Raw genomic sequence first — 279,420 nt, forward strand, 5'->3', positions numbered from 1 at the left:
TTGTAAAAGTGAAGCAATATTGTCCCTCCTTAGATTGAGACTCAATTTAATCTTTGTATACAACTTATGATGATATTCTTAATAAAATTGACATTTTTATTAAATATTTATAAAAATATTTTTAAATAATTTTTTTTAGTTTTATTATTAAACAAAGTTAAATCCCAAACTTAATTTCAAAAATTAACAATTTTGTCATCATATATAAAGGCATCAAGTGTATCATATTATACAAACTTGGTAAAGATTAAAAATCAAAATTTGTAAGAATATCACCATAAAATTTATAAAAAAGTAAATTTAGTGTCAATTCGAGGAAGGACAATATTGCTTCACTTTTACAAAATTTGGGACTAAATTGAAACTAAAAACAAATATAGGGACCAAATTGAGTCACTTTGACGTGTGGCAAAACTGTGAAGTGACACGTGTCAAAAATTTAAAAAATTCAAAAAAACCAGAAATTGACACGTGGCGTTGATTTTAACACCGTCTGGTCAAAGTTAACGGTGAGGACCAAATTGAGTCATTTTTAAGAAAATGAGAACCAAATTGAGACAACGAAAAACGTGAGGACCAAAATGAAATTTCATGACAAATAGAGGGACCAAAAGGGTAATTAAACCTATTTACTATCTATCACCTATCAATAAGTATGTAAATTACAAATAAATGAAATTTGAAAAAACAGGTGTCAAAAAGCAAACCTTACTCCTATTTAGGAATATACCTTCAAAATAAAAGATTGTACGGCATGCGTTAGAATCGATATAAGATTTTATCTTTGTGTTTAATTTTTAAAATATAATTTTATCATTTAAAATATAATTATTTACTAAATTTTTGAAAATTTATCACTATTTTTATAAGTTATTATAAAACTATTTATTTTTATTTATTTTTTATTTATCTTCTCATTATTTTTAATATATTTTACTTTACTTTTAATAAATATAATTTTATTTTATATATTAATTTAATAATATTATAATATCATCGATATAATATTACGCATTAAAAAATGCGTAGTTAGTAAATATAATATAATTTGCGTTAGAATTTGTGTTGCAAAAGAAGTATTCCACTAATGTTGTGAACAGTCAAATAAAATTGTCTGAAAATGTGAAACCATGTTTTGCATGGGCTATGACTGGAGATTGGGTCCAATATAACCAACCCACTAAAAAAGCGCTTTTATACACTTTTTTTGAATCCTCAAACCTTTTATTTTTGTTTTCTTTCTTTTGGGAGAAAAGTAAGTAGCATGTCGTAAATCGATATTTTATACACTCACTACTCATAGTTCAATTAAATAAAATGCATTTTTAACGCGTTATCTTTTACTAACTAATTAAGAAAACATTATTTAATTTCAATAATAATAATAAATAATTGACATTAATTAAAGATATATCATAGTATTTGTTAAAAACCATTTAAAATTCTTACATATCTTAAATATGAAACCAATAAAATAGAATATAACTTATTACATTTAAATCTAACATCAAAGAGTAAAAAAATTTAAATTTGATTCAATGAGAAAAAAAAAAGATTTATGAAACATATATGGTTCATGAACTTGTACATATAATGTTTATTCTCTCTAGCATTTGTCGTGATAAAAATATATTATTTTAGAAGTAAATTTTTATATAACATTACATTCCAAAGTTTTTTTATTTAAAAATTAATATATTAAATAATATATGTGGTATATTTCCCGTGTCAACTTAGTGAAGTAAGTGCTGTTTGAATAGATTTTTTTTATTGAGTATTCAAAGAAGACAAGTAGAATAATCTAGTTTCCTATTAAAATAAGTTTGTACACATGTTAACAATATTCAATTTAACTCATAATAAAATTTAATTTAATTTATAAAGAAAAAAACTAAATAATATTTTCTTTATCGTTTATTTCTTTGTAAGGAATTTTGTTGACAGTTCTTTCTGCACCACCATAAACTTTGAAATATTTTGGGTAGTAGAATTTATAAATTTTTTTTTTCTTTCTCAAATAAGAAACTTTAAATTATGTAATTTCAAAATTGAATGACTACTGAATTATATAATTTGAAAACTATTTTTTCTTATTATCTTTTACTTATAGATTATATAATTTGAAATTTATTTTTCTCTTCGATTATATAGTCTAACTTTTTTTTAAGAAAAATATGACTTTTAGAATATACAATTCAAAAGTCAAATTATATCCAAAAGTTATTTTTTACTTTTAAATTATACAATTTAAACTTTGATTTTTTTTAAACTGTTTATTTGATTTAGTAGTGCAGCTGACCTCACGGAAGAAAAAATTTTTGTTGGGTCTTGGCCCAAGTTTTGGATGAGGTTTGCTTGAATTTGAGAAAAAACAAATCAAGCTATTTTTTCCAGCACCTCCATAATTTCTTTCTTATCCTCATAGTTCAAATGAAATGACCAACATACCATTTAAGTTAAAAATTATTAAAAAAAAAAGTAAATATGAGAGAAACTTTTTTTCTCTCATTTTAACCTAGTCGCCACACACCTCATACACCTCCATAGCTTCTGCATTTCCATTTTCGAAGACGAGTTGCATCTACTCCATGGCAACATTGTCCATCTACATGATGCAGGTGTGGCTAGCTTAAAATGAGTGAAGAAAAGTAACTATCATATTTACTTTTTTTATTTTGGATTAAATATGTTTTCTATCCTTTCAATTTTTAATGAAAATTGAAATAAGTTCTTCTTAAAAATATTAAACCAATTTAATCCCTCAATTTTATAAATGTATGAATTTAGTTATTTTAATTAAATTTTATTAAATTTATTTGACATTTCAAACACATCTCAGTGTAATATTTTAACTTGTTTACACAGTTTTGATATATGTTCAGTTCAATATTAATTGAGAAACACGTTTGAAAGGTCAACTTAAAAAAATTTGGTTTAAAGGTCTAAATCCATGCATTTATAAAAATAAGAGACTAAATTGATTCAAGATTTTCAAAGGGACTAATTCCAATATTTACTATAAGATGAATACTAAAAAAATATTTAACCATTTTATTTTTAATAATTTTATAACTTAAAAGAGTATTTTGGTCTTCATTTGAATTATGGGGTGCAGGAAGAAATTATGGAGGTGCAGGAAGAAATAGTCCAGAAATCATTGTAATGAATAGAATTGATTTAATTTGAATGTAAGCTCTAAGAAAATTAAATCAATTTTGAGGTTAGATTGATGATAAGAAAAAATATCATTGAAATTAAACATAAATTAGAGAATAGATTTGATTTAATTTGAACGTAAACTCTAATTCAAACTAAATCTATTTTGAGTTAGTTGGGCTCAGTTTAACGGGTTTTTTTTTTTGTTTTTTTAAATTTATTAGCACAAAAATATAGTGCTGAAGTTACATACTTATTATGCTATATTGTTTGCTTTCTTATCGGGTTACCCTTTCGATTAAAGTGCCCAAGTCCACTATCTTTAAGTCCCAAAATGCATTTCAAAGCTTTGAAGAATTAAAATCTTAAAGTTTTAGTATTTATATTTGTAGAAACGATATTCTATATTTTATTTTAAATTGTTCTAAAAGTCTTATCTCATAATCATAAATCTTATGATGAAGGGCTGTAAAGTGAAATAATTATAAGTTATAAGTTAATTACATATTACATATTTTTGAATAATATTTTCTAGAGGGAAATGCGTAATCCAGAAAATTTAATACAACCCAGATAATATTTTTCAGAGAGGGTTATATCTTCTTTTTATATACTCTTTTATTCGTTTGTAACAAGGAGATGTGCATGTAGCAATTATGAAGGCGCAAATAGTAATTTTCAAAATTCTGTTTTATTTTTGGCCCTCATGACATGAAAGCAAAAAAGGAGATATAGGATAAGCCTTGATAACTTATCGAGGGCCATTTATTCAGGCCTTTTACAAAACGAATTTAAAAATACATAAAATATAATTGTTTTATTTATTTTTTACTTTTTTAGGTTACAATTATAAAAAAAACATTTAATATTAGACTCTATAAATAATTGTTGAAAATTAAAATATAAATTTACATAATTATTAAACATTCTAATAGTCAACAAAATTAAAATATCAACCAACACAATTAAAAGTAATAAATAATTATAATAAACAAAATTAATAAAAGATTATTGACGGTAGTTTCCGGTTAACCCACCTTTAACATGTTTAATTCATGAATAAGTGAATTGAATTTAGTTTAACCCATTTTGACATTGGATACATATACATTGCTTAAAATAATCTATAAATTAGAAATATGTTTTTCTTTTTCTTTCAAATTTATAAATCGAAACTAAAAAGCTGTAAACTCAGTACTACGTTTATTTTTTTCTTGGTTTATTAAGTTTTTTTTTTCTTTTTAAAGTAGTCTTGGGTTTAAATGCATTATCCCTCGAACAAAAAACAAAACTTGTTTGTGCTATGAAGTTGCAAGATTTAATTTCTCAACAGATACAAAACCAAAAGTACAATTCCCTTTTTAATACTTCAAATATTGACATGAATAACAAAAGTACAATCTATTTTAATATTTCAAACATCTAACGGTATAACTTAAAAAAAAAACATTTAACTATTTATATAAGATTTCGAAATTTTAAGATTGTTTACAAAATTCTGCAGACAACGTTTAATGCAAGTTCTTAGAAAGTTCTTTGAAACGACAAAAGATGATGCTGTGTAACCGTTGATACTAAATAGGTAGTTGTAATTGTAACCAAATAGGAACATGAATTGTCAAAGTTTGAAGCACAGTTGTCCATTACTTTGTCTTCTACTGGACTTGGGTGTTCTTGGCAGAAAGAGTGGTGGAACACAACACTCAACGGTCACCATCTTAAACTAATTAATAACACATAAATTATATTTCTTAGGAATATTGTGTGATATAAAAAAGAGAATTATTAAATTTAATAAAGTGGAAGTGTTATCATATGTCTTTTCTAAAAAAAAGAAAAGAAAATAGTTTTGATTAAAAGTATACAGAATTTTTGATTGATTAAAGTAAAACATTTAATGTGAAAGAAGATATGAACACATGTGTTTGAAGTGATAATAATTATGACAGCATGCGTGGGGTGAGTGCAAAGTGCAACGTCCAGCGTGTCAAACATTGGTACACACACGCCATTGTCTGCCTTGCACGTTTTTGTTACTCTCCTTCTGAAGTAACCACCACGCACACATGCATGCCAACACTCATGCTTCAATATTTTCTGCTAAAAACTACGAAAAACAACTAATTGTTTTCTATATTGAGTTTAGAGTTTTACTAACAATTGCTTTTAATGAGGCAATATAATATTAATTTAATTAAGAAACTAGGCTATTTTATGTTTTTATTATGCTTGAAAGTATGAGTTCTTTTATGAAATAAAAGTAAAATAAAAAAAATAATCTTTTATAAACTAAAATTAAGTTATGAATAAATTTAAAAAAGTTATATAGAATGACTTTTAAGAATCAATTCAGTGGACTTTGTTTCATTAAATGGGTAGGTAGCTCATTTTGACAAACCAATACTGTCGTTGACAGCACAGTAGATTACAAAATTGAATCATATATAATGGTTAATAACACTTTAGCTTTAATATTTATAATAATTATTTAATGTGATTTTTTTTTCTCAATGTATTTTTCATATGATATGTCATTTTTCTACATTTGTCTAGGTTTATTACCTTTTTCTCCTTTTTTTTCTCTATTTTTTCCTCTTCTCTTCCATTGTTAAAATTTTGACACCCACTGCCGAAATGTAATTACCCATAGCAGAAATTTTGTTTCCAGATTTTATAAACATAAACAAACCCTATTTGCTTAAATCTCACAGTTTTTTTTTTTTTTTTCCACTACTGTAAAAATTTTGCTTCCCACAGGAATTTTGTCTTAAAAAAAATTCACTTCAAAATTTCGCAACCATTTAATCAACAATAAACTCTATTAACATTCCACCCATCACAGAAATATTACTTCCATCTCTCTCAAGTATTTAATTAACAAACCCTACTTAATCATATAATTACGAAGCCACACTGATATTGGAAAGTGAGTAAAAAAAGCAGTTAACTCCACAAACCGAAATTAGAAATCTACAAAATGCAATTGCAATTATCAACCACCACTACAAAAATTTAGTCTTCAAATCTCTCTTATATTCCATCTTAAATCAATTTACAAAAAAAAAAAACTATTTTACTATTATTTTTAATTTTCATAAAATAGGATATTTTTACCCCAATAATTGAATACACAACCCACACGATATCCATCTAGATGAAAAGTGTCAAATACGAGATCGAGGAACTACATTAGATAATTAGTATAAAATTGAAACCACGTGTGTTATTAACTCTTTTGTTTTTTTGTTTAATAGAATTTGATGAAATTGGAAGATAATTTGTATTCAAATTATTGTTGGGTATTCTCACTAAATAAAAAGAATCCAAAATATACGGAGGTGTTCTAAGAAACTAATTATTTCGATGGGATTGAGTTATAGTTACACGTGGTTGATTAACATTTATTTGAATATATTTAAAACCAAGGTAATTAATTATATATATTTTTCTTCAATTGGAGTGTTACAAAATAACTCTGTCCAATATTTATTTTGAAGAAAAAAAAAAGAAAATGTGTAAATTTGTCTTTTAGCCTTGTTCTTGGGTAGGAAGAGGTGTTGAAAAGTAGAAATTGCGAGAAGGAAAGTGAATAGAAGTGTGAGTGGGCAATGCATTGGCACGTGTAGCGAGTGCGACACGGTGGAGTGTGACGGTGTCCACAAGAAGAAGGAAGAGCGAAAGGTGTAGAAGATTCATTATTCAATTCAACTCACCTTGAGCCAATGCAGTGAGTGCCAATAGCCGTCACTTGAGACCACGTGTCCACTCAACCCAATCTATCATCAATTTCCACTTTTGCCCCTCTCTCTTTTCATTCTCTATTATTAATTCAAATTTAAAACCATTCTACATTCCCACTTTTAATATAACCAAAATAAATAAATAAAAATGGAAAACTCGTGAAACCACTGTGTCAACGTTTTCAACTTCTCCACAAACCCTCCCTCTTGTTTCTATTATCCGTTTTTCTAAAGCCTATTCTACAAGTAAACTCATGCGTCGGTGCTCAATTACACGTATATCAATTTTTAATCCAATATTTTCAGAAAATTAAAATCACACTTTTATTCTCTTCGTTACGTGTAACCTTTTTCCAGACTACAGATTTTTTATTTTTCACCCTAATTACATTCTTTTTACATTTTTTAGTATATTTCACTTCTTAAAAACGTGGTGTTTGGTATGTTGTATAAAAATAAAAATAAAAACTAAAAGGAATTAATCTTATTTGGTTTTTTATTTGGTTTTTGGTACACAAGAGATCAAAAAATATACTCTATGGGTTACGTATTTTATATTTTTTGTAAGGTTTAATTAGTTAGATAATATCTATTTTCTTTTGGATATGTAAGTTTGTTATTCGTTTTTAAATATGAGTCAATTTAATTCAAATTTTTTAAAAATATATCTTAGTCAGAGGTTCATTTCAAATAAAAATTATTAAAATTATTAACTTAATATAAATATAAATACATAATTTTATAAATAATTTTAAATATAAATATTATTAACTGTGTTAATTATTTTTGTTAAAAAAATAATTAAAGTATATTTTTAAAAGTTAGTTGAAATTTAATTAACACATTTTTAAAAATAGATATCAAACTAAGACATTTAATTAAATTGGTACTAATTAAATTTTTTTAAAAAGATTTGCAAGATATATTAGAAAGAGTATTGATACTTTTCATGTTGAGAAAATCATGTCGGATTGCCATGTATGTAGGAAACAATCATTATGCAGGGAATAATACATCATAGATTTTTGGTAAAAAATATTAAAGAAGGAATAAAAGAATGTTTTCAATACAATATTTTATAAGCGTGTATATATTAAATAGAAAAAATGTAATTTAGTAATTTAATTGTTGAAAAATTTACTGTATACAAAGTGTTATTTGTTTTTCATTTTTAAAAATAATAGTTGTAATCATCACATGTAAAGAAGGAAGACAAAACTCAAACATAATCTTATCATATAAAATTAAAACGAGACAAAATCTATTTCACTAGTTACTTGTCTGAGTGTGGAAGTTTAATTATGATGTCTGCAACATGTGTGAAATTAAGATGCACATATCTAGTTGAAAAGATACCAAATGCACATTATGTGTGGAATAGATATATTTTCTAAGTGTCACCCAAAAAGTTTTATGGATAAGCTATGATTATAGTGCATGTAGATGCTTAAATTAAAACTGCCATTTAATTTTTTTTTTCCAACAATCATTCAAATCTAACGGTCGTGTACAATTTTTGCATTTTTTTTTATAATAAATATATTAAAATTAAAGCAATTTATGCATTCTGATAGATTAATAAATGCTACTAGAATTTATTTCTGCCTCTGAATCATGATCAGGTGTTGACGGATTCAGAAGCTCCAGAAGTCAATACTTGGAGATACAATTATGGGGTTTTAAATACAAATAATGATTGAACAGTAAAATAATATGTAACTAAGTTAAAAATAATGTTAATTAAAGGTTTATAGAGGATAAGCACGAAAATATAATAATGTTAAATGAAGAACTTGGGTGGTAGAAGATAAGAAAGTGGGAAGTGATTGGATATACGTCTCAATTGCGTAATGCATTGTATTGACTCAAAATTGTCCCCACTTGCCCCTCGACATTGATGAGACTACCAACCTTCTTCAGATTTTTCTATTCCAATAACATTTTCTTCTTCACTGTTCTAAATGATTCATCACAATCACACCCATTATTTAATCTCAGATATGAAACCACTTTATTTAATTCACTTCGGTTTAAAGTTGTTTCACGGGTATATCTGCAGTTTGATTCTAGGAAACACTTAATCATATATACATCTTAATATGATTATTGATTTAAATAAGTATTATTGCATAATTGTGATGATAGATTAGTGTTAAACATGATCATGATTGATCTTGTTTTTAAGTAATTTTGATTCATCTAACTATGATTAGCAAAGTGGTTATATAGTAGTATATTAATACAACAAGTTCAAGGAAATCGCATTCTATATTATATTCTCTATGTCTATGCAAATAACACTTTAAATGGTAAACAATTGAAATAAGTTATTTCATTCTTATTTCTTATAATAAATGCAAATGATCACAATGATATAAGAAACCGAAGTTGGTCTTTAAGAGATATTTCTGATGAATTAAATGCTACTTATTTAAGACAAATTTTTTCAAAGAGTATTGAATATAATTAATCATTATTGCATCTTAATTAAAAGTACATTCAACAATATCACTTTTATTTAGTTTTTTTTTTAACTAATGTATATGTGTTTTGTAATCATTGATACTTAAATAAATAAATACGTATATATATTTCAACATAAAAAATATTTCAAAATAAATTTTACAATAATAAATTAATAGTATAAAAATTATTTTACACATTAAAAGCGAGTCAATAATTTGATATGCGAACAAGTATAACACCCCTTACAAACATTCATAAAAAAAAAATACTAGAATGATTAAAGTAAAATGACAATGTTTTGAACATAAATTTGAACAATGTTTTTTAACTAAATTTGAACACAGTATTTTAGTTACAAATTTTGAACATAATTCTATGCAAACCAATAACGTGACGGTAGCTATGCAGCCATTTTAATATACGTTGGAAAATTTTGAAATAGAATTGAAAACAAACTTTTAAACTAGTAAATCGTAATATCATTTTTAAATTTTAGTACAATATTAATTATCAATTTATCGTTATGAAATATATAATAATAAGTTATAAAGAGTCTTTGATATATTTTTTACTTCTCTATGATTCACATTATCTGCAAACTGTAACCTCAGATGCTATACAAAATAAATAATAAAAAATACCTTTTATTTTAAATTAGACAATAGTATATTAAAAAAATAATAATTTTATGTATTTTTTTCTTATAATTTATTAACTCGTGTTCTTGGTTAATATTTTCCAAATAAAAATAGTAAAGTACTTAGAATAGAAAAATGTTTGATGCCTAACAAAACAACACTAAAAAGTCAATCAAATACACATTTTAGCTTGTTTAGGAAATTTGACGGTGAGAGAAGGATTTTATAATAAACATTTCAAAAATAAAACAATAAATGCAAAAACACATTTTATGATTAAATACTTTAGAAATTAATGTACACCATAAATAGTGTGTATTAATGATCACGTTAATTAACTAATAATCTCTGAATTCCAATGTAGCAGAGACATAATTGATTTTTTTTTTTTGAATTATGTCCTACTAGATTGACGCAAAACTGAAAATAATTGTCTAGGAAAAAAGAGAAGTGTGAGAGAAATAAAAGAAAATAAAAAAAAAGTTGAGATTTTATTGTGATAAATATAGAGTTGTGTTGTGACGGTATTTATGGCGTAGATTTCTCTGAACACAATAGCCGTCTAGATTCAATGGGGGCCGCATCAAGCCAAATTGGGCATAACAAAAATAAATATCTTCTTTTGCAACAATCTCTCTCTGTTTTACGTTAAATCAATCTCTCACTACATTAAAAAACACAAATTTATCTCAAACACACCTTGCCATTCCCATAATCTTCTGAGGACACAACCGTCATTTTACCTTTCTCTTTCCTAGCTTCTCAGCCATTCCCCTCACATAAACAAACTCAGAGGGCAGATTCTGAGAAAATCTTCTTGCAAGAACAACATCTCTCTTTATCTCTCTGTCTCTCTCCTGCTTCCATTTCCAAACGTATTTGACTCTCTCACCTTCAATCCCAGGGTTATCTCTTGTAAATTCTTATCTGTTTAGGGTTCTTTTCTCCACCCTTCCGTAGAAAAGTTCTGTATATAAGCAACACCCATCCCAATACAAAGAAAAAGTTTTTAAATTCCTGAATTCTTCAATCGAGCAATTTCTATTTCCAATTCTTTTTATTTTCCCTCTCTGTACAGATATAGGGAAAGCTATTCCTCTGTATGAGTGCTTGGGTTCTCTCTTTTTCTGAAATTGAAATCCCCAGAAAATTCTAATTATCCTCATATTCTTTTCTTCTTAGATTTCCCAAAGGGTACTTAAAAAATTGTGACTTTACCATTTGTTTCGGTGCTTGGGATTGGATTTCTGAAAACCCTAATTGTGATTTCTTAACTTCTTTCTCATGGCGGTTTCTACTATAGCCTTGTACGCGAGTCCGCCGAGCAGCGTGTGTTCCACGCCGCACCCTTGCCAGATCAACGCTCACGCTTCCTACGACTTCGAATTGGGGTCGCGATCTTCGTCGCCGGCGGCTTCGACGGCTCCTCCGTCGACGTCGCAGAGGCCTGTCATGGGCGGACTTTCGTGCCTGTTCTCGTCTCCGGCGGCGGCCGTGAAACACGCGGCGTTGTCGTCGAACTTTACCGGTGAGGAGGACGATTTGAAGGAGTTGGGCAGTTCCTTCTCGTATTCTCCGAGCAAGTTTGGTGGGTCTTCGTGGAAGAGGGATCAGAGTCCCGTGTCTGTTTTTCATGGCCCTGTTTCGTGTAGTGGTAGCAGCAGAGGTTCCATTAGTTCTACCTCTGTGAGAAGTATCAGGGGTGGGACTAGTGGGTTGTTTCATGGGTTTGTGAGAAATGCGTTGGGGTCTTGTTTGGATTATGACTTAGATGCGGGTGATTCATCTGCCGCGCTTGCGGATGAGTTGACCTTCAATTTAGAGGATAATTGCGTGGAGGGTGGGTTTCATTTTGAGCCCTATGCTAAAAAGTTGCTGCTGGGGGCGCAGTTGAGACACAAGATCTTCTGCGAGGAGTTTGTCATCAAGGCCTTTTGTGAAGCTGAGAAGGCACACAGAGGGCAGGTACACGGAATCATAGAATGAAACTTAATTTCTTGTGTTTTGGAGTTGGAGGGTGTGCTACGTGGTTTTGGACTTTTGGTGAATTGATTTTTTGTTTGTGTTTTTTTTTAGATGCGGGCTAGTGGGGATCCTTACTTGCAGCATTGTTTGGAGACTGCTGTGTTGCTGGCTTTGATTGGTGCCAATTCTACAGTTGTGGCTGCGGGGCTCTTGCATGACACGCTGGATGACGCTTATCTGACATACGATTATATATTTGGAACGTTTGGCGCTGGAGTTGCTGATTTAGTTGAAGGGGTGAGGAACTAGTCTCTTGTTGATTGATGAATGCATGTGCTTTAGGATTTTAGGAATTTGTGCATGTGATCTGCAAGATCATTTTAGTCAACACGTAATATTGAAGATATTAATAAACTTTGCACTTCAGATCTAGTGTTAGATTCAATGGCCTAGTGTATGGTAGGACTTTTTCACAGTTTAATGAACGTTGATCTTGTAGCAAAATATAGTTGTGTTTAGTATACAGATCGTTCTCTAGGTTGGTGTTTTGTAAGTGGCAGTATGATAACTCAATAGCAGTCATTGCTGTGTTTTTGTTGCTAAAATTTTATTTTCAACTTTGTAGGAATGTATTGCTATATTACCCATTTGATGCCCTGGTTTCGTATGATATATATAGACATATCTGTTTTTTTTTTTTTTTTTAATGGTTTTGTCTTCAAGATTCTAACTAATTGTTATGGCATTTTAGGTATCTAAACTGAGCCACTTAAGCAAACTGGCTCGAGAAAACAATACAGCTTGCAAGTCGGTTGAAGCGGACCGCTTGCATACTATGTTCCTTGCCATGGCAGATGCAAGAGCTGTCCTCATTAAACTGGCAGATCGGTTGCATAATATGATGACACTAGATGCATTGCCAGTGACCAAGCGGCAGAGGTTTGCAAAGGAGACTTTGGAGATTTTTGCACCATTGGCCAATCGCTTAGGAATCTCTAGCTGGAAAGAACAACTAGAAAATCTGTGTTTTAAGCATCTCAACCCAAGCCAGCACGAGGAGCTTTCATCAAAGCTTGTGGAGTCGTACGATGATGCAATGATTACCTGTGCAATAGAGAGATTAGAGCAAGCCCTTAAAGATGAAGGCATATCTTATAATGTCATTTCTGGACGGCACAAGAGCTTGTATAGCGTTTACTGCAAAATGTTGAAGTATGGTTTACCTTCCCTTACTTTTTATACAGTTTCTGAATTTCTTTTAACTTCTGATGTTGCTATTTTTATGTTGATATTGCTGTGAAACTACTGATGAAGCATCATTGTTTAAAACTACTAAGACACAGTGTATTGCATTAGTTTTACCCGACATGGATTGTACTGTTTGTACTCTTCAATTTCTCACAATTCCTTCTTTGTCTGTGTAGGAAGAAACTTACAATTGATGATATCCATGACATTTATGGACTGCGCTTGATTGTTGACAAAGAAGAAGACTGTTATAAAGCCTTAACAACTGTTCATCGGTTATGGTCTGAGGTGCCTGGAAAGCTGAAAGATTACATACATTGCCCCAAGTTCAATGGGTATGTTGTGGCTCTGTCTGTAGTTGGGATGCATTTTTCAGTTTGCCATCTCTTATAGTCTGATTTTGGTTTTACAATTCACAGATACCAATCTCTGCATACTGTGGTGATGGGTGAAGGCAACATTCCCCTGGAAGTGCAAATTCGAACCAAAGACATGCACTTGCAAGCAGAATTTGGTTTTGCAGCTCACTGGAGATACAAGGAAGATGATTGCCAGCATTCTTCATTTGTGCTTCAGATGGTGGAGTGGGCTCGGTGGGTTGTTACGTGGCAGTGCGAAGCAATGAGTGTAGATTGTTCATCTGTTAGATATGCTGATTCAGTGAAGCCTCCATGCAAGTTCCCTTCCCATGCTGCTGATTGCCCATATTCCTATAGGCCTGATTGTGGCCAGAACGGGCCCGTGTTCGTCATCATGATCGAGAATGACAAGGTTTGTTTGTGGTCGTAATTTATGTAATATTCAATTTTGCACAATCTAAGTTGAATAAGTGCAGAAACATGAACACATATATTAACTTTTTCTGTGTGTGTGTGTGTGTGTGTGTGCAGATGTCTGTCCAAGAATTCAGTGCAAACTCAACGATATTGGATTTGTTGGAGAGAGCTGGGCGTGCAAGCTCCAGGTTGACAACATACAGGTTCCCATTGAAGGAAGAGTTGAGGCCAAGGCTGAATCACAAGCCTGTGAGTGATCCCAATAGCAAGTTGAAGATGGGAGATGTTATTGAACTTACACCAGCCATACCTGACAAGTATCTTACAGAATACAGGGAAGAAATCCAGCGTATGTATGATCGAGGGCTAACCGTATCAACCATGGGAACTTCTTCTTCAATGGTTGGCTCAAGAAGTTGATCCCACCATGGCATTACAAAAATTTAGTGACAGCTATGTATATATACAAATATTTGTACAGAACAACTGTGTCACTACTATGAACTTGCTAACTCGATTCAATTATGTGCTCAAATGATTTATTCTATGTAGTTTCTCCTCCTGCATTTGTTACATTCCTCCTATTTCGATTATTGAGTTCTGGTTTTATCGAGCCATGAACTCTACAATCCCAGATGGACCCATTATATACAACGTTAGGCGTTTCTTCTATGGAACTTGTTTGCAAGAGCCAAATAAATTCTTCCAGATTTTTCAGACGATTGTGTTGAACTCCGAAATTGGAAGTGTAGTGTGAAAATTGTTAATTGAAAGGTTTACTTTGCCGGTAACTCACTCTGAAAATTTTACCATATAACCGAAAAAAAAAATGAAAAATTGGGATGAAGAGTAATTCTTATATATTATTTTGTGTTTGCTAACCAGGACACCGAATAAATTAATTTTCTTTCAACTTTTACTTTCATTACTATTTATTATAAGAATATAATGATGCATTGTTTATATATTTTTTTCTTGTCCTTTATTATTGGATTTCCCTTTGTCTTTGATGATGAACAAGTCAACTAGAAAAGAAAACACGTTGTAATAGCGTACTGAGAGCGGCATGTACAGTAATAGATGATTTTGAGCGTGTATAAATGTCGTATTCAATTTAAATTCCACTGTACATTTCACAATTTAATTTTTGTTGAATCTTCTAAGTTATGTTGTTGAAATTGAACTATTTTTGTGAGATTTCATTTTGGTGGTCACATTTCAAAAGGGAAAGAGATGACAAAAACACGTCATGAACCAACCAGCATAAACAAATTTATATTTCTTTTCACTTGGATTAACAATAATGCAAAGTTTATTGATTAGGGATTAAGTAAATTGGGACCTTTAAAATATGATTTTTTTTACGATTTTAATACTTTATTTCGTAAACCTGTGCCGAATCAAGTGTGCCAAACTCTACATTATAAGGACAAAACTTTAACAGAAGAACAACACTTTAATATATGCAACTAAATATCTAAGTCTTATCATAACATTAATCTTTTTGGCATTAAATTAATAGTACTAGGTACAGCTAATGTTTCGGACAATGGTAGGTCTGTGCACGCTTTAATTTTATTTGGTAAATCAAACCAAAACGTTATAATGTTATATTAAAGTATAATAAAAACAAAATCAGGTAAAAATATTTATTTTTCAAATTTGTGTTGTTTTTATAATATTTTTAGAAGTGTTATGCATTAACAGATAGTGCTATTTTCTCTTTCAGTGAAACATAAACAATATAGAGAGCATCCGTTCCATTTTTTTTTATTTCCATAATGTTTTATGCGTTAAAAGAATTAAATATATTTTTCATATCTGACAACATGCCAATTTAAGAATTGTTTTGTCCTCAATTTCTTATTATTTTTTACAACTAGGACATATAAAACTAGTGGCTTGGCTTTTACTCACCGGTGATGAGGAATTAAAAACTCGTTATTTTAGGTCAAATGTAAAAAATAAAATTAAACCAAGCCATGAAAACTAAAGACTTACATAAACTATAAAACAAATACAAGATCAGTGTTTTATGTTCAACCATAACATAAAAATATCAAAAGAAAAGTCATGATAAAACATAAAACAAAGAATGGTACTAATTAATTTTTGATGACCAAAAATACATGCAATTTGAGAACATTCTGAAAGAAAATTGAAGATTTAAGGAGAACATTATTATTAATAAATGATTGTGAATATTTTTGGCAGAGGAATGACGTAAAGATTCCAAAACCCTAAAAACTGAAGAATAATCTAAACCTAACTCCACCTTCTTATTCTTCTTCCACGCTTTCACTTTCAAGAGTGACATCAAAATCTTTTGGTCCTTGGAATTGGGATATTCTTTGCTTCCACACCACATCTTCTACACTCACTTTCATCCTAATGAATTCAGTTTTCCTTCACTAATTCGGTTTCATTCCAAATAACTTTATAGTAGTTAAAAAGTTGTGACTTCTTTTCATCTATTCTTCTCATCTGGTTTTCTTGTGTACACTTGAGAAACATGAAATTTTGTATTTAATATAAAATAATATTACGATTAATATATTATAAGAAATGTCTTTTGTTGTTTATATTTAAATTCTCACAGTCTTTAACATCTGCAAACATGAAAATAAGACAACAAGACAAAATAATAGTCATATTATTCAATTAATAAAAAAGATAATATTAAAAATCAATTACGTGAGACTTAAAATTTAATTAAATCTAAATAAATTTAGCAAGTGAAGTTTTCTTTTATGATTAGTCAAACTCCAGTTTTTAACTAGATATTTTTTGAACGATTGGGCTTGATGGGGTAAATCATGATTAAATTGTAGAAATCCACTTCATGGACCCAACAATAAATATTTTTTCAGTCATCTCCTTTCGGGCTGCTGCTGCTTCTTGCACCCTCTAAATTTTCTTCTATATCCTTTTGTATGAAACTACCATTTTGTCCTTTATTATTTTATAATAACATCAATCTTTGATTTTTTTTTTTAAATTGGACATCAATGCAATTAAATTTTAAGATATTCCTTTACACTCAAAACCTTACCATAATATGTTTTCAATTTTTTTATATATTATTAATTCTGTTATTTCTACTTAAATTCGCATTTAAAATATTAAAAAAAGTTATTTCTTTTCACATATTTATATATTTTAATATCTTATATATTTATCTTTTTAGTTTAATAACATTCACGTAATAAGAATGAAAGTAATACATTCAGCTTTTAAGATATCAAAATACGAAATCAAAAGCTATTACCACCATGCATAATTAACTCTCAGTAGTTTCTGATATTCATACGTTAAAAATCTAACACATATACATAAAATGCAACACTCAGAAACAAAAAAAACGAGAGATTATAACGATTTCATGCTTCTATCTCCATAAGAATTCTTGAACTGAGGCTTGCCAGTGAAGAACAAGCATGAGCATAACCAAAATCATCCCCAAACCCCAGGAAGAGCTTCCAACTCTGAATACCCATGAAGGCTCAGGAGAGGGTAGAAACGAAGCTCTCGGTGTTGATGATGATGAAGACACAGAAGAAGAGGTTGTTCTGATGGCAATTATGAGACCAGCAAGAAACATAGGCAGAACAAAACCACCAGAGCTCCATTTTGATTCATAGTACCTTCTGTCACTTCTTGAATTCCCATACAACGGAGACAACACCACTGCAGAGACAAAAGCCAACACCATGGCCAATGATCTCTGTGATGATGATGAAGAAGAAGAAGCATAGGTAGTGGTGATGGCCATAACTTGAAGCTGAATTTGTTTTGTGTATGATGAAAATCTGAGGTTATGAAGAAAGAATATATAGTGGGAGGAAAAGGTGATTAGGCTAAGGAATTATAATAATGTATGTTGAATGATGCAGAAACAACCGGCCAAAAAGTGAAGAGGATTAAAGAATGGACAGAAAAGATAAAAGAGAATATAAAGGTGAAAAGGATGGTGGAAAAAGGAGATTCAGGGTATGGAAGTAAGGTATTTTTCTTAGCTTTTTGTTTGTGTTCACATTGTTATGTGTTGTTGATGAAGAAGCTATAGCTGTAAGCCATGTTTTATAGATTGGAGATGAGAGTAGCTGTAATCAAAGTGACAAGCACTGCATCATTAGCAACAACAATTTGGATTACTTTTTGACAGTGTTGTCAGAAAGAGAAACTTGGGTTTTGTGTTTTTCATTTGATCAATGAGGTTTTTCAAACCAAAACTAAAGCCTTTAATAAGAAAGAAAGAAAGGAATGCAGAAAGTATGGTAGTCAGGCCTCCAAAAATTCCAAAAAGCAAACATTTATATAATCAATTACCAAACTTTACCTGTTTATTTTACAGGTCTGAATTCGGTTTGGAAACGAACTTTCAAGGTGTTTTTTTTTTTTTTTGTTTTTCTATTGTATTTTACAAATTTCAAAAAAATAAACATGAAGCTTTATTTATGGATATTATGAGATATATATATATATATATAAATATGTTATGTATATATAAATAGATTATATTTATAAATAACATACTAAAAAATAGTTAGTTTATCAAGTAAAATAAATTAATAAATATTTTTTCAAAAATAAACAATTTAATTTAATGTATATTTATCATTATTTAAAAAGAAATAATTTATACTTTAAAAATATATATAATTATATTTCATAAGTAAATCAGTAAATTTAATACAACAAAAATGAATGTACAATTTAATATAATTATAAATATAAAATAAATCCCACATATCTAATATATTTTTCTTTGTAATCAAGTCAAAACTAAAATTAAGTGAATACTAAACTTTTTAGTTGTATTTTATTCTATGTAAATAACTATTTTGTGTGAAAAAATTTATCTTCAATTTCATTTCATAATCTTGTTTGATAAGAAAAAAATCTTGTTGTCTAAGTAAAAAGTAAAATACAATTTATTAAATTAATCACCAAAATAGTTCGGTTCTTATTATGTGTGATAATAAAATACTATTTTCAGGGTGGTTCCTTAACGGTGGATGTTGTAGAAGTTGAAGGACGACGTGGATTTAGTGATATTGCAGAAAACGCAGAGCGTGTGTTGGTGTGAGGAATGAATGATCAATGTCCCATCAGGAGCAAGCCTTAGTGTCCCTTCTCTCCCAACTCGCCCTTTCCTTCGACGGCGCCGTTTTGGGCTTCGCCTTGGCCTACGCCGCCATCCGCACCCTCTTCAAATTCTCCGCCACTTCTGCCGCCCTCCGCAAGCTCCGCCGCGCACCTTACCTCTCTGTTTCCGACCTCCGATCACTCCTCGCCGATACTCCCTCTGACGCCGACTCTACCTCTGACGGTGGTACAATCGTAATTGTTCGCGGCACCGTTGATGCCAAGTCTGCCGTCGATGGCTCCTGGAAAACCCTCAGACCGGGCGTCTTGGTCTCTCGAGAGTCCGGTGATAAAGGCGTCATCCTTCAAAGAACCCAAACGGTAATCTCCTTATTTCTTTCTCGAGTTTATTGAGATTAATGTGCGATTTAGCAGAGGGATTTGCATGTTTGTTGAAAATTCGCTGTCGTAGAGAGTTTTATTCGAAATTTTGGGGTGTATGTTAAGTGGCTATTAGTGGTTTTAGAACAGTGGTCGACCTGTAATTTCGTATGCTTTAATTTAGGAAGTGAAAAGTTGAAATCCTGGAGTACCGTCAGCTCACACTTGATTCAGAACAAAAATTCGTGAAGGTGGAAAGTAAAACGGAACTTAGTTTGTTTGTACCTTCAATGTTGGTTGGTTGGTTGAATGTCAATCCGACATTTTCTTTCTTCAACTATCAGTTGCACACTATTAGAGCATGTGTTGTTAAAGAACCAGAATGAACCAAATTGGTAACAATTGAATTGAACTGTAAAATGGACCATGCAACTAAATTGAACTGACTTTGCTTCACTCTGACTGCTTTGAAACGAACAGTCTTGGACTACAATAAACTGATTTTGAAAAAGGAAGTTTAAAGATAGATAACAATGCATATAAGTTTTTTTAATATTAGTTATTTCACAATAATCAGGCAAAATGCCCTATACATATATAGTGGTTATTAATATTAAACTGTCCATTGTAGAAGTGTTTATTCGTTATGTCTGCAGAAATGACTAGATAATTGGGAGTTTAAAACATCCTATATTAGTTAGTAGAGTTTTCCATCTCCAATAATATGAAATGATGAGACAAGAAGAAAAACTTTTCCTAAAAGTATTCAACTTCCATATTCCAGAATTACTAGTTAATCAGTAACCAAAAAAAGCTATTGAATCAAATGGTTTGTAGTTTAAAACAAAAAATAAGTACAACGGTATTGCATATATCCACATAAAAATAGATTTAATAGAAACACGGCAAGTAAGTGGGAGAACCAAATAAAAAGTGGTTAATTCATTTGAGCATATTTGTTTATTTTTCTTTACTTGAAATTACACATCATAAGTTGGACACCAGGTCATGAACGAGGGTGCTTTACAAAAATCAGTGGAAATTCTTTGAAACCAACAAGATAAACTACTTGCTTCTAGCTCTGAACTTTTTCTATAACAGTTCACTTCAGTATTAAAACTGATTTTGAAAGAGTTTAGATTCAATTTATTTTAAAACAGTTTAGTTATTTTGAAGTTAATTTAGTTCGGTTATTAAAGTTAGTTTTAGATTAGTTACTTTTGGACAATCTTACATTTTGGATTGGCATTCGGCACAGTGAAAGGGTTTATCAAGCACATCATCAATTGTGTCCTACTTTTCAGAAACGTGAGTCCATCTCTCATAGTTTGTTGGTGTTTAGCGTGGCTCAATGACTTTTCGAACACACGATTACTTCCACCACCTTAACCCAAGCCCTCAGTATGTGTATGTATGTATAACTGCACGTCAAACACACTATATGCGTATCCTAAACTACAAAGTTGTTATAATCTAATTGTTATAATTATCTATTATATCAATAATTGCACTTCGTCTTCTAAAGTATGACTTCAGATTGTTACCTAAGAGTTCCCTGTTCAATTTATGGATAGTGTACTTTTTGATGTTTTGGCCATAAGATGTTCTTTGATATTAAGTATTGACATGCCTCCTATTGTTCTTGATTTATTTATATGAACAACTTTTATGTCTTAAAGGAATAATATCTTTTTCGTTGTTGTAGAAAATATAAATTTAGTTTCAGCTTTAATGTCTTGCAATTTAGTAAGTTATTTGTGAATTAGAGGTCTAATTTATTTATTTGTTTTGTGTTGATTATAATGAAGTGTATATACAATGAATGGAAAGGATTATTTGGATGGACTTCTGATCTTCGGGCCATATTTGCAAGATCTTGGAGACAGCAAGAGTCTACATCTTTAAGGAAGGTAATGGGTGCATAACTTTGTTACATATATTGAGGTTCATAATGTATAGAGAGAATTCTGGTATGATATGTTCAATTGATTTGTATTTCATGAGGTCAAATCTGATACCAGTTGGTATATATAATTGAGTGGGGTTGACAACAACTCTCTATCCTAGTAGATTATTTTATATCCATAATCAATTAGTGGTTTTATTTTATTTTTTTAATTATATATAATATATAGTACTATCTGTTGCTGCAAAAGATTGTGCACCATGGAGATGCTTCAGCTGATCTTGGCCTGGGTTAGTAAAAGCAGCTCAGCATTTCAAACAGGATGCACTTTCAGTTGCAATGTCTGGAACACGAGCTAATGAATAGTAATAAAGGAATTTGATCATAGTTAAATTACTGCAGTTAACAAGTACCAAGTTACTCCACTCCTGTTTTTCAAGCTGCAATGTGAGAGGTTGGAGAGGTAGAGATACAGCTATATCAATTTCCTGCCAGTATGCTCCTATCCCCTGCCCCATAAAAAAAGGATATGAATGCTTTTTAGTTTGCATTTATTTTGTGTTTTGAAACTGATTTTAATGTGAAAAGTCTGTATGTGGATTTTATTAGATGATAGAAAAAAGATAGAAAGTTACCAAAGGAATAAAAAAGAGAATAAAAACAGATGGATAGTTGAACTAGAACATAGTAACAAGAAAAAGTAAACGAAAGAAAAGAAGATAGATTCACAGAAAGAAAGTTATAGCACAGAGGAAGCTGCAAAGAAGCAAGCTTGGCCTGTGGGCTACTAGGATTTGACTGGAAACTGGATGGGCTGAGGTTTGGAAAAAGATTAGCCTCCACTTGATGGTATAATAGTAGGGCATTGATCTGCAATTCTGCTCATATTCAGCCGTGATTTTGGTCAGTATGCATTTGACACGGAGACACAGTGCTGTGAGTTTCTTGTTGTGGCTAGGGGCCAGGACTCTGTGACAACATCTCTTTGACACACTGTTGTTGAGCCTTTCAAGGGAGATTCAACACTAATAAACCATGAGACAACCATATAAGAAACTACCACACAATCTTCTATCTAATACTTTAAAGACAACGCGTTTGTGGGTCTTTTATGTCGTTCAACTTTTTTATTTCTACTCAACGCAAGAATCATAGTTACACTTAAATTCTTAATAGATGTTATTCTTAATAGATGTTGCCGTTGGATACTCTGTATGGATTGATTATGATGTGTCTTTTGGTTTATCTTTTCTTTGTTCCACCTTTGATCTTAATTTGCTTTAATAGCTTGCACATATAATGGGTGAGTTTGTTTGTGCTTATTTTTTGAAATGAGAGTATTTTGAATAAAATAAGTATATTTCTGCTTTCTTTATGTGTTTGTCTAATCTGCTTAGTTAAAAAATAAGCAGCTTTCTATCTGATTCTCAAATAAGTGATTATTAAGAAACGGCTTATTTAAAAAACACTTACTTTAAGTGTAAACAAACCGGCCCATTATATATTCAAATTACAATGCATTGGAGGAAAAAAGAGTTCAAGCTCAAAATTAAAAAAAAATTGAATATTAATTTACTTTATGTATTGTAATGGTGCTTTACAAAATAAAAAGCATTAAGTTTTGTTTACACTGATACTAGACTCATAATGTTACCAAAATAAGGAGCAAATCATGAAATATATGTATTGAAATATGAAAATCATTCTTTAAGGATCATATAACAATAAAAATAACAACTAAAGTCCTGCCCCACTAAGAAAGAATCATGTAAGATATTGTAAATAGTTTTAGATACAATAGTATGAAATGTATTATAGATATTCTGACTATCTTTGTTGTAGGTGCCTTTTGTTCTAATTGATGTTGGACGGCGACCATCTACTCTTGAGTATGTTGTTGTCAACATGGATGGCTCAAGGCATCCATTGCCTCTGACAACGGTTTATCATAAATTGCAACCAATAAATGCTTCTCCTTATACTTTCTTGCAAGCACTTTTTGGGCATGAATATCCGGTGAGTTGATATTCTCATTACTTATTTGCCGTGGATAGTATAATCATGAGTAATTTTAAAGCTCAATACTTGTACTATTCACTTCAATCAAGTGGTGTTTCACATCTTTGACTATCTCTTTTGAAATTGTTGATTTTTGGTGTATCACATTTGCTGAAATGTTATCATATGTTTCTTTTCTGCAGGTTGGACTGCTAGATGAAGAGAAAATACTTCCATTGGGGAAGGATATCACTGCTGTTGGCCTTGGCAGTTTAAATAATGGAGTTGTTGAAATAAAGTCATGCAAAGATCTACCATATTTTTTGTAAGGCCTAAGATTTTGTTTTGGTGGCGCATTAATATGAGTGATACTGAATTTCGTAGTTTTCCGCTAAAGTTCATTATCTGAGTGCATATATCTCGGTAAATATTCATAAGTGAATTCAGCCTGTGGACGTTCTGCTTATGGTTTTGTTCTCTTTTGTAGATCTGACTTGAGCAAAGATCAGATGATAGTGGATCTTTCCATCAAAACGAAAATTCTGTTTTGGGGTGGTGTTGCTCTCGGTTCAATGTCAGTTGGGATCCTTGGCTATGCAGTTGTGCGGTATGTTGGTTTGACTTATCTGTCCATTTATTATGTTACTTCTGTGAACTGCATTTTGTTAATTATGGTTGACTTTAGAATATTTTGAAACAAATGGATTTTCCTGGTTTGATAATCTGCCTTCATGCGGAAATGATTTGAAATAATACTATTAGTAATTTTGGGTGATTAAAGACATAGTTGTATTGGGGGCAATTACACACTGCTGATTTTCAGGAACTGGAATAAGTGGAAACAGTGGAAGCTACAGAGGCAGCTCCAGCAACAAAGGCAAGCAGTGAGTGATGTTGAACCTCAGGTGGATGATGAGATTGAAGATGTTCCAGATGGACAATTATGTGTTATATGTCTGATGAGGAGAAGGCGTTCTGTCTTCATCCCCTGTGGGCATCTTGTGTGTTGCCAAGGGTGTGCCATATCAGTTGAACGTGAAGTGGCACCTAAATGCCCTGTTTGTCGTCAGGAGATTCGAAATTCAGTGCGGATTTTTGAATCATGATCAGACACCAGCGGAATGTTCTGTTCACTCCTGCGGCAGGAAACTTTAACACCTGCTAATGAGAAGAATGTGCTTTTTGTTTTGATAAGATATGGAATATGGAATTTTTGGGAAAACTTGTCTTGCTCTTGTTTCCTGTGAACTTATGACTTTATCTGGGGTAGATAATTGGACATGGCTTAAATTGGTTGGTCGAGGTTAATTCGTAGCTTCCTCACTTTCTCACTCTGCCAGGTCTTTTTGGGAAACCTTGCAAGATTTTCCAACTAATCCAGTTGCAGTGTACATAAATACTTAATTTTGCCTTACACCTATAGAGTGAACTCTGATATGCTCTTGTTCATTTCATGCTGCTTTCTAGTTAAAGGTAATCTCACGAGTAAACCTGTAAATCCTACATTAAAAAGTAAAAACTGATGCTGGTATTCAGTCAATTCAGCCTCTTGTTTGTTTGCTGAGCCTCATGCTCTTTTTTTGCATTGACAAATAGGGTTTATTGATTTCAGAAGATGAATTTGTTCTAGTTTTTAAATTTTAAATGTCAGTATAGAAAATAGTAAATTTAAATATTTTAATGAAAATAATTTCTCACATGTTTTTGAAACTTAAAAAGAAAAAGAAAAACGAGATAATATTTTAGTGATTAAAAGTAAAATAAAAATGAAATAAAATGTTTTTCTATTTAAAGCAGGCCCAGAAATAGCAATTGACTTGTATAATCCAGGGGGATTAACAAAGTGTGATTATTATACACAGAGGAACTAATTGTCTATTAGTATCAATTTTTTATTTCAATAGAATTGACTACGAAACTTATTAATCTTTTCATAGCTAATTACAGAAGTAGCTTCATTAAAAATAAACTACTGAGAACTAAAGAAAATTAAAATAAATTTTATTGAAATAAACTACCAAGCCCAAATTTACTATGTAGTTTTTCGTATATCCCATGTGCAATGTTTTTTGGCTTATGATCTAGATCTAACTTCAGATTTATAACTGAAGAACAAACAACAGATGGGAAACTCTGAAACAGCACTATCTTCTTGACAGTTACCAGTCATTGAAAAGCACTGACAAAATAATTTGCATCCTTCTTTGTGTTACAAAAGTTATACAATCAAGAATTTTACATGGTGGAGAAAATTAGCAGTGGAAAATCTTTTCCTCTCTAGAACCTGTTTGATACAAACTTGTATTGAATTCTAAGTCATGAATCATCATGACGTGAATGTTGAGCTCTGATCATTCCCATCCAGCTTCCACAAGGAGCAGAAAGAAACAGGTTGCCCCTTCCACCATAGTCCTACACTTCTATTATCATCTTCAACTTTCATCTCCCAATTACTATCATATTTTCTCAGCAAAGCTCTACCTCCATCTATTGCATCCTCACCAAGCACTTCCCCCACAAACCCGGCCTCTTTCATTCTCTCACACCATTTTTCCTTCCCTTCATTCATCTCTCGCTGGTTTGTCAATGCCTTTGCCGCCTCACCTTCCATCACTCTCCTTTCATCACTGTCACGACCCTTAAACGCTGAGCTTGTTGAGTCCAAAAACCTCCACAAGTACTCCACCCTTCGAGAGAACCCGGTAGCAAAATCCCCACAACAATTGCAGCAACATTCCATGTTGTTATCACTCAGTATCACCCCTTTGGGCTCCATGTTCCTCAGCACTTTCAAAAACTCACTCTTTTCACTCTTTTCATCAGTGCTATTGTGACTTAACTGATGCAACCTAAACTGTGCACAAACAACAAAGATTTCATCTGGGGAGGTGTCAACACTTTGAGCAGTCAGTGTATGCAACGGACAATTATCTAGCCTTTTAATCTGCAAATTCACGTTCATTAACTGAGCAAAACCAAGGAGTCTAGATGAGAAGTTGTCACCGGGAGGACCAATAGAAAATGGGGTGTCAATTTCACTGGAAGAAGCAGTGACAACAGTGAGGCGAACCAGTGGAGGAGGTCCACCAGGTCTGCGACTCAAGGCCTCTAGAAACGTTGGCCATTGCATGCCATGAGAGGCTCCAATGTCAAGGATGTGAAGGGTGCGTGAATTGTCATTGTCTTCCCCAAGAACTTGAAGGATGGAAGCATTTGCTATGTTGTTTGGAAAAGAAAACCAAGGACTAACCTCATAGAACTTGAGTAGTGTCTTCTGCAAGAACCGTGGCTCAGTAGATGCAAAAGTCATGGACCCTGAAGAGGTAGATGCTAGAGAAGACGATAAGTGGAGTGTGAGTGCTTTAAGACCATGTGCTGCAAGCCTGTGGTTAGCATCACCCGTAGGTGATGCTAACTCATGGAGAACATACAAGAGGTGTTGCACGCGGCTCAGATTTCCACCAGTTATGGCTGCAGCACAAGGATTGAGCAACTGTTCAGCCCACCTTCCTTCCTTGTTGTTGCAGTTATTTGCCACACCCTTAGCAGTACCTCTCTTGTTCCCACCAGGTTTTCTAACTGTGGTTGTCCCTTCTGCGTCTCCACTATCTGCTTCACTATTCATTGTTTTGCTCTTGATTTTCTTGTACTTGTGGTGGTTCTGTGGTGGTCGGAGACTTGAATCATCAGTAGTGGCACTTCTTTTCTTGGGCAAATCAGAGAGTGGAAGGTTGTTAGAAGCACAAGGCTCAGGGGGTGTTGTGCTAGTTGCAATGTTGGTGGCATTAGGGGAACTGGTATTAGCATCAGTTTGATACTGGCTGCTTATGTCTTGTTCCCACAGTTGGATGTCAGAAGAGTTATATGGTTCGTCCAAGAATGGTGGAAGTGGAAAGAAAGAAACAGAAGCTTCAAACCAGTCTAGACTATGATCTGATGTTGGATTTGGTTCCATGATCATTGTGATGGAAGTGGGTGTTGTGAGATATTGAGCAAAGATTGAAAAGGGTTTTGAAAGCTTAGTAGTGTTGGATGATTGACTAAAGGGATGAGGAGAGGGTATAGGACATATGAACCATAAAGTTTCATTAGTTTTTGGTAAAGAATTTTAAAATAAAGCATGGTGCAGTGATGCTTCGTAGTGGTGACAAATGAGGGAATTTTCTAATTGTTTGTGTGCTGTTCGTTTGGAAGATGTGATGTTTTATTGAGGTTTAATATTGGTTGCATAGGCAACTAGGAGACGATAATGTCTCTTCTTTATGTTGGGTGGTTAACTTGTTCCTTTGTATTATATGGCGTTTGAAATCTGCTTACTGTTTAAGATTTAATAAAGGAATTTCAATGAGTTTGTGGATTGTGATAGGATCATCCAAAACTTTGGCCGGCACATACTGTTTGACTAATTGAAATTTGGTGAAAAGTTTGTATCTGGCAAGGCCTTAGCAACTTTTTGTGCTGTATTTTGTTCTTATTTGTTTTCCCTTTTCAATCATCTTCTGCAATAGTACTTGCTCTTTGTTGCAGATCCTGTTTATAACATGGAAAGGAAAATGTGTAGTTAAGACTTTGCATCAGAATTTAAGAATTTAAGTTAAGTAAAATTGAGAAAGTTAAGATTCATATATTCACTGTTTTAAAGTTTATAAATTAGAGTTGGTATCAATATCTTGTATATCATGCACGGTTAAAATTTAGGATTAAATATGTTTTGATACTTTAACTTTGAGTAAAAATTGAAATTAGTTCTTTTTCAAAATTTGATCAAATTTAGTACATCAACTTTAAAAATATGTGAATTTAGTTATTTTAATCCAATTTTGTTAAGTTTATTTGACATTTTAAACGCGTTTCATGCTAGCATTTGAATTATTTAAACCATTTAATATAATTCCACCTCAACATTAATTGAATGTTAGCTAAGAAATACATTTAAAATGTCAAACAAACTTAACAAAATTTGGTTAAAAAGACTAAATTTACACATTTTTAGAATTAGAGGATTGAATTAGGTCCAAATTTCAAAAATAGACTAATTATATTTTTCAGAGAAAAAAACATATTTAACTCTAAGATTTATTATATCTTATTATATCATATGTATTACCAGAAATAAAATAAAAATTCATCTTACATGTAGCAGCAGTACATCTGTGAATGTAGTTTGGTAGCTAAAAGGTATCAGATATGAACATAAAAAATATTAATTATTCCCTACAACGACGATTTGGCGTAAATAACAATAACCTGATGCCGTGTTAAAAGTAACATCCTAAATAAAAATAAAGTGTGCATTTAAAATACTACAATGAGACAAATCCTTTTCACTAATGCGATTAAGGAAGCAAAATAATACTTACATGGAAAGTTAATAGTTATTTAAATATTCACATAGACAATAGTAGATTAAGGACCTCGAATCAAATTTGGACAATTTAATGAATACATTAAAATCTGTAAGAACTATTATTATCATAGGATAAGTGTACAAACAGGTATTAGAATCCTATGAAATTTAAATTTCTAAGATTAAATAAAGGGTTAAATATGTTTTTGTTCCTCAAGTTTCAGTGAAATTTAGAATTAGTCTATTATTTAGAAATGTGTAGATTTAGTCTTTTTAATCAAGTTTTGTTAAGTTTATTTGAAATTTCAAACGCTTTTTATGATAATATTTAAATTGTTTATATCATTTGATCCATTTTCGTTTAAATATTAACTCAAATACTATCATAAAATGCGCTTGAAACTTAGATAAATTTAACAAAATTTGGTTAAAATGACTAAATCCATACATTATTAAAGATGAATGACTAAATTGATCAAAAATTTTGAAAAAAAATTAATATCAAGTTTTACTGAAACTTGAGAGACTAAAAACATATTTAACCCTTAAATAAATTACGCATCTTACAAATCTTCTATTGGAAATGGATTCATTAAATAATGTTTTGCTTTGAACTTATTTATGAATTGAAATTTTTTTATTACAAACGTGTATCACGCGTTTCCTAGAAGCACTTTTTATAGGTTTCTCTAAATTTTACCCTGCTCCCCGTTGCTTTACCTACATTCCACAATTTAATATTTTACTGGGTTAATCATATATTATGTTGATATATGATATTAAAATATATTATAACATAATCAAATTAATGAGATTTAGTCATATATTTTATTAATACATGATAATTATACCAACAAATATATTTTAAAATACTATTTAAGCACTTTTAGTTTAATAATACTGAATTACTGAATGAACTCCTGTTGGATCATGCTATATTTATTGGGTGAGGTATGTCCTATTTTTATTTCTTAAGTTCTTTATGTGATTTTTATGATTTTGCTCTCTCATGAACTAAAGATAAACTATTTATAGTTAGATGTTAATTTTTAAAATGTTAATATTATATGAAAAATAATTTTTTGATTATTAAATTTTGACTATTTTTTTTTACGATTTTTGATATTTTTTGAATAATTTTTTAACTTTTTATTTCTAATATTTTAAAATTATTTAAAAAATAACTCATCATATTATAAAATAAAATTGTTAAAATTTAATAGCGAAAATATTGCGGTGATTATTATACTGGTGCAGTGTCATAGAAGAACTAAAAGTAATTACTAAGGGTCATAATTACGTTTATACAGATGCAATCTCAGAATTTCACTTTCCGTGAAGACAGGAGATACCAATTCAGAATTTGCTTCAGAGTTTGAATTTTTAACGCACCAGAAAACCAGAAGTTCAGAATTGGGGACTCAGAAATCAGGATTCACAATGGGTCAAATTGAAAGCGCAGAAGCTGCGGCGGAGACTCAAACCACCATCACCACCAGGGACACCTCCAAACCCACTTCCCTGGAATCGGCACTCGCAGGTTGTTTTTCCGTGTTTCATTCCTCACGTACTTCAATTGTTTGTCTAAATATGCGGCTGAAACGAAATCTCAGTTTGTGTCGTGTTTTTCTTTTATCATTGCAGAAGCTGCGGAATATGGAAGTCAACATACTGAGGTTTGCACCAACTTGCTTCAGTCTTTTGCTTTCAACTGGGAAATTGAGTGAATGAGTGAAAACATTTGAAAAACTCTGGAATTTTCAGTCTGTTGAGGCAATGGCTCAGAAAGCTCTCGAATGCCCCTGCATTTCTGATTTGCGAACTGGTTCCTGTGGCTCTCAGTTCTCGGAGGCATTTCTATGTTTCCTCAAGAGTACCTCTGAAGAAAAGGTATATCTCACTTCATAATTCACTTTCATTACTGTTAGTGATTACATAGTGTAGCTTCTGAAGCAAGCTGTAGCTACAATTACAAGTGTGATTGAGCTGGTTTAGCCGTTTGTAGATCACAACTTCAGCTATGTCTACCTTGATCAGACTTTTTAGCGTAACCTGTTCGATATTACATTAGTGAACTGCAACGTGTGTTCTTCTTTCAACTATTTGTAGTTTTTGGAGATTTCTTATTAACTTGAGTGAAAGATAAAGCTAGCTCTATAAAGAGAGGTTTGAATAGAGCTTTAACAATGATTCAGAAAACTTTTTGCAGAACAGTCCATTAGACATTGTAAGGGGGTCATCTGATTTTGTATAAAATGCATTCAAAATGTTTTCATTACCTTACTGTCAAGAGCAAGTCCTGACGTTTAATAGATAGCAGCATGAATGCATAAATTTTATACTAGTTCATTTCAAACTTGAGCTATGTCTAATTATCCTTTGCAAATTGCAATGTGTTCCACTCATCAATAAATATTGCAAGTATTTTTATTACTACTTCTGCCTTACAACAAATACATAAAGTCATTATTGACGAAACACTTTCCCGGTTAATATACACAAAGCTCTTCAGGCTATATGCAAATCTTTCCCTGCGATTAAGCCCGAGACACAAAGCCTTTCCAGGTTAAGTATACAAAATCTCTCCAAGCTATACAATATAAGTTATTTGATACAAGGTTCACACCCAAAAGAGTGGATATCAAATAAAAGTTTTTTGTTCTAGCGATATAATTAGTGAAGGATATTCAAAGAATATTCACTCTCTAAGTTATTTAGAAGATGAACTATATCTAAACACTCAGAAGCATTTCTAATTTTGTCACAAGCACGTAAAAATCACTTGTATTTTGGATACTTCACCTTTATTGCATGGGAAAGCTTCCTTTTTATAACGTCTAGAAATGAGCATTGCAGGTCGCATGTTTTTGAGGATCTTCTATTAAAGCTTTATCAAAAGGTCATGACTTTATGCTAACATCTTTTACTATTGTAGTACAAAGAGATGTGTAAGACACATTCTTTATCTATGTAAGGTTTCAGTTTTTGCTGACAATGCCATGTTAAGCATGTGCACATTAATGAATCTTATTTGAAAGACATTCTTGGTCAAATTTGTAGTCATGTACTACAATGTCTAATTCTTCTTGACTTTCGTCTTGAACACTTCTTCATCTAGTGTTTGTTTGTCGTCTTAGGCTTTCTTAAGAATCTTCTAGACTTGTACACTTTGTCTTGCTGAACTTGTGTTTGGTGCTTCTACAAGTCTTTATTTGGTCTTGTGTACATGCATTATCAATACTTGCATTTTGCACTATGCCAGTTACGTCTTATCTTCATAGGACTTGCATCTAGAGCTTTAAGCTCGTCTGTGTCTTATCAACATATTGACATTTTGATCATACTTTAAGATACATCCTTTTAGCATATTGCATGTCGTCTAATACCTTTTTCACAGCAAATACATTAGATGTACGGATTAATTCAATTGTTATGATTAAAACATGAGTGTCTTAGACATAACTTTAAGATTAAGGCCTACGTCTTACGTAACTAAATTTGTCTATGCCATAATATAGAGATATGACTAATATAATATATAAGTGAATATAAACTTATTTTATAAATTAGTTATATGAAGTTGAATAAGAATGTACCCACTTTCTAAGTTGTTGTGAGAGTCTATCCCAGATCCATTAAAAATGGCCAGTCATCAAGTTATGTATATACCAAACACAACAGTACTAGGCGTGAGGTATGTTCCAATCTAACGTCAATTAGAAATATGACTGCATTATATAGTATATAAATAAGTATAAATCTCATTTTACAAATTGGTTTTATGGGATTGAGTTAATCTTAAATTTAGTCTCTTACATCCTTAAAACCTATCTATGAAGATTATACGTGCTCTTTCAACTGAATGTTTTTGTGATTAAGAATTCAGAGTAACGTGCAAGTCTGTATTACTGAAAGGTCTCATATACTCTGTAATAGTAATCAACAATTACTATGGGCACATATAAAGTATTATATTTTGAATCTTGATTTCTGTATTATTGTATGGGTTGCTATGTGAAATTTGCTCCATATATGTAGGGCTCGGACTGTGTACATCCGTTTATTGCTCTGCAGAGCTGCATCAAGGCTAATCCAGATGCCTTCTCTAAGGACATTTTAGGCGAAGAAGAAAGCAATGAGTTGGGGCCAGTCGTAAAATATGAAATACTTCCTCCCAGATGGGCTAAGGAATCTGGAAGACCAAAGTCCAATCTTTAAGGGAAAAGTTGGACTCGCGTTGGGCAACTACTTGGAGAAGGTTGTGTTAAAATTGAATTCGTATTAGTGTTGCCTGCTTAGAAAAGTGACATGATGTATCTCTTTCTCAAAATGCTTCATCTCGTGCAATGACTTTTATACCACAAAAATACTATTTATTTTCTACATAGTTTTGGAAATACTCTCAAATGCATGCATCTTTCTTTCTGTCAACTAGAAAAACCTTTAAAAGAGAGCCCCTTTCTGTTTCTAGAAAATACATCTGTATGCATACTACCAAATTTTAAACTAATCCCTCCGTTTGTTCTGTTTAAACTTTAAAATAAGAGGAACTTAAGTTATTTTTGTCTTTTACTTTCTAGTTTTAAGGGAGAAGAACCAAACTACTTAAGAGTCGATGTCTCAGCTTCACTCGTCAGAATCTTTCCTAGGTTACTTTTTAAGACGTGATCAACTAATTTGGATAGAAGATCTACTAAAAGTGAGATTGCCCTTAATCTGAGAAATAATTGAGAGAAAAGGTGTGCTAATTGTCCTTAATGTTGTGAGGAAGTAAGAGTATTTGTATTATCTATGTTTGAATTTTAATAGAGTAGATGATTACGACTCCGAATGAGGAGCGGATACATCTTTACTTGTTGCATAAAAACAATAGTTCATCTTTTGTATTACGATTTGTTTTCGTTAAGGTAGTAATCGTGTATATCAACACTTCAAAAGTAACAATGCAATTATTCCGTAATGCACAGAAATTGGTCCATGAATTGTTTATAATGCATTGGCCATGTGAATTAACGTTGTTCCAAAATAACAATGCAATTTTTTGAGAATACAGAAATCTAAGTGTTCTAGTTTGGGAAGAGCATGGACATCCTTCATAATGTCGCAAATAAAAAGCCTGACCTTATTCTGAAACTTCAAAAGTTTGGAATGCTTGGGAAAGGCATCAAGCAACAAGATAACTAATTAATTTACCAATACCATCAGCATTTTTCATCTGCTTTGTTATGATGCACAGAGCAAAAATGTCTGCAATAATGAATTTTTATTTGTTTTCAATTCTTGTAGAAAAAGCGATATAAATAAATTAAATGCTACTAGTGGGGTCTTTATTACGTAGTTAATTAAGTTTGAATTTTGGTTAATATCCACTTGATCACAATATTACCTTATAAAAAGGAAATTTTATGTGTCAAAGAAATTAAATGCCTCCTACTAATTTCATGTGAATCCAATAATTAAAGACAATGAAAAATAACTTTCTAAACTTTTTATAATTAGATATAATAAATTTGAAAAAAATATAACCAATATATATATATATATATATATATATATATATATATATATAATCTTATATTTCAGTATTATAATCCTTCTCTTTCTTTCTTTATTTTCGTTACATACATTTTCATGTCTTTTCTAATTGTTCAGTTTGTTATATATCCATATAATTCACTCACATATTAATGGTAAATTTTCTGTTATCATAATCTTCTATCGTTACGATCAAAATAATGTATTATTAATTATAATTATTCAAATAGTTTTTCTCTTATCATAACCAATTTTGTTTGATTGACGTGTGAAAACTTAATAAATGTTTTGGTTTTCAGAAAATTTAAAATTTAATACTTTAATTTAAAATATATACATTTATAATTTATTTCTAAATATTTTATATAAAATATTTGGTAATATTAATTTATTTTTGCTGTGAATTTTTTCATAAAAAATAATTAATTAATTGATATGTAAATAACAAAAACATATTTACGGACATCATTAGTAGATACATGTATCCACTATACTCTAATTTAAATTAAAAATATATACAAAAAGATGATTAAAATATTAACATGTTTATTTTGAATGAGTTATTTTTTATCAATTAATTTAAAAAAAAAATTGTTTTTTGTAAACTGTCATCCAACACTATTTAAATGGGTTATTTGGACTTTGTTTGAGATTTATGAATGTTATGTATTGTATTTTATTTGAATTTATGATTAAAATATGTTGTTAAATATTTATTTTTATTATTTTGTAAATACCCGCAGGTACCCGTGAATATTTACAAATTATGCGGGTATCTGCATAACAGATACCCGACAAATATGGAAACGGGTACATGGCGAATATTTATCTAGCGGGTAGGGTACGGAGGAGCTACTACCCGAACTCTACCCGCCCCGTTGACATCCCTAATTATGGGTCATATAATTACAATATCAAGTATTATGAGTGACGAAAATTTGTAGGAATTGTGAAAATATGATAGATATGTTACTGTGCAACTTGTTATTTTATGTTAGGAGGAACTTGTTATTCTATGTTATTCATATGAGTGAGTTGAAAGATTCTCTTTATTTATTATCAGATCAGTTTCGTCTTATCTTACACAATAGTCAATCGACAACCACACACGTGAACGAATTGAAAATAAAGTCATTCGAAAATTTTACCTTTTCAACAATTACATACATTACTATTTTATTTATTCATGAATATAATATTATATATCGTTAAAAGGCAAAATAATAGTTTGATATGGTTTATATATATTTGACATTTATTTAAATTTTTGTAATAATAAAAAACAGCGTGAAAAGAGTGTAAATTTAAGATGGACATAATAAAAGACGAAGAGTAGTGAAAGACAGAAAGAAGTTTATTGAAATGGTGACAGGAAGGAAAAGACGAAGAAGAGTGAAAGATGTTTATTGCAGAAGAGGATTCATTGTCACTAATACGTTGGCAGCAATCGCAATCCTAGCCGGTGCCGTTGAAACGAGCCTTGTTCCTCCTGATTTGGTCTACATCAAGGAAGGTAACTCGGGAAAGGGTGGGGCTTGGGACGTTGTTGGCATACATTTCAAGATGTTGAAAACGGAAACGAGGGTTTGCGCTACTAAAAGCGGCAAAAGCAACGGCTTCCCCTCTACCAACATTCTCAAGATAATGCAGCAGGCATTTTGGAATAATCAAAAAATCTCCGACTTTGAGGTAATTCACATAAGCTCTCCGAGTTGCCAAGATTGTAACATTCATTTCACCTTGTGTCACATACAGTACTTCACTCGCACCATGACTGTGCACCGGAAGAGATCCACCTCGCCGGAGCAATACACGTCCTGCAGAAATCCCACGACCATTGAACATAGGAGCCTCCATAACAGATGCAGGGAATAGTACAGCGTTGTTTAGGACTTCAATGCCTGGTTTTCCATTAAAACTGTACTTAAAGTCTTCATCTGTTACTGTTTCAGCGGGCACGCAGTGATACCCAGCAGGGCCGTCTGGTCCCTTCAGGTCTGCCTTACAGAAGTTTTGCAGACTATCACCATGGCAACTCCATGCAACAACACCACACACTAACACCATCATCACAATCTTCTTCATCTTCTTTTTCTTTTTCTCTTTCTCTTTCTCTTTCTCTTTCTCTTCTGATACCACAATGGAGGGACTAATATACTTACCTCTATTTATAACCAACCAAACCTACACCTTTTGCACAAAAGAAAATGAGGTTTTGACAAAATTTTATTTTCAAGTTGACAAACTTTTTATAAAAAAAGTAATTTTTTACTTTATTTAATAGTTTGCCAATTTTTATATAAAAAAACATTGTTAATCGATCATTTTCCTTGCACAAACTCTCTATTCAATACATGCTTTCACGTGTCCATTTAAAATGATTATGTCCAAACTAACTTTATTTTCATTTTTTAATCAAATATTAATTATTTTTTTACTTTTTCTTACAAATAAATTATAGGCTTTAGTCCTCATTTTCGTAGTATTCGTTGCGGATGATCCTCATTTTGGCAGAATGTTTAAAATGATCATCATTTATACTGAATGTTTAAAATGGTCCTCATTTTCGCAATTCTTATTTTATTTGGTCATTTTTTGTAACGTTGTTTAAATCATTAACGGAACATTGTAGAGGTAGCACATTTTGTATTAGGGTATGTTACTTGCCACCTCTACAATGCTCCATTAATGATTTAAACAAAGTCACAGAAAATGACAAAATAAAACAAGAATTGCGAAAATGAGGACCATTTTAAACATTCAGTACAAATGAGGATCATTTTAAACATTCTGTCAAATTGAGGACCATCTGCAACAAACACTACGAAAATGAGGACCAAAAAGGTATTTAAGCCTAAATTATATTGATATATTTGTATTTTTGTTCTATAAAAATAACATATTTATTCAGATAGCAAAATGATTGTTGTTTATATTTTTGTGTACGAAAGCAATAGATATTGTTGATGGGGAGAGAATTATTCTTCAGCTACACACTCTCCAAATTTTTTGATGTTTTTATTAGGATGAATAATAGAATCTTTCCTATGAATATTCTGTAAATTTGCTTATGTTTTGAAGGAGAAATTTTTGCTAAAACTCGTAGTTTATTAGATAATTAAAAAACAAGATGTTAACAAACAAACTATATATATATATATATATATATATATATATATATATATATATATATATATATATATATATATATAATTCTTTTATTTTTATAATTTTATAATTTTTTTTGGTTATACACTTTCATCCTCTTTTCTAATTGTTTTTACATGTTCTATATCTATAAAATTCAGTCTTTATATGAAATGTTATTTATGTATAATTACATATTATTTTATATAATTATTTCACTTTTTATTTAATTTTTATTTAATACTAATTTAAAATTTTAGGAATTTTTTTTAAATATTTGACATTAAATATATTCTTTTCATGTGGAAAATTTGAAAATATCATATTTTTTTGTTATTTTTTATAATAATTTATTGATATTCAAATTGTAAAAAAAAAAATATGAATTGGATACATGTATATCTGTAGTCCGGTAAAAATAAGAATGAAAAAAAATTTATTCCAGCTAAGTATAAAGATAAGATGAGTATGATTTTTTTTTTTAAAAGACAAGAATAAAAATAATAACATTTTTTCGTAACTCTTCTCGTCCCCGATTCGTTAATTTTATTTGTATTGAGTTCTTGTAGAAAAAAAAAGTACTAATTAAATTAAATGCTACTAGTTAAGGGGCTTTTATTTCGTGGCTAATTAAGTTTGAAATTTTGTTAATATTCACATGATCACATGTAACACTTGATGATGTCTTAAAAACAGATTAACTTATGAAAAGGAAATTGTAATTAAATGCCGCCAACTACTTACCAGATTTTTTTTTTCACAATTTTAATATAAATAAATATATTACAATATATTAATAACACCGACTATTTATAGAACAAAGGATATTCTATTTTATCTTACATTGATCTGCATTTAGTTATATAATAAGGGATTATTATCATTTTTTTTTCTATAGTACAATTTTTATAATTGTAATATTCTCTATCCTATTTATTAATAAATATTTATTTATGAAAATAATGTTATAAAATATTTCATAAGAAAAAAAATTACACTTGAAACAAAAAATTATTTTTAAAAGATCTTATACTATGTTATAAAATGCATACATTTTAATTAAATATAATTATTTTAAAATTTAATTGTGATTCTTTTAACAGCTCAAAATTAATGATAATAATATTATAATTAAATAATGTTATTTGCCATAACCAAATATAAAAATTTAATATAATGATATCAGTCTATTGAAATTATTAACATTTGTAATATTTATCTATACTTTAATTTTTTTTTAATAATATAAAGTTTAATACTTTAAAAATAAATTACTTTTTGTATACATGATTATGCATTAAATAATAAAACATATATTTATATAATTATTTGACAACTATAATAATATTTTACAAAAAAGTATTAACACAAATATTATATTTGTTAATTATTAAAATCATAATAAAAATAATACCACCCTAGATTTTCAATTAAAATAAATAAAAATTATTAAATGTGCTTCTATTGTAAGTGAGGAAAATTTTCATAATATTATTATTTTTATGTGAAAACAATTATTAAATATGAAGATGACAAAGAAAATATAACTATTAAATATAAAGATAAAAAAGAAAAGTCGTAAATAAATATTAACGATTTTTTGTAAAAGAAAATTAATTATATAAACAACTCTAACATTTGTCTATAGAAAATATTGATATATAAATATTTGGAACAAAATTTAAATAATTTTCAATATAAAATATAAATTTAAATAAACTTAAATCTTGTTAAATTTGGTTTTAATTTGACTTAGCATGAAATTGCTTCATTTTTAGAAAAATTGATACTAAATCGAGACAAAATAACAAATACAGATATATTACTGTCAGGTAACACTCCCTCTACTACGTGACAAAATCCTAATTTGACACATGACATTTTTTTAATTTAAAAAAAATCACCAACTAACACATGATATATCAATTATCGTCGCTCGTATTGTACTAACAAAAATGATCAAATCATACCACGTTTTAAAAATAAGACTCAATTAACACCTCTGAAAATTTTAACTTTAAATTAAATGATACTAGTTAATGGGTTTTTGTTTCGTAGCTAATTAAGTTTGAATTTTGGTTAATATTCACATGATCACATGTAACACTTAATGATATCTTGAAAACAATATTACCTTACAAAAAAGGAAATTTTATCTCCCAAAGTAATTAATGCCGCCAACTACTTAGCTGATTTCTTTTTCACAATTTTATTATAAATGGATATATTATAATATATTAATAACATGCAACTATTCATAGAACAAGGATTATTCAATTTCACTACTAAAAAAATTCATATTTTTTATTAATTTTGTTTTGAAAATCTTTTTCGTAGAAAATATTAACGAATTTTGTTGTGAAATTTTTTTTCAAGAAATTGCTACCAATTTTTTTGTACAATATTTTGTATAAAACACTTTTTGCAACAAATTTTGTAGGAAATACTTACAAATTTTATAATTTTGTAGAAAATGATTACCCACAAAAAAATTACCTACCAATTAAAATTCTTAGAAAAAATTGTAGGAAAAATTATTTTCTTAGAATTTTTTTTAACAAATTTGCAAAAAAATTCTCAAGTAATATGAGAATTTCTAGTAGTGTTTATCTCATATTGATCTGCATTTAGTTATATAATGAGGGATTAATATCATTTTTTCTATAATACATTTTTTGTAATTGTAATATTCTCTATCCTATTTATTAATACATATTTATTTATGAAAATAATATTATAAAAAATTTCATAAGAATTTTTTTTAACTAGAAACAAAAAATTATTTTTTAAGGATCTTACTTTATTTTATAAAATGCAAATATTTTAATTAAATATAATTATTTAAAAATTTAATTGTGATTCTTTTAGCGGCTAAAAATTAATGATAATAATATTATAATTAAATAATATTATTTACCAAAACCAAATATAAAAAAATAATATGATGATATTAGTCTATTGAAATTATTAACATTTGTAATATTTATCTATTTTAATAATTTTTTAATAATCTAAAGTTTAATACTTTAAAATATTAATTAATTTTTGTATATATGGTTATGAAATAAATAATAAATAAATAATAAAACATATATTTATATAATTTTTCTGTAATTACTTTTTAAGTATTATATTATTTTACAAAAAAAGTATTAATACAAATATTATATTTTTTTATTATTAAATTAATAAAAATAATAACACCGTAGATTTCCAATTAAAATAAATAAAAAATATTAAATGTACTTCTATTTTTTTTTTATATTATAGAAAATACTAAACAAATCTATGTTTTGATTCAAATTACATTTGAAATAAATGTTTAAATATAGTTTTTGTGAAGATTATTCAACCTGATAATGGTATAAAATTCTCTATGGATAATTTTTCTCCTCAAAAGGTATTATTCATCAAACAACAATATACAAACGTCCGAACAAAATGATTGATCGATGGAGGGAAAATTTGGATCTACAAAAATGACCGTAAAGAAATTGATATACCTTGTACCGCAACACATGATATGATTGTAATCGTAGAGACAATCAACATATTAAATATTCCTAGAATGTTGTGTGAGAGAGATAGCTATAATTTTTTTTCGTTTAATATAAACAAAGTCATTCAGACAGATAAATGATTAAGAATCCGATTCGTGATTTTGCATACTTGCAATTGTTTAATGATGGAGAATAGAAAACAAAAACAATGAAGGATTAGATAAAAAAAGAAAAATAATTTTTTGACTACTAAATTTTGACAACTTTTTCTTACAATTTTAGGTGTCATTTTCTAATTAATTTTCTATTTTTTTCATTTTCTCATTCTTAATATTCTAAAACCACTTAAAAAATAACACTTTTTGTCAAAATTTAGTAATCAAAATATTATTATCTAAAAAAAAAATGTATTATGGAAGAATGTACCCCGTTGAATAAAATTGAAAATGTAGAATGTTTTAATTTGCAATTATAATTTCTTTCATATTTCTAATAATAATAATATTTCACTTTTCTTATTATACCTCTAAACTATTCATATGTTCGTCTCGGAATTTTTTTTTTTAAATTGAACTGCAGCGAGCATTTATGTTGACATGCAAAAGTTGGTAAAATTGTAAGGAGTTAGGAATTGAAATAAAATATACGTAATTTTACGACCCTCTGCAATGATTATACACGATTAAAAGTCAAGCCCTAAAATCATAAAGTTTTGGATCCAATATAAATATAAAAACAAAACACTCATACAGACAAATTTATTGTACTTGAACGATTAATCGGTAACAAACACCAGAGGTGAGTTGATTCATAAGTATTGCTAGCCTCTGCCACCAAAACGTCCCTTAACCTTCTTCACTTGGGCAACGTCGAGGAAGGTAGTTTCTGCAATCAACTCAGAAGGTAAACTGTTACCAAACAACAAGAGATCAAGAAGTTGTGCTCCAGGGTTTGCGCTACTGAAAGCCAAAAACGCAGTGGCTTTTCCGTTTCCAGAATTCACTTGAAAATGAAGTTGTCCTTGTGGGAAAACCATAACATCTCCTGCTTTCAGAGTCTTCGAATAAACTGCAGATGGTGTCATAAAACCAGCGGTGATTTGACCTTCCACCACTATCAAAAGTTCAGTGGCAGCAGGGTGTGTGTGCATTGGGATTGATCCACCTTTCGCTATGTCTAACCGTGCTGCGGAAACACCAAGACCATTGAGACCTGGAAAATCAGTGACGAATGCAGAGGTTAATGCAGCATTGAAGGTGTTTGTGGTATTTCCCGCTACCAAGCCAGAGAACACAAAGTCATCCACCGTCACTGTGTTAGGTGGCTTGCACTGATATCCTGAAGGGCTATCAGGTCCCTTTAGGTCTGCTACACAGAAATCATTGACAGCAGCATAGGAAGTGCATGAGAGAATAGTGAAGAGGAATACAATCTCAGTTATCTTCTTCATCTTTCAACTTTCATCAATGAATTGGTGTGAAGGTGGGAAAAGTTTGCTATATTTATAGCCCTTTTCGTATAATGGACGACCAAACTTTACATGCAGTAACCAAGAACGAGTTCAATTTTATAATAATATATATATATATATATATATTCCCAACATAGTAAATATATATATATATATATGTTTCTGTCGAGATATGTGATTAGCACGTGGAACATCGACGTGGTGTACGACATGCAAATTATTTAGGTGATAATGTAATATAACAGACATATCAGAGGATCAGTATAATGGAGAATATGAATTTAAGGATAAGAAATATTAGTGGTTTCATTTCATCCACCACTATGCGACGCTGCTACCACATCACTCTTCTCATTATTGCACCTTCATGATCACACACACAACCTGGCTCTGCATCTCATTACTCTGAACTTATTTTCTGTTTCTTTGGATTTTTGTTAAAAAAGAAATAAACTTAGACGTGATGATTTCCATAGTTTTGGCTTAAAATAATAGTGTAGATGTTTCCTATGGAAATCCAAAATACGATGCTTATTATCTTCCTCTTTCAACTGTTGTAGATGTATGCAGAAGAAGATTGAGATCACTTTCTGAAGCAAATGATTGAGATTTTCCCTCGATCATACCGTGCTTCACGTGTTCTGCTTCCATTCTCGTTGCAGTGGCCCATCACATGGTTTTTATTTCTCTTTGCCTTATTTTTGGTAAGTCTACCTAAGTTATGATTCAATATAAATAATAAATAATGGAGAATGATGCATGCACGCACTATTGTATACTAGTTGTTGGCACCTGCTGATGAAAAAAGAAAACAAATTTATTGACACAAAAAAAAGTAACGTTTAAGTACTTAATATATACTTAGTATTTAGTATATTGATTTGATTTTTTAATTTAAAATTATAATATATATTATTATGTTATTAAAGATTGTCCGGTGAATGCATTTAAAATACAACGATATTAAAGAAATATCGCTACAAAAAAATCGTTTTAAGTAACAATACAAAATTGTGAGTTAAACCATAAAAATCATAGAATAAAGTTTAGATAACAATTTTTTAAGTGTAGTTTAGGTAAGTATAGCTGTAGGTAATACGATACGATGTTCAGTATGACAATAATTTTAAATTTGTTGTTTAAAATCTTTATAAAAGGCAACGATTCTAATGTTTTCCAAAACTTCACACTTTAAACTGTGAGCTCTTGACGTTTTCAGTCTAAAATCAAAGGGAGAGAACAAATTCAAATTTTTACGTTTTTGGAACTAAATTTTTCATTTTTAGTCAAAAAAAAAGAGAGGAGAAAATAGTTCTAATCTAAAAGCTTTAATTTTTAATATATTTTAGACCATATTTTTTTATTAGCCTACACTTTTTACAAGTAGCATTTATATAAATGTTGTTTAAGATAATTTTTAAGCTATATCTAAATAAATGTGACATTTACTATGTTTAGATCACACTTTTATACCAGTAATCTTATTTAACGTCGTATAAAAATTGATTTTTATTAAGTGATAATTACATACTTATTTTTTGGACCCAGACAAATTCATATAAGCCCATAACTGTCAATATTTTGGGCTGCATATAATAGATAGGGGTGTGCTTCTTCCTGCATCCCATTTTTTTTTCTGCACCTCCAAATTTTTCATTTTGCCCCTATAATTATCTTTCATATTTTTAATAATAATAATAATAATATATTTAAATAGATCTATTTGAGAAAATTAATAACAAGTTTTATCCAATACTTGAACAGTATTTATTATTTAAGTCAAATTTTTACAGATTCTCAACATAAAACTTCATAATAATCCTTTAATCACTAAATATGTATGAACATATTCCATTCTTCATATTATACATCCAACGTATTCATATAGGTTAAAACATATTGGAAGAGTTGATAAAATTTGACGACTAAAAGTCAAACCCTCAACTCATAAAGTTTGGGATCAAACATAAATATAAAACAAAACACTCGTACGCACAAATTTATAGTACTTTTAATTGATAGAACAAACACCAACAGTGATGTCATTCATAAGCATTCCTAGCCTCTGCCACTGAAACGTGCCTTAAGCTTCTTCACTTGGGCAACGTCAAGGAAGGTAGTTTGTGCAATCAATTCAGAAGATAAGCTGTTACCAAACAATACAAGGTCAAGTAACTGTACTCCAGGGTTTGCGCTACTGAAAGCCAGAAAAGCAATGGCTTTTCCTTTTCCAGAATTCACCTGAAAATGCAGTAGTCCTTGTGGGAAAACCATAACATCTCCTGGTTTCAGAGTCTTGTTATAAACTTCAAATGGTGTCACAAAACCAGCAGTGATTTGACCTTCCACCATTATCAAAAGTTCAGTGGCAGCAGGGTGTGTGTGCATTGGGACTGCTCCACCTTTCGCTATGTCTAACCGTGCTGCGGAAACACCAAGACCATTCAAACCTGGAAAATCAGTGACAACTGTAGAGGTTAATTCAGCATGGAAAATGTTTGTGGTGTTTCCAGCTACAAAGCCAGAAAACACAAAGTCATCCACTGTCACTGATTTCGGTGGCTTGCACTGATAGCCTGAAGGGCTATCTGGGCCCTTTAACTCTGCTACACAGAAATCATTGACAGCCGCATCGGAAGTGAATGATAGAAGAGCCAAGAGGAGAAAAATGTTCATCATCTTTATCTTGAAACTTCGATAACAGGATTTGGTGCGAAGGTGATGTGGGAAGAGCTACATATTTATAAGCCCTGTTGACATATTGGACGACCACCTTGTTAGGTTTATGTTAGATTTACAGAGGGGGTTAACTGGAAAGAACAAACACTAATCAGATTTAAGTCCAATCACATAAAATGTTGACACCACTCTCAACCAAAAAATTAAGACAATAAATTTATGTGTCTTTATTTTCGTATAATACTATACTCTTTCATTTCTAATTAATGTAGGACTTAAACTCGTACTTAGATTTATAAGAATAACCAAGTTCGAGTTTAATATATATAAAATTTTAACAAAAACTTAATCAAAGATATTTAAATTTACCGTTAACTTAAAATTTAATTAAGCATATATATATATATATATATATATATATATATATATATATATATTGGAGAAAGAAAAGATGATATTAATTGTGTGTTGTCTTTTTTCTATGAAATACATACCATCATTTCAATTTTCCTTTAGTTGTAGGTAGCACGCTTAAAGCAAGTTTTTAATTTTAATTACGTTGTTTATGTTTTTATATTTGTATGTAACAAAACAAGTTTTTGTTCATACTAAACAATAATCTTGACCAAAGAATACTTTATCTTCGTTCACCACTATCCCACGCTATTCACCTCTGCCATTATTGCACCTTCATCATCACACGTCTCATTGCTCTCAACTTAATTCATGTTTCTTTGGATTTTTGTTAGAAAGGAAATAAACATAGACGTGATTATTTTGGTAAAAGTTTGTCGTCCATAGTTTTAGCTTAAAATATGATAGTTTAGATGTTTCCGATGTGAATTCAAACTAAGCTGTTTATTTTACTCTTTCCACGGTTGTAGATATATATATGCAGAAGAGTGAGATAACTTTTCTCAATCAATGATGATATTTTCCCTCCATCGTACCGTGCTTCACCTCTTCTGCCGCCATTCTCATTTTCACAGCATTTTTAATATGGACAATGATATTTTGACTACTAAATTTTAATAATTTTTTTTTACAACATAATGTCATGGTTTGGAAATATTGAGAATGAGAAAATGAAAAAAATGAAAAACCATTTAAAAAATGTCACCTAAGATTGTAAGAAAGTTGTTAAAATTTAATAGTCAAAAAATTATTTTCATTTTATTATTCTCTTTTCCTTGTGTTGGTAAGTCTACCAAAGTTATGATTCAAATAAATAATGCAATGATGCATGCACACACTATTATACTGGTTGGTACATACTGATGAAAAAAAAATACTAGCGGAGACCAACCAACGAAGTATTATAAAGATGAAAAACCTAGGATTAAAGGTAAAATCCATTTTAAATCACAATTATGACCTTCTTGGTGAATCATAATCATCATCATATATTAGAGTGACTCATATGTGAGAAGTTTTTACTTCAAGTAGCTTCTCTTTTGGAATGTTTGTACATATTATTATAAGAATTAACATGTGTTTTTTTTAAAGTATATATATATATATATATATATATATATATATATATATAATAAAAATAAAATCACAACTGGTCTCACCTAATTACATAAACCGTATCAAATCCAACTAGGTTCAATATAAATAGGTCAGCAGAATAAAAGGTTTAGCTTTTGAATACTCAATAATACCATATTGAAAATGAACTTAATTAAACACTCACTTGAATGTTAAAGTGTTTTTGCAGGTCTACCTTGCTAGATTTTGACAACTTAAGGTCAACTAAGAAGACTAATTTTACATGATGATTGATAAGTGTACAAAATCATATGAATAATAAAGTTGAAAGTTCAAGTATTGTTTTTTAAGATATTTGTGTAATATTAGAATTCTTGTACTTGAGTAATCAACTTTATAAATATTTCTTCCTACTAATAACTTTGATAATCAAATTTTGTTAATATTTTTCTTAATTTTTCTAATATTTTAACTTATCTGTAAAATATGTAAACCAAATACTTATTTTTTTAATTTTATTAAATAAAACCTAAAATAACTAGAAAGATAGTAATAAAATAACAATAAAAAAATAAAATATGATAATATTTTTTCTTTTTATCCATGACACAAGTGTTTTATTTGTCAATTATGATATCTCTGATAGGCTTATATTTTTTTTTAAAGTAATGAATTCATAATTATTTTTTTTATTTTGTATATTGTTTAATTTTGTTTATTATATTCCATACAAAATTTTGACTCATAGATTATTCTCAAGAGTAGTTTTATTCTGGAACCGCACGCATAGGCAAAGGCAAATATATTTGTAATATAAGGCTCTCTGTTTTGTTTCAGGAGTTACTCTTCCTCTTACCGTCAAATTATCAGCCTTTTCAGATTATGTGTTTTGACGCATGATTTCTTCATTATGCGAACACACTGTTCTTGAGCGGGTCAACGTAAACATAAATTAAATAAAGGATGTTTGTTGGCTTACGTGAAAGGAAACAAGTCGTGCTTCGATTCTATATTAATAGTATGAAAAAATAAGATTGATTTAATTGGCTTAAGAGGAAGAATGAGAGATTATCACCGACAAAAACTATCAATTTGAAAAAATAAAATTGATTTTGTCGTAAATCCACCAATTTTTTTGTAAAAAACTATTACATATAAAAAAAAATACAAAATCAATATGAAGATAAATTAGGAAAATTACGGTTTTATTTTTTTTATTTTTTACTTTTATCCTTTATTTTTTAATATGATTTAGTATAGAATATTGATTCTTTCAAAAAAATAATTATATATTAATTAATGACACATAATAGATGACGTTAGAAAATAAAAAATGATAATAAAAAAATAGGAGGCCTAATATTATTGTCCAATAAATAGATTAAAGTAGATGCTAGTTTCTTTGTTGTTTTTATTTTTAAAATATGAACATGTTTTTTCAAAAGACATTGAAGTCAAGTGTATGTTTGGATTATCATTTCAACATTCAAAAATCAGTTGAAGAATATAGAAAATCAGACCACTTATTTGATGTTATTGGATTCAAAGTCAACCTTTTCAACTGTAACTCAAACAAACCCTAAGATGATAGAAGTGGAAAGATTAAGAGCGGACATAAAAGACGAAAAGTGAAACACAGTGTAATGCTGACAGTGATTATTGGAACGAAAAAGCACGATAACACAGAAACAAGTTTATTGCAGAAGCCGATTCATCGTCAGAAAACTGTATTAATACGTTGGCATTAATCCTAGCCGGTGCCATTGAAAAAAGCCTTGAGCTTTCTGACTTGGGGTTCATCAAGGAAGGTGGTTCGGGCAATGATGGCGCTAGGGACGTCGTTGGCAGAGAGTTCTATTGGAAGAAAACGTAAACGAGGGTTAGCGCTACTAAAAGCGGCGAAAGCAGTGGCTTTCCCGGTACCGGAATTGATAAGATAATGCCGCAGTCCTTCCGGAAAAACCACAAGATCTCCCTGTCGGAGTGTATTTTGATAAGCTTTCCGAGGTGTAAAGAGTCCAACGGTGATTTCACCTTGTTGCACTAACATTATTTCAGTGGCAGCATGATCGTGCACCGGAACAATTCCACCTTCCTCGATCTCTACACATCCTCCAGAAATGCCAAGACCGTTGAGAATAGGAACCTCATTAACAGATGCAGGGAATAGTACAGTGTTGGATGGGACTGCAATGCTTGGTGCTCCATTAAAACTGTACTTAAAGTCTGCAGCTGTTACTGCATCATAAGGGAGGCAGTTATAGCCAGCAGGGCTTTTTGGACCGTTGAGGTCTGCCTTGCAGAAATTTTGCAGAGGGAAAGCATGGGAAGTGGATGAAACAAGACAACAAAGTATGAGCATCAGAATCATCTCTTCTGATGAATTCATGATACTACAACAAAACAGGGAATGAAGGTGAGAATGGATTGGCTAGCTAATTACCTATATTTATAACCAACCAAAAATAAAGGTTTTGCACAAACTCTCAACACTCTCAACTGTAGGTCGTTTATATGATGTATCACAGAAGAAGGAAGAATTAATGTTTTCTTCGTGCTCGCTAACAATATATAAATTATTTTCAAGAAACTATACATATATTTTCAACCCACTTTTATAAAAACTGAATTTTTCTCAACTCAAGTTGAATCTGTGATGAGTTGAGTTGATTCATGGATTGAAATCCATTTTAATACCTTTAATAAATTGGTTATTACAGTGATTAATTATTTTTTATCACTAAAATTTGTCCCTAATAAAATATTTTCTTATTATATATTACATAATTGATAAAATTAAGTAAGATGAATTGTAGTTTCTATTTGAGTTTCTAAAAATCTGGATATTTTTATAATTCAATTCTTATTAAATTTTTATCGTACATCAAGTGTTAGAATAATTATATTTTTCAATTCAAATTCTGATATTTAATTTTTCTCTTGGTCGACTACCTAAAGAATTTGTGACTGAAAAGTCATGAATAATGAAGAAAATAATCATTTCACTATATATATTAAAAGAAAAAATAAATAACAAGAATTAGATTAAAACTTATAAAAAAAATTTAATACCCAATATACATAAAATTTTCACAAAAACTTAATGAGAGATATTTAAAATCATTAACTTAAAATTTAATTAAGCCTAAAATATATATTGGAGAAAGAAAAAAGGATATTAATTGTGTATTGTCTTTTTTTAAGAAAAACACATCATTTCAATTTTCCTTTAGTTGTAGGTTGCACGCTTACAGCGAGTTTTTAATTTTAGTTACGTTGTTTATGTTTTTATATTTGCATGTAACAGAAACAAGTTTTTGTTCATACTACACAATAATCTTGACTGAAGAATAATACTTTTATCTGTTAGGTCTTGAACAACAGAAATATTAGTCCTTTCGTTCACCACTATCCCACGGTATCACCTCTGCCATTATTGCACCTTCATCATCACACGTCTCATTGCTCTCAACTTAATTCATGTTTCTTTGGTTTTTTGTTAAAAAGGAAATAAACATAGACGTGATCATTTTGGTAAAAGTTTGTCGTTCATAGTTTTGGCTTAAAATGTATTAGTTTACATGTTTCCGATGTGAATAAAAAATAAGTTGTTTACCTTATTGCTTACCTTATTAATTATATATAATTTGTAGGGTTATAATGGGTATCAAAGTAAAATTGGGTATGCATAGAAAAAACGTGGGGGTGTAATAACGAACCCCTCACTTAATTACACTGCTAAAAGAAAAGGCATGCATTTCCTTATCCATAATTTACACGAAAAGCTTTTGTACCTTAACAATATTAATTATGTTAACATGTTAGTATTTTAATTACTATTAAATTAAATTATTAATACATTATATTGTTAAAATAAATTTGTAAATATTTATTTGATAGAAGGGTTTAAAATCATAAGTCTTCTGACTTCAGTGTCTTCTCATCATAGTTGGTGGTGTCGTACTTTGACCTCATTTCTTGTTGTATTTATAAGAGTAATTTGGTTGAAAATTGTAATTAGTTCCTTAATTTTGCAAGTGTTTGATAAATCAAGAAATACAATAATTTTTTTAACTCTAAAAAATTTATTTATTAAAAATAATATATACGCACTAAAGATTAGATAAAGGATACTGATATAACTAATAAAATCATTATTATTTTCTTAAATTTTAAAAGTTACAGTTAAATAAAAACAACTTTATACAATATCATTATTAGAAAACTACAGGTATATAACACCAATTAACGTTGACATAACATAAATAAGTAACTTGATCAAGTTTAAGAACATGATCCAAACCTAAATGGAAAAGACAAGGACATAGCCAACATCACCATGGACAATGATTAGCGACAAACATCAGGAATAATCAATTCCTCTGCCACCAAAACGCGCCTTAAGCTTCTTCACTTGTTCTACATCAAGGAAGGTAGTTTGTGCAATCAATTCAGAAGGTAAACTGTTACCAAACAACAAAAGGTCAAGAAGTTGTGCTCCAGGGTTTGCGCTACTGAAAGCAAGAAAAGCAGTGGCTTTTCCGTTTCCAGAATTCACTTGAAAATGAAGTTGTCCTTGTGGGAAAACCATAACATCTCCTGCTTTCAGAGTCTTCGAATAAACTGCAGATGGTGTCATAAAACCAGCGGTGATTTGACCTTCCACCACTATCAAAAGTTCAGTGGCAGCAGGGTGTGTGTGCATTGGGATTGATCCACCTTTCGCTATGTCTAACCGTGCTGCGGAAACACCAAGACCATTGAGACCTGGAAAATCAGTGACGAATGCAGAGGTTAATGCAGCATTGAAGGTGTTTGTGGTATTTCCCGCTACCAAGCCAGAGAACACAAAGTCATCCACCGTCACTGTGTTAGGTGGCTTGCACTGATATCCTGAAGGGCTATCAGGTCCCTTTAGGTCTGCTACACAGAAATCATTGACAGCAGCATTGGAAGTGCATGAGAGAATAGTGAAGAGGAATAGACTCTGAGTTATCTTCTTCATCTTTCAACTTTCATCAATGAATTTGGTGTGAAGGTAATGTGAAGTTGACGAGCTATTTATAGAGCTACTCTTACACGTTGAAGGTACGTGGCTCTTAAATCCTGCAGAAAAGTTATATTTTCTGATTAATTCAGTTTAAATAAGATGCATGTGTATCATTACTCAATCCTTTAATCAAACTTGAGCATGAAGTTATGAGCTGCATAATTACATTTTATATATGAGAGAATGACGTGAAACATGAACAGCCACAAGCAAAGTAAGTAGTTGTCGTATTAAAATTAGTGACATTAGAATGAAACAGCAGATAGAAACTTTTGTTAACTTTTTATGAATTTAATAAAAATATATAAAGTGTACACTGCACATTTTGTTCACTATTCTCTGGAAGAACTTTTTTAAATTATTTTTTATTTTTTTGGTTTATGTAATAAATTATATTAAGTACTGTAGTATTGAAAGAGGATGGTTTTTATTATTAGTTAATGCAAACTTCATAAGTACCCGTATTTTATCTTTTGAATGATAATAAATTTTAGTATTTACTTTACACCGCAAGAAATTCGTTAATTAGTGATGATATATTAGGGACAATAATAAATTCATTCATAAATTCAAATTTATTAACAGATTTTGCACCAATTAAAATTTGTACATGTATAAAACCTATAAGAAAAATTTATTAGTAAATTACAATCATTGTTACGACAAATGTTAAGATCGGCAACTTTTTCATCACATTACAAATGGCAAAAACCGTTAAAATTGTTTGTCGATAGATTACAATTCATGGTAGTCAAGGATATTTTTATCGCTATCTTATTATCACAATTATCAACGGTCTCATTTCGTCGATAAATGTATTAGTATTTTAGATGATAAAATTTCCTACCCAATCTAAGGAGGAGGTGACGCATAGGCTTGCTAGTAACAGAGTGGTGGATGAAGAAAAAAATAAAGGATGAAGACAAGTAAGACGATGAGATCATCTCAAAAGATAAAAATGACCCGGAGGTGATGGTGGCATTACAATCCGACAACAATTAGGAAGAAAATGATAAGGAAAAAAAAGAAGAGAAGAAGGAAGACCAAAACTCAACCATGTAATTTTCTGACAAGGATACTTATAAATATTTATTAACGAATATTCATAGACAAATTTGTAGTTGTCCGTTATTACTGACAAATTTTCATATCCCTCAATAAAGTTTACCACAACATACAGATTGAAGAATTGTGTTTATGATATTCTTATAACATTAGTAATTAAATAAAATTAATTATTTCTATTTAATCTTTAAATATCATAATAAATATAATTTATTAATATTAGATTTTCTGAAATATTTATTGTCAATTTATCGTGTGTTGTTAGTGTAAAAAGATTACTTTATCAATTAATTAAAAAGTAATTTTAAGTAAATACGAAAATAACTTTACTTAACAGTTGGAATTAAATAATAACAAATACATTTCAATTATTTTTTTTTCATAATTCTTTGTACCAAAAATATTTTTTTAAACTACCTATTTACTCTTTTTTAATTGCGTTTACCACCATCCTATTATCATTCCATGTAATGCATAGAGTAGGGTAGGTGGATTGATATCAGGTTCAGGTCCATGAATGAGAAAAAAAAAAGTCAACTTCGATAGTTTAAAAAACTTACAATTTTTAAAATTGTATTTTATTTTGTTAAAACTAAAATTTATATGAAAATAATCCTTATATATTATTTAAAAAAATAGTTTAATATTTTAAAAATTTATGTATTTAAAATTTTCAAATCCTTATTTATTATTTTGTCATCAACAATAAAAAGGGACGAGCTTCTTAATTAGTTAATAATATAAAAAGTTTTAAACTATTAATGCAATTGTGTATATTAAACTCTTGTTTTATGCTAAATGATAACTCCTATCTTAAGACAACCTGATACAAAATGCAAAAGAATAACGAATATACTCCTTAAAACAAGGTTACTTATTTAAACCAATTTATTATCCTGTAATCGTTTTTTCTTGGTGGTCAACATTTAATTTACTTGGTTGTATTGATGTATATATTTGTACGTGAGAGTTCCTTACACGCCAATGATCACTTCCGCCAAATATTTTCTTTTAGAAAAATAATCAATTAAAAATTAGTTTAGACAGTGATCAAATCTATACTATGCATTTGTTTCGTGTATTCCAATGCCAAACTTTCTCACCACACAAGGACGAATGAAATCTTAAATTAGTTTTTACATTAAAACTACATGTCACTATAATTTAAAATTTCCATGGGAATTTGTTCTAAAAAAATAAAATTAGATAATTCGATAGTCGCTTTTATGAAAAGTAAAGAGTGGTGATACTTTGACACTACAAAAAGAATAAAACATACTCATTTGACATTCTAAAATTAAAATATTTTAATTATATTTATTTTATTTTTAAATTTAATTTTTATAATATATATTATTATATTATTAAACAGAGTATCAAATGGGTGTATTTTTAACATAGTAGTTTTGTTTTTCAAAAGTAAAATAGCCATTTAGAAAATTGAGGAGGTGCACGAAGAAATTGTGAGGCTTCAAGAAGCAAAAGTTCTCTTTCAGTTAGTTCTGGTTGACCCAATGGATTATCATGTGGCTACCAAAATTTTGATCAATATCCATCTTCCCGAAAAAAGCACGGTTTATAAGATAAGATCTTGGTGTACGCAAAAAAAAAAAAAAAAAAAAAAAAATAGTAAAAGAGTGTTTTAGGCAGATTCTTTATTCGGAAATTAATCATCAACAATATATATAGTAAAAAAAATCTTAGGGATCAAGAAACCATTTTTAAAAGACTGATTTTAAAAACCAAATTTAGAATTGCTTTGAGATACTGATTTTTTTTTCTCTCATTTGGTGCTTAATAGTTGCAATCACTAAATCAGACAAAGTATAATTTGCATATATTTTAAAGAGCATATTTTAGCATTGATAAAAAGGATGCATAGTACATTAAAGTTAAACCACAACATTTGATAGTGGTTAATACATATGAAAAAAAAAATTATATCTAAATTAGGGAATATTTTATATATGGGATATACTAAATTAAAGAAACGGGTAATTACACGATTTAGTAATATTTAAGGTTGAGGTATTATGTGTGCTAGATCCGAAGTCCCAATAACGTGGGTTACGTGGCTTAAAAACAACGTAAGGAACAGTATTATTATAAAAAATAGCAGGAAAAAATTGACTAAATCTATCAGGATCTGAATCACATTTGATTTCAACAATAATTATCAATATCAATTAAAATAGAGTTAAGACTATTTATACCGATGTAATAACTTAAATCTCACTCTTTATTGATGAAACAATTAAATGTTTCTTATTCTTTAATGATAAGACATAGACCATCATTGTTAAAAATCTCTTCATTTTTGTTTATTTGCATTATCTTTAATATTTAATATATCTTCAAATTGCTAACTATTTTTCTTATCAAATAAAAGTTGACCATTCTTAGAAAATTAAAAAGAAAAATTCGTATTTATTTTCTTCATTAAATATCAAAATATTTATAGATAATATAATACATAAATTGATTATATCGTGCAATATTGATGTTCTTAAAAAATATATAGGTTTATTTTAACCTTACAGTTTATCAAAAAATATATCGTTGCACATTTCTTCAATTTTCTCTTTTAAATTTGACACCATGTTTTCAATCAAGTATGCATATTTAAAACATATTTTTAAATATTTAAAGTTTTCGGAAATTGATTACACATATTTACGTATGATTTCTAAATTTTAAAATATTTAAAATATATTTATGCGAGTCTTAATTTAAATTTAAAAATATATGTAATAATACGTTTAGATATACGTACCACTCTTATTTAATTTGTAATATACTACATAATATTCATTTTTTCACCTCCTTAATTTTTAGAATTTTTTTAGAGTGTATTGATATGCAAATGCTCTATTGTTTAAATTATGAATTGTCATTTTCTCATGTACAAAAAGATTGATAAACTCTATAGTTTACCTATCTTAAAAAGGGTTAAATATGTTTTTTGTCCCTTAACTTTCAGTAAATTTTAGAATTAGTTTATTTCAAAATTTTGGACCAATTTAGTCTTTCATCTTTCGAAAACGTAAATTTAGTCATTTTAATCAAATTTTGTTAAGTTTATTTAACATTTCAAACACGTTTCATAATAATATTTGATTTAACATTAAAGTAAAAATGTGTCAAACAGTATAAATAACTCAAATACAATCCTAAAATGCGTACGAAACATTAAATGAACCTAACAAAATTTGATTAAAAGTACTAAATCGACCTATTTCGAGAGATAAAAGACTAAATTGATCCAAAATTTCGAAATAGACTAATTCCAAAATTTACTGAAAGTTAAGACACCATATACATATTTAATTTTTTAAAGATAATACATTCAATATTGGATTAGTTGATCATTCAAAATTATTGACATGGGTGTGTATTAAAACTAAATTCTTAATTCTTTCTTTGGTACAACCAAAAAAACAAAAAATCTTTATTGACATGATGGACAAGTAAAGTAAAATTACTTAGTTTTTAAAACAAAAAGATGTGCAAGCCCTTAAATTTAGACTTCTTCCTTTTATTTGGCTTAGTTGCAAATCACCTACCACAAGTGATACTACGACATCATTCTTGAATAACACAGGTAAAACAGTATCAAATGAAAGATATAATAATTAAGTAAACTAATCAAGTTTAAGCATATCTTAACCCACTACTCTTCTTAATTACTCCACTTTCCAACGTGCTTATGAAATCTTCAACTTCAAAATGGAAAATACATGCACAACATTATTATCAGAAACAAACAAACATAGGAACGATGAACTCATGAGCAATGTTTCTATCCTCTGCCACCAAAACGAGGCTTAAGCTTCTTCACTTGTGCATAATCAAGCAGAGTAATTTGTGAAATGAACTCCGAAGGCAAGTTGTTGCCGAACAGAAGAAGATCAAGTAGTTGTGCTCCTGGGCTTGGATTACTGAAAGCAAGAAAAGCAGTGGCTTTTCCCTTACCAGAATTTACTTGGAAATGCAAGAGTCCTTGTGGGAAAACCATAACATCTCCTGGTTTCAGTGTCTTCTGATAAACTGCACCAGGTGTTATGAACCCAGCAGTGATTTCACCCTTCACCATTATCAGAATTTCACTTGAAGCAGTGTGTGAGTGCGCCGGAACCAATCCACCCTTGGCTAGGTCTAACCGTGCTGCAGATAAACCAAGACCGTTCACACCGGGGAGTTCAGTCACAAATGCAGGGGTTACTGCAGCATTGAAAATTCCTGAGGTGTTTCCTGCAACTAAACCAGAGAACACAAAATCATCCACTGTCACTGTGTTCGGTGGCTTGCACTCATAGCCTGAAGGGCCATCGGGACCCTTTAGGTTTGCTACGCAGAAATCGTTCACGAAAGCATGGGAAGTTGATGAGAGAAGAGCGAAAAGAAAAAGAGTGTGAATCATCTTTAGGATTTCGATGAATGAAAATGGAGTTGGTGTGAAGGTGGTGTGGGATTCGGAAGCCATTTATAGGGCAAGTTTTACAAGTTGGAGACTAAACTAAGAGATGACCATGCAGTAACGTAGAATTTACTTCCACATGGCAATAACTCTCAAGTCAAATTCATTATATGAAAAATGTTGAACACTGAGAGAATATAAAAAATATCATTAGGAATTGTAAATCTTGATCAAAAAACACGATAGAAGTATAAGGAATGTAAAATACATTGCTGCGATCCGAGTGCTTAATCTTGGAAGTCTTATTTAGCAGGCCGATTTTGTATGTTTGAGGTAGATTTTATGAATAAATTAAAAATAATTCTTTTTCGTATGATTTTTTATAAAATTTATTACGAAAAATATTTTATATAAAATATTTTGAAAAAAATTAGGAACAATTTTTTGCAAATTTTTTTTATAATAAAATTTGTAAATATTTTTTTAACTATAGTTGTGATTTTCTTTTTCTTTTTTTCAGCGAGACTGTTTATATTATTATGTATAAACAGGAATAAAAAATGTTGTAGTATTCTAATAATTTCAAATATGAATTTTCCGTTAACTTTGACATATAGAAAAATTACGTTATTTTCATTTGAAGTATTATATGTGCTAGATCCAAAGCCCCTCAAAAAGTGGCTTAAAGAAGGAGGAAGGGTTGACATTAGGGTCGTGAATTTATCATTATAAAAAAATTGAAATTTTGATTCATGCATGATCATTATTATACAATAACATGAACTGTTGTTATCATAGAAAAAAGTATACTGACTCATGCAATTGTATAAATTATTCGTTCTTTTTTATTATTTTGAATGTCACTTTTAATTTTTGTATACTATTTTCCACCTTATAAAGTAAGGAAAACGGTTTGTTTATTTTGGTGAAGAAATGAAAAAAATAGAGTGCATCTTTCACTTTTTTTTAATGAATTGCACTATGTGAAAATTAGTGTTTAATTAGAAAGAATATTTGGAAATAAAAGTATGGGCGGAAAAGTGGTATGGGCCCACGGTGAGTCTCTTAAAACGGAGTGTACCGAGTTGAAATTCTCAATTTTTTTGTCTGTCTTGTCCAATCCGCAAAATTAGCATACTAAAAATGAGTCACTCACTCGCGAGTTTGTTTTTATATTTTTATATTTATTATTATTTTTTAAATTAAAAATAATTAAATAGATTAAATTTTTTATTTTAAATTTTTATAAAAATTTAAATATACAATATTATTATAATTTAAATCATTAATACTTACAAATTAAATTTTAATTATTAGTTATCAATGAGTAATTTATAGTAATTATTTAAATTTATTTAATTAAAAATATTAATTTATCAATTAAAAACTTATAAAATATTTATATAATTAAATATAATTTAAATATTCATAAGTATATATAAAAAAAAAAAAAAATTGGTGGCCAACCCATCCTTTACGGGACAGCTTGCAATTCCTGGGTGCAGGAAGAAAGGTATGGGTGTAGGAAGCAACGCCAAACATCAAACCCATTAAGACCCATTCAAAATCAACCTCAACCGAGGCCCTTATTTTTCTGTACCTCAAAGCATATATAATATTGTAACCAAAAAAAATTATTTACTTAAAATACTTAATGAAAATTCAATGCACTAATTATGAACTTTTGATGTTTGTAACTTAGATGTTTTATGAAATCTTTAATTTTACCATATTCGTATAAATTGTTTTTATATTATCACTTAATAATAAAATTATAGAATTTATTAATGTAAATTACTTTTTTATCATTTTATTTTTATTTTTATCATAGCATCTGTTTTATCATATTTATCCGTCTTTTCTTCGTATCTATTTTACAATTGTATTATTTTATTGCACAAAGAACCGCTTGCGGAGGTAGTGTAGTCTATCCTTGTAAAATAAAACAAAGTTTGAACATGTGACAAGAGAAATATAAAAAGATAAACAAATTTTTGGGTTTGATTTCTATTTTGATCTGGAATCATTTTTTTTCTAGTGTGTAGTCTGGCTTTTTATAGAAATCCAATTTCCCATGTGATACCTTTATCTTCAGTCGCATTCCGAGCTACAAATGGTCCATAACCATTATCACTTCTAAAAGGAGATAAACATTGGCATCAATAAAATTTGAAAAAAATAAGAAAGAAAGAGTTTATGTTAAAATTTAAACATTTTACATTCCACCTGGTAATGCTAAGATACATCGGTAAATGCTAATCCTGTTTAGGTTGTTTTCCAGTTCCCTATATTTTTAAGTTTAATTTCTTTAAATAATTTTGATATCAGCAAATACTTGTTTGTTGATATATGTTATTTTTTGTTGTTGACAGATATTAATTCAAGTTTATAACATATCTGTTTCTTTCTTACCTTTACCACCAAACCAATTTATACCTTCCCTTAGAATATTTGACATTAGTTCTGTTACATAGTTTCATCATAATCCTTAAACTTTAGAAAACAACTCCGATTTTTGTGCATATAAAGAGGTAATAGTAAAGGACAAGAAGAATCTTTCTTGAAAAAGAAAAGCACGACATTTATCCACCAGGGAACATTGGATAAGGTTGTTCAGCATTTAACAGTGGCAAACCCTTCTAAACATGGTCATGCTGAAGTCTCAACACATTAAGCTTTGGAACAGAAATGGAAAACAAAAAGTCAAGCACTCCGCATGACACACGAGCAATAATCAATGACCAGAGGGCCTGGACAAGTCTAAGGAATTGAAACAACACAAGGTAATTAATAATGCAGTAAGCAAGATAATGAACAATTCATAAATCATAACCATGAGACTGTGTGATCAGCCCTAGCTTAATCAGCCACTGCCTCCAAGAACACCCTTAAGCTTCTTGACTAGATCAGGGTCAAGGAAAGTGGTCTGTGTGATCAAAGGCGTAGAGAAGTTGCTGGCAAAGAGTGCAAAGTCAAGGATTTGGAGGCCAGGGTTTGCACTGCTGAAGATAGCAAAAGCTGTGGCCTTTCTCTTATGAGCTGCAATTTGAAAGTGCAACAAGCCTTGTGGGAAGAGCATAAGCTCTCCCCTTTTGAGTACCTTCTCATAAACAACGTTACTTGATGAGACAAATCCTGCAAGGATGTGACCCTGAGTCACTAGTAGAAGTTCATTGGCACCAGGATGAGTGTGTAGTGGGATAACTCCAGCAGGACCAAGGTCTAACCTTGCTGCTGATAGTCCAAGACCATTGACACCTGGGAATTGACCAACAAATGCTGGGGACACAGCAGCATTGATGATGTTTGTGACATTTGCAGCTTCAGATAAGCCAGCAAACACAAAATCATCTGAAGTAACTTTTGCAGGTGGCTTGCAGGGAAAACCTGCAGGGCCATCTGCACTTGTTAGGTCTGCCACACAGAAATCTTGGACAGTAGCATGGGAAGTGGATAAGAGAAAGGAAAGGAGGAACACAGTGTGGAGAAACATCTTGGCTTGGTAGTGTGAAAGTGTGGATGGGGATGTGAGAATTGTAGGCTACATGATGGTGCTATATATATATAAAGTTTGCTGCAAGTTGGAGCTGAACATAATATACCATGCAGCTAATAATGACAAATGCAAAATTAGAGCCAGAGTAACACTTTTTGGATTCTGTAGAACATTCCAGCTGAAGAGGTCCCCTCTTGTGGCACCAGACACAGAAAATGAAACGTTGTTTTCATAATAATTAAACCTTTTTGGTGAGTAAAGATTGCCCTAATTAATAAATGGCCTTTTTTATCTAATGTTGTAAGGCTCATCAGATAGGAAACAGTAAATACTTCTCTGACAAAATAAATTGTTATATTTATTTTCATTTGCTTCTCCAAAGTTTTATTTATATGTTGCATATTGCTAACTAACGAACTTACTGCTATACTGAAAAGTAAAGCTACAATGGCTACTTTGCAAGTCTTTGCTAGTAATTAATTATCAGAAACAATCAATCAACATCATGTGGAAATTACTCTCACGAATATGTCATGTCAAGCAGCTAATTATCTTATTTTTCCCAATTTTGGAGAATCAAAAGATATTTTGAGCGTGTAAATGCAAAATACTGCATCAGATGGAGAAAGAAACTACATAGGAATGTGGTCCAAAGTCATGTGGGAAGGATAAGAAAGCCATGAATACAGACATTTGACAGCTAAAAGCTTTGCTGTTCTTTCAATAGGAACCAAGTGAATGTGTGGAAAAGAGAAAGCCCCTAATTCCTGCTAAGATTTCTTATCAGTATCATTTGGCTGATATACAAGACTTTTATGGAGTAACTAAAGGGCACAAAGAAAGTTTACATTACCAGTTTGTCCTTTTGATATTAGCTTTTGGCATTCAGGATAAGCTTCTATATTCTGAAATAATATCTATTTTGTTTACTTTTACATAAATATCTTTAAGAAGCTCAAAGTCGAAAGTAAATAATATAAAGAATTTCTTTACAATAATTTCCTTGAAAACTTATTTATAATTTCCTTAAGTTCATTTCTTTTAATTCCAGAAATTTAGCTAAAAGTAAGAATGAAGAATATTGGAATAACAGTAAGAGAGTGAAATATTAATATATTTCTGAGATTTCATGTGCAGGGTTTCTTGAAGACAAGGTAGAAGTGAACAAATCACTACTGCAAGATTAAGATCTTGTTTCTGATACATGAAAAGCAGAATCTGATGAAGTTTCCTTTTCACTATTCACTTCAACCTGCCACTGTGAACGAGATTTTCTTCCCTTTGGACTTTTATTGGACAACGACTTGGCCAGAAATCTAACCATGCAAAGTGAATGATGGATGATGATGCATCACACTGAAGAGTATAGTATCTGTCTTCCAGTAGATTCCGCGGTTACACTATTTCTAACAGTTTCTTTGCTGCCCCTCAAATTCTTTTCAAGAGGAAAACCAAAGAGGAAAGAATAGTGAGGTATTTCACTGGAACCCATATATAAAAGTACAAAACCTCTGGTGAAAATTGGAAGACAGTGAAACCACAAACAAGTTACTCTGATATAATGTTTCTTGCTGCTTAAAAAAATATGGACAAAAAGTTAACTTCCTAGGTAAACCAAAACTACATGGACAGAAAAAGAAGAAGAAGAAAGCTCTACTACATGACTATCGAATGATTAGTCCTTTTTGTCGGTTTTGGCTTAATAGATGCATGGAAGGACCATAATGTTTGTGGAAACAATTCCTAGCATCAAGGTTTTAAATTTTGCAATTTTGTCGAGCTTTATGATATATGTTGTAAGAAAATTTGAACAATTACAGTTGATGTTTAAAATTATGGTCTCAATCATGGAGGGAGTATTCTTACATCACTTTGCAAAAAGAGATTGCATGAAATTTATAATATAGAAAGTTGTGTGAATATACTTTAGAGAAAAAAGGAAAGTTGAATAGGAAAAAAAAAAAAAGAAGGTTATCCAAGTTTGCAAGATTCAGAATTTGAGGAACAAAAAAAGTAGAACTCATTAACAATATTAATCAGATACTACTTTAAAAACTAATAAGTAAAAATCTTACTAATTAATGTACAGTTTCAGTTTCATTTGATAATTAAAACTTTTGTAGCTAAATTTTAAAATTCAATATAAAAGTCAATTATAATTTTTTTTTATAGTAGTAACTATTTTAATAATTAATAATTCTTTATTTTATAAATTGGTTGGTTATTACAATAATTAACAACTTTTTGTCACTAAAATTGTTGATTAATGAGATATTTTATTGTAATGAATTAGAATTCAATATTCAAAGAAAAAAAATAGAAAATAAAAGGAAAAGTCGTCAATTATAAAAACTTTAAAATAAGTTTTGATAATCATCATTTGATTCAGTTATTCAAGATAAAACACAATCAAGAAGATTATTTTTTTTCAAAGTATTATACAAATGCTTTAAAAAATAGTTTCTCATTCAATTAATCAAAAGTTCTTTTATAAAGAGTCACGTATATCCACTTGAAATCAAAAAAATTTAAATACTAATTATACCTACTGGTTCAATGGTCTAATAGATGATGCTAAGTAATGCGGTCCAATAAAGTCCAATTAATTTCATCACTAAAAAAACTACAAAATATTATAAGACACATCTATTGAGACAAATATTCATATATTAACATTAATTATGAAAAATATCAGTTTATACTCTAATATTCTTTGATGACAAAGATTTATGAAATATTTATTATATAGATTAAGATATCATATTAATATTAATATTAATATTAATATTATTATTATTATTAGTATTTAAGTAAGGTAAGTTATTATTTTATTAATATTAGTTAATATTACGTTACTAATTTATTTCCATGAGTCAACGACCCAAAAGACCCTATAAATATCAAGAAATACATGTTCTCATATACTCATATTTAGTTTTATTAAAGATCCGAATTTTCTTAATGGATCTTTCTTATGTTCAAGTCCTTAAGAACATACCATAGAATTTTTTTTTTTGTTTCATAATTTTCTGAACTTAGATTCTCTATTTTGAACTTTGTATTGTTTCTGTATTATATATTTAAAATATACTCATCGATAATAACAATGATTTTAATGTTTCATAATATATCAAGAAAAATTATAATATATCAACGTTAGTATATTTTTTAATATTTAGTAGAATATAAAAATAAAATATCAAGTATAAAACATTTTTTATTATCTTTTGTGCTTTTCATTATTTTTTGTGCTCGCAATATTTTATAATAGTTAATATCTTATTCATTAGAGTTTAATATACTGAATCTTATATTTTTCAAATTTTTCGTTTGTAATTTTTTCGATCATTACAATATATTTCATGTGCATGATATGATATATAAAGTAATGATTGTATAAACAAACAATATATTAAAAAATATATACACCAAGATTTATATATATATATATATATATATACTTTGTTCCCATAATATATATTTTTATTTAATATTTATATAATTATAATATTTTTTTCTCTAAAATATGTATTTTCTTAATGTGATATTTTATAATAAAATTATTTAATTGATATTTAAAATAAAAAATTACTGATACAAATGTGAATACAAATATATATGTTATTTATAAGAACATATATAAAATAAAAATTTTAGACCTATTTAATAGAAAGTAAAAATATTTTGAAATGACAATAAAATAATTAAATCATTACCCATGTAACATCCCAATTTCAGCAGCTTAAAACTAATAAGAAGGGAGTTTCATCATAGTTCCAAAACAAATAATCCAGTGTACACAATATATTAATACGGTCTTACAAAATGTATGACTATAAAAATATATCACTTATACACTTGAACTAAACTAATAAACTTTGTACTACTGACCAAGCTAAAGCTCCCACTATGGAAACCTCCTCTTCAACACTAACACGATGACTCTTCATCCTTCAGAAGTGCCTTTGACATTGCAACCACATCTACTCCCACCGAATAGGTGATCATCGCAAAAGGAAACATACAACACAAGACAGGAACACAAAAAGCAAGGGTAAGCTAATCTGATTAAGGAATCATGCAATTCAATTATAAACAGAAACCATGCAATCTTTCTCATTATCACCAGAATCATATACATGACTTTAGACTCAATATCCGGATTATGTAAGCGACATCGGATCTCTTGGTGGCTTGCACCTGTGACGGTTCCCAAACTCTGCAGAGTTTGGACACAGGGGGTTATCACCCAACCACTCCCAAGGTAAGTCCCATCACCTCTATGACGGATCAGGTTCATAGACCAGGACCTCCTGCTACTCCCCCCGACGTAATCCATCATACTCTACATGAGTCTTAATGGTTACTAGGAGCGTCAGGATACCAACCAAAACTGAGTCCTTATGTCCTTACATACACTAAAACATTCCTCTTAGAATTTCCCTTGAAATCCTAGTTCAACCACTTCTTCTCATATTCCAACTTCATGCAATTTCACCACACATATTACCAGTCATAACAATTCATGCATATCATAACTAAGTTCATATTTTAACATTCAAACATAGTTTCATCCATTAGAAACAAAGAAATAACACTCAACTGCAGGGGTTCTCGCCCAAGCTAGAAGGTCTCGCCTATGCAAAAAGGCTCTCTCGCTTAGGCGAGTCATTCTTGCCTGAGCGAGGCTCAAAACAGAGAACAACCCAAACTTTGGGCGAATTCTCGCTCGGGCTAAGCTGTCTCGCTTAGACGAGAGTGACTCTCGCTCAAGCGAGACTGGCTCGCCTAGGCGAGATCTCGCGCAGAAACAGGGGATGAGTTTCTGGTGTTTTCGCTCAGGCGAGAGCTGCTCACTTAGGCAAAAATACCAGATTCCCAATCTGTTCTCACATGCATCAGTAAAGAAATCTAGCACAATCCAAGCATACACTCAATTACACAATTCAAGCACTCATACAACAATCAATCATGCAATTCAAAGTCATCAGAATGATTTATAGATGAAATTCAAGTAAAACAGTTAGCTTCCCTTACCTGTTATCCTGTTTAGACAACTTTATAAATGTCAACGCCTTAAAAACGTCAACACCTCTAACTCCACAGGATGCTCTATCTATACATAGAAACATCACAACAACGATCAAGACATACTGTTATGATGATCAGCAGAGACTCATACTGATGATTAAAACGTTGCATGCAACAGAAAACAGAAAAAGACTAAAGCTTACGCGAACGGAGAAACTGATCAGTCCAATTTGAAGAGCTCGCCGAGAGGATCAATCCTACGATCTCGATTCTTCAATCAGACGACCAAAGAGACAGAACCTCTAGAGAGAAGTCAGAGAACTCTAGAAAAGTGATTTCTAGAGAGATGATGTGTTTTAAAATAATAAAACTCGTTTATAACAATTCTATTTATACTAAAACATTTTAATATTAAAATAATCGAGTCTCACTATTTTTAAATCACTACCACTTTTAAAACGTCATTTTCTAATGTCTTACCATTCAGACCATCCTTCCCCGTATATGTTAACAAGTATGATATTGAAATCACAATTTCAATAAAAATATTGAAATCACAATTTCAATAAAAATATTCAAGTCACTTATAGAAAAGCAAATATGCACATTTATTTGATCATTGGGTTTAATTGAATTAATGTGATTGAGGAAACCAATAGATAAACTAGGTTAACAAATTATTAATATTTTATTGGTTAAAATTTGGTTCTATAATTTTATAATAAATTTAATTAAATCTCTGATTTTTATTTAGTTGAATTGAATCTTTTAATTTTTAAAACTGATTTAATCAGTTCTTTTGATTATATTGAAGCTAAATTTTTCTTAAAATTTATACATCAAATAACTATGTAAATTAATTTTTTTTAATTGAATGATTTAATGTATAAATTATAATGGAAATTTAATTTTAATATAATAAAAAATTTAATTGAATTATTTTAAAAATTAAATTCAACGAAATAAAATTAAAAAATCTAATTAAATTTTTTATAAGAATTATATTATCTCACAAATAGATTGTGAGCATTTGTATACAATATTATTTGTTAGGAAATACAATGAGATTATTATGGTTATTCAAGGAATTATATTCCAACATGTTTTTTTACCAGAAATCATTCAAACAGACAAACAAATAAATCAAAGTGGACTCCGGATAAAGAAAATAAAATAAATATTACTAACAATAAATAAATAGTACTAACAATCTTGTGCTAAAATCAACTTCTGCCATGTATCTATACAAGATATCATTACTGTTTTCTGGACTCTGTTCTGCAATGTCAGTGTGAGTAATTATAAACATAATTTTTTCTTTACTTTAACTTAATTGTTTTATATTTTTGTCCAACTTTACTTCAACCTTATGTCTCATCATGAAATATGGCCATATTGTTGTGAATTATAATTTATAATTTATAATTTACAATTTACCTGTATTCCACTGACTCAGTTTAGGGGAAATTCAGAATTGAATGAGGTGGAGTTTATTACCACTGTCCTCCTAATTTATAATTTTGAAAAAAATGAAAATGAAAAAGAAAAAAAAATATGTTCATATTAAGAAAAAAATAAAAAAAATGAAAAGAAAGTTTAAAAATTAAATTAAAAATAAAATATTTTAAGTACCAAAAGAAAGTAAATTTGACTTTTAAAAAATAATTTTTATTTTCATCTGTATACCTTTAACAACAACAAAAATTATATTCCATTAGTATCAAATTTCTCTTTTGCATCTTTTTTTTGATAGAGAAGGGAGGGTGGATTTGTTGAAAATTTAAAGTGTTCATTTGGTTTGGTCCAGGAAAAGTAATATAAAGCAAATATTTAGGGCCTTCTCCCTGCACCCCAATCTTTCTCTTCTATCCTCAATAATTACGTTTTTCTCGCTCATAAATTTACCTGTTGTTGATGGTTTCATCAAAATTTATTGCGCTACCAGTAACTTTCTTTTTATCTGTGCTTCAGGCTGCACCCCTAACATTTTGCTCCCACGTTCTGTTTTTTTCATTCACTCTCTTCAGACAAAGTTCCCCCGAATCTGCCAGAACCTCCGTAACAACCTCCAGCACCCTAACGAGTACATATGCGGCGTCACCCTCTGTTTCCTCTACCGCCTCAATGAGTCTTAGATCATCAAGCCTCTCATCCCGTCCATCCTATCCAACCTCAAGCATCGCCACCCCGTTGTTCGCTGCAACGCCGTTGCTGTCATGTCCGTCTACAAGCTTCCTCAGGGAGAGTAGCTGCTCGACAGTGCACCGGAGATCGTCGACAAATTCCTCTCCTCCGAACAGGATCCTTCTAGTAAGCGAAACGCGTTTGCGTTTGCGTATCTTATTGTCCAGTAATTCTCTCCCTTTCTGGTAGAGTTGTTGGTGTGGGTGTGGGTGCGGGTGTAGGTGTTGCAGCAGATGGTGGTGGAGTTGTTGGTGTGGTGCGTGTAGGAACTGGTGTTGATGCGTGTGGTGGTGGTGGGGTGGTTGTGGGAGGTTGTGTAGTACGTGGTAATTTGTAACAAGAAAGTAGTACGTAGCTGAATCCAACCACCATCAGTTCGCACCTGTTCATCTACACCGCAGCCACGCCGGAAAGGAGACCGCCCCACCACCGTCAGTTCGCACACCTGCAACGAAACCTTCAGCACGCCTTCATCAAGCCACCATGAACGAACCATTGATGAAGCTGAAGAGCCATGGAAGAGCACCGAGAAAACACTAATCAAACTTAAAAGAAAAAGAAATGGTGTATGAAACAAAATTCGTGATCCGTTTCAGAAAAGTATGAAACGGATCCCGAAATCCGTTTCATAAAAAAACATGAAAATTTATGAAACGGATTTTGGATTCCGTTTCATACTTTTCTGAAACGGATCACAAATTCCGTTTCTGGAAAAAAAATTTAAAATTTGTGAAACAAAATTCGTGATCCGTTTCAGAAAAGTATGAAACGGATCCCGAAATCCGTTTCATAAAAAAACATGAAAATTTATGAAACGGATTTTGGAATCCGTTTCATACTTTTCTGAAACGGATCACGAATTCCGTTTCTAGAAAAAAAAATTTAAAATTTGTGAAACGAAATTCGTGATCCGTTTCAGAAAAGTAAGAAACGGATTCCAAAAGCCGTTTCATACAAAAAAAACGTTAAAAGGATTTCGTTTTTGTTTTTTATCTAATTTAAAGTTTAATTAACATTTAGTTTTATTTATTTTTATAGTTACATTTATTTTTCAAAGAGTTATTTACAAATTAAATTATATATATATATATATATATATATATATATATATATATATATATATTACTTTATTTTTAGATATATATTAAAGTATATGAAAACATAATAAATAAACAAAGCAAAAATTAAAAAATAATAAAAAATACATTTAAAATTTAAAAAACATATACTTTAAATAAATTAGAAAAAGTTATAATACACTGAATACTTTTTTAATTTAAAGTTTAAGTATTTTTTTTAATTTAATTTATATAAAACGGATTGTGAAATTCGTTTCTTACAAAACGGAAAAAAACGAAACGAATTGTGAAATTCGTTTCTTAAAATCTTGAAACGGTTTTTGTCATCCGTTTCTTAGAATCCTATAATGGATTTTGTCATTCGTTTCATGAAAAATATAAAATAAATGAGACGGATCTCGCAATCTGCTGTACTCTTCTCTGAAGCGAATCTGAAAAACCGTTTTGGCACACATGGAATTGATATTCTTTGGGGTGCAAAGGCCTGCAGCAAAAGCAGATTCATTGGCCGAGTGCAGGGGTACAGTGCAGTTAATATTTTTTACTGTTTTTTCTCTTTCTTCATTGAAGGGTAAAATTGGGAATAAGGAAAGTTTTGGGTACAGGAGAAATGCTTTGGGGTGCAGGGAGAAGCCCCAATGTTTAAGTTTTGTGTAACTTATTAATTTGAATTTAATTTTTTTTTGTTATACACCCCGTTATGCTGTTTACTTGTGTAAAATTAATAATGGTTTTTATCACTTTTGATAAAAAAAAATATATGATCTCATACCAATAATATTGACGTCCCTTAGACTATTATAGATGGTAACATAAGTTTTTTTATAGATGATAACATAAGTTTTTAATCATAAATTTGAAATTTAATTAAGTAAAAACATCATGGAATAAGTTGAATCTTTGCCTGTGAGACTGTGAACAAAAAAATGTGTAAAAATTAGAAAAAAAACGCCTAACATAATTTGAATAAATTTAAATGTCGTTGAAATTTGTTTTATCTCCAATAATCTATTACGTAATTATTATAATTAATTACAAGTTTCTTTTTCATTTTATTATGATAATAATAATAAAAATAAAAATATTATATAATAAAATGACATTATTTTATTAAAAATTATTATTTTATTTATGAGTTTTTCTTTTTTATTTTTATATTTCATTAAATTATTATATTATTTATTCGATTGAATTCTATTATATGGTATATTTTTTAAAAGTGTATACAGTGACTTATTTATATTAGTCTAAGTAATCATCATGACAAATGATTGGTTATATGATACTACTTATGCGTTATTTAGTGAGAGGGTTATTAGGAAAAAAATATAAATATGTGTAACATGAGTCTTATTCTATATAAAGTATTTTATATTATTTTTAACTTAAAATTTCGAAACCTTAAGTTTATGGATCTTTTATTTTATACAACTTTATCACTTTTACATGATATATTGCATAGAATTTTTTTATCTATATTTTATATTGACATTTTATTTTATATGATGTATAATTTTATCATTTTTATTTAACATAAAACTTAGATTTATAGATTATTTTCAACAATTTGATTCTTTGAGGTAGAAAAAAGGTGTGCATATTTTGTATTTAAATTTTGTGGGCACTAAGGTTGAAAAAGGTAGGTGAAGAAAAGAGGAATATGGCATTGTAGTGAGAAAATAGTTGTGTTTAGAAGAGGAGACATTTTCCTCTTTTGAGGTCTGTAATAATCAATGTCAAATCTCTTCTCTACAATCTTCTTCTGGCTAAGGATCACCAACAAAAAACAAAACATATTTATCCGCAAAATTAATACCAATCAAACTTTAATACTTCAATAGATACTAATATTTTTTTGCCTCTGCTTCTTGTTATATTATAGCTCAGGGTCTTTCACTATAATATATAAAAAAGTAAAGATTGCTTAAGAAATAAAAAGGTTTCATTTTTGTAATAAATGAAAATTTTAGATCGAATAGAAATGAGAAACCTCAGTAAAATATAAGAAAAATATATTTAATAATATTGAAATTTAAGATTTTATGTGGAAGATGATATCATTCTACTTATATACATAATTTTTACTTCATTGGTAGTTAATCTTTCTGATTTATCTTTATAAAAAAGAGTTTTTAAAATAATATCAAAGTTAATGGATAAAACTCAATTGTAGTTATGATTAAGGTTTTAAGAATATAAGAACTTCTTAAAAATTTTAAATTAACTAGAAATAAATCGATTAATATAAAAAAATCATAAATATTAAATTTTAAAATTTTGTATTGAATATAATATCAATTCACATATGATACTTTTTGGATTCTTCTAGATGTATCTTTCGAATTTCTTTTAACTATTCTATCAATTGTATATTTTGAAATTTTCTAACTATTCTAACATTTGTATTTTTTTTTCCCGTTTATCTTTTAAAAGTTACATTAATTTATACGTGCACCTGTAAGACAAATATAAGTGGTTCAAATGATTTGAGAGATAAGTATTATTAGCATTTACATTTTTTATTGTTATTATAAATCATTATTGTATAAAATGTATTTGTCAATATTTGTCGACAAATTACATAATTTAATACGTGTTGTTTTTAATGTTAGTGATGTAGAAAATTGTGTGAATGATATTTTATAAACTTTTGACATTTATATTTTAATATCTTGTAGAAAAAAAGTTTTAACACTGATTATAAAATAATGAATGTTGGAATTTTTTATATTAATGTTTATTTTCATTACAAGAAAACTAATATTATTGATGGCTAAAATTCGTCAGTAATATTTAAAATTTATCAGTAAAGCAAAATTATCGACGAATTTTCAAAAATTTGTTGATAAAACTTTTGTTTATAAAATTTACGGTTAGAAATTATATCGATAATTACCGACGAAAATTTTTTGTCGCTAAAATTCGTTAGTAATTACCGATTGAACAATAAGTCGGTAAATATGTCGGTAAATAACACGAATTGGTTTATCTTTTTCCTCCTCTCTCTTTTTTTTGTTCTTCTTACTTTTAGGGTTTATCTTTTCATTTTTGTTCTTCCAAAACCTCTTTCACTCCACCTCGGTAAATTTGTCGTTGTCATTGCCATCGTTATCGTCGTCGGTTCTTGCACCATCGCCGCACAATCACCACGCTGCAACCATGCCACTGCTATGCGTCTAACATCTTCTCCCCTTTTCCTCTTCTTCTTCTTTTCTTTTTCTTTTTCTTTTTCTTTTCTTCTTCTTCTCATATTCCTTTTCTTCTCTTTTGATTCTAACGCATCTTCTTAAGATGAGTTTCTTGTCCTATTTATCGACGGATTGAATCGTCGGTAACAAAATTTTTAAATTATCTATAAATTTTATTAATGGATTTCAAGTTACATAATTGTTAACAAATTTTATTAATAAATATTTTTGTCAGTAATTAAAATATTAAAATTTATCGGTAAAATTCGTCAATAATTTAAATTTATTAACAAAAATACATTAATCAATAATTCAAATATACCGGAAAAGAAGTAATTCAAATTTATCGAAAGAAGTGCATCAATTATGTAATATATTTATTGTTTTTTATTCATATATCTAGAATCTTATCAATAAATCAAAAGAAAATATCAAATTATATATCTTTTTCATAAAATAAATAACAGAAATATTTAAGTGATATTTAAGTCTTGATATCTAAATAATGTAATATATAAACCGTACCACCATAATATATAATTTTTTTTTGTTAGAGTGTATGGTCTAATCTTTATTATTTTGTAAATTTAAAGTTAAAATTTATAGAGCGGTGGGAAAGATTGAGAGGAAAGAAACAATACTAGAGCAGTGGGAAAATAGTGGTGATACTCATATGCTTTCTCCAATAATTTACTCTCTCAACTTCTTTCAATATTTTTTTGCAATGACTATTTTTGATATCCCTCTTTTAATTAGCAAAAATCATAATCAATCTTTGTTTATTAAAGTATCTTAGCAATGTGGTTGGGGCCTATTAACATTGTTGTCTAACTAAAAATAGATGTGCTCAAAGAATATTTATGATTTTAGCCAAAAAAAAAATTATGTCCAGATTAATGTCTACATTTCAAATAATAACTTGTGTTTAGTTAGAAACGGTTAATCTAAATAGTAGTTAGTGTTCAGTTAAAATAGTTGAATTCAACTAATACTTGTTTTTCATTTGCCAGAGTTAATTTGTGGCGATGAAACTTTATCACTTTGATAAAAAAAAAAATTCAGCTAAGTTATATACTTTTGTGCTTTTAAGTATATTATTTTTAAAACAGATATTTTTTTTATTATATATCAAATTTAAATAGTATTTTTGTATATGATATTTTTTAATAGGTAAAAGTTGAAATATTCCTAAAAGGTAAAAAAATAAATTCAATAAATTTCAATTGGTAATGAAGTAAAACATTTGAAAAGTTAAGAAAGAAACAAAAATATATTTGAATTTTGTAACAATTATAAATTTTCTATCCATTAAAAGAATAATTCAAAGAATCAATGCAGTTAGAACAATACATAAATGCATTATCCTTTTTTATTACAATTTTTTTTATTTCCAATATACTCATTAATTTACTTAAACATAGTTTATCTCATCTTCTTTTGCCCATCTCATCCCATCTTTCAAATAACTACAGCTTAAATTATCCTCTCCCTCTTGAGGCTGCAATCAGTTTATAATTTCTAAAATCTTTCTATATATATATATAGTTTTTTTTTTCCATCTCTAACTATAATGGTTTCAAATCTCTTAAACAATATATCAAATTTAGACAATATCTCATAAAAAAGAAATAAATTTATAGTAAAATATATTAAAATTAATATATAAAAAGATAAAAGTATAAAATAATAATAAAAGTAAATAAATTTTAACTCATCAAAACAAAACAATATAATAAAAATTGAAGACATGGAGGTGTTAGTACATAAGTTTCTGATAATAATAGCAGAAACCAAATATAAATACTTTTTTAAAAATTAGGCACACATATTCTGTATTTTATTAAATATTTGGAGAAAAAAAATAACAAGTAATTTAATTGTTGAAATCATAAAACTTATTGAAGTATAAATTCTTTTCCCTTTCTTGATGGTCATTGATAGAGATTTTTTTGCAATTATTACATACCTGCTTCAAAGTCTTGCATGTTCAATAAGAATTTATGGCACGTGGGTGGATTAATTGAATTATCACATTGGATTTTCAAAATATATTTGATTTTGAGTGAAACATATAACTCTCATGTCTCAGACAGCTTTCATTGTGAAATCTGGAAATCGCACCTTAGAAGATAAGGTCAAACAATGGAAGATAATTTTTCTTTCCTCAAATGGCGGTTAGATAGGACCTCATCTCCAGAGGATATATGCTAAAACTTTATGTAATTTTTTTTTTCTTTTTCAAAGAAAAAAAAACATTATTGACATAACATTGACCAACATCATACTAAATTATGGTGATGTTGCCATCTCTAGAATTGTGAAAAAGTGTGTGAATAAATGCAACCGATGTAATTTTGATGCAATTATCAAGTGATTATTAAAATGTTGATTTACTATTGAGATACAATAATCTTTCTCATGAAACTCTAAAATATGATTTTGATTCTTATATTTTTTTCATCACCATAGAATTTAAAATCTCTTGTTTTTAGTCATTATAAATATTCGAATACATAAACTTTTAAAATTACTATTTATTTACAAATAAGCAAGCAACTTTGGTTTCATAGATATAACTTTATCTATATTTATTTATATACTATTATAAAGGTATTACAAAGAGATTCATACACATTTATTTTCTAATTTTACTTTTAAATGATTGTTTTCTAATTTGATTTTTTTTAAAATTTAATATTTTTAAAATAAAATAAAAACCTATAATAAAAAATTACTTATAAAATAAATAAAAATATATATAATTAAATTATAAAATTATTTTATTTATTTTTATAATTATAGTTATAACTTTTTTATCATGAAAAGTGATAAAAAAGATGAACACAATGCCCATATATGAATACAAACAAATTTAATCTTTAATCGAAGATGTAAAGAAATAGTAACATCACATATGATACAAAAGTTTAAAAGTAGTGATTTTTAATTTAGAGAAAATAAAGCATGTTTTTATAAAAATTAAAATTAAATTCATCCATTTTATATCACTAAAAAACATAAATACGTCTAAACTAAAGTAGATTTCGATTAGAAGAATCTAAAACACATCTTACCTAGTAAGTAGAGTAGGAAACATTATACACTTTACATTCACTAACGTTAGAAACATATATACTAGAACGGTATAATATAGAATTGTTGGGAAGATGCAAGGTGGTTTGTGATTGTAATAAGTAGTGGGTGAAGAGGAAGAAGTTAATTACAGAGATAATGATGAGGAATGAGAGATTATGGTGTGGTTGAAATGAGATTGAAATGGGGGGTGGGGTGTAGTCTGATATGATTCCAGTCAAAGGGAAAGAGGCTCCTATCTCAGGTGATATTTTGAAGGCTGCACCAAGTCAGGGAGGAAACAGCCCAGAAATCACAAAAATGGAAAGAGGAGGGCTGAAGGAAAGGTAATTGAGGAAATTTTTGGGTTAATGAATGAAAGGGTCAGTTAGGTGTGTGAAAATAAAGGAGGAGGGAGCATGTGTTTTGGGGCAGAGCAACAGAGTGTGAACAGTTTTAACCTCAGAGTGCACTTTCCTGACACCTCCTACCTGCCAAAGCGCTAGGCAGAGAGAGAGAGAGAGAAAGACAAGTGCTTTCAATTGCAAGCAAACAACCCCGAACCTCCTTCTACCCGATAGTCTTTTACTTCCACCTTCACTCTACAAAAAAGGTTAATGCATTTTCATTCAGTAGTTTCTTCAAACACTTTATCTTCTTTTCTCTCATGATTAAGGGGTTTGAGAAAGTAATGAGCTTTATAATCAGGATCAAGTTTGGTGAAGTGGGATTGTGGAAATGATTAAGGAGGAGAGACGGGAGGGGAAATTGAGTGTAATGTAACCGAGAATGGAGTGATGAAAGTGAGAGAGGGTTGGGTTTTGGGGTGGGAGAAAATGTGAAAAAGGAGAAAGCATCAATCCGTGGCCAAAAAAAGCAGGATTCAGCTCTAGCCTTGGCCTCCAAATCTATCAATGAGATAGCGCCACGCATGGTGAGGCCAAAAAAGATTAAAAACGACACGTACGAGACTTTCTCTTATTCAAAAAGTTACCATGCCATGCCCTCCCTCGGATTGCAAAACAAAAGAGATTGATATAGGCACAGCCACTATTGCTCGGCAGCTTACACTTCACATAATCGGATGGATGGCACTGTTTTCCATGAGTGATGTGGAGACAGCAAAACCAAAGATGCATGGACTAACATGCATTTCATTTTAATTTTTCTTCTTTCCTTTGTACATTTGTTTATGGATTTCTGTAAAGATGTCAGAGACAAAGGCAGCTGCAGAGAAAAAAACAGAAGCAACAGAGGTGCAGTCATTATAAGAGCAGACTCACTCACTCACCCATCCAGCACATTAGAGAAATAGAGAGAGGTGGCAGAAAGCCAGAAGCATCATCAGACTATCACACCCATTACTATTATCCATGCACAGGAGAAGAATCTGCACAAAAATTACTATCACCCCACCTAAACAAAATTAATCCCTCTTCACTTCATTCTTTCAAATCCTATATCTTCTTCCTCCTCTTCTTCACTTCACCTCACCACTATTCACACAAACAAACACACTCTTCCTTCTTCTTTCTGTCAAACAATGATGAGTGCAACTGCAACTGCAAGTGCCAGGAATAGGTCTCCTTTCACACCATCTCAGTGGCAAGAGCTTGAGCAACAGGCTCTTGTTTTCAAATACATGGTCACAGGAACACCTATCCCACCAGATCTCATCTACTCGATTAAAAGAAGTCTCGACTCTTCGATTTCTTCAAGACTCTTTCCACATCATCCAAGTAAGTCTTTTGCAGTTCTGCTATCTATCGATTTTGAGTCCATGGATAACTTTTTTTTTAAAAAAAAAAAAAAAAAAGGAAAGATACGCTGGTGGTTATTATTATATGTCTACTTTTTATGAGGGACAAATAAAATTTAGAGCCTGGTTTGTTGTCATAACTCTGGCTGCAGTTGGGTGGGGATGTTTTGAAATGGGATTTGGCAGAAAAGTAGACCCAGAGCCAGGAAGGTGCAGAAGAACAGATGGCAAGAAATGGAGATGCTCAAAGGAAGCATATCCAGACTCCAAGTACTGTGAAAGACACATGCACAGAGGCAGAAACCGTTCAAGAAAGCCTGTGGAAGTTTCTTCAGCAACAAGCACCACCGCCACCAACACCTCCCAAACAATCCCATCCTATACCAGAAACCTTTCCTTGGCAAACCCCACCATAACTTCACCCTCTTTCCCTTTCTCTCCTTTGCCCTCTTCTATGCCCTGTGACTCCCAACCCTTTTCCCAATCCTACCAAAACCCTTCTCTCAATCCCTTTTTCTATGCCCAATCAACCTCCTCTAGACCCCCAGATTCTGATTTTCCACCTCAAGATGCCACTACCCACCAGCTGTTCATGGACTCTGCTTCTTATTCTCATGATGAGAAGGATTACAGGTTTGTTTTCTAAAAATACTACTTTGTCCTTTTATCATTTTATTTTGGTCTTCAAATGAGTCTAATGATATATGGTGATTGATTCATTGCTTTTGTGAATTATTAAGATCAAGATGTAATCTTTCTGATGATTCTTGCAAGCAGGCATGTTCATGGAATAAGGGAAGATGTGGATGAGAGAGCTTTCTTCCCAGAAGCTTCAGGAACAGCGAGGAACTACACTGACTCGTATCAACCACTATCAATGAGCTCCTACAAGTCCTATTCAAACTCCAGCTTTCAGAACATCAATGATGCCACCAACCAAAGACAGCAAGAGCAACAACACTGCTTTGTTCTGGGGACTGACTTCAAATCAACAAGGCCAAGCAAAGAGAAAGAAGCTGAGACAACAAGCCAGAGACCCCTTCATCGTTTCTTTGGGGAGTGGCCACCAAAGAACACAGATTCCTGGCTAGATCTTGCTTCCAACTCCAGAATCCCAACCGGTAACAATGAACAATGATCATGCTGCTTCCCCACTCTCATTATCATACCCTTTTTAATATTCCACTTCATGCTTACCTATAAAATTATTTGTACTTATGTAGTCTCCTTTATCCTTGGCAGATGAATGATGTTTTTTCTTTTGTTATTATGAGCTGGTGGATACGGCCAAGAGAGAGAGAGACTCGTTGATAAAGATCAGTTTTTTGTGGCTGGGGTGATTTTCTTTTACAAAAGGTGTGATGTTATTGTGTTAAGTGGGGGACCACATCAGGATTTGTGTCTTTGCTTTGCTAGATATTTATATATGCTTCTTTCTTCCCCTTGAAGAAAAGTTAAAAAAAAAAAAAAACATGTCTCAGATTTGCACACTATGTTGTTTGACTGGAAAGCATATTAAGTTGCTCTGCAGTCTGCTTTATAATGGGTGGTAGCAAGGACAATTCAAATAAGCTCTGATGTTTGTGTTTCTTCTGAACCTTGTTATGTGCATGGACCCAGTAGTAGGGAACATGTGCAATGAATATTTGCATACAATACCACCACTATTAGGATTATTAGTGAGGACACTTTCCAACAACAACAACAACCAAACTCTCTCTTACTCATCTAATGGACTAGGGTATAGACACTGCAGATTCATATCAGGCTTTCAAGCTTTTCATCATTACTTCCATTGAATATTAGATTTTTTTTCTCTGTTTCATTGAACCGTAAACGTGGGTAACTGCTAAACCTTAATCAAACCTTCTAACCTCAATCATTATCCAAGTTAAATAGTCTTACACGACAATGTAGGGAGTAAAAATAAAGTGTTTGCAATTGCAATTTTGGAGTTGTTCAAAGTTGTTTTAAGAAGGAAAAGTAAGTCACAGGAAAACTACAAAAGAGTACTATGTGCCAATTGTACTGCATATTATTCCCTTCCCATAGGGGTATTTACTTATTTGCAAATTACAGTTCACTCCTGCCCCCAACTTTATATCCTTTCGGATATATTCCAAGTGAATGATTTTTGTCAAAATTGTAAATTCCACTACCATCTCAGAAATTGGGTTGGTCGTCTGATTTTTTAGGTGAATCAATAATTGAAAGGGAGTGAGACTTCAAGCCTAAAATCAACTTTATCCAATCCAATGTCTTGAAAACTAACTATAAATGCTTCATTTCTTTTCAATTTATATATACTACGTCCTTGTTTTCATTTTAAGCTGAATTACACTCAATTAACTTCTTTTAGATTCATTCAATAATGGAATAATTAAGTGTTTTCTGTGGATGTGGTTACTTTATATATCTTGATTTTCCATAAAGATACCATGTAAATACAAACATTGGAATGCATGGCTGAAACAATCTCAAATATTATATGCAACAAGATATCACTGTAAGCATGTAATCAAAATCCTAAGTATCTTTACTGTTCCTTTTGTTACTTATGTGGTGAAGAGAAAAACAAAACTGGCCCAAGATACCCATCATGCACCTTTCTAAGCTATCAACATCACATGATTGTGAAGCTTTGGAGTCAAATAGTATTAATGAAATACATTATCGGAGCTGAAAAATATTGTTTAATGATGAAGAAAAACAGAGTGTGATTTTAAGGAAAAGGGAAAATGTTGTAGTGAAGTTGCATAAAGAGAAATGATAAATGAAAAGATGGAAAGAGAAGCATGGGTTGTGGAATTGAGAGAGCAAATGATGATTGTGTGGCATGTTATGTTGGTGGTAAAGTTGCATAAAGAGAGAATTCTAATGTGTGTTTGTGTCTTTTATTTTTAAAGCATCAAGAGCAACTAGTGCTTTTCAAACGTGAATTCTCAAATCAATCACTTTCATCACCTCTAGGAATTTCAACAAAAAGAGACCAAACAACAGATTCCCTTCTTTTTCTTTATTTTTCATTTAATGCAACATTCGTCATACAAATACAAAACTAGTAAGAGTAGTATGAAATAGCATTCAAAAAAGAAAATGGATGATATTGCAACCATCTTATTGAAAACAAATACAATAGTGACAATGAAAATAAGTAAGTTCTTAGTTTCCAAATTTTCTTTTTTAATTTATAGTATAAGAGTATAATTGATGTGAAGAATTCCATTTTATTAAAAAAAATAAAAATCTACCATCTTATTTAATGTAAAAAAATAAACATAAATGAATGTTAAAAACATTTTTTTTCACAGTAGTATCTGTGTATGAATAACTAATTTTTATGAAAATTTCCTTCCCTCGAATCCCATTTTTCTATTCAGAGATTTAAAATTGTATTTGAAGTGTCAAAATCATTATACTCAAATCAATGACACGTTAATTGAGAATACTATGTTATAAGTGAGATAAAAAGAACTGTTTTCATTAATGCAATATTTTACAATTTGACATTTGTTCTCGAATATTAATTAGAATTAAAGTAATTTTGACACTATATAATTTTTAAAATATATACAAATGTGAGTTAGTTTTTTTTTTTTTTCCTTTTGATCCTAGTTTTTTTTTTTACCTTTTGTTGAAGTCCTCCGAAATTGGATTGTAATTGCAGCTGAAATTGGGCCACATCATGATAACAAAATTTGTAGTTGTTATATTTTTTGTGTCACTTGTAGTTCCAGTAGAGTACTATATAGTCCAAGTACAAACATATAATCATATCATTTTAGAAAATAAAAAAAGTAGGTTAAAATATGAAGTTATGTAATTAGGAAGGAAATTCAAAATGTCATAAACGTTAATGTGAATATAATAGGAAATGAAAACATTGTAACAGAAAAGTTTATCTGAGCAAACTTTTTCATAAGAGAAAAAAATTGAAATTAGGTTTTTCATCAGTTAAAGTTAATTAATGTACGAACTAATGTTCATATATGTTTTTTCTTCTTATTTTTATTTTTTGTAAACTGTTTATGGATAAACTCAAAATGCTTAAAGACAGATGATAGCAGAACATTATTACAATGAAACACAGTGCTACAATTTCCACATGTTTGATTACACATTTCGGAGTGATTTTGAGCTAAATTCTAAGTGAAATGCAAACATAAGCTTTATCATTGTGCAATGATTTTCTCTGACCTGCACAAGTAATGAGGCAATCAATGTTTTGGAATAACTGTAATTATTTATTTGAGTCAAAAATGGATCATTAATTGAGAGAAAAACATGAGTAACAATTTGAGACAATGATTTGGAAAAGTGATAAATTGTTTACTCGAGTCAAGATACTATATTGATGGATCAATAAATGAATGAAGAACTAGTCAAGTAGAAATTTGAAGCAATGCTTTAGAGAATTTGGATACTCTCTGTGCCAAGTTGAACAAGGAATGAAATGAATGATATCAAACACCCATTTACCTACAATTTTAACACCAAACGACCTACGCAATTTATGTTTCGTCAACAACAAACGCAAAACCTTAACTATTAAAACTCCCAGAATGACAAACAAATTGAAATGCCTTTCGTCAAGCACCATTATCATCTTCCTTTCCATAGCTCAAAAAGCAATATTAAAATCTACAAAACATTCATTCAGGAAATTTCAGGCTATTCACAAAATTTTCAACTTCTTTTCATGTATATAAGCATTTGCTACTTCATAGAAATGCTACCATTGATTGTTGATCTAGTTGGCACAAGATAACATCCGAAAGATAACTTTTAGCTTGTGAGAAGTTTATTTCATCCTTTTCTCTCTTAGAAGTGTTTTTAGAAAATTTTGTCCCTAAGATCCTAGCCAGTAAACTTCTTCACAAGCTAAAACTAACTAATACATAAGTTAAGAATCTAATTTCGGATTAGCTAATACGAGTGAACTTACTCAGATTAACTTATCTGTGAACAAATTTTAACTTAAAGCTGAAGTTTCTTTAACTTTTCTTTCATACTTTCTTCTTTTAAAAATACTTATGAAAAAGTTTATCAAACAGACACTTAATATTTGAATTGGAAGAATAATAGGATATGAACAATCTACCTGGTGGCAAAAGATATTACCGTGTACGAGAGCTCTCCTCTTAGTGTTGTGCTGATGGGATGTGACTTGAATATTCTGCTATAGAGAGACTGTGTACACCCATATCAATCATCAGTACAATCAATAATTCTGGAATAAAAGTTTATTAAGATCGTTCTTCACAAAATTGAACAAATCCCAAGGGGTGAACCGTAGTTTGCAAGTTTATTGAGGATGAACATTTGTGACACTGCAGAATGTTGCTATTATAGATGATTCATTGCAAGTAAGTTTATGTATGCAAGTTAGTCATATACATTTTGAAAGTTTCTAAATCTACCATGTTTCCCTTAATGAGGTTGATTTATTAAGACCTGTAAGCGCAATGGAGAAGAATCATATAAACATAATACTGTCATCTGCTTCCAAGAACATACAAGATGTAGTAAATGATAGCATGCACTAAAATCACCCATTACCTTCTCTCTATATAAAAATTCTTCGAAACAGGAACCTGAAAACATTTTCTTAGTAACTATAGTAGGGAATAAAACAATGTCACAAAGTTCAAAAAATGTCGCTAGACAAACTACCAGAGATGCTATAAATGATAAACTTGCGAATTTATGCTTGTTATGTGGCATCTAATTGCAACATACCATATAATGTGTAGCAGAGGTTATCCCAAGTTAAACAGCATTATGTACATTGTCTAGACAGGTTATCCCTACAAAGGGCATCCTCCAAAGGCACAATTCTAAAATCATATAATGAACAATCTCGAGACATAATACTACATCGGGAGGTTTCAACCAAATTAAGGTTCAATTGATAACATGTTTGAAAGTACTTTTAGAAGTAAGAAATCAAGTTTTGGAACGTAGAAGCTACAACTGTTAACTTCTTAAAACCACATTCAAGATGTCAAACCCAAAAACATGCCACAAAGTCTTCTTTAAAGCCAGTTAGCAGTTAATTTTACTTCAGATGGCAAAGCAGAACGTCATTTCTATCAAGAAAAAGAAGAAAAAGGGTAATCGTTTAAGGGTGTGACAAACATTAGGCGAAATATTCTATATTTCCATTTGAAGTTGGAACATAATTACAAATCACAACATTTTTAATATAATGTAGTACTGGAGAACTCTAGACACAAGGACAATACAACAACATCGAACAAACAGACACTGAATGGAGGAGAAAAAACAAAGAATATATAAGATTCCCATTGTTAATTCTTTAAGGATTCCTAGCATCATTGTACACTGAACATGTTAGAAAAAAAATCAAATTAGAAAGAAAAAAAAGGTACATGAGGGCTGCTTTTTCTTTCCATTATAAGCCAATGTAATGGAACTAAGGGAAAAAGTGGCAACACAGCATGAAACGTGAACTAGCAGTACCAATATACACAGTAACGTCAAGGGCCGAAATGATGGCATCAATTGCACACAATTCATGTTCCAATAATTTCTAAAATCATGGGTGTCTTTCCGTGCTTGCCTTTTCATGTTCCTTCCATAAGATTCTGTAAAATCCAACCAATATTCCCCTTCTCCCAACCATTACGCAACAAAGAATTTCAACCCATTAAAATTATAAATTAAAATGAATTGATAAGAATCTATTTCAAGAACAGCTCTCGTATCTGTCCTCATCGCTATTCAAAAGTTGTCTTCTCTTTACTACTAAGTACCCAACCATGCCAACTTGCATGATTGCCGCAATGCCAGCAAACAAAAGTCCAACCTTTTTCCCCGCATTCAGCTTGGGCGGCGGTGGCGGTGCGTGCACATGGTGGTGGTGGCGGTGGTGCATGAAACGTTGCGGCTGTGGCGCACCCATCTCGTCAGAAAGGGGAGGCAATGATCCGGGCGATGGAGCAACTAAACGTGTCCCAGGAAGTGACGAAGGAGGCGGAGAAGACGATGGTGGAGGTGGAGGTGGAGGTGGTGGCGGTGGCGGTGGGGGCGGGGGTGGAGGTGGAGGTCTGGACACCATAAAAGCCGGTGATCCTGATTCAGCGCCACTCCTCCCATTTTGTCCCTGGGATTGTGCAGTAAAGACATAAAAGCTAATGGAAATGCCAATAATCAAGAAACCAAAGCGCGAAAACGTTGAATCCATGGGTTTTGAAGAACCAATACGAATCTTCGATTAAGGCTTCAAGTTTTAGGGGGGATTGCTGCGCATCTACCCCCTTTTGCGTCGGGGGATAATCCGATGAAATCAAAGGATCCCTTTGAATCTATAACTTCCAATCGAATTAGCTCCGGCGCAAAATCCTGGTTTTCTTGTTGTTCGTCCGGAACATGAACGTACCTCCAAATTGGCGGCCTTAGGGTTTTTGCGATTCAGGACCCAGAAATTAAAAGAGTAAAAATGTGTGACGGTTCTAAACAATTGAAACAAAAGGGTGGGTGAATCTGAAGAGAGTTTTGGAATTAGACCCAGAAGGAGGTGGATCAAATTCCTCTCGGTCTCTCTCCCCACCTTCTCAGAAATGGAGGAGGAACGAATCCAGTTGAGAAGGGAGAGAGAAAGAGAGAAGAGAGAGACAGAGAGAAGGGAGAGAGAATACGCGGGGTTCAACGGTTGGCCTAATTTAAGCGAGTAATGAGGTTGTAACATGAAATCTTTCTACCTGTCATGACTCACGAAGACAGAGGAAGTTAGAGAGAGATTGCGACATGACGTGTCATAAATGGTGGGCCCCTATATAGTAAGGTATTATTTAATTTTGTAGGACCTTTTTGGTATAATACCCATGGATGGGTGTGATGTGGAGGGCCTCCTCCTCTTATCCTATGCTTCCCTCCATTATATCATATCCTTCATATATCCATATTTTATACATATTTCTCTTAATTAATATATATATTTGTCTCAAATATAATACACATTATTTATGGATATCATGCATATAAGGAATTTGATGCGAATTTACAAAATTTTAAGATTTATAGAATTATAACAAAATATTAGAGTTTCATAATTATAATATAAAATATTATAAATGTTGGAAATTTTTAAGAATTATAAAAATATTAGATATATGAGACATTTAATTGATATAAAAAATATATTAGAGAAAGAAATTTGTTATTTTATTTTATTTATATACTATATATATAATAAATGTAATAGAATATAAAATATTTACGATATCTTAACTTTGATTTTTTTATTCTAACATAATAACTAATTTTTAAAATTGCTTTAAAAGCAAATTTTTTTTTCTAGAAACTAATCTAAATTAAAAAGATATTAAATAAATATTTCCAATCATGAATCAAGTAATAAATCGTAAAAGAGATTGAGCAAACTATAAATGACATCGTCAATCCAATGATAAGAATTTGAAGTTGACCAATGCGATGTCATCCTTAGATCATTTAAAAAATGTTATCAACTTTGATATTAATATGAGTGAGATAAAAGATTCTTTTTATTTATCATTAGATCAGTTAAATCAAGTTCAATGTATACTCTTCCTCTTCACCCTCATCACATGTCAATCAACAATTACACGTGAACAAATCAAGACTAGTCGTTAAATAACTTGACGTGATTTTTTATTTTTTTAAATAAAATTACAAAATTATAGATCCGAGAAATTTTTCCTTTAAAATACATATTAACGATTCGACATTTTTCATAGCCATCAAGAAAGATATTGTTGTAATTACAACAACAATAATATTAATACAAACCACAAATCATCAAAATATTCATATATTTTGTTTATTAGAACTATCATGATATGTAATTATTAGCTCTTTAAATGAATTGAAGCATATTTTATCTAACAATCTAGATAAATCTTCAAAAGGTTAATCCAATATCGACAACTTTTTTGTGTTGAACTATCTACTTAATACTAGATAATACATGAAACTCATGAAGGATCGATTATATTTACTAAATCAAAACTTTAATCAGTTCACAATAAACCAAACTCCTTTAAATCTTAATTTAACAAAATTTTCATGTTTATAGTCTCATTTAAATTTAGGGAAAATATAAAAAGTTTATATATATATATATATATATATATATATATATATATATATATATATATATATATGTAGATCTTATTTTTTAAATCTTCCTTTCATGTTCTTTAAAATTTATTATCAATATAATAAGATCTTTAAGTTATCATATTGTTTAGTTAATTAGGATAAAAACTATTTAAGTTTTCTATACGGTATCTAACGTAAAATCCCCAAATAAAATCCTCAAATAATATGTTTATTAATCAGACACCAAGTTACCCTTCTACATATCACCTCACTATGTTCTTCTTCTTTTGTTCACCTCACCCAGCAAAAGATTCTTGTGTAAATACAATACACAGCGCCAAACAAAAACCCTTTGGCAACCTTTGCTGGTGAAACCTTAATTGGTCTTTTCAAGAGGTCTGAACTAATGAAGGGAAAATTGCTGCAACTAAGCAAAGACAAATAAAAAACAGTGAAAGAATGAAATATACCTTCATAGAAGCAACAACCTTCTCGACACGAAGTGCCTAGCCTCGATCTCAATCTCCTCCCAACATAACAATGCAACGGTGGCATCTAGGTATCCAGCGGTAAGAATCACTACAAACACTACCACAATCATTGTGCTCTGGGATCTCCATCAATCGCAAGAAAGAAGAGAGGGATCTAGGATTCATGATTTGGGGATGAATAGAGAAGAGGATTTGCGGATGAACGAAGTAAAGTGTATGCAGATGAATGGGTGACAAGAGTGAACTTTGAGGATGAACTTCGCTGGTGAGTCAAGACGAGAGTAAACTTCTCAGGATGAGTGAAGACGATATTGAACTTCCTCGTGACTACGGAAGAAAAAGAAGGAACGACTAACCTAAACCTAAATGTTTAGGATTTTTAATTTTCAATAATTAATTTTGTTTAAATTTGTATGTAAACGTAGTAGGTAAAAACTTTTTTCTTTTAATTATCTACGGATCCAATTCACCTTACTTACAGATAATATCCTTTGTAAAAATTTATGCTCTAACTCGTAAAATTTACATACAAAAACTCAGGAAGAAATTTTTTTCCCCTCATTACCTACATAAAAATCGGTATGTAACTCAAATTTACATACTCATAGATAAAATTTGTACGTAATACTTAATTTACCTATGAATCTAAATTCATACGTAATTATCAATAAATAATTTATAATTTTCTTATAGTGAACTATATAAACAATCACATAACTAATTAGGGTGAAATAATTTAAAGTACCCTTTAATATAAAAGCATATATGTTTAGTCTAAACTTGAAGATAAATTCTAGTTCATGGTTTAAAGTAAATTATTAAATTAGTTGTAGAAATTGTATGTATTAAATATTTTAGTTTCTAATTTTCTTAAAGGTTTCTATTGGTTTATTTCTAGGTATGTTATTGGTTTGGGTTTGATAAAATTTAAACAAACGCATTACTTAATCTACTAAAAAAATATTAGATTTAATTAGGTAAAATTTATGTATTTTTTATGTTAGACTCAATCTAACTCGATACATTGTTAGATCAACATTTTAAAAGTATTTATTTACTTTTTTCTTATAAATGATAATTTTAAAGTATCAAACAAATTAAAAAAATAACATTTTACGAAAAAATAATTCAAGATTTAAAGTAAATCAACTAAGTTAAATTATACCAGGTTTAATCAAACTAATTCAAAACATAAAAAAACAAATAGATAATGTAATTTGTCCATATCATAATACAAGAGTAAATCTTAGATCGAGTCTCATATCACTCATACTAAATTTGTATTAAAGTAAATCAATTTAAGTTGAGTTGAGTTTGACACTATCAAAAGTAAAACTCAATCCAATTTAATTGAATTTAATTGACTAAGATTGAGTAAGGCGATAACCTAACTCAATAAGTGCTCTTACTCAAAATATAATACTTTAATATTAAATTATATAATAACAATAATAATAATAATTGAAACTCTTAACGCTCAATATATATAAAAATTATTTACATATTAAAATATATCATGAAATTATTTGTAGGGTCTTTTCGGTATGTGGATCCATGTGATAAGACAGGTAATGTTTGCAACGTCCCTTTGCTTCGTAGAGATCATCATTGCGCATTGGTTCAATGATTTGGCCGTTCACGAATTTCAACTTGTTCTTCAAAGTTAACGCCTTTCTCATAGATCTACTTCACGCATGATAATTGGAACAATCCAACTGAGATGTAACAAGAAGAATTCCAGGATTTTCTCATGGATGTAGATAATATGGATGAGCAGGATTTTGGGGATCTTCCAAGATTAAAGAAAGAAAGAAAGAAACACGTAAACAAAAAGATAGGAAGAGAAAGAACTGGGAGAGGAGCAACAATGGAGCAGAGCGGGTTAACCCACTCTGATACAATAAAAAGTTATGCGCCCATGATTGCAAGAAGAGAAGAAAGAAACTTAGGGACGAGAAGTAAGGAGCACCGATGTCTGAAAGGAAGAGGAGAATATGATTATTATTTCATGAAAAAATGTAAAGCACAAGAGTATATTTATACATAGAAAGATGGTTTGATAAAAGCAAACCCATAGATAAAAAAACACTAATAAAACAAAAGTGTGCAATAGGCTTACTTAATCAACGGGTTATACGGGTTCGAGCTAGGTTGGACTCACTTAACCCACAACTCACTTACTTTTTTAAAAACATATTTTCTATCCTTGAACCAGAAAAGAAATTCTAATTTCATTGCTTTCTCTCTTACGTTCACATAATCAAAAAGCTACTCAAACAAAATCGCCAAAAACTACCACGGCTTAGTTGTTTGCCTTCGTTGAACACCATTGTGTACTTCTTCCTGAACTAGTGGATTTTTTATATTGTCTCCATTTTCGAGGGTGTGCTCCTTCATCGAACACCATTGCTCTGGTTCATGGTCTGTTGTGTTCTCCTTCATCGAACACCTATGTTCTAGTTCGTGGTCCGTCGATCGCGTTCTCCTTCGTCGAACACCACTGCTTTGGTTCATGGTATGTCACGTTCTCCTTCGTTGAACACCACTCTAGTTCGTGGTTCATTGCGCCTGGTTCATGGTCCATGCATTGTTCATGCTCCTCTGTATCTCTATGGCAGTCCATTGTCACTCTTCCATCACACTTTCATAAGTCCTTCACCTGCCTATGTTGCCTCATGCGCTTTTAGTTTCAACGGTTTGTAAATGATTAAAAAAATAATTTTTATTTTTATGAGTTAGTGAGTCAACCTACTTAACCTATAAACTAATGATGGGTTGATCTAGGTTGTACAATTTTTGGCTCACTAGAAACTATATCGGGTTGGCTCACTCATTTCTAACCCAACTTGTGGTGAGCCAACCCGAGTCGGGTTGGCTCACTCTGACACTCCTAGTTGGGATTGGGACAATGACGACAATTGGTCTAGGATTAGGGTTGAAATTTATTACACTTAAAATTTATGATACATAAACATCGTACAAGTTATATTTCAGATTTACAATGAATATTTTATATTTTTGATAATTTTTCAACAATAATTAAAATCTGATTTCAAATAAAATTAAAACAAAAATAGTTGAGATTTCTTTTCATCTCAAATGTTTTTCTTTGTTTGAGATAAAAGATGAAAGATTAAAAAGGAGAGAAGGATAAACAAGAAGGGAAAAATAGTGAAATCTTGACGTTATTAAGATTAAGTAATAAGAGTAGAAATGAATGAAAAGATTCATACATTTAGTAATTATCTTTTAAAATTATTATCTAATTATGATAAAAACTTTAACATTTACAAAATATTTATCATGTAATTATATTTATATATAATTTTTTTTTTACAATTTTTTTCATCTTTATGGGAAATGTATGATAGGTGTTTCTCTCTTTTTGGTGATATTTATCTTTTTCCTACTTTTCTTGTTATAATAGGTAGTTCGGAGAATAGAACATTATTACAAGAAAATTAAGAAAAGTAGTGACGACTTTAAAGACAGTCTCATCTATCACGACAATTGTACTGGGAGCTTTAACATTCTTTTGTTTTGGTTGACAACAAAGTTGAAAGAGTTTGTCAGAAGGAAAGGTAGCGTGGTATGTGAAAGCGGCAATCGCGATTGTCAAGAAGGAGAGACAAGTATTGAAGCAGACAGAACTTTCCGCGAAGAAAGGATGAAGGAGAACGAAGACCTAGGTCAGAAAATAAAGTTTGTAAATATGTGAATATTGTTGATATTTTACGAACATTTTGTCAATTCCTACATATTTTGTGCATAATTTTGTTAATATTGTGTTGCAAATTCATAGCGAATGCAATAAAAGATACTTGCTCCTTCTTATTTGTACGGTGATAAAGGCATTGGAGAGAATATGACTTTATAAGATAAGACATTCTTTAATTAAGGTTCCAATCACACCAACACCATCACCACTATGTAGTAGCACTGTTAGAATTATGGTGCTTGATTTAGTCCCACATCGCTTAGAATAGTGAGATGTGGTTCTCTATTTTACTATATAAGAGACTCTATGTAAAGCTTTAAGATACACCAAAAATACAAATACTTCCTAGTGTAGTCGTGGACGTAGGCATACACATTGTAGCCGAACCATGTTAAATTCTCTGTGTCTATTTTTCTCTCCTTTATTCTTTCCTTTATTGCCTTGTTCCTAACAATTGGTACCAGAGCCATTTTTCTTAGTATGCTCTGTGGTTGCAGCATTGTCTGATCTTCCACATCAGAAAAGATTTGGTTTCTATTTTTTTCTTCTTGGGGATCTCAGTTTAGAGAAGTAGTGGGAGCTTTGGTCAAAGGCAGCAGGAGCTTTGGTCAAAGGCAGCAGGAGCTTTGGTCAAAAGCCGCAGCAGGAGCTTTGGTCAAAAGCCGCAGCAGGAGTTTTGGTCAAAAGCAGCAGGAACTTTCGTCAAAGCAGCAAGAGCAATGGCATTGGAAGAAGGGAAGGTGAGGATTGAGAAATTTGATGGCAGTGACTTCGGGTTCTGGAAGATGCAGATAGAGGACTACCTGTATCAGAAGAAGTTGTATCTACCCTTAACAGGGCAGAAGCCAACTGACATGGAGCAGGCGGAATGGGATTTGTTAGATCGGCAGACACTCGGTGTGATCTGATTGACATTAGCCAAGAATGTTGCGTTCAACATCATGAACGAGAACACAACCGTAGATTTGATGAAGGCATTGTCAAATATGTATGAGAAGCCATCTGCAGCCAATAAAGTGTATTTGATTCGCAGACTAGTCAACCTAAAAATGGGTGAAGGTAACTCGATTACTAATCATATTAGTGAATTCAATACAATTATTGCGCAGTTGACATCAGTGCAGATAACATTTGATGATGAGGTGAAAGCATTAATTTTATTATCATCTCTTCCAGAAAGTTGGAGTGCAACTGTTACTACAGTTAGTAATTCTGCAAGTAATAGTAAGTTGAAGCTTGATATCATTCGTGACTTGATCTTAAGCGAAGATGTTCGCAGGAAAAGTTCAGGGGAATCTTCCAGTTCTAGTTCCGGTTCAGCATTGAGTACTGAAACTAGAGGAAGAAGTAGCCAGAAAGGTCGTAATCAAGGCCGAGGCAGATCAAAGTCTAGAGAGAAATCAAAACCAAAATTCCGGAATGATATCACTTGTTGGAATTGTCAGAAAAGGGGTCACTTTACAAATCAATGTAGGGCTCCAAGGAAGAACAACAACAAGAGGCAAGATAGTGATCAATCAGCAAATGCAGCAACTGATGAAATTGAAGATGCACTATTATGTAGTCTAGATAGTTCTATTGATTCATGGATTATGGACTCAGGTGCGTCATTTCATACTACACCTTCTTTAGAACTATTATCTAACTATGTTCCAGGAAAGTTTGGGAAGGTTTACCTTGCAGATGGAAAATCTCTTGATATTATAGGAAGAGGTGATATCAATATCAGAACCTCTAATGGAAGTGTGTGGACTTTGAAGAATGTCAGACATATTTCAGCCTTAAAGAGAAACTTAATATCTATAGGGCAGTTGGATGATGAGGGGCATTACACCACCTTTAGAGATGGACACTGGAAAGTAATGAAAGGTAATCTTGTTGTTGCTCGTGGAAAGAAGCGGGGATCTCTTTACATGATTGCAGATGAGGATATGATATCAGTTGCAGAAGTTGGCAACAATTCCTCTTTGTGGCATCAGAGACTTGGGCATATGAGTGAGAAAGGAATGAAGCTCATGGTCTCAAAAGGTAAAATACCTAACTTGAAGCATGTTGACGTTGGACCTTGCGAACATTGTATCTTTGGAAAGCAGAAAAAGGTTAGCTTCTCCAAAACAAGTAAGTCGTCTAAAGTTGAAAGACTAGCACTAGTGCATACAGATGTTTGGGGGCCAGCTCCAGTGAAATCTCTTGGAGGTTCACAGTATTACGTAACCTTCATTGATGACTCTACAAGAAAGGTATGGGTTTATTTTCTTAAAAATAAATCTGATGTGTTTCTGTGTTTAAAAGGTGAAAACAGGAGGTTGAGACTCAAACAGGTTTAAAGATTAAATGTTTGAAGTCTGATAATGGTGGAGAATATGACAGTAATCAATTCAAGGAGTTTTGTTCAGAGAATGGGATCAGAATGATCAAGACGGTTCCAGGAACACCAGAACAAAACGGTGTGGCAGAAAGAATGAACAGAACCTTGAATGAGAGAGCAAGATGTATGAGAATCCAGTCAGGATTACCCAAGGTATTTTGGGCAGATGCAATAAGCACAGCAGCCTATCTCATAAACAGAGGACCATCAGTTCCTTTAGGCTATCAGTTACCTGAAGAAGTATGGTCTGAAAATGAGGTAAACCTTTCACATCTGAAAGTTTTTGGTTGTGCTTCATATATTTTGTTGAACTCTAATAGTAGAGATAAATTGGACCCTAAGGCAAAGCGATGCTATTTCATTGGCTATGGATCTGACATGTATGGCTACAGGTTTTGGGATGACCAAAACAAGAAAATTATCAGAAGTAGAAATGTTACTTTTAATGAAAACATGTTCTATAAGGACAAGATTGCAGAATTTGCAAATGCAAATAAAAAGCCAAAGCAGGTATCATTAGAAGAAGTTTCAGAAAGTGATGTAGTCAACAGAAGGCAGAATACAGAAGTAGAGCCTGAGTCAGAGCCCGAGTCAGAGTTTGAGTCAGAACCTGAACAGATAGTAGAGTCAGTAACTCCTGAATTACCGACTAGAAGGTCTAGCAGAACCATTGTAGCACCACAAAGGTACTCCCCTTCATTGCATTACTTGTTATTGACTGATGCTGGTGAACCAGAGCATTTTGCTGAGGCTATGCAGGGAGGTGAATCTATTAAGTGGGAGCTAGCAATGGAAGATGAGATAAAGTCTCTTCAGAAGAATAAGACATGGTCTTTAACCAAGCTTCCAGAAGGAAAGAAGGTTTTGCAAAACAGGTGGGTCTATCGGTTAAAAGAAGAACTAGATGGCAGCAAACGATATAAGGCCAGACTCGTAGTGAAAGGGTTCCAACAAAGACAAGGAATTGACTTCACAGAAATTTTCTCTCCTGTTGTCAAGATGACTACCATCAGAGTTATCTTGAGTATAGTAGCTGCAGAAAATCTTCATCTGGAGCAGTTAGATGTGAAAACTGCATTCCTATATGGAGATCTTGAGGAAGAAATCTTTATGGCACAACCAAAAGGTTTTGAAGTACAAGGCAAAGAGAATCTTGTATGCAAGCTTCATAAAAGTTTGTATGGGTTGAAACAAGCACCGCGACAATGGTATAAGAAGTTTAATGAGTTTATGAGAAACTCAGGATTTCACAGATGTGAAGAAGATCATTGTTGTTACGTGAAGAAATATGTTGATAGTTATATCATTCTTGCCTTGTATGTTGATGACATGTTGATTGTTGGTGCTAATATGGCAGAAATTGACAGGTTGAAGAAACAATTGTCAGAAAATTTTGAAATGAAGGATCTTGGTCCAGCCAAGCAAATTCTTGGTATGAGAATTTCCAGGAATAGATCTAAAGGTATTCTAAATTTATCTCAGGAAAAATATATAGAAAAGTTGTTTAGCAGGTTCAATGTTGGAAATGCTAAAACCAGGAATACACCTTTGGAAACTCACTTAAAGTTCTCAAAAAGGCAATCTTCTCAGACAGAGGAAGAAGAAAATCACATGTCTAAAGTGCCATATGCATCTGCAGTAGGGAGCTTGATGTATGCTATGGTTTGCACCAGACCTGATATAGCACATGCAGTGGGAGTTGTGAGCAGGTTTATATCCAATCCCGGAAAGGAGCATTGGGAAGGCGTGAAGTGGATATTGAGATATTTGAAGGGCACTTCAAAGATGCATTTGTCCTTTAAAAGAAGTAATCTCACTTTACAGGGGTTTTCTGATGCAGATTTGGGAGGTGATTTGGATGGTAGAAAGAGCACAACAGGTTATATTTTTACGTTGGGTGGCACAACTATCAGTTGGAAGTCCAAACTTCAAGGAAGAGTCTCCCTTTCAACCACTGAAGCTGAATATATAGCTATCTCAGAAACAGCAAAAGAGATGATATGGTTGAAGAATCTTCTAAAAGAATTAGGAAAAGGGCAAGATGAACCTTCATTGTTCAGTGACAGTCAAAGTGCCATTTGTCTTGCTAAAAATCCAATTCTTCACTCCAGATGCAAACACATTGAATTGAAGTATCATTTTATTAGAAACTTGATAAATGATGGAGATTTGATTTTGTTGAAGATTCCAGGTGCAAAGAATCCAGCTGATATGTTGACCAAGACTGTCACAACAACTAAGTTGAGGCTTTGCATTGCCTCAACTGGCCTTCGAGAAAATTGATGATGAAGGCACTACACTAGGTGGTAATGTAAATCAAACCCCAAGTGGGAGAATTGTTAGAATTATGGTGCTTGATTTAGTCTCACATCGCTTAGAATAGTGAGATGTGGTTCTCTATTTTACTATATAAGAGACTCTATGTAAAACTTTAAGATACACCAAAAAATACAAATACTTCCTAGTGTAGTCGTGGACGTAGGCATACACATTGTAGCCGAACCACGTTAAATTCTCTGTGTCTATTTTTCTCTCCTTTATTCTTTCCTTTATTGCCTTGTTCCTAACAAGCACAAATTCAATAGTCATCAAGTAAATTCCTAATCATCGTTATTGCATAAGAATCACACATACAAGTTATGTCATCAATCTATAATTCATTTCAAATCAAATATATACCTATATCCAAATACAACACAGAGCATCAAAACTCTCACCATTTCACTAAATCAAACTTCACCAAATCATTTATAGGTTCTGCAGTTATCAATTCTCATTTAAAAAAAAATAAATGATGACTTCCCTTACCTTAAGGAGAACTTATAACAGCTATTATCTTCTCACAGTTTCACCACTTATGATGGTCTAGAATAATGAAATTGATCTAGATGTATGGTAGGACTCTTCGCACCAATTGCTTTTATGACTTTGGATCATCAAAAGGGCGGGGAAGGAGATCAAATTTACTTAGAGAGAAGAGAAAGAATGAGAGAGAACATAGCTTATGAAAGGTGGAAACGAATGAGGTTTTGTATATAACCTCGAAAAAGAATAAATAAATAAACCTGAGGCTAACATGTCTCGGAGAAAATGATTCTTGGTGAATGAGATAGGTATATGATTTTTTTTTTTTTGTATAGAATGAGAGACTTTCAGAGGATAACAAATAAAAAAACTCATATTATGGGTTTTTTTAATATGACCAATTGGGATATAAATGTGAGTTGAAATTGTTGAAAAGTGCATATTTGAGAGGTTGATAATCTTGTAAAGAATTGAGTTGATAAGTTGAGTATGATATTCTGTCTAAATTGTTTATGTTTGAATTAGCTTAGAAATGATAAGTTTCCTCAATGGCTGATTTCATGGGAAAATACTATAGTTTAGGATGTCAAAGTGTATTGCAAGAGCATTCTTGAAGTGAGACTATCTTACTCATGTAGTATCTCACTCACATAGGGTGTGATATCTAGGTGGTGTGAGTCGAAGGAGACTCCACCAGACAGACGATATGATATGAGAGAGAATCATGCTTATGGAGCTAGTTGGGTTAACCTTGTCATGATTTGGTTTGAATCATTTAATCTTAAGAGCTGAAAATTTATTTGAGGACTTGAGAGTAAGCATGACAAGGGTAGAATTTCACGAGTTCATTCAATAAACTTGTCTTGTGGAATATGCAAGCATCTAACAAAATTTAAGTAAACAAATTCAAACTACAAATTTAAGTGTACAAATTTAATTTAAGTGTACAATGTACAAAATTATATGTACAAATTTAAGCGTAAAATTTTTAAGTTGTATAAAATTTGTTATTAATATGATATTTTTTATTTTCATTTTACATGTTTCTCTTTGTTCTAGTATTCTCTATCTTCTTTATTTATCCTTTAGGAAACAAACAAGTTATTAAAGAGAAAAAAAAATAAGAATGTCTAGAACATTATTACAAGAAAATTTAGAAAAGCAATTACGACTTCGATTTCGAAGACAGTCTCGTCAATCGCGATGAAGGAGGACAAATGTTGCATAAGCTTATAAGATTTGAAGTTGTATGAAACTAACATCAAACACAATGGACTATATCCTAGAAAACTCACTCAAAGAAAGACCATCCGTGTAACAATTCAACGTGAGACACCTATGTCCCAATGTAGAACAATCATTTAGAGTCATAACATTGACACAAAAACAACTTATGACTTATGATCCATGCAACGTATCATTGTTGGATAGAAATTTCACTTTTTAAACCATGAGGGGGAAAATGATAAGTTAACAAAGTTTTTCTTTACAAACTTTGATAAACTACCTATTTAGGTAAAAAAAAATACTATTTTATTACTTTATTTTGGTTAAAAAATAAAAAAGTTAATCTATTTTAATTTTATTTATAAAAAAATTGTCAAATTTGTAAAAACATTTCGTCAAAAGATAAATTTTCAAAAGAGGAATGTCCTGCAAGATTAAAAATTGTACATCGCCATCACAATGCTGGCAGAGTCGAGCAGAATCTAACTTGCAATAAACCACATCTCTCACCGCCCAACAAAACTCACCGTTCTCGTAAACCACAGTTCTCCACAATTCTCACAGCAACATGTCTCTAACAAGTGTTAAACAAAGGTGGCCAACATCTCTTTTCATCTCAGGAGTGTCATGGCCAAAATATACTTTCCAAGTATATGACTAAAACCAATGGGAAAAGGAACATAGTAGCCGGGAAATAGCATCACAAGTTCTGACTTTTGCGGTTCAGAAAGTCTGTATTTTTTTGACTTTTTGTCTTGTTCATCATGTTCCATGTCTTTCTGTTTCACCATCCATATAGTAAGTCTTTAGGTATAGGTTATCAATTGCATATCTTGATCCTGATAAAGCAGCAGATTTATCATAGATGGATAAATCATTGGTATGCCATCATCTATAGTTAGAGGTTTTGAACTGGCTTCTGTAGCAAGGTTGTGGTATGCATAAGCTGTCAGTATGGCTTCGGTAGCAGTATGCTCATGTTTTTAACATAAGTTGTTATGTGTTGTGGTTAATTCAAACTGTTATAGTATATTAGATAGTTACTTTGTCTATTATCTGTTATCGTAATGTATCAGACTCTATAAATAGAGTCCTTATGTTTTGATAGACTTCTTATGTTTTCGTACAAAGTGATGAAATTAAGCTTTTATACAGAATTTGAAAGTTGAAATAATAGAAAAAGGTCTCATAGACATTTCACCATATAAAAAGAGTGTGTACCTGCTCTTTGTGTGTGAGTGCCATTTGCCAACAGTATGAGCATTATGTTATCTTGTGAGCAATATGTGATTATTCGGCCAACAAAAACCTTGTCAATTGCCCCATTGGACTGAGACCCTGACCCAGCATCAAGAGCACTAGAAGTTCATCTAGAAGAAGGATTTTAGGATCGCTCGAGCCAATGCAATTCTCTGCTTCTAATCTCCGAAAAGTTTTCTCCGCCTATCTCTACCTGCATAATATAGCACTTCAAATGTAAGAGTTAAACATCATACCACAAATTCTTTAGATAAGATATATGTATATTGTGTATGCAGTTTTGAATGCCATACATATATATTTGTATACATATGTAGGTTGGCTATTTCTCTCTGTAACCGTCCCTTGAGCAGACTGTGCAAAACTTTTGACAGTATAAATCAATCAGAAACTATAATTAGTATAATGTTTAAGATAGTTACCGTAAAAATCAATAAACTTATCGCTAAATCAATAAACAATTTACTGATAAACTCTACCTAAACAAAAAAGTCCAAGTAGTCCTCCACAAACTGCTTGAAGAATTATGTTCTTGTATGAAAAATATGGTGGAATATTATGGTTTCCAAGTATATTATTCTATAACTTAAGGACAAAACAAGCTACACCTTCCCCCAACATTGACATCAAAGAAAAAGCAATGGCTAAACCTCTATCAAGTTTATTCTTGGCAATTAATACAGAGTCATACCAGATTGTCAAAGTGTTAGAATCCAAGTGTGAGTCTAAGTCCCATATTAACAAAAATAAGAAAGTAAAACATCATATAAGGACATATTAAAAAATAATAATTAAGAGTAATTTTATGCATTTCAATTATAAAAAAAAAAGTCATTTATAATTTTTTAATCAATGTCATACCATACATGTTAGCATTTGCCTTAAATTAATATGTTAGCCCTAACCATTTTTAATTATTATGGTAAAACAATGTTTTTTGTTTTATACGAATACATATATAATAACCTAATCAAAATCAAAATGAATTGAGTTTGTATATTTGTTTATTAGAAGTAAACTCCTGTATATAATGCTAGATCAAAATTTTAAGTGTTTGTGTAGGATTGTTTATTAATGAATAGCAAATAGTTTTATTTTAACTAATTATAAATCTAAGAGGGTGACCGTTTAAAGTCAGAGTCACAATTTTAAATATTTTGCGTACGTAAATCTAAAATAGCTCATGTACAATTCATAACTTTTTTTTAAAAATATTTTAAATACGTAAAGTTTCTTCAAATTGTTTACTTTAGGATATACATTCATTAAAATCGTAGAACTTTTAAGTTTTTTTAGAAATCACATAGTAAGATTTATAAAACCTTTTTTATATCAAAATAGACTATAAAAACAATTTTTCATAAAATCTATTTTAATGTATAGAGAACGTTAATTTAATTTTTTTTTCTTCTAAAAATCATTCCAGAAAAATCACTTAAACGAACATAGTTCTAATTATTAGTTCAGGATTAAATACAACCAGTAAAACTAAAGCGATTTTAATAAAAATGGAAGTGTTATTTATAAACTTATTGACTCCAATTCCACATTGTGTAGTTATTATAAAATGGGTACAGGGCCTTGATAAACATATGAAAGGTGGGCTGATCATAAAGCATGTCATTATAATCTTAGACTATTGCTTTCTACACCTAGACTTTACTCTAGACTTGAAGATAAATTCTAGTTCATGGTTTAAAGTAAATTATTAAATTAGTTCTAGAAATTGTATGGATTAAATATTTTAGTTTCTAAATTTCTAAAACGTCTCTGTTAGTTTGATTTTTTAGGTATCTTATTGGTTTGGGTTTGATAGAATTTAAACAAAACTCATTACTTAACCTACTAAAAAAATATTAGGTTAGTTGGATTAAGTTTATCTATATTTCATGTTAAACTCAATCTAACTCAACACATCTTGTTTGGTTGGATTGAGTTAGCTCAATTGGATTAATATTTTAAAAGTATTTATTTACTTTTTTGTTAAAAATGATAATTTTAGAGTATCAAACCAATTGAAAAACAACATATTTTTTACAAAAAATAATCCAAGTCTTAAAGTATATCAATTAAGTCAAATTATAATAATAAGTTTAATCAAACTAATTTAAAATATGAAAAAAAACACATAACATAATTTTTCCATACCATAAATACAAGAGTAAATGTTATGTTGAATTTTATGTCACTCATACTAAATTTGTATAAATGTAAATTAATTTAAGTTGAGTTTGACATAATCAAAAGTGAAACTTTATCCAATTTAATTTAATTTTATTGAGTAGGGTTAAATAAAGAGATAACTTAACTCAATAATCCTACTCAAAATATAATACTTTAATATCAATAACAATAATTGAAACTTTTAACGCTTCATATATATAAAAGTTATTTACATATTAAAAAGTATTATTAAATTATTATTCTCTATATTAAATATTTTTAAAAGAATAAAGGTACGCAAATAAAATAGTATTAATAATATTTTGAGTGTTGATTTTTTTTTTTAATAATTCTTAAATATGAACATTCCAACTTAAATACTTAATTGATTTTATTAAATCATTTAATGCTTAAATCATGGTTTGCATGATTTTCTTACTAAAAAAGACTATTTATGAAAAAGAATTAGCTTTTGAGGGGGCAAATTGATGAATTATATTCAAACTTTTTAATCTCATCATATAAACTATTCTTCCTTTAATGTAATTAATGTTTTGCTTGAATTGAATAAAAGGAGGTTCGGTAACGAATATGGAAAGGACAATAAAATTATAGTGAAAATAAAATTATTTAAATAAATTTAAAAAGTTAAAATAAATGAAAAATAAGATGATGTTATTATTGATAAAGATAATTGTATTTATTTTTTAAATTATAAAAAAACACTCATTGTAAGTGACTTGTAATTTATTAATGGAAATCCCTAATTTATTATAATCACCTATAAACATTGTAAAACAGTGTGGATCATCATTTTTTCTTCCCAAATTGCACCACTTATTTACCTTTTTCCTTCTTGGGTGAAGGAATCTAGTTTAAATAAAACTTAAACCTAGTTAAAAATTAATGCAATAAAAACTCACATGTATTCCCAATCACAACACCACCCAATTAAAAATTAATATGAATCTCAATTAAAATAAAATCTAATTATATATAAATATATATAACATACTTTTTATAAAATAAATGTTAACATTTTTTCTATTTACAATTTTTGTAAGCTTACAATTTTACAATTTTATTTCCTTCATGACTTTTATTTTAACATCATAATTAATTATATTTAGTTCTAAACCCTTAACCAGAAGTCAAAGTAACTCTGTTTTCATTTCTATACTTTTTTTATCAAATCACTCATCACTTAATCCAAACAACAAATTAATCACAAGTCTAATCTCTTGCATGCTTCTAACAATAAATCGGTTAAATCAAACTATAATAAGATTATCAAATATTTTGCGAAGAATCTTGATCTTACTTGATTATCGTAAGAACAAAAGAAAAAAAGACCCGTTCTTAACTAATGTCACTGAAAAACAATCCAAAGTATCACCTCTGTGTCTCAAAGTTGATCTGAAATGGATCACCTAGAAATTTATGATCCCATATTTTTGTATTCATTTGGGCAATTATTTTCTGCATTCCATCAAATTTCTTTTTCCACTCCATCACAATGCTTCCGAAACATGTTTTCTATAAAAGGAGGAAATGTTTGCTTTCCAGAAAAAAATTCCAAAATTATTTATTATGTTCTAGAAAATGAATTCCAAAAATGATGGGATAGAATATGGTGCAGGAAGTAATTATCATTCATTTGTTGAAGAATCAAGCCCAATACAAACATTACATGTGATCTCATTTTCCCCTAAAACATTAGAATTTCATTTTCATTTTTTCCATAAACACAAATATTATGTATATGGTCTCTGGACAAAGATTTATACCTAACTTACAAATCATACTCATGCTTAGTTATCAAGATTATGATTGATTTATTGATTCAAGAATATGCTAACAATTTAGCTAGAAAAATGTTCACACTCCTTAAGATTATATTAAAGTTATTTTGATATAAGTGCTGCTTCTTGAATCACTCAATTCCAATTTTAAACAGCAATCAAATAGGTTTTCAGGGATAAAAAATTCACTTTATGTCGAATGAATTCACTAAACAAGTATTTGTTTTTATGAGATATAATTTTATATAATTTGTTGAATATCTTAATTGATTTTTTTTTTATTGTTAATATAGATACAAGTTTGTTAAATACGCAGTTACAAGCATTTCGGAAATTATATGAACACACTATTAAAGTCTTTACAAAAAATAGAAATAGTCCTACGAAATTCAAGAATATAGTTTGCCATAAGTTAGACTCACGTAGTGTCACCCTTGATGATTATAATTGAAAGTGTATTTATTTGGATTAAATATATTTGAAATTCCTAAATTTAGATATAAAATTAAAATTCGTCATTTTTTCAAACTTTAATAATTTTTATTTTAAAATTTTAAAAATAGATGATATTAATTTCTTTTACATATTAAATAATGTTTTAAACTAATATTTACACTAAACGGTATCAAATAATATAAACAATTCAAACACAAACCTAAAACATATTTTACACATTAACAAAAATTAATGTAATTTGGTTAGAAAAATTATATATATTCATTTAAATTTGAAGATTAAATTATATTAAAGCTTGAGAGAGAACAATTTCAATTTTGGAGTCAAAATAAAACCATATTCATGTATTTTTACTTAATTTCAAACAGAAACTAAATTGTATCGAATGGAATGGAAAATCTTTGAATGAGATGGTCTAAGCAATTTGGTTTCTCTATATTATCATTTGCACATGTTTGGGAGTTTGAACTATACTCGGCCAAAACTCGAAGGTAGATGATAAATTTGCAAGTCACGTGCCTATGATAAAAAAGGGTTGGAGAGTATAAACCTTGAAATTGGGTTTGTCCTTTATGTCCTAAGGCATAATATTTGTTGGACACAAATTTCTTCATCAAACTTTCTTGAAATCTTTATTATTCGAACAATATATATAACTGGGATGAACTTCATGCCTCAAATTCATTCCATAGCATAAATAACGTGTAGAAAACAATAAAAAGCATTGCATGTGCAGCAGCAAAACAGAAAACGAAGATAGAAATAATGGAGTTATTATAATTAATGATTTCGATGTCTTTGACGAAACGCAATATCGAAATTAAGATTAATAATTATGGTAGTTGTTGGAAGAGAATGAAAAAAAAAAAAAAAATTGGAAAGAGAGAGTGGAGTGAAGGAAATAAAGAGGAGGAAGTGTTGCAGCCGCAGCGCAGAAACGCAGTCTCTTTTTACAGAATCGTCCCAAAAGTGTCAGCTAACAATTGTCTTTTTGCTCCTTCCTCCTTCCCATGCCACCACCATCTTAAATATGCCCTCAAAATCTCTTCTTTTTTTCAATTTTAAAACTTGTTTTGTTTTGCAATGGCAGAGTGGTAATTTGCAGGGTGAGGAGGGGACAGAAGGTGGTATGTTGGAATTGTTGAGACAGAAGAGTGAGGGTGTGAAATGAATGAAGGTAAAGGCAGTGAGAGAGAGAGAAAGAGAGAGACTCATGGGCCAAAAGTTAAAAAAAAAAAAAATTGTTTATTGCAGCCTGGTCCCATCGTTTTTGCTTTACCACATTTCCACAGTTTTTCCCTAAAGAAAAAGGAAAAAGATGATGAGAAAGTGCGAAAGTTTCGAGTTGGAAGACACTGAAGTGAAGAAAGAAAGAAAAGAAAGTGTGTGTATCTATCCATGTATCTATGTGTGTGTTCATTACGTGCCAAAGCATTGGAAATTGAGGCTAAGTTTCTCACAGTGGTTAAACTTCAGCTGGTTGCTACAGGGCACCCCAGGTGGCCATTTGGAGGAATGGGGATGTCCCTATACCTCTATGCCTCCATACCATCCCACCATTTCAGAATTCAATTCTCCCACTTATATCATTATGAACATGATTAATGTCTTAATTTAGGTAGTTGAACATAATTATAACTTTCACTTTATTATTTTTTCTATTATACATCGTTATCGTTTTTAACAATACCTCATATGCATGGTGATGGACGATCACTGACATGTTTATTTTGTTCATAAGAAATGAAGATGAAAAAAGGAGTTGACCAGTAGAAGAGGAAGGAATGGAATCTTTGATTGGATTTGAAATGAAATGAAAGAGGGTTGGTTGGTTAGATTGAGAAGAAGAAAAAGGTAGTGGAAAATGAGATGGTAGGGTGTATAGAGAATGAGCTGTCTATTCGATCCATAACAACTCAGAGGGTTGAAATTAAAGGCACACAGAGAAGTAGCTATAGATGGAAAAATGCTCAAACTGTCACGCCAGCATGCATCCAAGCCATGCAATCTCTGAACTCAGCTCTTATCTTATTCTTCCCTACACAAAGCCCTAAAAACTAGTTAAAACCCACATGCATGTAGCACCAGCAACGCTACCATCTACCTAGCAAAACATAAATACCATCATCATGTACCTTCCTTACTAACATAAAACTCTTTTAATTAATATCAATATTTAACAACATTAATTTTTGTTTTCATAACAGACAAAGATATATATGTTTATATGTTTAAATATGATGTTGGATTTGGAGATTGCATCACATCAGAGTTACTGTAGAGGTTGGAAATAGGGTGGTAATGATGGAGAAATGTCTGTGGATATTTAAGCATCTTGTCCTGTACGTGTTGTGTCTTTTTCTGTGGCTCTTGCGTCTCATGGCCCTCTCTGCCACCTTATGCATATTTTCTCTTCTGCGCAGAATCTCTCACTAAATTTTCTCTTTGCAGCAACCCCTCTAGGGCCCCCCACTATTCCGTACAACTTGTTGCAGTCATCAATTTTTTGTCCCTTTTTCCCAATTCCTTCCCACATCCAATTAACAAATCAAACCCTCTTTCAACCACAACCTTTACACAAACAAAACAAAAAAAATCTCTTCTTTACTTCTTCAAACAACTAATCAACTTCACTCTCTTTATTTTTTTAACCACCAAAATTGTTTTTCGATTTAGCAATAGGAATAAACAGTTGGGGAATGCTATCAAGAAGAGAATCTCTTATATTATGTATCGCTTTATATGTATATATTAATTTGATATTATATATATATATATATTTTCATATGGTTTATACTTACGGTCATCGAGAGATTGTCATTCCATATGATTATATGATATTAATTTTACACATATAATACTTTTGACATAGTATTTAATTTTATCTATTTTATCCAATATAAAACTTTGATTCACACTTGAACTATTTCCAATAGTATGATCCAATTTCTAAATTGATAGGTGTCATTCTTAAATAAACAACACTCGCACTCATCTTTTCTTCTTCTAACCAGAGAATGAAATATTATTGGTTTTGGTTTGGGAAAGTATAACTTATATTTATTATTTCAATCTTGTGATTTTACTAATGATTGAGTTTTACAATTTTAATTTGGTATTGCTATGTTATGTAATTATTTACATGTAAATAATAGCAATGTCAATTACGAATATATGTGAGATATTGATAATAAATTTCACAATTAGTTTAATACATATCACGGAAACAAATATCATAAGTGAATTAAAAGTTTAAAAAGACTATAGAGAAAAAATTTAATTAACATTTGACAATAACTAAAATTAAAAACTCGTGATATTACAGGAATTTGGATGTAAATCTTTTATGTATTTTCAAAATCTTATATAAAATGAAATAAAAAAAAAACTTTCTTCTGTCAAATAAGTGTATATTAGTATATATTACGGTACAACACCAAAAACACAATAGAAAATCAAAATTTTATACTTTTCGTTATACAAAGTAGTAATTTTTTCAACAAAATAAAAGTAAAATAATATCTATACTAGTAAATGTAAAAACATTAATCAGTTGTTGAATTTTTCTTACCAGACACATTTATTTATTTCTTGAAATAATTGTATTGTAAAATGTAAAATTGTCTTACCTTATTAGTGCATAGTTTTTTTAAATTAATAAAAGTTTTATTAACTAATATTTTAGTGTAACTTTTTAAAGAGTTAACTAATATTTTTGAAACAGTTCCAATTACTTTGAAAATAAATGTATTCAATTTTGGACATGATTAATAGGAGTGTTTTTTTTTTAAATATTATTTATTGAGTTGAAAAATATTGGAAAAACTAAAAAGAATAATAAATAAAGTGAGAAAAGGCACGCAATTTAAGGCAGTACCCCATTCCATTCCTTTTAGTTCATTCATTCATTCCCTTTCTCTGGAGTCAAAAGGGGTCTTACCTTTTGAGAGAGAGAGAGAGTGTGTGCATGATACCCACTGGTGCATTTTAGCAAATAATTCTCTACTGCTCAACCGTACCATACTTATCGTAGTCCTCGTTCAGTCATCTCTTTGACTCGGTCAAAGAATATCCCACTGCTTCACCTGACCAACTCAAAATAAAGAAAAACATGATGCCCACCGGTCAATAACTATAAACTTTTCATTAATCAATAATCACACACTAATTTATATCAAAACATATATATAATTACTTTTTAATCAATGTCAAAACATCCAAAACTCTGCTGATTCAAAATATTGTGAAAATATTTTCTTAATCAACTTATGTTAAATGAAAACAAATGTATATCAATATTAATACGTTTAATGCTATGTGGATCACTAAATTTATTTTTTATCGAAAAAATTCCACATTTTTGTGATCGATATATTTTTTTTTTCACTTTATGAGTTTATGATAGATCCAATTAAAACGTTTTAAGAGAACTAATATTGTCCTTAAAAATATCTTATTTCATGGCAAAATAAAGAGAAAAAATCCGTTAAATTAGAAACGTTTTTAGACTTGGTTTTTAACATATGAACCAATATAATAGTTTAAAAAATACTGTATGTTACTAAACTTATCAATGGACTTCTTTGCATAAGAAATTATGTAGAAACAAAATACGAAGAAAAGAAAAAAAAATCTTCATATAATTTATAAATAAGTTAAATATTTTTTTTTGAAAAGTTATGTGAGAATATTTTTTTTAATTAGTTTATTTATAAGTTAGTTTTAACTTATAGATGACTCAATTTTATTTTTTCTTCTTTACTTTTCTCTCTTAGAAATCCTTATGTATATCTGTTGTTAATTATTACACAAGTTTCCTAAAACACAGTGATCAATTGATCACCACAATTAGTATTAACAAAATATTTGAGTACGGTGAATTTTATTTCAGATTATAACTGATTTTGTAAAAGAAAAAGTCATAAATTCACTTTGATAAATTGAATACTCAATCTAATTCTATCTATTTAATAACAAAAAAAAAACATTCTAATTCATCGAATAACAATTTTCTATAGATAAATACCCCATTCATCCATAAAAGTAATTTTTTTTACACTTTTAAAAGTTATATTTCAAAAAAAGTTAAAAAAATATGGCAAAACAGATTTTAAAAAATTGAAAACTTAAAAAAGATGTAATTTTTTTTTAAAGTTAATTGATTTAATTTTGTATTAATAAGATGATTAATTAAATTTTACGAATTAATTGAATCACTAATCTTTTATAAAATTAAATGGATACATCTTATCTAATTCATATTTTAATATTTTAAATTTTGTTTGACACTATCGTACCTCTGCCTAGAGTTCAATAACATTAAGTTGGATGTCACTAATTCATTTACGGGTAAAATTCAATTAAAATAACTAAAGGTATGAAATACGTTAAACAATTAAAAAAATTTAATGAAGACAATGAAAACCTAAAAATTACACGAAAAACCACTTGTATGGAGAAAACAAGTTATTCATTTATAAATATAAATTATAATAGCTTAATTAAGTTTTAAGTAATTCGTAAGCTTTAATAGCTTAATAAAGTTTTAAGTAATTCATAAGCTTTAATTTTATTAATTTATTGAGTAATTAAGTTTTTTATATTTTATTTCACTTTTTGTCATTTAATTTTTTTATAATTGGATGATTTTTTTGTCTTATTTATACGTTTGTTAATAAATGATAGATTTTATTATTGATGGAAAAGAGATATCATCACCATCAACATCTTATAGTCTTTGAAATTCATTCTACCGATAGATAAATAAGGTTAACAAAAGAATATATCGTGAAATTTCAAAATAAAACAAAAAAAATCACAAACATTGTGTAATAACAACTAGAAAATAATATTACATGAAAATTTTTACAACATACGAACTCTCACGTGTTATTTGACCCAATATATCCACTCTTCAATGGTGTTGTTTGGCATAGACATGAAGGTAAAGTTTGTCGATAATTGGATGGACGTAACAAATGAAAAAATGTTTAAAAAATTAAGTAGAAATACTATATATTTAACTTTATGATTAAAATTAATAGAGAATAAAATGTAACTAGTTAAAATTAATTTAAAATAGAAATTGAATGATTTAAAGAAAACTAATAGATGTAATTAATTTAAAATAAAATATGATTGGTTAAAATAATTTTAATTAAATATTGAATTTTAAAAAACTAATACAATTATTAATTAATTAATCACTTTTATCAATATTTTATTTAGATGTTGTATTCTCTGTTAATATTATTTTTAAATACTTTACATTTTTTTATTATTATTATTATTTTGTTATTATATGATTATTAATTATATCATAGATAAAGATTTATAAATTTCAAAAAAATAAAATAAAAACAAAGAGTCGTATTGTAATTATATTTTTCATCTTCTCAAATCACATCATTTAGGAAAGAATGTTGTTATCTCACTCTCTCAAATAGTCTTTCACATTTATTTACAAATCCTTTAAAAGGAACAAACATGTCATTCTGATTCACTTTTTTACAAATAGTAAATTAATAAAAAATAATACAAATGAGAATATAATTTTACATAATTTTTTTTATCACATAGATTAGTCATTGATTAGAGATTATGGTTACATATGATTACATAACATTGGTTTTACATATTTATTAAAGATTATGGTTCCATGATATATATATATATATATATATATATATAGACTTGGTTTTACACATATTATTAAAGATTATGGTTCTATTATATATATATATATATGGTGACTGTGGTTCCATATGGTTATATGACTGTACAAGACATTTGACACTATTTTTAATCCCAAAATTTTAAGATAATAATGTTATGAATCTTTATTTTTATAATCTTTATTTTATAGTGCTTTACTTTGTTTATTATATTTAACTTTATTTATTATATTAAATGTGAAACTTTTTGACTAGCACTTATTTCCAACAATTTATACCTTTAAATATTTTTTTATAAATAAACGTAGTATTCTAAAACAGTTTAATTAAGGTGTAGTGTCCCAAGTTTTAGTTTCTAGCTATGAAGAAAAATAATTGAAGGTATTTTGTTGTTTTTTAGTTTTGGGGTGTTTAGGCAAGTGCTTTAAGAAGTTGAAAGTAACGTGATGAAGCTAAGGAAGGAAATGGTTGGTTTTTGTCTTTCTTGTTTGTCGTGAAGGGAAAAGACATGGATGTCTGGGTTTCCTTTACCCATCACCCTCCATTACTTTATTGTCATCTTTCATTTGCAAGACAAAGTGAACCAATTTTCTATGAAGATTCAGGCATCAAAATATCCTTGTAGTAGTCAAAGAAAAAGTACCCGTGCTTCTTCTAACTTCACAAACAAATCATATAATAATCTTAGATGAATATATATTTAGTTAGCAGCCAGCAAAGGAGGATAGTAATTTCAAGATTTTGGTACGATTCTCATCATTGATTTTCATGCATCATTCTCTTCTATTTTTTCTCGTTAACCAAAGTGGATAATGTTTTGCAAGTTAGTATCGTACCCTACCTACCAACAACAGAAAACACATAACGAAGAATCACCACTACTGACATACCCTTCTTTTCAACACAAGAACAAATTACCTTACCAACCTACAATAATCATCCAATAATGCATAATCTTAGTTTTTCTTTCCTAAGCTAATGTTTCTCTGATTTCAACTCATTCATTCATTCCACAAAGCAAACATGGGAACTTGATTAACAAGTCCCATGTTTCCAAGCCTGTTGCTGCTCATGTGGTCGTTTTCAGTGTTCCCATCATCATATTTTGGTCCTTCCAGGGTGAAGTACCCATGTCCATAATCTGCTCCACTCACTCCAAACTCGTTCGATAGCCCCACAGAACACTTTGGAGGACTTTCAGGGTTCAAACCAACCTTGTTGTTGCTTGGAGAAACTTGCTGTGATGATGATGATTCAGCGACATTGTTCATGTTAGCAGCACTCTCGTTGTGTGCTTGTTGTTGTTGTTGTTCATCACTGTTGTTGGCATTCCACATCATGTTGGACAACTCATCAGAATGTTCAGCATCAGTTATTGCCAAAGGAGGTGGCTGAGACGGCACAGAAGAACTGCTTGTGTTGATGTCATCCGCAGCAGCAGAAGGTGGTGATTCCTTTTTGGGGGAGCGTTTTGCAAGATCTCCTGCAATGAGAGTGGAACTTGAGCAGATTCTCTTCACATCGTACCTACTTATGTCAAAGTTGGTCACAGCACTTGTTCCTCTGAACTTGATTGCTGCGATGTCGTATGCTTCAGCAGCTTCTTCTTGAGTGCCTATGTGGATCATGAGTTGCAGAAGATTATAAGATGAACACATGAAAACTGACATTATTAAATTATGTTACATTAACATGCACGATTCATGAATGAATAAAGGGACAAAGAATGATTATTGAAAAGGGAAAATGGAAGGTTAAAACAAAGATAGGGTCTAGAAACTTACTAAATGTACCAAGATACAAGTCCTTGTTTCCTGCAACCCTTCCAATTCGGGCCTGCCACCTTCCATGTTGATGGTGCCTGAAAATGATACAAAGGAGAAAAAGATAAATGGAAGCTAATAATTGGGCACCTTAATTCAAAAGCTGAAAACTGCAGAAAATAATTCATGGAAAAGTTTATTCATATTAATGATAAAGCGCATTACTTTAGTCCATACCTTGTGACACCTCTATACACAGAAGCCCCTCTTGAAAATCCACTGCTCTTCCTGCCCGAGGGAAACAAAAAGGACAATTCCTTCCAGTTGAATGTAAGGGGGGTGAGAGAATTTACTAAGATCACATGGAAAAAATTTAATGGTACCTTCTTAAATTGGCCACAAATTCTTGCCTGGTCATGTGCTTCATCTCTTCAAGTTCCTTCTCATAAGTGCTTAACTGAGCATTTATGAAGCAGTAGACATGTAGAGTGATCACAGTTGCAATGTAATGGTTCAACCTCAAGCCACATAAATTAAATACATAGCAAATATTTGACTTTTCTCAATAATTTTTAATTCCCTTGTTCCTATTCTGTACAGTTGCAAGACTAGCTAAGGTAAGACTTTTGCAAAGGAGAAAACTGTACAAGTTTCAGAAACCTTACAGGGAAATTTATGTGAGTTGTTGGACCCCAATACTTGAGTGCAGCTAAGTCATAAGCCCTTGCTGCTTTTTCTTCCTTATCATAACCACCTATAATAATAATACATACAGGGATATAATTATTTTCCAAAATCTTCAGAACCCAAGCACACTTTCCAATGCTTCATATCTAGTAGCGTATCTAACCAGTTACCGTGTTATAGTAATCGGTAAGATTTACAAAGATGGTAAAGGAGTAAAGATACACAAACATTGCGTGTGAAGAAGGAGTGTCACTCACCAAGGTAGACTGAGTGAAGATTTGAAGAAGCCATGAAAAAAGGGAGAAGAATCCAACCATTGCATGAAACAGACCGTTAGTATATTCTCTTTCAAAACAAGAGTGGAAAGTAAATAAAAAAAGGAACAAAATGGAAAAGGCTAAAGCACTTGTTTTGGTTCTTGAAAATGATCTTCCTTGGTCAATCACCATAAACCAAATTAATATAAAGTAATAAAACCAAAACACAGATTATCTCACCTTGCCTTCCTTTCCTTGTCTGTCCTTCCTTTCTGCAACTGTTATCCCACAAATGAGCCTCATATCTCCCAGTCCATCTATGCCTAACAAAATCCATGAATTCCAAATACAAAAAAGATGAAAACTTCATCTAAATAAACAAAATATAATGCTATGTAATAATAATAAATAAACACTACCTTGTAACACCACGGTATTGAGAGGTTCTCTGCCCAAAAGTGTCAATAGATTTTCGAGGAACTGGTTCTCTAGCATGAGATTTAGCCATGGCCCGTTTCCTATTGTCCTCAAGAGCTTGAACAGAGGAAATTGCACCCACCCCATTCTGCACAGTGGGGCTCATAGTGAGGGACAGTGATTGAAAATTACACCCATTTGCTTCAGTTGAAGGCTTTACATCAGAAAACTGAGTTTGCGCCAACCAGGACTTGTACATGCCATTGGTCGGGATAAGGGCATGTGGGTTATCATTGTATGCATGGAAAGATTGAAGCAAGGAAGAAGGGTTTGTGAGGCAATCCCCAGTTTCAATATCAGCATTGGTGCAAAAGTTTGGTGCCACATTAACATTGATTTTGGAAACATTGCTCTGGCTTTGGTTTTGGTCATGTTGAGAATCTTGACAAAAGACTTTATTGGGGGAGTTTGAGTAGCAACCCAAAAAGTCCTCAAGCTTTGGACCTTTTTCATTGGAATTCCCTCCACCTATTGCACTATCATACCTCCATTCTACAAGCAGCCCCACAAATTTCATTGTTAGTTCATAAATAAGAAAAATCAATGCAGCAGAAGCACCGATTCATAGCAAAATATAAAAACTTTATGCAGTAATCCAGAGAAAAAGCACAAAGGAAACTGCTTTAGACGACATGCAAAGGCTTTGAATCCACACACAGAACACTCTCTACCCGTTCAATAACAAAGAATCACTCATTGCGGTAGAGAATCACAAGAGTTCGTTTCAGGAAAGTTTGGTTATTTATTGCTGAAAAACATTCTCCGAACATGATAAAAGTTTATCATCTGTTAAAAATAAGATAATCTAGAAGGGAAAGGGTGCAAGCAAACATGCAATACCTTGAGGAGTAGCAGCAGAGTGGGTGAAGGAGTCAGCAACACAGAGAGAGCCATCAGAGCGCAAAGGCATAACAGACAAGTGAGGGTGAGAAGAAGGAGGAGGATGATACCCTCCTGCTCCTGCTCCTTCTCCTTCTTCTCCACGCTCTTGGTTTTCTCTCCCAAATTCTTCATCAATCCTCAAGTGGGGAGTGAGAGAGAAGCCCAACCAGTTATTCATATTAACACAGTTTTTTCACACACTCTTTTCTGAAGAAAAGAATCCCCCACAAGAGAGCACAGACTTCCTTATTACAGGAGTTACACTAACTTACACCACACAGATCTTTCTCTCCTCCCAAAAATTCGAACTGCTTGTAGCATGTATATATCTCTCTATCTATCTATGCAAGTTTGGAATGTTGGACTTTGAGCTCAAATTTCAAAGCTTGTAATGGTTGGGAAGTTGGGATGGGGTTGAAAATTTTCGATTTTTTTCCCCCTTTGAAGCTGCATCATAGTCATAATCATGTGGGATTCATATCTTGTGGGTCTCTTCTAAAGGGGGTATGTTGGGTTTATATATATATACACATATACATATACATCATTACTTTGATTTTGGTTTATTTTATGATATATTGTTGAGGTGGGATCGAAGGTGTTGAGACTTGAGAACTCTAGACAAACTTCTCTCTCGTCTTATATTCTCAGCCCTGTGTCTGTTTTGTAATGAAAGTGTTGGGTTCTGTGCCACCTCTTTCATTTCTTTCTCAGATTTCTGCAGAGGTGGCCACGGCATGTCGCAGTGTGACAAAATAATATATAATATTATAAAGTATAAAAAAACTAACTCAAGAGATGCCAAAATCTCCACGGCTATTATCACACACAGGATTCCACTCGGTTCCAGTGTTCCTTTCCTGTAACATGTGATAACCTCATCAACGGTTAAGATTTCATAATGCAGAAGATGTTACATGCTGCAGAACAGGGAATCATGGCATCAGAGAGATAATTGATGACGCAAGTAATATAAGCGGTGAACTCAATACTTTTATGACATCATATGTTTAAAATCATATTATTATTATTATTATTAAAAAAGAGAAGATAATATCTTAAAAAGAGAGAATAATTCTTGAAAGAAAAAACAAAGAGAACGGTTTGCTTATTAAATTTTTTAATTTTATCGTCATATTAACAATCATGGAAGAACATATATGTTTGCTTGTGTGTAATTGATGTTCTTGTTTAAATAAAATTATATCTATACCTGTAATCAATAAAACTATTTTAGTAATCTATAATGAGATATTTATTCATAGAGTCATTAACCACAGAAGTTATTTGTATATTGTATATTTGTATCTATAAGTACTTTTCCATGGATGTAACAAGTAAGAACTTTTCTATACGTATTTTCGTCCACTAGTATAATGTATTAAAAGAATGCATTTCTCATTCACAGACTCATACACATAAATATATTAACTTGATAATTTTAAACTAATAATTAAAAATTAAATTTGTTTTAGTACACCTAATAAATTTCACATCGTCTAGAAATTAAACAAAATTTAAATATTTATACCTCCTTTCATTCTTTACTTCTCAAAATGTCTTTTAAAAATAAAAAAGATGAAACTCCACTTTATTTTAAAACAGACAATATCTCAACAATTTGATCGGAATAAATTAATTCAAATAAGATTCAAATAACTTAGACCCATTTGAGCCATGAGGGGAAAGCTGCAGCTACTTGCATTTGCATGGAGGCTATGGTTGGGATTGGGGCAGTGATGGCAATTGGTCCAGGTTCACTGTGAAACCATCAAAACAAAATTAACTTGTCCTCTATCATGCCCCTTTTCGTAATTTCAGACCCTGCTCACTTCACTAGTTCTAGGGTGAGGGAGTTAATGGTAATTTGGATTTGAAAATGGTTGAAAGAAGGGGAGATAGAAAGATTGGGTCAAACAAAAAAATAAACTAAAGTTAAGGATTTTGTAAAGTTGTTGTTGTTCATCATAAGTTGTCTGCTGCTGAAGAACATGCAGACAATGGAGAATAACCACACGTCTCAAGACACAGAGGAGTCTCAAGACACAACCAACAATGAAACACCTCCTGTTTATGTCATTTACCCTACACTTCCATGTGGTTCGGTTCGGTTGAACCGCTAAATTCACCAACACAAAACAGTGTCCCTTCCCTCCCTCTTTTCTTCCACCAATACTCTTCAACGTATATAATATATAATATAGATACTGTTTGTTTTATATAATTAAAATTATGTTGACATATATTAGTTAATAAAATTTGTAAATGAATGCTCACTTTTCTTGTTAGAAGATATGTTATAACTATGATTATCATTCAGCTATCTTTTGATGTTTTGACTGAATAAATGAATAAACATACATTGGCATTTTTTTTCGTATATAAAGTATGTTACAGTTAAAATTTATAATATGTAAATGTTTTATAAATTATATTTTTTATTTACAACGAATTAATATATTTTTGGCAATTTTCAAACAATAATTAAAATCTAATTTAAGATTAAAATTGAGAGAAATCTGTTGAGGGTTTTTTTCACCTACTATGTAGAAGATCTCAATTGTTTTTCTTTGGTTGAAATACAGGATGAAAAATTAAGGTGAGGATAAAAGAGAAGGAAAAAATAGTGAAATCTAAAGTTATTTAGATTGAGTAATAGAAATAGAAATGGATGAAAAGATTCATATATTTATTTATTATCTTTTAAAAATTTACTATTTAATTATTAATTTTTATTATGATAAGATCATTAACATTAATAAAATTAGTAAAAGCTACCTGCATTTCGTTTTTCTTTACAATAATAAAAACTAATAAAAGTTTTATTTTTGTTATTATTATAATTACAAAATTAAATATAAATAATTTTTGTTTATAAATATAAATTATATTTTTGTATAAAATTAAATACAATAATATTTTATATAACTTTTATTTGTTTTGTATGTACTTTTCAATTAAAAAAAACAGTTAAATTTTAAAAAGTGGTTATTCAAAAAATAAAAATTAATAACATAAGTATTTTAATTTGAAAAAATATGTATTTAGAGAATAAACTTGGAAAGGACACAAAAAAGAAAATTACTTTATATATATGTTATATATATATATATTATCTACAAAGATGTTCATACTTACGCAAAAAGTATGATATTTTTTAATTTTCATTTTAAGTGTTTCTATTTGTTTTGGTTTTCTCTCTCTTCGTTATTTATTTGTTTTGAAAAACTAACCAATTCTAAAGGAAAGAAAGAAAAAAATGAGAATGTCAGGCAAAGAATATAGGATAAAAATAAAATTAATTTTTATTTGTTAAAGAATTACTTTCATGTTTTTCAGAAAAATAAAATTACTTTCATTCTAAAAATCATTTAAAGGAACGTGTGGTTCTAATTATTGGTTCAGGAGTAAATACCAACAGTAGAACTAAAATGAATATAATAAACATAGAAGTCCTATTTATAAACTTCGTGACTCCAATTCCACACACGGTTTGTAGTTATTACAAACTGGGTACTGGGCCTTAATAGACCCATCTTTGAAAGGTGGGCCGATCATAAAGAATGTCACTGTATCTTGGACTGTAGTGGACTAGACGGAGACAGTTTGTTCCTGAACTCCGTCAAATTTCTCACTGTACCTCGTCATTTTGGATTTTGTTTTTCGAAACATACTAAATCAATATCGAAAATATTTTTCTGAAAAACACTCACCACTCTTATTCTGTAAAAATATTTCCGAAATTGATTTACTGAAATAAAATCCAGGAAAAAAAAAAAATTGATAGATGCAGGAAGAAACTGCCCTGTATGGAATATATGAATCACTAACTTGCATGAAGCTTATAAGCAATGAAGGACAACAATGTCAACATTTATGAAATATTAATGAAGAAGTTTATCAATACTTTTGAAGTATATCAAAACAAGATTTAGTAGACATGCATAAATATATATACAGAAATACACGAGCATGATAACAATTGAAAATTGAATAAGAAATATCCAGATTAGAGTCCTGTGTAGGTTTTCTGCGCTTGGTCTTGTCAAAATTATATGCAAGTCCCGAGTTTTTGATGTGTATTCACAATTTGAAGCTTTAGTAACGAACAACCACGATTCAGGGTTTAGCCCCACGCCATGGAGCAAGCGTAGTTGACCACCAGTTTTCCATCAAAACCAAAATTCTACAAAAATAAGAGCCACAAGACAAAGGAAATAAATAACTCAATGACAATCCAATACATAAACAGTACAGTTTATCTAAAGAGATACAAAAACAATCTACATCATAATTAGAATACTTTAGTGCCATATTACTAAATATTTTTTCTAAACACCTGTAACATAGAACATTACAGCTAAGACAATATTCTTACGGAGAAAAAGATGGCATGGCCGAGAAGAACAAGAATATTTACAAATTTTGATTCGCTAATGGATTTTTTTTATTGTTCTTCTATTGCGTGTGCAAAATATACTGATTTTAAAATATTAAAATCAATGTGCTTTAAAGATACAAGAAAGGAACAACACCAAAAATCCATGAAAGAATTTGGACTGAATATTCACTCAAAGAAAGAAATGCTAAGGAAATTTTAAAAATTTTCAGCACACTCTTGCAGATCTATACATGACATGAAAAATATGTCACTTGACATGGCATGTGGTTTTAATGTCACCACTCATCTAGTAGAATAAGAAAAGTATTTGAAAATAGGAAAAGAAAACGGATATTGGATTTCAAAATCAGAATTCCACGATGATCCTTAGTTTCATTCCCTTTTACGAGGTTGAACAATTAGTGTTGAGAGCTGAAAATATATTTCTCCATTTTACAAACAAGGTAGATACAGAAATGGTAAAACAACTCCTAACAAATACTGATCAAATTTTAACACTATCTATTTACTTTCATCACATAAACATACGGTCCTGCATAAACCTGAAATATTTCCCCAGCTGCTTTCTCACAACATACATGAGACAAATATTACATTTGCGAGAAATATTAGCAACTGTAGCACAAGAGTCATAAATCAGCATGATCTACATTCAATGAAGATATAACAATCAGTGGAAAAAATGGGATCAGGAGATGTCTTACATTAAACAGATCAATGACCAATTCATCAGGGTTTGGTGAAAAAGCACTATTGACATACACAAACTGCAAAATTTGGAAATAAAAATTGAGTACGCAAAACCTTCAAAGAAATATATGGGAACAGAATACACAATGACATTTTACCATTGTCTCCCTGTGGAGTTGCCGGCGAAGAAAGTCTATCACTTTAACGAATTTATCAGTTCCTGCTATCTGCCATATTAAAATATATGTAGAATTCATTGCAAGCATTACTAAAATAATGACATTATAAAACTTGAATTAACGACTTCCTTGGTTAAATGTGATGCTCTTTAAACCTGCATTTTTTATGAGAAGATGGTGTATATATACATATATATTGATAGATATATATTAGACAAGATACATGGAAAAATATCTTAATGGGTCCTTTTACTTATATTATCCATTTTACACTTTTTACCCAATGTATGACTTGTGAATTCCTAATGATCTTTCCCTCATGTGTGAGTCTCTTCCACATTGGAAGATCTCCTCTAAAGCAGAAGCATTTCTTAAGCACGGATACCTTAGTGGTGACCTTTCTTCGTACCGTAGTTCTACAACAGGACACACTTTCATGAAATAGAAGATTTTCGATACAAGAAATCCTCAAAGTTTAAGATTCTTCACCTACTTTATATCACACTCAATTGAGAATTACCAAAATGAATCATTGGCTTTGATACCCACTACTTTATATTCAACACTAATAAGTTGTAAACAAACTATATAAGAGACCAAGATACCACTTTCAACCCGACCTTAAGACAATAGTTTTATACATCTTTCTACTTATATATTGTCCATTTTAGTTATTTTTATCTAATGTGAGACTTTCAACTCATCTTAAATTCCTAACAATCTCCTTCGTCAAGTGTAAGTCTCTCTCACATTGGAACACTTCTTTCTTAAATAGAAACATTTTTTAAACCAGGTATCTTAGTGATAACCCTTCCTTTGTTTTACCGTCACTTTACAACCAGACATGTTTTCAAGAAACTTTCGGTACAAAGAATCATTACTTTATATCATACTCATCTGAGTTATCACCAAAATGAACCATAGACTCTGATAGCAATGTTAGGCTCTTCAAGGGTAGACACCGGAGAGATTCAACACCTATGAGTGGTGAACAAAACTATATCTAAAGACTAGTACATCACTTTCAACCCAAAACCTTAAAACAATAGGTTTATGAATCCTTCTACTTATATAATGTTCATCTTACTCATTTTTACCCAATGTTAGACTTTCACCTCACCTTAAATTCCTAACACAAACTAATTCAAGCAAGTGCTAGCCCAGATCCAAGAACACACCCTGACCCATGTAATTTTGGGCAATTAATAAATAGTATTATGTATAGTCTCACTAGACTGAACTGGATAATCATTATCTGCAGTCCTTAAAAAAATGCAATTGACAGCCTCTCAAGCTCGAAAGAACCACAAATTGGGATCTTCAAATCAAACCAAATCATAACGCAGTTACCACTCTTATGCTTACAATAGAAATAAATACGTTTATCCTGGTTATCAGTTCACATAAACTACACTGAACTTTTATGCTAGTTCTACATTATTCACTTATCTAGCATCTCCACCTCCGTCCAGGTAAATTTAAACGAACGCACAAATAGAAGACCTTATCTACAATTTAAGATGTAAAAATTAATTTGGCTTAACCTAATCAATTATGAAAATTCGCATTCCCACTTCATTGAAACCCTTACTAAATCCAGGCACAAGACTATAACTTCCATCAATTCAGATTTATACACCACCCCATACACACAAACTTCAATTTGAAACAAATAAAGCATAATTGGCATAAAAGAAATTTCTTCTTTTTTTCAAAAAAGAGGAAAGGATGCAAAGAGGTTTCAAATAACAATTTTGGTGACGAATTTGGAGACATAAAAGATACCATTAAAGAGGAAGGTGGAAAGGAAATACCTTGAACTTGGATTGTTTGAGAATAGGAGCATCACCGGTGGCTCTGAGATGAACAACCACTGCAACATAGAGAAAAACCAAATTCAGAAAAAGAAAGGGAAAAAATTTGATTGATTGAGGAAGGAACATAGTACCTTTACGAACAGAACTTGGCGATTCAGCAGACATTGTCTTCAGTTCACTGTTATGTGATGCGCTTCCTTCAGTATTATCCCTGTTTCTCCTCTTTGAACAATCATGAAAACAGCAGGTTTTAGATTTAGTATTTTTATTTTTGATATAAAAATTTATTTTAAAAATATTTTAGTTTTATGTACGTGCTTGTATATTCACATCGTTTTTTTTTACATTAAAATAATGTAATTTTACAATATTAAGTTTTACTATTTTAATTAAAATATGAAAAGTAATACAATTCAAAAAAATACATACAATTTTATAATGATATTATTAAAAATGATTTACTTACTTAATTTATTGAATAAATAAATCATTTTTATTTATTAAAGAGTAGACTTGTTGATTAAAAGATGAAAAAAATAAAAGTTACCAAATAGAATATATCGGATAACAAAATTTTAACTTTTATGTACTAAAATTATAAAAAAAAAAATAACTTTTATCCCCAAATTTTAAATATCAAATTATCAGTTATTTTCTAAGTAATCTTTTTACAAGTCAACAACTATATATATAATATTATACTAGTATAAACATAAGCACGAAACAAGCATTCGGTGTGTATGATTTTTTAAATATACATAATATTATATTAGTAGGTGATTATATTGTAATATTATTAAATTAATATATAAAATAATATTATATTTAAAATAAAGTGAAATATAACAGAAAAGATAAAAGAATAAATATTGATAAATAGAAAAAAAGAGAAGAAACAGATATTTATAAAATTAATGATTAATTTTCAAAAATTTAATAAATAATTATATTTTAAAAAATAAAACTAAAATTTTAAAATATAGATACAAAATAGAGAATCTTCTCTATATATATTGTTATAAATATATGAGAAAACTCGTTATATTGTACATGTACGTATTTTCTCTAATAAATTTCATGGAGATTAAGTATGTTTAAGTTTATTTCAGAATTATAAATAATATTTAATTAGTATTTTAATGTGTATAAAATATAAAGATAAACGATTATTTTAATAATAATAATCAAATTTTGAAATATTTTTTAAATATACAATCTATATTTTAGATTTACGATAATACTTCATACTGTGGTATAAAACTAAATTTAAATATTTGATAATTATTTAAAAATAAATAAATTTAATTTTAAAATATAAAAAAATGTTGGATTAAAAAATATATAATTAAACAAATCAAATATGCAAATAAACAATAAAAGGAAAGTGGTATGAGAAAGTCGACGATTTTATCTAATTATCAAGTAAAATTAAATTCAAAGTTTTTCTGTGATTCATCGGTAGACATACAAATCCCTTGCTAGCCTAACAGTATAAAAATTGGCAATCCAAATTCAAATCACAATATTGTAACAGCTCTTCATATACAAAAACAACAGCCACAAATCACATTTAAACCAACAATGCTTAGATGTCATCCAGCCATAACACTGCACAGCATTATTACCAGACAGAAAAAAACCTGGTGGTATTAATCCAAAGCAATCACACTATAGTTTGGAAAAGATTTTGTGCGAAACCTATCACAAATATCTAATAACAAACCATGGTAACGGACAGAAGCAAGCATGGTTGAAAAGGTAAACAGGTAAGGCAACTCATTTGCACTGTTAGATTCCAATCCTCTCTCCAGGTAATGAAAATAATAGATTGGCATAACTTCTATACAGAAACAACTCATCATGTAAAATTTGTGCAAGTATATCATTAACACGATTATGGCCCTCTTTGGATTAACATTCACATGAAAGAAAAAACCTACACTAAAATAAAATGAATTTCCCCATAATTTAAAATCAAAGTATGCAGCTAAGGTACAGAGAAGTAAGATGAGAAGTGTTTTATAAAAATTAAGTGCATGAGTTAATTTTAGTTCATAGTTAAAGTTAAATTCATATGCTAATTTTTTGTTATGTTTTTTTTTTTTCTAACGAGCAATCTTACAAGAAGTGTGTCTAATCAGAAATGGGCAATTAAGCATTTTCGTTCCAATCACTATAAACTATCAAACATCAAATGCATAAACAATTAGCACAGAAAACGAAGGGAAATTAATGATACCATTGGATTAATTTTTCCATAAACAACAAAAGGGGAAAACTAAGGGAGGGCAAGTTAAACGAAGTAGAATTATACCGAGGAGAGGACGTTCAACTGCTGTTGCTGTTGCTGCTCTTCGGGGGGCAGAGGGAGCGAGGGTGAAGCTGTGTTCTTGTGGGAAGGGGAAGGGATTGCAGGGTTTTGAGGATCCATTGGTGAGGGTGTGGACGACGGTGATGCGCTCTCCGCCATTGATTTTGATGTGATGGACGCTGCTATGATGCGGCCATGGGCGCGCAGAGGAAGGCGCAGATGGAGAATCGATCTGCGTGAAGAACCTTGCTCTCAAACAACACAAACAAAACAATCTCTTCTTTTCTTCAAAATTGAAAAACCCTTTTATCCATTGCGAAGACCCATTAGATAGATTCCAGTAGATTAAGATCAAGATTAACACTGAAACCAATAATTCCTATTACAAACCTTAAATATCTTTCTTAAGGGTTAATCAATCCTTAATCTATATGACAGACTTCCATGACAGCTGGGACAAAAGTTTATGAAGATTGTTTTAACAAAATATTAATAGGATATATCATAATTGATATTTAATTAAGGAAGTTATTATTGTTCGGATAAATTTAAATTTAAAAATAAACCTAGAATATTTAAACCCTCTCAACCCATTTTCGCATGAACATTTTATTTTATATATATATATATATATATATATATATATATATATATATATATATATATAAAATAAGACAACTTTGTTTAAATATTTTTTTTTCCATTTTTTCCTTTAAAATACTTGGTTGTTTGGTTGTGCAATAAAATGGCTTTGCGATTTATTTTCTTTTTCTATTGGTAGCTTTAGCTTTTTCTCTTAAAGTTAAAATGGAATAAAAATGATTTTTTATTATTAAATTTTGACAATTTTATTTTATAATTTTAACTTATATCTTTTAAATATTTTTTATTTTTAATATTTCAAAATTATTTAAAAAATATCACCTCATCTTATATGAAAAAATTATCAAAATTTAATAGTGAAAATATTATTATCTTGGAAATGGAAAATACTTCTTTATGGAAAATACTTCTTTAGCTTTTCCAGAGGATTTGCAAGCATTACATAATATAAAAAAAGGTTAAAATATTTTGATGGTCCTCGTTTTAGTTCAGAAATCTCAATTTGGTCATCGAATTTTAATTGATCTCAATTTCGTCCTCATTTTTGTAAATGTGTTTTAAATCAACCCAATCGTTAATAGTGTTAAAATTATTAACGTTAACTTCATTTTAATCTTCTGACGTGGCTTTATGCATTATTTTGAGGACTGAAAAATTGGTGTGTGGACCTTGATAATTAAAATAAGCATCATCCTTGAAACTCTAAATTACTGAATTAGGGATTGGAATTGGGTGGTAAAGGTAGCACTGCACCATGAAAAAAAATTGCAGCCAACAACTTCTTCACTTCCACCCTATCGAAGGAAAAATCAACACCACCAATTACATACCAATTACAAAATTAGGTTTTCCAAAACCAAAATACGAAAAAAAAAACGTCCACCAAAACAACAAATATCATATCTTGAACTTTGGGCAACCCTAAAATTTTCTCTCCCTGTTCTTAGTAGTTCTAGCAGTTCTCGTGATTGCCTTTTCACCGCAATAGCAAACAGGTGTTAAATCGAACCTCCTCACCACACGTCCATGAGAAGAAATGTTGGAATTTTTCATTTTCCAACCATTGCAAGTGCAGGACGAGCAAGAATGAGAGGGAGACATTACCAATCTTACCAAATCAGAACACAGGAGACAACTTCACCTCACCCTTTTCAAACCCTAAGCTTCACATGAACATAAACTCTTTTTAAAAGAGAAACCAAGACACATGTGCCAAAACAACTGAATGACATGTCAGAATACACAAAACAGCCACATCATCAGGAATAAACGCCGTCTGTCAACTGATAACGGAAATGGTTGATTTAAAACACATCTATAAAAATGAGGACGAAATTGAGATCAATTAAAATTCGAGAACCAATTTGAAATTTCTGAACCAAAATGAGGATCATGAGAGTATTCTAACCTAAAAAAAATACAACATTGGCCCAAGAATGTTTTGGTTGAATCAGGTTTATCACAACAAAACTAATCTTGGATAAAACATCCGCAGCAACCCAATATTTCTGAAAACCACCAACCCAACCAAGGCTTCGCAAAACGACAGGCCCTGACCATTTTCTCTCTTTACCACCCCTCTGTTCATTAATTGTCTTCTTTATAGAGAAAAAGAATCTAATCAAAATACTTAAATTTACGAAATATTTTAAATTTAATTAAAATCTAAAGTTAAGAAAGAAGAATTCTCATTAAAGGGTTTAATCATAAATTGTTGACAGATTGTTTGACATATAAAGAGTATGTTATCAAATTTTAATCACAATTAAATAGTGTTGTTGGTTGAACGTTTGACACATTTATTATAGAAATTTTGGCACAAAAAAAGAGAGCGGAATTTATAAATGGTAACGAATGAGTCAGATGAATTAACTTATTAATCAAAACATCAATTACTGATGGATCGATTTGGATTTGGAATCGTATGGTGTTTAGATTTTTTACCGATTCTTTAATTTTTTCAGTGTTGTTTTTTATTAAATATTAAAATATATTAATTTTTTTAATATTTTTTAATATATTTTAGAACATCAAAATTAATAGTAATCGTTATATTATAATAGAGATATAGTAGAAAAACAATGCCAAAAATAACAGAGAATCTAAATTCGTATCCTTACTCCACAGTTTTCCGTATTGTGGAATCATTCATGGAGTAGATTTTTTTTTTTTATCAACAACTTATAATGGAGTACTTGAGTTACTCTTCTCCATTTACACAGTATTTATATAGGATCATCTCAAAAACTCTAGTTTCAAGACAATTTTAATGTAAAGATCACTAGGTATTCCAAAATTCTGTAACATATTGTCTTAGATGAACGGAAAGTTAACACGACAACAGATGACTCGTCTGTGGAACAGAATGTCTCTTGAATGGGAAAGCAGATGAATGATTTGAGGAATGAATAGTAAGTGTTTGTACCCTAAGACGTATCCACGTTCATCTTGCAGTGAATTTGTTCTCTTGCAGCCTAACTTTTTGTTTTAGTAGCTCATGACATTCCATTGCAGCGTACATATACATAGAGTTTTGTTCTCGATGGTGGTTGCGTTATTGATGATATGATTGTTGTGAATAGTAGGTAATAAAAGACAACGTAGCCTCACATCATTTATATACTTTATCTTCGAAACATCCAATAATTTTACATCCATTGTTTAAGAGTTAAGGTTCATGTCAGTTTAAATACATTTTTTTTTTCTTTTGATCATTTTCTGAAATATTTTTACTGAATTTCAAGCTACAAATTGAATGTGAGATCCTTATTGGTTTCTTCCTTTTCAAGAACATCTGATTTCGTAGCTAATAATTAGAAGAAAAAGACTCCAAATCTCACAGTTACTTTTTGCTTGTCGATGGCTTCATAAAAAGCTTTCCCGTAATCTCTGGTCAGCTTGATTAGCACGAAAAGAATATCTTTTCCAAACCACATTCGACAGTGACATTCCTTCCTCGTATTCATTTTTATCCTAATTAAAACCAAAGTTATTCCCATGACGATAATAAGTATTACCCATCAAATAACAAAAGAAATGGACAAAAATTGTGTTTTTAACTACACTAAGCAGAAGCTATTCGTACGAATACTGCATATCTTTTCAAATATCTCACCAACACTATCTTTTCATATCACTTCTTTTTCTTCCTCTATATGAATTTTCTATTTCTATTTATTTGTTACAAAGAGGATTTACAACTTGATGTAAAGGTAGCACTTTACAAATCTAAAATACAAAGAAAGCGGTTAAGCTTTGAAACTAGATCAAGTTTTATTCAAAGAGATGTAACGTAACGTGATCAGAATTCTCAATGCTGGCAGAGTCGAGCAGAATCTAACTTGCAATAAACCACATCTCTCACCGCCCAACAAAACTCACCGTTCTCGTAAACCACAGTTCTCCACAATTCTCACAGCAACATGTCTCTAACAAGTGTTAAACAAAGGTGGCCAACATCTCTTTTCATCTCAGGAGTGTCATGGCCAAAATATACTTTCCAAGTATATGACTAAAACCAATGGGAAAAGGAACATAGTAGCCGGGAAATAGCATCACAAGTTCTGACTTTTGCGGTTCAGAAAGTCTGTATTTTTTTGACTTTTTGTCTTGTTCATCATGTTCCATGTCTTTCTGTTTCACCATCCATATAGTAAGTCTTTAGGTATAGGTTATCAATTGCATATCTTGATCCTGATAAAGCAGCAGATTTATCATAGATGGATAAATCATTGGTATGCCATCATCTATAGTTAGAGGTTTTGAACTGGCTTCTGTAGCAAGGTTGTGGTATGCATAAGCTGTCAGTATGGCTTCGGTAGCAGTATGCTCATGTTTTTAACATAAGTTGTTATGTGTTGTGGTTAATTCAAACTGTTATAGTATATTAGATAGTTACTTTGTCTATTATCTGTTATCGTAATGTATCAGACTCTATAAATAGAGTCCTTATGTTTTGATAGACTTCTTATGTTTTCGTACAAAGTGATGAAATTAAGCTTTTATACAGAATTTGAAAGTTGAAATAATAGAAAAAGGTCTCATAGACATTTCACCATATAAAAAGAGTGTGTACCTGCTCTTTGTGTGTGAGTGCCATTTGCCAACAGTATGAGCATTATGTTATCTTGTGAGCAATATGTGATTATTCGGCCAACAAAAACCTTGTCAATTGCCCCATTGGACTGAGACCCTGACCCAGCATCAAGAGCACTAGAAGTTCATCTAGAAGAAGGATTTTAGGATCGCTCGAGCCAATGCAATTCTCTGCTTCTAATCTCCGAAAAGTTTTCTCCGCCTATCTCTACCTGCATAATATAGCACTTCAAATGTAAGAGTTAAACATCATACCACAAATTCTTTAGATAAGATATATGTATATTGTGTATGCAGTTTTGAATGCCATACATATATATTTGTATACATATGTAGGTTGGCTATTTCTCTCTGTAACCGTCCCTTGAGCAGACTGTGCAAAACTTTTGACAGTATAAATCAATCAGAAACTATAATTAGTATAATGTTTAAGATAGTTACCGTAAAAATCAATAAACTTATCGCTAAATCAATAAACAATTTACTGATAAACTCTACCTAAACAAAAAAGTCCAAGTAGTCCTCCACAAACTGCTTGAAGAATTATGTTCTTGTATGAAAAATATGGTGGAATATTATGGTTTCCAAGTATATTATTCTATAACTTAAGGACAAAACAAGCTACACCTTCCCCCAACATTGACATCAAAGAAAAAGCAATGGCTAAACCTCTATCAAGTTTATTCTTGGCAATTAATACAGAGTCATACCAGATTGTCAAAGTGTTAGAATCCAAGTGTGAGTCTAAGTCCCATATTAACAAAAATAAGAAAGTAAAACATCATATAAGGACATATTAAAAAATAATAATTAAGAGTAATTTTATGCATTTCAATTATAAAAAAAAAAGTCATTTATAATTTTTTAATCAATGTCATACCATACATGTTAGCATTTGCCTTAAATTAATATGTTAGCCCTAACCATTTTTAATTATTATGGTAAAACAATGTTTTTTGTTTTATACGAATACATATATAATAACCTAATCAAAATCAAAATGAATTGAGTTTGTATATTTGTTTATTAGAAGTAAACTCCTGTATATAATGCTAGATCAAAATTTTAAGTGTTTGTGTAGGATTGTTTATTAATGAATAGCAAATAGTTTTATTTTAACTAATTATAAATCTAAGAGGGTGACCGTTTAAAGTCAGAGTCACAATTTTAAATATTTTGCGTACGTAAATCTAAAATAGCTCATGTACAATTCATAACTTTTTTTTAAAAATATTTTAAATACGTAAAGTTTCTTCAAATTGTTTACTTTAGGATATACATTCATTAAAATCGTAGAACTTTTAAGTTTTTTTAGAAATCACATAGTAAGATTTATAAAACCTTTTTTATATCAAAATAGACTATAAAAACAATTTTTCATAAAATCTATTTTAATGTATAGAGAACGTTAATTTAATTTTTTTTTCTTCTAAAAATCATTCCAGAAAAATCACTTAAACGAACATAGTTCTAATTATTAGTTCAGGATTAAATACAACCAGTAAAACTAAAGCGATTTTAATAAAAATGGAAGTGTTATTTATAAACTTATTGACTCCAATTCCACATTGTGTAGTTATTATAAAATGGGTACAGGGCCTTGATAAACATATGAAAGGTGGGCTGATCATAAAGCATGTCATTATAATCTTAGACTATTGCTTTCTACACCTAGACTTTACTCTAGACTTGAAGATAAATTCTAGTTCATGGTTTAAAGTAAATTATTAAATTAGTTCTAGAAATTGTATGGATTAAATATTTTAGTTTCTAAATTTCTAAAACGTCTCTGTTAGTTTGATTTTTTAGGTATCTTATTGGTTTGGGTTTGATAGAATTTAAACAAAACTCATTACTTAACCTACTAAAAAAATATTAGGTTAGTTGGATTAAGTTTATCTATATTTCATGTTAAACTCAATCTAACTCAACACATCTTGTTTGGTTGGATTGAGTTAGCTCAATTGGATTAATATTTTAAAAGTATTTATTTACTTTTTTGTTAAAAATGATAATTTTAGAGTATCAAACCAATTGAAAAACAACATATTTTTTACAAAAAATAATCCAAGTCTTAAAGTATATCAATTAAGTCAAATTATAATAATAAGTTTAATCAAACTAATTTAAAATATGAAAAAAAACACATAACATAATTTTTCCATACCATAAATACAAGAGTAAATGTTATGTTGAATTTTATGTCACTCATACTAAATTTGTATAAATGTAAATTAATTTAAGTTGAGTTTGACATAATCAAAAGTGAAACTTTATCCAATTTAATTTAATTTTATTGAGTAGGGTTAAATAAAGAGATAACTTAACTCAATAATCCTACTCAAAATATAATACTTTAATATCAATAACAATAATTGAAACTTTTAACGCTTCATATATATAAAAGTTATTTACATATTAAAAAGTATTATTAAATTATTATTCTCTATATTAAATATTTTTAAAAGAATAAAGGTACGCAAATAAAATAGTATTAATAATATTTTGAGTGTTGATTTTTTTTTTTAATAATTCTTAAATATGAACATTCCAACTTAAATACTTAATTGATTTTATTAAATCATTTAATGCTTAAATCATGGTTTGCATGATTTTCTTACTAAAAAAGACTATTTATGAAAAAGAATTAGCTTTTGAGGGGGCAAATTGATGAATTATATTCAAACTTTTTAATCTCATCATATAAACTATTCTTCCTTTAATGTAATTAATGTTTTGCTTGAATTGAATAAAAGGAGGTTCGGTAACGAATATGGAAAGGACAATAAAATTATAGTGAAAATAAAATTATTTAAATAAATTTAAAAAGTTAAAATAAATGAAAAATAAGATGATGTTATTATTGATAAAGATAATTGTATTTATTTTTTAAATTATAAAAAAACACTCATTGTAAGTGACTTGTAATTTATTAATGGAAATCCCTAATTTATTATAATCACCTATAAACATTGTAAAACAGTGTGGATCATCATTTTTTCTTCCCAAATTGCACCACTTATTTACCTTTTTCCTTCTTGGGTGAAGGAATCTAGTTTAAATAAAACTTAAACCTAGTTAAAAATTAATGCAATAAAAACTCACATGTATTCCCAATCACAACACCACCCAATTAAAAATTAATATGAATCTCAATTAAAATAAAATCTAATTATATATAAATATATATAACATACTTTTTATAAAATAAATGTTAACATTTTTTCTATTTACAATTTTTGTAAGCTTACAATTTTACAATTTTATTTCCTTCATGACTTTTATTTTAACATCATAATTAATTATATTTAGTTCTAAACCCTTAACCAGAAGTCAAAGTAACTCTGTTTTCATTTCTATACTTTTTTTATCAAATCACTCATCACTTAATCCAAACAACAAATTAATCACAAGTCTAATCTCTTGCATGCTTCTAACAATAAATCGGTTAAATCAAACTATAATAAGATTATCAAATATTTTGCGAAGAATCTTGATCTTACTTGATTATCGTAAGAACAAAAGAAAAAAAGACCCGTTCTTAACTAATGTCACTGAAAAACAATCCAAAGTATCACCTCTGTGTCTCAAAGTTGATCTGAAATGGATCACCTAGAAATTTATGATCCCATATTTTTGTATTCATTTGGGCAATTATTTTCTGCATTCCATCAAATTTCTTTTTCCACTCCATCACAATGCTTCCGAAACATGTTTTCTATAAAAGGAGGAAATGTTTGCTTTCCAGAAAAAAATTCCAAAATTATTTATTATGTTCTAGAAAATGAATTCCAAAAATGATGGGATAGAATATGGTGCAGGAAGTAATTATCATTCATTTGTTGAAGAATCAAGCCCAATACAAACATTACATGTGATCTCATTTTCCCCTAAAACATTAGAATTTCATTTTCATTTTTTCCATAAACACAAATATTATGTATATGGTCTCTGGACAAAGATTTATACCTAACTTACAAATCATACTCATGCTTAGTTATCAAGATTATGATTGATTTATTGATTCAAGAATATGCTAACAATTTAGCTAGAAAAATGTTCACACTCCTTAAGATTATATTAAAGTTATTTTGATATAAGTGCTGCTTCTTGAATCACTCAATTCCAATTTTAAACAGCAATCAAATAGGTTTTCAGGGATAAAAAATTCACTTTATGTCGAATGAATTCACTAAACAAGTATTTGTTTTTATGAGATATAATTTTATATAATTTGTTGAATATCTTAATTGATTTTTTTTTTATTGTTAATATAGATACAAGTTTGTTAAATACGCAGTTACAAGCATTTCGGAAATTATATGAACACACTATTAAAGTCTTTACAAAAAATAGAAATAGTCCTACGAAATTCAAGAATATAGTTTGCCATAAGTTAGACTCACGTAGTGTCACCCTTGATGATTATAATTGAAAGTGTATTTATTTGGATTAAATATATTTGAAATTCCTAAATTTAGATATAAAATTAAAATTCGTCATTTTTTCAAACTTTAATAATTTTTATTTTAAAATTTTAAAAATAGATGATATTAATTTCTTTTACATATTAAATAATGTTTTAAACTAATATTTACACTAAACGGTATCAAATAATATAAACAATTCAAACACAAACCTAAAACATATTTTACACATTAACAAAAATTAATGTAATTTGGTTAGAAAAATTATATATATTCATTTAAATTTGAAGATTAAATTATATTAAAGCTTGAGAGAGAACAATTTCAATTTTGGAGTCAAAATAAAACCATATTCATGTATTTTTACTTAATTTCAAACAGAAACTAAATTGTATCGAATGGAATGGAAAATCTTTGAATGAGATGGTCTAAGCAATTTGGTTTCTCTATATTATCATTTGCACATGTTTGGGAGTTTGAACTATACTCGGCCAAAACTCGAAGGTAGATGATAAATTTGCAAGTCACGTGCCTATGATAAAAAAGGGTTGGAGAGTATAAACCTTGAAATTGGGTTTGTCCTTTATGTCCTAAGGCATAATATTTGTTGGACACAAATTTCTTCATCAAACTTTCTTGAAATCTTTATTATTCGAACAATATATATAACTGGGATGAACTTCATGCCTCAAATTCATTCCATAGCATAAATAACGTGTAGAAAACAATAAAAAGCATTGCATGTGCAGCAGCAAAACAGAAAACGAAGATAGAAATAATGGAGTTATTATAATTAATGATTTCGATGTCTTTGACGAAACGCAATATCGAAATTAAGATTAATAATTATGGTAGTTGTTGGAAGAGAATGAAAAAAAAAAAAAAAATTGGAAAGAGAGAGTGGAGTGAAGGAAATAAAGAGGAGGAAGTGTTGCAGCCGCAGCGCAGAAACGCAGTCTCTTTTTACAGAATCGTCCCAAAAGTGTCAGCTAACAATTGTCTTTTTGCTCCTTCCTCCTTCCCATGCCACCACCATCTTAAATATGCCCTCAAAATCTCTTCTTTTTTTCAATTTTAAAACTTGTTTTGTTTTGCAATGGCAGAGTGGTAATTTGCAGGGTGAGGAGGGGACAGAAGGTGGTATGTTGGAATTGTTGAGACAGAAGAGTGAGGGTGTGAAATGAATGAAGGTAAAGGCAGTGAGAGAGAGAGAAAGAGAGAGACTCATGGGCCAAAAGTTAAAAAAAAAAAAAATTGTTTATTGCAGCCTGGTCCCATCGTTTTTGCTTTACCACATTTCCACAGTTTTTCCCTAAAGAAAAAGGAAAAAGATGATGAGAAAGTGCGAAAGTTTCGAGTTGGAAGACACTGAAGTGAAGAAAGAAAGAAAAGAAAGTGTGTGTATCTATCCATGTATCTATGTGTGTGTTCATTACGTGCCAAAGCATTGGAAATTGAGGCTAAGTTTCTCACAGTGGTTAAACTTCAGCTGGTTGCTACAGGGCACCCCAGGTGGCCATTTGGAGGAATGGGGATGTCCCTATACCTCTATGCCTCCATACCATCCCACCATTTCAGAATTCAATTCTCCCACTTATATCATTATGAACATGATTAATGTCTTAATTTAGGTAGTTGAACATAATTATAACTTTCACTTTATTATTTTTTCTATTATACATCGTTATCGTTTTTAACAATACCTCATATGCATGGTGATGGACGATCACTGACATGTTTATTTTGTTCATAAGAAATGAAGATGAAAAAAGGAGTTGACCAGTAGAAGAGGAAGGAATGGAATCTTTGATTGGATTTGAAATGAAATGAAAGAGGGTTGGTTGGTTAGATTGAGAAGAAGAAAAAGGTAGTGGAAAATGAGATGGTAGGGTGTATAGAGAATGAGCTGTCTATTCGATCCATAACAACTCAGAGGGTTGAAATTAAAGGCACACAGAGAAGTAGCTATAGATGGAAAAATGCTCAAACTGTCACGCCAGCATGCATCCAAGCCATGCAATCTCTGAACTCAGCTCTTATCTTATTCTTCCCTACACAAAGCCCTAAAAACTAGTTAAAACCCACATGCATGTAGCACCAGCAACGCTACCATCTACCTAGCAAAACATAAATACCATCATCATGTACCTTCCTTACTAACATAAAACTCTTTTAATTAATATCAATATTTAACAACATTAATTTTTGTTTTCATAACAGACAAAGATATATATGTTTATATGTTTAAATATGATGTTGGATTTGGAGATTGCATCACATCAGAGTTACTGTAGAGGTTGGAAATAGGGTGGTAATGATGGAGAAATGTCTGTGGATATTTAAGCATCTTGTCCTGTACGTGTTGTGTCTTTTTCTGTGGCTCTTGCGTCTCATGGCCCTCTCTGCCACCTTATGCATATTTTCTCTTCTGCGCAGAATCTCTCACTAAATTTTCTCTTTGCAGCAACCCCTCTAGGGCCCCCCACTATTCCGTACAACTTGTTGCAGTCATCAATTTTTTGTCCCTTTTTCCCAATTCCTTCCCACATCCAATTAACAAATCAAACCCTCTTTCAACCACAACCTTTACACAAACAAAACAAAAAAAATCTCTTCTTTACTTCTTCAAACAACTAATCAACTTCACTCTCTTTATTTTTTTAACCACCAAAATTGTTTTTCGATTTAGCAATAGGAATAAACAGTTGGGGAATGCTATCAAGAAGAGAATCTCTTATATTATGTATCGCTTTATATGTATATATTAATTTGATATTATATATATATATATATTTTCATATGGTTTATACTTACGGTCATCGAGAGATTGTCATTCCATATGATTATATGATATTAATTTTACACATATAATACTTTTGACATAGTATTTAATTTTATCTATTTTATCCAATATAAAACTTTGATTCACACTTGAACTATTTCCAATAGTATGATCCAATTTCTAAATTGATAGGTGTCATTCTTAAATAAACAACACTCGCACTCATCTTTTCTTCTTCTAACCAGAGAATGAAATATTATTGGTTTTGGTTTGGGAAAGTATAACTTATATTTATTATTTCAATCTTGTGATTTTACTAATGATTGAGTTTTACAATTTTAATTTGGTATTGCTATGTTATGTAATTATTTACATGTAAATAATAGCAATGTCAATTACGAATATATGTGAGATATTGATAATAAATTTCACAATTAGTTTAATACATATCACGGAAACAAATATCATAAGTGAATTAAAAGTTTAAAAAGACTATAGAGAAAAAATTTAATTAACATTTGACAATAACTAAAATTAAAAACTCGTGATATTACAGGAATTTGGATGTAAATCTTTTATGTATTTTCAAAATCTTATATAAAATGAAATAAAAAAAAAACTTTCTTCTGTCAAATAAGTGTATATTAGTATATATTACGGTACAACACCAAAAACACAATAGAAAATCAAAATTTTATACTTTTCGTTATACAAAGTAGTAATTTTTTCAACAAAATAAAAGTAAAATAATATCTATACTAGTAAATGTAAAAACATTAATCAGTTGTTGAATTTTTCTTACCAGACACATTTATTTATTTCTTGAAATAATTGTATTGTAAAATGTAAAATTGTCTTACCTTATTAGTGCATAGTTTTTTTAAATTAATAAAAGTTTTATTAACTAATATTTTAGTGTAACTTTTTAAAGAGTTAACTAATATTTTTGAAACAGTTCCAATTACTTTGAAAATAAATGTATTCAATTTTGGACATGATTAATAGGAGTGTTTTTTTTTTAAATATTATTTATTGAGTTGAAAAATATTGGAAAAACTAAAAAGAATAATAAATAAAGTGAGAAAAGGCACGCAATTTAAGGCAGTACCCCATTCCATTCCTTTTAGTTCATTCATTCATTCCCTTTCTCTGGAGTCAAAAGGGGTCTTACCTTTTGAGAGAGAGAGAGAGTGTGTGCATGATACCCACTGGTGCATTTTAGCAAATAATTCTCTACTGCTCAACCGTACCATACTTATCGTAGTCCTCGTTCAGTCATCTCTTTGACTCGGTCAAAGAATATCCCACTGCTTCACCTGACCAACTCAAAATAAAGAAAAACATGATGCCCACCGGTCAATAACTATAAACTTTTCATTAATCAATAATCACACACTAATTTATATCAAAACATATATATAATTACTTTTTAATCAATGTCAAAACATCCAAAACTCTGCTGATTCAAAATATTGTGAAAATATTTTCTTAATCAACTTATGTTAAATGAAAACAAATGTATATCAATATTAATACGTTTAATGCTATGTGGATCACTAAATTTATTTTTTATCGAAAAAATTCCACATTTTTGTGATCGATATATTTTTTTTTTCACTTTATGAGTTTATGATAGATCCAATTAAAACGTTTTAAGAGAACTAATATTGTCCTTAAAAATATCTTATTTCATGGCAAAATAAAGAGAAAAAATCCGTTAAATTAGAAACGTTTTTAGACTTGGTTTTTAACATATGAACCAATATAATAGTTTAAAAAATACTGTATGTTACTAAACTTATCAATGGACTTCTTTGCATAAGAAATTATGTAGAAACAAAATACGAAGAAAAGAAAAAAAAATCTTCATATAATTTATAAATAAGTTAAATATTTTTTTTTGAAAAGTTATGTGAGAATATTTTTTTTAATTAGTTTATTTATAAGTTAGTTTTAACTTATAGATGACTCAATTTTATTTTTTCTTCTTTACTTTTCTCTCTTAGAAATCCTTATGTATATCTGTTGTTAATTATTACACAAGTTTCCTAAAACACAGTGATCAATTGATCACCACAATTAGTATTAACAAAATATTTGAGTACGGTGAATTTTATTTCAGATTATAACTGATTTTGTAAAAGAAAAAGTCATAAATTCACTTTGATAAATTGAATACTCAATCTAATTCTATCTATTTAATAACAAAAAAAAAACATTCTAATTCATCGAATAACAATTTTCTATAGATAAATACCCCATTCATCCATAAAAGTAATTTTTTTTACACTTTTAAAAGTTATATTTCAAAAAAAGTTAAAAAAATATGGCAAAACAGATTTTAAAAAATTGAAAACTTAAAAAAGATGTAATTTTTTTTTAAAGTTAATTGATTTAATTTTGTATTAATAAGATGATTAATTAAATTTTACGAATTAATTGAATCACTAATCTTTTATAAAATTAAATGGATACATCTTATCTAATTCATATTTTAATATTTTAAATTTTGTTTGACACTATCGTACCTCTGCCTAGAGTTCAATAACATTAAGTTGGATGTCACTAATTCATTTACGGGTAAAATTCAATTAAAATAACTAAAGGTATGAAATACGTTAAACAATTAAAAAAATTTAATGAAGACAATGAAAACCTAAAAATTACACGAAAAACCACTTGTATGGAGAAAACAAGTTATTCATTTATAAATATAAATTATAATAGCTTAATTAAGTTTTAAGTAATTCGTAAGCTTTAATAGCTTAATAAAGTTTTAAGTAATTCATAAGCTTTAATTTTATTAATTTATTGAGTAATTAAGTTTTTTATATTTTATTTCACTTTTTGTCATTTAATTTTTTTATAATTGGATGATTTTTTTGTCTTATTTATACGTTTGTTAATAAATGATAGATTTTATTATTGATGGAAAAGAGATATCATCACCATCAACATCTTATAGTCTTTGAAATTCATTCTACCGATAGATAAATAAGGTTAACAAAAGAATATATCGTGAAATTTCAAAATAAAACAAAAAAAATCACAAACATTGTGTAATAACAACTAGAAAATAATATTACATGAAAATTTTTACAACATACGAACTCTCACGTGTTATTTGACCCAATATATCCACTCTTCAATGGTGTTGTTTGGCATAGACATGAAGGTAAAGTTTGTCGATAATTGGATGGACGTAACAAATGAAAAAATGTTTAAAAAATTAAGTAGAAATACTATATATTTAACTTTATGATTAAAATTAATAGAGAATAAAATGTAACTAGTTAAAATTAATTTAAAATAGAAATTGAATGATTTAAAGAAAACTAATAGATGTAATTAATTTAAAATAAAATATGATTGGTTAAAATAATTTTAATTAAATATTGAATTTTAAAAAACTAATACAATTATTAATTAATTAATCACTTTTATCAATATTTTATTTAGATGTTGTATTCTCTGTTAATATTATTTTTAAATACTTTACATTTTTTTATTATTATTATTATTTTGTTATTATATGATTATTAATTATATCATAGATAAAGATTTATAAATTTCAAAAAAATAAAATAAAAACAAAGAGTCGTATTGTAATTATATTTTTCATCTTCTCAAATCACATCATTTAGGAAAGAATGTTGTTATCTCACTCTCTCAAATAGTCTTTCACATTTATTTACAAATCCTTTAAAAGGAACAAACATGTCATTCTGATTCACTTTTTTACAAATAGTAAATTAATAAAAAATAATACAAATGAGAATATAATTTTACATAATTTTTTTTATCACATAGATTAGTCATTGATTAGAGATTATGGTTACATATGATTACATAACATTGGTTTTACATATTTATTAAAGATTATGGTTCCATGATATATATATATATATATATATATATATAGACTTGGTTTTACACATATTATTAAAGATTATGGTTCTATTATATATATATATATATGGTGACTGTGGTTCCATATGGTTATATGACTGTACAAGACATTTGACACTATTTTTAATCCCAAAATTTTAAGATAATAATGTTATGAATCTTTATTTTTATAATCTTTATTTTATAGTGCTTTACTTTGTTTATTATATTTAACTTTATTTATTATATTAAATGTGAAACTTTTTGACTAGCACTTATTTCCAACAATTTATACCTTTAAATATTTTTTTATAAATAAACGTAGTATTCTAAAACAGTTTAATTAAGGTGTAGTGTCCCAAGTTTTAGTTTCTAGCTATGAAGAAAAATAATTGAAGGTATTTTGTTGTTTTTTAGTTTTGGGGTGTTTAGGCAAGTGCTTTAAGAAGTTGAAAGTAACGTGATGAAGCTAAGGAAGGAAATGGTTGGTTTTTGTCTTTCTTGTTTGTCGTGAAGGGAAAAGACATGGATGTCTGGGTTTCCTTTACCCATCACCCTCCATTACTTTATTGTCATCTTTCATTTGCAAGACAAAGTGAACCAATTTTCTATGAAGATTCAGGCATCAAAATATCCTTGTAGTAGTCAAAGAAAAAGTACCCGTGCTTCTTCTAACTTCACAAACAAATCATATAATAATCTTAGATGAATATATATTTAGTTAGCAGCCAGCAAAGGAGGATAGTAATTTCAAGATTTTGGTACGATTCTCATCATTGATTTTCATGCATCATTCTCTTCTATTTTTTCTCGTTAACCAAAGTGGATAATGTTTTGCAAGTTAGTATCGTACCCTACCTACCAACAACAGAAAACACATAACGAAGAATCACCACTACTGACATACCCTTCTTTTCAACACAAGAACAAATTACCTTACCAACCTACAATAATCATCCAATAATGCATAATCTTAGTTTTTCTTTCCTAAGCTAATGTTTCTCTGATTTCAACTCATTCATTCATTCCACAAAGCAAACATGGGAACTTGATTAACAAGTCCCATGTTTCCAAGCCTGTTGCTGCTCATGTGGTCGTTTTCAGTGTTCCCATCATCATATTTTGGTCCTTCCAGGGTGAAGTACCCATGTCCATAATCTGCTCCACTCACTCCAAACTCGTTCGATAGCCCCACAGAACACTTTGGAGGACTTTCAGGGTTCAAACCAACCTTGTTGTTGCTTGGAGAAACTTGCTGTGATGATGATGATTCAGCGACATTGTTCATGTTAGCAGCACTCTCGTTGTGTGCTTGTTGTTGTTGTTGTTCATCACTGTTGTTGGCATTCCACATCATGTTGGACAACTCATCAGAATGTTCAGCATCAGTTATTGCCAAAGGAGGTGGCTGAGACGGCACAGAAGAACTGCTTGTGTTGATGTCATCCGCAGCAGCAGAAGGTGGTGATTCCTTTTTGGGGGAGCGTTTTGCAAGATCTCCTGCAATGAGAGTGGAACTTGAGCAGATTCTCTTCACATCGTACCTACTTATGTCAAAGTTGGTCACAGCACTTGTTCCTCTGAACTTGATTGCTGCGATGTCGTATGCTTCAGCAGCTTCTTCTTGAGTGCCTATGTGGATCATGAGTTGCAGAAGATTATAAGATGAACACATGAAAACTGACATTATTAAATTATGTTACATTAACATGCACGATTCATGAATGAATAAAGGGACAAAGAATGATTATTGAAAAGGGAAAATGGAAGGTTAAAACAAAGATAGGGTCTAGAAACTTACTAAATGTACCAAGATACAAGTCCTTGTTTCCTGCAACCCTTCCAATTCGGGCCTGCCACCTTCCATGTTGATGGTGCCTGAAAATGATACAAAGGAGAAAAAGATAAATGGAAGCTAATAATTGGGCACCTTAATTCAAAAGCTGAAAACTGCAGAAAATAATTCATGGAAAAGTTTATTCATATTAATGATAAAGCGCATTACTTTAGTCCATACCTTGTGACACCTCTATACACAGAAGCCCCTCTTGAAAATCCACTGCTCTTCCTGCCCGAGGGAAACAAAAAGGACAATTCCTTCCAGTTGAATGTAAGGGGGGTGAGAGAATTTACTAAGATCACATGGAAAAAATTTAATGGTACCTTCTTAAATTGGCCACAAATTCTTGCCTGGTCATGTGCTTCATCTCTTCAAGTTCCTTCTCATAAGTGCTTAACTGAGCATTTATGAAGCAGTAGACATGTAGAGTGATCACAGTTGCAATGTAATGGTTCAACCTCAAGCCACATAAATTAAATACATAGCAAATATTTGACTTTTCTCAATAATTTTTAATTCCCTTGTTCCTATTCTGTACAGTTGCAAGACTAGCTAAGGTAAGACTTTTGCAAAGGAGAAAACTGTACAAGTTTCAGAAACCTTACAGGGAAATTTATGTGAGTTGTTGGACCCCAATACTTGAGTGCAGCTAAGTCATAAGCCCTTGCTGCTTTTTCTTCCTTATCATAACCACCTATAATAATAATACATACAGGGATATAATTATTTTCCAAAATCTTCAGAACCCAAGCACACTTTCCAATGCTTCATATCTAGTAGCGTATCTAACCAGTTACCGTGTTATAGTAATCGGTAAGATTTACAAAGATGGTAAAGGAGTAAAGATACACAAACATTGCGTGTGAAGAAGGAGTGTCACTCACCAAGGTAGACTGAGTGAAGATTTGAAGAAGCCATGAAAAAAGGGAGAAGAATCCAACCATTGCATGAAACAGACCGTTAGTATATTCTCTTTCAAAACAAGAGTGGAAAGTAAATAAAAAAAGGAACAAAATGGAAAAGGCTAAAGCACTTGTTTTGGTTCTTGAAAATGATCTTCCTTGGTCAATCACCATAAACCAAATTAATATAAAGTAATAAAACCAAAACACAGATTATCTCACCTTGCCTTCCTTTCCTTGTCTGTCCTTCCTTTCTGCAACTGTTATCCCACAAATGAGCCTCATATCTCCCAGTCCATCTATGCCTAACAAAATCCATGAATTCCAAATACAAAAAAGATGAAAACTTCATCTAAATAAACAAAATATAATGCTATGTAATAATAATAAATAAACACTACCTTGTAACACCACGGTATTGAGAGGTTCTCTGCCCAAAAGTGTCAATAGATTTTCGAGGAACTGGTTCTCTAGCATGAGATTTAGCCATGGCCCGTTTCCTATTGTCCTCAAGAGCTTGAACAGAGGAAATTGCACCCACCCCATTCTGCACAGTGGGGCTCATAGTGAGGGACAGTGATTGAAAATTACACCCATTTGCTTCAGTTGAAGGCTTTACATCAGAAAACTGAGTTTGCGCCAACCAGGACTTGTACATGCCATTGGTCGGGATAAGGGCATGTGGGTTATCATTGTATGCATGGAAAGATTGAAGCAAGGAAGAAGGGTTTGTGAGGCAATCCCCAGTTTCAATATCAGCATTGGTGCAAAAGTTTGGTGCCACATTAACATTGATTTTGGAAACATTGCTCTGGCTTTGGTTTTGGTCATGTTGAGAATCTTGACAAAAGACTTTATTGGGGGAGTTTGAGTAGCAACCCAAAAAGTCCTCAAGCTTTGGACCTTTTTCATTGGAATTCCCTCCACCTATTGCACTATCATACCTCCATTCTACAAGCAGCCCCACAAATTTCATTGTTAGTTCATAAATAAGAAAAATCAATGCAGCAGAAGCACCGATTCATAGCAAAATATAAAAACTTTATGCAGTAATCCAGAGAAAAAGCACAAAGGAAACTGCTTTAGACGACATGCAAAGGCTTTGAATCCACACACAGAACACTCTCTACCCGTTCAATAACAAAGAATCACTCATTGCGGTAGAGAATCACAAGAGTTCGTTTCAGGAAAGTTTGGTTATTTATTGCTGAAAAACATTCTCCGAACATGATAAAAGTTTATCATCTGTTAAAAATAAGATAATCTAGAAGGGAAAGGGTGCAAGCAAACATGCAATACCTTGAGGAGTAGCAGCAGAGTGGGTGAAGGAGTCAGCAACACAGAGAGAGCCATCAGAGCGCAAAGGCATAACAGACAAGTGAGGGTGAGAAGAAGGAGGAGGATGATACCCTCCTGCTCCTGCTCCTTCTCCTTCTTCTCCACGCTCTTGGTTTTCTCTCCCAAATTCTTCATCAATCCTCAAGTGGGGAGTGAGAGAGAAGCCCAACCAGTTATTCATATTAACACAGTTTTTTCACACACTCTTTTCTGAAGAAAAGAATCCCCCACAAGAGAGCACAGACTTCCTTATTACAGGAGTTACACTAACTTACACCACACAGATCTTTCTCTCCTCCCAAAAATTCGAACTGCTTGTAGCATGTATATATCTCTCTATCTATCTATGCAAGTTTGGAATGTTGGACTTTGAGCTCAAATTTCAAAGCTTGTAATGGTTGGGAAGTTGGGATGGGGTTGAAAATTTTCGATTTTTTTCCCCCTTTGAAGCTGCATCATAGTCATAATCATGTGGGATTCATATCTTGTGGGTCTCTTCTAAAGGGGGTATGTTGGGTTTATATATATATACACATATACATATACATCATTACTTTGATTTTGGTTTATTTTATGATATATTGTTGAGGTGGGATCGAAGGTGTTGAGACTTGAGAACTCTAGACAAACTTCTCTCTCGTCTTATATTCTCAGCCCTGTGTCTGTTTTGTAATGAAAGTGTTGGGTTCTGTGCCACCTCTTTCATTTCTTTCTCAGATTTCTGCAGAGGTGGCCACGGCATGTCGCAGTGTGACAAAATAATATATAATATTATAAAGTATAAAAAAACTAACTCAAGAGATGCCAAAATCTCCACGGCTATTATCACACACAGGATTCCACTCGGTTCCAGTGTTCCTTTCCTGTAACATGTGATAACCTCATCAACGGTTAAGATTTCATAATGCAGAAGATGTTACATGCTGCAGAACAGGGAATCATGGCATCAGAGAGATAATTGATGACGCAAGTAATATAAGCGGTGAACTCAATACTTTTATGACATCATATGTTTAAAATCATATTATTATTATTATTATTAAAAAAGAGAAGATAATATCTTAAAAAGAGAGAATAATTCTTGAAAGAAAAAACAAAGAGAACGGTTTGCTTATTAAATTTTTTAATTTTATCGTCATATTAACAATCATGGAAGAACATATATGTTTGCTTGTGTGTAATTGATGTTCTTGTTTAAATAAAATTATATCTATACCTGTAATCAATAAAACTATTTTAGTAATCTATAATGAGATATTTATTCATAGAGTCATTAACCACAGAAGTTATTTGTATATTGTATATTTGTATCTATAAGTACTTTTCCATGGATGTAACAAGTAAGAACTTTTCTATACGTATTTTCGTCCACTAGTATAATGTATTAAAAGAATGCATTTCTCATTCACAGACTCATACACATAAATATATTAACTTGATAATTTTAAACTAATAATTAAAAATTAAATTTGTTTTAGTACACCTAATAAATTTCACATCGTCTAGAAATTAAACAAAATTTAAATATTTATACCTCCTTTCATTCTTTACTTCTCAAAATGTCTTTTAAAAATAAAAAAGATGAAACTCCACTTTATTTTAAAACAGACAATATCTCAACAATTTGATCGGAATAAATTAATTCAAATAAGATTCAAATAACTTAGACCCATTTGAGCCATGAGGGGAAAGCTGCAGCTACTTGCATTTGCATGGAGGCTATGGTTGGGATTGGGGCAGTGATGGCAATTGGTCCAGGTTCACTGTGAAACCATCAAAACAAAATTAACTTGTCCTCTATCATGCCCCTTTTCGTAATTTCAGACCCTGCTCACTTCACTAGTTCTAGGGTGAGGGAGTTAATGGTAATTTGGATTTGAAAATGGTTGAAAGAAGGGGAGATAGAAAGATTGGGTCAAACAAAAAAATAAACTAAAGTTAAGGATTTTGTAAAGTTGTTGTTGTTCATCATAAGTTGTCTGCTGCTGAAGAACATGCAGACAATGGAGAATAACCACACGTCTCAAGACACAGAGGAGTCTCAAGACACAACCAACAATGAAACACCTCCTGTTTATGTCATTTACCCTACACTTCCATGTGGTTCGGTTCGGTTGAACCGCTAAATTCACCAACACAAAACAGTGTCCCTTCCCTCCCTCTTTTCTTCCACCAATACTCTTCAACGTATATAATATATAATATAGATACTGTTTGTTTTATATAATTAAAATTATGTTGACATATATTAGTTAATAAAATTTGTAAATGAATGCTCACTTTTCTTGTTAGAAGATATGTTATAACTATGATTATCATTCAGCTATCTTTTGATGTTTTGACTGAATAAATGAATAAACATACATTGGCATTTTTTTTCGTATATAAAGTATGTTACAGTTAAAATTTATAATATGTAAATGTTTTATAAATTATATTTTTTATTTACAACGAATTAATATATTTTTGGCAATTTTCAAACAATAATTAAAATCTAATTTAAGATTAAAATTGAGAGAAATCTGTTGAGGGTTTTTTTCACCTACTATGTAGAAGATCTCAATTGTTTTTCTTTGGTTGAAATACAGGATGAAAAATTAAGGTGAGGATAAAAGAGAAGGAAAAAATAGTGAAATCTAAAGTTATTTAGATTGAGTAATAGAAATAGAAATGGATGAAAAGATTCATATATTTATTTATTATCTTTTAAAAATTTACTATTTAATTATTAATTTTTATTATGATAAGATCATTAACATTAATAAAATTAGTAAAAGCTACCTGCATTTCGTTTTTCTTTACAATAATAAAAACTAATAAAAGTTTTATTTTTGTTATTATTATAATTACAAAATTAAATATAAATAATTTTTGTTTATAAATATAAATTATATTTTTGTATAAAATTAAATACAATAATATTTTATATAACTTTTATTTGTTTTGTATGTACTTTTCAATTAAAAAAAACAGTTAAATTTTAAAAAGTGGTTATTCAAAAAATAAAAATTAATAACATAAGTATTTTAATTTGAAAAAATATGTATTTAGAGAATAAACTTGGAAAGGACACAAAAAAGAAAATTACTTTATATATATGTTATATATATATATATTATCTACAAAGATGTTCATACTTACGCAAAAAGTATGATATTTTTTAATTTTCATTTTAAGTGTTTCTATTTGTTTTGGTTTTCTCTCTCTTCGTTATTTATTTGTTTTGAAAAACTAACCAATTCTAAAGGAAAGAAAGAAAAAAATGAGAATGTCAGGCAAAGAATATAGGATAAAAATAAAATTAATTTTTATTTGTTAAAGAATTACTTTCATGTTTTTCAGAAAAATAAAATTACTTTCATTCTAAAAATCATTTAAAGGAACGTGTGGTTCTAATTATTGGTTCAGGAGTAAATACCAACAGTAGAACTAAAATGAATATAATAAACATAGAAGTCCTATTTATAAACTTCGTGACTCCAATTCCACACACGGTTTGTAGTTATTACAAACTGGGTACTGGGCCTTAATAGACCCATCTTTGAAAGGTGGGCCGATCATAAAGAATGTCACTGTATCTTGGACTGTAGTGGACTAGACGGAGACAGTTTGTTCCTGAACTCCGTCAAATTTCTCACTGTACCTCGTCATTTTGGATTTTGTTTTTCGAAACATACTAAATCAATATCGAAAATATTTTTCTGAAAAACACTCACCACTCTTATTCTGTAAAAATATTTCCGAAATTGATTTACTGAAATAAAATCCAGGAAAAAAAAAAAATTGATAGATGCAGGAAGAAACTGCCCTGTATGGAATATATGAATCACTAACTTGCATGAAGCTTATAAGCAATGAAGGACAACAATGTCAACATTTATGAAATATTAATGAAGAAGTTTATCAATACTTTTGAAGTATATCAAAACAAGATTTAGTAGACATGCATAAATATATATACAGAAATACACGAGCATGATAACAATTGAAAATTGAATAAGAAATATCCAGATTAGAGTCCTGTGTAGGTTTTCTGCGCTTGGTCTTGTCAAAATTATATGCAAGTCCCGAGTTTTTGATGTGTATTCACAATTTGAAGCTTTAGTAACGAACAACCACGATTCAGGGTTTAGCCCCACGCCATGGAGCAAGCGTAGTTGACCACCAGTTTTCCATCAAAACCAAAATTCTACAAAAATAAGAGCCACAAGACAAAGGAAATAAATAACTCAATGACAATCCAATACATAAACAGTACAGTTTATCTAAAGAGATACAAAAACAATCTACATCATAATTAGAATACTTTAGTGCCATATTACTAAATATTTTTTCTAAACACCTGTAACATAGAACATTACAGCTAAGACAATATTCTTACGGAGAAAAAGATGGCATGGCCGAGAAGAACAAGAATATTTACAAATTTTGATTCGCTAATGGATTTTTTTTATTGTTCTTCTATTGCGTGTGCAAAATATACTGATTTTAAAATATTAAAATCAATGTGCTTTAAAGATACAAGAAAGGAACAACACCAAAAATCCATGAAAGAATTTGGACTGAATATTCACTCAAAGAAAGAAATGCTAAGGAAATTTTAAAAATTTTCAGCACACTCTTGCAGATCTATACATGACATGAAAAATATGTCACTTGACATGGCATGTGGTTTTAATGTCACCACTCATCTAGTAGAATAAGAAAAGTATTTGAAAATAGGAAAAGAAAACGGATATTGGATTTCAAAATCAGAATTCCACGATGATCCTTAGTTTCATTCCCTTTTACGAGGTTGAACAATTAGTGTTGAGAGCTGAAAATATATTTCTCCATTTTACAAACAAGGTAGATACAGAAATGGTAAAACAACTCCTAACAAATACTGATCAAATTTTAACACTATCTATTTACTTTCATCACATAAACATACGGTCCTGCATAAACCTGAAATATTTCCCCAGCTGCTTTCTCACAACATACATGAGACAAATATTACATTTGCGAGAAATATTAGCAACTGTAGCACAAGAGTCATAAATCAGCATGATCTACATTCAATGAAGATATAACAATCAGTGGAAAAAATGGGATCAGGAGATGTCTTACATTAAACAGATCAATGACCAATTCATCAGGGTTTGGTGAAAAAGCACTATTGACATACACAAACTGCAAAATTTGGAAATAAAAATTGAGTACGCAAAACCTTCAAAGAAATATATGGGAACAGAATACACAATGACATTTTACCATTGTCTCCCTGTGGAGTTGCCGGCGAAGAAAGTCTATCACTTTAACGAATTTATCAGTTCCTGCTATCTGCCATATTAAAATATATGTAGAATTCATTGCAAGCATTACTAAAATAATGACATTATAAAACTTGAATTAACGACTTCCTTGGTTAAATGTGATGCTCTTTAAACCTGCATTTTTTATGAGAAGATGGTGTATATATACATATATATTGATAGATATATATTAGACAAGATACATGGAAAAATATCTTAATGGGTCCTTTTACTTATATTATCCATTTTACACTTTTTACCCAATGTATGACTTGTGAATTCCTAATGATCTTTCCCTCATGTGTGAGTCTCTTCCACATTGGAAGATCTCCTCTAAAGCAGAAGCATTTCTTAAGCACGGATACCTTAGTGGTGACCTTTCTTCGTACCGTAGTTCTACAACAGGACACACTTTCATGAAATAGAAGATTTTCGATACAAGAAATCCTCAAAGTTTAAGATTCTTCACCTACTTTATATCACACTCAATTGAGAATTACCAAAATGAATCATTGGCTTTGATACCCACTACTTTATATTCAACACTAATAAGTTGTAAACAAACTATATAAGAGACCAAGATACCACTTTCAACCCGACCTTAAGACAATAGTTTTATACATCTTTCTACTTATATATTGTCCATTTTAGTTATTTTTATCTAATGTGAGACTTTCAACTCATCTTAAATTCCTAACAATCTCCTTCGTCAAGTGTAAGTCTCTCTCACATTGGAACACTTCTTTCTTAAATAGAAACATTTTTTAAACCAGGTATCTTAGTGATAACCCTTCCTTTGTTTTACCGTCACTTTACAACCAGACATGTTTTCAAGAAACTTTCGGTACAAAGAATCATTACTTTATATCATACTCATCTGAGTTATCACCAAAATGAACCATAGACTCTGATAGCAATGTTAGGCTCTTCAAGGGTAGACACCGGAGAGATTCAACACCTATGAGTGGTGAACAAAACTATATCTAAAGACTAGTACATCACTTTCAACCCAAAACCTTAAAACAATAGGTTTATGAATCCTTCTACTTATATAATGTTCATCTTACTCATTTTTACCCAATGTTAGACTTTCACCTCACCTTAAATTCCTAACACAAACTAATTCAAGCAAGTGCTAGCCCAGATCCAAGAACACACCCTGACCCATGTAATTTTGGGCAATTAATAAATAGTATTATGTATAGTCTCACTAGACTGAACTGGATAATCATTATCTGCAGTCCTTAAAAAAATGCAATTGACAGCCTCTCAAGCTCGAAAGAACCACAAATTGGGATCTTCAAATCAAACCAAATCATAACGCAGTTACCACTCTTATGCTTACAATAGAAATAAATACGTTTATCCTGGTTATCAGTTCACATAAACTACACTGAACTTTTATGCTAGTTCTACATTATTCACTTATCTAGCATCTCCACCTCCGTCCAGGTAAATTTAAACGAACGCACAAATAGAAGACCTTATCTACAATTTAAGATGTAAAAATTAATTTGGCTTAACCTAATCAATTATGAAAATTCGCATTCCCACTTCATTGAAACCCTTACTAAATCCAGGCACAAGACTATAACTTCCATCAATTCAGATTTATACACCACCCCATACACACAAACTTCAATTTGAAACAAATAAAGCATAATTGGCATAAAAGAAATTTCTTCTTTTTTTCAAAAAAGAGGAAAGGATGCAAAGAGGTTTCAAATAACAATTTTGGTGACGAATTTGGAGACATAAAAGATACCATTAAAGAGGAAGGTGGAAAGGAAATACCTTGAACTTGGATTGTTTGAGAATAGGAGCATCACCGGTGGCTCTGAGATGAACAACCACTGCAACATAGAGAAAAACCAAATTCAGAAAAAGAAAGGGAAAAAATTTGATTGATTGAGGAAGGAACATAGTACCTTTACGAACAGAACTTGGCGATTCAGCAGACATTGTCTTCAGTTCACTGTTATGTGATGCGCTTCCTTCAGTATTATCCCTGTTTCTCCTCTTTGAACAATCATGAAAACAGCAGGTTTTAGATTTAGTATTTTTATTTTTGATATAAAAATTTATTTTAAAAATATTTTAGTTTTATGTACGTGCTTGTATATTCACATCGTTTTTTTTTACATTAAAATAATGTAATTTTACAATATTAAGTTTTACTATTTTAATTAAAATATGAAAAGTAATACAATTCAAAAAAATACATACAATTTTATAATGATATTATTAAAAATGATTTACTTACTTAATTTATTGAATAAATAAATCATTTTTATTTATTAAAGAGTAGACTTGTTGATTAAAAGATGAAAAAAATAAAAGTTACCAAATAGAATATATCGGATAACAAAATTTTAACTTTTATGTACTAAAATTATAAAAAAAAAAATAACTTTTATCCCCAAATTTTAAATATCAAATTATCAGTTATTTTCTAAGTAATCTTTTTACAAGTCAACAACTATATATATAATATTATACTAGTATAAACATAAGCACGAAACAAGCATTCGGTGTGTATGATTTTTTAAATATACATAATATTATATTAGTAGGTGATTATATTGTAATATTATTAAATTAATATATAAAATAATATTATATTTAAAATAAAGTGAAATATAACAGAAAAGATAAAAGAATAAATATTGATAAATAGAAAAAAAGAGAAGAAACAGATATTTATAAAATTAATGATTAATTTTCAAAAATTTAATAAATAATTATATTTTAAAAAATAAAACTAAAATTTTAAAATATAGATACAAAATAGAGAATCTTCTCTATATATATTGTTATAAATATATGAGAAAACTCGTTATATTGTACATGTACGTATTTTCTCTAATAAATTTCATGGAGATTAAGTATGTTTAAGTTTATTTCAGAATTATAAATAATATTTAATTAGTATTTTAATGTGTATAAAATATAAAGATAAACGATTATTTTAATAATAATAATCAAATTTTGAAATATTTTTTAAATATACAATCTATATTTTAGATTTACGATAATACTTCATACTGTGGTATAAAACTAAATTTAAATATTTGATAATTATTTAAAAATAAATAAATTTAATTTTAAAATATAAAAAAATGTTGGATTAAAAAATATATAATTAAACAAATCAAATATGCAAATAAACAATAAAAGGAAAGTGGTATGAGAAAGTCGACGATTTTATCTAATTATCAAGTAAAATTAAATTCAAAGTTTTTCTGTGATTCATCGGTAGACATACAAATCCCTTGCTAGCCTAACAGTATAAAAATTGGCAATCCAAATTCAAATCACAATATTGTAACAGCTCTTCATATACAAAAACAACAGCCACAAATCACATTTAAACCAACAATGCTTAGATGTCATCCAGCCATAACACTGCACAGCATTATTACCAGACAGAAAAAAACCTGGTGGTATTAATCCAAAGCAATCACACTATAGTTTGGAAAAGATTTTGTGCGAAACCTATCACAAATATCTAATAACAAACCATGGTAACGGACAGAAGCAAGCATGGTTGAAAAGGTAAACAGGTAAGGCAACTCATTTGCACTGTTAGATTCCAATCCTCTCTCCAGGTAATGAAAATAATAGATTGGCATAACTTCTATACAGAAACAACTCATCATGTAAAATTTGTGCAAGTATATCATTAACACGATTATGGCCCTCTTTGGATTAACATTCACATGAAAGAAAAAACCTACACTAAAATAAAATGAATTTCCCCATAATTTAAAATCAAAGTATGCAGCTAAGGTACAGAGAAGTAAGATGAGAAGTGTTTTATAAAAATTAAGTGCATGAGTTAATTTTAGTTCATAGTTAAAGTTAAATTCATATGCTAATTTTTTGTTATGTTTTTTTTTTTTCTAACGAGCAATCTTACAAGAAGTGTGTCTAATCAGAAATGGGCAATTAAGCATTTTCGTTCCAATCACTATAAACTATCAAACATCAAATGCATAAACAATTAGCACAGAAAACGAAGGGAAATTAATGATACCATTGGATTAATTTTTCCATAAACAACAAAAGGGGAAAACTAAGGGAGGGCAAGTTAAACGAAGTAGAATTATACCGAGGAGAGGACGTTCAACTGCTGTTGCTGTTGCTGCTCTTCGGGGGGCAGAGGGAGCGAGGGTGAAGCTGTGTTCTTGTGGGAAGGGGAAGGGATTGCAGGGTTTTGAGGATCCATTGGTGAGGGTGTGGACGACGGTGATGCGCTCTCCGCCATTGATTTTGATGTGATGGACGCTGCTATGATGCGGCCATGGGCGCGCAGAGGAAGGCGCAGATGGAGAATCGATCTGCGTGAAGAACCTTGCTCTCAAACAACACAAACAAAACAATCTCTTCTTTTCTTCAAAATTGAAAAACCCTTTTATCCATTGCGAAGACCCATTAGATAGATTCCAGTAGATTAAGATCAAGATTAACACTGAAACCAATAATTCCTATTACAAACCTTAAATATCTTTCTTAAGGGTTAATCAATCCTTAATCTATATGACAGACTTCCATGACAGCTGGGACAAAAGTTTATGAAGATTGTTTTAACAAAATATTAATAGGATATATCATAATTGATATTTAATTAAGGAAGTTATTATTGTTCGGATAAATTTAAATTTAAAAATAAACCTAGAATATTTAAACCCTCTCAACCCATTTTCGCATGAACATTTTATTTTATATATATATATATATATATATATATATATATATATATATATATATATATAAAATAAGACAACTTTGTTTAAATATTTTTTTTTCCATTTTTTCCTTTAAAATACTTGGTTGTTTGGTTGTGCAATAAAATGGCTTTGCGATTTATTTTCTTTTTCTATTGGTAGCTTTAGCTTTTTCTCTTAAAGTTAAAATGGAATAAAAATGATTTTTTATTATTAAATTTTGACAATTTTATTTTATAATTTTAACTTATATCTTTTAAATATTTTTTATTTTTAATATTTCAAAATTATTTAAAAAATATCACCTCATCTTATATGAAAAAATTATCAAAATTTAATAGTGAAAATATTATTATCTTGGAAATGGAAAATACTTCTTTATGGAAAATACTTCTTTAGCTTTTCCAGAGGATTTGCAAGCATTACATAATATAAAAAAAGGTTAAAATATTTTGATGGTCCTCGTTTTAGTTCAGAAATCTCAATTTGGTCATCGAATTTTAATTGATCTCAATTTCGTCCTCATTTTTGTAAATGTGTTTTAAATCAACCCAATCGTTAATAGTGTTAAAATTATTAACGTTAACTTCATTTTAATCTTCTGACGTGGCTTTATGCATTATTTTGAGGACTGAAAAATTGGTGTGTGGACCTTGATAATTAAAATAAGCATCATCCTTGAAACTCTAAATTACTGAATTAGGGATTGGAATTGGGTGGTAAAGGTAGCACTGCACCATGAAAAAAAATTGCAGCCAACAACTTCTTCACTTCCACCCTATCGAAGGAAAAATCAACACCACCAATTACATACCAATTACAAAATTAGGTTTTCCAAAACCAAAATACGAAAAAAAAAACGTCCACCAAAACAACAAATATCATATCTTGAACTTTGGGCAACCCTAAAATTTTCTCTCCCTGTTCTTAGTAGTTCTAGCAGTTCTCGTGATTGCCTTTTCACCGCAATAGCAAACAGGTGTTAAATCGAACCTCCTCACCACACGTCCATGAGAAGAAATGTTGGAATTTTTCATTTTCCAACCATTGCAAGTGCAGGACGAGCAAGAATGAGAGGGAGACATTACCAATCTTACCAAATCAGAACACAGGAGACAACTTCACCTCACCCTTTTCAAACCCTAAGCTTCACATGAACATAAACTCTTTTTAAAAGAGAAACCAAGACACATGTGCCAAAACAACTGAATGACATGTCAGAATACACAAAACAGCCACATCATCAGGAATAAACGCCGTCTGTCAACTGATAACGGAAATGGTTGATTTAAAACACATCTATAAAAATGAGGACGAAATTGAGATCAATTAAAATTCGAGAACCAATTTGAAATTTCTGAACCAAAATGAGGATCATGAGAGTATTCTAACCTAAAAAAAATACAACATTGGCCCAAGAATGTTTTGGTTGAATCAGGTTTATCACAACAAAACTAATCTTGGATAAAACATCCGCAGCAACCCAATATTTCTGAAAACCACCAACCCAACCAAGGCTTCGCAAAACGACAGGCCCTGACCATTTTCTCTCTTTACCACCCCTCTGTTCATTAATTGTCTTCTTTATAGAGAAAAAGAATCTAATCAAAATACTTAAATTTACGAAATATTTTAAATTTAATTAAAATCTAAAGTTAAGAAAGAAGAATTCTCATTAAAGGGTTTAATCATAAATTGTTGACAGATTGTTTGACATATAAAGAGTATGTTATCAAATTTTAATCACAATTAAATAGTGTTGTTGGTTGAACGTTTGACACATTTATTATAGAAATTTTGGCACAAAAAAAGAGAGCGGAATTTATAAATGGTAACGAATGAGTCAGATGAATTAACTTATTAATCAAAACATCAATTACTGATGGATCGATTTGGATTTGGAATCGTATGGTGTTTAGATTTTTTACCGATTCTTTAATTTTTTCAGTGTTGTTTTTTATTAAATATTAAAATATATTAATTTTTTTAATATTTTTTAATATATTTTAGAACATCAAAATTAATAGTAATCGTTATATTATAATAGAGATATAGTAGAAAAACAATGCCAAAAATAACAGAGAATCTAAATTCGTATCCTTACTCCACAGTTTTCCGTATTGTGGAATCATTCATGGAGTAGATTTTTTTTTTTTATCAACAACTTATAATGGAGTACTTGAGTTACTCTTCTCCATTTACACAGTATTTATATAGGATCATCTCAAAAACTCTAGTTTCAAGACAATTTTAATGTAAAGATCACTAGGTATTCCAAAATTCTGTAACATATTGTCTTAGATGAACGGAAAGTTAACACGACAACAGATGACTCGTCTGTGGAACAGAATGTCTCTTGAATGGGAAAGCAGATGAATGATTTGAGGAATGAATAGTAAGTGTTTGTACCCTAAGACGTATCCACGTTCATCTTGCAGTGAATTTGTTCTCTTGCAGCCTAACTTTTTGTTTTAGTAGCTCATGACATTCCATTGCAGCGTACATATACATAGAGTTTTGTTCTCGATGGTGGTTGCGTTATTGATGATATGATTGTTGTGAATAGTAGGTAATAAAAGACAACGTAGCCTCACATCATTTATATACTTTATCTTCGAAACATCCAATAATTTTACATCCATTGTTTAAGAGTTAAGGTTCATGTCAGTTTAAATACATTTTTTTTTTCTTTTGATCATTTTCTGAAATATTTTTACTGAATTTCAAGCTACAAATTGAATGTGAGATCCTTATTGGTTTCTTCCTTTTCAAGAACATCTGATTTCGTAGCTAATAATTAGAAGAAAAAGACTCCAAATCTCACAGTTACTTTTTGCTTGTCGATGGCTTCATAAAAAGCTTTCCCGTAATCTCTGGTCAGCTTGATTAGCACGAAAAGAATATCTTTTCCAAACCACATTCGACAGTGACATTCCTTCCTCGTATTCATTTTTATCCTAATTAAAACCAAAGTTATTCCCATGACGATAATAAGTATTACCCATCAAATAACAAAAGAAATGGACAAAAATTGTGTTTTTAACTACACTAAGCAGAAGCTATTCGTACGAATACTGCATATCTTTTCAAATATCTCACCAACACTATCTTTTCATATCACTTCTTTTTCTTCCTCTATATGAATTTTCTATTTCTATTTATTTGTTACAAAGAGGATTTACAACTTGATGTAAAGGTAGCACTTTACAAATCTAAAATACAAAGAAAGCGGTTAAGCTTTGAAACTAGATCAAGTTTTATTCAAAGAGATGTAACGTAACGTGATCGAATTAATGTGAATGATAAGAAACATCGATATATGCATGCAGATATGTTTGTCTATTTTACAAATCGAATGAAACCTTTCAGCCAAAACCATTGTCTTGAAAATAATGATGAAGTAATTAATCCAAACACGCCGAGCTCAGTTTATAGCTTTCTTCCTTTTCTTCTATTGCTTCATAACCAATCAAATCCGGTCTCCGTAAAAGTTGTCACTGGTAGAAAATCAAAATTTGGGTCATACAGTGAATCACCCCAATGAAAGTGAGTGGTTTCACAGGATGATTTTGGGGATAAATACCCTTTATCAACCGAACTAGGGTTATCATTATCTTCAACTATCTTGTTTCCTTGACAAGATGATGATTCAGGCAAATCCATCTTCAGCAACTCCGAGAAGAAATTCCCATCCATCTCAAGATTTTCCATGAAATTCAACACCGGATCATAGTTACTCTCTGAAGATGGGGGAGACACCAGAAATGCCTTCATCTTGTTATGATCACCAACATTGCTCTTATTGTCTTCATCATTATGCTGACTAATCTCGTCACTCACTGTGACCTTACTCCACCTTGTTGCTTTAGTCTGAACCAGACACGAACCCTTATCGTAGTGCCATTCTTGGTTCTTCACGTTTTGATCATCCTGAACTGTGTTTAAAGTGCTTCGTGCACCACCCTCTGTAATGGAGTATCCTGGTGTGCCATTCTGAAGTTTCCTTCCAATGTTGGTGTTCCAATAATTCTTGATTTCATTGTCTGTTCGTCCTGGAAGCCGTCCAGCAATCAAGGACCACCTTAAATCAATGCAACACTTTTGTTATATCCTATGAAATCCACAACAATTTGATACCATTTTCAAATCAATACAATGTAATACCTGTTTCCAAGAAGATTGTGAAGCCTGATAATTAACTCCTCTTCATCATTAGTAATGTTGCCTCTCTTAATGCCAGGTCTTAGATAATTCAACCATCTCAGTCTGCAACTTTTCCCGCATCTCTTAAGACCTGCATGAAACCATTGCACATCAGAAAACTACCATTCCAATGGATCCATTTATGCATGCATGCATTCATCGTCATGACCTGCTCTTTTGGGAAGGTGTCTCCATTTTCCTTCGCCATGGATGTTAATGTATTCTGTGAGAATTTTATCTTCCATAGCTGTCCATGCTCCTTTGTTCAAACCTTCTTTAGAACAACAAGGACTTCTTCCCATGTCTTTCGAGCACGTGGTTCGCAAAAATGTATGCGAGTGTGATGAAGAGAGTGAGAAAGATAGTGTGTGGTGGCAGCTGAAGGGTGCGTAATCACGTATGCTCTATATATAATATGCATAAATACATTATTCTTATTAGGGAAGACCCAAAAGGAACCCTTTCTGGGTCTCCACCACCAATAATTTCCTCGTTAAAGTATTTTCGCTGAACATAAATTAGCTTAATTAGGGTTTCAGATCAGCTTGTCTCATATGGGCCACATGCAGTTTTCACAATGTTTTCAGTGATTGGAGATTAATTAATTAATTATTACAAAATCAAAGAAAACTCATACGTCAATACACCCATCTGCCATTCATACACATCACTCGTAGCTACTTTCTATCTAACTTTCCCACACTCCTGAAAGTTCGTTGGATATCTGGTGTCTCAAAGTTTCAGAATAAAAGTGAGATCGAATCTGTAAAAACCCTTAATTTCTCTCTGGGTTTTTAGATGATTAAAAGTAATTTCATTCAAGAAGAAGGAATAAACTGAGTTTCTGTTCATTGGTGTGTTTTCATGCATCAAACCTATATACCCCATGATGTTGTACTCTTACTAAACGTGGAATGTATTTTGCTAATTAACTCCCACATCGGGAATTTATCATCTTGATCATGTCTGAATCATCTAATGTTGTTTCTTCACCTTAAAAATAAAATTTGCACGTGAATAAAAATATTTTTTAATGAACAAAAAAAAAAGCTTTTAATTTTATCTCTCTTTTATTCTGGCTGACTTGTAATGTTAGGCCACTAGCTAATTTTCAACAAAACATTTTGCTTATAAAAGCTGATTAGTTTCTTCTTTTTTTTTTCGTTTACAGAGTACTAGAAAAATGTTGGGTGGCATTAACTAAGATTTAAGTTTTAAAATAAATTTAAATTTTGTATTCTTTTTCATCTTCTTTGTAAGTGTTGTATATATGAGAGTAGATTTAGAACGGGTGCATTGTGTAGCAAACCAATTAATCTTAGTAATTTGTTATATCTCTACGGTAAGTTTTATTTTATTCTTTGATTTTCTTTTAATATTTTTACTTATTTACTTTTTCTTATCACAGTTTAGTGTTTTAATTGATATTTTGTAAACGTTTTCGAAATTTGTTCAAGTTAATAAAATGTTTTAATCCAATTGCAACAACAGATATTTCAGGTGGTTAATGTACTATCTTTTCCATCATGTTGAGATAGTTTGAAAGCTTTAATATTCTCCATATTTTCTTTTCTTTAATTTTATAAATAAAAAATAATATTTTTTTATTCCTCATTATGAATATCAGTTTTCCGTTTAAATAGTTGTGACAACCCTTATTATTTAATTTTGTCTTTTTTAACGTATCATTTATTTTCACAAAATAATTTCAACATATAAAGTGATATTTTCATTCAATTTTCTTGTGAATAATGTTAAAAAGAGGATAAATAACGAAGGACAAAGTTTCAGTTATTGTACGTATAGTCAGACCATTAAATCCAGATAGTGTTCCCAATGAATCAGCTTTTTTAACTGCCAACATATTATGATTTTATAGAGATAAATAAACAAATTACAAATTTACTTTGCAAAATTATAATTTTCTGTTATTTTATTACTTCTAAAAAGAAATAGTAAATTATAATTCAGAAAGTAAACCCACCATTTATTTATTATATTCTCCAATTTTTGTGCATGGAAAGATAGCTTTTCTCCCTTCCAATTTCCATCTAAGAGGGGAGTGAGGGTGGAGGGGTCCTAATAAAGGATTTTTTTAAGTTTGTCCACAAAAAGCTTGTAATCGATGGGGTTTTTCAAGTTTGTTAAAAAAACATGTGATGGGAAAAAATATTTTTCTAACAATTCTTCTTTTAAAGTTTATGTAACTTTCCGTTTTTTTTTTCATTTTCTCTTATTCTTTTTCAGTTGATGTTTCATTACATTTATCTTTTTAATATATATCTTTGTTTCGCTCGCTTTACATACGATTGAGTTTTCTAATTTTGATATTTGTACACATAGACATCACAATTTTGAGAGTAGAGAAAGAAGGGTGAAAAACTTCTTAAAAAGAGAGGTGTATGTTTTGTCACTATTTAAAATAAAAAATAATTAAATGTTTTTTTTTTTTATATGTAATTCATAGTTGATCACTCGTGTACTTACCTCTTTTCTATTTGAATGTGTACTTTACTTTTGTAATCCTTGTGATTATTTATGTATGTGTTCATGAAGAATGTTTTTGTAGAAAATCATATTCGTTTCTCTAAATTTCTTTGTTTATCTGTATATGTGTTAACTTTGTGTTCATTATTATTCTAATAGTTAACATACGTGTGTTTCTATTTGTGAGCATTTTGATTTCTTAAACTCAACAAAATAATATTAGAGCTTCGATTCTTATTAATTCCATTATTCATTTATAGGTGGTTGATCCAAATCAAGATCAATCCCCTTCTTTTGTTTTCTTTTCATGAAGAAAATATTTAAGAAGATTTTTAGCAAAATGAACAAGGAGAGTTTTATAGGAAATAACAATTTCGATTTATGATACATTAAGTGCGTGTTTGATTTTGCATCAAAGTGATATAGATTTGATTAGAATTAATTTTCTAATGCAGAATTAAAATGTGTTTGATTTTCAAAATCAATTAAAGAATAAAAAATTCACGTTGAATGACAAACAACTAATTATTGCTTTATAGTATTTCTAATTAAGTTCATATGTAATAATATTTCTAAAAACTAAATCTTTAGACTTCATATCAAGAAATATTTGTAATTGAAGGAGTATCTCGATAAAACTCAATTATAATAAAGTTGAACAACATGGATGTAGAGATGAAAAATGAGGATCTTACGATTTTATTCTAGTAAGTTTTCCTCCTTTTTTCAAAAGTTTTATTACTTCTTTATTTTAATAATACTATATTAACTATTTATTTTATTATAATAAATAACATTTAAATTAAAAATACAAATAATTATATTGAAACTATATATCTTTTATAATATATATAAAAGATATAATCAATTATTACTTTACCATAATCAACTTTAACATAATTATTGTGTTTAATGGATAATCAATTATAGATGTCATTTTACTTAAATGAATATATACGAAAAAAAGTTATACCCTTATTTTCAAATACGTTTTCTTTTTTCTTTAATAGTACATCTTCGACTTTCGAGCAGATCCAAATAAACTCTAAAACATGATGACATTAATTGTCTCATGACATAAACCAAGTGGACCGGGTCACAATTAAATAAATTGTGACACTTAGACTTATATTACACTTTTAAGTAAAAAAGAATTACATCCTGATTAATAACTATAACTCTTAGTAAGTGACAAGCACTTGATCCAACATTTTTTATGTCTCACGTCAGCGATGGAGGTTATAATATAATCAAGGTAGAGAAAAATAAAAGCAACATGAAAAATGCACATAACAACAATCATAAAGTTAAATACTAATTCTGTGATCAAAGGAAAGTGTTGTGTTCATTGTTCTCACAGCACATGTTTTTCTGTCACATTTTGCAGGCATTTCAGACATTTGCTTACAAAATGTCGTGGTCGCCAACAATGAGCCTCGCGATTGAACGGTCAAAAAGACACGCTACACCAGACAAAATAGAATGAATGAACTACGGATTAGCCGCTTCTCAAAAGCCAGAAATCTGAAAAGTGAACATGCAAGTGAAAATCACTTTCCAAAATCACTTTTAACGCTAACACTGTATAATAAGATCAGTTACTACACATAGTTCAAACCATACTAAAAAATTCATTTTAATTTGTAACTTTCTGTGAGAAATCTGTGCTTTTAGATAAGAAAAAAATATACATACATATAGGTCTGGAATTAATTAACCATAGATTAAATTTCAATACTAACATGTTTAGAATGGGAATACCGTCACTTTCATTACCAAACAGGTGAAACAAACGTAATGATGATTATTAACTCCTAATGCAATCACTTTTTAATCTATCGAAAATTATTGACTGCTTGTTCGGATATTTAACTGTTAAATCTGTCGAAAATATTATTGACTGTTTGTTCGAATAATTGACGCTTTAACCTAAATAATTGACTTTCGGTTTAAAAGAATCTGTGCAGTAATAAATATATTTTGAAGTTTTCGAAATTAATTTTATGATAAGTAGAATTAATGTTAAACAATTTTTTTTTTTCTGAACCTTAGTTTTCATTAGGTAAAATAAGTTATAAAAAACCGATGATCATGTAACATCTTCAGAGAGTAATGACTTCGTAAGAGGAATCCCAACCTTTTTTTTTGTGAAATTAAGATAAGATAAGAAGTCATATATGAATCAAAATTTCAATTTTTTATATTTATGATACTTTATCAATATTTATTAATAAAATAATTAATTTATAAAAGAATAATATTTTTATGATGACAATAATTTATAATTTGTTATATAGACAACTTTAATATATATAATTTTAATTTGGATTTACAAAATAACAATATATTTATTATATTTTTAAGAATTATTGTATATTTTTTAATATACATATTTCACGTATATTGATATTGTTAAAATAAACATATCGAGTTATTGGATATATCTTGTATTATATCGTGTATCCAATATACGTATTTTATCGATAAAAGTCTCGATTTGATCAATGACCATATACCTATTATTGAATTCTTTATATTCGTATTTTAAAATAATTCTTTTTGTCTAAGTAAAATCAACTTTAAATTGCTTTTTAAACAACTATGTTCAAAATATACAATTTCCTAATAGGAAAAAACATGATTACCTTTAAAAAATAATTTCATCTAGATATTAAAAGGTTTTCAATTTAGCTTAACTTGACAGTCGAAGGACAATTTTTTAACTTTATTAAGATATTAAAATTTAAATTTAGTTTAACAATAAAAATTGATCCATTTAGTAAGTAAAAGTTTGTATCATTTAATGTTAATAACATCTAGAATGAAAATAATGAGAATTGAGATTGTTATTTTCATATACAAGTGAATCTCACGCCTTGAAAAATAAAATAGACCCAAATCTCAATTGAGATAATGTTTTAATGAATCTAATATCATATTAGGTTTTGATATCATATCAAGATAATGAAAATTAATCATAATTCAATCCTGTAAACCCAATTCAATGGGAGAAAAAATATTTTCTCTACTTATATATTATAAGTTAATTTTTTTCTAATTGATGTAATATTTTTTTAAATAATTCTGTTTAATATATAAATAGCTCAATTAATCTAATTAATTTTATTTGAATCAAGTTTATAATATATATATATATATATATATATGATGATGATGAAAATTTTACCGATAATATAAAATAATTTAAAAGATAAATACTATTACAACACAATCATAATATTATTCATAAGAGTAAAATAATAAACACATACCTTTATTTTATATAAACTTATTAAATAATTATTTTTTTATCATATCATATATTTAAATCTTTTACTTGTATTCGATATAAATTTATATGACATAATGATGACTATTTTTTATTATACATGAATTATTTTTGTATTAATGATTAATGCTTGAATGCAACATTCTGATACAGTAGAAGCTGTCCTTTATTTGCCGAGGTCGCACAGATCCCAAAACTGAACTTTCCAACTCTTTCACTGTGCTATCGTCTAACGATTGATAAAATAACTTCCATAGCAGCAAATATTTTAAACCTTTATATGCATTTTTTAACCATACTACTCTTCTTTTGACAGTAAAGAAACTCTACATTATTATGTTACTGAAAACATTAATCATTAACCACTACTTTTTTTTTTCTTTTTTTATCATATATTACGTTGTATTTATCATATGTGTCCCCTTTTTTTCACCTCCATCAATCTACCAAATTTGGACGTATAACGTTTGTTTATGGGACTGAAACATGTTATGCCATGACATGAATGATTGCAATTCCGACATTCTTAGGGTGTACCTTCTTCATCATAATAAAGCACTCAGTGCCTGAACCACAGTACCCTTACTCAGAAAGAATCACAAACAACTTAGAACAAATTATGTCAATTTTTAAAAAATTAAGATTAAATTAAGATTAAAAAAATTGAAAAATTAATTTAATATTTTTTAACAAAAATATAAACTAAAAGAATAATCAAAACTATTAAAAGTGGATTTTAAGTCTAACTCAACTCCATAAAAGATGAGGTTTGTCCTTGTTTATATATTGTGAATTGGTCTTATCTTTAGTTGATATGAAACTTCCAGCTCACTTCCTAGCCAAGGTATATATTGAGACTAGAAGATATCTGATGGAACAGAATGTCTAAGAAAGCTCGTTAGGATAGACTCTAACTTGGCTCTGATACCATGTTAGATATGAGTTTTAAGTCTAACTCAACTCCACAAAATCGGTTTGTAAGGTGAGATTTGCACCTCACTTATATACTATGAATTAACCTTATCTCTAATCGACGTGGAACTTCCAACTAAAACCTATAATTTAATTAAATACAAAAATGATCTAACAATTATTAACGTATTATATTAAATATTAAAAAATTTATTTAAGATTACAACAGTGAGGGAATAAGAGAGGTTTAGTCTCTGGTCAAGAGGCTGCTGGTGCTACGGTCAACAAGAAAGAAAAAAGTGAAGTTACAGAAAACGAGAGACAACATAGAGATACGTGAAGATGGGAGAACATGGTGACATGAAATTCTGCTCTTCCAATGGTTGTCAAAATGATTGCGAAGTGAAATAACTTTTGAGAAAGATCATTCATCTATGCTTTATGTGGAGCCAAAGACACGTTACTAGTTTGGGTTAATTTTAAAATTAAATTCACCGAATTTAAAAATTATTTAGATTTTCTTCGGGAAGACATTTTGTTGCATTTTACTACATTAAAAAATAAATATAAAGCTTACGTTTAAACATTTCAATGATAAAAAATATCATGGAAATATTTTTGTTTAGAGAATAAATATTTCTTTTAATTTTGTTTGAAGAAAATATTTCATTCTACTACATTTGTTCAAATAATACATAGGTTTTTTTAACTTACATGTCTTCTGAAAAAAATCTTGCATAAGTGAGACTGTTTAAACGTGGTTTCTCCCTTAATCCTTTAATATATTTTTGAGGATAAAACTATGATAGAACTTCAAATTTTAAAACGGACAATACTTTAAATATAATTATCGTTCCTAATAATGTTATCTTAATGAATTTAAAGTTAAAACATTGATATCAGCTACAAACATGAAAAACAGATTCCTAAGATGAATGTTAAAGTTCCCTTAGTCATGGACTAAGGTAATGAAAAAGTGATTTTAAAGATAAATTTTTATTCGCGTTAGACCTAGAACTAAAGGTGGACCAAATTTTGAGATTCAATCTATAATAATCCAAATCCATCTTGTTGTAACCCATCTAAATGATTTAATCCAAATCCATATTTTTGGATTTTAAATCCAATCCACTTAATTGGATTTGGATTAGATTTAAATTGGATCATTTTTAAAATTTTGAAAAATCCAAAATAAAGGTGCATCTAAATCGAGGGAAGGCGGATGAGAAAAAGTCGAAGGACAGTCGAGTCAACCCGAGTCGATTTCGGTCAAAGATCGATTCGATTCAATCTTAACAAAGGTCAGCTTTAGTCAGGCCCGGTCAAGTCAGCTAAGGCCAAATGTTGGTCAAGTTAGTCCCGATCAAAGATCGCCTTGAGTCTATCCCGGTTGAAGCTTGGCCTGAGTTAATCCCAATTTAAGGTCAAACCATATTGTCCTAGTTGAAGGTCGGCTCCAACTGAGTTGATCTCAGAGGAAGGTCGGCCTAGTCGGTTTCTACCAAATGTACGCCTACTTTAGTCTTACTTGAATTTCGACTTGCCTAATTAGCTAGGCAAAGATCAACTAGTCAACTTAGTGGTAGATCGATCGAGTCAGCTCGATCGATGGTCGATCAAGTCTTCCCAATCCAAGGTTGACCAAGTCTGCCCGACCGAAAGTTGACCAAGTCATTCTGACCGAAATGATCAGGCTGAGTTGGTCTAAGTCAAAAGGTCCAGTCAAGTCGACCCAACTCATATCTAAAGAACTTAATAGTCCTGTATATTAGACCGATCTTATTGAATTTAAAATCATTGAGTAAGTAGATTCAATTTAATTTTAATTCAATTAGGATTAAAAGAATTAAATATAATTGATCTAGTTAAATAATAGATCTAGATTAATCAGATTATTTAACTAGATCGACTAAATTTGACTTATACATCCAATCTATCTTATTTTGAATACCGAAAAATCCATACCATCCCAACCTTACATGGATTGAAGTGTTGGTCCGATAATAACTCTAAAGAACTTAGAAGTTAAGATACAAAATACACATTCCTTTTTAAATTCTTTCATACATTTAGAAAAATAGTGAAATTACGAATTTCAAAATGAACAATAATTAATTCTAAAAACATTAATTATCTAAACAACTTGAGGTGAAAACAATCTCTGAAATTATTTCAAATATAATGTGTTTTCTTTTTCATTCTTATCATATTTTCAAAAGAGACAAATATTAAATTTATTTTAAACATTGTATCTAGATACCTATTCTTCTATCTCATTTATCAATTAACGAAGAAAAGAAAATGAAAGAAATGTTTAAGATCCAAAAATGGAGGACAGAGTTTTATATGCACATAGAAACTGAGAAAAGGTAACAATCTGACAAGGACCGTTGATTCACCAGAAGCTGAACAAGTATAACATAGCATATTAGCATCTCTTATTTTCTAAATAAATTTTACAAGTACACTATTTACGTTAAAATTAATCAATTAAGTTTTAAATAAAATTTTAACAAGGCAGTTTAGTTTCAAAGTCTAACTAAAATTATTATAACTACTTTATGTGCACCGCTTTTTTTAAAGTGTTTTTTTAATTAAAATTATTAATATTATAGTGCTTGATTTAGTTTTACATCGCTTAAAATTATGATATGTGGTTCTCTATTTTACTATATAAAAGATCATATGTAAAACTTGAAATACAAAATACTTTTTAGTGTAGTCGTAGATGTAAACATACACATTGTACCTAGATTCGTGTGTTATTTATTTTTTACTCCTTATTCTTTTTTTTTATTGTCTTGTTCCTAACAAAAATTAGTTTCCAAGAGATATAAAACAGGATTTAAAATTAAAAAAAAATGTTTAACTAAATTTTCTATATATAAGTTTCAAACATGAAATGAAAATAGAGAAGTCACAGAATAAAGGTACACCATGAGGAAAACGTGGTTCAAACAAATTTCTCTAATGCTTCCTTATAGAAAGATGAAAAGCAAAATAGAAAGGAAGATAAAAAAAATAAATTAAGAGAATGATTTTAATCGAAAAATTATCATTACTATTTATTAATATCAATATTGTTTTAAATTATTATTATCAATTTAAAAAAACGAAAAAATATGGATATGAATGTTAAGAAAAGCCTTTTTTTTCTTCAGATTTCTATACTACACATATCCTTCTTCTTTTTCTGACGTATCCATCGTCATGCTTTTTCATCTTTATTCCATACGAAATCCTAAAAGTTTGTGGGACTGTAATTTTTTCTCATATCCGTGGTACGGTTCACTGTATTGTGATTGCGTAACAGAACCAATGACGATGGGCCTCAGTACTATGAGAGAAACTCACAAAATAAACAATTTAAAAAGCTTAAATATCTTTTTGATTCTCATTTTCGTAGTGTTTGTTGTGGATGATCCTCATTTTGACAGAATGTTTAAAATGATCCTTATCTTTACCGAATATTTAAAATGGTCCTCATTTTCGCAATTCGTGTTTTATTTGGTCCTTTTCTGTAATGTCGTTTAAATCATTAATGAAACATTGTAGGTGACATGGTTTGTATGTACAGTACACATAAGACACCCTAATACAAACCATGACACATGTACAATGCTCCGTTAATGATTTAAACAGCGTTACAAAAAATGACCAAATAAAACACGAATTGTGAAAATGAGGACCATTTTAAACATTCTGTCAAAATGAGGACCATCCACAACAAATACTACGAAAATAAGGACCAAAAAGGTATTTAAGCCATTTAAAAACTAATTATATTTTTACATTACATAAACGATAACTTAAGTTTAAGTTTAATTGTTTGTGACACAATAAAGAATGAAAATAAATTAAAATGTGATCTTCAATTGTTTTAGTTAAAACTTTTAAAAGTGAAAGCGATGAAAGAGCAGTGATGTAAACATAATAAGCTTAATTATTAAATTCCCTTTCTTTTATTGATGAGGTGATGTAATCTCAAAAGAGATTCCCCTTGCTTCTTCTTTTTCTTGCAGCAAGCAACCTTTATTTGATAGATAAAGATTAATTTTTTTATTAATAATAATCATAGGATCATAATGTGTACTAGGTTGGAAAACTATCATTAGAATACGTGATTAGTGGGGTGGAGGAGAAAGGACAAGAGAGACACTGATTTTTGTGTGTTTCTCGGATAAATATGAGAGAAAACAAAATAATTCGAAGGATTCCGTGTAATATATTTTTTATAATATTTTTTTTTTTGTTCAATGTTACTAAATCTTACAATTCCATAATTAGATATGTGAAAATGGGTTGAAACCACGAACCAATCCGGCTCACCACGGGTTCGGGTTAGATTGGGTTGAAATTTTTTTACAAATTTCAATACGGATTTATTTTTGACTCGACTCACATAGAACTCGATTCATCAAGGTTGAACCCATGGTGAGCTGGCTCACCAATCGTAAATAAAAGGTCACACAAGTATTTGGGTCATGTTAGGTTATTTTTTTAGCCAAAACACATAGATAATTTGTACTTTGGTGATTTTGGTTTATATTTGGATTGTATTAAAGTTTATTTATTACATTTTTTTAGCCCAACTCTAAAGTTTATTTATTACTTTGATAATATATAGAATTCAATTTATATATAATAAATTGAGATCAACTCTAATCCAAAATCTTGATTCATTCTTGTATGGTACTTAATTTTTTTTTTTTTTTTTACTCGATGTGTGACCTATAGGGCTCAGTTGAATTCCTAAAAAGAGTGGATTCCCAACAACAATAGCTGATATTTCTGACTTCAGTGCTACAATTTCTAAGAATATGAAACCTGTTACCAAGAATTGTCTACATTCAAACTAGGTACTGCATCAACAAAAAAACTGTCGGATTCTTTAAGAACGTTGGGAGAGAAGTGCAGCAAAGTGGTGCATGACTATGAAAATTTCTGTCCAGGTTCAAAACACTTCTTCAGTTATATGTTGCAGATAGAACAGAAGACTGAAAACCAAGTTGGTGAAAACTGAGAATTGTTGCTAACAGGTTTTATGCTTAACTATGGCCAATTTTTGCTACCATATTCACGTTCAGAATAGAACTCACTTACATATATACTCATGAAGGTGTGGATGCATGAGTTGATTGTCAAAGCCTCTCCATCATTGTTTGTAAAAGCTGTGAAAGCTAGATAACCTCACATGGGCATATAAATATTTTTCTTCTTATCTAAAGCAACTTTTGGCGTGGTGCGTGACAGTGACACATCAAAGTTAAGCAAAAGTAATTGGTAAAGGGAAATTGTAGCAAAGAATCCAACATATTCTAAACAATAGATTGTACTGTCTAGTTGGAATAATGTTATTGATTTTGGAGGAACACAAGGGTTCGTACGTGAGTTCACAATCCAAGTAAGTAGAGAGGGAAAAGGAAAAGGAAAAGGAAAAAGAGAAGAAACCCTGGATTCGTGTGAAGATCTAGCTAGAGCTAGATGCTTAGTTAGGTGTTCCATATATAGATGGCATATTTATCTATAACACTTGATCTCTAAGTACTTCACCTTTTTCATCTCAGTGCAATAAATAAAAACCCTTGATCAATCATTTTCAAGTCCAAGAAAAGAAGCCATTCTCTTGAGTTCAACATCCAAGAGGGTCTCCAGAGGGTCAAATTTCTCTGCCAAGAGATGGTGACAATGATCAGAAGGTGATGATGAGCTAGGACTGTTGCTTAACCCTACCTCTTTGTTATTGTTGTTGTTGTGTTCTTCCTCCATTTGTGGGACCTTTGAGTTGGAATCATCACCAATCAACAACTGGCTCTGATCAATATCGATCAGAAAATCACTGAAAGAAGCTTCATCACTACTACCCTCTACTTTATTTGAGGGACTGGGAGTAGTAGTACTACACCTATTACCACCACACCCTTCATTCTCCACAATTTTACTGTATTCAACTGCACTAACTCTCCTAGGGCGTGGAGCTTCGGGTGCCACATGCACTTGCTTGATCTTCTCTTCTTCATCACGTTTGTGTTCAACTGAAGAAACAGATAATGCTGCTGTACCATGTTTCTGTAACTTCTTTGACAGATTCGTGTTCCAGTAGTTCTTGATTTCATTGTCTGTTCGTCCAGGTAGCCTCTTTGCTATCAATGCCCATCTGCACAAAGATAAAAAAAAAAAAAAAAAAAAAATCACTATGGTTTATATTCAAAATTGAGTGTTCATCGAGAAACAACAATAAATAAATAAAAATCACCTGTTACCAAGAAGACGATGAAGTCTGATAATCATATCTTCTTCATCCATTGATATGTCACCTCTTTTTATACCAGGCTTGAGATAGTTCAGCCACCTTTGTCTGCAGCTTTTTCCACATCGCTTTAAACCTGCAGACATCACTGTAATTTTGTATATACAACAAAAGGCCAATGTCTAGAATAAACAAAAGCATGATTCAAGGTCAAAGAAACACACGATTCTTTTGTAATGCACCATGCAAAATAAACAAAAACCAGATTCGAATCATGTGCTTGGACTATAGATTTTTTCAATGAATGTGTATGAACCAGTGTGGCACATTTACCTGCATTTTGGGCAACCTTCTGCCATTTTCCTTCTCCATGGATGGCAACATATTTGGAGAGGGTTTCATCTTCTTCTCGAGACCAAGCACCTTTGTTGATCTCTTTGGGACAGCAGGGTCTTCTTCCCATCTTCTTCACCAATGCTCCTTTTCTCACTACACACACAACCTATACTTTCATATTGCACTCAAATTAACACCTGGCACGCATAAAACATCAGTGTTATTATTACAAATATGATTAGGTTATCTTAGGAAACATGTTGTACTTTCAATATTCCGTAGCTATTGAAATGCTAGTCTTGTCTCTTTTCTTTCCACAACCATCTACTGATACAATTCTATAAATTTGAAGTACTGGTAGTACTCACTATTAATAATATTGTTTTTTCCGATATTTTTGTTTATTGCTGCAATAATAATTTGTCATCACTATATTATTTGCTACTTTTAAAATATTTTTCTGTCTTGAATTGTTTATTACCTTAAAGCATATGAAAGTATAAGTTGTTTTTCAAAAAATATATTAGAAATATAGTGTGCATATGTCTATCTAGAGAGAGAGAGTTATAAATGTACAGCTATAGTTAATCATTAAATAATGATACACGTACATATATATTTGTTTTTTTCTTTTTATCTCTTTCTTCTTATGACATCATACAATTTTTGTTGTCTATAAGCATTGATACATTTTTGTAGTGTACATGAATCATTTTCTTAATCATTTATAAAATAAGAATATCTTGGCTAAACTATGAGGAGAGTTAGTATAAGAATCAGTTATTGAATGACAAATAAAAAGGAGATTAATAGAATATTAATTAAATATTTGATAATGGAGTTTGCATTAACTTTACATTGTGTTAGAAAGTTTGATAAGATTGAAGGTGAAGAGAGTTAATTAGGAGGAAAAGAATAAATTATTAATATTTTGAAGGGTGAGAGCATTGGTGGTGTACTTGAAAGGGGACCATTCAACAACTGATGGACCATTACCAACCATGCATTGCATATATGCAATTTGGAGAAACCTTTTGGAGGTTGTGACCTGTGACACAATCAACTCTTCCATATGAAGAAACCTCATTAATGGGTACTTTAAACTAAGGACCAAACACACCCTCTTTTAAAGATATGTGAGAAATAACTAAACAATCAAATTATTCTTTCCACCATAATTTTTTAACGATTGAATTTGTATATTCGCTTTAGTATGGATCTTATTCATCAACTTTTTCACATTTCACATTTGAAGATTAGAGAGTGGTGCATTTTTTTCTTTGACAATCGAGTGAAGGTGGCATCCCTTATATTCTTATTGTATGTGGATCAACTTAGGTTATGATGAACTTTAAAAATAATGTTTAAATTTTACTACTTTGAGCTACTCTTTTTAATATTTTGCTCCAAGTCATTTTGAAAATTAAGGTGTTGTTTAAGATATTATAGTCAATACTAAATTTAAGTTAATTGAACTATAGTTAAAAGTAATCTAATGGTTAAAAGTAATTTTTACTTAAGTTAGTAGAAGATATGATTACACTAATGTCAGTCAATAATAAGAATTTGACACATTAATGTCGTAAAAAATGTGTTAGTTGAGTCTAGCCATAAAAGATTAGATAGAGGTCAATTGAGAAAAAGTTTTAATTAAAGTCTAACTAAAATATGCAAAATTAATCTAAAGATCTTCTGAATAATACTAAAGGTTAACTAAAATTGAATTAATTAAAGAAAAAAGATGTTGTAATAAAGGCCGAAGTGGAGATCCTTCATCGAGCCGAAAATATATTTAATATGACTGTTAATAATGTTTTAAGTAAGACCAATAACTTCTTTATAGTTAAAAATACTTTCGATGAAGTTAAACTAAAATTACTTTGTCATATGAACATGAGCTAAAATTACTACTTAAAATTGAGTTAAAAAGACTTCCACGAAGTCAAAATTAATTACTTTACCTAGAACCAAGTTTTATTATTTTTTTCAAATGTATACATTTTTTTTTTTGAATCCATGTTATTTTACTTTAGTTTATAGAAGTCACTTTTGACATCATCATTTGCTAATTTAATAATTTTGGTGACATGACAAATAATATCTACCTTATTATCTCGTTAATTTAAGTGTAATGGAAAAATTAAATAAGTACCAAAAAAAATAAAAATGAAAAGGAATGAAAACTATTTTTTAACAGAACGAAATCAGAAACCAAGAGCGACACTGAAATTGCATGACACCACAACCAAAGAAAATGCTATATAATTCGCGCAGATACTACTGTTTGTTTCCTTCCTAAATTTGACTACATTAAAATTCAAAGCCCCGATTTGATGGTTTGCTCTACACTCGATCCAAACTTGAAAAACTTTACACCAGTTTTGCCTACTCAATCATAAACAACATGTATCCTAGTATTTAACCTACAAAATGAACTCGGAAACAGACACCAATGGACATTAAAAAACCATAATTAAGATCAAAGAGTAAAACAAAAGGACTATTGAGGATTGGGGCAATAACAAGAGTTACTGGATCCTTTAACAACTATTTTTCATGTCTAAATACTAAGTAATTACAGTTCCCTTGTATAATAATCAGTTTCAGCAAGCAATCTCTTCCAAGACCTGATACCAAAATAATACATAACACAGTTAGAAAACTTACTGTCCGCTCAAATAGTGGTAGTTTGAAGTAGCAGAGAGACAAATTAAAGAAAAATAAGGACATTTACAATTTTTGATTATCTACAGCATTACTACATTGTCGACTATCAGTAGATAAAACAGAGTTAAAGAAAACATAGGAGTTTGACAGAAATCCATATCCTTGTATACAGTTCCCACAGTTTCCACCGAGAAGTTTTCATACTATGTAGTAATTTTCTTTTAGTAAAATCAGGCATGGCCGATTAATGTGTGCTGGCTTGCCTTTTCGCCTCAAGAGTACACCTTTGGGTTGGCATTTATGAGACCCGGCCCTAATAGAGCTAATAAAAAGGGCAGTTATAGGGGTATTTTAGCGAGGTCTAACTACGAGGTCATTCTTGGTTGGATGAGTCATTTTACAATATCTTCATCTACTTTTTGTGGGTTCCTCTGTGCCACATCACTTTAAAAGACATTTTTGCACTTTTACTCTCCAGTGTAAAAGTGCAAAAATGTTTTATTTGATTCTTAGCATAAAGATATGTTTCCAAGATTAATATATATATATATATATATATATATATATATATATATATATATATATATATCTTCTTATTCTCATGATCAAGCCTCTCAATTAAAATTCAGGGTCTTAAATTTTATGCCGTGTTTGCATACTCCACTGGGAAAGTCTTATAAGATCGTGGTCTTAAACTTATGACTCCTGCAATGAGGATGTAAGTGCTAATGAAAAAACAAGAAAAGATTAACTCTGATCGTAATGATTATATTTTTTGGAACCAGATTGACTTGTCCGGGTGGTAAGCAAAATAAACAGACCACGACTTCAACAGAAAAGGAACGTGTTAAACAAACAAAAAGAAAAGAATATGAACTTACCAGGCATACCGGCAGTCAAACCTAGCAGCACGAAGTCCAAAATCAAAAGTTCACTAAAACCTTGTCATCTGCTGTAGCATTTGAGAACCACCTGCATGAGAAACCAACTGCTCTGAACTCATGGGTCTTACTAGATGGTGAGCTCCCACAGGGGTAGGATTTGAAATGCCCTGTCTACTCAACTCTTTAGAACTACTAATATTTGACTCAGAGGCCGAAGATTCCATCATTGTGCGAATCTAATCATTGAAAAAAAGAATTAGAAAAGAACATCAAGTATATATTGTCCAACGAAAGAAATACAGATCAACCATATGCAAGAATCCTCCAAACTTACCATATCTAGGCGCCTCTTGTGAAGGTCATTTAATTGCTGCAAGTTTGAAAAATATCATGTAAGATAATGAGACATTGATTTCTTATTTTTGGGAAAGGGGGAAAGGAGGAAGAGAGAAAAAACACTTTATTGCATACAGGTTTGCTTTGATACTTCTTCTCTTCACTTGAATATCCAGGAATTGTTAAATCCCAATTTTTCTCTGCATAATAACAGGGCAAACAGATAAATCAGCAAAGCTTTGATGCCAATTCTTGCAAATCATGATCATAATGTGCTATCAATCCAAGCATTCAATGTAAACCACATTCAAGATATCAGGGATATCCACGGTCTTTTATAGATCATAGAAGCCTCAAATAGGTCGACAGGACTATATTGGAAGTAAAATTCTAATGCGGGGCTTGGTAAAAGTCAACACAACATACAACTTATCTAGTACGTCAGTCACCCAAAGAATAGGATTCAAAGTTCAAATACATATATTAGAAAAAAATGCACAAGAAAGAGACAGTAGCAGAATTTAGACTCGAGGCTTAAGTCAACCTTTCCACACGCTTTACAAGTTCTATTTCATAGTCAATATGAAAGTAAGTTACTATCCTTTGCGGCTGCAATTATTAACGTAGCCCCTAAAGGGGCCATAACAAAAGCAGGTTGGGGGTAAATGCAATTAAGGTGGGTTTTCAACATACAGTAAGTAACTCTCCTATCGCTTTTGCATGAGTAAACAATATTCATACTAAGAGAGCATATTTAATCACAAAAGCCGTGTGAAGCTAAACTCTTCATCACTTGAAAGAAAAAATATACATACAATCAATTAAAGTAGCAAATAATACTCCAGTGGTCAAATTTGTTTAAGTAACAAATTTTTCAACTAAATCACTTCGAAACATCCAACAGTTTCTTCTTCTTTTGAACAGGTGAGCTGAAAATAAGGTACACAAACAACATACCTAGGTGTAGCAATAAATCCTTGGACTCCAAAGTTGATGATTTTCTATGTTTTGCCAAAATGCAACCGTGTGTAGTTGTCTGCGTGCAAGAAAATGATAAGTACATTTCTGAAAAACATAACAATCTTGGCCAAACACAAAATTACCAACAGCAAATTTTCACATCAAAGCAAAGAAATAGAATACAATACAGTTGCAAAATATTAATTTCCTCGGAAGACAATCCTGCATGACCATGACATGCACGAGTGCTGAGTAATGCACTATACACAGTAGTAAATTTTTTATCAAATTAACAATAAATCTGGAAAATTGTCAGTTAGATTATTGTGTCAAAAAATTACTCAACCTAAAAGTTAATGCTGTAAAGTGAGGAGGGAACAGATTTAACAGATCACATAACATTAATAATATCAAGAATCCAGAGTTAAGACATTATTAATCTTTCAAATTGTAATCAACATGCCTGCTTTATAAGTCCAATTATAATATAGGTTGTAGATAAGTGTTGTTTGTTAGTTAGGTAGTGGCTGTTAACTAACTGCTTATAATAGTTCTATAAATAGTAATGATGTATTGTGATACATCTGTTTGGAACATAAAATTTCAGATTCAGTGTCCATATCCCTTGTTCTCTTTCCCCTATTCTTCTCTGTTCTTGTGAGTGCGTCTAGTGTGTTCTAACAACAAAATCAATCCACTCAACAACTTCACCAATAATAAATTCCTGTATGGCAGGCAAGTATATTTAACATGGTGTTTTTACCCTGATATCTAAAGTCAAGGCCTGCTGTTGGGTAACCATATACTGTTTGGCATGCACTATATACGCATTCATCATGAAGTTGAGAATAAAAAAGATAGAACATGTTAGCATCCTTACAGAATCAATGAAATCATCAGCAAGCTCTAAAAGAAGATCTATAACTTCGGGGTCCAGTGTACCTTGTGGATCCACCTGTACAATAAAGTTATGATTCAAAATATAACCAATAAAAAAATTATGAAAAGGACAAAAGTTCAAGGAGAACCTGTGCAACTAAATCCTGTATCTTTCTCTTCCCAAGAACTTGGTTCGTTGCTTCTGTTCCTTGGCTAGAACTACCACCTGGTGTAGTTGCACCAGATGCAGTAGCGTCTGGCTGTGATCCTGTTAGACTGAATGACTTTTGGCCTGCAGGTCCTGGCATCCTTGGAGACTGTTGCTGTTGATGGACAGAAGCCTGTGGCTGAGACTGTTGTTGTGGCTGCTGATGTATGAGTTGCTGTTGCAGCTGTTGAGGCTGTTGCTGCTGTTGCTGCTGATGCAGCTGAGACTGCCCCATCGATTTCTGTTGCTGAATCAGCTGTGACAATTGTTGCTGGTTCAGGCTCATAGAGTTTTGTTGCAATTGAGTAGAAGAAGCCAACTGCTGCCTCTGCTGTTGAAGACGCAATGGTGAGGCAGGGCCAGACAGTCCTGGCATTTGCTTAAGCCACTGTTGCTGTGTTAAGGAGTTATGAACCATCGCTGGTTGCCCATTCTGAGACAACCCAGACAACTGAGAGTTCATAAAAGCAAGGGATGATGACCTTGGTAAACCTTGAACCTGCAGTCAACAGCATTATCAATGCTCTAATTCATCTCAATTTCATTTTGAAAAGTTCTACACATATTTACACAAGCAAATTGAAGTAATTCTTGACACATCTCGAGCATGAAGATAAACACATAGGTCCATTTCAACAGAAAATAATTATATATTATAATCATCTCAAAAGCCATTCTCTGAAAATTTATAATTATATATTATACATTAAGCCCATTTGTAACCAAAAATTTGGCCCATTCAAAAACTTGTATGTATGAACAAAAAAAAGTTTCATACACAAATCAGAGGAGAAATAAATCATACATGCAAAAATACATCAGATAAACCTTATAAGCAAAAACATCAAAGAAACCTGGGGGGAGGTGGTGGAGGTGGTGGTGGTGGTGGCAGTGGTGGCACAATCACAGTTTGCAATAATTTAGTGCACAAAACCAAGTTTAAAACAAAGTCGCAAGAAAATGGGACTATGGTCCAGGCTGGCACAGATTGGGGGTGGCAGTTGCAAACAGCAAAGATGTCACAAATGGGTGAGGAGATAGGGTTGCACAGCAGACTATTAGTGTTTTTCAAATTGAGGAAGAAAATGTTTAGGTTTTTTTTTTCCCCACAAAGATTGCCAGGGAATCACATGCTTTTAAACAACAATCATACGCTTTTATAATATTGTGATTCTACTATAATTGATCTTATCTGCAAGTCAGTAATGGAGCCCTTCTAATTTTTGCGCAACTTTTGAGTAAAATAGCAATTTTAACAACCATGGGCCTAGCTCGTTCCATGAGCAACCCCAAGATTCAGTGAACTATTTCAAAATTCCAAATCAACTTTGTCAACATTCCTAATCATGTATGGTAATAATCATTGAGTGGGTATAAACAATGGGCGCTACTATGTGGGACAAATGAGACAGCCAGCGGGGTTAGGGCTAATTTGAAGCGATTCAATGAATAAGACAGGATAACAATTTGAAATGAACCAGAGAGTGAGCACAAAACATTTTGAAGATATTGCAAGAGAGTATGGTGAAAATCAAAAGGACATTCAATTAATAAAAGAAAGTATGGATGAGTAGAGCCAAGAATCTGTTAGTTTAAACTTGAAGAAAAAAAAAGTGACTTCAAGGAAATATAAAAACAAGTAATTTATTTTTTTAGAATTTTTATAAAATAAGATATTTCTTGTTCATTTATGATTATAAAAAGTACTTATTGTTGTGAAAGTTGAGTATAATGACAGATTTTTCCAGAAGCTATTCAAAACAGATTCTAAACACAAATATATATATATATATATATATATATATATATTTTTTTTTTTTTCTTATAAAGGCTTAAATAAAATACTAAAAAAATTATGTTATTTTTCTTCTAATAAAAGTGGTTATTTGTAAAAAAAAAAAGTTCAAACAACTGGACAAGAACGAGATAAAATGGAAGGTGGTAAAACAATGGTTGAATACAAATTCAGTCTTATGGGTCATTTTGATAGAATAACAAGTATCAAAATCTTTTATGGCATGTGTTCAGTGACAACGAAAACGAACTGCAAATCCTGCCACAGAAGACCAAATTTAACATTCTATAACACAACTAAAAAGAATGTCTAACCTCGGGAGCTCCAGCCAACCCCAAATTATGAGATGACACGAAGAACCGATGTAGTGACAGTAGGATAAACATTCTACTTACTTAGATACCACCTCTTAAGAAAATAGTCTACATAAAACCAAAACAAAATGCGTGCAAGAACAGTCCACAACTAAATAATCAAATTGGGTATATCAATGATGTTAAAAGTGAGAAAATATTTGGAAGTCCGAAAGCATGAACTTTAAAATTATGTACATCTTAAAATATCAAAAACACAGCAGACCTTGACAGCGTGTACATTTAAAATCTAAACAGCATAAGAGTGTATTACTGACAAACTGGTTATACAACGATACCAGAACATTGGTAAGCATTATTATTTCCTAGTTCACTAAAATTGTATCTATATACATAAAGCATAGAATATACCTGTCCAGTGTTAAGTGAACTCTGCTGAGAAATTTGCTGTCTGATTTGACCCTGACTCATTCGAAGCTGCTGTGCATAAGCAAGGGCTCCATTAGCTCGCAGTTGAGAGGTGAGATTTGACGATCCAATCATACCCATTGCTTGCATTCCTTGCAGAGATTGTCCAGCAGAATTACCTGAGAACTGAGACTGCTGAACTAGCCCACCTTTTTGCCTTGGCTATACCAAATTGAAAATTATTTAAGAAAAATAGCTTTTCAGGCACAGAAAGCATGACACTTCAATATTGATACAGTATCCAAATTAAAGGTTGTCAAACAAATTCATATCACGAATTGTTAAGCTATTTTTTTATGATTTATAGTTCAAAGCAAAACAGCTCTGAACGTAACAATTATGAGTCACATAAAAGCATAACGGAACAACTAAATAGAAGAACTGAATACAATAGAGACTATGTGACGGTTTGAAACTGCTACTACTTCAGAGGAATGAAAATAGAGCATTGAAACAAATAAGTTGGGTAAGTTTCGTAATGTACCTTTAAAAACCTTTTTATTTTGAAGGTTGTCTTATTGGACTTTTCATTTTCTTCTATGAAAAATGGTAAAAGAAAAGTAAAACAAAAATCGTATCACACTGGATGAAGTTGGCTACATGAGTTATTTAATGTAATTAGGCTCAGCTAAAGGCAAAATCCTCAAGGATACTATTCACATGAAATCTCTTTCAACAATTTCCTCTAATATTACTCTTAGTTTCCCTTTACCCCTTTTCACAAGGCTAAAAAATCACCCAATCTACCCTACTCCCCAGTGTTTCCAATGGAAAATGGTAAAAGAAAAGTAAAAATAAAGAACCACGGATTGTGTGCATGGTATGAGTATAAAAGATTGTACTGATTGTCTCATTCATCCATGTATCACAAGATTCAAAGGTTATGTGATTCATCAGAAGACATACAAATTCCCGGATAGCCTATTATTATAGAATTAGGCAATTCGAATAGCAAATCACAAGATTGTAATAACCATCCATTACAAAAACAACAACCGAAAATCACATTTATAACCAACATCGTTTGTAATGTCATCCAGCAATAACACAACTTAGTATTACCAGACAGGAAAATTGGTGTTACTAAAAAACAGCCACGCTATGGGAAAGAATTTATACAAAAACCTGTCACAAATACCCAATAACAAACAATGGAACTAGACCGAAGCAAGCATACTTGGAAAGGTAAAACCGTAAGGCAACTCAGTTGCTCTGATGGATTCCAATCCTCTCCAGTTCATGAATAATAGACAGATACAACTTCTGTAAGGTAACAACTCATCGTTATGTACAATTTGCGGAATTATATCAGTGACATGACTATGGCCCTCTTTGGATCAACATTCCCATAAACATTCATAGGGGAAAAAGGCTACAGTAAAATAAAATTAAGTTTTCCATAAACAAGAAGGGGGAAAACTAAGGCAGAATGAACTGAGTAGCTACCATAAGTTAAATCAATGCATGAACCTTAGCCATAGAGAAGTAAAATTGGAGATGTCATATAAAGGTCAAATGCATAAGTTATAGCTTATGGAAAAATTTCAATTTTTTTTCCATTAAACAGGCTGACTAGGAGTTTTTAAGAAAATAAATCTATACCCAAATAACTACAGTGCGATTTACCAATTTCACTCCATTCAGTATCAAACACGAAAGACGAGATGCAAAAACAATTAGCAGAGGAAAACGAAGTTGAATCATACCGAGGAGAGCAAGTTAAACTGCGAACCAGCACCAGACAACATGGGGAAGTGTCCGCTCTGCCCTATCAGCGCGGACCGCGACAAATTGGAGCCGCCCAACTGCTGCTGCTGGCCCGCTCCGCCGCCCGCGGCAGCAAAGCTCATCTGTCCGCCGTACAATCCGGCCTGCTGGCGCATGACGCCGAACTGCTGCTGCTGCTGCGGCTGCTGCTGAGGCTGGATTTGATTGAGGCGCGAGATGGAAGGCGATCGCTGCAGCGTCTGCTGGAGTTGGAAATTGGAGATAGGGTTGATGCCGTTGATGGTGTTCATGGCTTGCGACGACACGAGAGGCTGTTGTTGTTGAGGCGGACTCAACTGTTGATGAAGATTTTGCTGCTGCTGTTGCTGTTGCTGGTCTTGGGGAAGCGGAGGGAGCGAAGGTGAAGGCATGTTGTTGTGGGAAGGGGAAGGGATTGTAGGGTTGGAGGATGGTGCGGGGTTTTGAGGGTCCATTGGTGAGGGTTTGGACGACGGTGATGCGCTTTCCGCCATTGATTTTGATGTGATGGACTGATCGCTGCTATGATGCGGCCATGGGCGCGCAGGGGAAGGCGCAGAGAGCTGAGTTGAATTGAAGGAAGGTGTGAAAGGCTGGAGAATCGATCTGGGTGAAGAACCTTGCTTTCGAACAACACAAACAAAACAATCTCTTGCTTTCTTCAAAATTGAAAAACCCTTTTATCCATTGCGAATTAAGATCAAGATTAAGATTAGCGAATACTGAAACCAAGAATTCCCATTACAACAATTCTTAAATATCTTTCCTATACACTGGATAAGGGCTAATCCTTAATCTACATGACAAACTCCCATGCCAGCTTGGATAAAAGTTTATCAACATTATTTTTACATAACATTAATTAGATATATCATAATTGCTATCTAATTAAATCAGTTAGTATTATATTTTTTTTATTTGGCTAAAAGAAATAATCGGTATCTATTTTTTAAGGAGTTAACAATTATAATTTTCTTATTTTTCTAAGAAAATAATAATATTGTAGATAAATCTAATAACTCTTCTGGAGGGAATATTTAATTTTTAGTGGGAGAGAGGGATATAAGCGCAGAAAATCATTATAATATTATTTGTTTCTGCATTTTACTTTAAAAATAAAATGAATATATAAATTTATAAAAAATACACATAAATGAGAGCAAAAAGTTAACGAGGAAAAAGACAGGAAAGGAAAAAAAAAAAACTGTGTCGGTAATTTTATTTTTGTGTAAAATAACACATTTTATTTTAAGCTCGTTTATTCAATAAAAAAATAGAGTTGCAGTACAATAAAAGATTTAAAAATAAATAAATTAATATCATTTTATGTGATGATTTTATCGATTATATTAATTTTTTTACGAGTAAAATTTAACTCGTAAATATTATATAAAATTATAAAATCTTATTATTTAAATACAAAATTTAATTACATTGGTCAAATCTATTCCGAACCATTCCTAATATTTTATTCAACATATAAGTTTAAATTGAGTAGGTGAGTCAAAATTTTCTTGAGATCAAGATAGTTGCAAATTCAACTCATTGTCAACTATTCCCGATCCCTATTTTTTCATTTAGAAAAAATCAATTAAAAACATCAATACCTATTTTATATGTAATTGTAAGAATCTATATTGAGCATATATCATTAGATTAAATCATTTTATCCTTTACCAAATAAAAAATTATTTATTTATTTACTTCTAGATAAATATTTGGTTTAATATATATTTTATTTCATTACAACAATAACTTTTTCTGTAGGAACCTTTAGTTTTTTCTCTTAAGTCACAAAAACGGAAAGTATTAGTCTAGGTTTTCCAGAGGATGTGCATTGATTGAAAAAGAAAAAAAAAACGAACATCGGCCAAGAAACTAAAGAATGTTGTAAATTGATCTGAATGAAAAACAAAATGAATTTAATTTGATATAAATTACTAGAATACATGGTTCACAAAAACGAAGAAAATCATGTGAGAACGGGCATGTTCAGAAATTAGAACCCTAATTTGTAATACAACATGAGTACAGTGAGATAGATTGAGTGCATGTTTCGGTTGAATCAGGTTCATCACAACAAAAAACTAATCTTGGATTCCAAAATTGGATGAATTCAGCTTTCTAAACTCTATCTCTTTTCTTCTCGGGTAATCTTCTCTGCTATCCTTTTAAACACACCAAACAAAACAATAACATTACACAAACGTAGACTATAAGAATATGAGATTCCCTAGCAAGAGAACAATGGCTTATGCTCACTGCTCTTCCTGTCTTTTGAAAAGAGGCAATCACAAATCCAGGGTCGTCTCTTGCGTTCCATGACATTGCTGGAACACTAATCTCACGAGTTCTGTCCCCATGAACATGATCAGAGAATGTATACCTGTGACCACTGAAAATAATCCTGCACAAAATGGGTAGTGGCATGTCAAAGCACTATTTGCTCCTTCTTCTCTATCCCATATACCCAACTAAACTTTACTTCTTTCACAATTATCAAGTACTTGTCATATGAACACAATCAAATAAGCACTTTATTACCTTGGTTTCAGAGCTTGTAAAATGTACTCAGAAGCATTCGGAGGCAGGGTATGAAGCAACTTATACAGGTCACCCCTGATTCAGAAAGAAATAATCAGAAACAGAAAGTTTAACAACATGAATAATGCAAGAAGGAACACTGACAATTGCCTACACAAACTAAACAGCATAAAACTATAAACACAGCAAAACATGACCACATCTCAGAAAAATATAACCACATCTCAGCAAACCATCACCACAAAACACACTACAAGCAACTAATAGTCTTACATTAGTCTTACATCAATGGCGATCTTCAACATTAGTCATATGTAGAGCAACTAAAGTACATATTAAGGATAATATGGTCGTATTCAAAACTAAGGATGAATATGAAAGACTAAAGCTACCAATCACGAACCTGCTTTCTGACACCACATTTAACCCATCCATGGAAGAACTCCAATATTTCTCAAAATCACCAACCGAACCAAAGCGTTCATTCCTCGCTTGATCCAACGGCAGGTGCAGCAAAACGACAGGTCCTGACCCAGATAAAACATCCTCATCTGCAAACTCCCCAGAACCATTCACTCTCTTCACCACCCTCTCCGTTCCCATGTGAACCCCCACACTCTCCCTTTCTATCACCTTCTCCACCTCAAAACGCAACCCACCACTCCCCCCGCAAAGCAGAGCCACCGCGTTCAGCGAGACAAAACTCACATTCCCAATCTCAAACGCAGCGCAGCCAGAGGAATCCAACCCGGGAAACTTGTTCGCAATCCAACTAACCCTATCAACATCAATCTCCCCACACTCTCCAACGTCTCTGTCGCCGAGAACGGCGTGGAACGGAAGCCCGACAAAAGGGCCCAACACTCTGTAAAACCTCCGCAGCAACGACACCCACTTGCTCCTCGTTAGCCCCGAGCCTCGCGCCGATAGGTCGCCCAACACCACAAGCAAATCGGGCCGCAGAACCTCGAACGATTTCTGAGCAATCGGTGACGCGTGGATAAATTAAAAAAATTGAAATTGAGAAAACGGGGTTGCAGAAGTGGGTACCTTGAGTCCTCAACAACGTTAGTACCCGAAAGAATTTTGACATGTAGTAGTCTCGGAAGACGCGGTTGACGAAACCGGAATCGGAGAGAAGGAGGTCAGCGACCATCATGACTTTAAGGTTGTTGTTGACGATGTTGTCGGTGTTGTTGCAAGAAGGCGTTGACACCCAGTCCTCGAAAAGGAGAAGAGAGAGGATTGCGAGTAGCATGAGGAAGAGGGTTCTGAAAGTAAGCGCCATGGTTACGCTTCTTCTTTACACATCTGCTTCTCACTCCAACCCTACATTCTTCGCGTATCTCACTTTCTGCGGCGCTGTTTGGTTTCTTTTCGACCACTGCCATTGTTACATCACGTGTTAGTTCTCTCACTCTTTTTACTTCCATTTTTTTACTAATGCTCCATTTAACTTTTTACGAAGATAATTTACTCAATTATTTTGTGTATTTTATTTACTACTTAGCATACATGGTAAGAAAAAACTTTTATTTTGTGTATTTTATTTACTGTTTAGCATACATTGCAAGAAAAAACTTTTAACATTTTTTCAATATTGTCTCTTATTTTTGAAACACGTTTGAGCGATGGATGAATCGGGGAATAGTCAATCGAAGACATATCAACAAGTTTTCTATTAGACCTTTATTTTTCTCTTAATATTTTTAGAATTTAGTTATATTTAAGGTGATATCTCTTTTAGTTTATTATTTCATTAGTTATCATAATTTACAGAGTTAAATATGTTTTTTTTGTCTCTTGACTTTCAGTAAAAATTGAAATTAGTTTTTCTCCAAAATTTTAATATTTTCAAACATGTTTCAAAATAATTTCTTAATTAATATTAAAGTGGAAATATGTCAAGTAAGTAAATAACTGCTTTCATAAAACTCGTTTAAAATATTAAATAAACTTAACAAATATTGGTTAAAAGGATTAAATCCAAATATTTATAAAGTTAAAAGATTAAATTAGGTTAAAATTTCAAAGATAAACTAATTCTCATTTTCACTTAAAATTAAAGGACTAAAAACATATTTAATTCTAATTTTTATACCTATAATAAATATGTATACCTCAGTTATTTAAGAACTTTCAAATAAGTTGTGTGTCACTTATGATACACTATGTGTAACTTTATGATTTTTCAAACGGAATACAATTTTTTAGAGAATGAAATTAGTATAAAAACAAATCACATTCGAAGGTACTAAAATTAAAATAAAAAATATTTTATATCTATCAACACTACATTTAAAGTAAAATAATTGAAAAATTAGTAGATATGGAAAGAGATTTTGTGTGTAATATTCATAGACAAAGGCATAAAGTGAAGTGTAAACGTTAGGCTTTCAAAAGTGACATGCCCTTTTGTTAGGCCTAACTTTCCAGGTCCTGTTCTTTTCACGTTTCTTTTTTTTCTCTGTTATTTATGTTTCACCACTCTTTTTTATATTATAACTTTTTTTTTTTACAAAATGACAACCTAATATAATGTTACATTTTTTTCTAATAACTGTGTCTTAATTATTTTCAAGTAAAGACCATCTCTTCTTATTTTATTAATATATAGAAATTATTAAGCATCCCTTTTTTTTCATTTTATTTAATTTTAAAAAGTTCAAAGTAAAAAAAAAAAAAAAAAGAGTAGTAGTTTTGTAATGGTGTGTTTACATTGATTGATGTGGTTAGGTGTAGATGGTGGTTTAGAATGGGTAATGTAAGTACATAGCAGTAGCAGAAGAATTCACATGCTATGTTTAGTCATTAACTAATGAACATGCATGATTTCAAAGGTACACAATTATTACTGGATCACATTACTATAAAGTTCTAGCACCTTCTTCTGTTACCAACTTTTCTATTTCCTACTAACTATATCAAATCAGTTTTAATTTTACATCCTATGTTTAGTGAATATAATATAACAATGTGCTTAATTAATTTAGATTTGGTACAAAACATGTTTAATTGAAAGTAATGATTAATTAATTTTTAAGTGAGAAAGAGTGAGAGTTTTTATTTGAGCAAGAAGAGATGATAAAAAAGAAAAAGTGGAGAGTATCGTGTGTTTGTTGGATATTAAAAATATATTTTTGTGATTACGTGTATCTCACATCATTTTTTTCATGATGAGAACTAGACCGGTTGAATTTATCTGTTCAATTAGATGAGTTTTTTTTAAAATTATTTTTTCTTAAATTAAAAGAGATATAGGTGTGAAGTTTTATATTATAATCTTTTAGAACATAATTTAAGATAACATTCTTAAATATGAAAAGAATTAGAATAAATGAATGAGGTAAAACTTACATTGCTAATTAAAATGAGGTTAACGTAGAATATAACTTTAAAATTATCATTTTTAAAGATAAGCATATAATGAAATTTCAATATTAATACTAAATTATGTATTTTTGTTATATTATGAATAATTATTAAATATGTAAATTTTAAATATATTATTTTGATCTTAAATTTTATATCAAGATTTACCGTTAGATACGTGACATATAAATTTCAGTTACATAACAAGCAGGTGACGAGAAATTTAAATAACAACTTGTATCTAATTCATTATGCATGATATTATAGTAATTTTATAATTATTTTATCCTTACATGTAATAATTATTATTATTAGAAGTTAAAAATAAATTTTATTACAAGTGATCGGAAGTAATTAAACTTGAAGAAAAAGTAAGAGGAAAATAAGTTTACGCTACTAATATTATTTAATTAATATCAATTGTGGACTATATTGTTTTGAGCTTATAATACATATGTATCTGTATGAATTATATCTATATTTAAGGATATTATTATATAGTAGATATCCAATTAATATTTTATAAAACTACAAAATTTTCTTGGACGTTACCAGTTCAAATATCAATAAAGATGTTTAATAGTAACAACAATTAAGTCTTTTTAAATCTCTATTCTCATCTTCTTCTTCTTTTTTTGTTGAATTAAAGTTTGTAAAAACAAATCCACTTTCTTTTCTCAAATTTCTTGCAATCAAACACTCAATTTATAGAAATCAAAGTAAAGATATTATTTTAAAAAATATATATTTCCACTCAAATCAGAATATATATATATAGAGAGATACAGACACACACACACAACCATCTCTTATATTTTGAACTGTTAAATCGATTAAAATAAGACATTAAAAAATAATTGTAATATAATAAGTAGAAAAATAACTTTCTTTCCATTTACTTTTCTAAATTGTTAGTTCGTGTCAAAATTCAAATGTTTAAATTTTTTAGATTTAATTTTAAATATAAACAATTTAACTTTGGACATTAAAATTTTACTTTCAAAGTAATTTCCAATCTAAAGAAAGTTGAATTTGAAATGTTGGAATTTAGATTAAATTTTATATTAGTTTAATTTTATTTATAAATTAGGCAATTTTATGCTATATATGGAATGATTCTATTTTATTTACTTTTATAAAAATTCCTTCGTTTCTTGTTACCATTATTTATAATCCATCGGATTTTATGCTGATTCACAATAAACTATAATAAAAATATTTGATTTTATTTAAATTATAATACTTGTATATGTACACAAAAATGAATGTCTATATACATATGAATAATTTGTAGAAAAATAATCATTTTTAAATATATAAACAATCTTATAATTAAAATTCGTAATAATCAAATTAAATTTTAGGGTTTTAGTAAATAATGTATACTAGGACACAAATTTTTTTATTTGATAATTTTAAAAACTAAAACTAAATTAAAAATGGAATTGAAAAATAATATTGGAAGAGATAAAAATACTATGATAAAAAAATCCCTTAAAACAAATATTGTTGAAGTAAAAAATCTTAAACGTTTTTTAAAAAATCCTATAAAAGAATAATTCATTTAAGCCTTTCGTTCAATGTATGTAATCGACTTAAAAAATAGTTATTCTAATTCTTTGTAGAACTTTTATCATAAATTTATTTAGGCATTAGTTCAGATTTATTTACCCTGCTATAGTTTATCGAGATTATCTATAATCGTATTTGTATCCGATAATATATAGATACTTTATTTTTATATTGATACTTAGATCAAAATATTTAATTTATATAATGGTAGTATATAATAAGAAAATTTATAAATAATAAGTAATTTTAGTAAAAAAAACCAATTAATTACTATACAGTAACTAATTTAAAAGAATTTATTGATAGGTAAAATAATTCTAAAAAATTATAATTAGTGTCTGAATTGATAATTTAAATAGTTTTTATTATGAATTTATTTATAATTTCGTTATTAACATTAATTATTAAGACTTTGACTATTAAAATAATTGATTTATAGATTAGTGACTAACATTAATCACAAAGGTTTTGACTACTAAAATGTAGTGATAGTTTTATGATGACAATAATTTATAATTTTTATGTTTATAACTTTAGTATATATAGTTTTAGTTTAAATTCACACAATATCATCATATATTTATTACGTTTTTAATAATTGTACATTTTTCAATACTTATATATCATAATATAACATATCTTATTATTTTTAAAATAAATATATCAACATATCAAATACGAATTATATTAAATACACAGTATACTTTCTTCGTATTTTTAAGTTGAAGGTTTATTAGAGAAATCAACAAATATAATATATTTTTATTATAATGAAATGATTATGAGATTTTATATTCTGCCCATCTTTATTTATACATTTATTAATCCAATATGTGTAAACTAATTAAAAATTAGATACGAAATTTTAAACAATTTAATATTATCTTAAATTTTGAAAATAATAATTAAAGATAAATGTATAGTAATATATAAAGAGATTATTCTTTTGTGTCAATATTTTGTTTTTCCAAATTTTTCTTTAATTATTATTTTAAAAATTAATTATTTTATAAATATTTTACTTTTTAATTGTTAATCTAAAAAATTCTTTTAATTTTAGATATTATTTTATAAATTTATTTAATTTTTAATAATTATTTTATTTAACAACTATTTTAAAAATTAAGAATCTTTAACTAATTTTTATAAAAATTAAAAAGTACAATCACATGTATTATCGTATTTGTGTTTCCGCTGATATATAACAGTTAATTGCACCTTATTGATTGATCTTCACATTTTACTATGCTACTTTTCTTTTATTTTTTTTCCAATTTTGCAGAAAAAAAATCAACTTATTTTTCACATTGTTAAAGCACTCAACTATTTTTTATATGAAATTACTCACACTTAACTATTTTTTAAATCACCCTCGAAAGGACCATTGTTCTTAAACTACTGTTGCTTAATTACAAACAATGTGCCCTCCAACTGCATAAAAAGACACAATGAACCTTCCAACTTCATAAAAAGTCACAGATGAAAACTGATACAATGAAAACTTGATGAAGAATCACCACCATTAATGAAGTAGCTATAGTACTTTAAATTATTCATTTTCTGAAAATTTCACACAAATCACTATATAGAAGAAAGGGTTTCAAACATCCAATATTTATGGTCAATGAGGTTAATACATTTTTTACAAACTCATTATAATTAAGAAAAATAATATAATTTAAGTATAGTGGTGCATGCTGATATGGTGGTCAAACTTTTTATTCCACACTGATATAGATCATCATCACCTACCACCATCTTGAAAAAATGAGATGAAAAATAGTGTACATAAAACCAAAACAAAAATAGCAAAACTCACAACACATAACTTTGTTTCGAAAATATTGGGTGAAAAACTTTAAAAACATTTGCACTACGAAAATGATAAGTTAACAATTTTTTTTTTACAAACTTTAACAAACTAAAAAAATACTACTTTATTATAAACAACTTTAATTCATTGTACTTTCCCAGCTATTTCATGTCAATAAGACTATGTCTATTATCTAATTAGGGATGCAACTTTTTTAGACCAACTTCTAGCTATAAATCTTCTATACCTTTTCTATTTACTTATTATTAGGAAAATTTGTTAGTCGGATGATTTGTTTTTTATCCATTTTAAAAAGTTAATTTAAGCATAATAAAGTTAATTTAAATTTACATAATCGTTCTATAATAATATAAGATTTACATGTATTTGTATATTACACAATTTGTTTTATTTTATCTTAACATTTCATTAATATATCACAAATTTATTTGATCTGTAATTGATGTAGAATTTTTAATATTTTTATTGAAATATATTATAACATTTAATATTGTATTTATTTATATATTACAAATTTATTTTTTTAATTGATGCGAAATCTTCATTATTTCATTGAAATATTGGTAAGATTAACTTTACAAACTTGAATTTCTTTTTCATAAAATATATTTTCTTCATATCATAGTATATTATTTTTGATAATATTACATTAACTTAAAAATATATTAATCTTAGCGTTGTATTGAAATAAAATTTACAAATAAAAGATATATAACTAATAAAATTTATATTAAGATAAATAGTATCACTGTAAATATAATATGCTATTATTAGATAAATCATTAATAATATATATATATATATATATATATTAATTTTTTAAATAATATAGAACATTGTAATTAGAATTTATCTGTAATTAGTAAAATAGAAAAAACTTATAATCATTTTAATAGTATTTTTAATAGGTAAGGAAACATATTATTAAAATGTCTATAAGCATGATGTTAAAATTTTGTAATTGCGGGAAGTGACGATCAATAAAATATGAAGTACAACTATTGTAGCAACACAACATTTTTACATTTTTTTGGGAGAAAATTCACAAAATTAAAAAACAAAATTTTGTCATAATTCCAATTTTGAGTGACAAATTGTCGCGGTTGAACAAAAATCACGTCGGAAGCAACTATTAGTTTTGTTTGAATGCTTAAATATACTGAAAACCCATCAAACACATGTAAATTGGATACAGACTTATTTTTAACCATTTCATTAGTATTCAAACAAAGTCATAACCTTCATATAACATTCTTAATTCTATTAAAGACCTTTTAACTCCATATGTCTACAAGATCAAAACAAAAGCAATATTCCATTATCTTTTTAACTTGATAAAATCAACCCAAAAATATAATTTATCTCTAATTTACTAATCACACAGTGTAATTATATATTACATTAATATCATAGTCACAATTACCATTTTTTTTCAACCACTATAAAAAAATGTCTCAATAATAATAAATTTTAGTGATAAAAAGTTGTTAGTCAAAATTCTGACAAATTTATATATCAATTTACAAAATATAAAATTATTGATAAATAAAATAGTCAATATAATAAATAAAAAATTATAATTAATTGTTAGATTGGTCATTGATTAATTAGAGACTAATTTAAAAATAAAATTATTTAGTAACAAAAACTTTAATAACTAAATTTTAGAAACCAATTATAATTTTTTATTTATAATAATGATTATTTTAATAACTAATTTTTTTATTATTTTGTAATCTGATCATTATATTGATTGACAATTTTTTGTTAATAAAATTAAAATTGGTTGTCAACCAAACGTTCTCTTAGAGTGAACCAACAATTATATATCTAAATTTCAACCTCTTAACTTACATATTGTTTACACATTCAGAATATAAATTATATAATCAAAATATCTATGTTCAAATAAATTCATGTGGGTATCATTATGAATTTTAATATATCAAAGAAAATATTTGTTATACTAAAAATATTTTTTTATTATAAAAAAAACTATTTGGTAAAAGTAAATATGATTAATTTCAAAGAAAATATGTTTGAATAATGTAAGTGCAATTCTTGATAAGCCAATGATAATAAACTCAACTAAACTTGATATAAGAGCAGTATTTTTATTTCGAATTTTAATTACAATAAAATTAATATAGTTAGAAGTATTTTGTATTTATTTTAATATAGAGAATAAAAAAATTATTGAATAACAATAAATTTTAATAGTAAAAAATAATTAGTTATTATAATAACCAATTTAAATTTAAATTTATAAATAAAAAATTATTAATAATTAAAATAATTTAAAAAATTATAAATGATATCTAGAATAGTTTTTGTTATAAATTTATTATTAACCTATTTTTTTCGCCAAATTTGATCGTTATTTAAAAGTTTTATTTAGTGAGAATAAAAAAGAAAATAATCTCCAAGCATGTCTAAATAAACGAATATTTGTTGTTAATAAAAACATAATGTTACAAGTACTTTCTTGAATAGAATAATGAAAAAAAAGTATTATTATCTATTAATATTTTTATATTAAATAGTAAATATGCTATTAATTAAATCATATAAAAGCACAATTACTTTATTTAACAATATCTTAACAGTATTTTGTATTTCCAGTCTCCAAACCAACTAATAATAACAATAATAATTTGTGAGTCCACCACTAGACGAAATCATACTTTCATAAAAATATATTTGAATGTTTATCTTATAGAATACGAAGACTAAAATACGCTCAGGAATAAAAAGTTAAATTTTTTAAATGTAGGAGAAATAACAATTCATAAATAGTTGTATTTATTCTGCTTATTTTCTTAAAATATTTAATTATCAGTAAACGTTGACAGATTTATCCTTTTTTTTTTCTTTGTAATTAAATGCTCTGGACAGGTATAAATTAATAAAAATTTGATTCCATGCACAGGTGCAAAAACTTGTACTCAGTTTTTTCTGCAATTATGCAATCGATGTCAACTTTGTTTATAATTAATCTCCATAAAGAATTTTGACAAACCATATTTAATATTTTTTCTTAGTTTTAAAGACTTTTACCTTATTAACTAGTTAAAATAAATTTAAATATGAATTTAAATGTAATAAAGCTTACAAATGAAAAATTCATTAATTTTTATAGTATTTATATTTTTTACTTATATACTTTTAATATAGTTAGCGCATGAAAATTAATTTAAAGCATAAATAGTGTTTTTGAGAAAAAAAATACAATTTTTTATGTTATGCATTTGAAAACTAGCCGATTACTTACTTTAATAAGGATCATTAGTGAAAGATATCAATATTTTGAAAAAACAAAAAAGTAGTTATTCTCAATATAACTTGCGCCGATACATGAGTTTTCTTAATCTTATCCTATTAGCTATAGAAAAAGGAAATATATTAAAAGTAAAAATTAATAAAACATTTATTTACTTTTTCTAAATATCACTTATTTAGAGTGGATGGAGCGTGAGTGAGAATATCAAATTATCAAATTATAGAAATAAAAATGTTTTAATGAATTTCCCTTTCTATAATTTCCATTAATAAAAAGATGACAAAAAAGATACGAAGGATCAGTATTACGCGAAGAGACACACGAAGGTGTCACCGGAAAAGTACAGAGAGAAATTAGGATTTTAATTGTTATTAATAAATTAATTGGAAAAACTAACGGACCATAATTTTCCACGCGTTCCGTTTCGCGTGGGTTCCACTCGCCGCCGTCCAGAACCGTGGGTGAGGATTTTGAATCAGTTTCGTTTGGTCACGCTTAGGTATATCTATGATTTATACTCGCTACAAAAGCGGAAAATACCGAGTTACCCCTGGCGGCAGCGAGTTTACGATTTTGCCCCTTTGTAAAAAAAATTAAATGGCGAAAATGTCCTTGGACGGTAATTACTTAACGGTGACCGGTGGAAACTCCGGCCGGCGATATGGGATCCATGTTTTCCTATAAAAACCCGTCACCACACCCTCTCTTTCCCTCATCAAATTGCATTCTCTTTGTCTTTCTCTTTCTACTTTCTCTCTCTAAATTGCACCTATAGAGCGAGCCTCTTCTATCTCTCTCTACATCGGTCTCTCTCTTAAATCGCCCCCTTCTGTGCGGAGTGAGAAGAGGTAAATTATCTCTCTCCAGGACTAATTAATTTAATTTTCTATTTTTTAATATTTAAAAAAATAGAGGTGGGGTGGGTTGTTGATAATTTCAGTGGTGAAAATCTGGGAGGGTAGAGAGAATCAGTAAATGATTATGATAGTGAATGAGGAAATCAGGGTTGACTGTTTCTTTTGATTTGTGCATTATTTGGTTTGATGGTTTGTGATTGGGAGAATGGAGGGCAACTGGTTTGATCTCTGAACGTGGGGTGTATGTGAGGATAAGATCTTGGTGAACGGGTGTGTGGGAATCTGGAATCTTGGTGGATGGGGCGTTGGTGGAGGTACTAACTTGGCTTTGGTTATTGAAACCCTAGATATGATGATTAGGTCACTCGGTGGATGGAGTGGATGGAGTTTTTGTGGTTCCACGTTCAGTTTTGATTTAGGTTTTGGGATGACAAATTAGTGGTCTTTTGATCTGGTGTGGTGTGAGTTCAGGACTGTTTTTTGTGTTTGTATTTTGCTGGGCCGTGTCTGATTTGACCATTGTCATTTGATTCTTGAAAGGAGTTCTGTTGATAGGTGGATTGGTGTTGATGAACATTGGATGGTTTATTGTAGATTGGCTTTTGGGGTGTTCTTAGTGTTAGGTTTTCCTTTGAAGTTGTTTCTGGTGTTAGGTTTTGATTTGCTATTGGAAATATCTGACTCTGATGTGTTCCTTTTGGATCATTTGTTTGTTTTAGTTTCATCATCAATTATAGACATATTGTGATCAACCTATACTTGTACACAAGTCGTCACTACCTGTAAAGATTGGTAAATTGTGGATTTCATTCTATGTGTTCGTACAATTGTTTGTTTTGGTTTGGGTTAGTTGACAGATATAGATTCTTGTGATTGTCTTCTGCTATACTGCATCTAGGTTGTATGTGCTTTTACTTGTTCTGTAAACTCTGCTGCTTGTTACCTTACACTTTGAGGTAAGAATTCGTACCTCGAGCCTTACAGCCCTTTGTACCTTTCGATTTGCAGGTGCACTGTCTGTTCTCATTGTGGGCATGTCATGGGTATTGTCTCTTAAAAAAAATAAAAGCAACCTTTCTGTTCAACAATATATTCCGAGTTTAGTTTGTATACTTATGCATATGAGATGGGTTCTCGAGGAAGGCCATTATTTGATCTCAATGAACCGCCTGCAGAGGATAATGATGATAGAGATGGTATTGTCTGCATCCAGCCCCAAAAGACACTCCCCTCGACAAATCCCCATGCTTCTGATTTATTTGCAACATCAACTGCAGCCCAAGGAATAATAAATAATCATGCTTTTTCACATGCCTCATCTGTCTCTGGATTTCAACCTTTTGTTCGGCCTAAATTCACTGGTGTGCCTGAACCAGATGCTGAATTGAAGAAAGCAGGAGATCAGGACACAAAGGTTTCCTCAAAGTCAAGTAAAGATGAAGATGTGAAGGTTATAGATTCACGGATACAAAGTTCAGCAAATGCCCAACCTATTGAGAGGGAAGAAGGGGAATGGTCTGATGAGGACGTCTTTGCTAATGCTAATGGAGGTAATAATGCTAATTCAAATGGAGGTAGTAATGCTAATGCAAATGTAGGGAATAATTTGGCACAGCGAAGTCAAGCTTCAGAAGAGGTAGCAACATCTGGAATGGTGGATGGGGGTGTTGTGGTTGCTTCTGACTGTAAGCCTAGAAATCTTAAAAGTTCTGATAGTATAAATGATGAAAAGGGTAGTCATACTTCTATAGGTCTAGAATCAAATTCGAGTGAGCAGAAAAGCAATAGTATTCCAAATTCAGAAAGCAATATAAAAAGTGAAACCTCTACAGATGCACTGGAGGAACCCACTTTAGTTCCCAAGCAAAAAGAAGTGAAAGGTATTGAAGCAAGTCACGCACTTAGGTGTGCAAATAATCCAGGGAAGAGGAAGATTGACCAACGGAAAGAGGAAATGTTGGGAAAGAAACGTAATAGACAGACAATGTTTCTTAACTTAGAGGATGTTAAGCAAGCAGGTCCTATTAAAACCTCAACCCCTAGAAGGCAGAATTTCTCGTCATCTGTTGTAAGTCGTACAATAAAGGAAGTCCGCACTATTCCTGCACAAGTTGAGCGTGTTGGAATTGCTAAGGATCAGAAGCTCACTGAGACTACTTCTGGTGAAGGTGGCAACCATGCTGATGCACATGAACCTAAATCTGATTCTAATGGCGATACTACAGGACCACTTGTTAGATCCAGGAGGTTAAACAGTGAAACAGAGCCTCCTGCAGAGGCCAATTTACCACCCATTCCAAGACAGGGTTCATGGAAACAATTGACAGATTCAAGGCAGCAGAAAAACACTATTCATTCTAATAGGAAGTTGGGATTGAGTGGTCAAAGTTCCAATGATGTTAAATTAGGAAACAAGAAGCATCTTTCTATCAAGAAGCAGACTCCTATCAGCAACCAGTCCCAGGACACATCTGTTGAACGCCTTATACGGGAGGTGACCAGTGAAAAGTTTTGGCATCACCCAGGTATCAAGTAATTTTATTATGACCATAGTGCAGATATACTATTATTGTTAAGCTTTTTGGTCTCTTTAGATTTGTTTCATTTTATTCTTTGCACTCGTGTGGTTTCTGATTTCTCATCTTGTTGCTCCCTTCCTCCAGTTATCACACTGTGAGATTCATAACACTGGAGAGATATGCAAAGGTGATGACAGTTGTTTTTGGAATGAAATTTGATATTGATTTGATAGCTTCCTCTGGTTTACATGAATTCTTTATGTAATCCAGTTGCCATCATATGCCTCTTTTGTGTTATGGTTCTCAAGTTGTCTTCTTTCTTCAGAGAGAATGAAAGATAACCGGTGGAAGGGAAACTTGGAGCTTTACTTCAATTTAGTATTTTGACTATTATCTGCCCATTGTTCTATTTTCTCTTCGTTACTTGCTGATTTTATCCAGTGTGTTAGAGTGTTTGTTTTGTTTTCTGTGATTTGGATTGTTTGCTTTGTTTTCTGTGATTTGGATTGTATGAATTGGTTTTAAATGCAAAATCATGTTGTCTCAATTTGTCACCCATGGTTTTAGATTTCTTACAAGGGACAGTAACAATTATTTGACCATTTTCAAAACAAAGTTCGTCAACTGTTATATTGTTAGTGTTATCCTACAAAATATACATACTGTAGATAAGAACTCCTCACATGTTCTTAATTAGAAATTGTTATCTTTCCATTCAAACACAGGTTTATTTATTAGAATGTCATTTCATGGATATTAGGGTCTATGGCTATTGTGGGTGGAAATATGGCAAACCTGCTGAACAAATTGACTTTAGTCTGACATTTTATTTTCACGTTCTGTTTTTCTTTATGTAATAGAACTTCTGGAAGAGTTTTCTCGGTGTAATATTATGATCACAAGAGCAAACAAATGCAAAAACATGTATCAATCATAGTTTCATATAGCTGGTTCCTATTATTTGTAGGTTAAGGCTTTATGTTGTAGTATGTACTTGCTCATTTAAGCTCTAATGCATTTGCTTCTAGTAAATGGATTGATCTTCATTTGTCATTTTTCTGTGTTAATGCAGATATATCCTTTGGTTCCTTTTGAATTTTTTGTTATTTTTTTTATTATTGTTGGTAACTAATTTGAAGATCCTGTCATTCAGAGGATACTGAGCTTCAGTGTGTCCCTGGACGGTTTGAATCAGTGGAAGAGTATGTTAGAGTATTTGAGCCTTTGCTTTTTGAGGAATGCCGTGCTCAACTTTACAGTACTTGGGAAGAGTCAACAGAAACAGTGTCAAGGGATACTCATATTATGGTGCGAGTGAAGGCGAATGAGTCGAGGGAAAGAGGTATATGTCTTGTACCTTTAGGTGCTTGTTTTGTGTTAGATATATATTTTATTCCTTGTGCGAAGCAATTTCATTGCTGTGAACTGATACTTATTGCATTATTTTAAATGCTCCATCTGAATAATAGAAACTGTCTCCTTAGTTCATGGAATTTAATTTTCTCTTTCCCTGCTTGTAATTTTGTTTGGACCCTAACTAACCGTGCTTCATGCTTTATCCTTGCAACTTCAACAAACAAATATGTAGTCCCTTCCTTTGCTGCTTCTTATTGCTTTTGTTTTTTTAATCTGTGGGTTTAATTTATCTGAATCTCTTTTTAGGGTGGTATGATGTGAAAGTTCTTCCTGTACATGAGTTCAAGTGGTCATTTAAGGAGGGTGATGTTGCAATTCTTTCATCCCCCAGGCCTGGATCAGGTTTGTTGCCAAATATCTAGTACATGATAATCAGTTCTAAATTTTTTTGTAGTTCAATCATGTTAATAGTTTCATTATGCAAGCAGTTAGATCCAAGCAGAACAATTCATCTGTAGCTCAGGATGATGGGGAATCAGAAGTCACTGGACGAGTGGTCGGCACGGTTAGGCGGCACATACCTATTGATACCCGTGATCCTCCTGGTGCTATTCTTCATTACTATGTTGGAGACTCTTATGATCCCAGCAGGCAAGTGTTCATTAGAATTTTCCCATTGAGGTTCCTTGACTGTGTTGCTGTGCACTTATTTGGTTCCAATATTGATCTCAAATGTAATTGTTCTTTCCTGTAGGGTTGACGATGACCATATCATAAGAAAGCTTCAAAGTGGAAGCATATGGTACCTCACCGTTCTTGGTTCTCTTGCTACCACACAAAGGGAGTATGTTGCCCTACATGCATTTCGTCGACTAAATTTGCAGGTAAATGCTGAAACCTATCATAATATGAAGTAGTGTTGTGGGATTTCAATTCTAACTATTTTTACTTTCCAGATGCAAACTGCAATCCTTCAGCCTAGTCCCGAACACTTCCCTAAATATGAGCAACAGACCCCAGCCATGCCTGAATGCTTCACACAGAACTTTGTTGAGTATCTACGTAGGACCTTCAATGAACCCCAGTTGGCAGCAATCCAATGGGCTGCTACGCACACAGCTGCTGGCACAAGTAGTGGATCAACAAAAAGGCAAGAACCTTGGCCATTTACCCTCGTTCAAGGACCTCCAGGAACAGGAAAAACACATACAGTGTGGGGAATGTTGAATGTCATTCACCTTGTTCAGTATCAGCACTACTACACCTCTTTACTAAAGCATGTGGCCCCTGAGAGCTACAAGCAAGTCAATGAGATTAATTCAGATCATGTACCCACTGGATCTATCGATGAAGTTCTTCAAAACATGGACCAGAATCTCTTGCGAACCTTACCTAAACTGGTCCCAAAACCTAGAATGTTAGTCTGTGCTCCATCTAATGCTGCCACTGATGAGCTTCTTGCTCGTGTTCTGGATCGTGGATTTATTGATGGGGAGATGAAAGTTTATCGACCAGATGTGGCTCGAGTAGGGGTTGATTCTCAGACACGTGCTGCACAAGCAGTTTCTGTTGAGCGCAGAACTGAACAGCTTTTAATCAAGAGTCGGGAAGAAATTATGGGATGGATGCACCAGTTAAAGAATCGTGAGGCACAGTTGACTCAGCAGTTGCATTGTCTCCACAGAGATCTTAATGCTGCTGCCGCTGCTGTTCGTTCCCAAGGATCTGTTGGTGTTGATCCTGACCTTCTCATGGCCCGAGATCAGAATCGAGATGCTTTGCTACAAAGCCTTGCTGCTGTGGTTGAAAACCGGGACAAGGTTCTGGTTGAGATGTCTCGCCTAGCTCTTCTTGAAAGTAGGTTTCGACCTGGTAGTGGATTTAATTTGGAAGAAGCCCGTGCTAGTTTAGAGGCCAGTTTTGCAAATGAAGCAGAGATTGTTTTTACTACAGTTTCTAGCAGTGGCCGGAAGTTGTTTTCTCGCCTTTCCCATGGTTTTGATATGGTGGTCATTGATGAGGCAGCCCAAGCCAGTGAGGTGGCAATTCTGCCTCCCCTCTCTCTCGGTGCAGCTCGGTGTGTTCTTGTTGGAGATCCTCAGCAGCTTCCTGCTACAGTTATAAGCAAGGCTGCTGGAACATTGATGTACAGTAGGAGTCTTTTTGAAAGGTTCCAACAAGCAGGTTGCCCGACAATGTTGTTGTCCGTGCAGTATAGAATGCACCCTCATATTCGGGATTTCCCTTCTAGGTACTTCTATCAAGGGCGGCTTACCGATAGTGAAAGTGTGGCTAAACTTCCTGACGAGCCATACTACAAGGACCCTTTACTTAAACCTTATATATTCTATGATATCAGACATGGGCGCGAGTCTCACAGAGGTGGATCAGTCTCTTATCAAAACATACATGAAGCACAATTTTGTCTCAGATTGTATGAGCATGTTCAGAAAACAGTCAAGTCTTTGGGTCTAGGAAAAATTACTGTTGGCATAATTACTCCATATAAGCTGCAATTGAAATGCCTCCAGCGTGAGTTTGACGAAGTCTTAAATTCAGAAGAAGGGAAGGATCTATATATCAATACAGTAGATGCTTTCCAAGGTCAAGAACGAGATGTCATTATAATGTCCTGTGTCCGTGCATCTAGTCACGGTGTTGGCTTTGTTGCAGATATTCGTCGGATGAATGTTGCCCTTACACGTGCAAGGAGGGCCCTTTGGGTATGAAAATCATTCTAAAGCATTCATTCATCGGTGACAAATTTATTTATGTATTAATTAGAAAATAAACTTGTAATAGTTGATAATATTATTGATAGTTTGCTACCATTACAGGTCATGGGAAATGCGAATGCTCTGGTGCAATCTGAAGATTGGGCTGCATTGATTAATGATGCTAAATCTCGAAATTGCTATATGGACATGGACTCTCTTCCTAAAGACTTCCTGGTGTCGAAGGGACCTGTTTACACATCATTGCCCGGTAAGCCTTCAAATATGAGGGGCATGAGATCAGCTGGACCAAGATATAGAGCAATGGATATGCATATGATGGATTCCAGGTCGGGAGCACCATCTGAAGATGACGAGAATATGGGTGCTCCAATTGGCTCCAGAAACGGGAACCATCGCCATTCACGGTTTTCAATGGAGAATTCCGTAGATGATTTTGATCACGGGGGTGACAAAACAAGAGATACTTGGCAGTATGGTATACAGAAGAAGCAGAACTCATCTGGACCCATGGGAAAGAGAGACGTATAACCATTCCTTGTCTGCAGATTCTTCTTCTGCATCACGTGGAGATTTGTGGGCTGTTTGATTTCCTCATACTGTGATCTCCCACAGTCAAAAGCTTGTCTCGGCCGTGATATTGGGGCTTTCGGCAAAGCTGTATGAGCCACAAGATTCTCAGGCTTGGAAGAGGGAGGTGCATGCAATGGATGGATGAGTTGGACAGATGCTTGTGTTGGTTCTGACGAAATTTGGGCACAATAACTGGGATGATGGGATTTGTGGGGAGAAGACTGCAGAGATTTGCTGCCAGCCCTTATTTATGGAGTGAATGGATTGGAGATAACCTGCTGGAAAGCGGGGGAATACTCAATTTTGTATCAGAATGACAGGAAAAAACATGATTTTAGGGATCTAAGGACGCAGTTTGCTGTCAACTACTGACTTTGTACATAGATGGGTTCACAACATTTTTTAGCAAATTGTTTGTGTTTCATCAATTTCATGACAAGCTCAAGTGTTTCACTTCCAAAGAAGAAAGCAAATATAGGGGTTACCCATCTTCTTATGTTACTTTCCTATACACTGAAATCTGCTTGTATGAAAACTTCTATCATTTATTTATTAATTTATTTATTTTGTTGAAATCTTCTGTGTTGAGATAGTTACTTGAGATACGTCATACCAACGACAGCATTTGTTACTGTTCATATGCTGATAATGCCTTACTTTTCTAAATCAAAGGAGCACTTGATGGATTTTCCCTTGAGGAAAAAAAGGAGCTTAATCCATGAAAGGAAAAATTTGCAGAGAGAATTCCTAGTTGAAAGTAGCATCAATTATTAATCATCTATATCACGGGTTCCCTATTTGCTGGACATGACATTGCGCAGATCCAAGTTGACTTGACTGAATTTCGCATTAAAGAAGCATTTCATGTCATATTGGTTAGTTGTTTATGCATATTATTATTATATATACATTATATTTTGTAATCAAGAATAAAGATGAAGAGATGAAGGTAGCAATGGTAATAGTATTTAGTATTTTTTTTTTCTCATTTCTACCGTGTATGTATACAATAAATTAAGTAGATTAGCATATAGTAGATGCAAATGAAATACAGAAATATGGTTGGTACAGTATAGACAAGGGCACGTGTTTGGAGTGACCTTATCTGGCGGCTACCTTATTATTTGTTAACGAGGTGACGGCACATGGCACGGCGCGTGCACTATCTTCAACTCCAATCTTACAAACCTAAAACTTTTATAGGATACTTCTGAATTTGAACGTTAGATTTTTAGGCATGCTATGTTCTCAAATATAATATTAATGTTTCTGTATCTATCTCATTAGGTTGGCTGTATAATAATATAACATTATTATTCATGGCAGTCTAAGATCTTGAATCAATGAGAATCCTCATTCGGATGTTGACTACTTCCACTCTACGATCCTATTTCCATCAGAGATTTTTCTAAAATGGACACTATTGAACTCGATCCTTACGTGGACATTCGACATGTTGTATGTTTGGTAAAGGTATATGTGATTCTAATTTAGTGAGAACAAATATTATACAGCTTAAAATAGATAATTTGACTTCTATAAAAGAACATGAATGATATTGATTCAACGAAAAGTGTGTATACCTTTTCTATATATCACATTGAACTTATAATAAATATTTCTAAAATCACAAAAGGATTAAGAAAAAATAATGTGGCTCTAAATAGATGAGGTTGAGTTTGGGTAGTGAAGCCTAACCTAAGGTCCTTGAAATAGGGTTTGTTTGGTGGTGAATATTATAAATGCTGTGCAACAATGAGAGTGAGAGGTGCTTCCATATGGCAAAGAAATAAGTTCTTGAAGTAGGATCTTCAACAACTACAACAACTTTCATCTCTTTCTCATCTTCTTTTACAATCAAATCATACTATTTTCATGAAAAATCTCTCCTATATAAAAAAAAGTTTGATGAAGCAAACACCATAAAGAAAGAAGAGATAAGTTTGCTTTCATAAAACATATATACATTGCTAATGGGTTGAATGGAAAAAAAGTAATGGGTTACTTTCAAAAATGTCATATTTCTTATGTTGATTGTTTCTTCATTCTTCTATTTTTGTTTTAAATATATAGTGTGCTTATTGGTACTCAATAGTATGGATTAGGTTACTTAAGACTTTTGGGTTCAATGGAGTGAGAAAAAGGAGATTTGGATTTTCTGTTGTGATTTGTTGTGCTGTTTCTCTATTATGTCTTTATAATACATTAATTACCACTAATTTTGATATTTTAAAATATATTAAAAAAATATTTAAAATACCAACCCAGAGTATTTAAAAAAAACCAGAAATATTTGATTAAATGTTTTAAAAGAGAACGGTACAAAAGAAACAAATAAAAAATCTGGACTCAGAAAAAGGGGTGGGAGGAAAAATTATAATTAAATGTTATGTTTGATTAAGAAGAGAGAAAACAATGATAGTTAGGTCAATTGATATTCTCATATGTTATAATGTTTTAAAAGAAAAAAGTATAAATATTTGCTATTATAAAAATATAGTAAATTACTTCATTTTTTTTTCTATTATTAATAAATAAAATTAATAATTGTATAGAATTTAAATTTTAAAAATTTAAAATAGGGTTTTTACTTTCTGCATTTATACGGTGTTCTTTTTAGTGAGAAATATTAAAAGTATTCCTTTATATAGTTTTGTTTGAAAGACTCAAATGATCAGGAAAGTTTGTGGGTTGTAAAATTTGGATATTATATTTTGTATTGCACAATTACATTTTTTCTTATTATGCAATACTTTGGGTTATACAATCAAAATACCCATATAAACAACAAAGGATAAAATGAGAAACTTAAAAGACAAGGAGGTGTAGAAAGAAATTTAAGGGTGTTGGAAAAAGGTTTCCAAATTTTCCTATCCTAAATAGTATAGGAGGCCAAAAGCCCAAATATGGAAAATCTTACAGAGATACATGCAATTTAATAGCTAGATTTGTGTTATTTTGTTTAATAAATGATAATTATACAAAATTTAATGAATGGAAAATGTAAGAGACTGAAGATGTATAAAAAATAACTCTCTTATATTTTTAATAACTTATTATATAATTTCTAATAATTTATTTTAATTTCTTATATAATGTGACGGAGAGACATGAGCTAACAAGACTCTTAATAAATATAACTTTTTCTCTTTTTTTAATATATTTTCCGAATACTTCTAATTCAATGTCAATTTTAAATTATTTTCACTGTTTTCTATAAACAATTTTACACTCACTCTCATTTTCCTACTACTTATGCTCTCTCTCTGCTAAAAAAAAATTAATTGTTCGTTCCAAGCGAGTTTTTAGTTTTCAGAATTTTTTTAAAATCAAAACGTATAAGTTGAAATGATTTTTTAATGCAATTTGTAATACTTTTACATTATTTTCTAAAAAATAGTTTTTTGTGAATTTAGTTTTTAGTTAAATGAAAAGACTTTTACTTTGATAAAAAATATTTTAATCATTATTATCACTAATTCCATGTTATTAGTGACTATTATTTTTCTTGTCCTTATACAAGGTTTTACCTCCATAATTACTAAAATCGTTACTACTACTATCTTATTTTTATTATTGACATTGTTATGATATCATATCAAGTACATTTCCATTATTGTTATTATTAGCGTCAAATATCTGAAATTACTATTACCTCTATTAACATTATCATTATCATTATTTCATCATCATGTCTAGGTTGAAAAAATTGCAATATAGCATAAATCATAATTTAGATTATAGTAAATTGATTAAAACAATTTAAGAAATATTTAATTACAAAAAATAGTTGCTTTAACTTCAAGAGAATCCACCAAAACTTGAAAAATATTAAATAAATCATTAATCATCATAAAACTAAAATGGTAATTTAATCAAATCCATTTTTTTTTTATTTTTTAATAATAAACTTACTTATTAATGAAACAAACAATTATGTTAGACTAAAAACTCATCTCAAAACTAAAAATAAAATATATTTTTTTCTTACTTCCAATACTTTTATTCACCTGTGTATGATTTTTGATAAAAAGAAATAGCTGTAAAAGAAATCTGTGAAGGGAAAGAAAAGACAGCAGTTAATAGACACGAAGCATAAGGCATGTAAATGTGATGTTACATGTTATGTTACATGTGACACATTACATGTGTGATGTTGGCATAAGGCTTCGGTGTGGGGCAACTTGTAAGAGCAAATTTGTTTGTGTAAGTGCTGCGCTGTTCAGTTTGTGCCCACAACACACACACACACACTCACTGCGGTTGTTGTTGTTGTTGATGTAAACGAGGTTTTTATTTTAACGCTATCATATCATCGATCATCTCTTCTCCTTGTTTTTTTCTCCATCATTTCAGGTTCCATTCTTTCTTTTTCCTCTCAAAATATCTCTTTTCCTCTCAACCCCAACAAAATTCCAAACATTCCCCTCTCCTTTTCACGTCACTTACCACAACTGGGATGCTCCTCTTTCTCAAGGTAAGATCGCATTTCTGGGTTCTTCAAAAGTTTCCATCTTTTCGCTTCTCGGTCTGATGGGTCTGTTCGATTCATCCTTCAACTCTGTGTGATTTAATTTATTTTAAATTCTACAACTGAAGCTATTATATATATACATATATGGGGTCGTGTTATTTTATTGGGAGGGGAAGAAGACTTATTGGTATTGACTTGGCTTTTGGGATTCCCACTAGGGTAGTTAGGTGCTTGTTTTTGTTGTGTTGTGTTGTGTGTGTCACTGTGTCCTCCTCTGTACCATCTTGATTTCATTGGTAACAGTAAAAGCAAAAGGTTCTTTCTTGAGGAAAAGGGTCCCTTGCTTTAGGGCTGTGAGAGAGAAAAAAGTATTTCTTCTTGATGATGTCTTTTGATGGGTCTCTGGAATCTTATGCAAACCCTTCCTTCCATTTTGGTTGCTTGCTTAGGAGATAGAGGAATGAATAGCCAAAAGTATGCTTGTTGTTGATCATTGTGTTTTCCCAAAATTCCTGTTCCAACTGGATCAACTTTTTAAATTGCTTTTCTCCTCTGCAGTCAGGGAGATTAAGCATCCTATTCCTATCTGATTGTCTCTTGTATTTTAAATTTGTAAGAATTCTCAAACACTTTTGTCTCTTTTTCTTCTTCATGTATGGATCAGGGTTTTAAGTTTTGGCTTTTCATTCACCTGTTATTGTTTGTTGTTATGGTTGTTTTTTGCAGGGTTATTTGTTAACTGAATCCTTGGTGTAATTGAGATGGACGGTGATGTATTTGGAGAGCTAGGCAATTCAGCTCAAGTAGATAGCAGACTTTTACAGGTATTTCAGAAGAGCTTATTGCAAGCTCAAGATATTTTGAATCAGAACCGGTTGCTGATCAATGAGATAAACCAAAACCAGGAGTCCAAGATGCCTGATAATCTAAGTAGAAATGTGGGATTGATCAGAGAACTCAATAGCAATATCAGAAGGGTGGTTGATCTCTATGCTGATCTTTCTAACTCCTTTACCAAATCCAGAGAAGCTTCTTCTGAAGGGGACTCCAGTGGAACTTTGAAGTCTGATGGAAAAGTCAACCAGAAGAGAATTAGATCCAGCTAATTGATTGAATTTGATCTTTCTTGCAATCAACAAGTTTATTCTGATTCTGGAAGGAATTTGTTCGGTAGAACTGAGTAACATCATCCTCTGAAGTTATTTTTGTGCCAAGTCTTCTTCCATATTGGGTTTATGTTTAGAGGGCCAGAGATTTAGTTAATCATCTGATCTATGAAAGTAGCATCAATTTGAGGACATACAATTGTGATTTTGTGTAACTCTGTTAACTTGGTGAAATGAAGACCATTTACTCAAGTTTCCAAGCTTGAACTTCTTAGATCTCACTGATATTGATATTTAGTGCTAAATTTTGGAATATTATTCATTTGTTCTGCATGTTGATCATTTGATGAGTTGCTGATATTTGATACCTGAGATCCAATTACCAATTTACTGCTCGATTTATGTCATCATATGTTGATGATTGTGATCTTTAAACACACTCTGCAAAGATTAAAATCCTGAAATTTTATGTTCTGCTCTTTTATCACTTCATAATGATTTGCTCATTTGTTCTCCTCAGATTCATCATGTCTGGGGAAGCAAGAGCATGTTCAATAGTATTAATGAACAACTTTTTCAGATGTTTGGTGGTGTGGAAAGAAGGCCACCATAGATAGTTTACTCTATTCTGTTCACCAAACAAGACTAAGACTAGTCTTTGATCCTAATCACATGAAATATTATTGGAATTCTTCTATTGGAACACTTTTTTGGGTTTTGGGTGGACTTATAATGTTCTTGACATAATGGTTGCAGTAAGAATACTAAAATAAGCAAATGTGGCATTCTACCAAACATGAAAAAGTAGCAATAATTAACTCGAAAGTCTTCCTTTGGAGGCTCATCTGATGCTGAGAGCCTAGGATCCATCCACACACAATCTTTATTTAGATAAAGAGCTTTATGACAGAGAGTTAAAGAAAGAACTTTAATGTAATTCAAACAACATTTTAATTCTCTTTAGTCTTAGTCTCTATCATCACTCTGATTCAAGTATATCAGTTTTTCTTCTATTTCATAATTATCTTTAGTGACTAAAATACAAGCAATAGTTAAAGCATCCTTGGTTAATGGAATCAAACATTCTTACTTTTTTGTATGCACAGTATTCAACAATCAAATGTTCATCTAAAGTTTAACAAGTTTTTGAAAGACAAAGAAACAGTTAAAAGATTATTATTTTTTTCATTCTCTGTCTTTTTCTATTCAAATAAATATTCAGATAAAATTGTAGAAAATGAAACTATACTTTGGTTCACACAATGTCCAAAACATTCTCAGACCAGACATTCAAAGTTAGGAGTACCAGATTGATCTCTCATGTCACATGACAGGTCTTACAACCAATGGCAGAGCATTTTTTTTTTCCTTTTGTTTGTCTACTTCAAAAGAAACCAAACCAGATTGAAAAATGATTAATGCTATTGTTTGTATTAAAACTAGTTTCAACTTTCTAAATAACCTTCATTATTGTTATTTTTTCTTATTTATAATAATTGTGTAAAACAGTTAAGGTTAGAAACATAATTAAAAAGAAAAAAAAGTGAATATTATACTTTTTAAGCAGATAATAGAACAGGAGCAAAACCTCAATTGTTTAATTGTTTTTATTATTATTCTTTGATTACAAATAAATGGTTACGTCGATATGAACATTGACCTTTGTTAAGCAGATTGTGAAGATAATTTTATAATTTTAATTAAAATAATTGTGTAAGTAGGGTCTAATAACTCAAAGTTGCAGTGTGGTCCAAACGTAGAACGAATACTCATATAATATTAGTATTTGTTAAAAAAGAAAAAGAAAACTAAAACTCATTCTATTTTCAGACTACCAACAACTCCAGAGTTTTGTGCTGATTGTTGCCTCCATGAATCTGTATTGGAGGACATTTATGAACTTGCTTCATTTGAAACAATTATTTTTCCCTAAAATATAAAAATTAATTTTCCCAATAATTTTAAAAACAAGCTTAATGTTCTTGATGAAGCTAATGATCCATGTAGTATACACAAATAAAATTTCTCCCAACAAAAAATTTTGTAATATATTTTCTTTGTGATTGTTCTAATTTATATATCTATATATCTGAGCAATAAGTCGTGTACATAATCATATTTAGATGAAATTGTGAGAGAAAATTAAACTTGAGTAAAATAAAAATTTGTAGATAACTTGAAAAAAAAAAACTTAAAGAACTTTGTGATATAAGAGAATAATTCCTGAATATTTTTTTAATAATTTGGATACTTCAAATAAGATTTTAAAATTCAAAATAATCAACACAAACAACTCACACCATAACTGGATATGAAAAGTCTCTTTCAATTAGGTAGCTTAGATCTATATAACATTGAATTATTCAAAGATTTAAAGAAAAGGAGTGGTGAAAATCTTCTTTGACCACTAAATTTGGAGTAGATTTTTTGCTGTATTAAAACTTTAATATTTGACATTATTGTTAGATTCCTTGCAACTTGTTTTGAACAGTTTCTTGCGGTACTGAAACTCTAATATTGCTTTTAGTTTTATTTTTTCTTTGTTATTAGCTTTTTCCTCTAATTAAGATTGGCTTTTAATGAAGCTTTTTGAAGCTTTTTAATTTTGAGGTTTTTCCTCTAATTCAACATCACTCCTAAATCTTATGGCTTACAGCTATTTTAGGAAAAATAGTTTAGTTTGCATAGGTTTTAAGGGGATATTATACCATATTTAATTTTTAAAAGCCCAATATGTCTATACAATTTTTTTCTATTTTAATTAACTTTTTTGGACATAAGGTCTAAAACATTATTCAAATAATTTAGTTATTGATGCAACTTTTTTATATATTTTTTGTTAACAACTTATTTTTCACCACCTATATCTTTAAAAGGTTAGGTTGTTCCTACTACTAAATATTTTACTAGTATTCTTTTTCCTAAAAGGATTATATATTTTTATTATTTTATTGATCAAAGTTTTCTAAAATGATTATTTTTTTCCTATAAACGATGACACTTATCTGTAATTTTATTGTTCAGAGTTTTCCAAAGTGTTAATTTTTTTTTTTCTAAAGAGATTATTCTTTTCTATTATTAATTGGTAGATTAAATTATTTATTATTTATTGTACAACAATCTAAAAAACCAGTCAAAGAATACATATTAGATTTCTTATCTTTATAAGTCTTAAGATTAAGAAAAACTATTTTTTTTGCCTTTGCTAAAATATGTCACAGAAGTATTTGTGAGATATTGGATAACTAAGCTAGAAAGTCCATTTTACAAGTCTCTTTATAAATGGACCTAAAATTCTTAATAATGAATTATCATGTCCTTTAAAAATAAAATTAAGGAACGGCATATCTGGTGAATATCTAAAGGATTATTATCTAAGATCTGATGAAATTTTACTTGCTACATTTGGGTGACTAACTTTTTTGGTAATGGACTTCCAGCCTTAAAATCATAATTAATTTTTTGTACCTAGTAGTAAATTAATGTATACAAGTTGAAATTCGAAAGAGTCAAATTCTTTCATCTAAAGTTTCATCAAAATATTTTATATTTAATTTTATCTTCAATATTATCACGTATTATTAAGATGAAACTTCAGATCTGATCAGAAAATAACACCATTAGTACCTACAGCCCTACATCTAAGTATTATCCATAGTTAAAATAATGCAAAATTTTTAAGATGCAGTGCCCGTTTCCTTTACTTCTGCTTCTCTTCAAGTCAAAGATGCACACTTCATAATTGATAAAAAACTATTATTTCAGGGGGTGGGGGTGGTGTTACAACACTTGGGTGGCAAAAAACATAGGAGCATTCAATCCTATGTTGCAAGAGCTATCATTATAAGAACCTTTGCTTTGGATGTATCATAAACTCTGGTCATTTTTCCAATCCACCAGGCAAATCAATGAAATCACAGGTAGTCTCCTATGACACATTATGTCTTCAGTGGTGCCTTCTTCTCTCTGTCAGATATCCGAGCAGGTGCATTGGAATGTGATTTAAATCTTCCCCTTCCTCCCTCTTCCTTTTCCTGAACAATATATAGATACATATATATTATATGCATACACAAACAGACATACATACATATACATATATATTATGTCACATTCAATCTCTGAACATCGCAGATATATGGGAGTAGCAATAACAGAATTTGAACAATGCTGATGCATCAGTCAGACAGCAGAAAACAGGATGAAGGGCGGCTTTTCTGACCTTTTTCTTAACAATTTGAACCACATCTTCGTCACGAAGATTATGACTAAGACCACAATGTTGTGGGTAGTGCCTTGCACTAGTGCCCCAGACCAGAACATACTTGACATCCTTCACCAAACTTCTGTGAATATGGTTGCAGAAATCTTCTACAGTGCAGCCTCCTCTATCCTGAAACATATTTTGCCAGAGAAAGTGACATCTCTATTATAGATTGTGGGATTAGAAAACATTGGAGCCAAATGTTTTCAAGCTAGTTTAAACAGAATAAGGGACAGATAAAGATAATGCAACATACAGCGGAAAGAACCACGGGATCAGAGAAATCTGGTTGCTGGCCTTGTGGTTTTGTGTAAACTCTAACCAGACCCATTTCATCCCACATCCTTGCAAGTAGTCTGTCTAAGTTCAGCTGAGAAAAAAAATTTGTGTTAGAAACACTAAAAGGGTGAAGAAGAAAATAAAAACAGAATTGCTAAATGTTTACCCACCTTCAAATTGCAGCTAATGACAACAGAATTAGGTTGTCGAGCTAATCTGTCCACATCATCAATACCAATGACGTCTATCTTGTTGTATACATATACACACTTCATGTATTTTCGGTTTCCTTCAATGACATCTATGAGATCGTCCACTGTAGCATCCTCACGGAAAAGGACCTGAAAGTCAAATTGTCAGTTAACTCCCTTGACATACTTTGGTAATAGAAATTCAAGCTCAATGACATTATAGTAAATGTGGTAATTCACCAAAAAAAAAATAGTAATGGAAATTACAAAATTATCAACATGGTGGTTAATCAAGACTAGCCTACACAATCTGATAATTACAACTGCAAGATCATATTGTTCCATGATTACAGGTCCGCAGAAGGAATTGAAACTGCTATTACTTTAAAGCTTGAGGTATACCTCTGCATTGTGAATCTTGTACTCATGCAGGATCTGATAACACAGCTTCTCATCCACATGAGTCAAAGGCAAAGTGCTGTTGAATGAAATTCCTCCCGTCTTTTTCTTTTTAAAATATATCTGCCAAGAAACATAAAGCTCCAAATTAATGAGAGAATGACGACAAAAACATAAAAATTCAACATGGTCCTATATGCTGCATACAATACATGCTTCATGACACATCCCAACATATTGGCACACAATCTTACCTGAGGGGGTCTCTTGTTTAATCTCAAGCCCACCGCTTCCAGCTCTCTGGTCAATATTTGCCTATGACCCTCACTCTGACACATTGGAAACATAAAAATTAAAGGTCATGGCTTGAAAATTGAAAGTTTTGAATTTCAAATTTAAATATAATTAATCTATCTAAACGTGACTGAATCAATTTTGCATGCAACATTAATTCATAGTGAGCAGACACACGAGCATTGTGGTATGCAGCGGTACCCTTTGCATGGTAGGAGGCCTTTTAAAGGAATGAAAAGAAAAGAAAAAAGTTGAAAATATGTAGAACTAACATTTATTATTCACTTCGTGGAACACAGGGTAGGAAACACTATGCATTACTATCTGATGTAATAAGATGGCAGAGATGTGCTAATGAATATATATATGTACAAAGAAAAATTAAAAGTGGCAGTGGCAGTGCCAGTGAGAAAAATTGTATAATGAAAAAAACAACTAGTTTAGTTCCAGGAGAACCTGTTGGGTATTTTAAATGGTAATGTTTGAGCCAACACATGCCTAGCTACTTTTTATCTACAGCTGAAATAATAATTTACTAAATTGACCAACATATCATTTTATCAACTAGAAATACTAACGACATAAGAGAGAAAAACTGCATTAGAAAATGTAAAACGACACTTACTTTGGAAGCATCAAGAACCATCAACACTATGTCTGAAGATTTAGCAACCGCAATAACCTAAGAGCACATTCAGAAAACAAAAATCCTACAATGTTAATAACAAACCAAACAATACGTGAAAAGAATGTAGTGTCGTTATATAAATTTGAAGTGTAACTCAATTCAATAAAAAACACTGTGATATGAGAACTGCCCGAGTCATATCTCTGGTTAATGTATGTTGGGATTTTCAGAATTTTTGGAAATATGAGAGATATAAAAAATAAGAAATATGTTATATGGAGGAACTTGTTATTCATGTACTATATAGCCACCAGAGTCACCATCTCAGAAGCTGGTACCATAAAATGCTTCACCCAGCCTTTTGATCAACCCTCCACCACAGGTAGCATTTTCGAGACACTGACAGCCAATGGGCCACAATTAAGGAAGGTTAGGGGTGACTGCAATCAAGGCAACTTTCCAACACACACCAAAGGCTATAGACCTAAAGTGTGATAGTAGATCTAAACACAAGCTTTGATATCATCTTTAGATTAAGGACTATGTGTGTAATTCAACCACACAATTGGCTTGTAAGGTCAGGATAACCCAAGCCTTATAAACACTATAATAGCCATATCTCTAAATGTGGGATCTCAACCCCCTAGAGCTAACGTTTTTGATGTTGCAATTTCCTATGCTTCATTAAACCTTTCTTGACAGACCCTTTGTAGGTAATCCTTCCCTATACACTGGTAACCAATTCTAATAGGCTGCAAAAAAGTATACTCAGGGGTAATAGCAATTAAGACAACTCTCCAACACATCACATTCTGCTAAATAGACATTATATACCTCTGTTTGCTGCATTGGGAAATCTAACGGCAACACTACAAGCATGTTGATTACCAATGAAAGGAAAAAAGAAAAGAATAAAACACTACCCAATCCCTGGAATCATAGAAAACAGAAATACTAGTTTTACCTGTCTCCCTCGTCCCTTGCCTTCAGAAGCACCTTCAATAATTCCAGGAAGATCAAGTAACTGAATTTTAGTATCATTATAGTGTATAATCCCAGGAATACAGGTCAGAGTTGTGAACTCATAAGATGCAGCTTCAGAGTGTGTGCCCGTTAACATTGTCAAAAGAGTAGACTTCCCCACACTGGAGTATGGAAAGGCAAAAAATGGAAAGGGTTAGCACTAAGCAGTTTAACTAACCCAAATCAAGTGTAACCAGATGCCTAAACCACATATACACCCATCCAAATTACAATCATTCAAGGAAATGCAGCCCAATACAACTGTAACCAACTAGATAATGGTAGTAAATAAAATAAAATACATCAATTAGTAAAACTAAAGGCATAGGGTTACTTTAGAAGGAAAACCTTGGAAATCCAATCAGCGCAACACGTCCATGGCCAAATTTTGTAACTTCAAATCCTTCTCCGCCTCCACTAGAACCCTATCACAGAATTTGATAATAAGATAGTATACCACAACTTAAAAAAATATTTACCAACGAATAACAAGCTGTGGCAGACAAAACAACCATACACCTAGGTATTTCGAAATACATAAATAAGAGATTCACTAACCAGATCCCAAGTAAACGATTCACTAACCAGGTTCCAAGTACAGTAGTTATCATAGATCACAGTTGGTTAACATTGGAAGGAAGGGTACGTTTAAGTAAACTTTTTCATAAACACTTCTAGGAGAAGAAACTAAAAAGGAAAAATGAAAATACATATCTTCAAGGGCTAAAACTAACTTGTGCAAAACTTAATCAGTAGAAACTCTATCATATTAGCTTCTTCAAAAGTCTGATTATTAACTTATACATGGGCAAATTTTAACTTATAGAGAAGTCTATTTCATTTATTTTCATTTTTCCGCCTACTAGAAGTACCAAGGAAAAAATATATACTGACAAACCTAAAGAGGATTACAAAACAAGATCTCCTAAAGAAAGAAAAAGGAAAAACATAAGCAAACAAACTGAACCAAAAAATTTAAAAGGACGAATTGCTTAGTACATTGATAAGAAAAATTCAACTAAGAATTGATGTGCTAAGCTACCACGCAGATAGAAGTAAATAAAAAACTTGTACCACTCAAACGTCATGGGGAAGTTTCAGATAAAAGAATCCAGTATCACCTCTCCATCCATAAATACTATTTTCACACAAAAACAGAACATTACTATAAAATCTTAGTCTTGTTCTTCCTACTGATGACTTCAAAATGAATAGATAGGAAGAATTCTGGAATCCAGAAAAATTCATTGCTTGTTAAGAAAATGCAAGAATGGTGCAAACAAGACCAGAAAGGAAAGCCACCAATGGCCTCTCGCTAGGCATTTGTTACTGTTCTCTATTCTAAGCATGTATGCTAATGAAGTGATGAAAGCAGCATAAACTTCAGCAGCTCAAACAGTAAAACTAAAATAATAAAAGTATAGGCTATGTGCATTAATCTAGCAAAGGCTGAAATACAGTCATGACTCATGATATAAAATTGGACTACGAACTTTCCCTCCTTTTCTAATCTACAAATATAATAGACCTCACAAGCCAAAAATAAGTTAAATACCTAATATCTAATGCTAAAATGTATCAAATCAATATCATATTGTCTTGGGTTGTGAACCATATGAGGTGCAGCGCCACAATAACAGTAACTATAAAAACTTACTTTCGGAGGCTCCAATAATTGTGTCCTTAGTTTTGCTATCTTCGCCTTGAGCTGCCCAAGATGATACTCTGCACGATACAAAAATCAAAGTACATTCATAATCACGGAAATATTAAACACACGAAGACAACGTAACCCAAAATTAGACCACAATGCCAAAGAATTATTTAAAAAGGTAAGAGAAAAAACAAAACACCCAGAAAAAAAAAAAAAAAAAAAAAAAAAAAAAAAACACTCTCTTCGGGAATTCCACTAATCGAATGAAATCAGAGGGTACTAAATGAGCACCTGTGGCTTTGTTTTTCTGGGTCCGAGCCATTTCGGCTTCAATTTCTTTGATCTTCTCAATAATACCCATTTTTATTTTCCTGTAACTAACAAAAGAGTAATCAGCAAAGATAGAGCAGAAGAATCGAGAGAGAGAGGAAGCAAGGTACGATCTTAATTCACCGGAAAACACAGTCACAAGATGTCGAAAACCCCCAGAGAGAGAAGAGTAGGTCTGAGAAGAGAAGATTGAATAATTATTTCAGGCCCAGTTTTAACACCTTCTGATTGGGCCAATCTTTTTGTTTCAGAACTCTTCTCGGACCAAAGAACTTAAATATTTTACAGAAACAATTAGTTATGAACCATTGGCCATTTCTTTCTGCAACCGAATTATTTTATGTGCACCTCCCATGAGGTTAAAAGATCAAATTGCCCCTTACCGCTCTCACTCCTTACTATCGCACCTTGTGTGACATGTGTATATGTGGGGTATTATGAATAAACTTAAGATATCAGAGACTATATAATTTGGAAGTGGAGTTTTAAATTACATGATACAAAAGTTAAAATAACATGATTTTGAATTTTTTTATAAATTAATGACTTTTATATTACATAATTCAAAAATTATTTTTACATAATTATAAAATAAAATAGGAATTTTTATATTTATGGGACTCAGAATCTTATCTTATGACAAAGAAGAAAGTAGAAAATTGTTGTGTATTTTGTTTCAAGTATAATCTTAATAATATATATTTAATTCTCCTGACTTTTCGTTTTTTAAATTTTTTGTGATGTTGCTTTTATAATTTAGAAAAAGGAAGAATATATAATATTGAGTTAAAATAAAAATTGTATCAAAGTACTTATCCGATAATTTTATTTTTTTTACTTTGTATTGATTAGATAAAATAAAACAAATATATATTTTATAATATATTTTTTTGGAGAGCAAATCACGCTAAACTAATTAATTTGAAATTTAAAATAAATAAAAATATTGATTAAAGCTATTAAAAATGATCAAATATAACCTTATATATATATATATATATATATATATATATATATATATATATATATATATATATATAAAGAGGTGTTTTTGATAGTTGTACTTAAGTTTTGATAATCTTTCAACTTCATAAGCTATTTCTATAAAATATGTGGATTTGGTGCTATTGTTTGAATGGACTTTCATACTTTTAGTCACAGTCAATGAGAATATCATCAAAAAACAAAAAAACTTAGTGATGTTAATTAATAACGACTTTTTAGTAACAATTTAAAATTGTTGCCATTTATTTACATTACAATTTCAAGTCAATTTAAACAAAGAATAAATTGTATCAACTTTAAAAATGTAATCTAAAACTGAACCATTTATTAATAATGCAACCGCAATTAAACAAAATGAATAGGACAAAAAATAATTAAGCATAAATATAATGTTCTGGCAATATATGCTAAAATATCAAGTAATTTTATAAAAAACATAAATGGACTTTAAATAATATTTATAACAATCTACAATCTTATCGGAGAAGACAATCTATGACTAGATGTTGAGAATATATTCTAATTAATTATTATAAAAATCTGTCTTATAAATTTCACAGTTTATAAATTCTTATAAAACAAAGGACAACAATTTTTTCCATATTGTATGTCAGCTTTCGAGATTCATTAGCAGCATTAGAACAGATTCTAACTAAAATTAAGGTATATAACTAAGACCAAAATTTACAACCATGAAAACATCGAGAACAAAAAACTGACATCATTCTATTCAACGTTTGAAGGCATAAAACATCTAATCAATCTCCTCTCAACTGTCTACAAGATTGCATCTACTCTCTCTAACCTTCCAAGAAAGGATTGGTCTAACAAAGTGCAGAAATGAGTTAAAAAAAGAAAAAGAAAAATTGCTTCCTGATAAGAAGTTTGGTATTTATTTACAAGTAGCCTGATCTATCTTCATGCACACTCCCTGCACCAGCTGCTACCTTGTTTGAGCTGATGTTTGGAGGAACCTGAGAATTCATCTCAGCAAGCTCTCTTACACGTAGTAAAATTTTCTCAGGAATTGGAGCCGTACCATGCTTCCGCGAATTTATCTATAACATCAAAATATAAGTCTTCATAATAATAGTAGCTGAACTATAACTTAAAACTTTCTATTTTTCAACTGTAATAATTCCCACTTCAGCTGAAGTGGGAATTGAAGACTCATGAATTTGCAGCCTCCAAAAGCATGCAGCTGAACAGCATTACACAAACATTAATGGCATGATGGCATCACAACTGTCAAGCATGCATGCTAATAGAGGAGGAATTTGGATTCTAAGTTGTTTCTTTCTGTGTTCCTCTGTTATATTTTTAAAATACACTGATGAACACTTATTTTGATGTTTTAAAATATACTAAAAAGAATTTTAATATACCAGATCAGTGTATTTTTAATGCTGAGCAAAGGACAGCACCAAAAAACCCAATAGATAATCTAGTCTGATAGAGTTCTACACATGCATAGGCATAAGATATGAGGTTGAAGAAGAAACCATAGTTAACCCACCTCCACAAGATCAAATTAAAATTACTGTCATAAAGTCTTACCCCCTCATCAGCAGGTGCAGGTGTCATTGCAAAGCTAGCTTTCAGCAAATTCCTCCACTTGTCCTACAAGGTAAATAAAATGTGTTCAATGTGTGAATGCACAAATACAAAAAATAGCCTTGCATTTACTTTACCAACTTTAACATCATGATCAGAAGTGCACATGAGATGGCTTACAACTGGACTTTAAAAGGATTACCTTAAGATCAACAGATGTCCGATATGAGTATGATGCAAAGGAGAGGCGTTTGATTTCAGACCACCTCCCTGCTCCACACCTTGACACACCTTCAACCAACTTTATGACCTCAACAAGAGTCCATGCCCTATGATGCTTCCTCCTCATTCCTCCTTTTGCAGTTGGAACAGTAACTATGTTGTCATCTGAAGTATGGCCAGGTGGATCTGCCCTTTTTGGCCTCAATTCCTGCCGTGGTTCAATTGTGCCTATTACTGGACTCTGCTTCTCTTGCTCAGGTTCAGAAGAAGACTATCAAATCCACCCCACACAACAGAGCATAAAGATGTTATGCAGAGAATAAAATACCGAAACAATGTCATACAAAAGAAGTCAGTCATCTCTTTTTCAAGGTCAGCCTTGTGAAAACTTGAACAGTTGATTAAACAAATGCTTCAATTGCATGTCATGTAACAATCCCACATCAAGGAAGCACTAGACTGACCAAAAATGAAAACAGGAAGAAAAATGGAGACATTTTATAGTAATCATAATTGCCACCATCTTGGGTTCAAGCATTCAAGAAATGAAATATACATAAGCAAAATAAGCAACAAATATGAGAATCCATAAACATTTTAAAAATATAAAATTAGAAGTTGACAAAATCAACACATAAGCAATTTCTCCAGGTGCTAATTTATCAACTCCTATGAGTTAGCTAATTACTGACCCTTTTATGGTGTTATAATTCTACTTCATCTCCTTCCTATAAAATTCATCATTCTTGTCGTAATGAATTTTTTGTGTTCCAACAAATAAAAGTAAATTATACTTTCAACAAATAGTGGAGGCTAAGTTGCTCTTACTGGTTGATGAAACTTAGCAGGCATCCTAGGCTTGAAAACTTTATCTGGAATCTCACCAAGAGCATCAGAACTGTGCTCAATGAGCTTATTACTCAATTTTGCAGTCTCACTCGTGGCAGCTGGATGGAATTTCTGAAAAAAAAAAGAGCGTAATTGTTTTCTGATTGTCAGAAAATTAAAGCACTTCCCAAAACAACCATAACAAGATAATTTCCAGAACTGTTGACAAACTTGCACTGGAAAAATGCAGCAGGAGTAGAAAGGCAACATTGGAAAATCATGTAGCAAAGAGACATTTCCTAGGCATGCTATCACACACATCAAAAGGCCTGATAAGAAGCCTTTTTTCTTCGACATGAAAAAAAAAAGGAAGAAAAGGCAAAAAAATTATGCATTATGATCCAACTCAAACAAAAAGATACATCTAACTTGCTGAATTACTTTCTTTAACTTAAGTAGAACAGGAAAGTTTGTGTTAAAATATTTCAATAATATAGTTGAATCTCATAGAATAATTTAGAACATCTTCAATGATCTCTCATAGAAAAGGTTTCGCAATTACATAATTTGTTTCCTATTTTGATTAACGAGGTGTCTAGATCCAGTGTAATGGCCTAACTTTTTTGAACTTCTTCAAAGCAGAAGTTCCTCCAATAAGCTACAATACAAACCCCAACTTTTAGTCGTTTTTCACTTGAGTAAAAAGCACTTATTTTTACCAGTTTTCATAAAAGTAGAAAACGGGAACAAGATAGAATCATGATTTACTGAGAGGGGTAAGCTTAATATACAAGCAGGAAACAGTATCACATACCATAAGAGATGCCATATCTTTCCTTGGACGACTTCTCCGAATCCAAGACACACAAGGAATTTCGACATCAGATCCTCCGAGAGAGTCGAACCTCATGCCACATGTTCTCACCTCTGAAAAAGTATTTCTAGCAGGCCTGACATGTGATGTTGAAGAAACATGTCCAAGTTCCATGGTTTTATAAGAAATTGGCAACCTAGGATTGTGCTCTCTAGATTCGTTTTCAGAGAGCTCTTCAATATATCTCTTTGTAGGTCTCCGAACTCTTTTTGCAGCTCTTTGTTCTGTCTGATTAGTCATATCATCCAATCCATATTCTGTATTTTGATTTCTCAATCTTATTTCAGAAACAACTTGGTTATCATCAATTCCACAAGCATTTACAGCAGACAAATCCTTAAAGTTGATATCCTCTTCTTCAGTCATATTTTCAGAAGAAATTAAGGACGCAACATTCATATTTCCAGAACTTTCTTCAACAAATTTTTTGACTATTTTGTTATCTTTAATAACGAAAGTTGTTGCTGAAACATCACATGAGTTGGTTAAACTCATGGCAATCCTCCTTTTCAGCCACTGTTTATCTTTCACAGTAGTTTCTCGACCAAAAGTTACCTTAAACAGTTCATGAAGTTCTCTGATTGATAGCTTGTCCAAGCATATTTCTCCATCTGACATTGAAAGGTCAGGCTTCAAATTGGAATGGACAGCAGAAGCAGATGACCCACTTTCTATTACTCCTTCTGAAGGTCTAGAACACTGATCCATACTCCCAGATTGATTGCTATGAGTATAATTTAAACTCGATGCTATAGAAGGAATTTCCTGGTAGGGAATTTCAGATTGAACCTTCCCATCCATGACAAGACATTTATCAGCTGAACACTGGCTGTCTACATTTACATGAGAATGAACAGGTGATCCACATGATATGCGTTGTTTCTCCTCTTCTTTGACCTTTTGCAAAATCTGCTCAATGTACTACAAGAAATTTTAGAGGTCAAGAAGGACCCCTTGGAAACAAAATATTGAAAATGCCACAACGTGCAGCAATGATCCAGGGAAGGGGGACCATACACTATTAAGAAAATATGGGGCAATTAATCACTTCCTAGATGAAAACCACATACAATATTGTAAAGGATAAAAAAAATCAAAGCTAAGAAACTCACGTGGAAAGTTAAATCCAAACAAGAGCATTTCGTCATGATTAGGAAAAAAAACTAATGCCCCACGAAACCTATTGTAACTTTCTTCTTCAGTCCAAGACGAAAATGTTGCAAACTTGCAATGTACATAAACATATCCAAGCATAAATGTTTGCCATAGTTCTACCAATCTAAACTGTCATCAATTATTCAATGCAATAATTCTTAATTGGAAAGACCTAAGTCAGTTGTTAGCATATGTAGAGACACATTATTTAAGCTACATCTTACTGCATTACACATACAAGGTAAATTTGTGAGTTTCTTTACTTTTTTGATAGAGGAAGAAATGTTATCAGTTAATAATGAAGACAATTACAACAGGAAAAAGAACGCATTACTGCATGATTAACATGAGTGAAGGAGAATCTAGGAACTAATATTATCCTCAGAATCAGAATATGCATGCCTTAACTACAGATATATAAAAGGATTGCAATATCTGAGAATACATCTCAGACCCACCACAACTACTCTAAAGAAAGCGCAAATGTATTTATACCAGGAAAAAACTTGCCATGATGACTAAACAAATATTTAAAGCTCATTTAAGTAATTAATATGCCATCACTTGATTTCATAATTAACAACAGATATAAAACACAAAACATATTTATTAAGCATGCTGTAACAAGAAGAAAATACCATGTTGGACATACCAACTTTTTAATGTATTCAAACAGAATAACCATATAGATCAAAGCACAGTTTGACAATTTAGTTTTTCTTTCCCTAAGATTGAAATCCTTAGAGAGAAGGAGGAAAGGAACGAGAAAAAACAAAAGAGATCCAATTACCTGTAATTTTGCATTTAGTTTCCCCAAATCAGCCTCTGTGGAGCCTAATTGTGAAACACCAAAGCATTAGCAGAAAGAAATAAGAGAAAAAAAAAATTGAAAGGGAAAGGAATAGGTTAACAATCATGGCATTTGCCTAAACTTTTAAAAAAGTATGACCATATAACTAACGAGAACATCAAGAGTTCATCAACATTTTAAATTAGATGATAGGCATTATACCCTTTAAAGTTACAAACAAGCTAATAATTTCAGGGAAGAATAACAAGAACGCATTTACTGGAAAAAAAAAAAAAAAAAAAAACTTAGAGGAATGTCATAGTGAAAACAAAGTCTCAAGCCTTCAACAGCTTTACTCCCAGAAATCATTGACCCTAAATTAAGCATTTTAAAAACAGAGACTGTTTATAAAAATAAAAAACCCGAAGACATCAACACAAATTTTGGTCTAGAGAACAACTAAAAACTAAATAAATAGATAACACTCAAATCCATTCAGAAGAGATAAAGCTGCAGTAAAACAGCCAAGAAATCCCATGATATAGTCTGATGTAACCACTAGTACAGATGTCATTGCTTTGACGTGGCATTTAACATGTTGAGAAGTAATTGTAACCAAGAAAGATCGAGTACGCACCTTCCGAGCACTCCAACCGAAGCTTCCCAGAAGATGATCTTTCAATCGATATGCATTCTAAACTCTGTCCAGTGTCAGCAACAACATGCATTTCACTGTTTTCATACTCAAGAAAATCCCCCACCTCCATTACTTCATCATCTGTTGCAGGCACTAACCTTCCATCACCTTCAACCTAAAGATTATATCAGATGGACAACTGGTTGAATTATGAATATAGCCTGAACAAAAGTACAAATCACAAAAGAAAACGTAGAACCAAATAATAAAATGTTTACTAATGAATAAACTTGCCCTTTACTTTGATCTAATCAAACTAAATGTTAACACAAAGTCGCATTCCATTTCAACTTTCTACATTTTCTTTTCAGCCATTACAGAAGATTATGGAAAGTGAGGTAATTTCTTTACATAAAAAAGAAGTGATCAAAGGAAAGTAATTTATGGAACAACTACGCTACAAAAGATAGATGGGAAACCGTCAGGAATTGTGTTAATTTGAAGTGGAGATCGCTGGCCATTTCTGGAAAAGACAAAAAGGTATCGAGGTATTATAGATGCTATAGCAAATAATAGGCAATAAAAAAGTGATTCAGGTAGAACAACAATCACTCATAAAAGGTGTACATATAGGGTTGCCACAAAAAATCCACCTTTGAATAAATCGAAGACAGGCCATATATTAAAACACTTCCGGGACAATGTTTAGGTTTTTAGTCTAATAAACAGGTTAATTACAAGGCTAAAAAATAGTCTTACAACTCTTAAAAGCGTTCCAGTCCGCTAAAAACACTAAGGTTCCATGGCAACGCATTCCATCTTGATTTGTTGTCATCAAAGCATTAAACACAAAGACCTTAAACACTTGCATACCCAAATGAGAAATTAAAAATTTAATAAAAAGTTAAACATCTACCCGAACAAGCTTGTATACAATTGGGTTAGAAATTTGCTTCGGTGAAGACAGAGCAGAACTGCTTCTGTCCAGCCCACTGTCTTCAAACTTCCCGTCATCATTATCCTCAATTCCAACCACAGTTTCCATGAAGTATCAAGCACATGCACCTCAAATACACAAACTGCAAAACCAAAAAAGAGAAAGACAACAAGTTACTGAAAAATTCACCATTTGAAGAAATCAACTCAAACCCAGATAACATAAACTGAAAATTTCCGCAGTAAACACCTTAAACCTTTAAAAATCAAAACTTTAGAAAAATAAACCGTGCCCCAGAAGATAAAACAACCAATTAAACACACACGAACGCACACACAACAGAAATGAGACCCCAAATTACTAACACCACAAAATATTTCTCAAACAAAGAAATGCACAATTGGGGTAAGTGAAAAACTAAATTAAAAGCAACCCACGCGATAAAAATTAGAAATTGGACTCACCATAGGGTAGAGATGACTCAGTAACTGAAGCAGCAAAACCTCACTCAGTAAACGAGTTGAAAACCACCGGATTGAATCCTCTTCGAGGAATCGTCTCTCAGAAACTTCTTGGATAAGTAAAAGAGAGATGAAATTGAACACAGTGGATTGGTTTTTTTCTTTTTTAATTGGAATATTATTTAATTTAATTTCGCAATTAATTGTGTGCGTTGAGAGAGAAAGAGAGAGTGGAGAGTGGTGGTATGTGTGTGGGTTTAGGTTTGCTTTTCGATCACGCTGTGGTGAGTTAGTGAGTGAGTTGAGTTTCGGATTCCAAAATTGTTTTGTGAAATGAATTGAATTGGGAATGTAGAATCCGGATTTTTATTTCGCTTTGGACTCTCTCTGTCTCTGCGTCTGTCTCTACACAACTCTCAAAAAACATATCTTGGTAAAGTTGATTTCGTTTTTGGACGAAAAAAATGGTTTCTTTCGTTGTTTATCAACCCATAGTTTTCCACTTTTTTTGTTCATTTATGTGTTCAGTCTTAAACAATTTCATTTCCTTCCCATTGAAACTAAGACTAAAACATATTTTACAGATCTTGAATATGATTTCTGTCATTATAAGGGACCTCATATATACAACTTAGTATTTTTTTATGTTAATTAATGTCAGGTTTAAAGAAATACGCATGAAGATTAAAGTTACGAATTGTAATGATTAAATTTAAATTATATTTTGTAATATCTATATAAACTAAAAACTGTGTAATTATTTTCAAAACATATTAACTTTGAATTTTTTTTTATATGGACTGTTCTGGTATTTTTGGTTTCTTTTCACTATCACAGCAATGTCAATTAAATATTCAAATGGTCTAATAAATTGTGTTTTGTACTGTTATTTAAATTTGAATATATCCATATTTGTATTATATTATTATAATTATATTATTAGTTCCCAATACTTTCTTTTTTCGTTCAAAGAGCAATTTAAAAAAAAAAAAGGTTAAATTATGGTAACCGTTCTCATTTTATTTGACTATCAATATTTTTCTTTTGGCTTATTCATTACACTCAGTAAATCATGGTAATGCGCATTCATTACACTCAGTAAAGAAATAACATAAATGGCGAAAAGTAAAAAAAAAAAAAAAGGAATATTCTTGTTAAGGTACTCCAGCCGTGAATATAAGCATTAATATAGTGTTTACCGTTATTGTGAAATATAATATATAATTAATTTAAAATATAATAATAAATAAGAAATGATTGCTACAAAAATTAATAGTTATATATAAACAAATACAGATACATTACTTTATTTCTTATGTTTATGAGACTACCATACAAAAGATATATTATTAAATAAATTTACTATTTCACACTCAAGTACACTTATAATGTTATATAACTTTTACTTCTGTATTATTAATTATTTATAATAATATATAAAGGAAATTTCTCTTTTTTGTCTACGTTTCAAAATATCAATTTTATCTTTTAAATATTATAATTTATTAAATTTTTAAAAATTGACAGTTATTTTTACAAATTTTTTATAAAATCGGTTATTTTTACTTTTTATATTCTTCTTTATTTATTAATGGTTAAAAAATTTCATATGTTATGATATATTTCACTTTATTTTTAATAAATACAATTTTAATTTATATATTAATTTAATAACATTATAATATTATTATCTATTAATATAATATCATATATATTTAAAAAATAAAGGCGCAACGCACGATAATACCTGTGTTTACATCCGATATTATATAATTGGGATTCTCTTTATAGTGACTTTCATATAAAGTATAATGAATAAGACGTTAGAGTTTAAATGATTAATAAATTTGTCGTTTATAATAATTTTTATCTGTTTTAAGTATAATGGTGAGAAAATGTAGGTATATAAATCATATTATTTATTGCATGAACAATAATGTGAATCAAATTATTTTTACTTTGTTGTCTTCAAAATGGTATAAAAAATTAGTTAACCTGAATATTTGAGTAAACAAAAAACCATAAAAATTGAATTTTAATAATAATAATAATAATAATAATAATAATAACACATCTTTCTAAATTATATAAATAGTACCGAATATAAATTTACATATTAATAACAATGTACACATCTATAATAATAATTTAACATATTAAAAAATAGTACAAGTATTAATTTATTAAATATATGTTAAGATTTGAAAGTTTATGTCTATATTTATATATATATATATATATATATATATATATATTATTTAATTATGTATATATGTAATACTTAGTGATTTTTTTAAGTTTCTTCCTTTATTTTAAATAAATTATTTTCAATCGTTTTAAATTTAATAAAATAGTTAAAAATGAATTTTTATTTACTTTTAATTATAAAATTTATTTAAAACTGATAACCTGTACTACTTTTAAAAGGTATATATATATATATATATATATATATATATATATATATATATATATATATATATATATATATATATATATATATATATAAGAAATTCCTTTATTTTAGTGTGCATATATATTTTTCAAATTTATCTTATATGCATTTTTAAAAATTAAAATAATTATTTAACAATTTACCAATTCTAAATTAATTCTTTTTTTTCAACTTAACATCTTTCTAAATTTATATTTTTTAAATTATAAAACAATTATTAAAATAAATATAAATTATTAAAAATAACATTATAAAAATATTCATATTTAATTTTATATTTATAATAATAATAATAATTTTATTACTTTCTACTGATATAAAGAAGAAGTCAACACGCACGCATTTTTTTCACTAATATAATTGAATCTAAGTAATCATGTAACGATATTAATATAAACATGTAAAAAAACTGACTAATTTCATATATGTTTCAATAATTATATAATTGGCTTAAATAGTAGTTTGGTCATAGTTTTCGTTCGTTTTTTTTTAATGTGGTTCTACTTTTGATTTTTTTTCAATTTAGTCATAATATTGATAAATTTTTTTCAATTTGGTCATTTTTGCTAACACCGTTAAAATAGTTAACGGATGTGAACAGTAACTGCTACGTGTCATTTTGTAATTTTTTGTAATTTTTTTATTTTTTTTAAATGTACACGTGTCAAACTCATATCATGACACGTGTCATTTTTTGTGATTTTTTATTTTATTTTATTTTTTATTTTTTTAAATTTTTTTAAATTTAATTTTTTTAATTAAAAAAAATTCACGTGTCAAGCTAATATCATGCCACATGTCAAAATCAGATTTTTATATTCAATTTGGTCATAATATTCGTTATTTGTTTTTAATTTGGTCCTAGTTTTTTTTTAATTTAGTATTTTTGTTTCTCTCCAAATTGAGACAAAATATAATTTGTATATAAATGTTATATTGATATTCTTATTAAAATACATATTTTTATTAAATATTTTTAATTTAAAATTAGAGTTGGTTTAAAATTAAATATTTTAACCTCTTAAAATTTGAAATTAATGGTGTTATTGTTTTTTTTCGTTTTAATTTTAAACTAACTCTAATTCTAAATTAAAAATATTTAATAAAAATATGCATTTTAATATATACAAATTAAATTTTGTCTCAATTTGAAGAGGAACAAAAATATTAAATTTTAAATAAAAAATAGGACCAAATTGAAAACAATTAACGAATATAGAAACCAAATTGAATATAAAAAACTGACTCTGAGACGTGACATGATATTAGCTTAACACGTGAATTTTTTTTAAATTAAAAAAAGTAAAAAAAAATTAAAAAAATTAAAAAATTACAAAAATTACAAAAATGACACGTGTCATGATATGGGCTTGACATGTGTACATTTTAAAAAAAATTAAAAAAAAAATTAAAAAAAAACACAAAATGACACGTGGCGGTTACTGTTCATATCCGTTAACTATTTTAACGGTGTTAGCAAAAATGACCAAATTGAAAAAAAATTTACCAATATTAGGATCAAATTGAAAAAAAAATCAAAAGTAGGACCAGATTAAAAAAAACGAACAAAAACTAGAACCAAACTACTATTAAGCCTTATATTATATAATAGTCAAGAAAAGTCAAACAAATGTTGATATAGCCCATAAGAGCTAATGATTATAATTATAATTATAATTATAATTATATATATATATATATACGAATTTAAAGTTATATTAAAAAAATTAATTTTCAATAATTGAACTTAAATCCCTTTATTATCCTATGATTGTATAATTTTACTCTCAATTTAACGTAAATTAGTGACCTAATATCTAGATGGCCACATATAAGTGGAAGTACACTAATTCCGGTAAAATTTAGACGAATTTTAAATACGATCTTCGTTGAAAAAACAAATATAACTTCAAGAAAATACCTTTTTATTGAAAAAAATTAGTTGATAAAACAATATTTATTGAATGATTTAATTAACAAAAAACAAAAATCATCGATAAAACAAAATTTATCAATAAATTTTAAAATTATAATTACTAGTGAAAAAATTTGGTGGTAATAAAATTTTAGTAAAGTCTATTATTAATTTAAATATTTTATTATTGATAAATATTTTTATCACTAAAATAGCTCTAAAATTATTCCAAAATTATTGTTTTATATTTTGACCATATCGTAATAAAATTTGTCAATAATAATTTTTTCGATAATTAAAATAACTTTTTCAAATTCATCTATAGATCTCTTAGTAATTGATTTTTTTAAAATAATTGTTAATTAATAAAGTTGTCAGTAAAATAAATGTTAATTTTTCTATCAAATTCAATAAAATATTTCTTATAAATAAACTAAATAGAAACGAGTGAGAAAAGGAAAAAGGAAAAGAAAGGAAATCAGATCGTTATTTTTGTCGACCGTAATTACTGTTGGATAATTACGAGTAAAATTAATCGAACATCATTTTTGCTAACGGAGTTTTTACCAACTATAAATTATTAGTAACTTTACTTTATTAATAACTTTTTGTAATTATTATCAACACATTTAATAGTATTATTTTCTTATATTAAATATGATTTATTTACTTATTATATACCTTTGAGATCTTGTAACTTGAATGAGTATCTAATCCGACCTAACAAATTTGTTTAAAGTGTTATAAATATTTAAAAATAGTGATTACAAAAGTCATATATATATATATATATATATATATATATATATATATTCTATAACAATAAAAAAAAATTTTCTTTTTGTGTTCACATTTCATAATATCCGTTTTATTTTTAGTTATTTTAAAAATTAATTATTTTATAAATAATTTACTTTTAATCATTTTTTTTACGTATCTTATTTTTCTTTTAATCATTTCTCTCTTTTATCTTAAATCATTATTTAAATTTTTTTTTTACATATCTTATTTTTTTTAATTTTATATTTAATAACTATTTTAAAAGTTATATATTTATTATTAATTTTAAATTTTTTAAAAATTAAAAAATGCGACACTAGTATATATAAAGGTTTTTCTTTAGACAATATTATCTCACTTTTGATGAGGACAAGGAATATTAACATAGTGCATTAAATACATTTCATCATTGAGCTTACCGAATAAGATGAAGCGGTCTTAAGCTAGCAGTTACTTTTTATGTATTTGTTTGTGTTTTTTTCTTCTCAAAGCATTTGAGGTCAATAAACAAAAATATGTCTTTATTAGTAATAAACAAAAATTATTCATTAGATAAAAATAAGAAAATAAATATGTCTTTATTAATTAAATATAATTTATTGATGTTAGAGTCAAAATATCAAGAAATAAGTCGATGGTGGAGCTTCCCCAAACACGGAAAGTAGAAATGTGTTGTAAGTGGTTAAAAAAATAGAGATTTTTTCAAAAATGCTCAGTCGATAATTCATCATGTCGTTTACTTTTCAATTTGTTAAAAAAACATTTTTTCAATTATGAGTAGTGACATTCAACGATCTAGTTTGAATTTTTGAAGTAAATATAGAAAATCAACCATTTTTTTATACTGATTTGTTTTTGATACACAATAATATTATTTTATTAATTTTATATTTCTTTTTTCTTTCTATGAATCAATGAAGAACAAAATTATATTAGTCAGTGTCTATATTTCTAATAAAAAAGGAATTAAGCCAGTGTCTAGACTTCTAGATAGATATATTGTGGCTGATAATTGTTTTTTATTTATATTGCAAAGGTGTAGAGAGACGAAGAAGTTAGGATGCAGTGTGTTGTAGTCAATCCAACAATGTCTTTCCAAGTTTCTCATAAAATCAAATATGTTGCATTCATGTGTCTAGTGTTTGTAACATCTTCAATTTGTTCCAATGACACTGCTCAAATAAAGTACGATGTATTTGTCAGCTTCAGAGGTGAAGATGTCCGTAGAGGTTTCCTCAGCCATTTGATTGAGCTATTTTCTCAGAAACAAATTGCTTTCTTCGTAGATGATGGCATCCCAAAAGGGGAAGAAATATCTGAAGCACTGTTTGGAGCAATTGAGGAATCATATATTTCTTTGGTTATATTTTCAGAAAACTATGCTTTTTCAAGATGGTGTTTGTCAGAACTTGAGAAAATTTTGGAGTGCAGGAGAAAAAATGGACAAACTGTAATGCCTATTTTCTACAAAGTTGACCCCTCAGACGTACGACATCAAAGGAGGACTTATGGAGATGCCTTTGTTAAACATGAAACAAAATATTCCTTGACTACTGTACAAACCTGGCGATCTGCTTTGAGTGAATCTGCTAATCTATCAGGATTTCATTTATCAAACTTTCGGTTAGTTTTTTTTTTTTTTTTTTTTTTTTTTTTTTTTTTTATGTTTAGAGAAGCAATTTTTCTGTTTTTGTTTATGTTTGATTCTTTTCTGAGTTTCTCATTACTTCTTTGCTGCACAGAGATGAAGCTGAACTTGTTAAAGGTATAGTTAAATTTGTCTGGAGGACGTTGAATCATGTTCACCACGTTAACTCCAAAGGGCTTGTTGGAATAGGTAAACGAATTGCAGATGTTGAATCATTGATGGAATTAGAAGCAACAGATGTTCGCATGATTGGAATATGGGGCATGGGTGGTATTGGTAAGACAACTATTGCACAAGAGGTATATGATAAAATGTGTTTTAAATATGATAGTTGTTGTTTTCTGGCTAACATAAGGGAGGAGTCAGGGAGACATGGAATGAACATTTTGAAGGAAAAGCTTTTTTCAAAATTATTAAGAGAAGAACATTTGAATATTGGCACACCTGATGGGTTCCAGAAGTTAGTCGAGAGAAGACTTCATCGTATGAAGGTTCTTATTGTTCTGGATGATGTCGATGACTCAGAGCAACTAGAAAAGTTAGCTAGAACAGATTGGTTTGGGTATGGCAGTAGAATCATTGTGACAACCAGAGATAAACAGGTGCTTGCTACGGAGTCTGCAAATGTATACCATGCTGAGGCCTTAAACTTTGATGAATCTCTGCGACTTTTCAATTTAAATGCCTTTAAGAAAAAACATGTAGAGGCAGAGTACGAGGAGCTGTCAAAGAAAGCAGTTGATTACGCCAAAGGCATTCCGCTTGTTCTTAAAGTTCTGGGTCACCGTCTTCATGGGAAAGATAAAGAGATATGGGAAAGTGAATTGGAAAGAGAAGGAGTGCACAACAAAAAGGTTCATGATATTATTAAATCGAGTTACTATGATCTTGAGGAGGATGAAAAGAGGATGTTTTTGGATATTGCATGTTTTTTTTACGGGCAGCAACTGCAGGTGAAGTACATAGATTTTTTATTGAAAGATCGTGATTATTCAGTGGTTGCGGGATTGGAAAGGTTGAAGGATAAAGCTTTTATCAGTATTTCTCAAGAAAATACTGTATCGATGCATGACATTATACGAGAAACCGCTTGGCAGATTGCTGGCCAAGAATCTATTGAAGACCCCAGAAGCCAGGTTCGACTATTTGATCCTGACGACATTTACAGAGTACTAACATACAACAAGGTAATAGATAAAATAACACAGAAGAATTGAATAATTTTAGGAAAAGTAGATTATAGTGATGTTTACAAAATTTCTACCACTTTTCTTGCAGGGTAACGAGGCTATCAGAAGCATAGTCGTGAACTTGTTGAGAATCAAACAACTACATTTAAAGCCACAAGTATTTACTAAGATGAGCAAGCTCCACTTTCTGAATATTTACACTGCAGGAACTCGCGATATTCGCTTCTATGAACCGTGGGGCTTGTATCTTCATCAAGGGCTTGAATCTCTGCCGAATGAGCTAAGATATCTTGGTTGGGCGCATTATCCTTTGGAATCTTTGCCTTCAAACTTTTCTGCAGAAAATCTAGTCGAGTTGCACTTGCCATATAGCCGGCTGAAAAAATTATGGCAAGAAGTGCCGGTAAATATTATACGTATTCCTTTTAATCTAAAATTAACATTAGCCCATGCAATGTCTTCAATAATCTGTTTGTTTCAACTGCTACAGGATCTTGTGAACTTAAGGGTTCTTATGCTGTATTCATCCTCAAACATAAAGGAGTTGCCAGATTTTTCAAAGGCCCCAAATCTTGAAGTAATAGATCTCCGTTCCTGTGTAGGGTTGACAAGTGTTCATCCATCAATTTTCTCTCTCAAAAAGCTTGAGATATTAGATTTGGAGGACTGCAGGTCCCTTACAAGCATTCGAAGCAATGTCCACATGGATTCCCTTCGTTACCTCTCCCTCTATAAATGCATGGAACTAAAGGATTTCTCAGTAACCTCAAAGAATATGATAATGGTGAATTTAGAACACACAAGTATCAAGCAACTCCCTTCATCTATGGGATCTCAAAGCAAGCTTGAAAAGATAAATCTAGCATTCAGTTACATTGAGAGCTTGCCTGCAAGCATGAAAGATCTTAAAGGTTTGCGACATCTCGATCTACGACATTGTAGGAATCTTAGCTCCCTACCAGAGCTCCCTCCATCAATTGAAACATTAGATGCCCGTGAATGCGTGTCATTGGAGAGTGTAACGTTCCCTTCTATCACCAAACAGTGGAATGAAAATAAGAAAAAGATTGTCTTTTGGAACTGCTTGAACTTGGATGAACGTTCTCTCAAGGCCATTGAGACGAATGCGCGAATTAACATGGTGAAATTTGCACACCGGCATTTGTCTACATCTGGTGATGCTCAAGCTATTTATGTGTACCCAGGAAGCCAAGTTCCAGAATGGTTGACGCATAAGACCACACTTTATGATGATGATGATGATGATGATGATTACATAAGTTTTGCTCCACATTCCTCTCACTCGGGTTACATTTTATGCTTCATTTTACCGGCAGTGCAGTATGCGGAGAGGGTTTTGAAATTGAAGGTGAGTACTGAAGGTGAAGATGAAGGTGATGACAGTGTGATCGTGTATTTAGACCGACCACATCATAGTATTAAGTCGGATCATGTGTATCTGATGTACAACCAAGAATGTTCTCGCTTTCTAACCAGTCGTGCCAAACAACAACCAATGCTAAAATTTAAGGTTACAGTAGCAACACTGGCATTGTCATCAAAATACATAGAGGTGCAGTTAAGAGGGTTTGGGGTTAGCACAATCAGCAATTTTCTTAACAAACAACAATTGTATGATGCTCATATTCCAAAGGAACATTGTTAAGTCTGTTCAGATGCTCTGCGGAATAGGTGAGAGGGAAGACAGAATATTAAAGAGGAGGTAAAGAGGAGGTACGTGTGTATAGTTTTTGGACATGGTTGTTTTTTATTGGGATATACTAAATATCTGAGGGCACTATTCTATTTTGATAACTTTCTTTTTTATAATATGATATGTTATTTTTTGAATAATTTTTAATGTTAAAGAATTAAAAAAAATAAAAATAAAAAATCATTTAAAAGATAAAGAGAAAGCTATAAAAATTTAGTTTTCAAAACAAATATTTTCCTTTTAAGTATCTGTGTTTGAAGATCAGTTGAGGAACTAAAGAAGGGAACCTGTAGAAGAATGTTAAGAACTTTTGAAATTATCTTATCACCAAATTTGACTATTTGAACAAAACTGAGAAAGTATGTCGTATTTATTACGCTGTCCAGCTAATTGACATTAGATGGTCGATCTCGACAAAAAAATATTATTTTTACTTAATATTCGAATCTTAATACTTTTTACTAAATTTTAGTAATCGTTTCTATATAAAGTTTAATTTAATTTTATTTCAATAATTTATTTTGTGAACTTTATTTTTTAATTATTTTAAGTTTATAGTTATTAGTTGTTCTATTTTTATTTTTATACAAAATGAAATACATAAAAATTGTATTTTATAATGTATAATATTTATAGTTAATTTGTAAAGATTTATATTTTGCTTAAATTACTATATTTAAAATATTATCGTACAATAATTTTAATTTATTTTTTATTTTTTTGTAGTATGTCAACACTCGATTGTCTGAATAAATAAAACTTATTTTTGAAAAAAAAAAAAAAAAATATATATATATATAGAGTTGTTTATTTAATAAAAACGGTGAAGTAAAGTTTCTTTAAAATAAAAGTTTTAACTAATTAGAAATTAGAAAATTATTTAAAAAGTGATAATAGAAAAGAAATAAAAAAAGGAAAGTGTAAATATACACAGCCCGATTTGGTTTTGCATTCTACGCCGCTATTCTTCTTTTCCATACCACTTTTCTTTTTAATGGCCGAACAAACACTTCTACATGTACTCCCAAATATTTTTCTGTAGTCCCAAAAATTACAATTTTGACCCTAATAAAATTTTTACTTATTTCGGTGGTCGAAAGAGTTAAAACAAAATAATAATAATAATAATGAAATGGATATCGAGATCCGTTTCAGAAAAATGTGAAACAGGTCTCGACATCCGTTTTAAAAGAAACAAAAAAAATAATAAAACGGATGTCGAAATCCGTTTCAAAAAAATGTAAAATGGGTCTCGACATCCGTTTCACAAAAAAATAAAAAATAATAATGAAACGGATGTCGAAAAAAATGTGAAACGGATCTCGACATCCGTTTCACAAAAAAACAAAAAAAATAATGAAACATATGTCGAGATCCGTTTCAGAAAAATGTGAAACGGATCTCGACATCTATTTCAAAAAAAAAATAATGAAACTGATGTCGAGATCCATTTCACATTTTTCTTTCAACCTATTAGGATTAAAACTATAATTTTTTGGGATATAGAAGAATGTTTGGGGGTGCATGGATAAGCCGACTTCTCCCTTTCTTTACTTTGATGTTATTGGAGCAGCCCAAGTTTTAATTCCTAAAGCCCATTTTTGTTTTTCAAACCCCGTTTTTGTTTTTAGATTGGGTTTGCCCCACTCCACATCTTTTACTCTTTCACTCCTTACATTCCTTTTCACACTCTCTAAAGTTTGTCCCTTGGCACGTTTGATTATTGACAAACCTTACCCTGTGCTCTTATGTGTTTTGTTATGATGTTTGACTTCTCTTTAATTTTAGTCGTTCCACTCCCAACATGACCACACAGATTTTACATTTCAAAATTAAAAAAATCTAATAATTTCTCAATTAATTTATAAGAAACACGTTATTTTTAAATGAAAATATATATAATTTAATTAAATGTATACGATATTTTTTTCTTAAAATTTATTATATAAGTAAAATATAATTTATCACATAAGTAAAATCATTAGGGACAAATATTTTTTACTTAAATAATAAACTGAATATTTGATTTAAAATAACATTGATTTATATTTTCAATTTTTATTATAGTCTTTTTAATTTTATCAACTGAAATAATTTTCTAATATTAGTTTAAAATAGATAAATAAATTTTAAAAAATAAAAATAAAAATTCAAATTTAATTTATCAAATAATATTTATTACTTAAGATATAAAAATATCAAAATTATTTTTATATAACAAAATAAATATATTTAAATTTACCTTATCACAAATGTTTTATTGAATAATTTTCTTCTGATAAGATAACCTTTTAATGTAATTAATATATTTTAATTAATTAAACAATATTTAAATAGAATTTAATTTATTTACAAATTATTTCAATTTTTTTGAAAAGAAAATAATTATACGTTTTTCCCTACATGTTTTTGAAAAAATAATTATATATTTCTATCTTTTTTTGTAAAAATAATTATTTCAAATTATTTAAGATTTTAATTTACAAAGATAAATTTTAGAAACACACACACATTTCATATTCCTGTTGCTTCCTCCATGTTTCGTATGTCTATTGTCGTTGATACCAATTTATCACACACAAATTTTTAATTTTAATTTTAAAATTTAAAATATAAATAATTATTATGAATAAATATTTATAAAAAAGTAGAAATAAAATAAATAATTTTTAATCATTATTAAAATACAATTTTAATTATATATTAACATCAATATTTTATTTATAATGTACTAACTACCACTAAACATTTCATATTCCTGTTGCTTCCTCCATGTTTCGTATGTCTATCGTCGTTGATACCAATTTATCTTTCTTGTCAAGATTGTTTTCCCAAAAGCTAATTTAGTGTAAGATTGAGAAATGCATTTTCCCAAGTTTTTATTATGAGAAGTTTTTATTTCTTTTTCTTCGTAGTGCAAATCACGCTGAAACCTTTTGAAGTTTTGTGATTTTTTTTCTTGATATTTTCTTGTTCGGACTCTAACTTTTTTTTAATTGTTTAAAAACATTATAGTAGTATTCTTTATACGCGTTAGGTTGTAATCTTTTAATGCGAAAACACATTCAGAGAAAATAATTCAAATTTTATATAATTAAATTAGGAATCCCTTAAGGAAATGTTACTTTTATTACTCTATTTTTTACATAATATTCCAAGAATAAAAAAAAACCTATGTCAAATATCAAATATCAGACATATATCCAACAATTTTATAACAATTACAAACATTTAAGTTTTACATTTGAATTTTGTAACTTACATAAAATTATTTTAAAATTTTACATTTAAATTTATAAAGTTGTTTAAAAATTATTAAAACAAATTTTTTAAATAAAGTTCAATGCAAAATTTAAATTTAAATAATTTAGTTACAAATATATACTATAATAAAAATATCATTATAATATTTATATAAAAGTTAAATTTGGTCTCAATTTGGAAAAATGAAATTACTCAGTTTACAAAGAGATTATGACTAAATTGAAACAAAATGATAAATATACACGGACCAAATTAAGATTTTTCACATAAACAATTGACATATGACAATTTTATTTAAAAATTAAATTAAAAAATTAAAAAATCACAAGCTAACATGTGACAAAACCCTAATTCGACACATGTATACTGTTTTTTTTAAAAAGAAAAAAAGTAAAAGAAAAATTAAAAAACCACGACGTGAACATGCAATTAACATCGTTAATGATCAAATTAGAACAAATTTAAAAAAAAAAGATTCAATTAGAATAACTTAAAAGTTAAGGATCGAATTGAGATTTTGTATCGATAACGGACCGTATAATTAAACTTTTATAAAACTATGCTGGGAACACACATTGATTTCTCTCTTTTAAGATTATATTTTTCTTTGAATTAAGAAACAGTGTTGTGCGAGTAAAATGGACCAGAAATTGAATTGGAACATAGAGTTGTTTAATTAAACATCGATGAAAAATAAAATAAAATATAGTGAAAATGTGTGCAAATTTATAAAAATTTATTATTTTATTATTTATATTATTGTTTATATTATTATAATTATTTTTATTGTTATATATTTTCTTGTTGTTATTATTATTATTATTATTTGATTTTAAATAATTAAATTTATTTGTTTAATCAATTATGAAATTAGATTTTAAGTATAAATTATTATAAAAGTTGAAAGAACATACTTTTCCTTTTTCCTGTATTTTTTGCATTCATGGTGGAGTTGAACGAAGATTTTTTTTTTTGATTAAATATGTTTTTGTCCCTTATCTTTCGGTAAATCTTGGAATTAGTCCATTTCGAAATTTTGAACCAATTTAGTCTTTCATCTTTCGAAATACATGAATTTAGTCCTTTTAATCAAATTTTGTTTAGCTTATTTGACATTTCAAGCACATTTCATAGTAGTATTTGACTTAACATTAGAGTAAAAATGTGTCAAACCGTATAAACAACTCAAATACAATCTTAAAATGCTTACGAAACGTCAAATAAACCTAACAAAATTTGATTAAAATGACTAAATCCACATATTTCGAAAGATGAAGGACTAAATTGGTCCAAGTTTCAAAATGGACTAATTCCAAAATTCATTGAAAGATAAGAGACTAAAAACATATTTAACCCTTTTTTTTTTTTATCTTAATCTATTGTCTCGTTTTTCCATTCCTTTTGGAAGTTTCAAAGATTCCATTTGCGCAACCAAAACAAGCACACATGAATTTGGATTGTAGTTTTTTTTTTTTTTTCTATTGAAAAATCTGATCGACTGGATTCCAGATGCTTTGTACTTAATCAACATGGACCACATGAAAACACCACTTTCTACGCGGAGAAAACTTGTGGCTTTTTTTATATTTTTTGGTCAATTTAACATCAAAATTGTAAAAGTAGGTCTATTTAATTTTTATGGAACAAGTTGGTAGGATGCATAACAACATCAAATAAGAAGTCTTGGATTAAATGTATAAAGTGAAGTCGTCAGATCCTGTGACGACTTCACTTCAGATTTTTCATTCCAAATAAAATACTTCTCTCACTTTTCAATTCCAATGAGGTGGGTCCACTGCGGCCAACTCAAATGCATTTTTCATTGTTTACACTGTCAAACATTCATTGGGTCTGTAAAAAAGTTGTATTGGTTCTCGAAAAGAGCAAATTGGTCACCCACTTCTATTTAAAAGAGAATAAAAGTGCAACGTTGCAACATTTTGAGAAACGAAAAACGACCTCACTTTTTTATATACACAGAAAATGGCATTTGTTATGACGATTTTGTTTATTGAAAAAAAAAAAAAAAAAACCAGTAGAACAGATGACGACTTTCTTTGTGATGTCGTTTTTATCTCTATTTTACAAAAAAAAATTCATCTAACCCATTTTTACGATTTCACTCTAAAAGGATCAAAAATACGAAAATGCCGAAAACTTACACACCGTTTCTATTCTAGTGGGGTTCTCTCCGACACAAGCATCTGGTAGCTATGATTCTTTCTCTCCTGATATGAGAAGAAGGTAACTCTCTATTAACGTTCTTATTATCATTTAGTATTCGTTCTTTTTCACTTTCCTTTTCTTTCAGTGCCAGCATGGAAAAAATTAAATAATACAATTTTTTATTTTTCATGCCATCTAAGTTAACGAATCGGTTATTTGTAAAACTCCAAACATATTTTGACACAAAAACACTATAGCAAGAATCTTCCGACTATTGCAAAATAAAATATACATGTCATATAAAATTTAATTTTAAGAGGGCTCAAATTGATTTGAAAATCTGTATCATTTTCCTAAGCAAACTGTCACATCCCACCGGACTGAATTGATTTGAAAATCTGTATCATTTTCCTAAGCAAACTGTCACATCCCACCGGACTGAAAAAATGTAACTGTCACATCACAAAAGGTCAATACCGGTTAAGGAATATATTTATCCTTTTAATTAACCAACTTTTGTAAAATTTAAAAGAAAATAATCAAAGCTTCCTGAAAGAGAAGGTTACTCAATTACCGTTCTTATTATCATTTATAATATTTGTACTTTCACTTGCATTTCTCTTCCTTTCAATAACTACATTTAGAACCTTTATTCAGTTTTGTTCTTCTCTTTGTCCGTTCGTACCTGTAAAACTTCTTTTATAAATCTTTTGGTCCATTATTAATGGTTATCCTATCATTTTAAATTATTAATTGTAATTGTTCTTTTAAGAAAGAAGCTGTTTGATCTATTCTTTCGTATGCTTATTGATTTTTTTGCTTTTTCTCAATACTTTTTACTGTCAGATGTGGCTGATATTTTTTTTTTATGCTGTTAGGGTTCTGAGGTGAAGAAAGATCAACAAATGTCTTCTTTTCGCATTTATAATACGATCGCACATGTTGTATTTGTTTGTCTCTTGCTGGGAAAGGTGACATCTTCTTCTTGTTCCAGTGACGCCCCAGAATCAAAGTACGATGTGTTTGTTAGCTTTAGAGGTCCAGATGTTCGTGAAGGTTTCCTCAGTCATTTGATTGAAGCCCTTTCTCAAAACAAGATTACCTTCTTTGTAGATTATAACATCCCCAAAGGACGTCAAATATCTGATGTACTTCTTAGATCAATTGAAGTATCATCTATCTATTTGGTTATATTTTCAGAAAACTATGCTTCTTCGAGCTGGTGTTTGTTAGAACTTGTGAAAATTGTTGAGTGTAGTAGTAAATATGAACACATTCTACTACCTATTTTCTACAAAGTAGATCCTTCACATGTTCGACATCAGAGGGGAAGTTATGGAGAGGCCTTTGTTGCTCATCAAACAAAATACAACGTCACCACTCTGCAAACCTGGAGATTTGCTTTGAAGGAATCTGCTAATCTAGCAGGATTTCATTCATCTACTTTTCGGTTTGTTTTTTCCTCAATAAATAATTACCAAATTTTTATGCTTCTCTCTTTCTATAGTTTTTGAACTTGAACTTGCAAGAAGTTCAACCCGAAACATGTACTGTTAATTGACATGCCATAGCTTTTTTTGTTTTTTTTTTCTGGTATATTCAATTTAATGATAACATTAAACCCAAAAAATAATTTAAATTCATGAGCACATTTTCATATGTTGAAATATTTCACTAGCTTTAACAAAGTAAGGAATTTTTCAATATAATTGAGATGTTATTGATATTGTGCAGGGATGATGCTGAGCTTGTTAAAGAGATTATTAAACGTGTCTCGTCAATGATGTTCAATCTTAGACAGAAAGTTAATTCTAAAGAGTGCTATGCAGTTGGTAAACAGTTTTCACATGCACAACCCTTACTACAATTGAAGTCAGAAGATGTACCAATTATTGGAATGACGGGCATCGATGTATTGGTAAGATAATCATTACAGAAATATATATAACAATTGTGTTTTTTTTTTTATCTAATAATTATTGTCTTTTTTTTCTCTAAAATATAAGAGAAAAAACATGAAAATAATCTCTTTAAAGTAGTTTTTTTTCGACAGGGAAAAATGATTTCACAATTCACATATACCTAATAGATTGTATTAATAGGTTGAGGGAAGAATTCTTCGTATAAAAGTTCGTCTAATTTATTCCCATGAGAATATATTTTATATAATTTATCTTCAAATTTAGTTAACACTAAAATTGTCTACAATCTCTGGTTGATTTACAGGAACGTTTTCTTTTTCACTTCTAATAAACATGCGTTTTCTGGACCGTTTGGTACTGATAGATTTTGAACATTAAACTTTGAAGAAGCCTTACGAAATTTTCAACTTGAATGCCTTTAAATCAAATAAAATTGAAATTCAAAACCACTAGTTTTATCAAAGAAAGTCATCAAAAGCCATTATAAAGACTAAAAAATGTGACTATTAAACTGAGTTATGATAAACTTGATCTGAATGAAAAGGAGATTATATATATATATATATATATATATATATATATATATATATATATATATATATATATATATATATATATTGCATGTTTCTATTAGGGCTACTGAATCTAGTATAGTACATAACAATAAAGATGATGTTTATTCATGGATCTAGGGTTAGAAAGGTAGAAGGGTAAACCTCTGACAAGTATATATATGTTTGAAGAAAATATTATCAAACAAAAACCAAACCAATGTGTAATTGTGAGTGCATGAAAACTGATCTCTCTCTTCTTTTTCTTGCTCCACACTCATGTCACTTAGGCTTCCACCCTTATACACATGTAAAACACAAAGGCCACAAATTCTATATACCCCTAGCAAAACTAAAGAATAGGTGACATATTACTCTTGTTGTACCCAGTTTTTTTTATTGTTGTTTGTGCTATTACTAGCAATAAAAAGTTAAAAATCCTTTTAATATATTTTAAAATCAATAATTATCAGTATATTTTGAAGGACACAACAAAATAATAATATACAAAAATTAAATAGAGAATCTAAATTCCTTCTCGTATCTCATATCACGTTCATTCTCTTTAAGTATTTATTTTTCAAGAGGAAAAAATGATTTCAAAATTCAAATAGATTGTATTAATAGGTTGAGGTAAGAATTCGTCGTATAAAAGTTTCTTTAATTTATTTCTATAGAATAATGGGACCAATTAGGAATTTTTTGTTTTTTTTTTATAAACAAAGAATAAATAAAGAATATAAGAACATTTATAGGTATTCTAACTCTTTGACAAAACAAATATAATTTAGACAAAAAAATACAAAATTTCGGCATCAATGTCATACAAAACCGGATACATCATTAATTGGATTAGACAATACAATCATTTAATGGTGTGTTCGAATTTTTACTATAGAACATTTAAATTAATTTTTAGTTTTTTTACGTCATATATATATATATATTATATTTTTCTTCAAAATTAGTTAACAGTAAAATTCATTTCAATCTCTGGTATATTTACAGGAACTTTTCTTTTTCACTTCTGATAAAAATGCGTTTTGTAGACAGTTTGATACTAATAGAGGCTGAACATTAAACATTGATGAATCCTTACATATTTTCAATTAGAATGCCTTTAAATCAAATAAAAATGAAATTCAAAACCACTAGTTTTATCAAAGAAAGTGATCAAGGGAAACTTGGACAAAAATTTCAGGGATGTCAAATTCAAATTTGTATATATAAATTATTCTTTTTTAATTAAAAAAAAAACTCTTCATTCTCTCCATTCAAAACAATTACACATGATAATAGAAGAAAAAAATGAATATCATTCACTATTATAACATAAAATAATCATAAAATAAACACAAAAATTTCTAAATTTCTACATTTAGGATTATATTTCTTTGGAGAAAAATATAATTATGGTTTATATCAATTTTATAAAAGAATTCCTAAAATCGTAATCGAGATTCATACTAATTTGGAAAAAACTTAATTTGGGAGAGATCATGTGAGAATGTGTTATTTAATCTCTCTCTAAGAGATAATGTGAGAATGCGTTTTTTAATATCTTTGTTCTTTAATATTCCTCTTTGTCTTTTTTTCCTCTTATACTTTCTTGATGGTTTACCTTATAACTAGAAATAGAACATTAATTTCTTACATAAACAAAGTCTTTATCAAGTTAATTTTTATTTTATTTTTTATTATAATTTTTCATAATATAAACTTAATTTAAATAAGAAAAATGATATTTTAACCTACTTTTTTTGACCAACTGTTAACCCATCACTCTCATTGTCCTTAAATCATCTATTCTAATTGTTTGTAATGATGTGATGTGATGATCTAAGGGTGATAAAAGTGATAGGTTAAAAATAATAAAAAGAAATAGGTTAAAGTATCATTATCATTTAAAAAAAATAATGTATAAAATAATTAAAAAATATATATATATAACAATTAAAATAAAAAACTTTGGTGGCTCCCCTTATTCATAACCAAGGTCTGCTCAAAGAGCCATTATAAAGAGTAAAAAATGTGAAAAACAAAAGTATGACTATTAAACTGTTGATAAACTTGATCCGAATGAAAATAAGATTTTTTTTTTTGGATATTTCATGCTTCTATTAGGGCTACTGAATCTAGTACAGTACATAACATGAAAAATGATGTTTATTCAGTGGCTGTGGGGTTAGAAAGGTTGAAGGATAAACCTCTTAAGAAAATATTATATGGGTGCATGATTATCAAACAAAAACCTATGTGTACTTGTGAGTGCATGACAATTGATCTCTCTCTCTTTTTTTTTCTTATCTCACTTGGTTTTCATTTTTTGGCTTCGTTCTTTCAGAAGTTCCATATAGGGGTTCAATTTTGGAATTTAATATCATTGGAAGTGAACGTGAGGGTGAAGGTAGCACACCAACAATGTGATCTGGAAAAGACCAGATCATTGTATTAAATCAGATCATATGTATTTGATGTACGACATAGTCTGTTTTCGCTATCTGCATAACAGTTTCAACATTCAACCAAGTTTGAAACCGAGGGTTAAAATAACATCACCAAAAGCTCACATACAAATACGTTCCACGGAAGGATTTTATTCAAAATATAGAATTGAGAGAAATAAGAGTATCATTTATGATTCCTTCTTTATTTGTATTAATGATTTAATTTGTATCTTTTATGAATGGAATTACATATTGTATCTATTACCACTAATAAAACACACAAAAGTTACTCTCTATCTTCTCTTTTTCTTTCTCTTTTTCTATTTATAATTACTTTTATTTTATAACAGTTATGAAGTTTTATTATCCTATAAAATACAATTTAAATTGAGCATGTGAAGAAAATCACTGAGATTGGACTTTTGTCTTAACTTTATAACTGTAAGGTGAGATCTTCTCACACAACTTCGATTAAAGGATTATTTTCTCTTTAAGTTTAACTTATATTCTCAATTTTTTAAATTTCTATATAGCTTCTTAATTTATATTTTTTCAAATCTCTTGGTGTAAACCTAATGACACATGCTATAGTGTAATACAAAGTTGGTGATTGTGAATTTGAAGTTTTGAGAGCTTCTAGAATATAACTATATAATTTAAATTTAAAACATGATTTTTGGTGGTTTTAAACTGTCAAGATAAACTGAAACCAAAAAAGAAGAAATATATTTTTGTTTAATATATTAGTTTAATATATTTTTGTTTTAGAATGTTTACTATTGATATGATGTTCAGATAGAGGGCAGATTATGCATATTAAATGTATAGTTTCTTAAACCGAGTTTTGAATATGATTTAAATGAGTAAAATTAGTTTCCTATACATTAGTTTAAAAGTCTAAAGTAAATAGTGTGATTGTACTGATATTTTGAATTTGTTTGAAAGTAGTATTTATTAAATTAGTTTTAGATGAAACTTTGGAACTAGATTTCGTTATATATTTCTTTGGTTATATTTTCAGAAAACAATGCTTTTTCAAGATGGTGTTTGTCAGAGCTTGAGAAAATTTTGGAGTGCAGGAGAAGAAATGGACAAACTGTAATGCGTATTTTCTACAAAGTTGACCCCTCAGACATACGACATCAAAGGAGGACTTATGGAGATGCCTTTGTTAAACATGAAACAAAATATTCCTTCACTATTGTGCAAACATGGAGATCTGCTTTGAGTGAATCTGCTAATCTATCAGGATTTCATATATCAAACTTTCGGTGATTTTTTTCTCCTTAAAATTGTTTGAGATATCTAAAGAACCATTCTATTTCAAACAAAATCTTTTATGCTTTCTCTTATGCTTGATTCTTTTCTGAGTTTCTCATTACTTCTTTTTCTGCTCAGAGATGAAGCTGAACTTGTTAAAGGTATTGTTAAATTTGTCTGGAGGACGTTGAATCATGTTCACCACGTTAACTCCAAAGGGCTTGTTGGAATAGGTAAACGAATTGCAGATGTTGAATCATTGATGCAATTAGAAGCAACAGATGTTCGCATGATTGGAATATGGGGCATGGGTGGTATTGGTAAGACAACTATTGCACAAGAGGTATATGATAAAATGTGTTTTAAATATGACAGTTGTTGTTTTTTGGCTAACATAAGGGAGGAGTCAGGGAGACATGGAATGAACTTTTTGAAGGAAAAGCTTTTTTCAAAATTATTAAGAGAAGAACATTTGAATTGTTATGGTATCATAGCATGCGGAAGCACAGGATCGTGACAATTGGAAATTAAAGAGCAGCAAATAAAAGAGCAAGAGAAATAACACACAAGGATTTATGTGGAAAACCTCTTTTGAATGTAAGAGGAAAAACCATGGGACGATAATGAACAAAATTCCACTATAAAAAGAAGAGTACAAAGCTCTTAAATGGGAACAAGAATCCTCACCAAATAATACACTCAGGTGTATATTACAAAGTGTGTCTCTGTAAATGTTTTTCTCTATATTTTTCAAGTCATGGAGATGTTATTTATAGGCTTCAAAACTGAACCAATTAATAGACCATATGAAGAGTCTTCAGAAACTGCACTAGTAAATAGGCCATATGAAGAGTCTTCAAAACTGAACCAGTAAATAGGCCATATGAAGAGTCTACAAAACTTAAGCAGTAAATAATTAATAATTAGTGCTTAAGTAACATGTGATATTAGGAATTGAATGAGAACCACATATTCTAACAATCTCCACCTTGGTTTGAATTCTACAAGTGTTCATCGTCCGATAAAGCCCCAAAGGGCATTCAAATGCTGTATAGACCAACCAAGTCCAAACAATGTTCAAACTTGGTAATAGGAAGCGGCTTGGTAAGCATGTCTGCTGGATTCTCAGAAGTGTAAATCTTTTCAACCATAATTTCTCCAACAACAACAACATCTCTAATAAAGTGATGTTTTATATTGATGTGTTTGGTCTTGTCGTGATAACGATTATTCTTGGTTAAATGAATAGCACTTTGGCTATCACAAAACACAGTAAGAACTTTCTGTGTTAGACCAAGTTCATTTACCAAACCTCAGAGCCAAATAGCCTCCTTCACTCCCTCTGTGGCTGAAATATACTCTGCTTCGGTTGTAGATAATGCACCAATATATTGAAGTGTTGCTTTCCAACTGATAGCACTATTACAGAGGGTAAAGATGTAACCTGAGAGAGATCTTCTTCTATCAAGATCACCAGCATAATCTTTTAGATACCGAAAAATCCATTTTACAGCACTCCAGTGTTTCTTGCCGGGATTATGCATATACCGACTTACCATGCTAACAGCATATGCAAGGTCTGGCCTGGTGCATATCATGGCATACATAAAACTGCCAATAGCATTAGCATAAGGAACATGTAACATGTATTTCATATCTTCCTTTGTATCTGGGCAAAGATCTGAGGATAACTTGAAATGTGCAGCAAGTGGAGTAGAAACAGGTTTACAATCATTCATATTAAACCTATCAAGTACTTTCTCAATATACCTTTGTTGAGATAAAAACAATTTACCAACTTGACGGCCCCTGCGAATCTCCATACCAAGAATTTTCTTTGCTGCACCTAATTCTTTCATTTCAAACTCATTGCTTAGTTGAGTTTTTAATTTCCTGATAGAAAACTTGTCACGTGATGCAATTAACATATCATCAACATATAGTAACAAGTATATGAAAGATCCATCTTGGAATGTTTGAAAATAAATACAGTCATCAAATTGACTCCTGCAGTAACCTTGCCCAATCATGAAAGAATCAAACCTCTTGTACCATTGCCTAGGTGCTTGCTTGAGGCCATATAAGGATTTCTTCAAAAGACAAACAAAATGCTCCTTTCCAAGAACAATAAATCCCTCTGGTTGTTCCATGTAAATTTCTTCTTCCAGCTCTCCATGTAAAAAAGCTGTCTTTACATCTAGTTGCTCTAACTCCAAATCAAACAAAGCAACAAAAGCAAGCAAAACACGAATGGAAGTATGACGAACAACAGGTGAGAATATCTCATTAAAGTCAATACCTTCCTTTTGATTAAAGCCTTTAACGACTAGTCGTGCTTTGCATCTTGCATTTTCAACCCCGGGAATGCCATCTTTCTTCTTATAGATCCACTTACACTTTAATGGCCGTTTGTCTTTAGGCAGTTCTGTCAGAGTCTAAGTATTGTTTTTATAAAGACTCTGAATTTCTTCATTCATAGCACCTAGCCACTGAGAAGACTCAACACAAGAAATAGCTTCAGTGTAGCTGACTGGCTCAACACCATCATTTACCTCTTGTGCAATTGATAATGCATAGGCAGTTAAATAATCATTAGTGTATCTAGCTGGCTTTCTGATTTGTCTTCTTAGTCTGTCCCGAGCAATAGAATAATCATCTCCTTGTTGTTGAATAGGAGAAGTGGTTCTATCATCACATTCACCATCATCATGATGATTATCAATATTGGAATCATTTGTAGAAGAAAATGGGACATCAATACCAGGAACTTCAGATTTGAATTCAAACTCCACCTTCTCATTAGTACCCTGTATAGTACCTGTATTGGTAGAAGAAGGCACAAAAGACTGTTTTCCAGAAGATAATAATGCATCCTCATTAAAGATTACATCTCTGCTAAGATTAGCTTTTGAGACTTTGACTCAGAGCACCATAAACGATACCCCTTTGATTCAGATGCATAACCTAGAAATATGCACTCAATAGCTCTGGGAGCTAATTTGCCATTATTAATATATACATATACAGGACATCCGAAAATTCTTAAATTAGAATAATCAACAGGATTACCTGACCAAATCTCTTCTGGAACTTTGAAGTCAAGTGCTGAATGTGGAGAACGATTGACCAAGTAGCATGCAGTAGAAACCGCCTCAGTCCAAAGATCATGTCGATCCCATATCCCAGCATTTGAGAGCATACAACGAGCTCTCTCAAGTAGAGTCCTGTTCATTCGTTCTGCAACACCATTTTGTTGGGGATTCCTTGGAATGGTTTTGTGTCTAGCAATACCATGATTTGTGCAGAACTCATTAAAGTCACCACTACAAAACTCTAATCCATTATCTGTTCTGAGCTTCTTTACTTTCTTCTCTGTCTGGGTTTCAACAAGAGTTTTCCACTTCTTGAATGTGGGGAAAGTCTCATTTTTATGTCGCAAAAAATAGACCCAGACCTTACGAGAAAAGTCATCAATGATAGTCATCATATAACGACGTCCCCCATAGGAAGGAACTTTAGATGGCCCCCAAAGATCAGAGTGAATATAATCAAGAATACCTTTTGTATTGTGAGTTGCTGTAGAGAAACTAACATTTTTTTGTTTCCCAAAAGCACAATGTTTGCAAAACTCCAACTTACCAATGACATGCTTACCAAGATATCCTTGCTTGCTTAGAAGATGCAGGCCTTTTTCACTCATATGGCCTAGGCGCATGTGCCATAATTTAGTGACATCATTTTCAGCCATAGAAGATGATACAGCTACTGAACCTGTCACAACAGTCCCTTGCAGGACATATAAGCTTCCAATTAGGTTAGCTTTCAAGAGAACAAGAGAACCTTTTGATACCTTTAGAACTCCACCTTCAGCTGAGTACTTGCACCCAAGAGATTCAAGAGTGCCAAGTGAAATTAAGTTTCGCTTTAATTCGGGTATATAGCGAACATCAGACAAAGTCCTGACGACACCATCATTAGTCTTGATCTGAATCGTACCTATTCCTGCAATCTTGCATTGGGCATCATTACCCATCAAGACAACACCACAATCAACAGATTCAAAAGTAGTGAATAAGTCCTTATAGGGACACATATGAAAAGTACATCCAGAATCAAGGATCCACTCTGTTTTACTCCTCTTATTAGAAGAGACAACAGACAAAGTAATGTCACCGTCAGAGTCAGCTTCAATATTGGCAGCTTCAGGGGATTGTGCGACTTTTCCTTTTTCTTGTTTTTCTTGTTTTTTCTTCAAGATAAAACAATCAGAAATCTCATGTCCAGGTTTCTTGCAATAGCGACAAAATTTGTTGGATTTGCGTCTCCTAGACTTGGATCTGAACTTTTTGTCACTTGTACTCCTTCTTTCTTGAGTTCTACCTCTGACACTTAAACCCTCACCCTTGTCCACAGAATGAACTTCAAGATCAAATTTTTCTTTGGACAATAAATTAGATTTAACATCTTCAAAGGATAAGGTATCATTATTTCCATACAACATAATTTCTTTGAAATGTTTATAGGTAGAAGGTAGAGAGACAACCAACAAAACAACTTTATCTTCATCATCAATTTTAATATCAATATTTTCCAGATCCAAGAGGATAGAATTAAACTCATTAAGATGAGATTGAATAGGAGTACCTTCAACCATTCGAATGGTATACAAGCGTTCTTTGAGACGAAACTTGTTTGCAAGGCTCTTGGTCATGTATAAAGACTCTAACTTTAGCCATAATGCAGCAGTGGTTGTTTCATTTGCTACTTCACGGAGAACCTCCTTTGATAAAGAGAGTTGGATTGATGATAGCGCCTTTTCATCCAACTCCTCCCACTGCTCATCAGTCATGGAAGCTGGCTTATTTTCTATTCCATCTAAAGCCTTCTTTAATCCACTCTGGGTTAGAACAACCCTCATTTGGACTCGCCAAATAGAAAAACTAATCTTGCCATCAAACTTCTCAATGTCAAATTTTGCAGACATTTTGGAATTTCCAACTAAGAGCTCTGATACCACTTGTTATAGTATCATAGCATGCGGAAGCACAGGATCGTGACAATCGTAATAATTAGTGCTTAAGTAACATGTGGTATTAGGAATTGAATGAGAACCACATATTCTAACATGAATATTGGCACACCTGATGGGTTCCAGAAGTTAGTCGAGAGAAGATTTCATCGCATGAAGGTTCTTATTGTTCTGGATGATGTCGATGACTCAGAGCAGCTAGAAAAGTTAGCTAGAACAGATTGGTTTGTCTATGGCAGTAGAATCATTGTGACAACCAGAGATAAACAGGTGCTTGCTACGGAGTCTGCAAATGTATACCATGCTGAGGCCTTAAACTTTGATGAATCTCTGCGACTTTTCAATTTAAATGCCTTTAAGAAAAAACATGTAGAGGCAGAGTACGAGGAGCTGTCAAAGAAAGCAGTTAATTACGCCAAAGGCATTTCGCTTGTTCTTAAAGTTCTGGGTCACCGTCTTCATGGGAAAGATAAAGAGATATGGGAAAGTGAATTGGAAAGAGAAGGAGTGCACAACAAAAAGGTTCATGATATTATTAAATCGAGTTACTATGATCTTGAGGAGGATGAAAAGAGGATGTTTTTGGATATTGCATGTTTTTTTTACGGGCAGCAACTGCAGGTGAAGTACATAGATTTTTTATTGAAAGATCGTGATTATTCAGTGGTTGCGGGATTGGAAAGGTTGAAGGATAAAGCTTTTATCAGTATTTCTCAAGAAAATACTGTATCGATGCATGACATTATACGAGAAACCGCTTGGCAGATTGCTGGCCAAGAATCTATTGAAGACCCCAGAAGCCAGGTTCGACTATTTGATCCTGACGACATTTACAGAGTACTAACATACAACAAGGTAATAGATAAAATAACACAGAAGAATTGAATAATTTTAGGAAAAGTAGATTATAGTGATGTTTACAAAATTTCCTTGCAGGGTAACGAGGCTATCAGAAGCATAGTCGTGAACTTGTTGAGAATCAAACAACTACATTTAAAGCCACATGTATTTACTAAGATGAGCAAGCTCCACTTTCTGAATATTTACACTGCAGGAACTCGCGATATTCGCTTCTATGAACCGTGGGGCTTGTATCTTCATCAAGGGCTTGAATCTCTGCCGAATGAGCTAAGATATCTTGGTTGGGCTCATTATCCTTTGGAATCTTTGCCTTCAAACTTCTCTGCAGAAAATCTAGTCGAGTTGCACTTGCCATATAGCCGGCTGAAAAAATTATGGCAAGAAGTGCCAGTAAATAATATACGTATTCCTTTTAATCTAAAATTAACATTAATCCAAGCAAAGTCTTGAATAATATCTTTTTGCAACTGCTACAGGATCTTGTGAATTTAAAGGTCCTTATGCTGTATTCATCCTCAAACATAAAGGACCTGCCAGACTTTTCAATGGCCCCAAACCTTGAAGTAATAGATCTTCGATCCTGTGTAGGGTTGACAAGTGTTCATCCATCAATTTTCTCTCTCAAAAAGCTTAAGATATTAGATTTGGAGGACTGCAGGTCCCTCACAAGCATTCGAAGCAATGTCCACATGGATTCCCTTCGTTACCTCTCCCTCTATAAATGCATGGAACTAAAGGATTTCTCAGTAACCTCAAAGAATATGATAATGTTGAATTTAGAACTCACGAGTATCAAGCAACTCCCTTCATCTATTGGATCCCAAAGCAAGCTTGAAAAGATAAATCTAGTATTTTCTTCCATTGAGAGCTTGCCTGCAAGCATGAAAGATCTTAAAGGTTTGCGACATCTCGATCTACGATATTATAGGAATCTTAGCTCCCTACCAGAGCTTCCTCCATCAATTGAAACACTAGATGCCCGTGAATGCGTCTCATTGGAGAGTGTAACGTTCCCTACTATTGCTGAACAATGGAATGAAAATAAGAAAAAGGTTGTCTTTTGGAACTGCTTGAACTTGGATGAACGTTCTCTCAAGGCCATTGAGACAAATGCGCGAATCAACATGGTGAAATTTGCACACCGGCATTTGTCTACGTCTGGTGATGCTCAAGCTATTTATGTGTACCCAGGAAGCCGAGTTCCAGAAGGGTTGACGCATAAGACCACACATGATGATGATGATTAAATAAGTTTTTCTCCACATTCCTCTCACTCGGGTTACATTTTATGCTTCATTTTACCGGGAGTGCAGTATGCGGAAAGGGTTTTGAAATTGAAGGTGAGTACTGAAGGTGAAGGTGAAGATGAAGGTGACAGTACGATTGTGTACTTAGACAGACCACATCATAGTATTAAGTCGGATCACGTGTATCTGATGTACAACCAAGAATGTTCTCGCTTTCTAACCAGTCGTGCCAAACAACAACCAATGCTGAAAATTAAGGTTACAGTAGCATCACTAGGATTCTCATTCGAATACATACAAGTGCAGTTAAGAGGGTTTGGAGTCAGCACAATCAGCAATTTTCTTCAGAATCAACAATTGTGTGATGCTGCAAAGGAACATTGTGAAGTCTGTCCAGATGCTCTGTAGAATAGGTGAGAGGGAAGACAGAATATTAAAGAGGAGGTATGTGTGTAGATGTATGTATATACATAAATAATTTCCAAATGCTTGGCCTTTTCTAACCGTTTTTTTGGACATGGTTATTTTTACTGGGATATATTAAATATTTGTGTTTGAAGATTAGTGGAGCAAAGAAGGGTAACTGTAGAAGAAAGTTAAGAACTTTTGAAATTATCTATCAGTGGAGAAAATTCGTTGAGTTCAATATAATTAAAGAATGTTTACTTGTTGAAATGCTTTATAAATTATAGAACCTCTAATCGAATACACTGATTAATATATAAACATTTCAGAGATATGAGTGAATGTCTAGAGAAAGCAAGAAAAATAGTGTAGAAAATTCAAAAAACACATTAATTTGTACTGTGAATTGTCATACTCCTCACAAGTGAAAATTAAGTAACAAAGGTCGTGTCAATGCTTCTCTATTCTCTCATGACACACTATGCTAGTGTTCTTTTCCCTCTTTGATAATCAAGTAACAACGGTCGTGTCAATCCTTCTCTATTCTCTCATGACACACTATGCTAGTGTTCTTTTCCCTCTTTGATGAAATTCTCTTTTCAAAGTTCTTGTCAGAGCGTCTTTCATTATTCTACACCAATCTTCTGATACAAATATTAAGAGTCCCAACAAAAACAACAATGCAGAAAGGACAGAAAAACTTTGGCAAAATAGGGACATTTGGAACATTGTCACCAAATTTGACATTTTGAACAAAACTAAGAAAGTCTGTAGTATTGATTAGGCTGATCCCAAAAGCTTTTAGCTCTAATGGTACGTACTTGGATGTAAGTGTTCGCGATGCCAATGCAACCTTAATTTTCAACCTTGGCTCATGTTTGGCACGACTGTTTAGATAGTGAGAACATGCCTGGTCATACATTAGATACACATGATCCGATGTGATACCATGTCGTGGTCTGTCCACGTACACATTGATATGGCTACCTTCGCCACCTTCACCACCAGTACTAATCCTAAATTCCAAAGCCAAACCCCCAAATGGGACTTCCGGAACAACAAAGCCAAAAATGAAGCCTATGTGTGAGGAGTGCGGAGAAAGAACAGAAGAGAGATCCATAATCACGAAGTCATCATGTGTGGTCTTATGCACCAGCCATTTTGGAACTTTACTTCCAGGATATACATAGGTGCTTTGAGCATCCCCAAATAGGGAAAAATGTTGATGTGCAAATTTCATCATGTTGATTTGTGCATTCAACTCAATAGCATTGAGAGAAGGTTCATCCAATTTCAAGCAGTTCCAGAAAGCAACTCTTTTCTTATTTTCCTTCAGTTGTTCACTAACAGCAAAAGGGAACATTACACTCTCAAGTGACACACATCCACGGGCATCTAGTGTTTCAAGTGATGGTGGAAGCTCTGGTAGAGTTCTAAGCTCTCTGCAATATCTTAGATCAAGATGTCGCAGCCTTGTGAGATGCTTGATACTTGTTGGCAAGTTGTCAATGTAAGTGTATGCCAAACGTAGCTTTTGGAGGTTGCTTTGAAGTCCAAATGATGAAGGTAGTTGCTTGATACCAGTGAGTTCTAAATTCAACTTTACCATATTCTTTGAGGTCACTGAGAAATCCTTCAGTGACATGCATCCATAGAGGGAGAGATAACGAAGGGAGTCCAAATGGACATTGCTTCGTAGGCTTCTAAGGGAAATGCAGCCACCCAGATCCAATTTCTCAAGATTTCTAAGAGAGAAAATTGATGAATGCACACTAGTCAGCCCTACACAAAATCTGAGATCTATCGCTTTAAGGTTTGTGGCCTTTGAAAAGTTTGGTAGCTCCTTTAGTCTTGTTGATGAATGAAGTATAAGGACCCTCAAGTTAACAAGGTCCTGCAGCAATTAAACCAAATGAAAACAATATTACATGAGCTAATGAAAGTGTGAAAATTTTGGATAAGTTAACATTAATGAAGTGGTCCTTCTAGTTGTTCTCGTTTTAAATTTGAGTTCTTATACCAGAAAGAAGTCCCAAAAACCAATTTCTGTGGCAGGATAGTAGAACCAGAAAGTTTTGTGTCAATTTTGTATAACTAGCAAGGACCAAAGCTTAGCTTAGATACATTTCTCTTTAAACACTATAAAATTTAAAATAAAGATAACTCTAAAGATAAATTTAAGTTAAATCTCTTGAATTCATTGAATAAAAGTTAAGCTCAATATAAACATAATACTTACCGGTGCTTCTTGCCAAAGTTTTTTCAGTCGGCTATGTGGCAAGTTCAATTCAACAAGATTTTCAGCAGAAAACTTTGAAGGCAAAGATTCCAAAGGATAATGGGTCCAACGAAGATATCTTAGTTCATTTGATAAAGATTCAAGTCCTTGTGGAAGATACAAGCCTCCTTGATCCCCGAGGCAACTACAAGACCCTTTACTATAAAAGTCTAGAAAATGAAGTTTGCTCATCCTTGCAAATACTTGAGGGTTTAATTGCAGTTGTTTGATTCTTGACAAGTTGATGACTATGCTTCTGATAGCCTCGTCACCCTGCAAAAAAGTAGCACAAAATTTTGAAACATCGTTGTAAACTATTTTCCTAGAAGAAATAAAAGATTCTGTTAGTATATGATTTTATCTTTTACCTTATTATAGTTTAGCACATGATAAATGTCCTCAGGATCCAATAGTTGAATCTGGCTTCTGGGATCTTCAATTGATTCTTCTCGAGCAATCTGCCAAGCTGTTTCTTGTATAATGTTGTGCATTGAAACACCATTTTCTTGAGAAACAGTGATTAGAGCTTTATCCTTCAACCTTTCTAATCCGGCAACCACTGAATAATCATGGTCTTTCAATAAAAAATTTATATGCTTTACCTTCAGATTCAGTCCATCGAAAAAGCATGCAATATCTAAAAATATCTTCTTTTCATCCCGATCAAGATCATTGTAACTCAATTTAATCATATCATGGACCTTTCTGTTTTGCACTTTTTTGAGTCTTTCCAATTGGCTTTCCCAAGTTTCCTTATCTTTTCCATGAAGAAGATGACCCAAAACTTTAAGAACTAGTGGAATCCCTTTGGCATAGTTGACCACTTTCTTTGAAAGCTCATGGTACTCACTTTCAAGATGATTTTGCTTAAAGGCATTCAAATTGAAAAGCCTTAAGGATTCATCAAAGTTTAATGCCTCAACCTTATATATACTAGCAAACTCTTTAGCAAGTACCTGTTTATCTCTGGTTGTTATGATGATTCTGCTACCTGATCCAAACCAATCATGTGTTCCAGCTAAAACTTCCAGTTGATCTGAATCATTGACATCATCAAGAATTATGAGAACTTTCATACGTCGAAGCCTTCTCTCAATATATTGAGGCAATCCATTAGGTGTGTCAATTTTCAAATCTTCTCCTCCTAATAATGTTGAGAAAAGCTTTTTCTTCAAAGACATTATTCCATGTCTTCCCGATTCTTCTCTTATGTTAGCCAAAAAACAACAACCTTCATATTCAAAACACAACTTGTTATATACTTCTTCTGCAATGGTTGTTTTACCAATGCCACCCATGCCCCATATTCCAATAATACGTACATCAGGCTCTTCTGATTGTAGCAGTAATTCAACATGTGCAATTCGTTTACCAATTCCAACAAGTCCTCTGGATTTAACTTGTTGCACTTGGTTCAACCTCATCAATACGCACTTAACTATCTCTTTCATAAACTCAGCTTCGTCCCTGTGCCATAGAAAATGTGTAAATATCAAACACATACCGAAAAGTTGAAGAAAAAGCATAACCGAAAACACATACCTAAATGTTGATGAATGAAATCCTGATAGATTAGCAGCTTCAGTCAAAGCAGTTCTCCAGATTTGCATAGTGCTCAAACTATATCTTATTTGATGTTTAGCGAAGGCATGTTCGTAAGACCCTTTCTGATATCGTACATGTGAAGGATCCACTTTGTAGAAGATAGGTAATACAATCTGGCCATTTGTTCTTCTACACTCAACAATTTTCACAAGCTCTGACAAACACCAGTGTGAAGAAGCATAGTCCTGTGAAAATATAATCAATGAAATTGATGATCCTTCAATTGCACGAATAAGTGCTTCAGACAGTACATCTCCTTTGACAATCTTGTTATCTACAAACGCATTAATATGCCTTTGAGAAAACGCCTCAATCAAATGGCTAAGGAAATCTTGCCGGATATCTGTGCCTCTGAAGCTAACAAACACATCGTACTTTATCTGAAGGGAGTCATTGTGATAAGCAAAATCTGTCACTGGATATGAAGAATTATTACTATTATTATTGTCTATCGCTGCCAGCAAGACACAAACAAATATTACACGTTTGATTCTATCAAAAACTCGGAAAGAATTAGAATATGTCATTGGGTTGGATCGAATATACTCTGGATCTTTCTTCGTGTCTACACCTTTATCAAAAGAAAAGTGATCAGCAGGAAGATAAATCCACAAACGGAAAGATAAAAAGGTTTTTTCTAAAGCAAAAAAGGTTGTTAAGAAAAAGTACAGGAAGTAGAATAATAATCAAGTACAAGAGTAAAAGAATAGAAGAAGAACAATTATGTAACTCCAACCTCAAACAGCTGAATGCATTAATCCACTGATTAAATCAGCTTAAAGAGCTGGACTTAGTATCTGCAACAAACTCAAATTATTCTCAGTCAAATAGAGACAAAAATATACATCAAATGAAAATACCTACAGTAGCAAGATTCCAAATTAAGCCTGTTGTTGCTTTTAATTGGCTGGAATCCGTGACAGATTGAAATCAAACCATTAAACCCCTGCTTCAGAATGCTTAATTGGTCAGAAATCAGAAGCACTTCAGAGAGTTTTCTTGAACTTTTAATTGATCACTTTGTCAGTATAGTCTTATATATATATATGTGTGTGTGTGTGTGAACATTGATGAATGCTGAGATCTCCTAGTTTTTCTGCCATATATATACACACACACACACAATATATATATATATATATATATATATATATATATATATATATATATATATTAAGATAGTGAGTTTGTCTAAAACTGTGGATTAAACACAAAAGGGGGCGAAATTAAGAAAAAAAAGAGTGGATTAAACAACCTCATTATGACTGACCTGGAAAGACTATTTCTGAAATTTCAGTAATCAGATGAAGATTTTGTAGGTTCCTTTGAGGGAAGAGTAGTTGAAAGAGTTTCCTTAGGATGGATTCAGCAAGAGTTTTTGGGTGCATTTAAGAAGACAGACATCACAAGACAGGAGTTGACTCCCTCTGCGTTGGTCTTCTGTTCTCACACACAGTGAAGTCTCCACACGCCTACGAAATTTTGTGGCAATTTAAACTAAACAACCGCGTGCTGTTATAGTCAATTCAATGATATATAATTTAACATGTTGTAGGAATGTGACGCTTCGCAGTTTTCTACACATAATGTGGAGAATTCACCCATTTTGTATCATATTTTTAGCCTTGTATCAATAACTTGTTTATCTAGTGAGGAGTTGTAGATGTGTAAAGCTTACCCATATAAAAACCAGATATTTAAGTTTGATTTTGTGAACAAAGAGAATGTCTCAAACTCCACGTTTCATTACATCATGGTATGTTTAATTAACAATGAAATGAAAAGAATACGTTAGAAAGTGTTTTTATTTAACATCTATGTCACAATGGTGATGTCTCCCTCCACGTGCCTCTGCTATATTTGGTAACAGAAGTCTTCATTCTCATTTTCGTCTTAGAAAAGGGGATATATTAATGACGGAAAGTTTCACCAAATATGGATTATATGTATTCAATTAGATTGTGGTGAGAGAAAACAATTAGTACTGTGGATGGGTAATTGTAAGAAAAATCTATTTAAAATTGCACGTGTTAAGAATCTAAGTGTGAGTCCAAGTCTCACATTGGTTAGAAATGAGAAATTAGAGCACTGTGTAAAGATAAAGATCTATAAACTCATTGTCTTAAAATTTTAGGTTAAAAGTGATGTCAATACTTTATGTGATTGGACTCAAGTCTCATTAGTGTTTGTTTTTCCCCGTGATACGCCTCTGTAAGACCTGAGAGCACCAAATCTTAAAATAGGTTTGGTTAATTACAAATTGAAATTCATAAACCCTAACCCTGCCTCTACTAGGGTCTGTATGCTCTCTCTGCAATGCTGAATCACGATAGAAAAAAAAAATGGTTCTAGAATGTCATTGATAAGTAGCTTCATACACCATGCTGCTGCTGACCCAGTCTTAAATTGATGCTCTTAGGACCAGCATGTGGTTAGGGTCGGTAATTGAGTCAGACAAATCGAGTTTAATATATAATTAAAAGCTAACATTTAGATTTGATTGGAACATGTTTGATTTGATTTGGATGATGAATAGCACTTGATTATGTTTCTATAACTACTCTGATGTAAGCAATTAAAATAATTTAATTATTATTTATTTGATTTTTCAAATAGTAAAATTTGAATATTTCAAGATAGAGTATGTTTTTTATACAATACATTTTTACAGCTTTTTATTCTAGTTCATTAACTTTTTAAAATTTTTATTTTTTAGCTAAAATTTGTACTTCAACTTTATCAATAAAAAAAAACATAATTAATATATGCATAAAGTTAGTATCAAAGTATAATATTTTCATGAAAAATTCATATGACTATATTAAATTAAAAAAAGTGTTAAATATGTTTGAAATTTTTTAAAATTAGGACGTTAAATTGAAATTCATATATATATATATATATATATATATATATATTAATTTTGATATATTTTGATTTTAAATTTTAAAAGTAAATGAATATAAATTTTTAATCTAATAGCATTAAATTTTTTTTACACATTATTCTAAACGCAGTTTGATAAAAAAAAAACTATGTTTATTTATTAGACCTAAAGTGTATTAAAGTATGGGAGATAAAGAAATTTTAAATTGAGATAAAAATTTAGAAACTAAAAATATATTTAATCTTTAAAAAAATTACAAAAGAAAAAAAATTATATATTAGGGGCGTAATTAATTCCTAAGTACAAATTCAAACTTTCATATAATAGATATTAGTTATGTAATATTTTTTGTCTTTAAAAGTCATAATATAGTTTTTGTCTTTATTGAATAGAAATAACGTGTTTTACGTAACAATAAATAAAACAATTTTCTTTTTTAGTTTACATGAATATAACAACTTTGCCAATACTTAATTGATTGAAATCGGGTTCAAAATTCTTATACAAAGTCTCATTTAAATCGAAAAAATTTAATCATAAAAAATTCTAATAAATGGTGATTAAGTGTATTTTTTTTTTCAAAAACTAATTACCAATACATTTGACGTAAACTGGTCCCTAAACTCCAGAATTTATACGAGATAAAAATTAAAAAAAAATAATAATTTCTTTAAGGGATACCTACTCTCTCGGCCTAGTAAAACTTAGAACATGAGTAAGCTATGTAGACCATGAAACTGATGAGAAAACCCGTATTTGCCTTAATCATAAAATGAATAAAAGAACAAACTTATATCTTCTAATACTTCTTCTAACACTTGCAAGGCCAATTTATTCAGAAGAAGTCCTCTCAATGAACAAGGATTCCTGCGCCGAAAGCCGCCATAAGATCCTTCATAGATCAAATGTTTCTTTACTTGAAACAACAAAACTAGTTTATGCTAATCAGTCACAAAATTCTAGTTCTATTCATTTACTCAAAGGACAATGAAAACTCTTGTCGTTTTATGTGCTTCAACCTTGTTGAGATCGAATTGGTGGTTGTTGTGTTCATAGTTATCGTCAACCATATCATGACACGGCTCTATAACAATGTAACCACACACCCATTTCACCATTTATCCTTCTGGAAAATTAATGCCATAAGAGGAAATGGATCTCTATCCTTGGTTTCTGATATTTGGAACACTGGCAATTTCTTTCACGTTCTTCACTTTCATCATGCTTGGATGGTGCTTGGATACCAATCACATACGATCCCTTCCTACAACAGCCTTATCTTTTGATGACAAATTCTCTCCTTGCAAGAGTTTGGAGTCTCATTCGATTACCTTCCATTACAAGGCTGCAGAAGGCACAAACCAGACTGAATGTGTTATCTGTTTGACAAGTTTTGAAGAAGAAGAAAGTGTACGGAAGCTTCACACTTGCAAGCACATCTTCCACACCTTTTGCATTGACAAGTGGCTTGGCTCTCATTCAGGTTGTCCACTGTGCCGCACTCAGATCGATAAAGTGAGTTCCCTAAACAGTAGAATGTCTTTGGAAGAAAATGATCACATGATCATGGTCATTGTCAACTCCTGAATCATTACAATCCCCACTAATGGATACCGTTCAAAACCATAATTTGAAACTTGTGTATGTATTCATGAAATTCAACTTGTGATATTACTCTTTACTCTTTACATATATATGTTAGCTTCAGACATGATGGTAAAATCAGAATAAAACACATCCTAATTTCATATACAATCATTATTTTCAATGGTTCTGTGAAGACCTTCCCCTTGGACTCTTCACATTTTTCTCAGGTTATTTAACCTAGCCTGTAGATCGTCATCTATTCCACTGTCTTCATGGCCTGTTGATTCAGCTTGAGCAACCCTGTTATTTGCCGCTGGTGCAGTGACAGAGGTTGATGCAGGTGCATTCAAAAGCTGCATGTAGGACAAATGAAATATATATCATCATTGTCATTAACCTGCTCATCTATAATTAGCTATTTTCTGATAACTACTTACCTCAGAGTTGATATCAATTCCGATCTCATCAAGAACCTGATTAACAAGATCTTCTGTCTCTTCCTCCTCTTCATCACCTTCCAAAGCATCGTCAATTGCATCTCCCATTACCTCAGAAACCAGTTCCATCTTCTCATTCTGCCTTTCAAATTCTTGCATTATCTTCTGTAACGAAGGCAAATTCATCTGCCTATTCATTTGACCCATTGCTTTAGTAACTCCTTTCATGGCCTCCCCCATTGCTTGAGTGGATTTTAGCGTCTGAAATTGATATCAGAGTCCTTTTCAAACACTAAATAATAAAATCACTAGTAATACATAATTGAATGGATTTTAGTGTCTGAACTTGATTAGTATTTGATTGCTGGCGTAAAAGTAGATGAAGCCAAAACTATTTTGGTTTGTGATTCAGTTCTGATAAGTTGGAAGCATAACCTAATGAGTTGGAGAGAGAAAGGTTTATTGACCTCCTCAGCTTCTAATTGTCAAGTGTAGTCCAGAGAGTCAGCACATGGAACTGTTAACTGGATTAGGGTAGATTAAGTGGGTTGTTGTAATCCATCTTAATCCAAGGTTATGAATAAATCATCTTTAAGTATAAAGTCTTATATCTGGGGTTAGCACGAAATAATTAGCTGAGAGAGAAACGAAAGCGCAACAACATTCAGTACAAGCCCCACACAGAACTTGTCTTCTAGTTTCAAAACATACCCTAACATTTTATTAAGGTAAGTTGAATTAAATTAAATTGAAAAACATAAAACACGGTGGCTACAAACACGACCATGGATGTACCGTGGTCTTGTGCATCATCAGACCATCTACATTGTGAATTTTGGGAATCCTCCAAAACAAATTATTGCCATAACAACATCAATTCATCACTTGACAACTACAATTATAAACAGTTGCTGCAACATATCCACTTAACATTTGTTTCTTATTATTTCCCATGAAGCTTAGAATGTGCAAGTTAACACAATGCTAACCATACATACAACTTTAACTTATCTGCTAGTTTCCAGTAAAGCAGATTGAGCATGAAGAAACTTTCAAGTTCCACAATTTAACAATAAAAACGCACAAAAACAAACCTGAATTCTCAAAGAAACACCCTGAAGTTGCGATTTGAGCTTGTAAAATTTTTCAATCTGATGGCGAGTCCTGATGAGATCCTTGGCCATCACTCTCACTGCCCCCTACCAAATTCAAGCCAACCCCAAAAAACTGTTTTAATTCTGAACAATAACCAAAATCTATCTCATTATATACCTAATCAAGTAAACTCAACCCTAGACACCACCCACCCCAGTACACTAAATCACAATCCTTAAAAGCTACAAACTCCTCCTCAGACAAAAACAACATAAGAATGTAAAACACCAATGAAACACAGAATGAATAAATGATACCATCTGTCCTTGTTTGGCATTCTTCTTAATCTCGACAATCAATTTCTTTTCTTGATTCTGCAAGCCTTGTCTTTCCCTTTCTATTTCTCTAATGGACTTGTCCAGCATCCTTTTGTTCTCCCTCAAAAGCTCTGACACAAATAATAAACCAACCCAATTCCCAATTCAAGTTAAAGACACAATCTTTTAACACTGGGAATGCAAACAAAAATTGCTCTATTCAATCAAAGTAATCATAAAAACGACGCACCCATTGATAAAAGAACAAAAGTTAGCAAACAACCAAAGAAAAGAAGTACCTGCGGGAGTTTTTCTATTGCCGAACAGAAAACTCATGTTGGTTCGAACTAAGAGACCTTTTCCTCAGTGTCTTGTGTTTTGCCTCACACAAAATCGATAACACCTTCTACCTTCTATGCTCGCTCTCAATTTTGTATAAACTATATAAATAAATATAAATATATTTGCTTCAGTAAACTTTTCCTTTTTCTCCCGCACAAGTTTTTTCGTTTGGGCTTCTGAAGCCGGACCATTTATGGGCCTAAAATGAAGGTCCAATAAAACTGTTTCATGGTATTTTCTTTCTCCATCTCAAAAGTACATTATACATTAAATGTATTTTAGAAATAAATACAATGTTAGAGAGGCGTTTCGCAATATTTATACAGTAATTTTATTTTCGAATAGCGACTTTAACCCTAAAAACATTTTAGAATAAAATTAGCTTTATTTGCATAATTTTAAATAAAACATTCCGTAAAATAATATATGCCGAAAGGTGTAATCTGGAATAATATTTCATCATTATGGATATGTTAAAATAAGATAACAGAAAAATTATAATTTCGAAACATACGGGGGTGCAAGAAGAAAAGTATAGCGTCCAAGAAGAAAAATAGAATTCACTTGTAAGGTCCAGTCTAGAAGTTATCTCTTGTCAAACATAGAACCTAACCAGCTCCAGACAATTTCTTTCTGCACCTCCATAGATATTTTCCTCAACCGGTTTAATTTTTTTGTCCTATTTTGTTCTTTTTGGACTGTACAATTCAGATTTTTTTATTCCTTGATTGTATAATTTGGAAGAAAAAATAATTTTTAAATTATGTAATTCAAAAATTATTTTTTCTTTAAGAAAAACTTTCAAATTACACGGTCTAGGATCGTACAATTTGAAAAGCTTCTAAATTACATAATTCAGAAATTAAAAAATGAGTTTAGGATTTAAAAATCTGAAAAAGACAAAATAAAAATATAAAAAATGAAGGTCCATGAAGAACGGCCCCACTCCAATAACATTCCAGTCCATAATTCAGAAAATTCCACAATAATTAGCTATTAATTCAGAAAAAATAAAGAAAAAAAAAACTCACAAGATTTACAATTATCGTGATTGTGATTAGTTTTAAATTTATTTAAATACACATTTAATCTAATTATAATTTTAAACAGGTGATTTTAAAATTAATGGTTCATATTTTAGGATTTAAGTAATACTTCTCACTTTAGAGTAGTCAAGTCCATCACATAATAATATATCGAAAGCGTTGCCAAAGAGAAAAAGTCAAAATAACAATATGACAAAATGGGAAAATGGAAAAGTTGTCATAAAATAGGAAAGAAAAAAAAAAGTAGTAGTGAAGAAAAGTACAATAATTAGACAGTTGAAAAAAGAGAAAAAAAAAACGTTTGAGTAAATTTATTTTAAAATAATAAGATCAAACGTATGAATTGGCATTGAAGAAGTTGACAAGAGAATGATTCCATGTTAGGTCATGATCTTTGATCCCTACACATTGCGGCTCTACACTTAAGTCCCTCACTTTATGTCATTGCTATTTGACAATGAAGTTGATATTATAACAATGAGAAAATTTGAGATTCATGAAATGGTATAAACCCTAAAATATTTAGAAATAAGATCTTCAAATATTCTACGCAACGTAGACCTTTTGACAAAAACAATTTCAGAGTAAACAAAGTGAAGCCCTACCACTTAGCCATGAGAGTGAAACCATTAATGAAGCAAATGCTAACTTTTCCAAAGTTTTATATATATATATATATATATATATATATATATATATATATATATTTTTTTTATTTTTATTTTAAAAAAAGGAAGCATAATGGTTGCTTTATCTTCAAAATTCAACTTGTGTGTGCTCGGTTTAAGTATTGGTTGATGAGGTACAATTTGAGACAATTAGCATCTATGTTATATCTATATGAACTTTGCTTTATATCTTCAAAAGTTCAAAGATAAGAGGATTTTGTGCTTTGCATTACAAGGTTGTGATTATGGTCTTGGAATTCCACTAACTTAATTGTATCAATCAATGATGTTTAATATTGATTGATTTGATTTATTAATTTTCACAATATTTCAATTAATTATTGCCGACAATTGTTCATTTCAAATCGCTATTCATTATTTTCCACGCGAATAACACCTTGGGATACGCTTTCTACTCTTTTGTAAATTGGGCTTTCTTGTGTTTTTAGGCCCATGGGCTAAGACACTTCCAAATGAAAAAAAAAAAACTTGTGAAATAAATGTGGAAAGTCAATGGAATAATAGGGTTCACTATTGAAATAATATGTAGATATAATGGAATTGAAATAAGGAAGAATTTATAAGTTAAACGCTATTCACAATTCAACTTTATTTTATGAACTTGAATGTACGTCTTGGGCTAATAGTGTAGCACTGATGGAACAGTTTTGGGAGGTGGGGTTAGTTTGAACGTCACACTATCAAATAACATCTTAGTTTTTTTGCGTTCTCTACCTAAGTTAGATTTTTGGGTGCCGGTTCAGCATTAAAAACACACTCTATTAATATTTTAAATACTTTTTAATATTTTTTAAAATATTAAAAAATCAGTGTATTTTAAAAATACAATAAATCAACAATACAAAAAAATTAAAAAAAAAAGGTCAAATTGGGTATTCTAACCCAGTTTTTGCGTTAGAGGTGCAAGAGATAATTACATCTAAAATTAGTGTATAATAGATAGTTTTTTTTTTTTTTCTTTCTAATGAGCCATAGTTATTGAATGTTGTTTTGGGTTGTGTTGGTTTCTTTCATAAGATAAAATCGAAGAAACTTTTGAGTTAAAATTTTCTCCAAATCCATCCTCATCTATTCAATGAAGTCAAATTCCACAGGAACACTGAAGTGATATTTAGTTGATGAGTAACACTGTTTAATTCAAAATTTGTATGCGGGTGATTTCTTTTCATTGATAAATTGAAATCAAAAGTGAGAAATAATCAAACCGAAAACATCACTGATTTAGCTTCATCCCATGAACTATGTACCTCCCAGAAATGTGGAATTTTGATACCCCAAATAGATTTTTAATTTGGTTTTATTGTTTCCAACAGTAAACACACCGAATACTAATGTTTGTATAGTGGCTTTGGGAGTAGAGATTAAGAACACATCTTTGAAAATGCATTCATCTCACCTGAATCAAATCCTCTTTCTTTTCTTTTCTTTTTTCCTTCAATTAGTGTTTGTCAATTCTCAGATAATCAACCTTGATGAAGAACAAGTTCATCAAATTCTTCTTTGAGGGAGTAGGTACTCTATAGACTTGTTTAGGTAGTTGAAATACGTAGCAGCCATTGCTGGCAATCAAATTTCCTTCAAATGGGGGCTTCAACAACCTGTCTTTGTCACACTATTTACCATCATGTTAACCTACCTAGGTCTAATTCTTCCCCCATCTATTTCAACTTAGGACTCTTATCCCTTAGCTAGGTCTTCCTAGACCAGGTCATAGTAGAGCACAAAATAATCAGATTTCACAACTCAATTTTTTATATTTTTAATTCATAGATCTTGTTAGAATTTCAAATCAAACACTCTTTGTACCGTTTAGGTTTAAAGAGGAAGTTTTATCGGAGAGAACAAACACCAATAAGACTTGAGTTCAATTACATAAAACATTAACATTACTTTCAATATAAAATCTTAAAATAATGAATTTATGAATCTTTATTCTTATACAGTGCTTTATTTTTTCATTTCTAAGTAATATGGGACTTAAGACTCACTATTAGATTCTTAAGATAGTATATTAAAGAATTAACTTTAAATATATGTCAATTTTATAAAGATTTATACATATTTATGATACAGTAAAACTTTCTAATCTCTTATAGAGGTGAATGTATAAGACATAATTACCTGTTTTTAACTTGATCGAGTGTCGCTCTCTCAAATGTGTGCATGTCAGAAAATGATTAGAAATATAGTACTCTACGTACAGTGCATCATAATATTAGTTTATAAAGGATGCAAATGCTTGCGGATGAATTAAGCACACTTTCACTGTGTGAGAGTAATATGTGTGCAGTGCAGGGAATGGAGTTTGACTATTTTGGAAGTGCTTTCAAATGATTTGATGGAACCACCAATAATCAATGATTTGAGAATGGCCCACGTTTAGGAATTTACTGCACTCACTAACTACAAATATTTAACCACTTTGCTTACAGAAAGCTCTGGTGCATGCATGTGATTCATCTTCTGCTGCATCATGAAAAACGAAATTGCACAGGTAGTTACCACTTTGTCAAAGCTTATCAGTTATCTTTCAATAATTTAATTTAATTTGTAATTGATCTTATAGGAAACTAGTATATAAGGTGAAGTTTGTACTTCATGTAATATATTGTGAATTAGTGAATCGGCTAAAATAGGTTATGATATCATGTTAAAAGTAAGTTTTAAGTCTAACTCAACTTTACAAAACCAATTTATAAGATGAGATTTATACTCATTTATATAGTATGAATTGATCTTATTTCTAGTCGATGTGGGACTCCATTGTAGTTAAACCTAAAATTACATAGTCTATATGTATTTTATGAGAAGTGTGAGAGAGAGTAGAATATAAGATGATACAGTGGTCCACATGAATAGTTGATGGCTACATGAACAGTGCATGTTAAGTAGAATAGGTAGTGATTTTTCCACGACTGCTATCTGGTATTAATTGTGGATCTTCTTATACACACATGAGTAGGTGTGTTTATCGATATCAGAATGACACATACATACATTAAAAGCTAGAAGAAGAAAGCTATTTAATTGAATTGTAAGGTAGCATGCCTGTTTCACCATGGAGAAAATAATTTGCCTCTTTTCCCATTAAAGCTGCTTATTTGTTTGGCCAAGCTTCATCAAACTTAGGTTTCACAGATTCTTTCAAAGGACACAAGATATACCAACACACACATTCTGTGGTGGGTATTGGTTAGGCAAGCTAATGCCAATAGCCTAATAGCAGACATTCACGGATTCTCCATATAAATATTATAACATGTCACTATCAATATTCTTCATGGATTATTTTGGGTTTTTAACAAAAGGGAGTTAATTTTTTTTTTTTATATATATTACTGATATTGGGTCGGTTTTAAAAAACTTTACAAATAGGAATAAGTCGTGTTTTACTTGTACGTCTTTATTTTGAAATAAATGGAATGAATGTTGTACCGGAGTCGCTAATGATATATACGACTTCAGATTGAAGTCTCCGATGACTTATATGACTTCATCTGAAGTCATGCATTTCATCTACGACTTCTTCAAAATGAAGTCGTACACTTAATCTTATCTATAATTTTTTTAAGAGTGAATCTCAATCGGTAATATAAAAAAAAAAATTAACTCCCATTTTGTTAAAAATCCGATTATTGTTCATATACAGGAGTTTTGTCATTGAGAATTTTTTCATGTATATGACATTAGTCTAGATTGTTTTTTTTTTTGAAGGAATTCATTAGTGAGAGATTATGTAATGTGATTTGAAACTAGTTTTAATAAAGAATTCTTAAAACGGTAGGTGTGAGTTTCTTTTATTATAAATTCTTCAACTTTTTCATTTTTACCAAGTTTAAGACTTAACTCTTGTGAATTTTCAACAAATTGTATAACTTTCCTTCTTACTTTCAAAATTATACAAGTTACCAAAATTTCTTGTCCAAGTTGTCTACCTATATATGAACTCTATAAGATGATGACGAAAATCACATATTCTAGGTAAGGATCTAACAGCTGTGAAAAAAAAATGAATTGTGGTTTATTCTTGATGTTTACTTTTAAATGTTTGTGATGAGTTGTGAAGGCAAGTTGATGTTACAAGAAAATTATATAATATAGAGTTGAGATAGAGGTACAAATTAAGATTGTATTTTAAGGAAAACAGCCAAACTCATAATTGAAGTGCCCAATATTATAAGAAGTTATCTAAAGCCTATATTCCTTTGCTTTCTTCTTCCTTTTTTTAGCCTTCCTTTGCTTTCTTGTTGAAACATATATGAAAATCGTTTCTTTTTCTTTTTTTCATTTATAGCGTTCCTCTTCACCACTCAATCTTGAATGAAGTGTTTTTCCTCTTCGGAAATTTCCAATTTTAGAGTCTTATTTAATTAGGTCAAGAATGATCAAACTTCATAATGTTTCATCACAAAAAGTATGGATATATAATATATATCATGAACATAACTATTCAAAAAGATTTATGGTTGTTTTTATGCTTCATTTTAATATGAGTGACTTGGCATCCCACTTAGGCCACGAAAACCTAGAAACAACTCAAACTTTAAAAGGAAAAAAAAAACTAACATTTGATCAAATCTGAGCATGATGACAATATTTTGATAATTTCGTATGTGGATCTAGATTTTCAAGTAAACAATTTAGACTTCTTATTATTTAGTTTAATTTTCGTGAGTTATATTTGAATAATACATGCATGGATAGTGTAAAAAAATAATACTAATATGTCGAATCACAAATGGCATATACATAAATCAATTGAATTTTATAATAATTATTTTTAAAAGCATATTAATATATTAATTATTAATTACATTACAAAAAAAATTAAATAGCAATTAATTTTAGAAATAAAACATAATTAATCACTATATTGAGCAATATCAATTTACAAACTAAATATTATTGGTATCTAAAATAGGGTGTATTATGAATAAAAAATTATATTAAGTTCTGAATTGATATTTGAATTGGTTACTAACATTAATTATCAGGTTTTTACTACCAAAAAAATTATTAACTATCATGTTTTTACTACCAAAAAAATTATGCCTTTTCTTGTAATATTAACAATAAAAAAGAAGAAGTTATACACGAGTTGTTAAGTTTTTCTTCAAGTTTGTTTGAGTGAACTTTTGTATAACTACTTCTAAGATATTATAATTAAAGTAAAAAAGTTAATAAATTCCTTCATAAACTAAAGCTTGTTGATACATATATTAGAAATCAATTTGAAAAAAAAAAACTAATATGAGTAAAACTACAATACATTAATTTTAATTTTTAGTTTATAAAAAAAATTTATTTATTAAAGTGAATGGGAAACTTATCTAAATATATATATATATATATATATATATATATATATATATATTTTAATATTTCTTTAGTTGAGTTTAGCAATATTTTGTTACTGTAATAAGAAAATTAAGTTAATTATAAACCAAAACCACGACCAACCGAGCAGTAGCCACAGGATATTAAACTATATATATGAAATTAACCCTCACTTTATTAATGCTTCGTATATAGATTAAATAGATAAAATATTTTTTAAGTTGAGATCTTTAATTATTCGAAGGAGTAACGTACGAATTGAAACATTGTCTTGTCCTTTCCTTTTTGCTTTCTCTTTTACTTTTGCCAAATTTTACAGATGGAAAAAGACCAAACGGAAAAGAACAAACGAAAGAGTAAAAAACTGACAAAAATGCAGATTGTAAATAACGAGAATACCTTAGAATCAGTTCATATATACAACCGTAATTAACTAATGTACGATGTTACATGATAATTTTACTTGTTCTCAAGACGTAACAAAGTCTGTTTTGTCTTTAATATAAAAGATAAAATGGATGTACTAACATGAAAGACACAGTTCATAACCTCAACCAAACTTCAACTTTCACATCCTCTGCGGTGAAAAGTGACACATCAACTTTTTACGCTAACTTGGGACAATAATTATTCTTCAATGGTTGGACGAGGAACACGTTATGGATATATCTGATACAAAGATATATGTGAACTGCATGCAGAGCAATTCAATATCCATGAAACCATGATTCTTGCTATTTCAATTTATGCCAAATTATTTGAATTATAAACATATATTTATTTTTGTGTGTTGAATTAGAAAACTAGAAGAACATCATAGACTGCAGATTCTAGCTTTCAACAATTTTCGAGATTCTGATGTCTGAAGCATACTGAGCAACTGCACAATAATAACCATGTTATTGTCGACTCAGGAAGATGTCTTGTCGTGTTGAAGTTAACCGCTTGATTTATAGTTGTGCCATCATTATCATCAGAAGCTACGTGCATTAATTTTGTTTGATAGGATGATGGATGAAGATCAAAAGAGGAGAAATTAAATTGTTAATTTGGTAAAGAAGATGAGAGAGTGGATAAAATATTTTAAAATAAAAAGGATGTTTTTTATATATTTTGATTATATATAAAGGAGAGATATCGAAATAATATTATTATTTTTATTAAATTATATTATTTTCAATTTTTTGTAGCGATTTTGAATTTAAAAGGTGTTTTAAAGGGTATAAAAAAGAAAAAATATTTAAACCGTCTTAAGTTTTAAATTTTAAATAAGATTATTGAGTACAATAGAAATCGAGATCTAAAATAATTTAAATATCATTTTCTTCTTTCACCCACTAAAACGAAATAAAACTGTGATAGAGTTAACATTCTAACTTTTTGTTTCTATTTTTAAAAGTTATAAAAGATTAAAATGAAATCAAACTTATTATAAATCACATCAGAAAAATTTAAGGATAAAACTACATATTATTATGAACAAACAACAGATTAACCAGAAAATGTAAACTGGTCTTGCTTTATAGGAATTGATGAAGGCCAACTAAAATGAGAACCGATCTTTATTGATAAAAAAAGGGGTTGAATATTAGTATTATTTTCTTGAAATACAGTGTGGCCATGCACAGAACAGTGTTGCTTTGTATAAACAACCTAGATTTTGGGCTAAATTAATATAAAATCTCTTGTGTTATCTCCATAGTATGGGACACCAAATGATTGAGCATTAAGTAATGTATAATCTAGAGATTCCAAATCCCAACTTTATTGAAGTGCAGTAAGGCCTGATGTATATAACAATCACATAAGCTCAATTCCCAACACTTCTATATATTATACCAGATTTTCTTTCAAATTAAAGAAATGGAACATTCCATCACAAAAAAGAAGCTAAGAAAAATGGGGGAAATAGTAAGTATATTCTTCTTCTTTTTTTAAGTATTGTAGCAGAAATTAATATATTTGGGGTGTGAAAGAAAGTATGTGATAATTAATTTTGAAAACCAGAAGAGAATCTGTGATATCTGGCATACTCCTATAGACCCTCTCCCACACAAGTCTCTGTCTCTACAAAGAGAAAATTAAAGCTGCAAAGAATTAAGTATTTCAAGAGAAGCAATCTTCTTGGGATCACCAAAATTTTGTTCACTTTCTCTTTTTTCTATTTTCCGTATAGACAAACACAGTGTCTCTCACATCCAAATCCACCATCCCCTTGTATTTTCCCTTTTACTTTCTTTTACTAAAGCTGCTACACTTCACCTCTTCAAAAACCTTGCCGCTTTCACTTTCCTAATTCAAAACAAAATTAACAAACAGTACCAAAAAAAATGTATATAACTCTACGACGGATATATGATGGTTCGGAGTAATTGAACGCATAATTGTATATAGATATTGTCTGTCAAAATCAAATAAGGCACTTGCAGCACCAAACATGGTGATAGTGGCACACGTGGGAATCTCACACAAGTGTCAGCACTAGAGTGGTGTTTCTTGCCAGGCAGAAGGGGAGCAACACTAATCAAAGGGGAAGGACCCCTACACACTACCCTTTAAACCCATTAATGCATGTAAACCCATTCACATAACAATCTATTTAAACTAAATCAATATGGTTCATACATGTGGTGTGAGTGTAAAATTGTACATCAAAACTAATCATAATCGTTAACCACGTATGTACATGTTGAAAGATATATGCAGCGATACACATGAGAGTTTTGAATAATGGAAGTTGGCGTGTATGGATGAGAATGAGTGATGAATGTGTGCATCATGTCATAATATTATTATTATTATATTGATATTTGTGTGTTGTTTGCTTTTGGTTAGAGATAGAGGATCTCAATGGGATCGGTGAAGGTAAGAAAGAACACACGTGTGCATGCGCGACACTTCTGGGACATGTGGGGCCACTTCATCACGTGTGGGTGCAAAGTGAAGAAAAGCAAAAAAGAAGCTTAAGCTATACCTTTCAACTTCTGAATCCAAATTGTATGTGAATCATTTTTTCGTACACCTACTTACATATTAACCGTTCAATGTGTGTGAACATAATCTAATCTACCACATATGTCATCTTATTCATTTCTATTTTATATACACATTCAACGGTCCTTCTTTACTTTGAGTAGGGAAAGAGTTTATTTTTTTAAGAAAAATTATATTTTAACTCTTATCGTTTATTTTTTATTAACTTAACGTGAGTTATTGATTTTTTTTTAAAATAGTGATGATATATTAATCAGTTATTTACACTAAATCACGTCAGAAAGTAAATAATAAAAATAAAAAATGGAAGTTATAATATTACTGTGCTTTCTTTATAATTTTTGTATATATATTATCTTTGCTTTTGGTGCGCCCTGGTTCCACGGGCTATGCTTCAGAACACATTGATATTGGACAAGCACAAGCCAAAGGAATTGTCGATGTTCAACAAGAAAAGAAGAAAAAGAAGACATTAATTAGAGAGACACAACCAAGGGTGAGACTTGGTTGACTAAAAAGGGTAACTTCAATTTGTTCTGTATCTTCTTTTAAAGAATGTAAAATTTAGAATTTTTTATTTTGAAAAGAAAGAACTAAAATCCCTAAAAATATATGTTTTTGTGATGCAAATTATTGGGTTATTAAAATGTACATAGAGAAGAATTTATGAGTAATTGCAATTAATTTATTAGTAATGAATAATGATTGAGAAACTGTTTTGGATAAGTGGTTTGCGCATGCATGTTTATGAGTATATCCATATGTGGGGTGCAAACATATTTTGGTGTTGGTGATATATTGTATTAAATTACATGTATGCAGCATGAACAGCTGACACACATACATGGAAGCATGCATGCATGTGCATGCATGCGTAGTGGAAGCAGGAAACTTCGTGTCTCATTATGAAATCCATGAAATATATTCTTATCATCAAGAAAGAAAGTTGTGAGATGCTGATAATTTTAGTGTGTAGGAGGAATGGAATAAATAAAGGGAATACTTTTGTTTCCTTTTTGTTTTAAACTAATAAAAAGAATGAAGATTTGATTTGTGAATCCCGATCCATCTAACTTTGTTTGTCATCTCATAATCGTTGAACAGCCCGCACAGACGCAATATTATTATTATTTCGATCAAACAAATAATAAACAACAAAACATTGTTCATCACACTATTTTTCACATAGTATTCCCAGAAATATTACCTGACTAAAGAAACTGACATGAAAAACGACTTTACCTGTAATGTTGTCTTCCATCCTAACAACTTATCTTTTTTCGTAAAAAAAAATGAACAAATTTATTTGTATAAATTTCACTTTAAATAGACCTCAAATACAAAAAGGTCTTCATTTTGACATTCTATCCATAAATATTTAGTCGTTAGCACGATATATATACATGTATGATTGTTGAAAAAAAGAAAAAATCATAAAACACAAAATGACAATCTCCAATCATATTGATAAGGTCATCACAGGCTGTGTTTTACATAATTTTGAGAAATATGAATAAGTAATTATTAAGGAGATTATCTAACAGACTGTGGTGCCAAATTAATCCTTTAATCTGGTATGTTCTAAAAGAAAAAGGAAGAAACCGATGGTAGTTTATTTGACCCTATTTGGTCCCCTTTTTCTGGACATGGAGAATACAGTGGTGAAGCCACTTGCGTGCATGTATAGTCCTGTAACTTCAATGGCCACATAAACTGGTCTACACTTATCTTACCGTGCATGAGTGGTTCGTGCATGGTGGTTAAGTGGCATACCCAGCAAAACAATGCCACGCTATTCCCACTCACACCATTCTTCACACCAAAATCTATCTGTAGTGTTTCTTGTTGGATTATGTGCTTAGTTTAGAGGGACAAATGCTTTCTCCAACATTCATTCCCATTATTTATGCTCATGCTTTTCTCTAATCTTTAAAAAAAATAAAAAGTAATTAGTCATTACACTAATTCTGTTCGGAATTCAGGTGTAAGTCTAAGTTTCACATTAGCTAAAAATGAGAAAGTTGAGCACTATATAAGGATAAATACCCATAAACTCATTGTCTTAAGGTTTTGGGTTAAGTGTGTGTCAATGTTTTATGTAATTGGAGTCAGGTCTCATTAGTGTTTATTTTAAATACTAATAATTCTCAGTTTATAAATTGGTTGCTACAGTAAATAATTATTCTTTTTAGTGATACCAACTAATTCAATAATTTAAGAATACGAGAAGTTTCATTTTTTATAAAAGTTAGCCCGAAAAATTGGGTGTAATATAATTAAAAGTATTTAAAAACATAGAAACAAGTTACTTTAATATGATGTTAACAGGGAGGTGGATATGGATTCACCACTAAGTGTAAAGCATATCCCTTACATCATTGATAAGTTATACTCATTAATAATTTATTAAACGTGACGTGTTTTACTATCATTGTTTCTTTAAGGGTATTCAATTTCTTATGTCAATCTATCATGAGTTTGTTCCATGTTTTGTAGATAATCTGTGTTAATTTTTACTGTGTGTACCATTTTTAATCTCTACTCAAATGTCAACATTACACTGTTAAATTTGTTGGTTGGTAATTTTCAATCTCCTAAAATAAAGTTGTGTACTATAGTTGTTAGAACTCTTGCCATTGAATTGAGGTGTTGCAAATATTAGAAATTGATTACGATATTGAAACAGGTTTTTTTTTTTTTTTGAACGAGGTTATTATATATTAATAAAAGATAAATATAATGTTAAGAATCCAAATGTGAGTCTAAATACTTTAGTTAGAAATAAGAAAGTAGAACACTATATAAGAATAAAGACTCATGAACCCATTGCTTTAAGATTTTTAGTTGAGAGTAGTATTAAGGCCTTATGTGATTAGACTCCAGTCTCGTTCGTGTTGTATTTCTCCGGTGAAACCTCTTCTTATAAACCTAATTAATCATATAAAAAAACAAACTTATTTATAAGTTATTAGCAGTTTATTTTTAATTACCTATAAGGTATATATAATCAAATAATATATTAAAGATGTGATACAACTTAGTTGGTACGTCTTATCTCTTGGTCGTTAAGTAACTAATTCTATTAATAGTAATTTGTCATAATTATAAAATAAAATAAAAGTAGGTATACAAGTCCATCAAATTCGAAGTATGGGTAGAATATGAATTCATGTTGACCGTGTAAACTATTTGTTTAATTCAATATTATAATAAAATGAAAGAATTCTAAATGACATTCTTACCTTTGTAATTTTTAATTCATTTTGCAATACTTGAACTTACTAGACTTAGTCAATGTTAATTTTTGTTCTAACGAACGCGTCATAGTGTTAAAAAAATTTTACTTTTAACCGAGTTTTGCATTGTAATTATTGCTTATGATATTTTTGCTTGATATAATAAATAAATCTCTTAATCCACGGATTTTCACATATCTCAAAATAACAAAAACTAATTTTGTATCAATAATTTAAATTGTCAATAATGTATAAAGATTTTGTTGAAAATCTCACATCGACTAGAGATAAAGTCAATTTAATATATATATATATATATATATATATATATATATATATATATATATATATATATATAAATAAGTGAGTGCAATCATTATTTTACAAGTCGATTTTGTGGGGTTGAGTTAGACTTAATGTCCACTTCTATTATAATATCAGAGTCTGGTTAAAGCCTATCCTAGCGAACTTTCATCGCTAACGGATCACCCACTAATTTCTTATTTCACGCACGATATTATTATTTCAATATAAGAATTTTTTTGTATAACAACAAATACTCTATTCTTTTAGAAACCTTTTCTTTTGGAGGTTCTTGTTTCCCCTCCCAAATCACTTTGTTCTCTTTTAATTTGTTTCCCTATTGGTTTAGGCTTTTGTCTTTAAGACATAGTTTTGAAGATTTCATTTGCTTTTCCCTCTTGCGCGTGCTAAACTATCACTAAAAATGATTAAATTAATTTTATATACGTTCCTTCCTTTGTCTTCACTGATTTGTATTAAGTTTCAAGAACATTGAAAATAATATTGTTTTAGGTTTTGGCACGGTTTCTACCCTACAAACTTTTTGTGTTCTTCCTTTTGTTGATGAAAGAGTTGATTTCACCATAACCATGGTGATTGTTGATGTGTATCATGGCAAAATCTAAGAGTCTTGTCCTCAACCCCTAAATATTGAACATTATGATAAGATCTTAAAGTAATGCAATGAAAGAGCAAGACATAAGATATGAAATATAAGAGATAAAAGAAGCTAAGATAAGATATTACAAGTTTAATCATTTTGAAAGATCCTGTTTTTCACTCTAATAATCTTTTTAAGTAGAAAATAAAGCAAGAATCTCACCATTATGTCCACTTACGTACACTCTTCAAGAGCTTCGACCCACCACTCATTACACAAATATATACTCTCTCCTTTATCATTTCTAATTAGGTTCATTCTGTTTTTCATCTCTTTTTTTTTTTTTTTTATCTTCTCCGTTTTAGTTCACTTCACAACCCAACTCCATTTATTTTTCTAGTTCTACACAAACTTCCTAATAAGAAACATCAATTTGACTTGAAAAAAATATTTCATGTCCTCGTAGTTTTAAAATAATTTAGACTAATATCTAATAATCAAAATTCTAGCAAACTTTAATCAAATAATGCAACGATTTATAATGTCATTTTAGCGTTATTTATTAGTATAAATATAATAATACTAGGTCTTGTGTAGAAAGATTTTGCATAAGTTGAAAAGATATACTTCTTATTTAATTTCTTAATCAAATGTACATTAGATCCTTTAAAATAATATTATAATATCTTTTAAAATGTTTTCATATAATAATTAAATCTCCGAAATTTTAAGTTTAACTCAATCTTGTAAAATAAGTTTATAAAATGAGTTTTGTATTCATATTTTATATATATATATATATATATATATATATATATATATATATATATATATATATATATATATATATATATAACACTAAATTGATTAAAAAGTTAAACATATTTTTAATTTCTGAATTTTGATGTGAAATTAGAATTCGTTCATCTTTGAAGTTTTGATACATTTTTGTCTTAAATTTTAAAAAGGAATAGATATAATCTTTTAAATCCAATTACATTAGTTTTTTTTACATGTCAAATATGTTTTCTCACCAGATATTGTTAGAAGTAGAGTTTTAAGCCTAACTCAACCCCGTAAAATTGGCTTGTAAGATAAGGATTGCACCCATTTATATATTGACCTTACATCTAGTCGATGTAGGACTTCCAACACATCCCCTCATGCCGAGGTGTATTCATCTCGTGCGTAAGACTATAAATTAGTGGGTGGTCCGTTAGCGGCCTAATAACAGGTGGAACAGAATGTCAAAAAAAGTTCGTTATGATAGACTCTAACTTGGCTTTGATACCATTATAGAAGTGGAGTGTTAAGCCTAACTCAACTCCACAAAACCAGCTTGTAAGATGAGGATTGCACACACTTATATATTGACCTTATCTCTAGTCAATGTGGGATTTCCAACATATTTTGAAACAGGAACGTGTCAAATAATATAATATTTTATAAAAGCTAGCATGTGACACGTTTGACATGTTAAAAAACAATTAACGCAATTGAGTTAAAATACTATATCATTCATTTTTAAGGTTTGGTGATCAAAATATATCAAAACTTCATATATGGACGAATTTTAATTTCATGTGAAAGTTTAAAAATATAATTTATCTTTGATTAAACTATTCCAAAATATATCGGTAGGTTTAATTCTGATTAAAGGAAAAGAAACGGTGAGAAGAGTTAATAAAAAAATTGAAGGGAATAAGGAAGATTGGTGTGATAATTTGAAATCCAAGGGATGGAGAAGGTTTGGTGGTTTGACACCAACTATCTGGTATATATTATGATTGCTGTACTCCCCCACTTCACCAACCATATGAAAACAGTAACAGTTCATGGTGTTTAAATTTGAAACAAATCATTTTCATTAGATTACAGAGTGTTTTTTTAAGGCAATAATTACACAGTTGCATGCCAAATCCCCTTCACTAATCAATTTCTTAATGTTTTGTCAATTGCGGTTAGAGCATCACAGGTCCACGACAACGCCACGCCCTACAAACCCACTCTTCGCCTATGCCACTTTAA

At 30.5% G+C, this 279,420-nt stretch overlaps 28 protein-coding genes, 1 long non-coding RNA gene and 3 pseudogenes across 50 annotated transcripts; 9 read left to right on the forward strand and 23 right to left on the reverse strand.

Annotated features, from left to right (window-relative positions):
• Positions 1–10,990: 10,990 nt before the first annotated feature.
• Positions 10,991–14,562, forward strand: LOC114166179 (putative GTP diphosphokinase RSH2, chloroplastic). The gene is made up of 6 exons (XM_028050862.2): positions 10,991–11,965; positions 12,077–12,262; positions 12,717–13,177; positions 13,390–13,548; positions 13,633–13,984; positions 14,104–14,562. The coding sequence occupies exons 1-6, from the start codon at positions 11,285–11,287 to the stop codon at positions 14,407–14,409; spliced, it is 2,145 nt and encodes a 714-aa protein (XP_027906663.2). The 5' UTR covers positions 10,991–11,284; the 3' UTR covers positions 14,410–14,562.
• A 2,704-nt stretch (positions 14,563–17,266) lies between these two features.
• On the reverse strand, positions 17,267–17,807 carry LOC114166508 (uncharacterized). The gene has a single exon (XM_028051249.2). The coding sequence runs from the start codon at positions 17,759–17,761 to the stop codon at positions 17,378–17,380; it is 384 nt and encodes a 127-aa protein (XP_027907050.2). The 5' UTR covers positions 17,762–17,807; the 3' UTR covers positions 17,267–17,377.
• Positions 17,808–18,989: 1,182 nt separating this feature from the next.
• LOC114167300 (E3 Ubiquitin ligase family protein) lies at positions 18,990–24,811 on the forward strand. The gene is made up of 6 exons (XM_028052355.2): positions 18,990–19,458; positions 21,267–21,368; positions 23,207–23,380; positions 23,566–23,687; positions 23,850–23,969; positions 24,186–24,811. Exons 1-6 carry the CDS (start codon positions 19,093–19,095, stop codon positions 24,466–24,468), a joined length of 1,167 nt encoding a protein of 388 aa, XP_027908156.2. The 5' UTR covers positions 18,990–19,092; the 3' UTR covers positions 24,469–24,811.
• A 531-nt stretch (positions 24,812–25,342) lies between these two features.
• LOC114166202 (GRAS family transcription factor) lies at positions 25,343–27,474 on the reverse strand. The gene has a single exon (XM_028050894.2). The coding sequence runs from the start codon at positions 27,321–27,323 to the stop codon at positions 25,689–25,691; it is 1,635 nt and encodes a 544-aa protein (XP_027906695.2). The 5' UTR covers positions 27,324–27,474; the 3' UTR covers positions 25,343–25,688.
• Positions 27,475–30,002: 2,528 nt separating this feature from the next.
• On the forward strand, positions 30,003–33,116 carry MIA40 (Cox19-like CHCH family protein). The gene is made up of 4 exons (XM_028050897.2): positions 30,003–30,249; positions 30,354–30,385; positions 30,474–30,599; positions 32,748–33,116. Exons 1-4 carry the CDS (start codon positions 30,150–30,152, stop codon positions 32,925–32,927), a joined length of 438 nt encoding a protein of 145 aa, XP_027906698.1. The 5' UTR covers positions 30,003–30,149; the 3' UTR covers positions 32,928–33,116.
• Positions 33,117–35,699: 2,583 nt separating this feature from the next.
• Positions 35,700–36,329, reverse strand: LOC114165646 (auxin-binding protein ABP19a-like). The gene has a single exon (XM_085667544.1). The coding sequence runs from the start codon at positions 36,327–36,329 to the stop codon at positions 35,700–35,702; it is 630 nt and encodes a 209-aa protein (XP_085523670.1).
• A 5,259-nt stretch (positions 36,330–41,588) lies between these two features.
• On the reverse strand, positions 41,589–42,374 carry LOC114166635 (auxin-binding protein ABP19a-like). Its single transcript, XM_028051388.2, has one exon. The coding sequence runs from the start codon at positions 42,339–42,341 to the stop codon at positions 41,712–41,714; it is 630 nt and encodes a 209-aa protein (XP_027907189.2). The 5' UTR covers positions 42,342–42,374; the 3' UTR covers positions 41,589–41,711.
• A 1,772-nt stretch (positions 42,375–44,146) lies between these two features.
• Positions 44,147–45,086, reverse strand: LOC114167467 (auxin-binding protein ABP19a-like). The gene has a single exon (XM_028052560.2). It carries the CDS (start codon positions 45,039–45,041, stop codon positions 44,421–44,423), a length of 621 nt encoding a protein of 206 aa, XP_027908361.2. The 5' UTR covers positions 45,042–45,086; the 3' UTR covers positions 44,147–44,420.
• A 3,196-nt stretch (positions 45,087–48,282) lies between these two features.
• LOC114165647 (germin-like protein subfamily 3 member 3) lies at positions 48,283–48,921 on the reverse strand. The gene has a single exon (XM_028050220.2). It carries the CDS (start codon positions 48,919–48,921, stop codon positions 48,283–48,285), a length of 639 nt encoding a protein of 212 aa, XP_027906021.2.
• A 1,796-nt stretch (positions 48,922–50,717) lies between these two features.
• Positions 50,718–51,580, reverse strand: LOC114167318 (auxin-binding protein ABP19a-like). The gene has a single exon (XM_028052376.2). The coding sequence runs from the start codon at positions 51,535–51,537 to the stop codon at positions 50,896–50,898; it is 642 nt and encodes a 213-aa protein (XP_027908177.2). The 5' UTR covers positions 51,538–51,580; the 3' UTR covers positions 50,718–50,895.
• Positions 51,581–56,133: 4,553 nt separating this feature from the next.
• On the reverse strand, positions 56,134–57,117 carry LOC114166476 (auxin-binding protein ABP19a-like). The gene has a single exon (XM_028051214.2). It carries the CDS (start codon positions 57,065–57,067, stop codon positions 56,447–56,449), a length of 621 nt encoding a protein of 206 aa, XP_027907015.1. The 5' UTR covers positions 57,068–57,117; the 3' UTR covers positions 56,134–56,446.
• A 2,485-nt stretch (positions 57,118–59,602) lies between these two features.
• Positions 59,603–60,604, reverse strand: LOC114166260 (germin-like protein subfamily 3 member 1). The gene has a single exon (XM_028050977.2). It carries the CDS (start codon positions 60,555–60,557, stop codon positions 59,928–59,930), a length of 630 nt encoding a protein of 209 aa, XP_027906778.1. The 5' UTR covers positions 60,558–60,604; the 3' UTR covers positions 59,603–59,927.
• A 15,617-nt stretch (positions 60,605–76,221) lies between these two features.
• On the forward strand, positions 76,222–78,066 carry LOC114166369 (growth-regulating factor 1-like; annotated as a pseudogene). The gene is made up of 3 exons (XR_014985090.1): positions 76,222–76,853; positions 77,026–77,506; positions 77,651–78,066. The product of XR_014985090.1 is annotated as a growth-regulating factor 1-like (transcript).
• A 2,868-nt stretch (positions 78,067–80,934) lies between these two features.
• Positions 80,935–86,831, reverse strand: LOC114167383 (uncharacterized). The gene is made up of 3 exons (XR_003600207.2): positions 86,449–86,831; positions 81,975–82,063; positions 80,935–81,070 (listed from the first exon to the last, which is right to left on the reverse strand). It is a non-coding gene; the product is annotated as an uncharacterized LOC114167383 (long non-coding RNA).
• LOC114167382 (uncharacterized) lies at positions 83,148–84,645 on the reverse strand. The gene has a single exon (XM_028052465.2). The coding sequence runs from the start codon at positions 84,078–84,080 to the stop codon at positions 83,583–83,585; it is 498 nt and encodes a 165-aa protein (XP_027908266.1). The 5' UTR covers positions 84,081–84,645; the 3' UTR covers positions 83,148–83,582.
• A 22,870-nt stretch (positions 86,832–109,701) lies between the features above and the next one.
• Positions 109,702–113,618, reverse strand: LOC114166287 (AP2-like ethylene-responsive transcription factor AIL1). The gene is made up of 9 exons (XM_028051001.2): positions 112,967–113,618; positions 112,069–112,618; positions 111,890–111,972; positions 111,650–111,658; positions 111,371–111,459; positions 111,089–111,162; positions 110,943–110,993; positions 110,727–110,803; positions 109,702–110,557 (listed from the first exon to the last, which is right to left on the reverse strand). The coding sequence occupies exons 1-9, from the start codon at positions 113,184–113,186 to the stop codon at positions 109,944–109,946; spliced, it is 1,767 nt and encodes a 588-aa protein (XP_027906802.1). The 5' UTR covers positions 113,187–113,618; the 3' UTR covers positions 109,702–109,943.
• Positions 113,619–116,860: 3,242 nt separating this feature from the next.
• On the reverse strand, positions 116,861–122,820 carry LOC146883409 (ubiquitin-like protein ATG12). Of its 2 annotated transcripts, none has more exons than XM_085667620.1 (6): positions 122,411–122,814; positions 120,228–120,318; positions 120,094–120,152; positions 118,259–118,327; positions 118,115–118,177; positions 116,861–117,194 (listed from the first exon to the last, which is right to left on the reverse strand). In XM_085667620.1, the coding sequence occupies exons 1-6, from the start codon at positions 122,564–122,566 to the stop codon at positions 117,135–117,137; spliced, it is 498 nt and encodes a 165-aa protein (XP_085523746.1). In that variant the 5' UTR covers positions 122,567–122,814; the 3' UTR covers positions 116,861–117,134. The 2 variants fall into 2 exon arrangements, with proteins under 2 accessions (XP_085523746.1, XP_085523747.1); XM_085667621.1 differs by lacking the exon at positions 116,861–117,194 and adding an exon at positions 117,791–118,025 and having other exon boundaries at positions 122,411–122,820.
• A 16,158-nt stretch (positions 122,821–138,978) lies between these two features.
• On the reverse strand, positions 138,979–142,895 carry LOC146883410 (AP2-like ethylene-responsive transcription factor AIL1). Its single transcript, XM_085667635.1, has 9 exons — positions 142,244–142,895; positions 141,346–141,895; positions 141,167–141,249; positions 140,927–140,935; positions 140,648–140,736; positions 140,366–140,439; positions 140,220–140,270; positions 140,004–140,080; positions 138,979–139,834 (listed from the first exon to the last, which is right to left on the reverse strand). The coding sequence occupies exons 1-9, from the start codon at positions 142,461–142,463 to the stop codon at positions 139,221–139,223; spliced, it is 1,767 nt and encodes a 588-aa protein (XP_085523761.1). The 5' UTR covers positions 142,464–142,895; the 3' UTR covers positions 138,979–139,220.
• A 3,242-nt stretch (positions 142,896–146,137) lies between these two features.
• Positions 146,138–152,133, reverse strand: LOC114167590 (ubiquitin-like protein ATG12). 2 transcript variants are annotated; one of them, XM_028052692.2, is made up of 6 exons: positions 151,688–152,127; positions 149,505–149,595; positions 149,371–149,429; positions 147,536–147,604; positions 147,392–147,454; positions 146,138–146,471 (listed from the first exon to the last, which is right to left on the reverse strand). In XM_028052692.2, exons 1-6 carry the CDS (start codon positions 151,841–151,843, stop codon positions 146,412–146,414), a joined length of 498 nt encoding a protein of 165 aa, XP_027908493.2. In that variant the 5' UTR covers positions 151,844–152,127; the 3' UTR covers positions 146,138–146,411. The 2 variants fall into 2 exon arrangements, with proteins under 2 accessions (XP_027908493.2, XP_027908494.2); XM_028052693.2 differs by lacking the exon at positions 146,138–146,471 and adding an exon at positions 147,002–147,302 and having other exon boundaries at positions 151,688–152,133.
• A 3,296-nt stretch (positions 152,134–155,429) lies between these two features.
• LOC114167589 (transcription factor MYB1-like) lies at positions 155,430–156,872 on the reverse strand. Its single transcript, XM_028052691.2, has 3 exons — positions 156,676–156,872; positions 156,468–156,597; positions 155,430–156,384 (listed from the first exon to the last, which is right to left on the reverse strand). The coding sequence occupies exons 1-3, from the start codon at positions 156,806–156,808 to the stop codon at positions 155,763–155,765; spliced, it is 885 nt and encodes a 294-aa protein (XP_027908492.2). The 5' UTR covers positions 156,809–156,872; the 3' UTR covers positions 155,430–155,762.
• An 11,027-nt stretch (positions 156,873–167,899) lies between these two features.
• Positions 167,900–170,118, reverse strand: LOC114167439 (transcription factor MYB1-like). Of its 2 annotated transcripts, none has more exons than XM_028052527.2 (3): positions 169,778–170,118; positions 169,451–169,592; positions 167,900–169,351 (listed from the first exon to the last, which is right to left on the reverse strand). In XM_028052527.2, the coding sequence occupies exons 1-3, from the start codon at positions 169,905–169,907 to the stop codon at positions 168,784–168,786; spliced, it is 840 nt and encodes a 279-aa protein (XP_027908328.2). In that variant the 5' UTR covers positions 169,908–170,118; the 3' UTR covers positions 167,900–168,783. The 2 variants fall into 2 exon arrangements, with proteins under 2 accessions (XP_027908328.2, XP_027908329.2); XM_028052528.2 differs by having other exon boundaries at positions 167,904–169,351; positions 169,451–169,580; positions 169,778–170,116.
• A 1,991-nt stretch (positions 170,119–172,109) lies between these two features.
• On the reverse strand, positions 172,110–180,789 carry EER4 (Transcription initiation factor TFIID subunit A). The gene is made up of 9 exons (XM_028050221.2): positions 179,998–180,789; positions 178,235–178,453; positions 175,656–176,213; positions 175,508–175,582; positions 174,625–174,703; positions 173,803–173,867; positions 173,666–173,701; positions 173,329–173,567; positions 172,110–172,407 (listed from the first exon to the last, which is right to left on the reverse strand). The coding sequence occupies exons 1-8, from the start codon at positions 180,529–180,531 to the stop codon at positions 173,382–173,384; spliced, it is 1,752 nt and encodes a 583-aa protein (XP_027906022.2). The 5' UTR covers positions 180,532–180,789; the 3' UTR covers positions 172,110–172,407; positions 173,329–173,381.
• A 1,149-nt stretch (positions 180,790–181,938) lies between these two features.
• Positions 181,939–183,968, reverse strand: LOC146883411 (uncharacterized). Its single transcript, XM_085668058.1, has 4 exons — positions 183,657–183,968; positions 182,985–183,559; positions 182,582–182,656; positions 181,939–182,444 (listed from the first exon to the last, which is right to left on the reverse strand). Exons 1-4 carry the CDS (start codon positions 183,867–183,869, stop codon positions 182,201–182,203), a joined length of 1,107 nt encoding a protein of 368 aa, XP_085524184.1. The 5' UTR covers positions 183,870–183,968; the 3' UTR covers positions 181,939–182,200.
• A 9,256-nt stretch (positions 183,969–193,224) lies between these two features.
• On the forward strand, positions 193,225–201,254 carry LOC114166982 (P-loop containing nucleoside triphosphate hydrolases superfamily protein). The gene is made up of 8 exons (XM_028051871.1): positions 193,225–193,487; positions 194,505–196,021; positions 197,169–197,357; positions 197,678–197,773; positions 197,860–198,022; positions 198,126–198,255; positions 198,328–200,094; positions 200,209–201,254. Exons 2-8 carry the CDS (start codon positions 194,623–194,625, stop codon positions 200,635–200,637), a joined length of 4,173 nt encoding a protein of 1,390 aa, XP_027907672.1. The 5' UTR covers positions 193,225–193,487; positions 194,505–194,622; the 3' UTR covers positions 200,638–201,254.
• Positions 201,255–204,878: 3,624 nt separating this feature from the next.
• On the forward strand, positions 204,879–206,526 carry LOC114165039 (protein ELF4-LIKE 4 pseudogene; annotated as a pseudogene). 5 transcript variants are annotated; one of them, XR_014985134.1, is made up of 3 exons: positions 204,884–205,156; positions 205,712–205,765; positions 205,880–206,526. The product of XR_014985134.1 is annotated as a protein ELF4-LIKE 4 pseudogene, transcript variant X2 (transcript). The 5 variants fall into 5 exon arrangements; XR_014985136.1 differs by lacking the exon at positions 204,884–205,156 and adding an exon at positions 205,200–205,216; XR_014985135.1 differs by lacking the exon at positions 204,884–205,156 and adding an exon at positions 205,223–205,627.
• A 3,407-nt stretch (positions 206,527–209,933) lies between these two features.
• Positions 209,934–215,572, reverse strand: LOC114165036 (developmentally-regulated G protein 2). 3 transcript variants are annotated; one of them, XM_028049661.2, is made up of 12 exons: positions 215,445–215,572; positions 215,283–215,368; positions 214,995–215,062; positions 213,686–213,762; positions 213,279–213,459; positions 212,312–212,368; positions 211,647–211,721; positions 211,396–211,515; positions 210,973–211,143; positions 210,780–210,893; positions 210,482–210,652; positions 209,934–210,293 (listed from the first exon to the last, which is right to left on the reverse strand). In XM_028049661.2, the coding sequence occupies exons 2-12, from the start codon at positions 215,350–215,352 to the stop codon at positions 210,198–210,200; spliced, it is 1,200 nt and encodes a 399-aa protein (XP_027905462.1). In that variant the 5' UTR covers positions 215,353–215,368; positions 215,445–215,572; the 3' UTR covers positions 209,934–210,197. The 3 variants fall into 3 exon arrangements, with proteins under 3 accessions (XP_027905462.1, XP_085523938.1, XP_085523939.1); XM_085667812.1 differs by having other exon boundaries at positions 215,283–215,363; positions 215,444–215,515; XM_085667813.1 differs by having other exon boundaries at positions 215,283–215,360; positions 215,444–215,484.
• Positions 215,573–217,027: 1,455 nt separating this feature from the next.
• Positions 217,028–224,173, reverse strand: TRFL6 (TRF-like 6). 5 transcript variants are annotated; one of them, XM_085667808.1, is made up of 9 exons: positions 223,788–224,173; positions 223,303–223,465; positions 222,387–222,561; positions 221,750–221,793; positions 219,745–220,713; positions 218,931–219,062; positions 218,083–218,373; positions 217,884–217,946; positions 217,028–217,384 (listed from the first exon to the last, which is right to left on the reverse strand). In XM_085667808.1, exons 2-9 carry the CDS (start codon positions 223,429–223,431, stop codon positions 217,223–217,225), a joined length of 1,965 nt encoding a protein of 654 aa, XP_085523934.1. In that variant the 5' UTR covers positions 223,432–223,465; positions 223,788–224,173; the 3' UTR covers positions 217,028–217,222. The 5 variants fall into 5 exon arrangements, with proteins under 5 accessions (XP_085523934.1, XP_085523933.1, XP_085523935.1 ...); XM_085667807.1 differs by having other exon boundaries at positions 219,745–220,725; XM_085667809.1 differs by lacking the exon at positions 223,788–224,173 and adding an exon at positions 222,866–222,909 and having other exon boundaries at positions 219,745–220,725.
• A 5,773-nt stretch (positions 224,174–229,946) lies between these two features.
• LOC114166155 (disease resistance-like protein DSC1) lies at positions 229,947–233,587 on the forward strand. The gene is made up of 4 exons (XM_028050831.2): positions 229,947–230,557; positions 230,677–231,769; positions 231,861–232,175; positions 232,263–233,587. Exons 1-4 carry the CDS (start codon positions 229,995–229,997, stop codon positions 233,436–233,438), a joined length of 3,147 nt encoding a protein of 1,048 aa, XP_027906632.2. The 5' UTR covers positions 229,947–229,994; the 3' UTR covers positions 233,439–233,587.
• A 6,234-nt stretch (positions 233,588–239,821) lies between these two features.
• Positions 239,822–253,153, forward strand: LOC114166157 (disease resistance-like protein DSC1; annotated as a pseudogene). The gene is made up of 5 exons (XR_014984951.1): positions 239,822–240,366; positions 245,235–245,565; positions 250,219–250,980; positions 251,062–251,376; positions 251,463–253,153. The product of XR_014984951.1 is annotated as a disease resistance-like protein DSC1 (transcript).
• On the reverse strand, positions 253,003–258,000 carry LOC114166154 (disease resistance protein RPV1-like). Of its 6 annotated transcripts, none has more exons than XM_028050830.2 (7): positions 257,792–258,000; positions 257,386–257,467; positions 257,258–257,318; positions 256,459–257,086; positions 255,285–256,383; positions 254,878–255,189; positions 253,003–254,532 (listed from the first exon to the last, which is right to left on the reverse strand). In XM_028050830.2, the coding sequence occupies exons 4-7, from the start codon at positions 257,046–257,048 to the stop codon at positions 253,270–253,272; spliced, it is 3,264 nt and encodes a 1,087-aa protein (XP_027906631.1). In that variant the 5' UTR covers positions 257,049–257,086; positions 257,258–257,318; positions 257,386–257,467; positions 257,792–258,000; the 3' UTR covers positions 253,003–253,269. The 6 variants fall into 6 exon arrangements, with proteins under 6 accessions (XP_027906631.1, XP_027906630.1, XP_027906627.1 ...); XM_028050829.2 differs by having other exon boundaries at positions 256,459–257,092; XM_028050826.2 differs by having other exon boundaries at positions 256,459–257,318.
• A 2,560-nt stretch (positions 258,001–260,560) lies between these two features.
• Positions 260,561–260,995, forward strand: LOC114165650 (RING-H2 finger protein ATL2-like). Its single transcript, XM_028050222.1, has one exon. The coding sequence runs from the start codon at positions 260,561–260,563 to the stop codon at positions 260,993–260,995; it is 435 nt and encodes a 144-aa protein (XP_027906023.1).
• A 42-nt stretch (positions 260,996–261,037) lies between these two features.
• Positions 261,038–263,315, reverse strand: LOC114166158 (vacuolar protein sorting-associated protein 2 homolog 1-like). Its single transcript, XM_028050833.2, has 5 exons — positions 263,144–263,315; positions 262,845–262,975; positions 262,527–262,631; positions 261,433–261,693; positions 261,038–261,348 (listed from the first exon to the last, which is right to left on the reverse strand). Exons 1-5 carry the CDS (start codon positions 263,178–263,180, stop codon positions 261,208–261,210), a joined length of 675 nt encoding a protein of 224 aa, XP_027906634.1. The 5' UTR covers positions 263,181–263,315; the 3' UTR covers positions 261,038–261,207.
• Between the last annotated feature and the right edge of the window lie 16,105 nt (positions 263,316–279,420).

The sequence above is a fragment of the Vigna unguiculata genome, chromosome 10 (assembly GCF_037176805.1).
Source record: "Vigna unguiculata cultivar grain cowpea cultivar isolate G323 ecotype 2 chromosome 10, ASM3717680v1, whole genome shotgun sequence".
NCBI classification, from domain to species: domain Eukaryota; kingdom Viridiplantae; phylum Streptophyta; class Magnoliopsida; order Fabales; family Fabaceae; genus Vigna; species Vigna unguiculata.

Excerpts from the sequence above, each read along its gene's own strand:
- LOC114166158 (XM_028050833.2), bottom strand. The coding sequence starts at position 263,180 with ATGAGTTTTCTGTTCGGCAATAGAAAAACTCCCGCAG. Across the intron at positions 262,976-263,143 it reads CAATAGAAAAACTCCCGCAG|AGCTTTTGAGGGAGAACAAA; the intron begins GTACTTCTTTTC and ends TATTTGTGTCAG. Across the intron at positions 261,694-262,526 it reads GTGTTTCTTTGAGAATTCAG|ACGCTAAAATCCACTCAAGC; the intron begins GTTTGTTTTTGT and ends TATCAATTTCAG.
- LOC114167589 (XM_028052691.2), bottom strand. The coding sequence starts at position 156,808 with ATGGGAAGAAGTCCTTGTTGTTCTAAAGAAGGTTTGAACAAAGGAGCA. Across the intron at positions 156,598-156,675 it reads ACACCTTCCCAAAAGAGCAG|GTCTTAAGAGATGCGGGAAA; the intron begins GTCATGACGATG and ends GGTTTCATGCAG. Across the intron at positions 156,385-156,467 it reads CACAATCTTCTTGGAAACAG|GTGGTCCTTGATTGCTGGAC; the intron begins GTATTACATTGT and ends CATTGATTTAAG.
- LOC114167439 (XM_028052527.2), bottom strand. The coding sequence starts at position 169,907 with ATGGGAAGAAGACCCTGCTGTCCCAAAGAGATCAACAAAGGTGCTTGG. Across the intron at positions 169,593-169,777 it reads GAAGGTTGCCCAAAATGCAG|TGATGTCTGCAGGTTTAAAG; the intron begins GTAAATGTGCCA and ends ACAAAATTACAG. Across the intron at positions 169,352-169,450 it reads CATCGTCTTCTTGGTAACAG|ATGGGCATTGATAGCAAAGA; the intron begins GTGATTTTTATT and ends ATCTTTGTGCAG.
- EER4 (XM_028050221.2), bottom strand. The coding sequence starts at position 180,531 with ATGGCGGAAAGCGCATCACCGTCGTCCAAACCCTCACCAATGGACCCT. Across the intron at positions 176,214-178,234 it reads GTTCACTTAACACTGGACAG|GTTCAAGGTTTACCAAGGTC; the intron begins GTATATTCTATG and ends TGTTGACTGCAG. Across the intron at positions 175,583-175,655 it reads TACAGGATTTAGTTGCACAG|GTGGATCCACAAGGTACACT; the intron begins GTTCTCCTTGAA and ends TTTATTGTACAG.
- LOC114166260 (XM_028050977.2), bottom strand. The coding sequence starts at position 60,557 with ATGTTTCTCCACACTGTGTTCCTCCTTTCCTTTCTCTTATCCACTTCC.
- LOC146883409 (XM_085667620.1), bottom strand. The coding sequence starts at position 122,566 with ATGGCGGAGAGCGCATCACCGTCGTCCACACCCTCACCAATGGATCCT. Across the intron at positions 120,153-120,227 it reads GCCAAGTTCTGTTCGTAAAG|TGGTTGTTCATCTCAGAGCC; the intron begins GTACTATGTTCC and ends TCTATGTTGCAG. Across the intron at positions 118,328-120,093 it reads TCAAACAATCCAAGTTCAAG|ATAGCAGGAACTGATAAATT; the intron begins GTATTTCCTTTC and ends TTAATATGGCAG.
- LOC114165647 (XM_028050220.2), bottom strand. The coding sequence starts at position 48,921 with ATGAATTCATCAGAAGAGATGATTCTGATGCTCATACTTTGTTGTCTT.
- LOC114166508 (XM_028051249.2), bottom strand. The coding sequence starts at position 17,761 with ATGGCCATCACCACTACCTATGCTTCTTCTTCTTCATCATCATCACAG.
- LOC114166982 (XM_028051871.1), top strand. The coding sequence starts at position 194,623 with ATGGGTTCTCGAGGAAGGCCATTATTTGATCTCAATGAACCGCCTGCA. Across the intron at positions 196,022-197,168 it reads AAAGTTTTGGCATCACCCAG|AGGATACTGAGCTTCAGTGT; the intron begins GTATCAAGTAAT and ends CCTGTCATTCAG. Across the intron at positions 197,774-197,859 it reads ATCCCCCAGGCCTGGATCAG|TTAGATCCAAGCAGAACAAT; the intron begins GTTTGTTGCCAA and ends TTATGCAAGCAG.
- LOC114165650 (XM_028050222.1), top strand. The coding sequence starts at position 260,561 with ATGGATCTCTATCCTTGGTTTCTGATATTTGGAACACTGGCAATTTCT.
- LOC114165646 (XM_085667544.1), bottom strand. The coding sequence starts at position 36,329 with ATGAAGAAGATTGTGATGATGGTGTTAGTGTGTGGTGTTGTTGCATGG.
- LOC114167318 (XM_028052376.2), bottom strand. The coding sequence starts at position 51,537 with ATGAAGAAGATAACTCAGAGTCTATTCCTCTTCACTATTCTCTCATGC.
- LOC114166154 (XM_028050830.2), bottom strand. The coding sequence starts at position 257,048 with ATGACATATTCTAATTCTTTCCGAGTTTTTGATAGAATCAAACGTGTA. Across the intron at positions 255,190-255,284 it reads ATGTGCTAAACTATAATAAG|GGTGACGAGGCTATCAGAAG; the intron begins GTAAAAGATAAA and ends ACTTTTTTGCAG. Across the intron at positions 254,533-254,877 it reads AACTTTGGCAAGAAGCACCG|GACCTTGTTAACTTGAGGGT; the intron begins GTAAGTATTATG and ends TAATTGCTGCAG.
- TRFL6 (XM_085667807.1), bottom strand. The coding sequence starts at position 223,431 with ATGGAAACTGTGGTTGGAATTGAGGATAATGATGACGGGAAGTTTGAA. Across the intron at positions 220,726-221,749 it reads AACTAAATGCAAAATTACAG|TACATTGAGCAGATTTTGCA; the intron begins GTAATTGGATCT and ends AATTTCTTGTAG. Across the intron at positions 217,385-217,883 it reads CTGCACCTGCTGATGAGGGG|ATAAATTCGCGGAAGCATGG; the intron begins GTAAGACTTTAT and ends TTGATGTTATAG.
- MIA40 (XM_028050897.2), top strand. The coding sequence starts at position 30,150 with ATGGGTCAAATTGAAAGCGCAGAAGCTGCGGCGGAGACTCAAACCACC. Across the intron at positions 30,250-30,353 it reads CCTGGAATCGGCACTCGCAG|AAGCTGCGGAATATGGAAGT; the intron begins GTTGTTTTTCCG and ends TTATCATTGCAG. Across the intron at positions 30,600-32,747 it reads AGAGTACCTCTGAAGAAAAG|GGCTCGGACTGTGTACATCC; the intron begins GTATATCTCACT and ends CCATATATGTAG.
- LOC114166179 (XM_028050862.2), top strand. The coding sequence starts at position 11,285 with ATGGCGGTTTCTACTATAGCCTTGTACGCGAGTCCGCCGAGCAGCGTG. Across the intron at positions 12,263-12,716 it reads TTGCTGATTTAGTTGAAGGG|GTATCTAAACTGAGCCACTT; the intron begins GTGAGGAACTAG and ends ATGGCATTTTAG. Across the intron at positions 13,985-14,103 it reads TCATGATCGAGAATGACAAG|ATGTCTGTCCAAGAATTCAG; the intron begins GTTTGTTTGTGG and ends GTGTGTGTGCAG.
- LOC114166476 (XM_028051214.2), bottom strand. The coding sequence starts at position 57,067 with ATGATTCACACTCTTTTTCTTTTCGCTCTTCTCTCATCAACTTCCCAT.
- LOC114166202 (XM_028050894.2), bottom strand. The coding sequence starts at position 27,323 with ATGATCATGGAACCAAATCCAACATCAGATCATAGTCTAGACTGGTTT.
- LOC114166155 (XM_028050831.2), top strand. The coding sequence starts at position 229,995 with ATGCAGTGTGTTGTAGTCAATCCAACAATGTCTTTCCAAGTTTCTCAT. Across the intron at positions 231,770-231,860 it reads GAGTACTAACATACAACAAG|GGTAACGAGGCTATCAGAAG; the intron begins GTAATAGATAAA and ends CTTTTCTTGCAG. Across the intron at positions 232,176-232,262 it reads AATTATGGCAAGAAGTGCCG|GATCTTGTGAACTTAAGGGT; the intron begins GTAAATATTATA and ends CAACTGCTACAG.
- LOC114166635 (XM_028051388.2), bottom strand. The coding sequence starts at position 42,341 with ATGAAGAAGATAACTGAGATTGTATTCCTCTTCACTATTCTCTCATGC.
- LOC114166287 (XM_028051001.2), bottom strand. The coding sequence starts at position 113,186 with ATGAATAACTGGTTGGGCTTCTCTCTCACTCCCCACTTGAGGATTGAT. Across the intron at positions 112,619-112,966 it reads CTCTGCTGCTACTCCTCAAG|AATGGAGGTATGATAGTGCA; the intron begins GTATTGCATGTT and ends GGCTGCTTGTAG. Across the intron at positions 111,163-111,370 it reads CAACTCACATAAATTTCCCT|TTAAGCACTTATGAGAAGGA; the intron begins GTAAGGTTTCTG and ends ATAAATGCTCAG.
- LOC146883411 (XM_085668058.1), bottom strand. The coding sequence starts at position 183,869 with ATGGCGCTTACTTTCAGAACCCTCTTCCTCATGCTACTCGCAATCCTC. Across the intron at positions 183,560-183,656 it reads ACATGTCAAAATTCTTTCGG|AAATCGTTCGAGGTTCTGCG; the intron begins GTACTAACGTTG and ends CCGATTGCTCAG. Across the intron at positions 182,445-182,581 it reads TTACAAGCTCTGAAACCAAG|GATTATTTTCAGTGGTCACA; the intron begins GTAATAAAGTGC and ends CATTTTGTGCAG.
- LOC114167382 (XM_028052465.2), bottom strand. The coding sequence starts at position 84,080 with ATGGATTCAACGTTTTCGCGCTTTGGTTTCTTGATTATTGGCATTTCC.
- LOC146883410 (XM_085667635.1), bottom strand. The coding sequence starts at position 142,463 with ATGAATAACTGGTTGGGCTTCTCTCTCACTCCCCACTTGAGGATTGAT. Across the intron at positions 141,250-141,345 it reads CAATACCGTGGTGTTACAAG|GCATAGATGGACTGGGAGAT; the intron begins GTAGTGTTTATT and ends GGATTTTGTTAG. Across the intron at positions 140,440-140,647 it reads CAACTCACATAAATTTCCCT|TTAAGCACTTATGAGAAGGA; the intron begins GTAAGGTTTCTG and ends ATAAATGCTCAG.
- LOC114167590 (XM_028052692.2), bottom strand. The coding sequence starts at position 151,843 with ATGGCGGAGAGCGCATCACCGTCGTCCACACCCTCACCAATGGATCCT. Across the intron at positions 149,430-149,504 it reads GCCAAGTTCTGTTCGTAAAG|TGGTTGTTCATCTCAGAGCC; the intron begins GTACTATGTTCC and ends TCTATGTTGCAG. Across the intron at positions 146,472-147,391 it reads TGGTCATTGATCTGTTTAAT|AATTTTGGTTTTGATGGAAA; the intron begins GTAAGACATCTC and ends TTATTTTTGTAG.
- LOC114167300 (XM_028052355.2), top strand. The coding sequence starts at position 19,093 with ATGTCCCATCAGGAGCAAGCCTTAGTGTCCCTTCTCTCCCAACTCGCC. Across the intron at positions 21,369-23,206 it reads AGTCTACATCTTTAAGGAAG|GTGCCTTTTGTTCTAATTGA; the intron begins GTAATGGGTGCA and ends TCTTTGTTGTAG. Across the intron at positions 23,381-23,565 it reads TTTTTGGGCATGAATATCCG|GTTGGACTGCTAGATGAAGA; the intron begins GTGAGTTGATAT and ends TCTTTTCTGCAG.
- LOC114165036 (XM_028049661.2), bottom strand. The coding sequence starts at position 215,352 with ATGGGTATTATTGAGAAGATCAAAGAAATTGAAGCCGAAATGGCTCGG. Across the intron at positions 215,063-215,282 it reads CCAGAAAAACAAAGCCACAG|AGTATCATCTTGGGCAGCTC; the intron begins GTGCTCATTTAG and ends TGTATCGTGCAG. Across the intron at positions 210,653-210,779 it reads ATCCCGTGGTTCTTTCCGCT|GATAGAGGAGGCTGCACTGT; the intron begins GTATGTTGCATT and ends AATATGTTTCAG.
- LOC114167467 (XM_028052560.2), bottom strand. The coding sequence starts at position 45,041 with ATGATGAACATTTTTCTCCTCTTGGCTCTTCTATCATTCACTTCCGAT.